This window comes from Ranitomeya imitator, chromosome 2 (assembly GCF_032444005.1).
Source record: "Ranitomeya imitator isolate aRanImi1 chromosome 2, aRanImi1.pri, whole genome shotgun sequence".
NCBI classification, from domain to species: domain Eukaryota; kingdom Metazoa; phylum Chordata; class Amphibia; order Anura; family Dendrobatidae; genus Ranitomeya; species Ranitomeya imitator.
In genome coordinates this window covers 60324739-60607785 of record NC_091283.1, presented here as the reverse complement: position 1 = coordinate 60607785, position 283047 = coordinate 60324739, and the positions used below count along the sequence as shown (strand labels likewise).

At 46.2% G+C, this 283047-nt stretch overlaps 4 protein-coding genes across 6 annotated transcripts; 3 read left to right on the top strand and 1 right to left on the bottom strand.

Moving 5' to 3' along the window:
* Positions 1-72795: 72795 nt before the first annotated feature.
* On the top strand, positions 72796-89197 carry NKPD1 (NTPase KAP family P-loop domain containing 1). Its single transcript, XM_069746827.1, has 4 exons — positions 72796-72944; positions 80487-80555; positions 85910-86041; positions 86176-89197. The coding sequence occupies exons 2-4, from the start codon at positions 80543-80545 to the stop codon at positions 88260-88262; spliced, it is 2232 nt and encodes a 743-aa protein (XP_069602928.1). The 5' UTR covers positions 72796-72944; positions 80487-80542; the 3' UTR covers positions 88263-89197.
* A 51229-nt stretch (positions 89198-140426) lies between these two features.
* Positions 140427-193384, top strand: PPP1R37 (protein phosphatase 1 regulatory subunit 37). Of its 3 annotated transcripts, none has more exons than XM_069746824.1 (15): positions 140430-140644; positions 142055-142134; positions 147312-147982; positions 161062-161159; positions 161625-161670; positions 166261-166361; positions 166514-166633; positions 166883-167033; positions 167327-167482; positions 168876-168988; positions 169082-169223; positions 178202-178368; positions 186403-186973; positions 188870-188965; positions 189064-193384. In XM_069746824.1, exons 3-14 carry the CDS (start codon positions 147367-147369, stop codon positions 188962-188964), a joined length of 2376 nt encoding a protein of 791 aa, XP_069602925.1. In that variant the 5' UTR covers positions 140430-140644; positions 142055-142134; positions 147312-147366; the 3' UTR covers position 188965; positions 189064-193384. The 3 variants fall into 3 exon arrangements, with proteins under 3 accessions (XP_069602926.1, XP_069602925.1, XP_069602927.1); XM_069746826.1 differs by having other exon boundaries at positions 140492-140644; positions 142052-142134; XM_069746825.1 differs by lacking the exon at positions 142055-142134 and having other exon boundaries at positions 140427-140644.
* Positions 193385-212218: 18834 nt separating this feature from the next.
* LOC138661876 (proton-coupled zinc antiporter SLC30A1-like) lies at positions 212219-220179 on the top strand. Its single transcript, XM_069746823.1, has 3 exons — positions 212219-212397; positions 214908-215291; positions 218495-220179. Exons 1-3 carry the CDS (start codon positions 212340-212342, stop codon positions 219064-219066), a joined length of 1014 nt encoding a protein of 337 aa, XP_069602924.1. The 5' UTR covers positions 212219-212339; the 3' UTR covers positions 219067-220179.
* LOC138661875 (transcription factor RelB homolog) lies at positions 220136-265816 on the bottom strand. Its single transcript, XM_069746822.1, has 10 exons — positions 265541-265816; positions 264448-264722; positions 262831-262991; positions 250491-250582; positions 249922-250053; positions 237672-237776; positions 237192-237407; positions 236307-236372; positions 236152-236226; positions 220136-220611 (listed from the first exon to the last, which is right to left on the bottom strand). Exons 1-10 carry the CDS (start codon positions 265596-265598, stop codon positions 220304-220306), a joined length of 1488 nt encoding a protein of 495 aa, XP_069602923.1. The 5' UTR covers positions 265599-265816; the 3' UTR covers positions 220136-220303.
* Positions 265817-283047: the final 17231 nt, after the last annotated feature.

Sequence of the window (283047 nt, the reverse complement as noted above, 5' to 3'; positions counted from 1 at the left end):
CAGGACATGTAACAGATTACAGTACAGTTACAGATTGTGTCTTACATTTGACATTCCTTCCGATGGAGTCGCCCACTTTTCCCATCTTTTCCATCTGGCCCAGACCGACATGAGGACTTCTCCAGCCAGGACTCGTCTGCAGAGTTTACAAAAAAGTGGAATTCTACTAATGCTGTATTTATTATAGAATAGTACATTGCATTAATTTCAAACTCTTACGTGAGATGTTCGCATCCATACTTACAAGTAAGAATTATTGAGCGTCTTAATGATATTTCTAATTGTGTCTGGTGCTGCTAAATAATTTTTTGATGTGGACCAGGGTAAAACTGATCATTTTTGTGCTTATGGTATTGAATTAACAATGCAAAATTCCACCTTTTTTAGAGGTACAGTAGATGCCTGCTGCACAGGTTGCACCAATTATATGTCCGCGCCTACATGGAGGTGATACCTGGGGGGGGGGCTCTTTTTATTCACAAAACATTTTGGCTATTTAAACTTAATACGACTCCTCCTATAGGTTTGAATTTGAGACGAGAAATGATGTACCATTATTAGTCTATGTGTACAGGTGAAAGAAGTGAAACTCCTTGCTCCCTGATCCTACTGCATACAGTAATAATATCTCCTGAGACCTCCCACATATAGTAATAACGCCCCTTGAGTCCTCACCACCTACTGTATACTAATAATGCCCCCTGATCCCCCCACGTACAGTAGTAACTCCCTCTGAGACCTCCCACATCTACTATATAATTGTCTAAGGGTCACTTCCGTCTTTCTGTCCTTCTGTCTGTCTGTCACGGATATTCATTGGTCGCGGCCTCTGTCTGTCAAGGAAATCCAAGTCGCTGATTGGTCGCGGAAAAAAAGCCATGACCAATCAGCGACGGGCACAGTCCGGAAGAAAATGGCCGCTCCTTACCCCCCGCAGTCACTGCCCGGCGCCCGCATACTCCCCTCCAGTCACCGCTCACATAGGGTTAATGCCGGCGGTAACGGACCGCGTTATGCTGCGGGTAACGCACTCCGTTACCGCCGCTATTAACCCTTTGTGTCCTCAACTTTTTACTATTGATGCTGCCTATGTGGCATCAATAGTAAAAAATCTAATGTTAAAAGTAATAAAAAAACAAAAAACCTGCTATACTCACCCTCCGTTGTCCGCCGAGCCGCTCGCGACAGCCGCCATCTTCCGTTTCCGGCGATGCATTGCGAAATTACCCAGAAGACTTAGCGGCCTCGCGAGACCGCTAAGCCATCTGGGTAATTTCACAATGCATCTTGGGAACGGAAGATGGCGGCAGACGCGTGCTCATCGCCTGCGCCAGATCCGAGGGTGAGTATGTTACAACTACAATGGGCCCTTGGATCCGAAGGTGAGTATGTTTATTTTTTATTTTTTAACCTGTGACATACAAGGCTGTGCAATATACTAAGTGGCTGGGCAATATACTACGTGGCTGTGCAATATACTACGTAACTGGGCAATATACTACGTGACTGGGCAATATACTACGTGACTGGGCAATATACTACGTGACTGGGCAATATACTACGTGGCTGGGCAATATACTACGTGGCTGGGCAATATACTATGTGGCTGGGCAATATACTACGTGACTGGGCAATATACTACGTGACTGGGCAATATTCTACGTGGCTGTGCAATATACTACGTGGCTGGGCAATATACTACGTGACTGGGCAATATACTACGTGACTGGGCAATATACTACGTGACTGGGCAATATACTACGTGACTGGGCAATATACTACGTGACTGGGCAATATACTACGTGGCTGGGCAATATACTACGTGGCTGGGCAATATACTACGTGACTGGGCAATATACTACGTGGCTGGGCAATATACTACGTGGCTGGGCAATATACTATGTGGCTGGGCAATATACTACGTGACTGGGCAATATACTACGTGACTGGGCAATATACTACGTGGCTGGGCAATATACTACGTGGCTGGGCAATATACTACGTGACTGGGCAATATACTACGTGGCTGGGCAATATACTACGTGGCTGGGCAATATACTATGTGGCTGGGCAATATACTACGTGACTGGGCAATATACTACGTGACTGGGCAATATTCTACGTGGCTGTGCAATATACTACGTGGCTGGGCAATATACTACGTGACTGGGCAATATACTATGTGACTGTGCAACATACTACGTCGCTGTGCAATATACTACGTCGCTGTGCAATATACTACGTCACTGGGCAATATACTACGTGACTGGGCAATATACTACATGGCTGGGCAATATACTACGTGGCTCTGTGCTGTATACTACATCACTGTGCAATATACTACGTCGCTGTGCAATATACTACGTGGCTCTGTGCTGTATACTACGTCACTGTGCAATATACCACGTGGCTGGGCAATATACTACGTCACTGGGCAATATACAAAGTCACTGGGCAATATACTACGTGACTGGACAATATACTACGTGACAGGGCAATATACTACGTGGCTTTGTGCTGTATACTACGTCGCTGTGCAATATACTACGTCACTGGGCAATATACTACATAGCTGGGCAATATACTACGCGGTTGGCCAATATACTACGTAGCTGGGCAATATACTACGTCACTGGGCAATATACTACGTGGCTGGGCAATATACTATGTGACTGGGCAATATACTATGTGGCTGGGCAATATACTACGTGGCTGGGCAATATACTACGTGGCTCTGTGCTGTATACTACGTCACTGTGCAATATACTACGTCGCTGTGCAATATACTACGTCACTGGGGAATATACTATGTCACTGGGCAATATACTACGTGACTGGGCAATATACTACGTGGCTGGGCAATATACTACGTGGCTCTGTGCTGTATACTACGTCACTGTGCAATATACTACGTCGCTGTGCAATATACTACGTGGCTCTGTGCTGTATACTACGTCACTGTGCAATATACTACGTCACTGTACAATATACCACGTGGCTGGGCAATATACTACGTCACTGGGCAATACACCACGTGGCTGGGCAATATACTACGGGGCTGGGCAATATACTACGTGACTGGGCAATATACAAAGTCACTGGGCAATATACCACGTGACTGGACAATATACTACGTGGCTGGGCAATATACTACGTGGCTTTGTGCTGTATACTACGTCGCTGTGCAATATACTACATCACTGGGCAATATACTACGTAGCTGGGCAATATACTACGTGGTTGGCCAATATACTACGTAGCTGGGCAATATACTACGTCACTGGGCAATATACTACGTGGCTGCGCAATATACTATGTAGCTGGGCAATATACTACGTGGCTGGGCAATATACTACGTCACTGGGCAATATACTACGTGGCTGGCCAATATACTACATCACTGGGCAATATACTACGTGGCTGCGCAATATACTACGTGGCTGTGCAATATACTACATGGCTGGGCAATATACTATGTGGCTGGGCAATATACTATGTGGCTGGGCAATATACTATGTGGACATGCATATTCTAGAATACCCAATGCGTTAGAATCGGGCCACCATCTAGTATAGCAATAATGCACCTTGAGTCTTCACCACCTACTGTATACTAATAATGCCCCCTGATCCCACCACATACAGTAGTAATGCCCTCCGAGACCTCCCACATATAGTAATAATGCCCATTGAGTCCTCACCACCTATTGTATACTAATCATTATTAGTATATCATTATTAGCTCCCTGGTCTCCCCACATACAGTAATAAGGCCCCCTGATCCCCCACGTATATTAATAACGCCCTTGGAGACCTCTCACTTATAGTAATGACGCCTCTTGAGGCCTCTCCACCTACTGTATACTAATAATGCCCCCTGATCCTACCACATATAGTATTAATGCCCTCTGAGACCTCCCACATTTAGTAATAACGCCCAATGAGTCCTCGCCACTTACTGTATACTAATAATGCCCCCTGATCCCCCCCACATATAGTAATAACGCCCTCTCGACCTCCCACATTCAGTAATAATGCCCCTTGAGTCCTCACCACCTAATCTATACTAATAATGCCCCCTCATCCCCTCACATACAATAATAACGCCCTCTGAGACCTCCCACATATAGTAATAACGCCCTCTGCTGCCTCCCACATTCAGTAATAATGCCCAATGAGTCCTCACCACCTAATCTATACTAATAATGCCCCCTGATCCCCCTATATACAATAATAATGCCCTCTGAGATCTCCCACATACCGTAATAATGCCCCCTGATCCCCCCCACATATAGTAATAACGCCCTCTGAGACCCCCCACATATAGTAATAACGCTCCTTGAGTCCTCACCACCTAATCTATACTAATAATGCCCCCTGATCCCCCCACATACAATAATAACGCCCTCCGAGACCTCCCACATATAGTAATAATGCCCCCTGGTCCCCCAACATATAGTATTAACGCCCTCTGAGACCCCCAACATATAGTAATAACGCCCCTTGAGTGCTCACCACCTAATCTATACTAATAATGCCCCCTGATCCCCCCACATACAATAATAACGCCCTTCGAGACCTCCCACATATAGTAATAATGCCCCCTGATCCCCCCACATATAGTAATAACGCCCTCTGAGACCTCCCACATACAGTAATAACGCCCAATGAGTCCTCACCACCTAATCTATACTAATAATGTCCCCTGATCCCCCCCACATACAATAATAACGCCCTCTGAGACCTCCCACATACCGAAATAATGCCCCCTGATCACCCCACATATTGTAATAACGCCCTCTGCGACCTCCCACATAAAGTAATAACGCCCCTTGTGTCCTCACCACCTAATCTATACTAATAATGCCCCCTGATCCCCCCACATACAATAATAACGCCCTCCGAGACCTCCCACATGTAGTAATATTGACCCCTGATCACCCCACATATAGTAATAACGCCCTCTGAGACCCCCAACATATAGTAATAACGCCCCTTGAGTCCTCACCACCTAATCTATACTAATAATGCCCCTGATCCCCCCACATACAATAATAAAGCCCTCTGAGACCTCCCACATATAGTAATAATGCCCCCTGATCCCCCCACATATAGTAATAACGCCCTCTGAGACCCCCAACATATAGTAATAATGCCCCTTGAGTCCTCACCACCTAATCTATACTAATAATGCCCTCTGATCCCCCCACATACAATAACAACGCCCTCCGAGACCTCCCACATACAGTAATAATGCCCCTGATCACCCCACATATAGTAATAACGCCCTCTGCGACCTCCCACATACAGTAATAACGCCCAATGAGTCCTCACCACCTAGTCTATACTAATAATGCCCCCTGATCCCCCCACATACAATAATAACGCCCTCCGAGACCTCCCACATATAGTAATAATGCCCCCTGATTACCCCACATATAGTAATAATGCCCCCTGATCCCCCCACATATAGTAATAATGCCCCCTGATCCCCCCACATATAGTAATAACGCCCTCTGAGACCCCCAACATATAGTAATAACACCCTCTGAGACCCCCAACATATAGTAATAACGCCCCTTGAGTCCTCACCACCTAATCTATACTAATAATGCCCCCTGATCCCCCCACATACAATAATAATGCCCTCTGAGACCTCCCACATATAGTAATAATGCCCCCGATCCCCCCACATATAGTAATAATGCCGTGTGAGACCACCAACATATAGTAATTACGCCCCTTGAGTCCTCACCACCTAATCTATACTAATAATGCCCCCTGATCCCCCCACATACAATAATAACGCCCTCCGAGACCTCCCACATGTAGTAATATTGACCCCTGATCACCCCACATATAGTAATAACGCCCTCTGAGACCCCCAACATATAGTAATAACGCCCCTTGAGTCCTCACCACCTAATCTATACTAATAATGCCCCTGATCCCCCCACATACAATAATAAAGCCCTCTGAGACCTCCCACATATAGTAATAATGCCCCCTGATCCCCCCACATATAGTAATAACGCCCTCTGAGACCCCCAACATATAGTAATAATGCCCCTTGAGTCCTCACCACCTAATCTATACTAATAATGCCCTCTGATCCCCCCACATACAATAACAACGCCCTCCGAGACCTCCCACATACAGTAATAATGCCCCTGATCACCCCACATATAGTAATAACGCCCTCTGCGACCTCCCACATACAGTAATAACGCCCAATGAGTCCTCACCACCTAGTCTATACTAATAATGCCCCCTGATCCCCCCACATACAATAATAACGCCCTCCGAGACCTACCACATATAGTAATAATGCCCCCTGATTACCCCACATATAGTAATAATGCCCCCTGATCCCCCCACATATAGTAATAATGCCCCCTGATCCCCCCACATATAGTAATAACGCCCTCTGAGACCCCCAACATATAGTAATAACACCCTCTGAGACCCCAACATATAGTAATAACGCCCCTTGAGTCCTCACCACCTAATCTATACTAATAATGCCCCCTGATCCCCCCACATACAATAATAATGCCCTCTGAGACCTCCCACATATAGTAATAATGCCCCCGATCCCCCCACATATAGTAATAATGCCGTGTGAGACCACCAACATATAGTAATTACGCCCCTTGAGTCCTCACCACCTAATCTATACTAAAAATACCCCCTGATCCCCCATATACAATAATAACGCCCTCCGAGACCTCCCACATATAGTAATAATGCCCCCTGATCACCCCAAATATAGTAATAACACCCTCTGAAACCTTTCATATATAGTAATAACGCCCTCTGAGACCCCCAACATATAGTAATAACGCCCCTTGAGTCCTCACCACCTAATCTATACTAATAATGCCCACTGATCCCCCCATATACAGTAGTAACGCCCTCTGAGACCTTTCATATATAGTAATAACGCCCTCTGAGACCCCCAACATATAGTAATAACGCCCCTTGAGTCCTCACCACCTAATCTATACTAATAATGCCCACTGATCCCCCCATATACAGTAGTAACGCCCTCTGAGACCTTTCATATATAGTAATAATGCCGCTTGAGTCCTCACCACCTACTGTATATTAATAATGCCCCCTCATAACCCCACATACAGTAATAACGCCTTCTGAGACCTCCCACATATAGTAGTAATATCAATAATAAAATGATTTTTTTTTTTTATTCTCATACAACTCCTTTAGGCAAGAAAAGGTGTTTCACATTGTAGAATCGAAAGTTAAGATAAAATTAGAAAATTCTATCAGCTTACCTATAAATATTATCAGTAGGTGTTATCAAACTGGCTGTTCTGCGAGTTTGTCACCTTAAGTCACACTCACAATAACCGAGCTTTATATGGGAAGAATGTTTTAAGAAATAATATTTATAAGCGTTTTCACACCTACACACACTTATCTGCTACAAAAACACCCAACTATCAGCTGAAATTTCTGGGGAAAATTCTTTCTAGTTACACACTTTCCCTGCAGCGGCCACTACAGGGGAAATATAGTATTACATGGCACCCATTCACTCAGACTGGTGGGTGGCACAATGGCTAATCTTTGGAAGATCTTATGCTTTGTAATATTCTAGATTCCAACATTACATGGGGAGCTTATTTCAGAATGTCTATATTTGGATGGATCCATGTTTTTTTTTTTTTAGCAAGACTTTACTCCTTTAATACCATAGAGAATAGACATATCCTTCTAAAATCCATCGTTATATAAGATGGTTAGGAAACGTTTATTAGATAATAATCCCACTACAAATGCTCAACTCCCGTTATTTTAAGAGATGCCGATGAGATTCACAGTCAAATATCACATGTAGAAGAACAGTTTATTAAATGCTAAGCATCTTACCAAACATACTGATGTGTATGAAAAGTTTGAGGAGTAATGCCTCCAGCAGGGTGGATAAAAATCAATGTTTTTTTTAAAAAAAAATAAAAAAAAATCGGATTTTTTTTATTTAAATCGGATTTTTTTCAATAAACTGCTTTTTGAGGAAAATATTTTACCATCCAAAGGTTCTTCCATCATGAGATAAAGCTGAGTTGTTTAACTCAGTAGAATAAAGGCTGTATATGTGTAACATTCACAATGCCATGCTCTTCCAGAGGTTTCTGTAGGATTAGTGGGCAGTTTCTCTCCTATATTATCACAGACGCTCGCTTTACTTACGCAGTTCTCAAAACTGAATTTGACTCCGCAGAGGTCCCAGCCTCTTCTTCACGGCAAAAATGTTACAGCATGAACAGAGTTGAGAAAAAGACCTTAATCCTATTGTTCTACAAACCTATGAATACAGAATCAACCCCTTCAGTGCCAAGTCCAAGAAGTTAGACAATATGTTTCTGATTGTTTGGAGTGGAATAGATCTGCACAACACAAGAAGAATGTGAATCTAAGTGTGAGGAGGAGGAAGGGCAAGCAGACAAGAAAATGAAAGTGAAACTTTGAGCACAATACTGCAGCATTGCCACAGACAGACAAGTCTGTTTGTGTGTACGATCTGAGGTTTATTACATTCTTTCCTTATAATGGCAGCAGGCCGTAAAAGAGACCCAGTTTGGGAATATTTTAATGAAGCTCCTTCGGCTATCGGTAAGGCAGGCAAGGTTGCAAAATGCAAACGATGCAACAAAGAGATGCAAGGCCTGGTGGCGCAAATGAGGCAACATCATGAGAAGTGCGGTGATGAAGATGACTCACATTCTTCTTGTGTTGTGCAGATCTATTCCACTCCAAACAATCAGAAACATATTGTCTAACTTCTTGGACTTGGCACTGAAGGGGTTGATTCTGTATTCATAGGTTTGTAGAACAATAGGATTAAGGTCTTTTTCTCAACTCTGTTCATGTTGTAACATTTTTGCCGTGAAGAAGAGGCTGGGACCTCTGCGGAGTCAAATTCAGTTAGGTAGAAACTTTGATTTAAATCACTGATTTAAATCAAGCCTTACTGACTAGTGATTTAAATCGTGATTTAAATCGTGATTTAAATAGATTTAAATCAAATCCACCCTGGCCTCCAGTAATACTCCAGCTAAGTACAAAAAAGATAGATTAAAACTGCAGTTTTTTTATAGCAGAACATTAAAATGCTTATGGTTCCTCCAGTGGTATAAAACCAACGCATTTCGGTTACGCTTTAATCATAACCATTATTTTTTTTTTTGCACCTCATTTTTCAGGGTACAACCAACCCCAGGATTTTTGCCTTGCAAACTAGCATGTCTGCCCTCATTGGGTGCACTTAGATAGTGCTGGGCAGCCGCTTAATCTAATAGTATGGGTGTCACTAATAGGCTGCAAGGCTACTTTCACACTAGCGTCGGTACGGGTCCGTCGCAGTGTGTCGGGCCAACGTACCGACGCATGCTGTGAAGTAATAGCACAACGGGGGCAACGGATGCAGTTTTTCAACGCATCCGCTGCCCCATTGTAAGGTCCAGGGAGGAGGGGGCGGAGTTCCGGCCATGCATGTGCGGTCAGAAATGGCGGACACGACGGACAAAAAAAGTTACATGTAGCTTTTTTTGTGCCGATGGTCCGCCAAAACACGACGCATCCGTCGCATGCGGCTTTGCTTTTAATTTTATTTCATCAACACAGAAACAAATGGATTAGTTTTGCAAAAAAATCAATTATTCAAATACAGGGTATTAAGTAATACAAGATTAGGAGAAATGACAATAAACACACTTTAACAGTTGCAGTACGAATCCTCTATCTGACCTGGCCATTTTCCAGCAGGAGCTGCGCTCTAATGTCCCTTATGCGATAACTCCCAAAGACGATACTCTCAACTACATAAGAATGGCTCTTCGGCAAGTTTCCAATTAATTTAAAAGCACTAACGAGGGTGACTGGTATTTCCCGTTAGGCCGCAAGTCCTCCTGACAAAGTCAGGTAATGCTCTATGGGCCCTCCTCACACTTTCTGGATCCCATTCCGTCTGGTGCACAGCCCTGGATCGGACCCTATACTGTAAGTCAGCGTTAGAACTAGCGGCCCAGATCACTTGCGCCTCCGGATCACCACGGCAGGCATCCACTTCTGCATGGCAGCCTGCACTTGATCTTCAGTGCTTGACTTGGGACAGTTGACTATCAGGCCAGGATGGAGAAGAGCTGGGCCTCCGGTCTTGAATGGAGTATTCTGGATCCCAGGCCTTGATTAGTGTCATCTGGATCTCACTCACTGGCTCACAACGTCCAGCCTGTCTCGTTCTCCAAGGGCATCCTGGTGACTCGTCCACTGCGTCCCTCCGCGCAGACGTTATACTGGTTTCACTTGTTGGCGCCAACTAACTTATCGCCTTGTCACTCTGGATTTTTTTTTCACACTGACATTTTATACTAAACCTTTCTCATCAAAGGGTTATTTCCAAAATATTAAGGAGGATAGGGGATAACATACTCATTGCTGGGTGGATGACTGCTGTCATCACCCATAAATCTGAAGATCGGACCTTAGGTACCAGGCTCTGCAGATGTGCTCATGTTTGACCTCAGCTCTATTCATTATCTATGGGATTATCCTATAAATAGAGGACAACTTAATATTTTGGGAATAACCTACACCACATATTCACTTATCCATGTTGTCTGTGGCTCATTTTGGGACAGTGCTGCTTTTTGTGCATTGTATGTACCTGTGTGGACTGGTTCTTATGCCTACCACAATATTGACATGTCACTCCCACGTTCTACAGGTGAGAAACATAGCTAAAGTATACAGTTCCTCCCATCAGTATTTACAAAAAGTAATAAAGTGGAGCACTGCTCTTCAGTGCAGTAAATGCAAGGAGCTAAAAATGGAGTAACTGAAAAAGCACCAATAAATATATAAAAATATTATTTTATTCGTAAACCATTAAAACATGGAAAGATAAATCATAGAAGGTCAATCAAGGAGAGATTCAAGTGGAGGAGGCAAGCAAAAAAACATATTGCAGCAACGCCATAAAGTGATAAATCTCAACTGAGATAAATGAGATCAACCCATGCACATGCCTCTACGGGGAAAATCATATATAGAACCACAGAGCATGACTAAATAAAGCAGAAAAACTGCAATACCAAATGTATCACATAAGTAATGTAGTATAAATAAAAAGTGCAGTGGATACCCATGAAGATGGAGGCTCCTGGCCCTTTCACACTGCCCTGACGCACGTTTCACAGGCGTCAGAGACAATCAAATGGATTTACATTTACTGGCTCTTCAGTGAATAAACTGCGCATTGGTGCACTCCCTGCTAGGTTTTAGTTCACACTTCCCTTATGTAAAATACGCTACTACTGCGTGTTATTACCTGTCCATGTCATGCATAGCTCATTTTTCTGTGTGGATGTACCCTCCATGTTTATCCTGTTTTTATACATGTTTTTACATGTATTATGATAATAAAGTATCTATTTAGCATTTACTATTGCATTTTGTGGGAATCTTTGTAAAAGTTTATTACTGTAATCTACATGGCACATGACGGCTTCATAAAATTAATGGAAGGCTTCAATTTGTGGATATTGGTTACGTCTACAAAATTGTTGAAAACCATGGTGGCAATGAGGCTATAGGTTCCCACACACTAGACCAACGTCAGCTGAATCCGCCAGTACCGGTGGGATCAGGGCCGGCTCCAGGTTTTTGAGGGCCCCGGGTGAAAGAGTCTCAGTGGGCCCCCCCTTTAACACATACCACGATTCATGATCGCATATAACACAACCATGTAGTATATAACACAGCCCACGTAGCATACAACACAGCCACGTAGTATATAGCACAGCCCACGTAGCATATACCAGCCCATATAGTATATAGCACAGCCACATATTATATAACACAGCCCACGTAGTATATAGAACAGCCATGTAGAATATAGCACAGCCCACGTAGCATATAACAACCCACAAAAAAAAAAAAACACTCCTCACCTCTCAACGTGCCCGCGCTGCTCTCTGCTCCGGTTTCGGCGGTTGCCGCTGCACTGCCTGACACACAGTGAGTGCGCGATGACGTCATTGCGCACCCGCAGCGGCAGTGTCGGAGGCAGAGTGGGGAATGATGGGAGAGGGAGCGTCAGGTGACGCTCTCTCCTCCATCATTTGCTTTGAACTTTACCAGCTGACGCTGGAATAGTTCAATGCGGGGGCGGGGGAGTTGGCGCTGGTGACAGGCAGGCCCCCCTGCCACACAGTGGCCCCATAGCGGCTGCGTGATGTGCCGCTAGCTGAGGGCCCCTGGGGGAGCGGGGGCCCTAGGCATCTGCCTGCCCCTAACGCCAGCCCTGAATGGGCCCCCTGTCTCGCCAGGGCCCCGGCACTTGCCCGGATACGCCGGGTGCTGACGCCGGCCCTGGCATGGACTGGCCAACGGTCTAAGGTGTATGGAGGCCTCACAACTGTGAAGATGTTGGGGAGAGATGGACTTGGCATGTCCAATTTTGGACTGCTTTTTCTTTTGTTCTGTGGAAGAAAAGCCACAACTACAGGAATCTGGCAGTGATTCTTTCAAAAAAGACACAGCCGTGCGGAGCTTTCTTGTGTATGGCAAGTCCGGAGAACATATTTGTCAGCAGAAGGATCAGCAAAACCATTGCTGGCCCGTGAGCTATCTATTGTTTATGGGGGACATTAAACACAGATGTTTGAGTCAGTCTGTAATTGAAGTCAGTAGGAATATGGCTTCCTACTGAGGAGTAGACAAAGGAAGATGGAAGATTATTGCACTTATATCCCAACAATCCCAGAGGTGAGGAGATACTGATGTGACAGAATAATTTTCGTGGACCTCTGTTCTTTAAATTAAAACAGGTCGCCCACTCACACCCGATTCTCATCCCATTGATGGAAAACACCAGACTTTAATTTCACCTTCAAATTATCTGCTAATCATAAAGGTTCACATACTTTTGCCACTTACATACATGTGATATTGGATATTTGGATGTCATAGTCTAATATTTTTGACTAATTTGTTTGATTTGATTCTCTTTATCTACTTTTGTGTTAAAATATGATGTAGTTTTAGGTCAGAATTATGCAGAAATATGGAAAATACTAAAGAGTTCACAAACTGTCAACACCACTGTATGGCATAACATGTGCCTTAAATCTAGTTTTCTTATTTAGTAAGTTTATTGCACAGTACCATAGACTTGCAGTTTTATCTTTTTATCTGTTCTTGTTGCATTGTCTATGGGCACAGACTGTGCACACTCAGACTGCTAGGAGTGTCGCCAATGTATGTATAGCCCAGGGACAATATAGGAATTTAATCGCATGGTTGGCATCATATAGACAACCTTCTCCTACTTCCTCTTGCTATATTACCAAATTTTAAAGGGAACCTGTCAGCAGGATTGTGCACAGTAACCTACAGGCAGTGTCAGGTCTGCGCCATTATACTGATTACAATGATACCTGGGTTGATTAAATCCGTCTTGTGGTTGTTGTTTAATCTGTATTTTCAGTTTTCAGTTAATGAGATTCGGATGCAGCCTGTGGGTGGGTATGTGGGCGGGGCAGTGGATGGGATGTGGGCGGGGCTTTTGTGGTGCTTTGCTTACATATACATCAGTATGGGCTTATGACAGATCACTGATCCCTCAGTCACCTGCCCCCTTTTTTACATACTGAATATAATATTGTGTGGAAAAAAAAAATTACCATTCATAAGTGATGCTCCAGCGGATACTATGCCTATATGTATTTATTATTTAGTCATATAGTATTGTGGGGAGAAAAAAAAAATATATATTTTCATCAAAATAGCACCATCAATTGTGCCTGCGCAGTAGCATCTATCGCGTTCCAGTTGATGCTACTGAGAAGGCACCGCTGCCACCATTTTGATGGAGCCAATTTTTTTTCTCTAGCAAAATGATGCCGACATACTAGCATCTATCGCCTTCTGATAGATGCTACTGCGCAGGCACCACCTCCGCCATCTTCCATCTTGATGGAGCCAGTTTTTTCTTCCTCTAGCAAAATGGTGCCAGAGGCGGCACCTGCGCAGTAGCATCCATCGGTACATGATAGATTCTACTGCGCCGGAGTGCCATCGACGCCATTTTGATGAAAATATTTTTTTTTATTCTCCCCACAATACTATATGACTAAATAATAAAATCATATAGGAATATTATCCATCTTATCATGGTACAGCGCAGGCGCCTGCCTCATGAATGTTAATTTTTTTTCTCCACACAATATTCTATGCAGTATGTAAAATAGGGGGCAAGTCAGTGAAGGATCAGTGACCTGTCAGAAGCCATACTGTTGAATACCTAAGCAGAGCACCACATGAAGCCCCGCCCACAGCACCGACCACAGGCCGCCCCGGAGCACGAGCATAATATTAATTCAAAACTGAAAATAAAGATTAAACAACAACCACAAGACGGATTTCATCAACCAAGGTATCATTTTAATCAGTATAACGGGGCCGACCTGACACTATCTGTAGTTTACTGAGCACAATCCTGCTGACAGGTTCCCTTTAAATCTGTGCTTTACTTTTTTATAAAAAGTAAAGATGGGGGCTGGAGTGAAGCGCAGCTGGGCAGAGGCCCCCCATGACTGCTTTGAGCCAGGCAGTCTTTTTAAATAATGCCACGGCTGGGGATAGGAGGATGGCAAGGGAGGGACGAGCTCGAAAGGGGGGAGCTAATAAGGAAAGTGCGGGAAAACCGCCATTCCCTACCTTAATCCAGGACGAGGAAGACGTGCCTGTTGGAGTCGGACGAGTCCATGATGTCCCGGCTGCGAGAGATGGCCAGGTCCAGGAGGGGAGGCTGGCTCGAGGCTCAGCTGGCCTCGATCATTGGAGCTACAGGTGGATCCGGACTGAGTTCACGGGGCAGGAGGACCAGGCCCCCAGAAAGACTCTCACCCGAAGTCACGGCGCGTGGCAGGCGCAGGCTCCGGAGCCCCTCCGGGGACCCTGCGGGCGGTGAGTCCAGTGGTGCTGCCCCCACCGGTCGCTCCCGCTCCGGCAGGAATCCAATTACCTGGCCTGCAGGTGCCGGGCGTCAGGCCCAGGACACCGCCGCTGCTGCTGGGAGCGCCGGACCGGAAGTGCGGCCTGAGCGATCCAGGCAGTGCGCAGCCACCGCTTCCGGACGGTCCCCTGCTCCCAGAGGGCGCGCGGCCGCCGCTTCACCTGCTTCCTCTGGATCCCCGGTGTCCAGAGGGCGAGCGGCCACCGCGCCACCTGCTCCCAATGGATCCCCGGCGCCCAGAGGGCGAGCGGCCACCGCTCCCCCTGCCTCCATCAGGTCCCCAGCGCTCAGGGGGCGTGCAGCAGCAGGCAGAAGAGGAGCACAGCCAGGAAGAGCAGCGGCAGCAGCTAGGAATGCGGACGCCCTACCTGCGGCAGGCACCCACAGCGCATCCCCTCCCAGGGTGCCTGCTGGGATTACTACAAGGAGTACACAGGCGGCGGACGGTCAGCGGCCGGGAGATTTTCAACGTCCCACATACACGGAACGGCGCAGTGGAAGGAGAGATGCAGGCAGCAGTGTCGAGCGGCCTGCCCGTGAGCGAGGAAGGGTACACGACCGGGCGGGCTCGCCCGGGTTTGAGCACGGGGATCGGTCGAGGTCACCTAGGAGGTCCCCCGAGCATAGAGCAGCGCGTACCCGGTACCCATCTGATGGTGAGGTGGCGGGGGATACTGACCACGGACAGAGGAGTGGGTCGGTACAGCAGCTCCACCACGCTCGGGTCCACCCTGGTAACGAGGAGGCCAGGGGCACGGGCCTGGGGCAGAGAGGGCTAGTGGCGCAGCAGTCCCAACACGCTCGGGTCCCCCCTGGTGACGAGGAGGCCAGGGGCGCGGGCCTAGGGCATCGACGCAGCGAGGAGGTGTCGGCGTGCAGCAGCGTTCGTCAAGATGGGTCGGAGCGACAGGGATCCGGAGGTCCGGCTCGCGGGGACACAGCACCCGCACAGCGTTGTTGTAGTCTATGTCTGGTTTGTCGCCCACAGGGGCCGGGTTGCAGGAAGCTAGAGGGGGTCGGTTGGTAGTGTGTGAGGAACGGCAGAGGGGTGGGCCGATTGTTGCGGAGGTGCCAGGTATGCAATATTTATTGCAGGGTATGTCGCAAATTTTGCGTAGATTAGAGGGAGGGTCAGCAACTGGGGTTGCTGCATCGCCGGTTGAGGCGTGGATGTCTGGGCGGGGCGTGGAACCCCCGTCGGGGAGTGGGTTGGCAAGCCCTGGTCGGGTGTTGGAGGTTGCATCGTCAGGTGTATCGGTTTAGATAGAGAAGGACAAAGGCGATACGGTTAAATTAGATGACAGAGCAAAAGGGGAAGTTTATGTGTGCTTTGAAGGGCCGTTGGGAGCGCATTTGAAGAAGGAGGTGAAGGAGAAGATTTGGCGAGATGAGTACGTGGAGATTTTTTCCCTGCTTCCGTTGGAGAAGTTTAACTTGGATAAAGGAAAAAAAAGACGATAGGAAGAAGGAGGAGGAAGAAAAGCGGAGGTGGCGGTTAATTCCGCAGACATTTGTGAATTGGTTGCAGGCATTTGCAATATTGGCGAGTGTAGTGGGGAAGAAGGCGCCCGAGAATTGCTCGGGTTTGTTTTGCTATTTAGACTCGATTGGGGAGGCGCATCGTACATATGGCGGTCAGACGTGGCTGCGGTATGATGAGCAGTTTAGGCAGAGAAAGGTGGTGAGGCCGGAAATTAGGTGGGACCAGAAGGATATAGGCCTTTGGCTGAAGGTTATGGCCCCAGCTAGACATGGGCAGTCCTTTCACGGGACTGGAGGTGGTGGCAGCCAGCAGGCGGGACACAGAAGCAGTAGTCAGGGTGCACAGGGAGCAAAGGAGAAGTCTGGAACATGCTGGCAGTTTAATGACGGTCAGTGTAAATACGGGAATACCTGTAAATTTAAGCATGTGTGTTCCCACTGTAATGGAAGTTCCCACGGGGCTTCAAAATGTTTCAAGAAGGGGAAGGGAAAGCCAGCATTGGGTACCGGTCAAGGGGGAAAGCCCGGTGAGGCTTCGCGAGATGGCCCCCTTTCTAAATAGGTACCTCGATCAAGTGAAGGCAGGTATTATTTTTAATGGTTTTGCGGATGGTTTTAGGATTCCTCCCCCGAGTCACGATGTTCCTTTTTCGATTAAGAATTTGCAGTCGGCAATGTTGCATGCCGAGGTTGTTGATGCTAAACACAAAAAAGAAGTGGAGTTGGGAAGGATGTCGGGGCTGTTTTTGCACCCGCCGACGGAAGGTATGGTGGTTTCCCCTTTGGGGGTGGTGCCTAAGAAAGAGCCGAATAAATTTCGGTTGATTCAGCATTTGTCGTATCCAAAGGGTCGGTCGGTAAATGATGGCATCGCCCAAGAGCTGTGCTCTGTTGACTATACATCATTTGATGCAGCGGTGCAGTGGGTGAGGAGGCACGGCCCGGGGGCTTTGTTGGCAAAGACGGATATTGAATCGGCCTTCCATTTGCTTCCGGTCTACCCGGACAGCGTTCCGTTGTTAGGTTGTTTTTGGAATGGCGGTTACTATTTGGATAGATGTTTACCAATGGGTTGCGCCATTTCTTGTTCCTTGTTTGAGACGTTTAGTACTTTCTTGAAGTGAGCGGTTAGGGACGTGGCGGGAGTTCAGTCTGTTATCCATTATTTGGATGATTTTTTGTTTATTGGTCCGCCTGATTTCGCGGTATGCCGTAATGCGTTAACGGCTATGTTTTGGGTTGCAGAGCGTTTCGGAGTTCCATTAGCAACGGATAAGACGGAAGGTCCCAGTACGGTGTTGACTTTTTTGGGAATTTTAATTGACTCCGAGAGAATGGAGTGTCGGTTGCCGGAGGATAAGCTGGCCCTGCTGCAACAAGAGGTGGATAGAGCTAGGAAGAGGCGGAAGCTGACTTTGAAGGAGTTGCAGTCTCTTTTGGGTAGATTGATTTTTGCATGCAGGATCATACCCATGGGCAGGATATTTTGTCGCAGGTTGTTGGTCGCGACGACAGGTGTGAATGAGCCACACCATTTTATTCATTTGAGCAAGGAACACAGACGACTTGCTAGTGTGGCAACGTTTCTTGAGCAATTACAACGGGCGGTCATTGATTCAACAGGAGGTATTAACCAACTTTGACTGCAAGATATACACGGACGCAGCCGGTTCGGCCGGTTACGGGGCCTGTTGCAGGGGTCGGTGGTGTGCCGGACGTTGGCCGGGCCAGTGGAAGGAGTTGGGCCTTACAAAAAACCTGGTTTTGGTAGAATTGTTTCCTATCGTGGTGGCGGTTTCCATTTGGGGGGAATATTTGCTAACAGGAGGGTTCGTTTTCATTGCGACAATATGAGCGTCGTGTCGGTGATTAATAGTTTATCGGCCTCGTCTCCCCCGGTGATTAAGTTGGTGAGGGAGTTGGTTTTCTGGTGCTTGGAGCTGAACGCTTGTATTTCGGTGGTGCATGTGCCGGGTGTATAGAACTCAATAGCCAATGCATTGTCTCGTTTCCAGTGGGACAGTTTTCGGGAATTGGCGCCGGACACGGAGATCTCGGGAGAGGAATGCCCTTTGCATCTTTGGAGCGTGATTATGGACGAGCGGGCCGGTTGATTCAGGAGTCTGTTACGAGCCAAACCTGGGCATCATACGAAGCCTCGTGGCAGGTATGGCAAAGTTGGGTGTCGGTGTGGGTCCAGTTGGTGTCTGACGAAGATAGGATGTTGGCGGTGTTATTCTTAATCGGCAAGGCGGCCGAGGAAGGTTGGTCGATTTCGAAGGTAAATAAATTCGTTGCTGGATTGGCTTTTGCTTTTAAGTTGCAGGGGTTGGTGGACGCGACAAAACATTTTTTGGTTAGACAAGCACTTAGGGGTTTTAGGAGAGGTAATCAGACGATTGACCATCGCCGCCCCATTTCGTTTAGCCTTTTGGAACGGTTGGGCGGAGTCTTGGAGATTATTTGTGGTTCTAGTTTTGAGTTGGCGTTGTTTCGACTCGCTTTTTCATTAGCATTTTTTGGGGCAATGCGCGTTGGGGAGCTGGTGTCAAGCTCCAAAGTTAGGGCAGGGGGTTTGTTGGTGGAGGATGTGGAAGTTTGGACGGGGGGTATCGTTTTTTGGATTCGGCATTCAAAGACTGACCAAATTGGGAGAGGAAAACGTGTGGTGCTGGGGAGGGTTAACGGGTCTTTGATGTGCCCTAGGGGTTGTCTGGAAGCATACTGGCAGTTGTGGTAAGGCAGAGCCGGCCCTTTGTTGTGTCACGCAGAGGGGTCATTTTTGTCACGCTTTCAGTTCATTGCGGTGTTGAAAAGGGGTTTGCGGGAGTTGGGCCTCTCTCCGGATTTGTTTGGGTCGCATTCATTTCGAATCGGGGCGGCATCGGAAGCTGATAGTTTGGGTTTGGGCGTGGAGGACATACGTAGAATTGGCAGGTGGACTTCGAATCGTTACTTAAGTTACGTCCGTCATTAATTTAGTGGTGTGTTACGATTTTGTATTTGACTCCATTGTTTTTTCTTCATGCATCTTGTTGCAGGTGGGTCCCCTTACTTAGCCTGGATCTTCGGACATTCGTTCGTTCATTGGGGGGCGCTGCGGGCCGAGGTCAGGCCGGACGGAAGGCAACTGGGTTTTAGTAGGCGGCAAGTTGTCATTCGTTGGTTGGGATATAGGGGGATGGTGTGGAGCAGGGCCCTTCCTGAATTTTCCAATGCGGTTCATTTGGATAGACAACCTGACATTTTGATTGTGCATTTGAGGGGGAACGACTTGGGAGTACGGCCTGTCAGGGAGTTGATAAGGGACATACGGTTTGATTTGTTGAGGTTGCAGGTATCATTTCCTGGTGTGTTGATCGTGTGGTCAGATATTGTGCCTAGGAAACGGTGGAGGGTGGCTAGATCTTTGAAGGGTATTAACAGGGCTAGGGTCAAGTTAAATAGGGCAATATCGGGTTTTGTTTCCAGAAACGGGGGTATTAGCGTTAGGCATTTTGAATTGGAGTCGGGGCTTGGTAACTAGTACTGGTTGGAGGACGGAGTTCACTTAAATGCGATTGGAATTGATTTGTGGACTTTGGCATTGAAAGAAGGGTTTGAAAGGGCGTTGGTGGCGTTGGGGCACTCATGAGCCTGAGGTGGTCAGGGCTGTTCGTGTGTGGTGGGGGGGGGGGTGGGGGTTCTTGGAGTTGACGCTGATTGGTTGGGGGAAGGAATTGGAGCATAATTACAGGCAATTTAAAATGTGGTGGGGTTAGATCTGGCATTTTGGTATGGGCTCTGGACGGGGTTTTACCCTGGGAGCTGTTGGTGGTTTTTCTCTTCCCGGAACGGGATGTACGGTGCCCTCGAGCTGGTGATTTACGGTTGAGGGTAATATGGTGGTCGATCTTTTGTGGGGTTTTGCCAGATCTTTTAGCTCCAAGAACCCTCCCCTCAAATTTATATTGTTGTATTAATGTTTATGTTATTTTTGTTAATAAAAGTTGGCCGCTGTGGCCAAAATATCCAAAAGAATATAATTGGTTATGTTTTTATTTAAGGAGAGGGTTGGGTCGGTGGGCAGGTTTTGGTGGTTTAGGTTTACATACGAAGGAAAAGACCGTACTCGGCATACGCGGTCATGTTAGTAATTGCCCTGACCTTGTCTTACCTGCTAATTGGAATCTTTCTGTATAGGAGAGAATGTTTGTAATAAACGTCAATCTTTCATGCCACAGATATATTTAACTGTATTCACGCGTTCAACAAAGGAAAAAAAAAAAACGGGAAGAAAAAATTAAAGTGAACCTGTAACCTGTAGAAATACTATTTACTTACAGATAAGGGATTCATCCTTATAGCGTTTCTCCGGGTGAAAGGTTCCCTTTAAGCAGAGAGCACTAGTAACATAAAAGCAGTGATAGCAGTCAGTTTGTGGAAGTGAAAGGAACGTAAGTTACCCTTGGGTCTTACTACTGCTTACAGCCATTTTTAATCTGTAACACTACAGTAAAAGCTATTCCAAGCAGCAGGATTAGTAAATGTAAATGCCGTGTGAAGTGACATTTACAATATTAGATTGTTGCCTAGCTCTGACTCTGATAAAAGCAAGTGAGGATCATCACTATCAGATCATCCCTGCACAAGTTTTCATCAGTTGATGGTGGTTTCGATAAGTTGCCCCATCTAAAGTTATCATCACACTGCACTATTAAAAATCTACAGTTTAGAGTTTTACATACAGGTGTGCTCAATAGTTTTTTTCAGAGAATATGAATGATAACACCAAAACTTTTTCTCTGCTCATGGTTAGTGGTTGGGTGAAGCCATTGTTGTCGCAGGTCTCGACCTATTCTCTGATGAGTCCACCTTAGAGATGACGTCACGGTGTCAGAGAGACAAGACACAGTACACTAGGTATCTATCTGAAGTATCTCTAGTTTATTGAGCATGCACAGACTTTTTATTCATACTTATGTCGGAAGCAGATTCACTATATATGGGCTAAGCGTCGGAGAGTTTACCATATGTCACCCTGTAGTTTCGCAATCATATTTTTGCACAGAACTTTATTCGTTATCTACCAAGGACATTTCATCCCCCATGCCCTGCTACAATCAGTTCTTGAACAATAACAGCTGCATGAAGAATAGTGAATAACAACTTGTTTTTCTCAACTTCAGTAACACTTACACAAAATGGAGGCAAGCAAGATAAAATGGATCCTGCTATAACAGGCTGTAGGTCATAACAGCCAGAGGGGCAGCAAGTCATAACAGCCAGAGGGTCTCTTCTAAGTAATAAAGACATTTGTCATGATGGGTTGAATAATTCTGAGACTGCAGTGGTCAGGCATTTTCTGTTAAATTTGGAGAAAACACTTGTTATTTAAGTTCTGTTCACCCATTTACATTGCTATTTGGTTTATTGCAAATGGCAGAGAGTTAGTACATTTTAGTAATAAACTAAAATTTTTAATCGGTGGTTGCATTATATATATATATATATATAATATATATATATATATATATATATATATATATATATAAAGGTAATCGTACTTTTAATCGTACTTTTAACACAATTTATCCGATTTAGTGTTTTTCATTGTACGTTATGCACCAGAAAGATTTTTAATGTGATGACTTTGCACAATTGTTTCTCCGACACCCTATGAATATACAATTGTGTTCATTCACTAGAATTGTTTTTCAATATATAGTATTTGGAGTTAAAGGGAACCTCTCACCCCCAAAATCGAAGATGAGCTAAGCCCACCAGCATCAGGGGCTTTAATGCTGTAGAAAAGCCCCCGATTTAACATGAAAGATAAGAAAAACAAGTTAGATTATACTCACCAAGGGGCGGTCCCGGTTCTGTTCGGGTCACAGTGCGGGTCCGGCGCCTCTCATCTTCATTCGATGACGTCCTTTTCCTGCAGCCTGCTGAAAATTTTTTTTAAAAATTCCTATTAGTGTCTTTCCACCCGTCTCCAGCTAAATAGTGGAAAAACACTACATAGGATAACCTAGAGGAGGGTTTTTGGGCCTTGCAGCGCCGTTTACAGCTGTCTGCACGGTCCCCGTGTGAGTTAAAGTCGCTCTGTAGCCCGATCTGCAGAAAAAAAAAAGTAAAGTTCACCAAACACCACTTAACACTTGTGTAGGCCACATTTTATAAATAATAAAGTCTAGTCCACACTTTACAACATTAGTGTTTCTTACACCTGTTAGGAGGAGCATTTCAGGAATAAGCACACTAAGGCCTTAGTACTTTTCTGCTTATCTTTATCTGTCAACCAAGATGAAGAGGGCAGGGAGTAAGGCACGTGGGCGTGGGCGCGGAGCAGGGAGAGGAGCAGGGAGAGGACGTGGTGATTCTGTGCCTGCTGCGGGCACCGGTGACTCGTCATCACTCAGTTTCAGCAGGGAACAGTCCTTCATGCGCAGCTTTGTCGGAGAGCGCCATGCACCGCTGCTGCGTGAAGATCAAATTGAAGCCGTTGTCGGATGGATGGCAGCTAACGCATCCGCATCGACTTCAATTAGTTCCACATCCTCTCAGGCACAGACCACTGGAGAGCAGCCATCTGTCTCTTCACCACCTGCCAAATTGGCCAGGCAGTCAGAGAGCCCAGGACAGGAGTCGTCTCTACTTCTGTTCTCTGAATCTCTTGGCTTGGAAACAGGGGGCCAGCCAAGCAGTATTGGAGAAATGGAAGAAGAGGCAGTGTGCAGTGATGCCCAACAGCTTTGTCTCTCTGACTCTGAAGAGGCGGGTGGGCCAGTGCCTGCGGTGACCACAGCGCAGTACGCATCTGATGATGAAACTCAGGTGCCGCTTTCTGGTGCGTACTGTGCTGCCGAGACTACCCAGGAGGAGCAGTTGGTGGCAGAGGGTAGTGGAGATGATGAGGTCCTTGACCCATCGTGGCGTGAGGAACAGGAAGGTGGTGGGAGCAGCTCAGAGGAAGAGATTCCCCTAACGGGCCAAAGAGGGAGAGGGAGGGGGAAGACTGCGGAGCCTGTAGCCTCCACTTTGGCACCTGTTAGGAGCCTGTCTCTTTCAAAAGCCAAAAAGGGCGCTCCCAAGACTTGCAGTGCCTGGTCCTTTTTTGACACAGTTGCAGATGACATTTGTTTTGTCAAATGCAAGCTGTGCCATCAGAAAGTCAAAAGAGGTAAAAGTGTCAGCAACCTCAATACCACAAATATGTGGAAACATGTGCGGACCAGGCACGCGGTGGAGTTACAAAAACACACTGAAGACCTAGGCCAACCAACAGCGGCAGCTACCACCTCTTCAGCTCGTGTTGCCTCTTCCTCCAGCTCACGCACAGCTGGTTTGGCTTCCTCCCTGGATCGCCATGGAAGAACCTCTGGCACTGTTGTCCAGAGACCTAGTGTAATTCCACCCACAGCACCACATTCCCAGTCATCCTCACACTCCCAGTCTACTCTACAGCCATCGGTAGTACAGGCATGGGAGAAAAGGCGGGCATTCTCGGCCAACTACCCCCGAACACAGGCTCTGAATGCAGGCATTGCCAAACTTCTGTCACTGGAAATGCTCTCATTCAGGCTGGTGGAGACTGACAGCTTCCGTGACTTGATGGCATTGGCAGTCCCACAGTACAAGGTGCCCAGCCGCTTTTACTTCAGCAGGCAAGCTGTCCCTGCCCTGCACAAGCATGTGGAGGGACAAATAAAACACGCGCTACTGAACGCCGTCAGTAGCAAGGTCCACCTCACCACCGATGCGTGGACCAGTCAACATGGACAGGGGCGATACATTTCCCTCACTGCCCATTGGGTTAATGTTGTTGAGCCCGGTACAGATCGTGCGAGTGGCGCAGGACGTGTCCTGCCCACTCCAAGGATTGCAGGAATCCAGTCTGTACGCATTGACTCCTCCTCATACACAAGTTCCTCAGAATCATCGCTGCAGGAGCCGTCACAGTCCACCTCCACATGGACCCGTGAACGTTTACCTATGACCGACATGAGCACAGCCGTGGCCAAACGTCAACAGGCCATCTTGAAACTAGTTTAATTGGGGAATCGAAGCCACACAGCGCAGGAGCTCTGGAATGCCATCAAGCAGGAGAGCGATGTGTGGTTTGTGCCAGCGAATCTCCAGCCAGGCATGGTAGTGTGTGACAATGGCCGAAATCTGGTGGCAGCTTTGGCCCTTGGCAACCTCACTCACATCCCATGTCTGGCACATGTGCTCAATTTGGTTGTGCAGAGTTTTCTGAGGGACTATCCGGATCTTGATGCACTGCTGCACAAGGTCCGCCTAGAGTGTGCTCGCTTGCGACGTTCCAGCTTGGCAAGATCCCGCATTGCTGCTCTGCAGCCCCGATTCCGCCTTCCTGAACACCGCATCATATGTGACCTACCTACCAGATGGAATTCCACGTTACATATGTTGGAGCGGTTGTGTGAGCAGCAGCAAGCAGTAATGGAGTACCAGCTGCATCAGGCGCTAAAAAGTCGCAGTCAGCGCCGATCAGACTTCACAACCACAGAGTGGGCCACTATGAAGGACGTCTGCCAGGTTTTGCGTCCTTTCGATTATTCCACGTGGATGGCAAGTGCAGATGATGCACTAGTCAGCATGACTGTCCCCCTTATCTGCCTGCTTCAGCAAACTTTGCAAGCGTTAAGGGATGATGTTGTGGAAGAGGTGGAGGATGAGGAGTCACCTTTTCCATCAGCTTCTGGAGAGTCAGCGCCACGTGGTTCCTCACAAAGGGGTACGCAGGGGCCACTTTGTGAGGAGGATGAGGAGGAGTCAATGGAGGAGGAAGAGCTCCGTCCAGAGGAGGGAGTGAGACAATTGTCCAGTGGTCAGTGTGTACAGCGAGGGTGGGGTGATGACGAGCGGGCAGAGATCATGTCTCAAGCAGGGGACAGCGTTTCTGGGCCAGTTGGCAGTCTGCAGCACATGGTGGATTTCATGCTGCAGTGCCTGAGAAACGACCGCCGCATCGACCACATTCTCAACATGCCTGATTATTGGGTGTTCACCCCCTCGATCCTCGCTACCGGGACAACGTCCAAAACCTCATCCTAGCGTTGACCCGGGAGCGTAAAATGCGGGAGTACCACGACACACTGGTGAATTCCATCATCTTCTCCAGTCCAACTGAGAGGAGTGCTGCTAGTGCTTTACAAAGCAGCTCAGTGCGTCGAGGCAGTGGGGGAGGCTCTGCACAAAGAGGGAGCAGAAGCAGTGCCTCTGCCCAAGGCAAACCCAGTATGGCACAACTGTGGCAAACTTTTGTGTGCCCGCCCCAAATGTCTACACCATCACCGGCGGCTCCAGTCAGCAGGAGGCAACGGTTCCGTCAGATGGTGACAGACTACATGGCTTGCCCTCTTACTGTACTCCCAGACGGCTCTTCCCCGTTCAAGTTTTGGGTCTCTAAACTGGATACATGGCCAGAGCTAAGCCAGTATGCATTGGAGGTGCTGGCTTGCCCTGCGGCTAGTGTCTTATCGGAACGTGTCTTTAGTGCCGCAGGTGGTGTACTAACAGACCGTCGCATGCGACTATCCTCCGATAATGTTGACCGGCTTACTTTCCTGAAAATGAACCAGGCCTGGATCTCGCAGGAATTTGCCACTCCTCTGCCTGATTAAGTAATTGGGTGTCATCCAGGTCTCCTGATGTGTTCATCTTTCTACCACCTGAACTGCTATTCCTGGGCTCCAACACCGCCAGTTGCGGCTCAGAAGTGCAGGCTGCACAGTCAAAACATACGACCCAGTGTTATTGGGTTTCAGTAACGTCAGCTGATCCCCAGCTGTGTAGCCGGCAATGTGTCCTGCGACCGCCACACTGGCACAACAACCTAAATGTAAGGGAATCTGTCCCCCCCCCCCCCCCCCGGCGTTTGTTACTGAAAGAGCCATCTTGTGCAGCAGTAATGTTGCACAAGGAAAAGGTAGCTCTTTTAGTTTAGCTCCTTGCACACGCAGAACTTAACACTTATAAAATGTGTTCACTGATACCGTTATACCGTCCCGGAGCTGGGACTTTCCTTCATAATGTGACGCAGCACAGCTGTCATTCCTACCCCCTTGGTGCCATGCGCTGCCTCCTCAGCGTTGTTTTAAGCTGTCACGGAGCCTGCGCTGTTCTGTTATCCCTTGGCCATGGCCAATTTGCGCTGCCTGTCTTCTGACATAATTTGGTGTCAGGCTGGCTGCGCCTGTGCGCCCGCGCTGCCCGAGAACCCGCCTTGCAGTGTCTTCTGATTGAATCACATTGCGAGCCTGGGATCCATGGGCAAGCGCAGTGCATATCTTCACCTCGGGCTCTCGCTCCTCTCCCTCCGCCTTCTTTAGACTGTGCGCCGTCAGCTGATCCCTAATAGCATGCCACGGCCGTGACGCCGCACAGTCTGAAGAAGAGGGAAGGATGGGAGTGAGAGGCGAGGATATGCACTGTGCATGCCCATGGATCCAAGGCCCACAGTGGGATTACATTAGACGACACTGCGAGGTGAGATCTGGAGCAGCGTGGACGCACAGGCACTAACAGCCTGACACCAAATTATGTCAGAAGACAGGCAGCGCAAATTGGGCATGGCCAAGGGATAACAGACCAGCGCAGGCTCCGTGACAGCTTAAAACAACGCTGAGGAGGCAGCGCACGGCACCAAGGGGATAGGAATGACAGCTGTGCTGCGTCCCATTACGAAGGAAATTCCCACCTCCGGGACGGTTTTACGGTATAAGGGGACACATTTTTAGTGTTTACTTCTGTGTTTGCAAGGAGCATAATTAAAAGAGCAACCTTTTCCTTTTGCATCCTTAGTGCTGCACAAGATGGCTCTTTCAGCTACAAACGTCTTGGGGGGGTTAAAGGTTCCATTTCAACTTGCTCCAATCTGGCTTCGGCCTACACTCTGTTCCTCTGCTCCTCCTGCTGTCCCTGGGCTCTAACACCGCCAGTTGGTGCCTGGAAGTGCTGTCTGCACAGTGAACAGTCGCTCCTCTGTTATTGGGGTTCAGTAACGTCAGCTGATCCCCAGCTGTGTGTGCGGCAATACCTCCAATCTGCTCCTCCTGCTGTCCCTGGGCTCTAACACCGCCAGTTGGTGCCTGGAAGTGCTGTCTGCACAGTCAACAGTCGCTCCTCTGTTATTGGGGTTCAGTAACGTCAGCTGATCCCCAGCTGTGTGTGCGGCAATACCTCCAATCTGCTCCTCCTGCTGTCCCTGGGCTCTAACACCACCAGTTGGTTCCTGGAAGTGCTGTCTGCACAGTCAACAGTCGCTCCTCTGTTATTGGGGTTCAGTAACGTCAGCTGATCCCCAGCTGTGTGTGCGGCAATACCTCCAATCTGCTCCTTCTGCTGTCCCTGGGCTCTAACACCGCCAGTTGGTGCCTGGAAGTGCTGTCTGCACAGTCAACAGTCGCTCCTCTGTTATTGGGGTTCAGTAACGTCAGCTGATCCCCAGCTGTGTATCCGGCAACGTGTCATGCGACCGCCACACTGGCACAACAAAAATGTAAGGGAACCTGCCCCCCCCCCTAGGCGTTTGTTACTGAAAGAGCCACCTTGTGCAGCACTAATACTGCACAAGGAAAAGGTCGCTCTTGAAATTATGCTCCTTGGAAACGCTGAACTACACACTCATGTAATGTGTCCCCTCACACCGTCCAACAGTCCCGGAGGTGGGACTTTCCTTTGTAATGTGACGCAGCACAGCCGTCATTCCTACCCCCTTGGCTCCGTGCGCTGCCTCCTTAGCATTGTTTGATTCCGTCAAGGAACCTGCGCTGTTATGTTATCCCTTGGCCATGCACAGTTTGCGCTGCCCGTCCTCTGACATCATTTGTTGTCATCCTGGCTGCGCCTGTGCGTCCACGCTGCCCGAAATCCCACCTCGCAGGGTCGTCTAATGTGATCCCACAGTGGGCCTGGTATCCATGGCCATGCGCAGTGCATATACTAGCCTCTCACTCCGCTTCTTCACGCTTCTTCAGACTAGGCGTCGTCAGCTGATCCCTAATAGCATGCCACGGCCGTGACGCCGCACAGTCTGAAGAAGCAGGAAGGAGGTGAGTGAGAGGCGATGATATGCACTGCGCATGCCCATGGATCCCTGGCCCGCAGTCGGATTACATTAGATGACACTGCGAGGTTGGATCTCGGGAAGCTTTGACGCACAGGCACTGCCAGCCTGACACCTAAATGATGTCAGAAGACGGGCACCGCTAACTGTGCATGGCCAAGGGCTAACATTACAGTGCGGGCTCCGTGACAGAACCAAACAATGTTGAGGAGGTGGCGCACGGCACCAAGGGGGTTGGAATGACGGCTGTGCTGTGTCACATTACAAAGGAAAGTCCCACTTCCGGGACGGTTTAACGGTGTGAGGGGACACATTATATGAGTGTGTACTTCAGCGTTTGCAAGGAGCATAATTTTAGGAGCCACCATTTTCCATGTGCAGTATTACTGCTGTACAAGATGGCTCTTTCAGCAACAAATTCCTGGGGGGGGTTAAAGGTTCCCTTTCAACTTGCTCCACTGCAGGCTTCGGCCTACACTCTGCTCCTCTTTGATTCCCTGGGTTTCAACACTGTCAGTTGCCACCTGGAAGTGTTGTCTACACAGAAAAAACACTAGCTGATGTGTCAGTGGGGTTCGGCACCGCCAGCTGTTCCCCTGCTGTGTAGTCGGCAACGTGTCCAGCACAAGCCACGCTGGCACAACAGAACAAAAGCTGCCACCAGTGCAGGCTTCGGCCTAAACTCTGCTCCTCTCCTCCTCCTGCTGACCCTGGGCTCTAACACCACCAGTTTTTGCCCGGACGTGCTAGCTGCACAGAGAAAAACACCAGTCAATGTGTCAGTGGGGTTCAGCACCGCCAGCTGTTCCCCTGCTGTGTAGCTGGCAACGTGTCCTGCAAACGCCATGCAGGCACCGGAACTGAAATTAAAGGGAACCTGCCCCCACCCCTCCAGGTGTTTCTATGTATAACAGCCAACTTGTACATCAGTACTGCTGCATTTGTACAAGGTGGCTGACTTTTTCTCCTTGCCCACGTTGAATTTAACACGTACAAAATGTGTCTCATTACAGACCATTACAATGTCCCTGAGGTGTGACTTTCCTTTTTAATGACACGCAGCACCCCCCTTGGTAGCGCTGCCCGTCTTCTGACATCATTGGTTGGCTGCCTGTGCCTGTGCGTCCGCCCTGCCCGACACAACCCCCCACGTTGTCTCATGTATTTTGACTGCGAGGGTGTGATTGATGGGCATGTGCAGTGCATATGTTCGCCAGACTTAACTCATCTCCTTCCGCCTTCTTCAGACTGTGCGGCCTCATGGCCGTGGCAGGCGATAAGGGATCAGCTGAGGCCGCCCAGTCTGAAGCAGGTGTAAGGACATGTGTGAGCGGCGAACATATGTCCTGCGCAAGGCCAAAAATCCCAGCTCTGCAGTGTGACTTTATTAAAAGACACTGTGGGTCTGGGATTCATGGTCATTGGTAACCGCACCGGCCAACATGAAATGAGGTGAGAAGACAGGCAGCGCTCACAGCGCATGGCCAAGGGATCACAATAGCGCAGACTCCTGTACAGCAAATAACAACGCTCAGGAGGCTGCGCCCTGCACTAAGGCGTTATTTATGTGCACCTGTGCTGCGTCTCCTTAAAAACACAAGTCACGCCTCCAATACAGTTCTACTGTACAATGGGCAAAATTGTGTACGTCTTTCATTCTGCGTGTGCAATGCGCAAAATTCAAAGAGCAACCTTTCACTTGTGGAGCATTAATGCTGCACAAGATGTGGCTCTTCTACTTTGTAACACCTGAGGGAGGGTTAAAGGTTACCTTTGAAATTGGTTCAATTAGGCATCGGCCTACACTCTGCTCCTCCTGCTGACCCTGGGCTCAAACACCGCCAGTTTCTTCCCGGACGTGCTAGCTGCACAGAGAAGAACACCAGCCAATGTGTTAGTGGGGTTCAGCACCGCCAGCTGTTCCCCTGCTGTGTAGCCGGCATCGTGTCCAGCACAAGCCACGCTGGCACAACAGACCAAAAGCTGCCACCAGTGCAGGCTTCGGCCTACACTCTGCTCCTCTCCTCCTCCTTCTGACCCTGGGCTCTAACACCGCCAGTTGGGGCCCGGACGTGCTAGCTGCACAGAGAAAAACAACAGCCAATGTGTTAGTGGGGTTCAGCACCGCCAGCTGTTCCCCTGCTGTGCAGCCGGCATCGTGTCCAGCACAAGCCACGCTGGCACAACAGACCAAAAGCTGCCACCAGTGCAGGCTTCGGCCTACACTCTGCTCCTCTCCTCCTCCTGCTGACCCTGGGCTCAAACACCGCCAGTTGGGGCCCGGACGTGCTAGCTGCACAGAGAAAAACACCAGCCAATGTGTTAGTGGGGTTCAGCACCGCCAGGTGTTCCCCTGCTGTGTAGCCGGCAACGTGACCTGCAAATGCCACGCAGGCACCTGAACTGAAATTAAAGGGACCCTGACCCCCACCCCCAGGTGTTTCTATGTATAACAGCCACCTTGTACAGCAGTACTGCTGCATTTGTACAAGGTGGGTGACTTTTTCTCCTTGCCAACGTGGAACTCAACACGTACAAAATGTGTCTCATTACGTCATTAGAGACCATTTCACTGCCCCTGAGGTGTGATTCTACTTTTAAATGACACGCAGCACCCCCCTTGGTAGCGCTGCCCGTCTTCTGACATCATTGGTTGGCTGCTTGTGCCTGTGCGTCCGCCCTGCCCGACACAACCCCCCTCGTTGTCTGTTCTATTTTGACTGCGAGGGTGTGATTGATGGGCATATGCAGTGCATATGTTCGCCTGTCTTCACTCATCTCCTTCCGCCTTCTTCAGACTGTGTGGCCTTATGGCCGCGGCATGCGAGAAGGGATCAGCTGAGGCCGCCCAGTCTGAAGCAGGTGTAAGGACATGTGTGACCGGCGAACATATGTCCTGCGCAAGGCCAAAAATCCCAGCTCTGCAGTGTGACTTTATTAAAAGACACTGCGGGTCTGGGATTCATGGCCATTGGTAACCGCACCGGCCAACATGAAATGAGGTCATAAGACAGGCAGCGCTCACAGCGCATGGCCAAGGGATAACAAGAGCGCAGACTCCTGTACAGCAAATAACAACGCTCAGGAGGCTGCGCCCAGCACCAAGGCGTTATTTTGGTGCACCTGTGCTGCGTCTCCTTTAAAAGAAAAGTCACGCCTCCAGTACAGTCTTACTGTATAATGGGCAAAATTTTATACGTCTTTCATTTTGCGTGTGCAATGAGCAAAATTCATAGAGCAACCTCTGACTTGTGCAGCATTAGTGCTGCACAAGGTGTGGCTCTTGTACTTTGCAACACCTGAGGGGGGATTAAAGGTTACCTTTGAAATTGGTTCTAATAGGCTTCGGCCTACACTCTGCTCCTCCTGCAGACCCTGGGCTCTAACTACGCCAGTTGGGGCCCAGAAGTGCTGGCTGCACAGAGAAAAACACCAGCCAATGTGTTAGTGGGGTTCAGCACCACCAGCTGTTCCCCTGCTGTGTAGCCGGCATCGTGTCCAGCACAAGCCACGCTGGCACAACAGACCAAAAGCTGCCACCAGTGCAGGCTTCGGCCTACACTCTGCTCCTCTCCTCCTCCAGCTGACCCTGGGCTCTAACACCGCCAGTTGGGGCCCGGACGTGCTAGCTGCACAGAGAAAAACACCAGCCAATGTGTTAGTGGGGTTCAGCACCGCCAGCTGTTCCCCTGCTGTGTAGCCGGCAACGTGTCCAGCACAAGCCACGCTGGCACAACAGACCAAAAGCTGCCACCAGTGCAGGCTTCGGCCTACACTCTGCTCCTCTCCTCCTCCTGCTGAGCCTGGGCTCTATCACCGCCAGTTTTTGCCCGGATGTGCTAGCTGCACAGAGAAAAACACCAGCCAATGTGTTAGTGGGGTTCAGCAACGCCAGCTGTTCCCCTGCTGTGTAGCCGGCATCGTGTCCTGCAAACGCCATGCAGGCACCTGAACTGAAATTAAAGGGAACCTGCCCCCACCCCCAGGTGTTTCTATGTATAACAGCCACCTTGTACAGCAGTAATGCTGCATTTGTACCAGGTGGCTGACTTTTTCTCCTTGCCCACGTGGAACTCAACACGTGCAAAATGTGTCTCATTACTCATTAGAGACCATTTCACTGCCCCTGAGGTGTGATTCTACTTTTAAATGACACGCAGCACCCCCCTTGGTAACGCTGGCCGTCTTCTGACATCATTGGTTGGCTGGCTGTGCCTGTGCGTCCGCCCTGCCCGACACAACGCCCCTCGTTGTCTGATATATTTGGACTGCGAGGCTGTGATTGATGGGCATGAGCAGTGCATATCTTCTCCTGTCTTCACTCCCCTCCTTCCGCCTTCTTCAGACTGTGCGGCCTCATGGCCTGCGGCATGCGATAAGGGATCAGCTGAGGCCGCCCAGTCTGAAGCAGGTGTAAGGACATGAGTGAGCAGCAAACATATTTACTGCGCAAGGCCATGAATCCCAGCCCTGTAGTGTGACTTTATGAAAAGACACTATGGGTCTGGGATTCATGGCCATCGCTAACCGCACCGGCCAACATGAAATGAGGTCATAAGACAGGCAGCGGTCACAGCGCATGGCCAAGGGATAACAAGAGCGCAGACTCCTGTACAGCAAATATCAACGCTCAGGAGGCTGCGCCCAGCACCAAGGCGTTATTTTGGTGCACCTGTGCTGCGTCTCCTTTAAAAGAAAAGTCACGACTCCAATACAGTCTTACTGTATAATGGGCAAAATTGTGTACGTCTTTCATTCTGCGTGTGCAATGATCAAAATTCATAGAGCAACCGCTGACTTGTGCTGCATTAGTGCTGCACAAGGTGTGGCTCTTGTACTTTGCAACACCTGAGGGGGGGTTAAAGGTTACCTTTGAAATTGGTTCTACTAGGCTTCGGCCTACACTCTGCTCCTCTCCTCCTCCTGCTGACCCTGGGCTCAAACACCGCCAGTTTCTGCCCAGACGTGCTAGCTGCACAGAGAAAAACACCAGCCAATGTGTTAGTGGGTTTCAGCACCGCCAGCTGTTCCCCTGCTGTGTAGCCGGCAACGTGACCTGCAAACGCCACGCAGGCACCTGAACTGAAATTATAGGGAACCTGCCCCCCACCCCCCCAGGTGTTTCTATGTATAACAGCCACCTTGTACAGCAGTACTGCTGCATTTGTACAAGGTGGCTGACTTTTTCTCCTTGCCCACCTTGAATTTAACACGTACAAAATGTGTCTCATTACAGACCATTTCACTGCCCCTGAGGTGTGACTTTCCTTTTTAAATGACACGCAGCACCCCCCTTGGTAGCGCTGCCCGTCTTCTGACATCATTGGTTGGCTGCTTGTGCCTGTGCGTCCGCCCTGCCCGACACAACGCCCCTCGTTGTCTGATCTATTTTGACAGCGAGGGTGTGATTGATGGGCATATGCAGTGCATATGTTCGCCTGTCTTCACTCATCTCCTTCCGCCTTCTTCAGACTGTGTGGCCTTATGGCCGCGGCATGCGAGAAGGGATCAGCTGAGGACGCCCAGTCTGAAGCAGGTGTAAGGACATTTGTGAGCGGCGAACATATTTACTGCACAAGGCCATGAATCCCAGCCCCACAGTGTGAATTATTGAAAACACACTGGGGGTCTGGGATTCATGGCCATCGATAACCGCACCGGCCTACATGAAACGAGGTCATAAGACAGGCAGCGCTCACAGCGCATGGCCAAGGGATAACAAGAGCACAGACTCCTGTACAGCAAATAACAACGCTCAGGAGGCTGCGCCCAGCACCAAGGCGTTATTTTTGGACACCTGTGCCGCGTCTCCTTAAAAAGACAAGTCACGCCTCCAATACAGTTCTACTGTACAATGGGCAAAATTGTGTACGTCTTTCATTCTGCGTGTGCAATGAGCAAAATTTAAAGAGCAACCTCTCACTTGTGGAGCATTACTGCTGCACAAGGTGTGGCTCTTCTACATTGTAACACCTGAGGGTGGGTTAAAGGTTACCTTTGAAATTGGTTCAATTAGGCTTCGGCCTACACTCTGCTCCTCTCCTCCTCCTGCTGACCCTGGGCTCAAACACCGCCAGTTTCTGCCCGGACGTGCTAGCTGCACAGAGAAAAACACCAGCCAATGTGTTAGTGGGGTTCAGCACCGCCAGCTGTTCCCCTGCTGTGTAGTCGGCAACGTGTCCAGCACAAGCCACGCTGGCACAACAGACCAAAGGCTGCCACCAGTGCAGGCTTCGGCCTACACTCTGCTCCTCTCCTCCTCCAGCTGACCCTGGGCTCAAACACCGCCAGTTTCTGCCCGGACATGCTAGCTGCACAGAGAAAAACACCAGCCAATGTGTTAGTGGGGTTCAGCACCGCCAGCTGTTCCCCTGCTGTGTAGTCGGCAACGTGTCCAGCACAAGCCACGCTGGCACAACAGACCAAAAGCTGCCACCAGTGCAGGCTTCGGCCTACACTCTGCTCCTCTCCTCCTCCTGCTGACCCTGGGCTCTAACACCGCCAGTTGGGGCCTGGACGTGCTAGCTGCACAGAGAAAAACACCAGCCAATGTGTTAGTGAGGTTCAGCACCGCCAGCTGTTCCCCTGCTGTGTAGCCGGCATCGTGTCCTGCAAACGCCATGCAGGCACCGGAACTGAAATTAAAGGGAACCTGCTCCCACCCCCCCAGGTGTTTCTATGTATAACAGCCACCGTGTACAGCAGTACTGCTGCATTTGTACAAGGTGGCTGACTTTTTCTCCTTGCCCACCTTGAATTTAACACGTACAAAATGTGTCTCATTACAGACCATTACAATGTCCCAGAGGTGTGACTTTCCTTTTTAATGACACGCAGCACCCCCCTTGGTAGCGCTGCCTGTCTTCTGACATCATTGGTTGGCTGCCTGTGCCTGTGCGTCTGCCCTGCCCGACACAACCCCCCTCGTTGTCTCATGTATTTTGACTGCGAGGGTGTGATTGATGGGCATGTGCAGTGCATATGTTCGCCTGTCTTAACTCATCTCCTTCCGCCTTCTTCAGACTGTGCGGCCTCATGGCCGTGGCAGGCGATAAGGGATCAGCTGAGGCCGCCCAGTCTGAAGCAGGTGTAAGGACATGTGTGAGCGGCGAACATATTTACTGCGCAAGGTCACAAATCCCAGCTCTGCAGTGTGACTTTATTAAAAGACACTGCGGGTCTGGGATTCATGGCCATTGGTAACCGCACCGGCTAACATGAAATGAGGTGAGAAGACAGGCAGCGCTCACAGCGCATGGCCAAGGGATCACAATAGCACAGACTCCTGTATAGCAAATAACAACGCTCACGAGGCTGCGCCCAGCACCAAGGCGTTATTTTTGGATACCTGTGCTGCGTCTCCTTAAAAACACAAGTCACGCCTCCAATACAGTTCTACTGTACAATGGGCAAAATTGTGTACGTCTTTCATTCCGCGGTGCAATGAGCAAAATTCAAAGAGCAACCTTTCACTTGTGGAGCATTACTGCTGCACAAGGTGTGGCTCTTCTACATTGTAACACTTGAGGGTGGGTTAAAGGTTACCTTTGAAATTGGTTCAATTAGGCTTCGGCCTACACTCTGCTCCTCCTGCAGACCCTGGGCTCTAACTACGCCAGTTGGGGCCCGGAAGTGCTGGCTGCACAGAGGAAAACACCCGCCATTGTGTCAGTGGGGTTCAGCACCGCCAGCTGTTCCCCTGCTGTGTAGCCGGCAACGTGTCCAGCACAAGCCACGCTGGCGCAACAGACCAAAAGCTGCCACCAGTGCAGGCTTTGGCATACACTCTGCTCCTCTCCTCCTCCTGCTGACCCTAGGCTCTAACACCGCCAGTTTCTGCCCGGACGTGCTAGCTGCACAGAGAAGAACACCAGCCAATGTGTTAGTGGGGTTCAGCACCGCCAGCTGTTCCCCTGCTGTGTAGCCGGCAACGTGTCCTGCAAACACCATGCAGGCACCTGATCTGAAATTAAAGGGAACCTGCCCCCCCCCAGGTGTTTCTATGTATAACAGCCACCTTGTACAGCAGTACTGCTGCATTTGTACAAGGTGGGTGACTTTTTCTCCTTGCCAACGTGGAACTCAACACGTACAAAATGTGTCTCATTAGAGACCATTACAATGTCCCTGAGGTGTGACTTTCCTTTTTAATGACACGCAGCACCCCCCTTGTTAGCGCTGCCTGTCTTCTGACATCATTGGTTGGCTGGCTGTGCCTGTGCGTCCGCCCTGCCCGACACAACGCCCCTCGTTGTCTGATCTATTTTGACTGCGAGGGTGCGATTGATGGGCATATGCAGTGCATATGTTCGCATGTCTTCACTCATCTCCTTCCGCCTTCTTCAGACTGTGTGGCCTTATGGCCGCGGCATGCGAGAAGGGATCAGCTGAGGACGCCCAGTCTGAAGCAGGTGTAAGGACATGTGTGAGCGGCGAACATATTTACTGCACAAGGCCATGAATCCCAGCCCCGCAGTGTGAATTATTGAAAACACACTGGGGGTCTGGGATTCATGGCCATCGATAACCGCACCGGCCAACATGAAACGAGGTCATAAGACAGGCAGCGCTCACAGCGCATGGCCAAGGGATAACAAGAGCACAGACTCCTGTACAGCAAATAACAACGCTCAGGAGACTGCGCCCAGCACCAAGGCGTTATTTTTGGACACCTGTGCCGCGTCTCCTTAAAAAGACAAGTCACGCCTCCAATACAGTCTTACTGTATAATGGGAAAAATTGTGTATGTCTTTCATTCTGCGTGTGCAATGATCAAAATTCATAGAGCAACCTCTGACTTGTGCTGCATTAGTGCTGCACAAGGTGTGGCTCTTGTACTTTGCAACACCTGAGGGTGGGTTAAAGGTTACCTTTGAAATTGGTTCAATTAGGCTTCGGCCTACACTCTGCTCCTCTCCTCCTCCTGCTGACCCTGGGCTCTTTCACCGCCAGTTTTTGCCCGGACGTGCTAGCTGCACAGAGAAAAACACCAGCCAATGTGTTAGTGGGGTTAAGCACCGCCAGCTGTTCCCCCGCTGTGTAGCCGGCATCGTGTCCTGCAAACGCAACGCAGACACAAAGCTGCCTCCAGTGCAGGCTTCGGCCTACACTATGCTTCCCCTGCTTACCCTTTGCTCCAACACCGCTAGTTGGGGCTCTAGGAAGACAATCTTGAATAGGCAACGCATCCGGGTTCCAGCACCGCCAGCTGGTTCCCGGCAGTGTTTTTGTCACGGGTACTCCCTCGTGCCCAGCCTGGTTCCAGCACCGTCAGCTGTTTCCGGGTAGTGTCAAGCTCACTGAGACGCCTATGCTTGCCCCGTCGTGTTGCGGTTGAGTTAGCCAACTCCAGGGTGCCTCCAGTTTAGGAGCTTCCTATGTGGGCTGCGTGAATTGGTAGTCAAGGCTGGTTCTGTAGTGCCAGTAGGCCAAGCTCCCCCTGTAGGACTGTTGGGGTTCGGTAACTGCGGCTGCCTCGCGGCCTAGCTGTTCTCTCCTCTCCTGTGGACCTTCGGGTCCACCACCTGGTTCCAGCACCGTCAGCTGGTTCCGGGCAGAGCCTTTGGCTTAGGTGCCTCCTCCTGGGTATCCGAGTTCCGCCAACGCCAGGCGGTCCTTGGTAGTGCTTTTAAGCGCGGGCACCTACAGCTTAGTAACCGGGTTCCAGCACCGTCAGCTGGTCCTCGGTGCCATTGGCTCTTGCACACTGGGGCAACGCTTCCGGGTTCCAGCACCGCCAGCTGGTTCCCGGCAGTGTTTTTGTCACGGGTACTCCCTCGTGCCCAGCCTGGTTCCAGCACCGTCAGCTGTTTCCGGGTAGTGTCAAGCTCACTGAGATGCCTATGCTTGCCCCGTCGTGTTGCGGTCGAGTTAGCCAACTCCAGGGTGCCTCCAGTTTAGGAGCTTCCTATGTGGGCTGCGTGAATTGGTAGTCAAGGCTGGTTCTGTAGTGCCAGTAGGCCAAGCTCCCCCTGTAGGACTGTTGGGGTTCGGTAACTGCGGCTGCCTCGCGGCCTAGCTGTTCTCTCCTCTCCTGTGGACCTTCGGGTCCACCACCTGGCTCCAGCACCGTCAGCTGGTTCCGGGCAGAGCCTTTGGCTTAGGTGCCTCCTCCTGGGTATCCGAGTTCCGCCAACGCCAGGCAGTCCTTGGTAGTGCTTTTAAGCGCGGGCACCTACAGCTTAGTAACCGGGTTCCAGCACCGTCAGCTGGTCCTCGGTGCCATTGGCTCTTGCACACTGGGGCAACGCTTCCGGGTTCCAGCACCGCCAGCTGGTTCCCGGCAGTGTTTTTGTCACGGGTACTCCCTCGTGCCCAGCCTGGTTCCAGCACCGTCAGCTGTTTCCGGGTAGTGTCAAGCTCACTGAGATGCCTATGCTTGCCCCGTCGTGTTGCGGTCGAGTTAGCCAACTCCAGGGTGCCTCCAGTTTAGGAGCTTCCTATGTGGGCTGCGTGAATTGGTAGTCAAGGCTGGTTCTGTAGTGCCAGTAGGCCAAGCTCCCCCTGTAGGACTGTTGGGGTTCGGTAACTGCGGCTGCCTCGCGGCCTAGCTGTTCTCTCCTCTACTGTGGACCTTCGGGTCCACCACCTGGTTCCAGCACCGTCAGCTGGTTCCGGGCAGAGCCTTTGGCTTAGGTGCCTCCTCCTGGGTATCCGAGTTCCGCCAATGCCAGGCGGTCCTTGGTAGTGCTTTTAAGCGCGGGCACCTACAGCTTAGTAACTGGGTTCCAGCACCGTCAGCTGGTCCTCGGTGCCATTGGCTCTTGCACACTGGGGCAACGCTTCCGGGTTCCAGCACCGCCAGCTGGTTCCCGGCAGTGTTTTTGTCACGGGTACTCCCTCGTGCCCAGCCTGGTTCCAGCACCGTCAGCTGTTTCCGGGTACTGTCAAACTCACTGAGACACCTATGCGTTGCCCCGTCGTGTTGCGGTCGAGTTAGCCAACTCCAGGGTGCCTCCAGTTTAGGAGCTTCCTATGTGGGCTGCGTGAATTGGCAGTCAAGGCTGGTTCTGTAGTGCCAGTAGGCCAAGCTCCCCCTGTAGGACTGTTGGGGTTCGGTAACTGCGGCTGCCTCGCGGCCTAGCTGTTCTCTCCTCTCCTGTGGACCTTCTGGTCCACATCCTGGTTCCAGCACCGTCAGCTGGTTCTCGGCAGTGTCTTTTGCTCTTGTACCTTCTGCTCCCCATCCTGGTTCCAGTACCGTCAGCTGGTTCCGGGCAGAGCCTTTGGCTTAGGTGCCTCCTTCTGGGTATCCAAGTTCCACCAACGTCAGGTGGTCCTTGGTAGTGCTTTCAGGCACGGGTACCTCCTGCTTAATAACCGGGTTCCAGTAACGTCAGCTGGTTCTCGGTAGTTCCATTGGCTCTTGGACCTTCGGCTACCCATCCGGGTTCCAGTACCGTTAGCTGGTTCTCGGCAGTGTCTTTTGCTCTTGTACCTTCTGCTCCCCATCCTGGTTCCAGTAACGTCAGCTGGTTCCGGGCAGAGCCTTTGGCTTAGGTGCCTCCTTCTGGGTATCCGAGTTCCGCCAACGTCAGGCGGTCCTTGGTAGTGCTTTTTAGCACAGGTACCTCCTGCTTAGTAACCGGGTTCCAGTAACGTCAGCTGGTCCTCGGTAGTTCCATAGGCTCTTGAACCTTCGGGTAGCCATCCGAGTTCCAGTTCCATCAGCTGGTTCTTGGCATTTTCTCAGCCTTCTTGTACCTTCTGCTACATTTCCAAGTTGAAGACCCTAAAGTCCAGGGCCGGCTCCAGGTTTTTGAGGGCCCCGGGCGAAAGAGTCGCAGTGGGCCCCCCCTTTAACACATACCCGATTCATGATCGCATATAAACACAGCCATGTAATATATATCACTGCCCACGTAGTATATAGCAGCCCATGTAGTATATAGCAGCCCACGTAGCATATAGCAGCCCATGTAGTATATAGCACAGCCCACGTAGTATATAGCAGCCCACGTAGTATATAGCAGCCCACGTAATATATAGCAGCGCAGCCCACGTAGTATATAGCAGCGCAGCCCATGTAGAATATAGCAGCGCAGCCCACGTAGTATATAGCAGTGCAGCCCACGTAGTATATAGCAGTGCAGCCCACGTAGTATATAGCAGCGCAGCCCACGTAGTATATAGCAGCGCAGCCCACGTAGTATATAGCAGCGCAGCCCACGTAGTATATAGCAGCGCAGCCCACGTAGAATATAGCAGCGCAGCCCACGTAGTATATAGCAGCGCAGCCCACGTAGTATATAGCAGCGCAGCCCACGTAGAATATAGCAGCGCAGCCCACGTAGAATATAGCAGCGCAGCCCACGTAGTATATAGCAGCGCAGCCCACGTAGTATATAGCAGCGCAGCCCACGTAGTATATAGCAGCGCAGCCACGTAGTATATAGCAGCGCAGCCCACGTAGTATATAGCAGCGCAGCCCACGTAGTATATAGCAGCGCAGCCCATGTAGTATATAGCAGCGCAGCCCACGTAGTATATAGCAGCGCAGCCCACGTAGTATATAGCAGCGCAGCCCACGTAGTATATAGCAGCGCCACTCACTCAGGCACTGGTAGGACTAGGAGCTCCTCCTGAATCTGCCTCATAACTTCAGCAGCACTGCAGCCAGCCAGGGGCAGAGATCAGAGCAGAGAACGTGCTCTCTCCGCCCACAAACAATGTCACACTGGCTGCCTTCTCTTAACCCCTATGTGTGCCTGCCTGGCTGCACTGACTGACTGAGAAGATGCTTGTGTCAGAGCTGGCACATAGGGGTTAAGAGAACACAGCCAGCAGTGACTTTGTGGGCGGAGAGAGCATGTTATCTCCTGCTCTGCTCTCCCAGCTGTATCTATGACAGCGTGAGTGGGCCCCCCTCTCTCCCCAGGGCCCCGGCATTTGCCCAGGTGCGCCGGGTGCTGACGCCGGCCCTGCTAAAGTCGACGACCCGGAAGACCACCCCTAAGATGACGACGACACCAGAGACGACAACCAGTGAGATGACGACGACCCTGGAGATGACGACCCTGAAGACCACCCCGATGACGACGACGACGACGGCGGAGACGACGACGGCGGAGACGACGACCCTGGAGACGACGACATGGAAGACCGAGAAGCAGAAGAACAAGAGGCTGCAGAACAAAGAGCAGAAGAACATTAAGCATAACACTTAATATCAGAGCAAAAGATATTATCTAAATTATATGCAGAAGAAGACTAAGCACTGTATGGGGGTGAGTCTGTTCCTCCTCGTGGTGCCCCTGGATAAAGCCTGATGCTGCAGGCCAAACTGAACGCGGACAAATGTAACTTTTGTGACAGGCAGAACGGAAGGTGTAATCTTCAAACTTTTATAGATAACAACTACGGGAATGCCTGTCACAAATGAGAATATGATGAAGAAGTAGAATAGGAAGAATAATAATAGTTGAATAAAATGAATATGTAGAATAGGAAGAATAATAATAGTTGAATAAAATGAATATGAAGAATGTAATAAAAAAAAAAATAGGTAGAAGATGAAGAAGAAGATGAATAAGGTGAAGAAGAAGTTCATGTCAAAGATGCTGATGATGATGAAGATGAAAGTGTGGGAAAAGTTAAAAAAAAAGAAGGGGAAGGGCGTGGAATAGTGAAACATCAATATCTGACAAAATAAAAAAATTTTTTACATAGTCAATATCTTTGTCACTCCGAACGTCTTTAAAAAAAAAAAAAAACATGCTATTCTATTTGATTGGGCTAAACCTCTATGACTTTAATGTCTCCGCCAACTCCCCAAATACATCCTGCATTATTCTTAGTTGTTTTCCTTCATGTAGAATGAACCTACAAGGAAAGAAAGGGTTTATTTTAATTCCGATATTTTGGTCCCATTGACTTGCATTGGGATCGGGTATCGGTATCGGCGATATCCGATATTTTTTGAATATCGGCCGATCCAATCCGATACCGATACTTTCCGATATCGGAAGGTATCGCTCAACACTATTCATCACTAATCATTATCTCTCCATTGCAGAGATACCCTTTGGTACATGTTTATAATACAGTGCAACTGCTCCCTCTAGTGGCTATTTTACAGAAGTACGTTAAACACAACTGTACAGATTGCAATTAATCATGATGTACGCCTCAATGAACTAGAATTAAAACAAAGTCAGAAAGGTCACCATGGTTATGTAGTGAAAATGCCATTCTTCTCCTGAATCCAGCGTTGCTTTTCTTTTGCTCCTGAGCCTCTCCATTCCTGAGATGTGGCTGATTCTTCCCTGTATATAAATCTGGTCTTTTGTAGTCAAGTTGGTGAGGTGTCTTTTGACAAGTCTACTTTGAGGGTCACACCTAGTTGGCTAAAAAGACTATATGTATAGGGAAGAAGGAGCCATATGTCAGGAACAGAGAGATATAGGAACAGAAGAAAAACAATTCTGGACTCAAGAGAACAGCGGTGAAAAAAATACATGGTTACAGCAGGTGAAAGTCTTCTCTAACCCCAAGGCTGCCGTCACACTCGCAGTATTTGGTCAGTATTTTACATCAGTATTTGTAAGCCAAAACCAGGAGTGGAACAATCAGAGGAAATGTATAATAGAAACACATCACCACTTCTGCATTTATCACCCACTCCTGGTTTTGGCTTACAAATACTGATGTAAAATACTGACCAAATACTGAACGTGTGACGGCAGCCTTAGTGACAGAGCCAATTTGGTACTTAATGACCGGGACAATTTTTCAATTCTGACCACTGTCACTTTATGAGGTTATAACTCTGGAACGCTTTAACAGATCCCGCTGATTCTGAGATTGTTTTTTGTCACATATTGTACTTCATGATAGTGGTAACATTTCTTCGATATTACTTGTGATTATTTATGAAAAAAACAGAAATATGGCGAAAATTTTTTACATTTTACAATTTTCAAACTTTGTATTTTTATGCCCTTAAATCAGAGAGATATGTCACGAAAAATAGTTAATAAATAACATTTCCCACATGTCTACTTTACATCAGCACGATTTTGGAAACAAAATTTTTTTTGTTAGGGAATTATAAAAGTTGACCAGCAATTTCTCATTTTTACAACACCATTTTTTTAGGGACCATATCACATTTGAAGTCATTTTGAGGGGTCTATATGATAGAAAATAACCAAGTGTGACACCATTCTAAAAACTGCACCCCTCAAGGTTCTCAAAACCACATTCAAAAAGTTTATTAACCCTTTACGTGTTTCACAGGAACTGAAACAATGTGGAAGGAAAAAATGAACATTTAACTTTTTTTTGCAAACATTTTACTTCAGAACCATTTTTTTTTTATTTTCACAAGGTAAAAACAGAAATGTAACCATAAATTTTGTTGTGCAATTTCTCCTGAACATGCTGATACCCCATATGTGGGGCTAAACCACTGTTTTGGCGCACCGCAGAGCTTGGAAGTGAAGGAGCGCCGTTTGACTTTTTCAATGCAGAATTGGCTGGAATTGAGATCGGACGCCATGTCACGTTTAGAGAGCCCCTGATGTGCCTAAACAGTGGAAACTCCCCACAAGTGACACCATTTTGGAAACTAGACCCCTTAAGGAACTTATCTAGATGTGTGGTGAGCACTTTGAACCCCCAAGTACTTCACAGAAGTTTATAACGTAGAGCCGTGAAAAAAAAAATCGCATTTGTTTACACAAAAATAATCTTTTCGCCCACAAATTCTTATTTTCACAAGGGTAACAGGAGAAATTAGACTACAAAAGTTGTTGTGCAATTTCTCCTGAGTACGTCGATACCCCATATGTGGGGGTAAACCACTGTTTGGGCACACCGCAGAGCTTGGAAGAGAAGGAGCACCGTTTTACTTTTTCAATGTAGAATTGGCTGGAATTGAGATCGGACGCCATGTCGCGTTTGGAGAGCCCCTGATGTGCCTAAACAGTAGAAACCCCACAAGTGACCCCATTTTGGAAACTAGACCCCCCCAAGGAACTTATCTAGATGTGTGGTGAGAACTTTTGGAGGCCCAAGTGCTTCACAGAAGTTTATAATGCAGCGTCGTGAAAATAAAAAATATTTTTTTTTTCACAAAAAAGATTTTTTAGCCCACAAGTTTTTATTTTCACAAGGGTAACAAGAAAAATTGGACCCCAAAAGTTGTTGTCCAATTTGTCCTGAGTATGCTGGTACCCCATATGTGGGGGTAAACCACTGTTTGGGCGCACGGCAGAGCTCGGAAGGGAAGGAGCGCCGTTTTGGAATGCAGACTTTGATAGAATGGTCTGCGAGCATTATGTTGCATTTGCAGAGCCCCTGATGTACCTAAACAGTAGAAACCCCCAACAATTGACCCCATTTTGGAAACTAGACCCCCCAAGGAACTTATCTAGATATGTGGTGAGAACTTTGAATGCCGAAGTGCTTCACAGAAGTTTATAATGCAGAGTCGTGAAAATAAAAAATATTTTTTTTTCCACAAAAAAGATTTTTTAGCCCCCAAGTTTTTATTTTCACAAGGGTAACAGGAGAAATTGGACCTTAAACGTTGTTGACCAATTTATCCCGAGTACGCTGATGCCCCATATGTGGGAGTAAACAACTGTTTGGGCGCACGGCAGAGCTCAGAAGGGAGGGAGCACCATTTGACTTTTTGAGCGCAAAATTGGCTGTCGTGTTTGGAGACCCCCTGATGTACCTAAACAGTGGAAACCCCCCAATTCTAACTCCAACCCTAACCCCAACACACCCCTAACCCTAATCCCAACCCGATCCATAATCCTAATCACAACCCTAATGATAATCACAACCCTAACCCCAAAACAACCCTATTCTCAACCCTAACCATAACCCTAATCAAAATCCTAAATCCAACACACCCCTAATCCTAATCTCAACCATAACCTCAAACCTAACCCTAATCCCAATACACCCCTAACCCTATTCTCAACCCTAACACTAACCCTAATCCCAAACCTAACCCTAATCCAAAACGTAACCCTAATGCCAACCCTAACCCTAATACCAACCCTAATCCAAACCCTAACCCTAATCCCAACTCTAACCCTAACTTTAGCCGCAACCCTAGCCCTAACTTTAGCCCCAACCCTAATCCAAACCCTAACCCTAATCCCAACTCTAACCCTAACTTTAGCCGCAACCCTAGCCCTAACTTTAGCCCCAACCCTAACCCTAGCGCTAACCCTAATTTTAGCCCCAACCCTAACTTTAGCCCTAACCCTATCCCTAAATTTAGCCCCAACCGTGACCCTAACCCTAAATTTAACCCTAACCCTAGCCCTAACTTTAGCCCCAACCCTAACCCTAGCCCTAAGGCTAGTTTCACACTTGCGTCGTGTGGCATCCGTCGCAATCCGTCGTTTTGGACAAAAAACGTATCCTGCAAATGTGCCCGCAGGATGCCTTTTTTGCCCATAGATTTGTATTGCCGACGGATGGCCACACGTCGCATCCGTCGTGCACTGGATCCATTGTGTTTTGGCGGACCGTCGTCACAAAAAAAGTTCAATGTAGCGTTTTTTTTGTACGTTGTGTCCGCCATTTCCGACCACGCATGCGTGGCCGTAACTCTGAACACTCCTCCCCAGGACATAGACTGGGCAGCAGATGCGTTGAAAAACTGCATCTGCTGCCCACGTTGTGCACAATTTTCACAACATGCGTCAGTACGTCGGGCCGACGCATTGCGACAGCCCCGTACCAACGCAAGTGTGAAAGAAGCCTAACCCTAGCCCTAACCCTGACCCTAGCCCTAACCCTAACCCTAGCCCCAACCCTAACCCTAAATTTAGCCCCAACTCTAACCCTAATTTTAGCCTCGACTCCTCTCTCCTGCCGGCCGGCAGATGGTGGGCGCACTCCGCATGCGCCCGCCATTTTCTTTCCCGATGAAGAAGCCTGCGAGCAGGAGGGGACGCAGGAGGATCCAGGGACACCGGTAAGTATAACAGGGTCCCCGAATCCCCCTATTTCTCTGTCCTTTGATGTGCGATCACATCAGAGGACAGAGAATGACAGATCGTTTTTTGGGGGGTTTTTGCGACCGCCGGTAAACAGTTAATTACCGGCGATCGCAAATCAGGGCTCGGTAAAAACTGACCCCGATCATGTTCTTTGGGGTCTCGGCTACCCCTGGCAGCCGAGACCCCAAAGATCCTCCGGGTGCCGGCCGGCGGGCGCCCGCCATTTTTTTGCCGGAAAAAGATGGCGGCGCCCATCGGGAGCCACGAGGAGCACCAGGGGAGACAGGTGAGTATCGGGGGGCTATCGGGGACCCCATTTCTCTGTCCTCTGATGTGCGATCACATTGGAGGACAGAGAAATGAAAAGGGAAATCGCGGTTTGTTTGTTTTTTGCGACCGCCAGTAAACGGTTAATTACCGGCGATCGCAACTCGGGGGTCGGTAAAAAAACCCCAAATCATGTTCTCTGGGGTCTCGGCTACCCCCGGCAACCGAGACCCCAGAGAAAATCCAACTCTGGGGGGCGCTATTCACTTTTTCCACAGCGCTGTTAATTAACGCCGCTGTGGTTTAAGTACCCTTAACTGCCGCCGTTAAAAGGCGTATCGGCGGTCGTTAAGTGGTTAATACAATTCTAGGAGGCACCATTGTTTGTATACTAAGTTACAGTTAGGTCCATATATATTTGGACAGAGACAACATTTTTCTAATTTTGGTTATAGACATTACCACAATGAATTTTAAACAAAACAACTCAGATGCAGTTGAAGTTCAGACTTTCAGCTTTCATTTGAGGGTATCCACATTAAAATTGGGTGAAGGGTTTAGGAGTTTCAGCTCCTTAACATGTGCCACCCTGTTTTTAAAGGGACCAAAATAAATTGGACAGATTAAATAATTTTAAATAAAATTTTAATTTCTAGTACTTGGTTGAAAACCCTTTGTTGGCAATGACTGCCTGAAGTCTTGAACTCATGGACATCACCAGACGCTGTGTTTCCTCCTTTTTGATGCTCTGCCAGGCCTTCACTGCGGTGGTTTTCAGTTGCTGTTTGTTTGTGGGCCTTTCTGTCTGAAGTTTAGTCTTCAACAAGTGAAATGCAGCTTAATTGGGTTGACATCAGGTGACTGACTTGGCCATTCAAGAATATTCCATTTCTTTGCTTTAATAAACTCCTGGGTTGCTTTGACTTTATGTTTTGGGTCATTGTCCATCTGTAGTATGAAACGGCGACCAATCAGTTTGGCTGCATTTGGCTGGATCTGAGCACACAGTATGGCTCTGAATACCTCAGAATTCATTCGGCTGCTTCTGTCCTGTGTCACATCATCAATAAACACTAGTGACCCAGTGCCACTGGCAGCCATGCATGCCCAAGCCATCACACTGCCTCCGCCGTGTTTTACAGATGATGTGGTATGCTTTGGATCATGAGCTGTACCTCGCCTTCGCCACACTTTTCTCTTTCCATCATTCTGGTAGAGGTTGATCTTGGTTTCATCTGTCCAAAGAATGTTCTTCCAGAACTGTGCTGGCTTTTTAGATGTTTAGATGTAGCAAAATCCAGTCTAGCCTTTTTATTCTTGATACTTATGAGTGGCTTGCACCGTGCAGTGAACCCTCTGTATTTACTTTCATGCAGTCTTCTCTCTATGGTAGATTTGGATATTGATCCGCCGACCTCCTGGAGAGTGTTGGTCACTTGGTTGGCTGTTGTGAAGGGGTTTCTCTTCACCATGGAGATTATTCTGCGATCATCCACCACTGTTGTCTTCCGTGGGTGCCCAGGTCTTTTTGCGTTGACGAGTTCACCAGTGCTTTCTTTCTTTCTCAGGATGTAACAAACTGTAGATTTTGCCACTCCTAATATTGTAGCAATTTTTCGGATGGGTTTTTTCTGTTTTCGCAGCTTAAGGATGGCTTGTTTCACCTGCATGGAGAGCTCCTTTGACCGCATGTTTACTTCACAGCAAAACCTTCCAAATGCAAGCACCACACCTCAAATCAACTCCAGGCCTTTTATCTGCTTAATTGAGAATGACATAATGAAGGCATTGCCCACACCTGTCCATGAAATAGCCTTGGAGTCAATTGTCCAATTACTTTTAGTCCCTTTAGAAACAGGGTGGCACATGTTAAGGAGCTGAAACTCCTAAACCCTTCATCCAATTTTAATGTGGATACCCTCAAATGAAAGCTGAAAGTCTGAACTTCAACTGCATCTGAATTGTTTTGTTTAAAATTAATTGTGGTAATATCTATAACCAAAATTGGAAAAATGTTGTCTCTGTCCAAATATATATGGACCTAACTGTATATCGTTTCTACTGAGCTCAATACCAGCTGTTCACATATTCATAAGAATAGTTGGCTAAAGAAACAATAAAATGAAGACAATAAGCATCGTAAGCTGATAGAAATTATTTTTTCTTGATCATGGAGATAATCATACACCCTTAAAATTACGTTATATTTATTCTGGCTGCCTGTAGATGCCACTAGAGGGGGCTGTAGAGATTACTGCTTAGACATTTATTATGGAGTTCAATTGAAGCTGAATCAATTGTTCTGTCATTAGCTCCCCCTAGTGGTGGTTGCAAGCAACCAGAATTTTGAAATGTAATTATGTCAGGATTATATCCTGACGACACTACCTGCCTGCGCTGCCCCTGGTGCTTGCAATATCACTACTCCAACTCAGGTCAGTCCATAACAAATTCTATGGTTATACAGGGAATATTACACTACTATGTAAAATAAAGATACGTTATGAAATTAATCAGCACAGTGATAAAGGCCTCCTTAAATAAAAGAAATAGCATTTTTGCATTCAGTTGCAGTTACCCATTTTCCCAAATGTGACAAGTGAATCCAATGTTATTCTGGTTGTCATTATGGATGTAGCCTCTCAGACATTGAAGCAAACTGTGAATTACAGCTGATGTGTAGACTTATAAATGCCTCTGTATAAATAATTGTTGTCTTGTACAACCACAGTTTATTACAGGAGCCTTTTTATTGTATAATTACATGTAATCTCCTGCATATTACTACATGTTTTGCAGGGTTTTTTTTTTCACTCAGGTTGGCACGTGTCTGAGTTTTTTGCATGATTGACTTCTGAGAGGTGCTGACTTTCTGATGTTTTCTCCACAAGTTCCTGATTGTCTCATCCTGTAATCTCCTGATTGAACACCCTACTTATACCAGGTACTGCACCTCCTTCATTGTGAGATTATTGAGCTCCCAGCCTTTAGTCTAGTGTCATGATCCCAATGGCAGGGGATCACTTAAGGACAAGCACAGATACAAACAAGCTCTAGGGCGATGGAACCTGAGCTGACCGCGACCCTGAACCTAACACACAAATAAAAGTAGCCGGGGAACGTGCCTACGATGATCCTAGACGTCTCGCTCCAGCCGAAGATCTAACTTCCCCTATTAGAAGAAACACAGACCTCTCTTGCCTCCAGAGAAATTCCCCACAGAAATAGCAGCCCCCCACATATAATGACGGTGAAATGAGAGGAAAGCACATACGCAGTATGAAAACAGTTTCAGCAAAATGAGGCCCGCTAAAGCTAGATAGCAGAGGATACAAAAGTGAACTGCGCGGTCAGCGAAAAACCCTTCAAAAAACCATCCTGAAATTACTTGAACTCATGTGCCAACTCATGGTACATGAGGAGCAATTTCAGCCCACTAGAGCAACCAGCAGCTAAGAATCACATATCTGCAGGCTGGACTAAAAACCAAATAAAGCAAAACACCAAAACAGGAAAATCCAAACTTAGCTTGACCAGAAGGTTCTAGGAGCAGGGAGCAGAGGTAACAAGACACACTGGATACATTGATAACCGGCGAGGAAATGCCAGCAAAGCCAGGTTAAATAGGAAACTCCCATATCCTGATGGAACAGGTGGAACCCAGAGACCCAGGAAAGACAAGTCACCCAGTACCATCAGTAACCACCAGAGGGAGCCCAAAAACAGAACTCACAACAGTACCCCCCCTTGAGGAGGGGTCACCGAACCCTCACGAGAACCACCAGGGAGACCAGGATGAGCCCTATGAAAAGCGCGAACCAAATCATCAGCATGAACATCCGAGGCAACCACCCAAGAATTATCCTCCTGACCATAACCCTTCCACTTGACCAAATACTGGAGTTTCCGTCTGGAAACACGAGAATCCAAGATCTTCTCCACAACATACTCCAATTCTCCCTCCACCAGCACTGGAGCAGGAGGCTCAAGCGAAGGAACAACAGGTACCTCATACTTCCGCAACAACGACCGATGGAACACATTATGAATAGCAAACGATGCCGGGAGATCCAAACGAAACGACACAGGGTTAAGAATTTCCAAGATCCTATAGGGACCGATGAACCGAGGCTTGAACTTAGGAGAAGAGACCTTCATAGGAACAAAACGAGAAGACAACCACACCAAGTCCCCAACAAGAAGTCGAGGACCCACGCGGCGACGGCGATTAGCAAACTGCTGAGCCTTCTCCTGGGACAACTTCAAATTGTCCACCACATGACTCCAAATCCGATGCAACCTATCCACCACCATGTCCACTCCAGGACAATCAGAAGGTTCCACCTGACCAGAGGAAAAACGAGGATGAAACCCCGAATTACAAAAGAAAGGAGAAACCAAGGTAGCAGAACTAGCCCGATTATTAAGGGCAAACTCGGCCAGCGGCAAAAAGGTAACCCAGTCATCCTGATCAGCAGAAACAAAACACCTTAAATAAGTTTCCAAGGTCTGATTAGTTCGTTCAGTCTGGCCATTCGTCTGAGGATGGAATGCAGACGAAAAGGACAAATCAATGCCCATCTTAGCACAGAACGTCCGCCAAAATCTAGACACAAACTGGGATCCCCTGTCAGAAACGATGTTCTCAGGAATCCCATGCAAACGAACCACATTCTGAAAAAACAGAGGGACCAACTCAGAGGAGGAAGGTAACTTAGGCAAGGGTACCAGATGAACCATTTTAGAAAAGCGGTCACACACAACCCAGATGACGGACATTTTTTGAGAGACAGGGAGATCCGAAATAAAGTCCATGGAAATGTGCGTCCAAGGCCTCTTCGGGATAGGCAAAGGTGACAATAATCCACTGGCCCGAGAACAGCAAGGCTTAGCCCGAGCACAAACCTCACAAGACTGCACAAAAGAACGCACATCCCTCGACAAGGAAGGCCACCAAAAAGACCTGGCCACCAAGTCTCTAGTACCAAATATTCCAGGATGACCTGCCAACGCAGAAGAATGGACCTCGGAGATGACTCTACTGGTCCAGTTATCCGGAACAATCAGGCTCTCAGGCGGACAACGATCAGGTTTACCCGCCTGAAACTCCTGCAAAGCACGTCGCAAGTCTGGGGAGACAGCAGACAAAATCACCCCATCCCTAAGGATACCAGAGGGCTCAGAATTTCCAAGGGAGTCAGGCACAAAACTCCTAGAAAGAGCATCCGCCTTCACATTCTTTGAACCTGGCAGGTATGAAACCACAAAATTGAAACGAGAGAAAAACAGTGACCAACGAGCCTGTCTAGGATTCAGACGCCTGGCAGACTCAAGGTAAATCAAATTTTTGTGATCAGTCAAGACCACCACACGATGTATAGCACCCTCTAGCCAATGACGCCACTCCTCAAATGCCCACTTCATGGCCAAAAGTTCCCGATTACCAACATCATAATTCCGCTCAGCCGGCGAAAACTTTCTAGAAAAAAACGCGCATGGCTTCATCACTGAGCCATCGGAGCTTCTCTGTGACAAAACCGCCCCCGCTCCAATCTTGGAAGCATCAACCTCAACCTGAAAAGGGAGCGAAACATCTGGCTGACGAAACACAGGAGCAGAAGAAAACCGGTGCTTAAGTTCCTGAAAGGCCTCCACAGCCGCAGGAGACCAATTAGCAACATCAGCACCCTTCTTAGTCAAATCCGTCAAAGGCTTAACAACACTAGAAAAATTAGTTATAAAACGACGATAGAAATTAGCAAAGCCCAAGAACTTCTGTAGACTCTTAAGAGATGTAGGCTGCGTCCAGTCACAAATAGCCTGAACCTTGACGGGATCCATCTCAATAGTAGAAGGGGAAAAAATATACCCCAAGAAAGAAATCTTCTGGACTCCAAAGAGACACTTTGAGCCTTTTACAAACAAGGAATTGGCCCGCAGGACCTGAAACACCTTCCTGACCTGCTGAACATGAGACTCCCAGTCATCAGAAAAAACCAAAATATCATCCAAATACACAATCATAAATTTATCCAGATATTCACGGAAAATATCGTGCATAAAGGACTGGAAGACTGAAGGAGCATTAGAAAGTCCAAAAGGCATTACCAAATACTCAAAATGGCCCTCAGGCGTATTAAATGCGGTTTTCCACTCATCACCTTGCTTTATTCGTATAAGATTATACGCACCCCGAAGATCAATCTTAGTGAACCATTTAGCCCCCTTAATGCGAGCAAACAAATCAGTCAACAATGGCAAAGGATACTGATATTTTACGGTAATCTTATTCAAAAGACGATAATCTATACAAGGCCTCAAGGAACCATCTTTTTTGGCCACGAAAAAAAAAAACCTGCTCCCAAAGGGGACGAAGATGGACGGATATGTCCCTTTTCCAAGGACTCCTTAACATAATCCCGCATAGCAGTATGCTCTGGCACTGACAGATTGAACAAACGACCTTTAGGAAATTTACTGCCTGGAATTAAATTTATAGCACAATCGCAATCCCTGTGAGGAGGAAGCGAACTGAGCTTAGGCTCCTCAAAAACATCCCGATAGTCAGACAAAAACACAGGAATCTCAGAAGGAGTAGATGAAGCGATAGAAATCGGAGGTGCATCATTATGAACCCCCTGACAACCCCAGCTTAACACAGACATTGATTTCCAGTCAAGGACTGGATTATGAGTTTGTAACCATGGCAGACCAAGCACTAGGACATCATGCAATTTATACAGTACCAGGAAGCGAATCACCTCCTGATGAACAGGAGTCATACGCATGGTCACTTGTGTCCAGTACTGAGGTTTATTCATAGCCAAAGGTGTAGAGTCAATTCCCTTCAAAGGAATAGGGACTTCCAGAGGCTCCAGACTAAACCCACAGCGATTGGCAAATGACCAATCCATAAGACTCAGGGCAGCGCCTGAATCCACATAGGCATCGACGGAAATGGATGATAATGAACAAATCAGAGTCACAGACAGAATGAACTTAGACTGTAAAGTACTAATGGCAACAGACTTATCAACCTTTTTTGTGCGTTTAGAGCATGCTGATATAACATGAGCTGAATCACCACAATAAAAGCACAACCTTTTTTTCCGCCTATAATTTTGCCGTTCACTTCTGGACTGAATTCTATCACATTGCATTATCTCAGGTGACGGTTCAGACGACACCGCCAAATGATGCACAGGTTTGCGCTCCCGTAAACGCCGATCAATCTGAATAGCCATAGTCATAGACTCATTCAGACCAGTAGGCGCAGGGAACCCCACCATAACATCTTTAATGGCCTCAGAAAGGCCATCTCTGAACTTTGCAGCCAGGGCGCACTCATTCCACTGAGTAAGCACCGACCACTTCCGAAATTTTTGACAATAAATTTCTGCTTCATCTTGCCCCTGAGAGAGGGCTAACAAAGCTTTTTCAGCCTGAATCTCTTGGTTAGGTTCCTCATAGAGCAAACCCAATGCCAGAAAAAACGCATCCGCATTAAGCAACGCAGGGTCCCCTGGTGCCAATGCAAATGCCCAATCCTGAGGGTCACCCCGCAGGAAAGATATAATAATCTTGACTTGCTGAGCAGGGTCTCCAGAGTAGCGAGATTTCAAAGAAAGAAACAACTTGCAATTGTTCCTAAAATTCAGAAAACGAGATCTATCTCCAGAAAAAAACTCTGGGACAGGAATTCTAGGTTCAGACATAGGAGCATGTACAATAAAATCCTGTATATTTTGAACCTTAGCGGCAAGATTATTCAGGCTGGAAGCCAAACTCTGGACGTCCATGATAAACAGCTGGGATCAGAGCCATTCAAAGATTAAGAGGAGGAGGAAGTAGCCAGGCTGCAATAAGGCTAGGCAGCAACTCTGAGGGAAAGAGAGAAAAAAAAAAAAAAAACTTCCTCAGACTACTTATCCTCCTACTTCAGCCAATACAATTAACACTTTGTGGGCCGGTTATACTGTCATGATCCCAATGGCAGGGGATCACTTAAGGACAAGCACAGATACAAACAAGCTCTAGGGTGATGGAACCTGAGCTGACCGCGACCCTGAACCTAACACACAAATAAAAGTAGCCGGGGAACGTGCCTACGATGATCCTAGACGTCTCGCTCCAGCCGAAGATCTAACTTCCCCTATTAGAAGAAACACAGACCTCTCTTGCCTCCAGAGAAATTCCCCACAGAAATAGCAGCCCCCCACATATAATGACGGTGAAATGAGAGGAAAGCACATACGCAGTATGAAAACAGTTTCAGCAAAATGAGGCCCGCTAAAGCTAGATAGCAGAGGATACAAAAGTGAACTGCGCGGTCAGCGAAAAACCCTTCAAAAAACCATCCTGAAATTACTTGAACTCATGTGCCAACTCATGGTACATGAGGAGCAATTTCAGCCCACTAGAGCAACCAGCAGCTAAGAATCACATATCTGCAGGCTGGACTAAAAACCAAATAAAGCAAAACACCAAAACAGGAAAATCCAAACTTAGCTTGACCAGAAGGTTCTAGGAGCAGGGAGCAGAGGTAACAAGACACACTGGATACATTGATAACCGGCGAGGAAATGCCAGCAAAGCCAGGTTAAATAGGAAACTCCCATATCCTGATGGAACAGGTGGAACCCAGAGACCCAGGAAAGACAAGTCGCCCAGTACCATCAGTAACCACCAGAGGGAGCCCAAAAACAGAACTCACAACAGTCTAGCTTCTTCCCACCTGCTGATTATCCTCAACTATTATCCTACTGCTGCTCCGTGTACTGACCTCTGGCTATATCCTGACTACATTACCTGCTTATCCTCCCAACTATACTGCTGCTCCGTGTACCGACCTCTGGCTATATCCTGACTACATTACCTGCTTATCCTCCCAACTATACTGCTGCTCTATGTACCGACTTCTGGCTATATCCTGACTAAATTACCTGCTTATCCTCCCAACTATACTGCTGCTCCGTGTACTGACCTCTGGCTATATCCTGACTACATTATCTGCTTATCCTCCCAACTATACTGCTGCTCCGTGTACCGACCTCTGGCTATATCTTGACTACATTACCTGCTTATCCTCCCAACTATACTGCTGCTCTGTGTACCGACTTCTGGCTGTATCCTGACTACGATTCCCACTTATTCTCCCAACTATACTGCTGCTCTGTGTACCGACTTCTGGCTATGTCCTGACTACATTATCTGCTTATCCTCCCAACTATACTGCTGCTCTGTGTACCAACTTCTGGCTATATCCTGACTACGATTCCCACTTATTCTCCCAACTATACTGCTGCTCTGTGTACCAACTTCCAAGTTGGTGCCACCGAGAATGCACAGTAGCAGCTATCGGATCACCTCTATATACACCAATAGCAGCTACTGCGCGAGCGCCATTTTCAAATGGATTTCTTTTTTAAACATCAGGATAACCTCAACCATAATAATTATATGCACATTACACATGCAATCACGCTGCAGCACAGGTGTCATGGCTGGTGCCTGCCTGCAGAAGTTTTTTTTTTTTGAAATTGTAGTATGTATATTAAATATTCTTTATGTAAACTAGGGGGTAGGTCACTGAGGGATCACTGACCTGTCAGCAGTCTTACTTATGAATAGCTAATCAGAACACCACATGAGGAACCCAACACAGGCTGCCCGGATCACGAGCATATCATTAACTTAAAACTGAAAATAAGTATCAAACAACAACCACAAGACGGATTTCATCAACCAAGATATCATTTTAATCAGTATAACGGCACCAACATGACACTGTCTGTAGGTTACTGTGCACAATCCTGCCGACATGTTCCCTTTAAGGAGGGGTTTTGGACGCAGAACCATCAAATATACATCCTCGAATCTGCGTGACTTGAAGTCCTCAGACTTGTCCATGATTCTAAACTTATAGGACACTCTGAAGTCATAAAAAGAACTACTGATTTGTTCTTTTTGGTAGCCAAATTGTAGGAAGGATGTGAGAAAATATTTAACATGTGCACAGAACAAGATGCCATGATCTTCTCTAACACTCCTTCAACCTCTTCCAGTTCCATCTAGGCCTTGGGATTCAATCTCAATGGATTTTATAGTGGACCTACCTCCCTCTATAGAAATGACTGCTATCCTTGTTGTGGTGGATCGGCTCGCAAAGATGGACAATTTTATTCCAACTAAAGGGATTCCTACTGCTGAACAAACCACATAATTAGCGGTCAAAGAGCTATTTAGGCTGCATGGAATTCCTGACAATTACTGATAGAGATGTTCAGTTTACATCAAAATTTTTGAAAAGCTTCTGTACAGCTTTAGGAGTTAAGGTACCTTCACACTGAACAACATTACAATGATAACGATAGCGATCCGTCATGTTGCAGCGTCCTGGATAGCGATCTCGTTGTGTTTGACACGCAGCAGCGATCTGGATCCTGCTGTGACATCGCTGGTCGGAGCTAGAAGTCCGGAACTTTATTTCGTCACTGGATCACCCGCTGACATCGCTGAATCGGCGTGTGTGACGCCGATCCAGCGATGTGTTCACTGGTTTACCCTGGTTACCATTGTAAATGTAAAAAAAAAACACATACTCACATTCCGGTGCCTGTCACGTCCCCGGCGTCCGCTTCCCTGCACTCCTCCTGCATCCTGTGTCAGCGCCGGCCGGCTGTAAAGCAGAGCACAGCGGTGACATCACTGCTCTGCTTTACGGCCGGCGCTTACACAGGATGCAGGAGGAGTGCAGGGAAGCGGACGCCGGGGACGTGACAGGCACCGGAATGTGAGTATGTGTTTTTTTTTTACATTTACAATGGTAACCAGGGTAAACATCGGGTTACTAATCGCGGCCCTGCGCTTAGTAACCTGATGTTTACCCTGGTTACCCGGGGACTTCGGCATCGTTGGTCGCTGGAGAGCTGTCTGTGTGACAGCTCTCCAGCGACCACACAAGGACTTTCCAACGATCACGGCCAGGTCGTATCGCTGGTCGTGATCGTTGGAAAGTTGCTGAGTGTGACGGTACCTTTACTGTCAATTTATCTACTGCCTTCCACCCACAATCCAATGGCCAGACTGAAGAACTAACCAAACTCTTGAACAATACCTGCGCTGCTTTATTTTGTACCTCCAGGATGACTGGGTGGACTATTTACCAACAACAGAATTTGCTTATAATAACTCCAAGCACAGTTCTACATCCCAAAGCCCATTTATTGCTAACTATGGCTTTGATCCGATATTTATTCCTAATTTTCCATTTACTTTGGCTCCCGCTGTTACTGACAGACTTACAAAGTGGCGGAAAGCTCAAGAAGAACTAATTGAGATGTTCACAAAGTCCAAGAAGATTACAAAGAAACAGCTGATAAAGATTGCAAAGCCTCTCCTACCCTTCAGGTTGGTAACAATGTTTGGCTTTCTACAAAAAAATCTGAAAATGAACATATCGTCTTCTAAATTGGATCAAACATTCATAGGACCTTTTCACATTTCTGTACAAATTAACCCGGTTGCTTTATGTTTAAAACTTCCTAATAGCCTGAAAATACATCTTATATTCCATGTATCCTTGCTCAAACCATTCAGTGAGAACCCGTTTCCAGGAAGAACTCAGCCACCTCCTCCACCAGAAAAAAGTCCATGGAGAAGAAGAGTACATTGTGGATACAAATTTGGAATCTTGAAGATTTAAAGTGTGATTGGAATATTTGGTGCAATGGAAGGGTTACGGACCAGAAGATAATGCTTTGGAGCCGGAGGGCAACGTCCATACATGCAGGCTTACGAGAGCCTTTCACCAGAGACATCAGCTCCTGAGATGTCCAGAGGCCATCCTGTAAGGAGGGGAGTACTGTCAGGATTTGAACTCAGCAGCTCTTGTGCACCAGACGGCAGCTCTTTCCTCTGAGCTCTTCAGCTCATTGGACAGTTCCTTGCTAAAGCAGATACTAGTCCCTGTGTTGTTCCTGATGTCTCCAACCTGAGTTTCTGATGTCTCCACCACAAATTCCTGATTGGCTCACCCTGTGATCTCCTGACTGAACACCCTACTTAAACCTGGCACTGCACTTCCATCATTGTGAGATTATTGAGCTCCCAGCCTTTAGTCTAGCTTCTTCCGACCTGTTGCTTATCCTCAAGATCCTACTTCTGCTCCTTTGTCTGTATCCTGACTATGTTACCTGCTTATCCTCTCAACTCTACTGCTGCTCCTTGTACCGACCTCAGGTTATCTCCTGACTACGATTTCTGCTTATCCTCCCAACTATACTGCTGCTCCGTGTACCGACCTCAGGCTATCTCCTGACTACGATTTCTGCTTATCCTTCCAACTATACTGCTGCTCCGTGTACTGACTTTTGGCTGTATCCTCACTCCGATTGCCGCTTATCCTCAAGATCCTACTGCTGCTCCGTGTACCAAACTCTGGCAATATCCTGACTACGATTCCAGCTTATCTTCTCAACTATACTGCTGCTCTGTGTGCTGACCTCTGGCTAAATCCTGACTACCATTCCTGCTAATCCTTAAAAATACACTGCTGCTCCGTGTACCAACCTCTGGCTATCTCCTGACGACACTACCTGCCTGCGCTGCCCCTGGTGGTTGCAGTATCACTACTACAACTCAGGTCAGTCCTTAACAAATTCTATGGTTACACAGTGAATTTTACACTATTATGTAACATAAAGATAAGTTATGAAATTAATCAGCACAGTGATAAAGACCTCCTTAAATAAAAAAAATAGCATTTTTGCATTCAGTTGCAGTTACCCATTTTCCCCAAATGTGACAAGTGAATCCAATGTTATATTGGTTGTCATTGTAGAAGTAGCCTCATAGACATTGAAACTGTACTCAGTGTATTACAGCTGATGTGTAGACTTATAAATGCCTCTGTATAAATAATTGTTGTCTTGTACAAAAACAGTTTATTACAGGAGCCATTTTATTGTATAATTACATGTAATCTTCTGCATATTACTACATGTTTTGCAGGGTTATTTTCACTCGGGTAGGCACATGTCTGAGTTTTTTGCATAATTTACTTCTGAGAGGTGCTGAGTGTCACAGCGGATCTACCATGGAAAAATGGTACTTAAGGCAGTTTATTATAAGAAATCTTAGGAGACCGTGAAGTCATAGGTCTGCTGTATTCATGAATCCTATGCTCCCCCAATAATAGCCAGCCACTGATGTATCTGCCTGTGGTCAAAGTGACCTTCATTCATTGATGAGCGCACGGCTTATGACTACAAGACACTTTTTCTTAGTGGCTACCATTTGGGATAATAACTCAGCAGATCTGTTTAACCCCTTAAAGGTCACTGTATGCAGACCTGTGAGCGCTGTCAGGATTCCCCGGTGTCGGCACTGGGAGCTGTTAATTGGCCACATTTCGACTAGATGTGCCCAGCTTACACTTACATTGAGCAAGGCACGTTTAGTAGTCATGTGACCACATGTATGGAAATCTTCCCGCTCCTGGAGCTGGCACTGGAGAATCCTGACAGCAATCACACTGCACCCTGTGAAGACTCACAAGTCTGCAGTTACATAGAGTGACTGCAGATATTAACCCCGAGCCTGGACAACCTCTTTAATGTCCATTTTAATTTTTACACTGTTTTTTTTTCCTCCTTTTCTTCCAATAGCCATGGATTTTTAATTATTTGTGTCAGAGTAGCCATATGAAGGTTTGGAGATGAGTTGCAGTTTTGAATGACACCATTCATTTTACTATATAATCTACTGAAAAAAAAAAAAAAAAAATTCCCGGCGAGATGGAATAGCTTAAAACAAAAGACAATTCTGCCTTTGTTTTTTGGGTCTTGTTTTTACAGTGATCATTCTACAGTAAAAATGATCCGGCGACATGATTGACATGATTCTCCAGGTCAGTACGATTACAGCAATGAGAAACTTGTATACCGTATATACTCGAGTATAAGCCGACCCGAGTATAAGCCGACCCCCCTAATTTTGCCACAAAAAACTGGGAAAACTTATTGACTCGAGTATAAGCCTAGGGTGGAAATGCAGCATTTACCGGTGAATTTCAAAAATAAAAATAGATCATTATTTCCCCATAGCTGTGCCATATAGTGCTCTACACCATTCATATTTCCCCATAGCTGTGCCCCATATAGTGCTCTGCACCGTTCATTGTGCCCCCTAGCTGTGCCATATACGGTGCTCTGCACCGTTCATTGTGCCCCCTAGCTGTGCCTTATACGGTGCTCTGCACCGTTCATTGTGCCCCCTAGCTGTGCCTTATACGGTGCTCTGCACCGTTCATTGTGCCCCCTAGCTGTGCCTTATACGGTGCTCTGCACCGTTCACTGTGCCCCCTAGCTGTGCCTTATACGGTGCTCTGCACCGTTCATTGTGCCCCCTAGCTGTGCCTTATACGGTGCTCTGCACCGTTCATTGTGCCCCCTAGCTGTGCCTTATACGGTGCTCTGCACCGTTCATTGTGCCCCCTAGCTGTGCCTTATACGGTGCTCTGCACCCTTCATTGTGCCCCCTAGCTGTGCCTTATACGGTGCTCTGCACCGTTCACTGTGCCCCATAGATGCTCCACATTAATCTGTGCTGCCGCTGCTACTGCTGCAATAAAAAAAAAAAAAAACATACTCACCTCCCTTGATTGCAGCTCCCAGCGTCTCGTTCCGGCGCCTCCATCTTCCCGGCGTCTCTGCTCTGACTGATCAGGCAGAGGGCGCCGCGCACACTATATGCGTCATCGCGCCCCCTGCCTGATCAGTCAGAGAGCGCAGACGCCGGGAAGATGGATCGGCGCCCGGCGGCTGGAACGAGGACAGGTGAATATAACATACTCACCTAGTCCTGGCGATCCTCGCGCTGTCCCCTCCTGTCTTCGGCGCTGCAGCTTCTTTCTCTATCAGCGGTCACCGGCACCGCTGATTAGAGAAATGAATAGGCGGCTCCACCCCTATGGGAGGTGGAGCCGCTTATTCATTTCTGTAATGAGCGGTCCCACGTGACCGCTGAAGAGAGGAAGAAGCTGCAGCGCCGAAGCCCGTGGGACGGCAGGGACAGCGCGAGGATCGCTGGGACTAGGTAAGTATACCCCAGCGCCCTCAGCCCCTCACCTGCCGACCCCACCGCTACCGTGACTCGAGTATAAGCCGAGGGGGGCACTTTCAGCCCTAAAATTTGGGCTGAAAATCTCGGCTTATACTCGAGTATATACGGTAGTTTTTATTCACGAGAAATGTTCAATAAGTCATCTCATGTGAATATACAGTATCTATAAATATACAAACACACATATATCTGCTGTGGGGAAAATAAGTGTATGATACACTGACGATTTTGCACGTTTTTCCACCTACAAAGAATGGAGAGGTCTGGAATTTTTATTGTAGGTACCCCTAACAGAATCTAAAAATAAAAAAAAAAACAGAAAATCACATTGTACGATTTTTAAATAATTAAATAGCATGAAATAAATATTTGATCACCTACCAACCAGCAAGAATGGTAAGAAGGCTACAACCATTGCCATACTTATTAGAAAATAGAAGAAACACAAGATGACTGTGAATCTTTATGAGTCTGGGGCTTCATGTAAGATCTCACCTCGTGCGGTAAGAATGATTCTGAGAAAGGTCAGGAATCAGCCCAGAATTACATGGGAGGACCTGGTCAATGACCTGAAGAGAGCTGGGACCGCAGTCTCAAATATTACTGTTATTAACACACCATGCAGTCATGGATTAAAATCCTGCAGTGCATTCGAGGTCCCCCTGCTCAGGCCAGCACATGTCCAGGCCCATTTGAAGTTTACCTTTGCCCATCTGGAGGATCCATAGGAGGAATGGGAGAAGGTTATGTCAAAAGGTCAGGACCAAAATATAACTTTTTGGTGTCAACTCCACTCGCTGTGTTTGGAGGAAGAAGAAGGATGAGTACAACCCCAAGAACACCATACCAACCATGAAGCATGGTGGGGGAAACATCATACTTTGGGGGTGCTTTTCTGCAAAGGGGACAGGACGACTGCACCGTATTCTGGCATAGGCATTGTGAGGCACCAGGCCATCCGCCCTGCCGGTGCATTGTCGCGGTGGTGGTGGTCGAAGCGCGGCTCTGCTCCGTTAGGGCGATAGGAGACCACTAAGAGGTTTGCCGTGACATGGCAGTGGGCTTCATACAGTCTGATCAGAATGTGAAACTAAGAATCTCATATTCAGTGATATATATTTTTGCCTAGCGGCATTAGATCATTGTATGATTTATGGAGGTGCTGTCCACTCTTTTTCACCATATTGCAGCCTCTTTACAGGCAAGTGCTAACTGTATAAAACAGCCGCCATCCCACATTATTTTGGGCAGGCTCAGGTCCTGAGCCCGATCCTTACAGTGGATGTCGGGAAGGGGTTAATGTCTTGGCTATTTCTCTTAATCAACTTATGTTAATGAAAAATTGAAAGGTTTTCCTACGGCAACGTCCAGTTTTCTAGGTTGTCTAGGATTAGGAAAACATGAATGGTCATGAATTGCTCTTCAATAGAAATGAGCTGTAATACCAGATACAACCCATTGAGAGCTGTGGCGCTGTTTCTGTCTGTCATCCTCACTAGTGATGAGCGAAAATACTCATTGCTCGGGTTTTCCCGAGCACGCTTGGGTGACCTCCGAGTATTTGTTAGTGCTTGGAGATTAAGTTTTCATCGCTTCAGCTGAATTAATTTACAGCTACTAGCCAGGCTGAGTACATGTGGGGGTTGCCTGGTTGCTAGGGAATCCCCACATGTACTCAGGCTGGCTGATAGCTGTAAATCATTCAGCTGCTAAGATGAAAACTTAATCTCTGAGCACTAACAAATACTCGGAGGACACCCGAGGTTTTCCCGAGCAACAAGTATACTCGCTCATCACTAATCCTCACCCTAAAAGTTGATGTAATTTTTTATATTGAGATAAGATCATTTATATCTGATATTTGTTCTTTAAGTTTAGATGTGATGTAGAAAAATCATAAAATGATGACAGTGGGGGTAAAGCCTGACACATCTAAAGAGATGTACTGGATCAGTATTTTGCGGAAGTTTTGATATTTTACGTGAGTGTGAATCATAGTGTGATTACATTATGGGATACACTTGTTTATAGTTTTAAGGTAATCCTGAAATTAGGTGTGCCCAAAAATAACACCCCAGCTGCAAGAACCTGTCTGCTCTCATTATGTAATATTCTGACATCTATTACTTGTATCTAAACATGTTTTGCCCAGTAAACTATACACAGACATTTACATACCGTGTGTTTTCTCGGGTCTGGGAAATAAACTTTGACGATAACAGTATGATGGAAGAGGAAGATGGAGAAAAGGAGGAACGTAACATATATCAATTACATAGGAGAAGAGTTTTAAGAGTTATGTCTCACCAAGGACATGGGGATGGGGGCAGTGTTCTGGAATCACTGCGTTGAGAAACACGTGATAGTGTCTCCGCGGTGTTGGATGTTTTGGTCTCCCCGAGGCCAATCATCTGTGCCTTTATAGCCTTTTTACTAGGCACTGCTCCTAATAGCCAGATTCCTACTCCACACTGATGAGGGGCAAAAACCCCGAAACAGCTGTCTGTGGATGGATACCATGCTTGGCATAGGTGGCTTTCCTTCATAGGATGCTGCCCTTCCCGTGGTTGTTCCTTCCCGGGGAAAGGCCTGGCTATTCACTGCTTGCGTTGAGAAACACGTGATGGTGTCTCCGCAGCTTCTTTACATGCATCTGCATATTTCCCATAAGGGATGGGGGCAGTGTTCTGGAATCACTGCGTTGAGAAACACGTGATGGTGTCTCCGCGGTGTTGGATGTTTTGGTCTCCCCGAGGCCAATCATCTGTGCCTTTATAGCCTTTTTACTAGGCACTGCTCCTAATAGCCAGATTCCTACTCCACACTGATGAGGGGCAAAAACCCCGAAACAGCTGTCTGTGGATGGATACCATGCTTGGCATAGGTGGCTTTCCTTCATAGGATGCTGCCCTTCCCGTGGTTGTTCCTTCCCGGGGAAAGGCCTGGCTATTCACTGCTTGCGTCGAGAAACACGTGATGGTGTCTCCGCAGCTTCTTTACATGCATCTGCATATTTCCCATAAGGGATGGGGGCAGTGTTCTGGAATCACTGCGTTGAGAAACACGTGATGGTGTCTCCGCGGTGTTGGATGTTTTGGTCTCCCCGAGGCCAATCATCTGTGCCTTTATAGCCTTTTTACTAGGCACTGCTCCTAATAGCCAGATTCCTACTCCACACTGATGAGGGGCAAAAACCCCGAAACAGCTGTCTGTGGATGGATACCATGCTTGGCATAGGTGGCTTTCCTTCATAGGATGCTGCCCTTCCCGTGGTTGTTCCTTCCCGGGGAAAGGCCTGGCTATTCACTGCTTGCGTCGAGAAACACGTGATGGTGTCTCCGCAGCTTCTTTACATGCATCTGCATATTTCCCATAAGGGATGGGGGCAGTGTTCTGGAATCACTGCGTTGAGAAACACGTGATGGTGTCTCCGCGGTGTTGGATGTTTTGGTCTCCCCGAGGCCAATCATCTGTGCCTTTATAGCCTTTTTACTAGGCACTGCTCCTAATAGCCAGATTCCTACTCCACACTGATGAGGGGCAAAAACCCCGAAACAGCTGTCTGTGGATGGATACCATGCTTGGCATAGGTGGCTTTCCTTCATAGGATGCTGCCCTTCCCGTGGTTGTTCCTTCCCGGGGAAAGGCCTGGCTATTCACTGCTTGCGTCGAGAAACACGTGATGGTGTCTCCGCAGCTTCTTTACATGCATCTGCATATTTCCCATAAGGGATGGGGGCAGTGTTCTGGAATCACTGCGTTGAGAAACACGTGATGGTGTCTCTGCGGTGTTGGATGTTTTGGTCTCCCCGAGGCCAATCATCTGTGCCTTTATCACCAAGGACAACATCGGAAAGGATTTCGTATGTTCTCCTCGTGCTTGTGTGGGTTTCCTCCGGGTTCTCCGTTTTTCTCCCACATTCCAAAGACATCCTGATATTGAATCTAGATTGTGAGCCCCAATGGGGACAGTGATGATGATGTCTGTAAAGCGCTGTGGAATTTATGGCGCTATATAAGTGAGTAAAATAAAAAATAAATATGTTATAGCTGGGGTTCTGACACATGCACATGCTTCATACTACAGCACAGGGGAATGAGAGCCCCCAATTTTCTGGATTGGTGGGGGTATTAACCCCTTCCCGACATGCGCCGTAATAGTACGGCGCATGTCAGGTCCCCTGCTTTGATGTGGGCTCCGGCGCTGAGCCCACATCAAAGTTGCGACATGTCAGCTGTTTTGTACAGCTGACATGTGCACGCAATAGCGGCGGGTGAAATCGCGATTCACCCGCCGCTATTAACCTGTTAAATGCCGCTGTCAAACGATGACAGCGGCATTTAACCGGCGCTTCCTGCCGCGCGGCCGGAAAAGAGCGCATTGCCGACCCCGTCACATGATCGGGGGTCAGCGATGCATCAGGATGGTAACTATAGAGGTCCTTGAGACCTCTATGGTTACTGATGCCGGCCTGCTGTGAGCGCCACCCTGTGGTCGGCGCTCATAGCAAGCCTGCATTTCAGCTACATAGCAGCGATCTGATGATCGCTGCTATGTAGCTGAGCCGATTGAGTTGTGCCAGCTTCTAGCCTCCCATGGAGGCTATTGAAGCATGGCGAAAGTTAAAAAAAAGTTTTTAAAAATATGAAAAAAATAAAAAAAATAAAAGTTTAAATCACCCCCTTTCGCTCCATCCAAAATAAAAAAATTAAACCTTCACATATTTGGTATCGCTGCGTTCAGAATCGCCCGATCTATCAATAAAAAAAAAGCATTAACCTGATCGCTAACCGGCGTAGCGAGAAACAAATTCGAAACGCCAGAATGACTTTTTTTGGTCGCCGTCACATTGCATTAAAATGCAATAACGGGCAATCAAAAGAACGTATCTGCACAAAAGTGGTATCATTAAAAACGACAGCTTGGCACACAAAAAATAAGCCCTCACCCGACCCCAGATCATGAAAAATGGAGACGCTATGGGTATCGGAAAACGGCGCATTTTTTTTTTTAGCAAAGTTTTGAATTTTTTTCACCACTTAGATAAAAATAACCTAGACATGTTAGGTGTCTATGAACTCGTAATGACCTGGAGAATCATAATGGCAGGTCAGTTTTAGCATTTAGTGAACCTAGCAAAAAAGCCAATTAAAAAACATAGTGGGATTGCACTTTTTTGGCAATTTCACCGCACTTGGAACTTTTTTCCCGTTTTCTAGTACAAGACATGGTAAAACCAATGGTGTCGTTCAAAAGTGCAACTCATCCTGCAAAAAGTAAGCCCTCACATGGCCATATTGATGGAAAAATAAAAAAGTTATGGCTCTGGGAAGGAGGGGAGCGAAAAACGAAAACACAAAAATGAAAAAGGGCCGCGGTGGCAAGGTGTTAATAATAATAATAATAATCTTTTATTTTTTATATAGCGCTAACATACTCCGCAGCGCTTTACAGTTTTGCACACATTATCATCGCTGTCCGCGATGGGGCTCACAATCTAAATTCCCTATCAGTATGTCTTTGGAATGTGGGAGGAAACCGGAGAGCCCGGAGGAAACCCACACAAACACAGGGAGAACATACAAACTCCTTGCAGATGTTGTCCAAGGTGGGATTAGAACCGAGACCCTTAGTCAGGGCCGGTTCCAGGTTTCTGTGAGTCCTTGGGCAGCAGAGTCCCGGTAAGTACCCTTTTAGATTTCAGTCTTAGACGTCAAAACAAAAAAGATAAACAATAGGGAAAATTCAAAGACAGTGTAACATAATATTCCTTAAAAATATAATTTTAATCAGATAATCTTAAAAATACCACTTCCCAGTGACAACAACAAAAAATAAACAACAGAATCTATTTGTGCACCTGGCCTAATAGAGTAACCCTACGCTTACCTGCTATCCCTTCCTAACAGTGGAGGTTGGCACCCTGATAGATTATTTGGCGCCCCCACTCCGCGACGGCTGTCACCTGCTCACCCTATTGAGTGACTATCAAGCTATAGGAGGGAAAACAATAAGCAATTAAAAGAGATGAAGGAAGACGTAAAGAAAAAAGACTGGTGCACAAAACAAATATATCAACCTCCTGCAATGGAATCCCGTGTAGGGCTGAAAAAAAATTAAATAACTGAGCAAAGGAAAAAAGGTCTATATGCTCAGAGCGTTTTTATATATAGCAGTCCTCCTGCACACCAGAAAAAATACAGCTGTGTGCATAGATAAACGAGATGATGATAGCAAGGGAGATATATGTAAATAAATGACCTGGTTTCATTTCAGATAAACCTTGTGCATGGCAGCACCCCCCAGATAACAATAAGCAATAGTCGTTATCAGTGTATCAAAATATTGCACAATATTAACCATCTCAGTGTAGCCACTGGCATCTTATACGCCCATATAAATTCATAGTGCCATACAAAAGAAATAGTATACGTAGGCAATAACAGGTGACCACTGATGACTAATGGTAGGTGCTTGCACTCATGCAGAATCAAGTGGACACAAACACATAGTTCCACAGACAGCAAACAAAGGGGGTGTTAACCCCAAAAAGGACACTTAGCTGTCAGTAAACGCCCCGACGCATTTCCCCGTCATACGGTTCTTCAGGGGGCAAAAGTGATAAACCGGAGGTCAAAGATACAGGTGCCCTGATGCCTGGGCAGACCTGATTAGATCCCGAGGAAGGCGCTTATATAATGAAATATACTACCTACTGACCAATAGAGCCAAGAGGCAGGAAGCCACCCCCCCTCAGTTACCGGAAGTGCCGGGTGCAGTAAACAAAAACATAGTCCAAAGATACGGACTAACAAATAAATACATGTCCATAATAATATGGGGTTCCCACCCCCCAGAAACAGTAAAGGATCATTGATCAGAAATCAGATGGAGCACATACCACAACGGAGACAGATCCGCAAAACCATCGGCCGCCGCATGGTGTATACTGGGCGCCGCCATATTGGATAGTAAATACCCAACTGCGCGTGCGCCTGAGACTGCAGCCAAAATCGAGGGACAGCACGCGCGCACTACACACTAGATCAAGAACCAGTGCGCACGCGCAACCCACCATAGGGCAAAGCAGCAGTGCGCTTGCACTAAGAGTAGAATAGATAGCCGCGCGCATGCCACCCCCTTTTTCCTCTCCCCCCCCCCTCCCCTTTTCAGGGGACAAGGGCAGCGAGACCAAAGGAGGGCCACGGGTTAGATAGTAAAAGGAAAAAACGGCCATTCAAGCAGAGCGCTCATATAGTAAACATATATAAAGCACGCCCTAAAGTGGCAGGCAGACCCCCCCGGATACAAATAAGAGTATAAAGAAAACCTTTTTACTGATGAATGACATTTTTAGAAAAGTATACTCCCTAGAGAAAAACCACTATGATAGGTCAATATAGATACAGAGTAATAAAGAATGGTAAAAATATTCTTATATCAAACACAGTTCAGTTTTAGGGGGGTATATCCGTGCGGTATCCAATATAGGGAAATACTCAATAAACTCAATAGATACAGGTCACAATCGACATCTACAAAAAAGTGTAGAATTTGGCATGACGGCTCCAAAATAGGACACCCCATTTATCGATGTACACTGAGACAGGGGCAAAACACAGCTATAAAATGTATACCACATGAATAGATATGCTATGTTACAAAAAGCATGTATATGTCAATGATTCATTCACTCCTCGTGGTGATACGGACTGCATGCGGAAAATCCATTCAGCTTCTCGTTGTAGGAGGGCCTTGTCAAAGTCACCTCCTCTTATCTTTGGTTTCAGCAATTCAATCATACAGAAAGTGATCCCATCCAGGGCACCCCCGTGCACCTGATTGATGTGCCGGGCAACCGGGGTGTCCCTGTTGTGCCTAATGTCCCCAAGGTGCTCACCAAATCTCGTTCTAAGCTCCCTTGTGGTTTTGCCTATATAATCAAGGGGACAAGGGCAGGTAATCTTATACACCACTCCTGATGACTTACAGTTGCCAAAATCTCTAATGTCGAAGCATCTGCCATTCGCCGCACTCCTGAATTGTTTAGTCTGTTTAACATATTGGCACTTGGAACAGTTGCCACACCTGAAGAAACCAAGGGGTCTTCTCTCAAGCCACGTACCTGCTCCCTGTGGTCTCTGATATAAGCTATGTACCAACCGGTCCCCAATTGATCTCCCCCTTCTATAGGTGATACTGAGTGTGGGGGAGATAAAATCTTTTAGGCCCGGATCCGCCCGGAGCACCCCCCAGTGTCTTCTCATGATATGATATATCTTATCAGATTGATTATCAAAAGTCCCTATAAGTCTGACCAGGTCTGAAGCATCCCTGGATTTTTCTCGAGTTCTAAGTAGCGCAGACCTGTCACTCTCGAGTGCCTCCCTGTAGGACTTAGTAAGAATCTCTGGGTGGTAACCTCTCTCCCTAAAACGACGACGTAGCTCACTGGCCTGATATTTAAACGTGTCTACCTCAGAGCAGTTCCTACGAATACGCAGAAACTGCCCTTTTGGTATCCCCCGTTTAAGGGGGGTAGGATGGTGGCTCTGCCACCGGAGCAGGCTATTCGTTGCAGTTGGTTTGCGGTAGGTATTTGTGCTAATACCCCAATCACTGTTTTTTGAGATTGTGAGGTCCAGGAATGCAATAGTGTGTTCCTGATATTCGGACGTGAATCTCATTCCGATATTGTTAACATTGATTTCCCTCACAATCACAATTTCCCTCCTCCGCCCCTGGGCCAGACCACAGTATCAGAATATCGTCAATGTATCTGGCCCAGAGGCCGATATGGGGCTGCCACCATCGCTCATCCTCCGGAAAAATATAGGTTTCCTCCCACCAGCCCAGGAACAAATTTGCATACGTGGGGGCACAAGGGCTCCCCATCGCTGTGCCCCTGAGCTGGTGGAAGTACTTACCATTAAAGATAAAAAAAATTCCGGGTAAGAGTAAAAAAGAGAAGTTGTTTGACAAGATTATTATGCTCGACGCATTCAACCGCTCGCGTCTTCAAGAAGTGGTCAACCGCCTTCATGCCAAAATTATGGGGGATGCTGCTGTAGAGCGCCTCCACATCAATGGAGGCAAGTATAACATGGGGCTCCACAGCAAAATCCTCCAACATACCCAAAAGGTGCGATGTATCCCTAACATACGAGGGAAGTGATAGTACAAAAGGCCTCAAGATATGATCTATATATATCTATATATATACCAACATTTTGAGAGATTGAATCAATTCCTGCCACAATCGGGCAGCCTTTTAACGGGACAAAGCCCTTATGCACCTTCGGGAGGGCATAGAACGTTGGCACAGTGGGGGTAGTTGGAGCAAGAAAGGTGTACTCATTCTTAGATATAAGTCTATTGTCTACAGCCCTAGCCAGTATATCCATGAGCTCGTCAGAGTAGGCCCTGGTGGGGTCTCCTGGTAAGATTTCATAAGTTTGGTAATCGTTGAGGAGTAGGTTACACATCTCCAGGTACTTAGGATGATCTAGGATAACAAGATTACCACCTTTATCAGATGATTTAAAAATTAAGTTGGTATTCTTTTCTAACTTCTTTAGAGCTAGAGACTCATTAGTTGACAGATTCTGATCACTGCCGAGATGGTTATTGGAAATTTTGCATAGATCTGCTTCAACTAGTTTGACCAGTCAGGGCCGGTTCCAGGTTTCTGTGAGTCCTTGGGCAGCAGAGTCCCGGTAAGTACCCTTTTAGATTTCAGTCTTACCTTTTTGCCTTCTAAGAGCTCTAACTATTTTGCTTTTCGGTTGAGTTCTATACGATAAGTGCTTTTTTTCGTGTGAGGAGAGCGGAGAGGATACAAGCTGTAGTTTTTTATTTTTACCATTTTCGCATCCATACTAATTTCTGATCTCATTCTGTTCCTTTTTTTTAGGCTAAGTGACAAGAAAACAGTGATTCTGCCATTTTATTTATTAGTAGGATAATACGATAAATATTATGGGATTTTATTAGTTTAAAAAGTTACGTAATATGTAATTTTTTTTTAGATTTTATTTACTTACTGGGAACAATGTGAGGGGATTTGATCATATAGAAATATATATTTTAAAAAAAATTCATAGTTTAGTGGTTTTTTTGTACAATTTTTGTTAGTCCCCCTAGGAAACATTCAGATTCCAGCTACATGTATTACACAGCCAGAAACCGAACTCTATGGAGTGGCCTCTTCATATATGATCCGGCATTCATGTACAGTAGATGTTGTAAATTGAAATCTGCGTGAACTAGACACTTGCCCAGTCTTTTCGGGTGCTGACACCAGCCCTGCCCTCCCCATGGATAGATGGTAAACGATCTCTTGCATTTGGTCTGGTAAGATATAACGGCAGAATTATTCCTGTTCCGCACTTATTACATCACATCATTGTCCAGATTTTTATAGGAAGCAGAACAAATATACAGTATGTTGTCATGGAGCAATATATTATTAGAACACATAAGAAAGAAAAATAAAATCTGGACCGCGAAAGCGCAGATCCCACAAAGTCGCAAAGTATTTGTAGGTATCAATCTTTAATATGTATTATTAATATTACAATCGATATTTTGGGAAAATCCATTACGGCACATGGCCGGTCATTTATCCATACCCTATAGAGTTTATATATTAGTCCTACAGACAGTTCTTTCACTGTTATAGATTCATGATTATTCCTTGGCGTAATTATAATTATGGAGTAGAGAAACCGGACAGGCTGCTTGAATGTTAACAGCCAGGGAGTGGGCGAATTTTAGGGATGTCGTCATGGGTCACAGGGTGGAGTTATTTAAAAGGTTAGTAATGTTATACAGTAGATATCTATAAGACCTGGGACACACAGGAGCCGGCATCACTTGTTCTTGGTCTATCACATAGAGAGGAGAATCCTCCGAGCTGATCATGGATCCTGCTGACACCATTCAGGCGTCTTTGGCTCAGTTGTTGTACTTGTAGGACAAAATACAGGTGAGTAGCTTGATGATTCTTCTTTTTTTTCCTTGGGTATCTATTTAGTAATCTGAAAAATAACATTTTACAAAGTTGGATCACTTAGAACATAGCTTCTAAAAACATTCCATAGGAGCATGGTAGCCAACATTTGTTTGTGGTAGTCAGGACCAGTATCGGCAGCATGTAAACCAAGGCAGATGTTAGGGCTTCTTAGGTTTAATGAGTCCATGGCGATCTGGGCAAGTATACCCTATACTTGTTAAGCCAAGGACCACTGCAGCCAGTCTCTGATTCAAGCTGCTCGTGGGTTTGTCCCAAGCTGGAAAGCTATCCCCTATCCTAAGGAAAGGTCATAAGTGAATGATTGCTGAGTGTCCTACTGCTGGGACCCCCACTGATTTTATCTGAATGGAGCAGAAGTTGGGAAAATACTTAAAGGGAATCTGTCACCATTTTTATGCCTTAAAAACCATGCCCATCGCCATTAAAAATACCATAAATGGTTTCTACAACCCCTTTATACCCTCAGAGATGCCCCTGAAAATCTCTGCTTCATTTAAGTCCAATGCAAGTTGTGTGGTCTGGTCCGATGGGCAAATCCAGATTGCACTCAGTACCGCCCCGATCCCTTCAAACGCCGCCTTTTCTCTCTGGATGGATGTGGCCTATGTCGTCCACACAGTGCATGAAGTCTCGTGCCTGTGAATTGGAATCCGAGACCCGCAAAGGAAGGATCACTCGGCCCTATGGAGCAGCCAAGGAGCTGGTAATATACAGGTAACGCCGGCGCCTGGGCATTACATGACTTCACACTGATTCTTCTGCTGAGGACCAAGACTTCGAGCACCATGCGGATGACATAGGAGACGTCATCCACTTCCACTCAGATAGAATAGGCGCCGTTTGATGGGACGGGGTCGGCGCTGAATGCGATCTAGATTTGCCCATCGAAACAGACCACACAATTTGTGGATAAATGAATAAAGCACTTTTTCAGATGTATGCAGAGGCACCTCTTATGGTATAAAGTGGTTTTGGGTGTAAGAACCCCCATTTACGTTATGCTTAAAGGTGATGGGCACGGTTTATAAAGCAAAAAATTGATGACAACTTCCCTTTAATCACCCCTTTCTCTTTCATTGCTTCCTCCAGCAATCTCATAATCAATGACTAGAGCAGTGGTGCACATGGTCAACCTCCACTCCTACTAGATGGGGTTATACAAAGTCCAGCAGTTGCTCCAGCAGCAATCAGTAAGTTATCACTTTTCCTATGGATAAGTGATAATTTGACAATTTTATACTACCATGATATCATTAAAAGGGTTGTCTGGTTAAAACAAGTTATCACCTGTCAGCAAGATAAGCGACAACTTGCTGATCAGTGGGCGTCCAATTGTTGGGACCTCCACCAATTCGCACATGGGGTAATTTTTAACCATGACAGGTCATTTTTATCCCCGTTACAAAATTGAAGCGGCAAGTCAGGCTCCTGACAACCGCTCCATTCATTTTTTGTGGCACTGAGTGCAGCGCTTTGGGGAATGAATGGAGTATGGATTACAGCGATAACAGTTCCCCATCCTGACAATTGGTGCGGGTCTCAGTGGACAGACCTCCACTGATCACCAAGTTATCACCTATCCATAACTTGTTTTAATCCCTTCAACAATTTTGAGACATGTGACATATATTAAAGAACAGAGACAAGTACTCAAAGTTCACACTCTTTACTGGTTTCCACACACCTTAGCTAACAATCATCCATGTGGCCATCTCACCCGACCCCCCTATACACAAGCACATTTGGCTCAACCAGACATAAATCAATAGGGAGAGCGGAGTAGCCTGCTGCCAGTCAACACCTCCATTGGGAAACTAGAGAACTAAGCATCAGAACTCAACACGTCAGATCCACATTACACGCTTGGCCCTACCTGCCAAAATCGAGGGATTTGGCTATCTTTCATTTTATTTGTACAGAACCCTTTAGATCCTTTGGATCCAGATGTTTGGTCCAGAGGAAGTTAAATTGAATCTGCCTGGGTGAACGTGGCCACTCACTCCACAAGGGTAATTACATGGAGTGAACTACATACTTTCCATTTATTAATTAGAAATATCAATACGATTAGTCACACAATGACTGGATAGTGTTTTTCGTTAATTGTTTTATTAGGTTAATTGTCTTGTTTTGCTCTTCATCAGACGAACCACTCCTAGGCAGAATTCACACATCCGAGTTTTGCAATGGGCAACTGACTGATTCAGCTTGAATGGCCTCACATCATGGGCCGACTCGTTGGAATATATGTTTGGTCTGTGAATTGGACCAAATTTATACATGTCTATGCTTTATTTCTAGTAGATCATGGCCCATAGGCCCATGTACTATCCTTTAAATATACGAGGGACACAGTTGTGCAAATGAGTCCTTACTGTGGGAAAGGGTCATGATTCCAAAAACTCATTATCTTCAAACCCAAAGCTTTTCTCTTGTCAGTGTATAAGAGACCCTTTATCACTTTCATCTATCTAGTTCATGGAAGTAATCTTGCATTCTTCTGATGAACACTTAAGGATATTCGATTAATCTACAGGGACGTAATTTAAAGAGACATCCAGATGTCAACTACTGATCAAGCGGTTCTGATCCTGGTGCCAAGTTTTGGTAAAATTATGGCATCATTGGATTTATTTTTATCGCAGTGCCGGCAGCAGTCCTCAGCTGGGGTGCCACATGTAGGGAACTTGGGATCCATATGTGCCCTCTGAGCCATTAGTTCAACCACTTTACCTTCATGCTTGAGCAACTCCTATCCTTTCTTTTGTGACCCACTTTCAAGATGTAACACTATACTATATTTATATATTTTATTTTTTTATTATTTCTTCACCCTAAATTGTATCTGCATGTTCATAGATATTATAATTTCCCTGGACATGTCCTAAGGGGCATTTTTTTTTTAATTTGTAAGAGACTTGAATAATTATAATGAGTCCAGGTATAAACCATTTTGTCAAACGGTGCGAAACCGGCTAAATAAGATTAAAATAGATAAATCTCCGGGTCCGGATGGCATACACCCACGAGTACTAAGAGAACTAAGTAATGTAATAGATAAACCATTATTTCTTATTTTTAGTGACTCTATAGCGACAGGGTCTGTTCCGCAGGACTGGCGCATAGCAAATGTGGTGCCAATATTCAAAAAGGGCTCTAAAAGTGAACCTGGAAATTATAGGCCAGTAAGTCTAACCTCTATTGTTGGTAAAATATTTGAAGGGTTTCTGAGGGATGTTATTCTGGATTATCTCAATGAGAATAACTGTTTAACTCCATATCAGCATGGGTTTATGAGAAATCGCTCCTGTCAAACCAATCTAATCAGTTTTTATGAAGAGGTAAGCTATAGACTGGACCACGGTGAGTCATTGGACGTGGTATATCTCGATTTTTCCAAAGCGTTTGATACCGTGCCGCACAAGAGGTTGGTACACAAAATGAGAATGCTTGGTCTGGGGGAAAATGTGTGTAAATGGGTTAGTAACTGGCTTAGTGATAGAAAGCAGAGGGTGGTTATAAATGGTATAGTCTCTAACTGGGTCGCTGTGACCAGTGGGGTACCGCAGGGGTCAGTATTGGGACCTGTTCTCTTCAACATATTCATTAATGATCTGGTAGAAGGTTTACACAGTAAAATATCGATATTTGCAGATGATACAAAACTATGTAAAGCAGTTAATACAAGAGAAGATAGTATTCTGCTACAGATGGATCTGGATAAGTTGGAAACTTGGGCTGAAAGGTGGCAGATGAGGTTTAACAATGATAAATGTAAGGTTATACACATGGGAAGAGGGAATCAATATCACCATTACACACTGAACGGGAAACCACTGGGTAAATCTGACAGGGAGAAGGACTTGGGGATCCTAGTTAATGATAAACTTACCTGGAGCAGCCAGTGCCAGGCAGCAGCTGCCAAGGCAAACAGGATCATGGGGTGCATTAAAAGAGGTCTGGATACACATGATGAGAGCATTATACTGCCTCTGTACAAATCCCTAGTTAGACCGCACATGGAGTACTGTGTCCAGTTTTGGGCACCGGTGCTCAGGAAGGATATAATGGAACTAGAGAGAGTACAAAGGAGGGCAACAAAATTAATAAAGGGGATGGGAGAACTACAATACCCAGATAGATTAGCGAAATTAGGATTATTTAGTCTAGAAAAAAGACGACTGAGGGGCGATCTAATAACCATGTATAAGTATATAAGGGGACAATACAAATATCTCGCTGAGGATCTGTTTATACCAAGGAAGGTGACGGGCACAAGGGGGCATTCTTTGCGTCTGGAGGAGAGAAGGTTTTTCCACCAACATAGAAGAGGATTCTTTACTGTTAGGGCAGTGAGAATCTGGAATTGCTTGCCTGAGGAGGTGGTGATGGCGAACTCAGTCGAGGGGTTCAAGAGAGGCCTGGATGTCTTCCTGGAGCAGAACAATATTGTATCATACAATTATTAGGTTCTGTAGAAGGACGTAGATCTGGGGATTTATTATGATGGAATATAGGCTGAACTGGATGGACAAATGTCTTTTTTCGGCCTTACTAACTATGTTACTATGTATGAGTGATAGAAATGTTATGATTAAAGGGAACCTGTCACCCCCAACATCGAAGGTGACCTAAGCCCACCAGCATCAGGGGCTCGTCTACAGCATTCTGGAATGCTGGAGATAAGCCCCCGATGTATCCTAAAAGATAAGAAAAAGAGGTTATATTATACTCTCACCCAGGGGCGGTCCCGGTCCTGGTCCGGTCCGATGGGTGTCGCGATCTGATCCGGCGCCTCCTATCTTCAGGCAGAAGATGACGTCCTCTTCTTGTCTTCACGCTGCTGCTCCGTTGCAGGCGTACTTTGCCCTGATGAGGGCAGAGCAAAGCACTGCAGTGCGCAGGCGTTGGGTCTCTCTGACCTTTCCCGGCGCCTGCGCACTGCAGTACTTTGCTCTGCCCTCAACAGGGCGGACAAAGTGCGCCTGCGCCAGAGCCGCATCGTGAAGACAAGAAGAGGACGTCATCGTAAGAAGATGGGACTGCGACGCCCATCGTACCGGGACCGCCCCTGGGTGAGTATAATCTAACCTCTTTTTCTCATCTTTTAGGATACATCGGTGGCTTATCTACAGCATTACAGAATGCTGTAGATAAGCCCCTGATGCTTGTGGGCTTAGCTCACCTTCGAGTTTGGGGGTGACAGGTTCCCTTTAATAAATTATCGGTGGTCCATGCTTCCAGTAACCTATCTGACATGTTGGATTGAGAACCTAAAGAAAAACCCAAACAAACACATAAAACACAAACAGTGTAGTATAATAAAGTACAGCATGAATACACATGAGTAAGCAAATACCTGGCATAGAAGTGTATCATCCATCTGGCAACTGTCTGCTGCGTAATTGCAAATACTTTTATTATATCTGACTCATGATCAGACCTGCTACAATGAGTATAGATCAGGAGGAAGTTACAACTGTGAAGTGTAAGGAAATATGTAATAAAATAAGTGTATAATTAATCAGGTGGTGTTCAATTTTATATGCAAATAAACCTGGTAAACACCTGGGAGGGAAAGAAAGGGAAACAAAGAGAGAATATGTGAGCTGAGCCCTGCATCAGTGACCACTATGGTTATTTTGGTCTTGTTAAAAGGGTACGATTGCAAAATGTTTGCAAGATCAAGCAACTTTGCAACTTCCACCCCTATTAAAAATGTTCTGTGTTTTCAAAACACAAAGGAATTGTTAATTCCTCTGCGACTGCTACATTGGAAGAGCACACATCAGACCTGTACCATGCGAGTGGTCAATCTGCAGGAATGCACAAACCCCCGGCAGGCAGGGAGCCAATGTACAGGGGAGCGGAGGAAAGAAGATGATAAAAGTCCTTTAAAATTATGACAATGGATGTGATAAAGAAGTGATTATCATAATTTATGCCATATCATTATAATATAGAATGCCAAACATTGAATTACATTTTAGAATTAAGTAGTGATTAACATAACCATGATGTGGTTCAAAGGCCCAAAATCCAAGGCACCAAATGTTCCCCTCCGATTAATCCTTTTATTAGTTACAGAGCAAATGACAAGCAGCGTTTTGGCCACATAGGGCCTTTATCAAACCATAAGTGAACAAAAGTGCAGAGTGGAGCCATTGGTGAATATCCATGATGTGGAATTATGCTGAAGGCTTCATATACAGCGATACTGTGGATCCACACTATTAAATCAATATATGTGCTGCTGTATGGAGATTCATGGGTGTCCATATTACAAGGTCACTTACAGTCATGGAGCATGCTATGATTAAGGGCTGGCATAAGCATCCGGCAAAGTGACAGATTCCCATTGACGACACCTGGCGTTCATGTACCATGAATGTGTGCACTGTATATATGACGTGGGCTCAGCACAGGTAACACAGCATAGGTGATGGCTGTGTTATACAGTCCGCACCTGAGTCTGACCGTTGAAATTGAAGCTAGCGCAGATTGTCGTTTAACCCCTTAGATGCTGCTGTGATGGAGGCATTTAAGAGGTTGGAAAAGGCGTCGTTTACACAGTGCCGATGGCATTGCCATGGTGGCCAGGGGCATACTAAAGGCTTCAGTGTCTGCTTTAAAGCAATGGAGTTCATAGGAGATTTTACAAAACAATGCAGTGTTACAGTTATGCATTATATTGTACAAGTGATCATTTTACATAGGGGGAATAATAATAATGGGAAGAAAGCAATAATGAGGAATGTAAAAAAAAAAAAAAAAATGAGGAAACTATATATATGATATAGGATGAAAATATTTTGGGTCTCAGAACATATTGACACAAAGAAAACATGATTATGGTTTAAAGGAACTGTGTCGTCAGAAAGTAATCTACTGTTTAAATCAAGGTATGGCAATTTTTTGTTTTCATATCACAATCTGCATTAAAAAAAAGTAAAATGAGTAAACTCCTGTTCTTTCAAGACAGGTTTTCAGTAAACTCATTATCACCAGAGTCAGGATTACAATGACAGGTAACACCTCTATACACAGCTGAAAGCACAACACAGGATCCACCAATCACAATAGACGATGTCACAGCTCACCTTCTCAGCCCTCCTTTCACATCAAAATTTGCTTCAGTACAAAAGATAGGATTGGAGTCTATTCATTTCTGTTAACCTACATGTCGATTTCCTGAAACTAAAGGGCGAGTCTAAAAAATAAAAACAGTAGCCAGTATGAAAATTGCAAGATTTCAAATTTTTATTTTTAATACAGATTGTATTATGAAAAAATTGCTAAAAGCTTTAAAATATATATATATTTAACATAAAAGTGAGTTAAACAACAGGTCATAAACTGATGACACATTCCCTTTAAAGACAAACTAAAATATATATATATATCTGGTGTGAATGAGGCTGAGAAAATAAAATTTACAAACTGTGCGTTTATGCAGTTTTTTTCAATACTAATACCATGTTCCTCACTTTATAGTTATGAATTCTACTGTGACTAAAGAATAATGCCGCTATTCAAAATTCTGGGTCAAAATGGCAACAAAAGGTAATGAGCATAAGCTTCCGATGTGTAAATTTCTATCATGGTACTAAAGAGAATTAATATTTCATTTATTTCCTTAAGTGATAAATCTTTTGTCAAAATTTGAATAATTAATTCATTGCTTAATCTGAATTAAATGTTTTCCCAGTCCTATGTAAATAAATGGGCAAATTCATCCTTTCAACTAATTTTTCTATTTCACAAATGCATCTGAAAAACAAATAAGGAAGCAGGTAGTCTTGATTACATTATTGACTATATTTTTCCCAAAATCGCTATGCAGTCCTAGGGATTTCTATAAAAATCTATAAGTGTACTTCAGTTGCAAACAAATAATAATAAATACCAAAGTAATAGAAACCCAATAGCATGATTAATTAAATATACCAAAAAAAACACCAACTATAAGAAAAGGCTAAAATTATCCCATTAAAATCTTATGTGAAAGTATGTGTTTACTGAAAACACATTTTATCCAAGAATTGACATTGAAAAATCAATCCTGGAGGAGAAAGAAGCAGATTTCTCTGATAAGATATACAGCAGCATGTAAAACTTTGGGCACCCCTGGTCAAAATTACAGTTATTGTGAACATTTAAGCAAGTTGAGGATGAAATGATCTCTAAAGGCCTAAAGTTAAAGATGACACATTTGATTTGCATTTTATGCAAACAAATATAGACATATTTTCAAAATGTAAAATTTTTAAAAATTACAAAAAGGAAAATGGGCAGATGCAAAAGTTTGGACATCCTGCATCAACCCCTTTTGAAAGTATCACAGCTTTTAAAAGCTTTTTTGTAGCTAGACAAGAGTCTTTCAATTCTTGTTTGAGGGATTTTCATCAATTCTGCCTTGGGACAATTCTTCCAGTTCTGTGAGATTCCTAGGTCATCTTGCATGCCCACTTGATGGCCAAGTTCTCAGGAGGAGAGTTTCCTACTCAGGTATAGGACTGGATGTTCATCCCCATCTACTAGCTTGAACAACACACCTCCCAACTTGACCTCGGAGTCGTCCGTTTGGACCACGAACTCCTTTGTGAAGTCACGTGCAACCAAGAACGGCTGTTTGCATAGGACAAGCTTCAACTCCTGGAACGCCATCTCCGCTTCAGAGGACCACTTGGCTATTGACGTCTTTGTGCCCTTAAGAATGTTAGAGGGGTGGCTATAATGGCAAAATTTGGCATAAATCGCTGATAGTATCCTACAATCCTCAGAAAGGCCCGAACTTGCTTCTTGGAGCCTGGTTGTGGCCAATTTTGGATTGCCTCTACCTTATTTACTTGTGACTTTATTTAGCCCATTTTGCCTCTTCCTTACCCATGGCACACTTCTTTTGGTTCATGATAAACCCTGCCTTCCTCAGTGCATCCAGTACCACCTGAACCTTCTGCAGGTGACATACCCAATCCGGGCTGAAGATTACAATATTGCCCAGATAAGAAGCGCCATACTGTGTGAGAGGCTAGGATCCGATCCATGGCCCTCTGGAAAGTAGCTAGGACTCCCTGCAGACCGAACGGCATCCTGGTGTATTGAAAGCATCCGTCAGGCATAGAGAAGGCCGTCTTCTACTTTGCATTTGAGGACAGAATTTGCCAGTAGCCTTTTGTTAGGTCCAGGGTGATGATATATCTGGCTGACCCTAACCTCTCAATGAGCTCATTAACCAGGGGCATTGGATATGAGTCGAACTTGGACACCTCATTTAGCTTCCTGTAGTTGTTACAGAAACGCCACTCTATGTCCGGCTTCGGCACAAGGACAATGGGGCTGGACCAGCCACTCTTTAACTCCTTGATGACTCAACATTTTCCTCACCTCCTTGGAGAGCACCTCACAATCAGATATGGCTTTTGGTTCACCCTTACATGCGGTTCCATCAGGATTTCATGCTCCAAGATCTGCGTACAACCTGGCAATTCTGAAAACAGGTCCCATTTCTGCTGAAGCAACTCTCGGCACTGTTGCTTCTGGGCCGGTGACAATGTCTCTACCAATATGACATCCTTGACCCTGGCTTCAGGGTTAGCCCGCACATAGCTTCCACCAGTTCCCTGTCCTGCCATAGCTTGAGCAGGTTAATGTGGTATACCTGGTACGGCTTTCTTCTCCCAGGTTTGTGGACCTTGCTGTTGACGTTACTCAACCTCATATGGCCCTTTCCACTTGGCCAGGAGCTTACTTTCCATGTGGGGAACAGCACAAGCATCTGGTCTCCAAGGCTGAACTGTCTCAGTCTCGTTGCCCGATTGTAGACCCTTGCCTGGGTCTCTTGTGCTTGCAAAGGCTCTCCTTCACAATCAGCATCACCTTTGTTATCCGGTCTTGCATCTGGGCCACATGCTCGATGATGCTTCAGTCGGATGTAACCTCTGCTTCCCAGTTCTCCTTTGCAATATTCAGAAGTCCCTTAGGGTGCTGTCTGTGTAGCAACTTGAATGGTGAGAACCCCATAAAGGCCTGTGTGACTTCCCTCATAGACAACAACAGGTATGGCTGTAGTAAATCCCAGTCTCAGCCATCCTTCTCCACGACCTACTTAAGCATGGATTTCAAGGACTTGTTGAACGTGTCCACCAGGAAGTCTGTCTTTGGATGGTACACCAACGTCTGGAGTTGTGTAATCTGGAGTGCCTTACACAACTCCCTCATCACTTTGGGCATAAATGGAGTTCCTTGGTCTGTCAGCACCTTTTTTGGCAGGCGGCCCGTCAAGGAGAAAATATAGACTAACTCTCGGGCTATGCTCCTGGCGGAGGAGTTTCTCAGTGGTACTGCCTCGAGGTTCCATATTGCATAGTCCATCACCACTAGGATGTATTGTTGCCCCTTGGTGGAATTAACTAGTGGCCCTTCAAGGTCCATGGTAAACTGGTCAAAGGGGACCTCTATAATGGGCAATGGCACTAGGGGACTTCGGAAGTGGCATACGGGAGCAGTTAGCTGAGGAGTAGGGCAGGACTGGCAGTAGTTAGCAATCTCTCTGTGACATTCAGGCCAGTAGAACCTCTGCAGGACCGTTCTTCAATTTTGTCTACTCCCAGATGCCACCCTAAGACATGAGAATGGGCCAGGTCTAGAATCCTACGCCTATAGGGACCCGGTATTAACAACTGTGCTACCACTTCCTCTCTTAGATTAGTGACCCGATATAGCAGCTCCTGATTTAAAGCAAAATATGGAAACCTGGTGTCAGTCCCTGGCTCTTGAGCAATCCCATCTATCACAGTTACATTGCCAAATGTCCATTTTAGAGTAGGATCCCGCATTTGAGCCGTCCCAAAATTTCCCCCAGAAACCCCCAGTTCAGGAATCTTGACCTCATTGGTCGCCATCTCGTCCTCGCCACCAGCAAAGGCAAACAGGGTAAACTCATCCGCCTCCGACTGGGAAGGGGATTCATCATGGTGGGACCGGCTATTTTATGAGTCACAGTCACCTGGTACTTCACCCGGGACTTGTAATTTATCCACATTTGTCACACATGCTCCCTGGCAAATTGCCCACACTTATAGCATCAACTGTGGTAGATTGGCTCACTTTGCTGGAACATTATATCTTTAAGACTCTCACTGTTTTTTTAGGAGTTCTGCATAAGCCAGTACAGGGTTATCAAAATAAGACAAGGCTTTCCTGGCATAAGGAAAAAAAAACAAAGCAAAAATTACAGCACAGTCCATGTGGTTGCGGGGATCTGCCCGCTCAGTAAAAAAACAACATTTTTAGCTTCCTTGTCAGGACACCTTGCACTGGAGTTTCACTCTCCAGGACAACCGAACACTGAATGCCTCTGGAGGCCGACTATTTAAGCCCCAGACCACACCCTGGGGTGGAGATATGGTGGACAACCTCCCACTCGCTCTATGGTTGTCCACATAAACTCAGCCCTTAAAATGGCCGATTAACCCATCTCAACACATAGTGTGCTGGGTGAAACTGCTGGGTTTGAAATCACTGAAGTTAATAGCCTCAGTGAAACATATCTCCCAGCCAGCACTTTGCCAGTGACTGTGTCACACCGTGCATAATAGTTGGCATACCCACTAGAGAAATTGATATGGTGCTGGTTTCAAAATTGCACCAGAGGTCAATTCATGCAGGATTAAAAAAAAACAAGCAAAAAAAAACCACAGTGGGCAGAGATTTCTATAAATCACATCCACTTTGCAGAACTGTAAGCCGATGGGTTCTTAGGCAGTGAAACTACACAGCTAAAAAAACTTAACCTTAGTTGCCTGAAAACAGTTTACAGTGATGAGGCATCAGATTTGTTTTTTGACATTAAAGGGAACCTGTCTTGTAAATTTTAACCTGCAGATATGGGTTTAATCTGAAGGTTAATAGTGTTCTGAACTTGACTGGTGCTGTCACTGAGAGCCCCACCGCCGAGAGGATTGGGTTTCAGTTATAGGGGTGGTGCCGCTGCAGGTCCAGTCATCGCTGAGTGTATGGAGAGCAGCGGCTGTAACCGCATTCCACACTGACTGACAGCTGGCCCTTATGCTGATCCTGCTGTCAGTCAGTGCTGGAGGGTGGGTACAGCTGCTGCTTACTCTGTACTGAGCAGTGACTGAAGCCGTGCCGGCCCACCCATATAACTGGAAGCCTCAGGCTACAAAGACAAGTTCATTTCCTTCCAGCAGCTGGGCTCTAAGTGCGGGTGCAACCCCAATGGTTTTTTTGCATGACAGGTTCCCTTTACCTATGTGTTTCCATAGTAACAGACTACAAACAGTCTGTGTAGTCAGATTCTGCAGTCAAGGAAATAAAAAAATAGGAGAAAGATGTATTCATGGAGACACAGAGGTGATGCAGAAAGAAAGAAAAAATATTAAAAAATGTTAGATGTGCAAAACTGTTTGCAAAGGTCAATACCCTTTAATCATCGCATAGTAGAAAAGCTGTGCAATTTTCTAAACCCTAATTATGAATCCCCTCCTTTGTCTGCAAGTCCTCTGCTTTCTTTCAGTAAATAGAAATGTTATTGATTGCATCTAAAAGAAGACATTTCTCATAAAAGGACAGTGTGAACATTGCATTAGGCTATGCCCATGTTGGCATAGGGGCATGGGCCACAACACTGCCATATCCATCACCACCATGACCCACTGACTTGTATGAAAATTGGTTTCTAGCATGGCATTTATCCCTGATCATGTGGCAAGGGCCAATAAAGGGTCTGACATTGATTTGTAGGGTATCTAAAAGTCCTTGTAAAGTGCGTTCAACATTTACATTGCTCCAAGTGCAGCTTTCCTAATTAACTACAATTATGGAATTTACCATATACTGTATGATTGAGGATCATCTTAAGTTATCTAAAATGTGTGTTTGCATTGTTCTTAAAGGAAAAGAGACAGAAGATGACATCTATTGTGCTTGCCTGTCAAAAGCATTATGCCAGGTGGCTACACCAGTTACTGTTGGCTTATACGCCCCATTCGGAGGCCGGGTGTACATGCTTTTGGATCGCATCACAAGTAAGCAGATCTTATAAATCTATTATTCCATATGAAGTCGAAGCGTCTATACAATCTTATATAATCTTATATAATCTATATAATCTTTTGTTCTTTCATTTGATTTATATTTTAGTCTCATTTATCTTTTGCAGAATGCATGCGGGAGGAAGCATCGCGTATAACACAAAAAGAAGAAAAAAACTTGGAGAAAGCCACAGTGAAAGCCACCGGATGGGGTTTCCTACATCTACTTTGGCGTCTATTTTTCTACTGCCCTTTAGTAACTGAACGTCACTTAGAACGCAAAAGTATTAAGTTTATATTTGTACACTTCAGCGCTTGGCAGTATGCAGGCAGTGACCGACTGTGGGCTGGCCTGGTCACCACACTCTGCGAGGAAATACGTCGGAACTTCGGAGTTTTTCCACACAGTATATTTAACGCCTTGGGTTGCAAACCTAAAAGAAATCTAGAATCTGATGGCAGAGAGTGGACCATCAGAAGGACTTTTTGCATTATACTGGCGGTCTGCATTGTCTTGCTTCTCATTGGGTTGCCCCTCTTGGTTATACCAATCAAATCTAAAAGCCATGGAGGTGAAGAGAGAGTCTCAACAGTTTTTGGGAGTTTAATGACTGTAGTGGCAGGATCAGGAATTGTCATGACACTGTTTAAGCTAGGAAAGAGCGTCATTATTAGCCAAAAGCATAAAATCGAGCGACTGGTCAATAGCGAGAAATTTAGTTCTCAAATGGGTTTTATGAATGAGGTGAAAAAAGAGGTGGAACTGATAAGCCAAATGGTTCAATTCATGGAAATTTTCCAAAGGCAGAAGATTCGGGTGGTCTTACAGATCACCAGTCTGGAGCTCTGTGCACCTGACAAAGTGGTTGGAGTATTGGATGCTATGAACACTCTATTATCTGACCAGAGATCTCCATTTATTTCCATACTGGTAGTTGACCCCAACATCATTGTCACTTGTTTAGAGAACGCAGGCTCACTTAAAGGTATGGCAGACAATGGGTACATGTTCCTCAACCGCACTGTCACGTTGCCTTTCTCTGTTCCGGCTCTTGGTAAGAAGACAAAGCTGCAACTTCTGAAGAAAGCTGTACAAAGGACAGAAGATCTTATTGATTGGCCTTGCAGGAATGACGCCAATCGGGGCACTAAGACTGGAATTACAGAACCCATGAAGCTGCTTAGAGACGACCTCTTAGAAGATGAAGAGCCAGAGGTGAACCTACCACCTTATCAACCAGCTTACTGCATCCAGGAAGCATTTTATGCCCTATACAATGAGCGTGAAGTTCTCCATGAATATATTCCTGATAGCATATGTCAAATGAAACGAATTGTCAATGCTATCCCTGTCATGGTCCACCTAATGATGCTGAGTAAAATACCATGGGGTAACATGTCTTCCAAATCTGTAGCTGCTTGGGTCGTTCTCTGCAATCAATGGCCATGTAGACTGAGCTGGATTCTTCAATGTCTAGAGGATGAAGAGCAACAAGGATGTAAGGAAGGGTTCAATGATTATCTCCTGTGGGACATGTTTAAGGAAAACAGCAAAGAACTGTTTTCCTTGAAAGCTGGGCTGAAGAATCTTTTGGACTTGGATGGAGATCCGGAGATTTTCCAAAAGTTTCTCTCTCACGACTTTCCTTTTACGGTTGACGAATCCAGAAGGCTGATGACGTGTACGATTAATCTGGATTATTCGATAAAACACAAGATGGGACTTACCCGTGGAATCAACAACCTTCAAAATGATTGGAAAACAACAATTGTAGAGAGTAAAATTGAGAAAATAGAAATGGTGGATAAAAACAACAAAATAGACGTCAGTGACGTGGTTGGAATGCAGGTTATTCAATGTAACAAAGACAATGAGCTTAGAAATGAGTGGGAGACACAGGTCTATCGGTGCAGAGCTGACGTTCATCGGGAGAAAGGTCTACCTGAAATGATGCAGGCAAAAGAGATTAGAAGCAGAGGATCAGAACTCAGGTGTGATGAGGAGCAGTCCAAAAGGCACAGTTCTTTAAAACAGAAATTATTAAAAGAAGTATGTGGGAATAATGAGGATGTGAGTGAAATGGATAGTGTAAGTAGAAATTTAGTAGAAGACGAAATCCCATGGATAGATGAAGAAGATTGCAGGGTACAAGTAAAAGAACAGTATAAGAGATTAGAAGAGGAAAGAAGTTTAGAACGAGAAACCGTACTATAATGTGAAAATTTTAGGCTTTCTATCTGTAAGTATGTTCCTCCTCACTGTCTTTTGAGAAAAGGAAGCGATAGCTGCCAGGTTGTGCACCGAGAAACTGTTGGGACATTTTGAGTACAACTTCTTTGTGGTTCCAAATCTGCAGCTTTCTTAGATTAGGTGGAAACATTCTCATAGACATTACAAGGGGTATCTGGTTTACAAAACTCATTTTTTTAATACCTTAGTAGGTTGTGTTAAGCCAATATAGGGGAATTCCTTTTATTTATATCCTTCATAAATTAGCCAGAATGTAGCAGCTACAATGAGCCTTTCTCTCTTTCGGGAGGACACATCTCATTTGGATAGGCCCTCATATTTGATTAGTGTGGGTCTGACAATTGAGATCATCATGATAAATGGGCTATTGTGCTCCTGCGAGAGCCATATCCTCTTCATTGTTTCCAGAAGCATAGCCTGTTCTAGGTTTTTCAGATGCCAAACGACAAAGAATCCCTGTGCAAGAACAGTATAGATGGACTCCTTGATTTCTAACTGCTAATTTAACGACGAGGCGGTGCCTACCATGTATGACCTCATTCATGGCACTTCAGAAAATTCCTCACAGCTGTGTCAATCCACCCGTAATTGTGAGACCTGGATATGAAGGAGCATAGCCTCTTACATGTCATCTGGTAGACAGTAGAAACCACTGTCCTTGCACAGGCGGCACATGTTGTGCTCTCTTTTGATAGGGATATTGACCACCATTTTTCATGTTGACTCCAAAAATAAAGATTGTCATAATTAGCACGTGAAAATATTAGATGAGAAATAAAAATTCCTGTTTTACAGTTAATTTGTGTATAATACACATAAATAAAATAACTATGATTATATAAAATATTGATAAAAACTTTTGGATGCATTAATGAGTCAGTAAAAATAGAGATAATTACACCAAATTGTACTATTGGTGATTCATAGAAAAAGAATGTAATGTAATTTGTGGTCCAAACTAGCTTCAGAGTTTCTCTGACATTTGTGGCAGAGACTGGGGACTAGGAAGCTGGTGTCTATATACATTTCTATGTCAAATAGGGGCACAATGGTTCCAAATTTTGCATTTATTCCCTTGTACGGAGTGCATTTTGGTGAAGAGCATTTTATACTTTTTTGTACTTATATTTTTTTCCATGAAGGAGACATTAAGCAAATTATATCAGTAAAATCATATGATTCATATCATATTGGCAGAGGCTTAGCAGGTTATTTCAGCGATGAATCACAGGAGGGAGACCATCAAAGGAGAACCACAAAATGCAAGACATTGAAATCCCCTTATCACATGTTAACAATGCTGAAAACTTTTTGAATGCTTAATTCCCACATGGAGATTTCATTAAAGAGTAAATGATATGTCAGAAGTTTTGATAATTGAAGGTCCGGATGCTGAGACTTCCACCAATCACTGAAGTGAAGGAGAAGAAGTGTTCAGTCCTTGTTCTGCCATATACTAAAGATGGCTCATATAGTTTTATAGACTGTGATTTACTAAATTAAAGGACACTTCCATAATACAACACATGGTAGAAGATACCACAATTTTTCAATCGAATTCCCATCCATATCCAAGCTCTCCTACACTCAACCAGATGTTCAAGTAGGCACTGCCCCATTGAGAGACACAGAGTATAGTGGTTAAGTCTTGATTCAATGCTTTGCATGCCAGTCATGATGGACTGTGAACTGGAGAAAGACGTGACAAATTCATTAAAAGGCGTACACCTCTTCATGAATTTGGCATAATTTTCAGCTGCTGTTCTCCACCGCAAGAAACATAATGTCACACACAGGCAGTGACTTACACATATAGTTCTACACATGCAGCCACACTTACATACCTTAACCACGCGGGCACATCTTTACACATCTACTTCTACACATGCAGCCACACTTACATACCTTAACCATGCGGGCACATCTTTACACATCTACTTCTACACATGCATCCACACTTACATACCTTAACCATGCAGGCACACCTTTACACATCTACTTCTACACATGCAGCCACAGTTACATACCTTAACCACGCAGGCACACCTTTACACACCTACTTCTACACATGCAGCCACACTTACATACCTTAACCACGCGGGCACATCTTTACACATCTACTTCTACACATGCATCCACACTTACATACCTTAACCACGCAGGCACACCTTTACACATATACATCTACACATGCAGCCACACTTACATACCTTAACCACGCGGGCACATCTTTACACATATACTTCTACACATGCAGCCACACTTACACACCTTAACCACGCAGGCACACCTTTACACATCTACTTCTACACATGCATCCACACTTACATACCTTAACCACGCAGGCACACCTTTACACATATACATCTACACATGCAGCCACACTTACATACCTTAACCACGCGGGCACATCTTTACACATATACTTCTACACATGCAGCCACACTTACATACCTTAACCACGCAGGCACACCTTTACACATCTACTTCTACACATGCAGCCACACTTACATACCTTAACCACGCGGGCACATCTTTACACATCTACTTCTACACATGCAGCCACACTTACATACCTTAACCACGCAGGCACACCTTTACACACCTACTTCTACACATGCAGCCACACTTACATACCTTAACCACGCAGGCACACCTTTACACACCTACTTCTACACATGCAGCCACACTTACTTACCTTAACCACGCAGGCACACCTTTACACATATACATCTACACATGCAGCCACACTTACATACCTTAACCACGCAGGCACATCTTTACACATCTACTTCTACACATGCAGCCACACTTACATACCTTAACCATGCGGGCACATCTTTACACATCTACTTCTACACATGCAGCCACACTTACACACCTTAATCACGCAGGCACACCTTTACACATATACATCTACACATGCAGCCACACTTACATACCTTAACCACGCAGGCACACCTTTACACATCTACTTCTACACATGCAGCCACACTTACATACCTTAACCACGCAGGCACACCTTTACACATCTACTTCTACACATGCAGCCACACTTACTTACCTTAACCACGCAGGCACACCTTTACACATATACTTCTACACATGCAGCCACACTTACATACCTTAACCACGCAGGCACACCTTTACACACCTACTTCTACACATGCAGCCACACTTACATACCTTAATCACGCAGGCACACCTTTACACATCTACTTCTACACATGCAGCCACACTTACATACCTTAACCACGCAGGCACACCTTTACACATCTACTTCTACACATGCAGCCACACTTACATACCTTAATCACGCAGGCACACCTTTACACATATACTTCTACACATGCAGCCACACTTACATACCTTAACCACGCAGGCACACCTTTACACATATACTTCTACACATGCAGCCACACTTACATACCTTAACCACGCAGGCACACCTTTACACACCTACTTCTACACATGCAGCCACACTTACACACCTTAACCATGCAGGCACACCTTTACACATATACTTCTACACGTGCAGCCACACTTAGATAGCTTAATCACGCAGGCACACCTTTACACACCTACTTCTACACATGCAGCCACACTTACACACCTTAACCACGCAGGCACACCTTTACACATATACTTCTACACGTGCAGCCACACTTAGATAGCTTAATCACGCAGGCACACCTTTACACATCTACTTCTACACATGCAACCACACTTACATACCTATACCACGCGGTCACATCTTTACACATATACACATGTAATTACACTATTATACACATAATTCTACACCTGCAGGAAAAATCTTTACTTGCATACTCTTACTCATACTTTTACACAGACACTTCCTTTTTTTATACTCAAACTTCTATAGGCACATTTTTACACTCTCTACACAAGCAGGCATGGGCAGACATACTGCCGGTTCAACCGGCTGCACCGAGGCCCGGAGGCTACGGTGGGCCCCTGCAGGCCGGCTAATAATGAGGGCAATCTGGCCAGTTTATCCAGCCCCGAGGCTCCGGGGGGCCACGGGCCAGATTGCCCTCATGTGCACCAGGCAGGGAGCAATCCCTGCAGCTCCGCTGCCTGCATGAGACAATGTCAGCGGAGCGGAGGTGCAGGGAATGGATCCATCCTGCTTCCTGCCCGCGCTTCCTGTCTCACACAACAGCGGCTGAATGACATCATCATTGAGCACCGCGGCTGTACAAGACAGGAAGCTGCCAGTGATGGTGTGGCTACAGGATACCATGCGCAGAGGTGAGGTGTGTGTATAGATGTGTGTACATGCAGAGAGGTGAATGGTGCTGTGTGTGTCTATGTGTGTATGCAGAGAGGTGAATGGTGCTGTGTGTGTCTGTGTGTGTGTATGCAGAGAGGTGAATGGTGCTGTGTGGTGTATGTGTATGCAGAGAGGAGAATGGTGCTGTGTGTGTCTGTGTGTGTGTATGTAGAGAGGTGAATGGTGCTGTGTGTGTCTGTGTGTGTGTGTATGCAGAGAGGTGAATGGTGCTGTGTGGTGTATGTGTATGCAGAGAGGTGAATGGTGCTGTGTGTGTCTGTGTGTGTATGCAGAGAGGTGAATGGTGCTGTGTGTGTCTGTGTGTGTGTGTGTATGCAGAGAGGTGAATGGTGCTGTGTGTGTCTGTGTGTGTGTATGTAGAGAGGTGAATGGTGCTGTGTGTGTCTGTGTGTGTGTGTATGCAGAGAGGTGAATGGTGCTGTGTGGTGTATGTGCATGCAGGGAGGTGAATGGTGCTGTGTGTGTGTGTGTGTGTGTATGTAGAGAGGTGAATGGTGCTGTGTGTGTCTGTGTGTGTGTATGCAGAGAGGTGAATGGTGCTGTGTGTGTGTGTGTGTATGTAGAGAGGTGAATGGTGCTGTGTGGTGTATGTGTATGTAGAGAGGTGAATGGTGCTGTGTGTGTCTGTGTGTGTGTATGTAGAGAGGTGAATGGTGCTGTGTGTGTCTGTGTGTGTGTATGTAGAGAGGTGAAGGGTGCTGTGTGTGTGTGTGTATGCAGAGAGGTGAATGGTGCTGTGTGTGTGTGTATGTAGAGAGGTGAATGGTGCTGTGTGTGTCTGTGTGTGTGTATGCAGAGAGGTGAATGGTGCTGTGTGGTGTATGTGTATGCAGAGAGGTGAATGGTGCTGTGTGTGTCTGTGTGTGTGTATGTAGAGAGGTGAATGGTGCTGTGTGTGTCTGTGTGTGTGTATGCAGAGAGGTGAATGGTGCTGTGTGTGTGTGTGTGTGTGTGTGTATGCAGAGAGGTGAATGGTGCTGTGTGGTGTATGTGTATGCAGAGAAGAGAATGGTGCTGTGTGTGTCTGTGTGTGTGTGTATGCAGAGAGGTGAATGGTGCTGTGTGTGTGTGTGTATGCAGAGAGGTGAATGGTGCTGTGTGGTGTATGTGTATGCAGAGAGGTGAATGGTGCTGTGTGGTATATGTGTATGCAGAGAAGAGAATGGTGCTGTGTGTGTCTGTTTGTGAGTGTGTATGTAGAGAGGTGAAGGGTGCTGTGTGTGTCTGTGTGTCTGTGTGTATGCAGAGAGGTGAATGGTGCTGTGTGGTGTATGTGTATGCAGAGAGGAGAATGGTGCTGTGTGTGTGTATGTAGAGAGGTGAATGGTGCTGTGTGGTGTATGTATATGCAGAGAGGTGAATGGTGCTGTGTGTGTATCTGTGTGTGTGTATGCAGAGAGGTGAATGGTGCTGTGTGGTGTATGTGTATGCAGAGAAGAGAATGGTGCTGTGTGTGTCTGTTTGTGAGTGTGTATGTAGAGAGGTGAAGGGTGCTGTGTGTGTCTGTGTGTGTATGCAGAGAGGTGAATGGTGCTGTGTGGTGCATGTGTATGCAGAGAGGTGAATGGTGCTGTGTGGTGCATGTGTATGCAAAGAGGTGAATGGTGCTGTGTGTGTCTGTGTGTGTGTATGTAGAGAGGTGAATGGTGCTGTGTGTGTCTGTGTGTGTATGCAGAGAGGTGAATGGTGCTGTGTGTGTGTGTGTGTATGCAGAGAGGTGAATGGTGTTGTGTGTGTATGTGTATGCAGAGAGGTGAATGGTGCTGTGTGTGTCAGTCTGTCTGTGTGTGTGGTGTATGTGTATGCAGAGAGGTGAATGGTGCTGTGTGTGTCTGTGTGACTGTGTGTTTGTGTATGCAGAGAGGTGAATGGTGCTGTGTGTGTGTATGTAGAGAGGTGAAGGGTGCTGTGTGTGTGTGTGTGTGTGTGTGTGTGCAGAGAGGTGAATGGTGCTGTGTGTGTCTGTGTGTGTATGCAGAGAGGTGAATGGTGCTGTGTGTGTCTCTGTGTGTGTGTATGTAGAGAGGTGAATGGTGCTGTGTGTGTCTGTGTGTGTGTGTGTGTAGGTGGAGGAGAGGGCAATGATCGGGTGATGGGACAGAAGGCAATGATTGGGTTGACGGAGAGGGCAATGATGGGTGTGATGGGGCAGAAGGCAATGATTAGGTTGATGGAGAGGGCAATGATAGGGGTGGTGGGGGAGAAAGCAATGATAGCGGTGGTGGAAAGGGCAATGATGGGAGTGGTGGGGAGAAGGAAATTATGGAGGCTGTGTAATGGGCAATGATGGGGTGGTGGGGGAGGAGGAGATGATGAAGGTAGTGGAATGGGTAATGATGGGGAGAAGGCAATGATGATGACAGTGGAAAGGACAATGATGGGGTGGTGGGGAGGAGGCAATGATGAAGGTCAAGGAATGGGTAATGATGGGGGTGGTTGGGAGGAGGACGTGATGGAGGTCGTGGAATGGGTAATGATGAGGGTGATGGGGTGATGACAATGATGGTGGCAGTGGAAAGGACAATGATGGGGTGGTGGGGAGGAGGCAATGATGGAGGTGGTGGAACAGTGCCCTCTTTTATTCCATAGTCCCCTCTCTTGTTAGATATAAAATGAGTACTGATGGAGGAGGTGACCAGACGACCAGTCCATCAGCTCCTCCTTTAGAAAAGAAGCTTTCCCATGCTCCATCAGCCATCACTGCATTATACATCAAGACAAGACAGGACGGTGTGTAATAAAAAACAGGGCTCTATAAAATCCAATATGTAAGGGACGGCAATATACATAATAAAGGAGACTATGTAATATATACATGTATGTGTGTGTGGCTATCTATCTATCTATCTATCTATCTATCTATCTATCTATCTATCTATCTATCTATCTATCTATATATCTATCTATAGCTTTGTCACCTTAAAAGGGGGGGGGCAGACAAATTTCCTGCACAGGGGCCCCAAGCTGTCTGTGTCCGCCCCTGCAAATAGGCATACCTTTGCATACATATACCCACACATCACACATGCAGGCACACTTTACACACTGGCATGCATTTACATGCATGCTTCTACACATGTATTTACACTTACAGTATACACACAGTTTTGCATTTCTACGCATGCTACTACACATGTAAACATTTTTTTACACACATACTCCTACACACTCAGGCATACTTTTACATGCATATTTCCATGCATGCCCTCACGGTTTTGCACACATACTCCTTCATTTCCTACACATGCAAGAAAACTTTTACTCACATACTTCAAGACGTGTACATTATTACAAGCATGCTTCTACACGCACTGAGACACCTTTATATGCATACCCCTTCACTTGATGCTCTTACACAGATGCACCCACACACAGGCACACTTTTACACACATACTCTGTTATGACCTGGTGGTCAGGACAATAATGGACCTGGTGGTTAATAGCACACAGAATGACCTGATAGTTACTGATAATAAGGACGAGCTCTGGGACGTGGAAACTCTGCTGACCGCAATCCCTAAACCTATCAACCACACTAGAAATAGCCGTGGATTGCGCCTAACGCTCCCTATGCAACTCGGCACAGCCTAAGAAACTAGCTAGCCCTGAAGATAGGAAAATAAAGCCTACCTTGCCTCAGAGAAACTCCCCAAAGGAAAAGGCAGCCCCCCACATATAATGACTGTGAGCAAAGATGAAAATACAAACACAGAGATGAAATAGATTAAGCAAAGTGAGGCCCGACTCACTAAACAGACCGAGGATAGGAAAGGTTGCTTTGCGGTCAGCACAAAAACCTACAAAAAGACCACGCAGAGGGCGCAAAAAGACCCTCCGCACCGACTCACGGTGTGGAGGCGCTCCCTCTGCGTCCCAGAGCTTCCAGCAAGCAAGACAACAAATTAAATAGCAAGCTGGACAGAAAAATAGCAAACCAAAGAAATACAAGCTGTAACTTAGCTTCTGATGGGAAGACAGGTCACAAGAACGATCCAGGAGAAAACTAGACCAATACTGGAACATTGACAGGTGGCCTGGAGCAAAGATCTAAGTGGAGTTAAATAGAGCAGCAGCTAACGAATTAACCTCGTCACCTGTGAAAGGAAACTCAGAAACACCCACCAGAGGAAGTCCATGGACGGAACCAGCCGAAGTACCATTCATGACCACAGGAGGGAGCCCGACAACAGAATTCACAACAATACTCCCACACACACACAAGCATGCATTTATGCACATACTTCTACCCATCATGTCACGTCATCATATTCATATTTCTATAGGCATGAGTTTACACTCATACTACTACACACAGGCACTTTTTGACACACATTTTTCTGCAGAAGCAGACAAGCATTATTCGTTGTACAGTTGCAATTAAAATAATTAAACCCCCATTACAAATTAGAGTTATTAGCAAAATGTAAAAACTGTCTGCTCTTTGTAAAGAAAACAAAAAAGTAGCTCAAAAAAACTAATATGACAAGTGGTTTCTTCAAATTCAACTCAACATGCCACTTTTAACAACTACCAAATTCTAAAAATTATTCAACCCCATTATGTCAAGCATATTTAGTATTTAGTACATTTATTTTGGCTGTTGTGGCCTGCTGCCAGCATGAAACACTGCCAAAGAGCAACTTCTCGGACCATTCCTCAGGAATCTTATCACATTTCTTATGGGCAATTGATGTTTGTTGTAGCTTATTGTGCTGCTATCCTTAGAGGACAGGGATACAGGGTCATTGAACAATTGATGCTTCCTAATATGTTGATTACCCATTGTATCAGTCCATGCAGCTTGTTGATCTGCAAAGATTGAATGATAATGTCATACCGGCCTCCACTGTTGCTGCGGCTGCTTCCTCGGTCGGGTCCTCCCGCTTCGTCTCCGCCCACAGCTCCGGGCATTGCGCTGGTTCCCTGGTTCATCTTCCTGCTGTTCGGGGGTTCCGACGTGGTGCTCGTGCTTCTTCCTCCCTCCGTCCTGTGTCCGCTCTACACATGCGCCTTAGGTCACGGGCGCGCTCCTTCATTTTCTTAACCCTTCCTGCGTCCTCCCTGGTCCTGGGTCCTCCAATCAGGTAACTGCTCGGGCTATATCAGGCGTCTCCTCTATATTGGAGTGGTATAGAAAATACTTCAGCACAGCCTAGAGGAGGAGGTGCATAATCATGGGTTCCCAAACCCCGGTATATATAGTGCAAGTGACTAGCACACTCCAAGATATCGTGATGCAAACGGGGGTTTATTTACATACAGTAAATCAAACGTTTCGGTCAATATAGGACCTTCATCAGTGTACTATAAGGGAATATATACAAAAGAATAAACGTAAATAAAATTATAACAAAAAGTAATAGATAACAAAAAAGCAAAATATAAAAGAAACAAAAGTATATACATCACAGAATTGGACGGTCATATATATGGATCATCATAGACAACTCCAATAAAACATACAAAATATCATACATCTCTGTTTGTAGGGTATATATATAGAAATGAATAGCCACGTATAAATGAGGCAGCTAAGGTATTTTAAAGGGAAAATCCGGGAGGGAAGGGTTTCCAAAGGAGTGACATGGGTTAGATAGATAAATCTGGAAAACGCTTTTGAGGAAAACCAAATAACTGGATGGACAACGTACCTAGAGATAGCTGTAAGTCATAATAGAGCCCCCAATAAAGAGATAATTGCATCTGTGAGAGAGGCAATGGGTACATGCTTAAATAGAAGAAAAGATGGTATAACTATAAAAGACCCCAAAAAAAAGGCTAGGTACATACCTAAGACAACAGGCCCTGGAAAGTTTGTGGGCCACAAAGCACAGTGGAGTCTGCCTAAAAAAAGGCATATAGGACAGTATAAGGATACTGGCATAGACAAGCGCTAACCAGAGAAAAGCCACGTGCTAGGATGGAAATGGAGGACTTACCCACTGGTGTATGAAACTGGAATACACGCGGTGTCCACCGCAAGTGTAATAGAAAGAGACATGCCCGGTGTGTCTATTTATAGTGAAAGCAGGCAGCGCTAATGCCCGCGCTGAAGAGCGGCTCGGAGTGACCGGAAGGGGCGGAGCGGTAGTGACGCGAGCGTCACATGACCGCAAAGGCAGAGAGAGATGCGTTCCACTCATAGAGGCAGGCCACAAGGAAAAAAATGGTTGTGCGTTCCACTTGAACAGCCGCAGAGAGGGAGCAAGGAGCGGCAAGGGTGCCGGCAATGTATGACCTAAAGGGGAAAAGGTGCTAGTTCCACATGCTGGAGGAACATGATGGTACATTACTAGAGGTGACCACAAAGGTGCAGTAAAAGTGTGTGTGTCTCATGGAAGTTACGTCAGAAGAGATGATACAGTAACATACGCCAAATCGAACAAATATAGTGGTGTATTCCAAATAGTGAGCCGCTTCTACAGAATGGAGTAAGGTGGCCGTAGAGTGTCCACACAGATAGAGATGGAGGAGAATTCAGAAAGGTCGGTTCTGTAAAGAGAGAGACATAATTAATATGGGGAAACAGCACCGTACAGCTATGAGGCAAAAAATAAAATAAAATTATAATGGTAAAGTGGACAATTCTAGATAATGGGACTAAAATATAGTAGATGAACTAAGAAGGCATGTGGTGCAAAGATATACACAATGTGGGACTAATTGGCAGGGCCACATTGTAAAAAGTAAAAAATTTTTTTAATGGATAATATATATAGCCCTTATATCAGAGTATACAATCTAGAACTAGCATATGGTATAATGTATAGTGGAACACTACCTAAGAGCAGCTACGACGTGGAACATACATATTGAAAGTATATGGACGTAAACCTTAGATATTTGATCATCACACATAGGAGTCCACTGGTGCTTGTATAATGTCAAAAAAGCTGAAACATAAATAGTCATCCAGAGCAATCACAATGTGGTAAAGATTACAACAGATAAAGGTAACCGTGAACAAGAGGCAAAAACATATGAAACGTGACCCTGTATCAAATAAAGGATGACAGCTCATAGTCTCTGTTTAGGCCTTTCGGGCTTAACGTATCGAGCTCATGGATCCAGTATGCCTCTCTACGCTTGAGCATAGTAACCCGATCCCCCCCACGTCGAGGTGGTGTGACCTGTTCGATAATCTGGAACTTAAGTTGAGATAAATTGTGTCCTTTTTCCACAAAGTGTGATGGTAAGGGAAGTAACAGATTTTTGCATCGTATGGTAGATTTATGTTTAGAGATTCTAGCTTTGACAGGTTGGGTGGTTTCACCTATATACAGCAATCCGCACGGGCATTTAATTAAATATACTGCGAAATTTGTGTTACAAGTAAAGAAATTATTGACGGGATAGCTCTTGCCAGTATGCGGATGATGAATTATATTGCCCCTGAGTATGTTATTACACTGATTACAATTCAGACATGGGAAAGTCCCTGTTTTCGGTTGGCTCAAAAAACGTTGTGTAGTGTGTAATTGAGATGAGCCGATGTCTGCTCTTATCAGACTGTCTTTTATGTTGCGCGGCCTCTTAAAACAGGGTAAGAAAGGTTGTTGGAATTCATTAACGTTAGGATATGCCATCTGTAAGATGTGCCAATGCTGGCGAATGGTCTTGTGGAGTATAAAGGCAGCCGGATGATATTGGTGTATGAAAGGAATCCGTGAGGAGGCAGGAGGTCTTTTATGAATGTCATGGTCCGTGGTGGCTTTGTCTAAAATGCGTAATGGGTAGCCCCTTTCACGGAATTTCGATTTCATCTCTGAAATTCTCTGATCTTTGATCACAGGATCGGAGACAATTTTAGTTACTCTATTCAGCTGAGACTTTGGGATAGATTTCTTCATGTTGGGAGGATGGAAGCTATCATAGTGTAACAAACTGTTACGATCCGTAGGTTTTGAATACAGATCAGTGGATAAGTTACCATCGATGTCCTTCTTGACCAATGTGTCCAAGAAGCTGATTTGATGGGGGTCATGTGACATAGTGAAATCTAGTCCGGGCCACGCATTTTTAAGGAATTGGAAGAAAATCTGTAATGAGTCGAGGTCGCCTTTCCAGATACAAAATATATCATCGATGTATCTTTTCCATGTTAATACATGTTGACGGAACAGACTATTAGTGTAAATCAGGGTGTCCTCGTAATGGGCCATGTAGGCATTGGCATATGGGGGTGCCACATTAGAGCCCATGGCCGAGCCCTTGGTTTGGAGGTAGTATGAATCCTCGAACAAGAAGAAATTGTTGTTAAGGACAACAGACAACAGTGTACAGCAGAGATCTATGAGACCAGAGTTGGTATTGTTGTTGGAAAGAAGCCACCGAGTAGAGTGGATGCCATCTGTGTGTGGTATAGATGTATATAGGTCCTTCACATCGAAGGACACCAATATAGCATCAGGAGGAACCGGAGTGATATCCTCAATAATTTGTAGAAAGGCTCCTGTGTCGAGTAAGAAGGACCGGGTATTCCTGATCATGGGTGTGAGGATTTTTTCTAAATAGATTGAAATGGGGGCTAGAACAGAATCCGTGGAGGCTACGATAGGTCGCCCTGGTGGGTTGTGTAAGTCTTTATGGATCTTGGGGAGAATGTAAAAAACAGGCGTGATCGGGTGTTTTTTAATTAGAAAGGCGTGTGTTTTATCGTCCAGTATGCCGCGTGTCTGGAACTCGTCTAATGTGGTTTTAACAGTGTCTTGAATAGCAGTTGTCGGGTTATGGGATAATTTTCTGTAGGTAGTAGAATCCCCCAACTGGCGGTATACTTCGTTCCTATAATGGAGTTTATCCATTATCACTATGGCTCCACCCTTATCAGCCGGCTTGATAATTATGTCCTTTTCTTGTTGTAAAGATTTTAGGGCCTGTCTCTCTGTTGCGGACAGGTTCGAGGGATAGTAAATTGATCCCCTGTCTACATCTTTCCGCAAGTTTTTGAATGACTTGTCCACAAAGTGGATGAAAGTCTCCAAGGGGTGTGAGCCCTTGGGTGGTTGGTATGTGCTCTTGTCTCTGAGGCCAAGGCTAGCTGCGGTGATACCTGCTGAGGGAAACTGTGTAATGGAAGGTGCAACCGGATTAATCTGGGAGAAATGTAATTTTAATCTAAGGGACCTATAGAACCTCTGCAGATCCATATCCATCTGGAAGGTATTATGCTTGTGACTCGGGCAATATGAGAGACCTTTTTGTAAGACACTGTGTTCGGCGATTCCTAGAGATTTGGAAGAGATGTTGACCACTAACGGTTGTGTACCTGGGATCTGGTTATCCGTGTGAAGTCCATATTTCTTGGACCTGTTGAGTCCCCGTCTGGTCCTCTTCTTTTCTCTCGTCGTCTCTGACGGCCTAAAAAACGACCCTGATGTTGGTATCTTCCGGATTTCTCCGGGTCCGAGTCGGAGGTTGTATAGTCCACGGATGAACGATAACCATCCTGTCTGAAAGGCTTTTTGGTGGTTGATTTGTCCTGCCATTGGTAGACCCTGTTGAGTTCGTAGTCCTCGAGATCTCGCTGAAATTTAGATCTTTTTTTCAGTTCGATGTCACGACGGTGTTGGTTTATGTTGGTTTCTATTTTCTTTTTGAGTGCGTTGAACTCTTCTACAGGTACGGCCGAGCAGAGTTGACTTTCAATGTTCTTAATCTGCTCTTGCGTGGAAGAAATTTCCTTGTGCAGATGTTCTAGTGTGAGAACCATGAGATCAAAAGAGCACTTGTTAAGGATTTGTTCAAATTTGATACAAAAATCAGGGGAGTTGCTGAATAAAGTAGGGCGAAGTGAGACCCTCAAGCCCCGTGGTATTCTCTGTGCTTTGAGGTATTCGGTTAGAGTGGCCCCGTGGAGTTCAAGGTTAGTGCACCGTCTGAGTTCGCGTTCCCAATCTCTACCCCGTGTTTCACTAGGGGGGATTTTAAGAAAATCACTTGGGATTTTAGACAGAGCGATGATATTAGATGTCTCCTCAGAGTTGTACGAAAAAGTGAGGGCTGACATGACAATCGGGCGTGCTAAGTATATGGGAAAATACAGTGGTATAGAAAATACTTCAGCACAGCCTAGAGGAGGAGGTGCATAATCATGGGTTCCCAAACCCCGGTATATATAGTGCAAGTGACTAGCACACTCCAAGATATCGTGATGCAAACGGGGGTTTATTTACATACAGTAAATCAAACGTTTCGGTCAATATAGGACCTTCATCAGTGTACTATAAGGGAATATATACAAAAGAATAAACGTAAATAAAATTATAACAAAAAGTAATAGATAACAAAAAAGCAAAATATAAAAGAAACAAAAGTATATACATCACAGAATTGGACGGTCATATATATGGATCATCATAGACAACTCCAATAAAACATACAAAATATCATACATCTCTGTTTGTAGGGTATATATATAGAAATGAATAGCCACGTATAAATGAGGCAGCTAAGGTATTTTAAAGGGAAAATCCGGGAGGGAAGGGTTTCCAAAGGAGTGACATGGGTTAGATAGATAAATCTGGAAAACGCTTTTGAGGAAAACCAAATAACTGGATGGACAACGTACCTAGAGATAGCTGTAAGTCATAATAGAGCCCCCAATAAAGAGATAATTGCATCTGTGAGAGAGGCAATGGGTACATGCTTAAATAGAAGAAAAGATGGTATAACTATAAAAGACCCCAAAAAAAAGGCTAGGTACATACCTAAGACAACAGGCCCTGGAAAGTTTGTGGGCCACAAAGCACAGTGGAGTCTGCCTAAAAAAAGGCATATAGGACAGTATAAGGATACTGGCATAGACAAGCGCTAACCAGAGAAAAGCCACGTGCTAGGATGGAAATGGAGGACTTACCCACTGGTGTATGAAACTGGAATACACGCGGTGTCCACCGCAAGTGTAATAGAAAGAGACATGCCCGGTGTGTCTATTTATAGTGAAAGCAGGCAGCGCTAATGCCCGCGCTGAAGAGCGGCTCGGAGTGACCGGAAGGGGCGGAGCGGTAGTGACGCGAGCGTCACATGACCGCAAAGGCAGAGAGAGATGCGTTCCACTCATAGAGGCAGGCCACAAGGAAAAAAATGGTTGTGCGTTCCACTTGAACAGCCGCAGAGAGGGAGCAAGGAGCGGCAAGGGTGCCGGCAATGTATGACCTAAAGGGGAAAAGGTGCTAGTTCCACATGCTGGAGGAACATGATGGTACATTACTAGAGGTGACCACAAAGGTGCAGTAAAAGTGTGTGTGTCTCATGGAAGTTACGTCAGAAGAGATGATACAGTAACATACGCCAAATCGAACAAATATAGTGGTGTATTCCAAATAGTGAGCCGCTTCTACAGAATGGAGTAAGGTGGCCGTAGAGTGTCCACACAGATAGAGATGGAGGAGAATTCAGAAAGGTCGGTTCTGTAAAGAGAGAGACATAATTAATATGGGGAAACAGCACCGTACAGCTATGAGGCAAAAAATAAAATAAAATTATAATGGTAAAGTGGACAATTCTAGATAATGGGACTAAAATATAGTAGATGAACTAAGAAGGCATGTGGTGCAAAGATATACACAATGTGGGACTAATTGGCAGGGCCACATTGTAAAAAGTAAAAAATTTTTTTAATGGATAATATATATAGCCCTTATATCAGAGTATACAATCTAGAACTAGCATATGGTATAATGTATAGTGGAACACTACCTAAGAGCAGCTACGACGTGGAACATACATATTGAAAGTATATGGACGTAAACCTTAGATATTTGATCATCACACATAGGAGTCCACTGGTGCTTGTATAATGTCAAAAAAGCTGAAACATAAATAGTCATCCAGAGCAATCACAATGTGGTAAAGATTACAACAGATTAAGGTAACCGTGAACAAGAGGCAAAAACATATGAAACGTGACCCTGTATCAAATAAAGGATGACAGCTCATAGTCTCTGTTTAGGCCTTTCGGGCTTAACGTATCGAGCTCATGGATCCAGTATGCCTCTCTACGCTTGAGCATAGTAACCCGATCCCCCCCACGTCGAGGTGGTGTGACCTGTTCGATAATCTGGAACTTAAGTTGAGATAAATTGTGTCCTTTTTCCACAAAGTGTGATGGTAAGGGAAGTAACAGATTTTTGCATCGTATGGTAGATTTATGTTTAGAGATTCTAGCTTTGACAGGTTGGGTGGTTTCACCTATATACAGCAATCCGCACGGGCATTTAATTAAATATACTGCGAAATTTGTGTTACAAGTAAAGAAATTATTGACGGGATAGCTCTTGCCAGTATGCGGATGATGAATTATATTGCCCCTGAGTATGTTATTACACTGATTACAATTCAGACATGGGAAAGTCCCTGTTTTCGGGTGGCTCAAAAAACGTTGTGTAGTGTGTAATTGAGATGAGCCGATGTCTGCTCTTATCAGACTGTCTTTTATGTTGCGCGGCCTCTTAAAACAGGGTAAGAAAGGTTGTTGGAATTCATTAACGTTAGGATATGCCATCTGTAAGATGTGCCAATGCTGGCGAATGGTCTTGTGGAGTATAAAGGCAGCCGGATGATATTGGTGTATGAAAGGAATCCGTGAGGAGGCAGGAGGTCTTTTATGAATGTCATGGTCCGTGGTGGCTTTGTCTAAAATGCGTAATGGGTAGCCCCTTTCACGGAATTTCGATTTCATCTCTGAAATTCTCTGATCTTTGATCACAGGATCGGAGACAATTTTAGTTACTCTATTCAGCTGAGACTTTGGGATAGATTTCTTCATGTTGGGAGGATGGAAGCTATCATAGTGTAACAAACTGTTACGATCCGTAGGTTTTGAATACAGATCAGTGGATAAGTTACCATCGATGTCCTTCTTGACCAATGTGTCCAAGAAGCTGATTTGATGGGGGTCATGTGACATAGTGAAATCTAGTCCGGGCCACGCATTTTTAAGGAATTGGAAGAAAATCTGTAATGAGTCGAGGTCGCCTTTCCAGATACAAAATATATCATCGATGTATCTTTTCCATGTTAATACATGTTGACGGAACAGACTATTAGTGTAAATCAGGGTGTCCTCGTAATGGGCCATGTAGGCATTGGCATATGGGGGTGCCACATTAGAGCCCATGGCCGAGCCCTTGGTTTGGAGGTAGTATGAATCCTCGAACAAGAAGAAATTGTTGTTAAGGACAACAGACAACAGTGTACAGCAGAGATCTATGAGACCAGAGTTGGTATTGTTGTTGGAAAGAAGCCACCGAGTAGAGTGGATGCCATCTGTGTGTGGTATAGATGTATATAGGTCCTTCACATCGAAGGACACCAATATAGCATCAGGAGGAACCGGAGTGATATCCTCAATAATTTGTAGAAAGGCTCCTGTGTCGAGTAAGAAGGACCGGGTATTCCTGATCATGGGTGTGAGGATTTTTTCTAAATAGATTGAAATGGGGGCTAGAACAGAATCCGTGGAGGCTACGATAGGTCGCCCTGGTGGGTTGTGTAAGTCTTTATGGATCTTGGGGAGAATGTAAAAAACAGGCGTGATCGGGTGTTTTTTAATTAGAAAGGCGTGTGTTTTATCGTCCAGTATGCCGCGTGTCTGGAACTCGTCTAATGTGGTTTTAACAGTGTCTTGAATAGCAGTTGTCGGGTTATGGGATAATTTTCTGTAGGTAGTAGAATCCCCCAACTGGCGGTATACTTCGTTCCTATAATGGAGTTTATCCATTATCACTATGGCTCCACCCTTATCAGCCGGCTTGATAATTATGTCCTTTTCTTGTTGTAAAGATTTTAGGGCCTGTCTCTCTGTTGCGGACAGGTTCGAGGGATAGTAAATTGATCCCCTGTCTACATCTTTCCGCAAGTTTTTGAATGACTTGTCCACAAAGTGGATGAAAGTCTCCAAGGGGTGTGAGCCCTTGGGTGGTTGGTATGTGCTCTTGTCTCTGAGGCCAAGGCTAGCTGCGGTGATACCTGCTGAGGGAAACTGTGTAATGGAAGGTGCAACCGGATTAATCTGGGAGAAATGTAATTTTAATCTAAGGGACCTATAGAACCTCTGCAGATCCATATCCATCTGGAAGGTATTATGCTTGTGACTCGGGCAATATGAGAGACCTTTTTGTAAGACACTGTGTTCGGCGATTCCTAGAGATTTGGAAGAGATGTTGACCACTAACGGTTGTGTACCTGGGATCTGGTTATCCGTGTGAAGTCCATATTTCTTGGACCTGTTGAGTCCCCGTCTGGTCCTCTTCTTTTCTCTCGTCGTCTCTGACGGCCTAAAAAACGACCCTGATGTTGGTATCTTCCGGATTTCTCCGGGTCCGAGTCGGAGGTTGTATAGTCCACGGATGAACGATAACCATCCTGTCTGAAAGGCTTTTTGGTGGTTGATTTGTCCTGCCATTGGTAGACCCTGTTGAGTTCGTAGTCCTCGAGATCTCGCTGAAATTTAGATCTTTTTTTCAGTTCGATGTCACGACGGTGTTGGTTTATGTTGGTTTCTATTTTCTTTTTGAGTGCGTTGAACTCTTCTACAGGTACGGCCGAGCAGAGTTGACTTTCAATGTTCTTAATCTGCTCTTGCGTGGAAGAAATTTCCTTGTGCAGATGTTCTAGTGTGAGAACCATGAGATCAAAAGAGCACTTGTTAAGGATTTGTTCAAATTTGATACAAAAATCAGGGGAGTTGCTGAATAAAGTAGGGCGAAGTGAGACCCTCAAGCCCCGTGGTATTCTCTGTGCTTTGAGGTATTCGGTTAGAGTGGCCCCGTGGAGTTCAAGGTTAGTGCACCGTCTGAGTTCGCGTTCCCAATCTCTACCCCGTGTTTCACTAGGGGGGATTTTAAGAAAATCACTTGGGATTTTAGACAGAGCGATGATATTAGATGTCTCCTCAGAGTTGTACGAAAAAGTGAGGGCTGACATGACAATCGGGCGTGCTAAGTATATGGGAAAATACAGTGGTATAGAAAATACTTCAGCACAGCCTAGAGGAGGAGGTGCATAATCATGGGTTCCCAAACCCCGGTATATATAGTGCAAGTGACTAGCACACTCCAAGATATCGTGATGCAAACGGGGGTTTATTTACATACAGTAAATCAAACGTTTCGGTCAATATAGGACCTTCATCAGTGTACTATAAGGGAATATATACAAAAGAATAAACGTAAATAAAATTATAACAAAAAGTAATAGATAACAAAAAAGCAAAATATAAAAGAAACAAAAGTATATACATCACAGAATTGGACGGTCATATATATGGATCATCATAGACAACTCCAATAAAACATACAAAATATCATACATCTCTGTTTGTAGGGTATATATATAGAAATGAATAGCCACGTATAAATGAGGCAGCTAAGGTATTTTAAAGGGAAAATCCGGGAGGGAACGGTATCATCCGCATACTGGCAAGAGCTATCCCGTCAATAATTTCTTTACTTGTAACACAAATTTCGCAGTATATTTAATTAAATGCCCGTGCGGATTGCTGTATATAGGTGAAACCACCCAACCTGTCAAAGCTAGAATCTCTAAACATAAATCTACCATACGATGCAAAAATCTGTTACTTCCCTTACCATCACACTTTGTGGAAAAAGGACACAATTTATCTCAACTTAAGTTCCAGATTATCGAACAGGTCACACCACCTCGACGTGGGGGGGATCGGGTTACTATGCTCAAGCGTAGAGAGGCATACTGGATCCATGAGCTCGATACGTTAAGCCCGAAAGGCCTAAACAGAGACTATGAGCTGTCATCCTTTATTTGATACAGGGTCACGTTTCATATGTTTTTGCCTCTTGTTCACGGTTACCTTTATCTGTTGTAATCTTTACCACATTGTGATTGCTCTGGATGACTATTTATGTTTCAGCTTTTTTGACATTATACAAGCACCAGTGGACTCCTATGTGTGATGATCAAATATCTAAGGTTTACGTCCATATACTTTCAATATGTATGTTCCACGTCGTAGCTGCTCTTAGGTAGTGTTCCACTATACATTATACCATATGCTAGTTCTAGATTGTATACTCTGATATAAGGGCTATATATATTATCCATTAAAAAAATTTTTTACTTTTTACAATGTGGCCCTGCCAATTAGTCCCACATTGTGTATATCTTTGCACCACATGCCTTCTTAGTTCATCTACTATATTTTAGTCCCATTATCTAGAATTGTCCACTTTACCATTATAATTTTATTTTATTTTTTGCCTCATAGCTGTACGGTGCTGTTTCCCCATATTAATTATGTCTCTCTCTTTACAGAACCGACCTTTCTGAATTCTCCTCCATCTCTATCTGTGTGGACACTCTACGGCCACCTTACTCCATTCTGTAGAAGCGGCTCACTATTTGGAATACACCACTATATTTGTTCGATTTGGCGTATGTTACTGTATCATCTCTTCTGACGTAACTTCCATGAGACACACACACTTTTACTGCACCTTTGTGGTCACCTCTAGTAATGTACCATCATGTTCCTCCAGCATGTGGAACTAGCACCTTTTCCCCTTTAGGTCATACATTGCCGGCACCCTTGCCGCTCCTTGCTCCCTCTCTGCGGCTGTTCAAGTGGAACGCACAACCATTTTTTTCCTTGTGGCCTGCCTCTATGAGTGGAACGCATCTCTCTCTGCCTTTGCGGTCATGTGACGCTCGCGTCACTACCGCTCCGCCCCTTCCGGTCACTCCGAGCCGCTCTTCAGCGCGGGCATTAGCGCTGCCTGCTTTCACTATAAATAGACACACCGGGCATGTCTCTTTCTATTACACTTGCGGTGGACACCGCGTGTATTCCAGTTTCATACACCAGTGGGTAAGTCCTCCATTTCCATCCTAGCACGTGGCTTTTCTCTGGTTAGCGCTTGTCTATGCCAGTATCCTTATACTGTCCTATATGCCTTTTTTTAGGCAGACTCCACTGTGCTTTGTGGCCCACAAACTTTCTAGGGCCTGTTGTCTTAGGTATGTACCTAGCCTTTTTTTGGGGGTCTTTTATAGTTATACCATCTTTTCTTCTATTTAAGCATGTACCCATTGCCTCTCTCACAGATGCAATTATCTCTTTATTGGGGGCTCTATTATGACTTACAGCTATCTCTAGGTACGTTGTCCATCCAGTTATTTGGTTTTCCTCAAAAGCGTTTTCCAGATTTATCTATCTAACCCATGTCACTCCTTTGGAAACCCTTCCCTCCCGGATTTTCCCTTTAAAATACCTTAGCTGCCTCATTTATACGTGGCTATTCATTTCTATATATATACCCTACAAACAGAGATGTATGATATTTTGTATGTTTTATTGGAGTTGTCTATGATGATCCATATATATGACCGTCCAATTCTGTGATGTATATACTTTTGTTTCTTTTATATTTTGCTTTTTTGTTATCTATTACTTTTTGTTATAATTTTATTTACGTTTATTCTTTTGTATATATTCCCTTATAGTACACTGATGAAGGTCCTATATTGACCGAAACGTTTGATTTACTGTATGTAAATAAACCCCCGTTTGCATCACGATATCTTGGAGTGTGCTAGTCACTTGCACTATATATCCTCTATATTGGAGGCGCCTGATTATTGTGTGCTACTCGTGCTCAGTTTAGGCCTTGTCTGGTTCTGACTCCTCCTCTGCTCCTGACTATTTTGCTCTCGCAGGCTACTTTCCTGTGTTATCCCCGTCTCACTCCGTTTCCTAGCCCTGTCTCCTGCAGTCCATTTCTGTGTTTCCGTTTCCCTTTTCCAAACAGTCCTGCTTGTTTTTCCCTCTTCACTCCCGTCTTCCGTCTCCAGTCCCTCCTGAGCCATTCCTCTTGGTGCCAGCTACTGCGGTATTTGACCCCCTCGGGCCTGCTCCTAACGATCCCTGTATAGGGGTTGGCTCTCCCGGGTTCCCTCGCTTGTGGGTGCGTCAGTACCACGACCCAGAGGGTCCACTCTCTTTTTACGTCCATTCCAGATGTCACAGATAAACTATGTAGATTGTTTGAATACTCGAACAATGAGAGTTGACCCTATCCCACCTTCCCCCTGACCTGTGGATGATGGCCTGAAGGACAGATGTGGGCATAAAAAGGACCTTTATTCTTCTGCAGGGAGTCTCTACAGAACAGTAGCCAAAGCACCATGGCTCCAAACAGAGGAATACAGATTTAAAACACTCTACAAGATACCAGCTTCAGAGATCATGGCCCCAGCTGGAGAAGTACAGATCTGATCCATTGACCATTATTGAACCCATGGAGACATTCGGAGAAGCCAGGTTGGGACAATCAGGTCACCTTGCTCCATTGAGATGTTTGGAGAAGCCATGTTAGGACAACCAGGTGACTTGTCCCATGGAAACATTTGGAGAAGCCAGCTTGGGACAATCAGGTCACCTAGCCACTTACTACAAAGGACTGTCAGCTTCCTAAGCTTGCTGATACCTCTTCTCTATGGGTGCCCATCAAAAGTGGTTTGCCACTGGTTGGGATAGTTGGCCCTGGAAGCCCTAAATTTGCCGCAGCTTTATTACCGGCGAGCCAGCGGAAGAGTGAGACAATGTAATTTGCACCATCTTGTGCATTTGCTGGGACTGTACTATGTGTTACTGATAACAAGTGACTAGCACACTCCAAGAGATTGTGATGCAAAATAAAGGGGTTTATTACATACAAAGTCACAAACGTTTCGGTCAACTCTTGACCTTCATCAGTGTGCTAGAAAGAAAATTATATACAGAACAAAAATATATATATATTAACAAAACTGGGAGTGTAACAAAATAGGACATAGTGATAACAAAACAACAGAAGTATATACATCACGAGAAACAAAAAGTCATAAGACGTAGAGAGATATACAAACATGGAGTACAAACAGCAAAAACCGCATCTATGTTAGAGTAAAGCTGCAGATCGTTATATGTGCAAGGAACCGCAAGAATAGAACATAAGTACCAGTGTGGGACTAGAAAATTATCTAATATATAATTGCCTAGAATACTACTTCCTGCAATTTGTGCCAACTTCCGTGGCTTTGTCCGGAGCTAATGTCCGGAGCTAATGTGCTAATGTCCGGAGATAAGTGACATCAACAGTGTCCAGTGTCTGATTGGTTGCCGCCTGCTGCGAGCGACCAATCAGAAACGTGCCGTACTGTGACACACTCCGCCCGCCATTTTGGTGTGATTTTTGAATTTTTACCTCACAGCAAGTTTCTACTGCGTGGAGGCGGGCCCAGTGACGTTGCTCTTCAAGCTCCTGCCGAATTTCGTCAAAAAAATGATAATACCATTTACCAAAACTATATATAATAATAATAATAATAATAATTTTATTTATATAGCGCCAACATATTCCGCAGCGCTTTACAAATTATAGAGGGGACTTGTACAGACAATAAACATTACATCATAACAGAAATACAGTTCAAAACAGATACCAGGAGGAGTGAGGGCCCTGCTCGCAAGCTTACAAACTATGGGGAAAAGGGGAGACACGAGAGGTGGATGGTAACAATTGCTTTAGTTATTCGGACCAGCTATAGTGTAAGGCTCGGGTGTTCATGTAAAGCTGCATGAACCAGTTACCTGCCTAAGTATGTAGCAGTACAGACACAGAGGGCTAATACTGCATAAAGTGTATGAGAACATGATGCGAGGAACCTTTTTTTTTTTTTTTTTTTTTATTATAAATAGGCCACACAGGGATCGTTAGGTTAATGCATTGAGGCGGTAGGCCAGTCTGAACAAATGAGTTTTTAGGGCACGCTTAAAACTGTGGGGATTGGGGATTAATCGTATTAACCTAGGTAGTGCATTCCAAAGAATCGGCGCAGCACGTGTAAAGTCTTGGAGACGGGAGTGGGAGGTTCTGATTATTGAGGATGCTAACCTGAGGTCATATATATATATATATATATATATATATATATATATTTAGTTGTGAAGTGGTTCAGTGACATTTTCACACCAATTTTGAACTTTTGTTTGGTGTTTTCTCCATATACTGCCTATTATTCACTGACTGTTATACTGAGAGACTGCCGTTTATTAACCTCTTCTTTGCCACATTGGGTATATTGCTCTATTATTTGCCACATAAGGACATTGTCCATTATTGCCCAGCAATTTCTCTGCAATATAAACTGCCTATTTATTAATATCTGCATTCCTGCAAAGAACTATTGCCTATTATTAACTGGCTATTTTCCTACTACCTGACACTGCCTCTTATTAACCTGTTGTTTGCCACCACCACGCTTAAAGCTGTTTAGCTTAGCCAACATGAGCTCTAATAGTAAGGATACTAATGACACAGAGCCCAAAGCTGCTGATGGCGCACGTAAGATTAGGTCTGATAGAAAGTATACTAATAATGCAGAGCAAAAAGACGCCGATGCCGCACGTAAGCGCAAACAGCGTGCTAACAAGAGTACAGAGGATAGATGCAAGCGCATGGACACTGTTAAGTATACTAATGACACAGAGTCCAAAGCTTATGATGGCGCACATAAGATCAGGTCTGATATAAAGTATGGTAATGATGCAGAGCGAAAAGCCGCCGATGCCGGACGTAAGCGCAAACAGCGTGTTAACAAGAGTACAGAGGATAGATGCAAGTGCCTGGATACTGTTAAGTATACTAATGACACAGAGCCCAAAGCTGCTGATGGCGCACGTAAGATCAGGTCTGATATAAAGTATGGTAATGATGCAGAGCGAAAAGCCGTCGATGCTGCACGTAAGTATGCGCCAGTATGGGTACTAAGAGCCTTTCCACATAATAATGAAATATTTTAAAATGTCATAGAACATACCAATATACATAGTTATTGATACATATTATCCTTTCCCCTTTAGGTCATACATTGCCGGCACCCTTGCCGCTCCTTGCTCCCTCTCTGCGGCTGTTCAAGTGGAACGCACAACCATTTTTTTCCTTGTGGCCTGCCTCTATGAGTGGAACGCATCTCTCTCTGCCTTTGCGGTCATGTGACGCTCGCGTCACTACCGCTCCGCCCCTTCCGGTCACTCCGAGCCGCTCTTCAGCGCGGGCATTAGCGCTGCCTGCTTTCACTATAAATAGACACACCGGGCATGTCTCTTTCTATTACACTTGCGGTGGACACCGCGTGTATTCCAGTTTCATACACCAGTGGGTAAGTCCTCCATTTCCATCCTAGCACGTGGCTTTTCTCTGGTTAGCGCTTGTCTATGCCAGTATCCTTATACTGTCCTATATGCCTTTTTTTAGGCAGACTCCACTGTGCTTTGTGGCCCACAAACTTTCCAGGGCCTGTTGTCTTAGGTATGTACCTAGCCTTTTTTTGGGGGTCTTTTATAGTTATACCATCTTTTCTTCTATTTAAGCATGTACCCATTGCCTCTCTCACAGATGCAATTATCTCTTTATTGGGGGCTCTATTATGACTTACAGCTATCTCTAGGTACGTTGTCCATCCAGTTATTTGGTTTTCCTCAAAAGCGTTTTCCAGATTTATCTATCTAACCCATGTCACTCCTTTGGAAACCCTTCCCTCCCGGATTTTCCCTTTAAAATACCTTAGCTGCCTCATTTATACGTGGCTATTCATTTCTATATATATACCCTACAAACAGAGATGTATGATATTTTGTATGTTTTATTGGAGTTGTCTATGATGATCCATATATATGACCGTCCAATTCTGTGATGTATATACTTTTGTTTCTTTTATATTTTGCTTTTTTGTTATCTATTACTTTTTGTTATAATTTTATTTACGTTTATTCTTTTGTATATATTCCCTTATAGTACACTGATGAAGGTCCTATATTGACCGAAACGTTTGATTTACTGTATGTAAATAAACCCCCGTTTGCATCACGATATCTTGGAGTGTGCTAGTCACTTGCACTATATATCCTCTATATTGGAGGCGCCTGATTATTGTGTGCTACTCGTGCTCAGTTTAGGCCTTGTCTGGTTCTGACTCCTCCTCTGCTCCTGACTATTTTGCTCTCGCAGGCTACTTTCCTGTGTTATCCCCGTCTCACTCCGTTTCCTAGCCCTGTCTCCTGCAGTCCATTTCTGTGTTTCCGTTTCCCTTTTCCAAACAGTCCTGCTTGTTTTTCCCTCTTCACTCCCGTCTTCCGTCTCCAGTCCCTCCTGAGCCATTCCTCTTGGTGCCAGCTACTGCGGTATTTGACCCCCTCGGGCCTGCTCCTAACGATCCCTGTATAGGGGTTGGCTCTCCCGGGTTCCCTCGCTTGTGGGTGCGTCAGTACCACGACCCAGAGGGTCCACTCTCTTTTTACGTCCATTCCAGATGTCACAGATAAACTATGTAGATTGTTTGAATACTCGAACAATGAGAGTTGACCCTATCCCACCTTCCCCCTGACCTGTGGATGATGGCCTGAAGGACAGATGTGGGCATAAAAAGGACCTTTATTCTTCTGCAGGGAGTCTCTACAGAACAGTAGCCAAAGCACCATGGCTCCAAACAGAGGAATACAGATTTAAAACACTCTACAAGATACCAGCTTCAGAGATCATGGCCCCAGCTGGAGAAGTACAGATCTGATCCATTGACCATTATTGAACCCATGGAGACATTCGGAGAAGCCAGGTTGGGACAATCAGGTCACCTTGCTCCATTGAGATGTTTGGAGAAGCCATGTTAGGACAACCAGGTGACTTGTCCCATGGAAACATTTGGAGAAGCCAGCTTGGGACAATCAGGTCACCTAGCCACTTACTACAAAGGACTGTCAGCTTCCTAAGCTTGCTGATACCTCTTCTCTATGGGTGCCCATCAAAAGTGGTTTGCCACTGGTTGGGATAGTTGGCCCTGGAAGCCCTAAATTTGCCGCAGCTTTATTACCGGCGAGCCAGCGGAAGAGTGAGACAATGTAATTTGCACCATCTTGTGCATTTGCTGGGACTGTACTATGTGTTACTGATAACAAGTGACTAGCACACTCCAAGAGATTGTGATGCAAAATAAAGGGGTTTATTACATACAAAGTCACAAACGTTTCGGTCAACTCTTGACCTTCATCAGTGTGCTAGAAAGAAAATTATATACAGAACAAAAATATATATATATTAACAAAACTGGGAGTGTAACAAAATAGGACATAGTGATAACAAAACAACAGAAGTATATACATCACGAGAAACAAAAAGTCATAAGACGTAGAGAGATATACAAACATGGAGTACAAACAGCAAAAACCGCATCTATGTTAGAGTAAAGCTGCAGATCGTTATATGTGCAAGGAACCGCAAGAATAGAACATAAGTACCAGTGTGGGACTAGAAAATTATCTAATATATAATTGCCTAGAATACTACTTCCTGCAATTTGTGCCAACTTCCGTGGCTTTGTCCGGAGCTAATGTCCGGAGCTAATGTGCTAATGTCCGGAGATAAGTGACATCAACAGTGTCCAGTGTCTGATTGGTTGCCGCCTGCTGCGAGCGACCAATCAGAAACGTGCCGTACTGTGACACACTCCGCCCGCCATTTTGGTGTGATTTTTGAATTTTTACCTCACAGCAAGTTTCTACTGCGTGGACGCGGGCCCAGTGACGTTGCTCTTCAAGCTCCTGCCGAATTTCGTCAAAAAAATGATAATACCATTTACCAAAACTATATATAATAATAATAATAATAATAATTTTATTTATATAGCGCCAACATATTCCGCAGTGCTTTACAAATTATAGAGGGGACTTGTACAGACAATAAACATTACATCATAACAGAAATACAGTTCAAAACAGATACCAGGAGGAGTGAGGGCCCTGCTCGCAAGCTTACAAACTATGGGGAAAAGGGGAGACACGAGAGGTGGATGGTAACAATTGCTTTAGTTATTCGGACCAGCTATAGTGTAAGGCTCGGGTGTTCATGTAAAGCTGCATGAACCAGTTACCTGCCTAAGTATGTAGCAGTACAGACACAGAGGGCTAATACTGCATAAAGTGTATGAGAACATGATGCGAGGAACCTTTTTTTTTTTTTTTTTTTTTATTATAAATAGGCCACACAGGGATCGTTAGGTTAATGCATTGAGGCGGTAGGCCAGTCTGAACAAATGAGTTTTTAGGGCACGCTTAAAACTGTGGGGATTGGGGATTAATCGTATTAACCTAGGTAGTGCATTCCAAAGAATCGGCGCAGCACGTGTAAAGTCTTGGAGACGGGAGTGGGAGGTTCTGATTATTGAGGATGCTAACCTGAGGTCATATATATATATATATATATATATATATATATATATATATATATATTAGTTGTGAAGTGGTTCAGTGACATTTTCACACCAATTTTGAACTTTTGTTTGGTGTTTTCTCCATATACTGCCTATTATTCACTGACTGTTATACTGAGAGACTGCCGTTTATTAACCTCTTCTTTGCCACATTGGGTATATTGCTCTATTATTTGCCACATAAGGACATTGTCCATTATTGCCCAGCAATTTCTCTGCAATATAAACTGCCTATTTATTAATATCTGCATTCCTGCAAAGAACTATTGCCTATTATTAACTGGCTATTTTCCTACTACCTGACACTGCCTCTTATTAACCTGTTGTTTGCCACCACCACGCTTAAAGCTGTTTAGCTTAGCCAACATGAGCTCTAATAGTAAGGATACTAATGACACAGAGCCCAAAGCTGCTGATGGCGCACGTAAGATTAGGTCTGATAGAAAGTATACTAATAATGCAGAGCAAAAAGACGCCGATGCCGCACGTAAGCGCAAACAGCGTGCTAACAAGAGTACAGAGGATAGATGCAAGCGCATGGACACTGTTAAGTATACTAATGACACAGAGTCCAAAGCTTATGATGGCGCACATAAGATCAGGTCTGATATAAAGTATGGTAATGATGCAGAGCGAAAAGCCGCCGATGCCGGACGTAAGCGCAAACAGCGTGTTAACAAGAGTACAGAGGATAGATGCAAGTGCCTGGATACTGTTAAGTATACTAATGACACAGAGCCCAAAGCTGCTGATGGCGCACGTAAGATCAGGTCTGATATAAAGTATGGTAATGATGCAGAGCGAAAAGCCGTCGATGCTGCACGTAAGTATGCGCCAGTATGGGTACTAAGAGCCTTTCCACATAATAATGAAATATTTTAAAATGTCATAGAACATACCAATATACATAGTTATTGATACATATTATTTATTATTTACATTATTGTTCTTAAGCAAAGAACCGTTGTTGTGGCATTTGCCACAACACGCAAAGTTGTCGTCTGATGTCTTTCATCCCTCCCCTCATAAGCATGTTCATGGATCCTGTGTAACTGTACCTTAAATAACAAGAATTGTCAAGAGCTGGTGAGTGCAGCCATTTTTTGTTCTTTTGTTACTATTATGTATTAATTGTATTATTCTTACATTTGAATAAATAAAGTATATATGGATTCTAGACTCCCGATTCTTTAGAATCGGGCTGCCATCTAGTATATATATATATATATATATATATATATATATAGTGGCAAGGCAAGGAGAAGACTAAAATAGTATGGCAGTGGAGCGAGGGTGGGGGGAAGGGGTGGTTACAGTAAATGATAGGAGACCTACCTAAGTACACCTGTATGTATGGATGAGCCCCAAATTGGAATACAATAAATTGCATCTATAGAGAATGGAAATATAATAATGACCTATATAGCTGTTGTGTCGTTACAGTGTGCTATGTGAGACTAAACGTAGTACTAGCGTGAGGGTACATACCAATCAGATAGTTCTGGTGAGCTTGAACCAGACAAGGTAGCAGGGAAAAATCTATAGAGGAGAATATACTGAATAAAACAGGGGGTATATATCGTTGGAAAAATTATAGTTTAATATAGTATAGTGCCAACTGACTACGACATGGGTACATACCCGGTAAGATTGATAGGCCAATGGAAGGAACCTTATGGCTGCAAATTAGAATGCCGATCTATAGGGGTAAAAAATATGTATAAACACACATAAGCCGAAAGGTTGCTGGGAAGGCCTAGCACATGGGCAATATATGGGACTAGTGTAGGTAAAACCTGATCAAAAGAACTTACCAGCGCACAGAAAATATGAGTCTCCGCGGTGTCCACCGCAAGGAGGAGTGTGTGGTAATGTGCCTAGTTGGGCTATAAATAGAGAATGGAAAGGCGCGCAGTAGCAGCCGGAATGTGGTCCGGAGAAGGGGCGGGGCGGTGATGACGCCGGTGTCAGCTGGCCACAGGGGGCGGTAACATGTGCGTTCCACAGAGGAAAAAGAAGATGGAGGTGCGTTCCAGAGAAGAAAGCGGTGATGACGCCGGTGCCAGCTGGCCACAAGGGGCGGTAACATGTGCGTTCCATAGAGGAGGATGAAGATGGAGGTGCGTTCCAACAGAGAAACCGGTGAATCGCTGTGCGGGTGGCAGTGGAGTGTCACAGGCAGCAGAAGCATGGGATCAAAATGGACGGTTCTGTAAAAACAAAACTAAAATTAGTATATGATGGTACTAGGGCCACACATGTACTATGTGTTACTGTCTGTTGGTGGTTCAATAAATTTTTGCCACACTGTTTTAACCTCACCCAATGTTGTGCGAGTAGTATTCTGCCCACGGGAAAAGCAGCGCAAGCGTTCAGTTGGATGAGCCCTGACCCATACGGTCATTCTAAAGACAGCAAGGCCAGGGGACGAGAGCACCCACTGACCATCATGTCTCCACAGTTACCTTGCACAAACAAGTAAAGGGATACAAAAAATAGCGATTGCATTGAATGTTCCTATACTAACAGATGGAAAAAGAGTTTGCAAGTTCAAAGTTAAAAGGAACACTAGTCACACCAGTGACCTGAATGTAGTGGAGCCAGCAAAACAAATAGCTGCAGGCAGTTTGCAAATTTTCCTAATAAACCTAATTTGCAATGAGGGTTGAACAATTTTGATTTCCTCTCTACATTTACACTGTTACTAAGGCATCACTAGAGATCATCTTAGGAACCACAACCCATTTATTATGTTGATCATTTATCCCTAATGTTGGACACCCACAGATTAAAGGTTGAGCTCACTGACGGATTCTTAGGTGACCTGACTCTATAGCCAGCAATGTGCAGAGAAACAAAGAGCCCTTGATCCAGATGGTAATAAATGTTTAATTAATGTCAATTATAAAACATGTTTTTAGTACAAAACACTTTAGTTAAGTTAAAAAAATGCCCCTCGAAGGTATCCATATCCTTTAAAGCAGGGGTCCCCAACTCCAGTCCTCAAGGCCCACCAACATGTCATGTTTTCAGGATTTCCTTAGTCTTGCCCAGCTAATAATTGCATCACCTGTGCAATGCAAAGGAAATCCTGAAAACATGACCTGTTGGTGGGCCTTGAGGACTGGAGTTGGGGACCCCTGCTTTAAAGGGATTGAGAAGTTATCACCATCTGGCTATCTCAGGAAGTCCCACATAGAATAAAGGTGTACATGCTTGACCTCCACTACAGTAATATTCAAAATTGCTTTTTCCTCTGCTCTCACAATGTAAATCTAAATCATTGCTGCTGTTCAGAAGATTATCTGGGTAATAACATAGACACAATCTGTCATTTAGGAGTGGACAGGGAGAGATTCAGAGCACGATTACACAGTATGGGGGTAATGGGATTAGTACACATGGCAGAATTCTGGTGCTGATACCATGACGGTCACTTTACAGACAAGATATGACAGCGTATTGCCCAAAGGTGTTAAGGTACCGTCACACTGACCAACTTAACAACGATATCGCTAGCGATCCGTGACGTTGCAGCGTCCTGGATAGCGATATCGTTGTGTTTGACACGCAGCAGCGATCTGGATCCTGCCTTGACATCGCTGGTCGGAGCAGAAAGTCCAGAACTTTATTTCGTCACTGGACTTCCCGCAGACATCGCTGAATCGGCGTGTGAGATGCCGATTCAGCGATGTCTTCACTGGTAACCAGGGTAAACATCGGGTTACTAAGCGCAGGGCTGCTCTTAGTAACCCGATTGTTACCCTGGTTACCAGTGTAAATGTAAAAAAAAAAAAACACTACATACTCACATTCCGGTGTCTGTGGCATCCCCCGGCGTTCTGCAGTCCTGCACTGTGAGCGCCGACCGTAAAGCAGAGCACAGCGGTGACGTCACCGCTCTGCTTTATGGCCGGCGCTTACAGTACAGGGAAGCAGAACGCCGGGGGACAGACAGCGGAAGGTAAGTATGTAGAGTTTTTTTTTTTTTTTACATTTACCACTGGTAACCAGGGTAAACATCGGGTTACTAAGCACGGCCCTGCGCTTAGTAACCCGATGTTTACCCTGGTTACCCGGGGACCGGCATCGTTGGTCGCTGGAGAGCTGTCTGTGTGACATCTCTCCAGCGACCACACAACGACTAAACAGCGACGCTGCAGCGATCGGCATCTTTGTCTTGATTGCTGCAGCGTCGCTAAATGTGACGGTACCTTTAGGCTATATGAGAATATATTTACTGTGTTATATGATTCTAAAGTGTCAAGGCAGTAAAATAAAGAAGTAATTACAGATTATCGCTTTTAAAAAATACTTTTTATGTAATTTATATATTCATATTTTATTTTTTGTAATAAAATATATATGTGACGCCCAGGAGACCGGGATACCCAGCACCGGACCAATGGAGTCTGTCTCTTGAGGGGGATGTCACGGGTGGCTTGACCCGGTGCTGTGGCCTCAGGCAATGCACAGTGTAAGGGGTATCATGAGGGGACAGGCACTTACTTGATCAGCAGCAGGTTCTCCCAGCGGTGACGATCTCGATCCTGGATAGATGGCTATTGTCCAAATGAAAGACTGAGGCACTGAAACGTTTAACCAGTTTACTTTAACATAAAAGGATTTACAACCAGTCCTGTCACCGGAGTCTGTATGGGAACTCTGAGTTACTTTGACCCTGCCGGGGTCTTCGCCTCTTATTGTGCGCAATTTCTGTGTGGCCCTGCTGCTGTATGTGAACTGGCTGCCGGCCCAATCTGTCCCCTCCGGGTCCTGGTTCGACGGGCAACCCGAGTCCTTTTATCGGTTTACCCCCTCTGGGAGTACCGCTGAACTCTGTGTCTGTTGCTGCATCCGACCCTAGTGAAGCTGATATCACCTCACGTTTTTCCGGTTGCTGTATTATATATAATGAATACAGCCACGGATCCGGTATCCGTCTTTGCGCCTGTTCTGGGTAGTGATTAATGCTATCCGGTTCTCACAATGTCCTTTTTCTCTATCCCTCTTCTCCTCAGGCCGGTGATTTAGGCCTGGTAACAGTCACAGGGCTGTTAGAGATTCAACTGTATGACCTCTCACTATCAGCTCCTTGGCCCAACTGCCCAACTGCCAGTTCTTCTCTCAGACCAGAATGGATCAAGGGGAGTCTCTGGAGCTCCCCCTTCTGGCCGGAGGTGGTAGTGCAGTCTTGCTATTTTAGTATTTGTACTTACTGTCAGTAACTATTTTTGTGGCAAATACCCCTAGGGGTGCCACATTCCCCCTTAGTTAAGAACAGTACTCCGGGACTGTGGGACAATAACATTTTGAAATAACAATTAATATGTACAGAGTCTTAAAAATGAAAAGTTACAAAAACCACTCAAGGAAACAAAAATAGAGTTCTGTAAAAAGTCACTTCAAATAGCGTCCATTAATACAGTTCTATCCTTGAAGGTATTAGGAACGGCACTGTACTTAGTGTCCAGGAATTTAGTTCCATTTTTCCAACGGAGTTATCAATATAAAGTCTAAAGAAAGTTCAAAAAGAGCAAAAAGCAAAGTTCAAAAAGCAGTCTTTCCGGAGCTTTGATTTAGTGCCTCCGGGCTGATAAAAAGTTCAAGAATATGCAATAAGTTCATACAGACAAGTCTCTGTAGGCACTGGGCTTAAACGTTGCAGACTGATAGCAATGACTATACTACATTTTCTGTTTAACTATATACGGCATAACATATATACAATTCACATTATGAGCTTTATAGTTGGTAATCTGCATACCTGGCCGGTAATTGACCCTGGGTACTACGCTGTGATCTACGTAATAGCGGTGTCTCTTCATGTGGTGTACTACTGTCTACTGCGGATGTAGTATCTGCCCGCTCTGCTAAAGATAATTCCACGACTATGGAGTTGGCAAGTCCACCGTGAATGGGATTACTCTGACCAGGAATCTGTTCTTCCTGGCCTGGAACCTCCTGTAGTACGGGGTCAGCCTCTTCCTGTCTTGGGACTTCTGGTATTGGGTTCGGTGTTGGGTAAAAGGCCACCATGGGAACCACTACTGCACCATGGTATGTTAGTAGGGTTTTGGGAAAGTCTCCTATACAGGTGTGATACACTTCCTCTTCTTTTTCCTTTACTGGTTGAACCTGTATGGGTTGAATAACTTCTGGTTCTGGCTGGACAACGTCTGGCTCTTTCAATGCTTCCGGACATAATTTAAGATTGTCTCTTGACACTAGTACAGATGTTAAGCCTCCGTTTTTGCTAATGAGACACATTTTAGGATTATCCACTCTTGTTGGTAAAACTGTGTAGGGTACGGCTTCCCACTGATTGTCCAGTTTATTGGTTCGACGATTTCTCTTGAGCACTTGGTCACCCGGTCTTAATGGGGTCGCTAGAGCATTCTGGTTGAAAGTTCGCTCTTGTCTTTCTCTAGTTTGCTGAAGGCTTCTTTCCACACTCTCTTGCACTTGGCGATACTGCTTTTGCTGTATGATATCCCAATTGGAGTCTTGAACTTCTGCGTCTGGTTTCAGAATCCCCATTTCTAGATCGATTGGTAATTGGCCGGGTCTTGCACGCATAAGGTAAGCTGGGGTGCAGTTGGTGGAGCTCACCGGGACATGATTATACAGATCCACCAAGTCAGGCAATTTCTCTGGCCATTGATTCCTTTCTGTCTCAGGTAAAGTCTTTAGTAGGTCTATTACAATATGGTTCATCTTCTCGCATAAGCCGTTTGTTTGTGGATGATAGGCCGTCGTCCGGATCTTTTTGCAACCATACATATTACAGAATTCTCTGAAGATCTCTGATTCAAAGGCTGTACCTTGGTCGGTGAGAACCTGTTCCGGATATCCATGGGGTCTACAAAAGTACGTTTGGAACGCTTCGGCTGCTGTTTTTGCTGTCAGATCTTTTACGGGTACTACTACCAAGAAACGTGAATAATGGTCCACGATGGTCAAGGCATAGACATAGCCGGACCGGCTTGGTGTCAACTTCACGTGGTCCATGGCTACAAGTTCAAGTGGTTGTTTGGTGATTATGGGCTGCAGTGGTGCTCTTTGGTTCTTTTGATCGTTTCTTCTGAGGTTACACGGGCCACAATTTCTGCACCACTGTTCGATTGATTTTCTCATCCCGACCCAATAAAATCTTTCTCTTAGAAGTACTTCTAACTTTTTCCAACCGAAGTGACCAGCACCATTATGGTAAGCTTCGAGGACCATCTTCACATCTTGTTTAGGCACAATAATCTGCCAAACCAATTCATGTGTTTTCGGATTGGTGTATCTTCTACAGAGCTTCCCTTGATACAGGAACATTTTGCCTCTCTCTTTCCAGAGTTGATGCGTCTCTTCTGGGGCATCCTCATAGGGATATGCACTTTGCTCAGTCAACAGTTCCTTCACCAACTTCACAGCCGGATTGCTGTCTTGGGTGTCAGCCCATCTATGGTGTGCTAATGGATTAAAATTCACCTCTTGTTGTTTCTGATAGGTACTTGACTGATGATGTTTTGCCTTGGGACGATGGAAGGCTGGTAGTTCAATTTCTTCAAGCTCCCCCGTTTCCTCTTCTACATCTCTCAAGTGTTGCATCCGGGATAGGGCATCGGCATTTCCATTCTTGCGACCTGCTCGATACTTGATTATGAAGTTGTAATTAGATAACCGGGCTATCCATCGCTGTTCTAACGCACCTAATTTGGCTGTGTCCAGGTGGGTCAACGGATTGTTGTCAGTATAGACAATAAATTCTGCAGCGGCCAGATAGTGTTTGAAACGCTCCGTCACAGCCCAAACTACTGCCAGTAGTTCCAATTTGAAGGAGCTGTAATTTTCTGAATTTCTTTCAGTAGGCCGGAGCTTTCTACTTGCAAAGGCGATGACTTTCTCCCGACCTTCTTGCTTTTGTGACAGCACCGCTCCTAGTCCCACATTACTGGCATCGGTGTAGAGGATGAAAGGTTTATGGTAATCTGGGTATGCCAGAACCTCTTCTCCGGTTAGTGCCTTCTTTAGTTGTTCAAAGGAGTCTTCCCTTTCGTCGTTCCACTGAAAAGGAGGGTTTCGGTTTGAAGGTTTCTTCGTCTGCCCTACCAAGGTGTCTTGCAAGGGTGCTGCCAACTTGGTAAATCCTTTTATAAATCTGCGATAGTAACCCACCAATCCCAGGAATTGTCTCACTTCTTTTGCGCTGGTAGGTCTTGGCCAATCCCTTATGGCGCTTATTTTCTCGGGATCTGGTGCTACTCCCTCCGAACTCACGATGTGTCCCAGGTACTGTACCTTTGGCTTGAGAAGGTGACATTTGGATGGCTTGACTTTCATGCCATACCTGGATAAGGCTTTGAACACTTCTGCCAGGTCTATTAAGTGTTGTTCGTAAGTCTTTGAGTAGACGATCACATCATCTAGGTACAGGAGGACGGTCTCGAAGTTCTTGTGTCCGAGGCAGCATTCCATCAGCCGCTGGAAGGTACCGGATGCGTTGCAGAGTCCGAACGGCATGCGATTAAATTCACATAGACCCATTGGTGTGGTGAATGCCGTCTTTTCCTTATCTCTCTCAGCCACAGGGACTTGCCAATACCCGCTTGTTAAGTCTAAGGTGGAAAAATAATTAGCAGATTTCAAAGCAGTTAAGGACTCTTCTATCCTAGGCAAGGGGTAGGCGTCTTTATGGGTGATGTCATTAATCTTCCGGTAGTCTACGCACATTCTCATGGTTCCGTCCTTTTTTTTGACAATCACTAGAGGGGCCGCCCAGGGGCTACAGCTGTCTCTTATTACCCCGGCCTGTTTCATTTCCCTCAGCATATCTTTTGCACATTGATAGTGAGCGGGCGGTATGGGTCTATATCTTTCTATTATTGGGGGATGGTCACCTGTGGGGATTGTGTGTTCTACCCCTTCTATCCGTCCGAAGTCCAATGGGTGTTTACTGAAGACTTGTTCATATTCCGTCACTAGCCTATACACCCCTTGTTTTTGATGGGTAGGTGTTGAATTTATGCCCACGTGTAGCTGTTGGCACCAATCCTCCATTTCTCCATCTGAGCCATTGCCTTCCACCTGACAGGTTGGTTCTAAGGGCTCAATGGTTGTGATGGCATTGTTGTCAACAGTATATAGCTTTGCCATTGTAGCATACCTTGGCAAAGTGACCTCTTCCTCTCCACAGTTCAAAAGTCGTACCGGCACTCGTCCCCGGTGTACCTCGACTATCCCTCGTGCTGTGAGTATAGTGGGCCTGCTGTCGGTGTACACTGGTTCTATTAAGGCTTGATAATCTCGTCCCTTAGTACCAATGGCTGCTCTACACCATACCAGCATTTCTGTTTTTGGTGGGATTACAATAGACGTTGGATCACTTACCCTCACACTGCCGATTTCTCCACCTGCAACTTCTACCTGTTGCCTTAACATCAATACTTTTATTTCCCTCCGGAGAACTCTCTGCTGGCAGGATTGGGCAGTTTCAGCAATTTGCTGTAAGACAGAAATGACTTCGGAAAAGCAGTTCTCTAACACATTCATTCCTATCAATACAGTTGGTTCACAGTTCCGCCGGTCAACATCAACAACAATTATACCCTGTTTCTTCAGTTCTACTTTACCAATCTTTATGGTCATCTCCCTGAATCCTAGTTTCGGTACCAACTTACCATTACTGGCCCATATATCTAGTTCAACATCAGAGGGCCCTTTATCAATATCTGCATCAGCCCAGTACCTCTTATAAAGGATATACGGTATAGATGAAATCTGGGAACCTGTGTCCAGCAAAGCGTTGAGGGGAATTCCGTCCAGCACGATAGGGATAATGGGTCGTCCTCCGATGTACCTGTCGTGCCAGGGTGTTGGGCCTTGAAAGTTCATTCCTGCGAAGCGGCCCGCATTCCCAGGGGATTCCCGTTTAAATCACAATCTCGTGCAAAGTGGCCCGGCTGCTGGCAACGGCGGCAAATAGGCTGTCCATCCGGTTGGTAGCGGTCGCGGGGTCGTCCTCTCCATGTCGGGTATCTCCGGGGTCTCATCCATGGAACATCCTCTCTACAGTTTGCCAACTCCATCTTGTGTCCTCTCATCTCCTGCATGGTTTTAGCCATTGAAGCAACAACATCAGCTAAAGAGTCAAGCTTTTGTTGAAGAGCCTCATTAGTACTGGGCCCCAGGGGCTTAGCAATGGCCCCAGACATAGCTGATGTCACTGGCACTCCCTGTTGTTGAGGTGCCTCTGCCATGGGTTGCGCAGGATCCTGATCCCGAGGTGCCTCTGCCAGCTGGAGACGTATAGCGCTCTCCTTTAATTGGGCAAATGTCAATTCAGGGTTCTTAAAAACAAGCATGCTCACATGCCCCCGGTGAGAAGGGGTGTAGAGTCCCTCAATAAATTGATCTCTTAGCAGTTTATCCGCTCCGGTGTTAAAAATGGGTTCAGCCAGTGTAAGTGATTTAAGGGCTTCCTGCAGGTTTAAGGCAAAGTCTCTCACGCCCTCATTAGCTTTTTGTTTGCAACTAAAGAATCGTATTTTAGCTTTGCTGCTGGCCGTGGTTTCAAATGTAGCTTTTAATCCAGCAAATATGCCTTCAACAGTGCCTTTTAGATCAGCTGCCCATGCTGTGACTTCTCGCTTAGCATGGCCACTTAACTGCATCATCAGGAGACTAACACGCTGAACTTCACCCACAGGGAACATGTCAAAATGGGCCAGCATCTTTTCTCTGAAATCGTCAAGGGTATTAGGCTCACCTTCATACATTGGAAGCCATGGGCCACCCGGGGTATATGGCATCAGCACCGGCATGATGGGCGCCACTCCTTGCACCGCTGTGCTACCGGACTCTCTATCGACACTCTGTCTTTCAGCTGCATTAGCGTTGCCGAGTGCTGCGGCGTCTCCGTGCTGCGACATACTGTGCCCCCTTAGTTAATCCGGACCCTTCCGGTCCTCCGCTTCCGTCGGGATAGTGTAGATTCGTTCCGCTGTGCAGCAGGATCGATTTTCCCCTTGCTCTGATGTCAGAGCGCTCAGCTTGGTGCCGCCCACAATGACACGCCCCCTGCTGCTCCCACCCACCGCGCTCTGTAATGGCGGATTCTGAAGTTTTTCAGTTAGACTGGGGCTCAGGTGATGGCGTAGCTCAATTAACAGTCTCGTGCCTAACGGTTATGAAGTGATTACCTCAGGGGATGGCGGCCATCTTTACTCCATTATAACCAATGGGGAAAAGTCACTTTCAATAGTTTTCAATGGGGAATGGATTTTTCTTTAATAAAGTCAATTTTCAAGATTTTTCATCCCAGTTTTCACAGTTTTGGGCTCCAATCACGGCACACAATACCCGGTATACGGGCTGGCTAGATCCTGTTCGTGACGCCAATTGTGACGCCCAGGAGACCGGGATACCCAGCACTGGACCAATGGAGTCTGTCTCTTGAGGGGGATGTCACGGGTGGCTTGACCCGATGCTGTGGCCTCAGGCAATGCACAGTGTAAGGGGTATCATGAGGGGACAGGCACTTACTTGATCAGCAGCAGGTTCTCCCAGCGGTGACGATCTCGATCCTGGATAGATGGCTATTGTCCAAATGAAAGACTGAGGCACTGAAACGTTTAACCAGTTTACTTTAACATAAAAGGATTTACAACCAGTCCTGTCACCGGAGTCTGTATGGGAACTCTGAGTTACTTTGACCCTGCCGGGGTCTTCGCCTCTTATTGTGCGCAATTTCTGTGTGGCCCTGCTGCTGTATGTGAACTGGCTGCCGGCCCAATCTGTCCCCTCCGGGTCCTGGTTCGACGGGCAACCCGAGTCCTTTTATCGGTTTACCCCCTCTGGGAGTACCGCTGAACTCTGTGTCTGTTGCTGCATCCGACCCTAGTGAAGCTGATATCACCTCACGTTTTTCCGGTTGCTGTATTATATATAATGAATACAGCCACGGATCCGGTATCCGTCTTTGCGCCTGTTCTGGGTAGTGATTAATGCTACCCGGTTCTCACAATGTCCTTTTTCTCTATCCCTCTTCTCCTCAGGCCGGTGATTTAGGCCTGGTAACAGTCACAGGGCTGTTAGAGATTCAACTGTATGACCTCTTACTATCAGCTCCTTGGCCCAACTGCCCAACTGCCAGTTCTTCTCTCAGACCAGAATGGATCAAGGGGAGTCTCTGGAGCTTCCCCTTCTGGCCGGAGGTGGTAGTGCAGTCTTGCTATTTTAGTATTTGTACTTACTGTCAGTAACTATTTTTGTGGCAAATACCCCTAGGGGTGCCACATTTACAACTACATAAAATGGTGTTTCCTTTTCCCTTAAGCATTGTTTTAATTTATATTTAAGAAATCAATAATACACACGACTTGTGTTTTTTTTATTTGTGTGTTTTGTTTTCTTTCTAAAACAAAATTAAAATGTGAATGTATGTTGATACTTTTCACAATAAGAAATGATCTGATTGAAAAAAAAATTCAATAATACCAGTATCAGAGAAATCTGCTTCTTTCTCCTCCAGGACTGATCATTGAGGCCGGCGTCACACACAACGTCTAAAAAATCGGTCCGTTTTATACGGACGAGAATCGCACAAATGTTTCCTAAACACTGATCCGTCTGTAATCCGATTGTAATGCGAGGATGCGATTTCCTCGCATGTGAGCGTCCATTCGAAATCCGTTTGACATCCGTCTGGCGATATTTTGTCGGCGGCTAGCAAAATGGACAAATAACGGTTTTTAGGCCTGTAATAAATTAAAAACAGCAGCCAGACACCTATTTATTGTGAGGCTACCAACTTTACCCAACATTTGTTGCTTGTTTTGTGTTAGTTGTGCTTTGTGACAAACATGACAGATAGACTGGCATTGAACCACCACTGAGCGTGTGCTTTTCAATTGTGTTTTCTTCCGACATTTTTGAGAGGCATACCCTGTGATTGTGGATCCACGAAGGAGGAGCAAGAATGTTGGTCCATCCACTTTTGAGGCAAAGGCTAACTAAAAGGACATTTCCCCCATCTAGAATCATGTCTGCGTAGCCATCCTGACAATTATTTGCCATATTCTTGGATGGGCCTTGTTTTTTTTTTTTTTTTTTTGGTGATATTGGGCACCCTGAGGTCACGTTTCCGGACACCAGAATGCACAAACCTATTTCTTGAGAGGAGCGGCTTATCATTACGTTATTGTATGTCTAAACAATGATATGTTGCTGTTCCTAGAATCAGCATAGTTACTTCCCTGCCCTAGGACCCTCCCTCCCCATCGTCCCCTTGATGACTTAAAGTACGTGATGAGTTAACAACTTATTTAGTGTCACCTCAGGGTGCTACTCCCTGTCAAGAGGATGCATTATCTATGTAGTGTTGTTAGATTTTCCTAGCATAAACTCTCTTCATTTCCTGCTTTTGGGTATGTTCTTTTGCTATTGTTTTCCTGTTATATTTAGCTAACAAATTACGTAACATGTCCTAACATTAAGGGTATGTTCACACGTTCAGGATTTCCATCCTTTTTTTTTCAGGACAGTTTTTTTAAAAAACTGCAGCTCTTGGCAGAAAACGCAGGTCCTTTTTTTGTCCTTTTTTGATGCGTTTTTGATGCGTTTTTTGATGCGTTTTTTGATGCGTTTTTTTATCCTTTTTTTACTGTGTGTTTCCTAGGAAGCTTTTTAGGGCTAAAATGGCTGAAAATACCCTAACCCTACCCCTAACCCTAACCCTACCCCTAACCCTAACCCTACCCCTAACCCTAACCCTACCCCTACCCCTACCCCTAACCCTAACCCTACCCCTACCCCTAACCCTACCCCTACCCCTAACCCTACCCCTAACCCTACCCCTACCCCTAACCCTACCCCTAACCCTACCCCTAACCCTAACCCTAACCCTACCCCTAACCCTACCCCTAACCCTAACCCTACCCCTACCCCTAACCCTACCCCTAACCCTACCCCTAACCCTAACCCTATTCTAACCTTAGTGAAAAAAAAAAAAAAAATTCTTAATTTTTTTATTGTCCCTACCAATGGGGGTGACAAAGTGGGGGGGTGTCATTTACTATTTTTTTTATTTTGATCACTGAGATGAGGTTATATCTCAGTGATCAAAATGCACTTTGGAGCGAATCTGCCGGCCGGCAGATTCGGCGGGCGCACTGCGCATGCGCCCGCCATTTTGCAAGATGGCGGCGCCCAGGGAGAAGACGGCCGGACGGACACCGGGACGCCGGGTAAGTATAATGGGGGGAGATTAGGGCACGGGGGGGGCATCGGAGCACTGGGGGGGGGCATCGGAGCACGGGGGGGGGCATCGGAGCACGGGGGGGCGGGATCGGAGCACGGGGGGGCAGCCACACTCCGCCCACGCACTTCCGCCCGCTCCCCCGCACTTCCTGCTGCAGCGGTTCTGCACATCAAATCGCAGTAAAACCCGCAGATATATTTTTGATCTGCGGGTTTTACTGCGATTTTGACCTCACAATGGAGGTCTATGGGTGCAGAACCGCTGCGGTTCAGGAAGAAGAATTGACATGCTCCTTCTTTTTTCCGGGAGCTATTCAGCGCGGCTTTTTTTTTACAATTTCCGGACCATGTGCACAGTGTGTCCTGTTTTCCATAGGGTACAGTGTACTGTACCCTGCATGGAAAACAGCTGCGGAACCGCAGCGGCAAAACCGCCGCGGTTCCGCGGTAAAAAACGCACTGTGTGAACATGGCCTAACAAGGAGTCATTGTGCTTAAACGTGGAACTTTTTATTTTTTGTTTTGTATGAAAATTAGAAAACCATATTTCAAACATATGGTGTAATGTTATCCTCACATATCAATGTCCAAATATAAAACCAAACATAAAATTTTTTTATAAAAAAATAGAAGGCACTCACTGTGTCACAAAATCAAAACTACAAATGATGGTAGGTCGGGGGTGGAGAAGGCGGTGGTCCAGATTGGGTTGCTTGCCTAGGTTGCTGGTCAACCTCAGTGTCAGCATGTGTGGTGGCAGACAGACCTGGATTCTGTTGGAACCTTCCAGGATCCAGTTGTGGGTTTTGGTATTGTAAATTTTGTAAATGTTGAGGGTTGTCCTGAGTGTAGGGCTGACCAAACTGACTATATCCCCCAATATGGCCATGTCGCCCATACCCATGTTGTGGCCAGCCAACAACATTGGGTATGTTCAAGTGGCCATATTGGGCATGTGCACTATGGCCCATATATTGGCCTTGATGAGGCACATTTGTGAGTGGTGCTAGCTGTGGCGGAGGTGTAGGCATCCGTGCTTGAGTAGGAGGAGGAGCTTGTGGAGGATGAGAGGCTGATTCACCTTGCACTTGATGGCTTACATGTGACTCTATTGGATTATCATTTGTAAGCTGCCACCTTTCTAAAAAAGAAAAAACAGGCCTGGGATTATTGGGTGGGGTACTGGCATCTAGGACTATTTGTATAGCCCCTCTTGTACGCAACCGGAACTCACGGGGAATAGCCCTGAGATACTGTGCCAGACTGCGTCCATATGCGTCCTCCCCATCATCACGAGTCACTGATGACAAGTAATCCAAAACACCTCTGTCCACCTGAGTCCTTGTGACAGACCCTGCTCCTTCTCTTCTTCGCCGGGCTCGCCGTGGGATGCCAGAAGCCTGGGGAGAGGCAGCCAGAGGCATGGTGGGGCTGCTACTGATGGCCTGTTCATCGGGATGTGCAGCCTGGCTTTCTGATTCCGGTGGTGGTAGTGGTGGTGGTGGTGCTGATTGGGTGCTTCTGGAAAGTGATGAGGAAGGACCAGCCTGTTCATCATCATCACCCACTGGATCAATTTGCACCTCTGATTCGGTACCCGTCTCCCTCTCTGTCAGGTTTGACTCAGTGCTATATTTAGAAATTAAATCATATAAATTAAATAAATTCAAACACCAAAATAAAACAAAAACATAATAATAAAATTCACTTACGGTCTCAGATCCATCACCGGAGCTAGGAAATTCAGCCTGTCAAAGTAGAGGTATTTCCTCTTGGTGGTTCCATCCGCACCACTCCGGCTCCGCAGCTGTCTCTCCCTCCTATATGAATCCCTACAGCTACGCCAACGCCTTGTCACATCATTCACTGAAATGTAACACAAAACACAAGTTTTGAAAACACAAATATGGTATGTTCAGACCATAAAAAAACTGACTTTGCAAACAAAAAAAATCAATTAATTAATTGATTAAACCACCCAAAAAAAAAAGGGTGGAAAAGGACCTTCATCAGAACATACTTGAAAAGGAAAGTAACTACAATGATGATGTTTTTATTCACCTATATACTGGCTAAGATAGGGGCAAAACATCAACAAGAAATGTTACAATTTTTGAGTGAAAAATGTGGTAATTAATGCATAGCAAAGTAATGGGGACAACATACATTGCGGCCCAAAATTTAGGGGGGAAACATTCACACATAACAATGTGCCGTAATACTTTGAAAAAGCTGGTTATCTGACAAGGAGGACACTTTTGCTAAATTCCCCCCCCCTCAAACTACAAAAATGCACATTTTACTGTGTTGACAAAACCACAAAAAAAATACATTAGTGTACTTACTAATTCTCTCCTGGTCCTCCCGAGATCTGTCTGCATAATCTGGGAACATTTGGCAACATATTCTTCTCCACGCTGCCTCCTTGCATGCCCGGTCGGCATAGTGGGCATCTCTCTGGTCCCATAGTTCTGGTCTCTCTTGGACCAGAACTATGAGCATCTCGACGTTAATTAGCGTCGACATGCTTGTAGGAATCCGTGGAGGCGTTGTTCCTGGTTTTTTTAACTCTCCCAGTGTAATTAGCATGCCAAAGCTTCCTGGCAATGCCTGATGCAATTTCCTGTCACCTGGCGAAGTCTGGCGATTTAATCGCAAGTCACACTTGTGGTCCGTTTGTAATCCGATTTTTCCTCGCATCCATAGACTTGCATTGGCGAGTCCGATCCGATAATCGGTGACAATCGCAGCATGCTGCGATTGTCTCGGACCGAGGAAAACGGGCGTCAAAAAGTCGGCTGCTGGGAGCGGCCCCATATGTTAACATTGGTCCGAGTGCAATGCGATGTTTTATCGCATTGCACTCGGCCGTTTTAAACGCCAGTGTGACGCCGGCCTAACCCTCAATCCAGGGGTAAAATCTGTATTCAGTGAAGACATATTCCCATTGCTAAAAAAGGAGATGGTAGTTGCAGATTATAAATTTTTAAGGTGTTGGGAAGAGGGGTGAACTAGAGGCAAACACAAACATTCTGCTGCAAGTTCTCCTGAAATAACAGTTGCACTTTAAATTTTTTTTTGTTTTTGTTTTTTTTTTTACCATAGATTTAAACTGAAATTGCCATTTCAGGAGAAACTTGCAGCAGAATTTCTGTTTCCTCTCCTCCATAGAATTTTCTAAGCTCCAACTGTCATCTCAGTAATGTGAAAGTATGTCTTTATTGAATATAGTTGGCGCTATATAAATAAAAATTATTATTATTAATATAGATTTTATCCAAGAATTGACATTGAAAAATCAATCCTGGAGAAAGAAGCAGATTTCTCTGATAATATATATTCCAAAGCTGCTGATTTCCATGTGTTAATAATATAACAAAAAAAACAAGAATTAAAATTGTAAAAAAAAACTATTCCTATTACTTTCATAAAAATGTATATACATGCACGACATAATGAAAAAATGTTAAATCTGTCTCTAAAATGCTGAAGGATTAAAACTGTGAAAAAATGGCAACACAAGGCAATAAAAGTCTGCATTATGTAAGGCTAGGGTCACATTGCGTTAGGGAAGTCCGTTTAACGCAATGTCCCAAAAGGGATCACGTTAGCCGATCCCGCTAGCGCAGATCCCCGATCTGCGCTAGCGAGGAACAGACCGTGAACGCTGCAAGCAGCGTTCACGGTCCGTCACTCAAATGACGGCACATCGCTAGAGATGCGTTCGCCATTACAGGCAATGGCGGCGTTAATGGACTACGTTACACCGCGTTATGCCGCGGTGTAACGTAGTCCGTTAAACGCGGTCACATAACGCAATGTGACCCTAGCCTTAACCCCTTTCTGACATCGGACATACTAGGTGGTGTGGGCCTGCATGGCCACGTACGGGATAGTAAGTCATCTCCGGTCAGACGTGCTCACGGGGGAGTGCGGCCGATCGGTGCCGGGTGTCAGCTGACTATCCGGCACTGTGTGCCAGGAGCGGTCACGGACCTCTCCTGGCACATTAACCCCCCGGCACACTGCGATCAAACATGATCACAATGTTCCAGTGGCATAGGGAAGCATCGTGCAGGGAGGGGGCTCCCTGAATACTTCCCTGAGACCCTTGGAGCAATGCGATGTGATCGCGTTGCTCCGAGGGTCTCTTACCTCCTCCTCCCTGCAGGCCCGGATCCAAAATGGCCACAGGGGGCCTTCCGAGTCCTGCAGTGAGGTGGCTTCCAAGCGCCTGCTCAGAGCAGGCATCGGGAAGCCTCCCTGCTGTGCCTGTCAGAGCGCTGAAAAAATACAAATGTTATAGTCCTCAAAATAAAGCAATGCAAAAATAATTCTTTTATATATAAAATATTTTTTAGCGTATAAAAGCGCCAAAACATGAAAAAAATATAAATGCGGTATCGCTGTAATCGTACTGACCCGAAGAATAAAACTGCTTTATCAATTTTACGAAACGTGGACCGGTATAAGCCCCCCCCCCCAAAAAAAAAAAGAAATTCATGAATAGCTGGTTTTTGTTCATTCTACCTCACAAAAATCGGAATAAAAAGCGATCAAAAAATGTCACGTGCCCGAAAATGGTACCAATAAAAACGTCAACTCGTCCCGCAAAAAAACAAGACCTCAGATGACTCTGTGAACCAAAATATGAAAAAATTATAGCTCTCAACATGTGGAGACGCAAAAACAATTTTTTGCAATAAAAAGCTCTTTTAGTGTGTGACGGCTGCCAATCATAAAAATCCACCAAAAAAATGCTTTAAAAAGAAATCAAACACCCCTTCATCACCCCCATAGTTAGGGAAAAATAATAAAATTGTAAAAAATGTATTTATTTCCATTTTCACATTAGGGTTAGGGTTAGGGCTAAAGTTAGGGTTAGGGTTGGGGCTAAAGTTAGAGTTAGGGTTGGGGTTAAAGTTAGGGTTAGGGTTGGTGCTAAAGTTAGGGTTTGGGCTAAAGTTAGGGTTAGGGTTGGGGCTAAAGTTAGGGTTAGGGATGGGGCTAAAGTTAGGGTTAGGGTTGGGGCTAAAGTTAGGGTTTGGATTACATTTAGGGTTGGGATTAGGGTTAGGGGTGTGGTTAGTGTTATGGTTGGGATTAGGGTTAGGGGTGTTTTTGGGTTAGGTTTTCAGTTAGAATTGGGGGGTTTCCACTGTTCAGGCACATCAGGGGCTCTCCAAACGCGACATGGCGTCCGACCTCAATTCCAGCCAATTCTGCGTTGAAAAAGTAAAACTGTGCTCCTTCTCTTCCGAGCTCTCTCATTCACCCAAACAGGGGTTTACCCCAACATATGGGGTATCAGTGTACTCAGGACAAATTGGACAGCAACTTTTGGGGTCCAATTTGTCCTGTTACCCATGGGGAAATAAAGATTTGGGGGTTAAAATATCATTTTCGTGGAAAAAAATATATTTTTTTATTTTCACAGCTCTGCATTATAAACTGTAGTGAAACACTTAGAGGTTCAAAGTTTCAATGGTTAGGCACATCAGGGGCTCTCCAAACGTGATATGGCATCCCATCTCAATTCCAGACAATTTTGCATTGAAAAGTCAAATGGCGCTCCTTCCCTTCCAAGCTCTGCCATGCACCCAAACAGTAGTTTACCCCCACATATGGTGTATCAGTGTACTCAAAACAAATTGCACAACAACTTTTGGGGTCCAGTTTCTTCTGTTACCCTTGGGAAAATAAAAAATTGGGGCGAAAAAATCATCTTTGTGAAAAATATCATTTTTTATTTTTACGGCTCTACTTTATAAACATTATAAACTCCTATGAAGCACTTAGTGGGTCAAAGTGCTCACCACACATCTAGATAAGTTTCTTAGGGGGTCTACTTTCCAAAATGGTGTCACTTGTGGGGGGTTTCAATGTTTAGGCACATCAGGGGCTCTCCGAATGCGACATGGCATCCGATTCCAGTCAATTTTGCACTGAAAAGTCAAATGGCGCTCCTTCCCTTCCGAGCTCTGCCATGCGCCCAAACAGTGGTTTACCCCCACATGTGGGGTATTATTGTACTCAGGACAATTTGGACAACAAATTTTGGGGTCCAATTTCTCCTGTTACCCTTGGTAAAATAAAACAAATTGGAGCTGAAATAAATTTTTTGTGAAAAAAAGTTAAATGTTCATTTTTTTTTAAACATTCCAAAAATTCCTGTGAAACACCTGAAGAGTTAATAAACTTTTTGAATGTGGTTTTGAGCACCTTGAGATGTGCAGTTTTTATAATGGTGTCACAATTGGTTATTTTCTATCATATAGACCCCTCAAAATGACTTCAAATGTGATGTGGTCCCTAAAAAAAATGGTGTTATAAAAATGAGAAATTGCTGGTCATTTTTTAACTCTTATAACTCCCTAACATAAAAAAATTTTGGTTCGAAAATTGTGCTGATGTAAAGTAGACATGTGGGAAATGTTACTTATTAAGTATTTTGTGTGACACATATCCGTAATTTAAGGGCATAAAAATTAAAAGTTGGAAAATTGCGAAATTTTCTAAATGTTCGCCAAATTTCCATTTTTTTCACAAATAAATGCAGGTAATATCAAACAAATTTTACCACTATCATGAAGTACAATATGTCATGAGAAAACAATGTCAGAATCATCAGGATCCGTTGAAGTGTTCCAGAGTTATAACCTTATAAAGGGACAGTGGTCAGAATTGTAAAAATTGGCCCGGTCATTAACGTGGGGGTAAAGGGGTTAAAGTAGTGAACCGTAGCAAAAACTACATTAATTTGGTATCGTTGCAATTGTGCTGACTGAAACCATAATGCTACATATAATTTATGCAGCACAGGGAAGGCTGTAAAAAATAAGACAATGGTGGAATTCCATTTTTTTTACCTTCCATAACACAACTATGTTTTCTTAAAGGGGCTATGTATTGCAGACCAATTCGTAGGTAATTTCTCTTAATATGGTAAGATCTATGGGCCGGACATAGATCTCCGTGAGAATCTCCCTCCAGAGCTTATTGTAAATTAAAGGGGGTGATACTGGTGTAAGACATGTAGATGGGGAGTGTAAAGTGACCGCAGGCGGTAACCGTGACCGAGCTGCTGGTTCACATCGCCCCGGTACTTGAAAGAAAAATCGGGTCCCAGTCCCAATGTGCATCACACTCACATGTAGGCTACAGGCCTCCGCTGCCTCCAGGCCTCCATCTTGCGGAGCCGCAGCACATAATTCAGGGAACACGCAGTTCATTTTAACAGTTTACTGGACAGTTCAGCTTCATCAGGTTGTACGTAATGCTTCTTGCTTCCTTAACTCAGTCCTTTTCCAGCATTACTCTCCGTTCCTCCTGGACTAACCCTACGTTTGCTACTCCTGTCACCCCCAGGGATTTCATGCCCAGTCACGCAGTACAGCCGGGATCCATTACCTTCCCTTCCTGCGGTTCCCTGTCCATCATCCCTTGTACACCAGAGGATAAGGCACCTGTTCCGAGCCCTGAGCTCCGGACGTTACAGGAAAGTCCACAAGCGAATCTATTAAGACCCCCCACTGCCATGAACAATAGATCCTCGCTGCCGCCAGCAGCCCACTGCACCTCTATGTGACCTCAGTTACTGCACTTCCATATCTATCAGGAAGTAGTCTAATTTATACTGGCATTATCTCCTTCCCATTGTGGGCTAGTCCCAAACATTAGCTGTATCTTATCCTATGTCTCCAGCTAACTACGGTTAGTACTTATACCAGTATGTACTAAGCCTGTTGTCCTTATCTCATGTCCTAAGTCATAATCTATTTCTTACCCTATGCTGCACATTATCATATCACAGTCTATACATGTTACACTTATGTATTATCTCTCCATTACTCATCCCCCTTACATTATCACATCACAATATATCACACAAGATATACAAAAGACGTAGAACACTATTTGCATGACGCGATTGGTGACTTCAGGGGTAGGAATGCGTTAGTACAGTCCACCACTCTTACAGGAGAGCAGACTGTCAGCCATTACATGTCTCACACTGGTGACGCCTCCTTCCATTTACAATAATCTCTGGAGGTGGATTATTGTGGAGATCTATGTCCGGCCCAGAGATCTTAACAGCTCAATTACATATTAAGAAAAATGTGGATTTCCCAGGAATAAGACATCGGATCGCAGATATCAAGGTATCGTTTTATTCAGCTTCCTATGACCTACATGCACATATAGACGGCTAAGGAGGAACGATCCTACTGACAGATACCCTTCAACAATTTCAATTTTGTATGTAGTTGTCCGATATTAGAAAAATCAGCCGATCAGCATTTCCGGATGCCGGCCAGATCTGCGCAGTTGTGCCACTGCACAGCAAAGTTCTGCCGACTGCGTAGTGGCTGTGGTCGGCTACTGCATGCCTGCCCCTATACGACTGAATAATGGCGGATCCTCAGTACCCGGCTGCGGCCATCATGCAGTTGACGGAGCCGTGTTGTTCTGCTCCACAACTGATCACATCTAGCGCGGACCGGAAACTGATGATCGGCTGATTTTTTTTTTTCCAATATCGGTAAACCCCTTTAATTTATCTGATATTGATGAGATATTCTGAAGATAGCTCTTCAGCATAATCATAGCGGACAACCCCTTTAATGCAGTTGAGAAAAAGTCAAATAGGGTAAAAACAAGACCTTAAAAAATAATAAATGGCGGAATTGCATTTTACTGTTTCGCCGCACTGAACGGTGTCATTCAAAACTACGACGCGTCCGAGGAGAAAAATAACAAACAAAAGCGCAAAAACAACACAAGGTGCGTACTAATGGGTTAATGTCAGTATTTGGCGCAGTGCTTTTTGTAGAAAATTGAAGAAAAAAAAACTCATTTTAATCTGATAGAGCTTGTAACACCATGTGTAGTCTGTTACCATGGTGACATACAGCTCTGCATAGATGCTGCATACACACACAGGTTGTTTTTTTTTGTCCAAAATAACTTTATGTGTCACATACACTCTCTGGTAATCTGGACACAAATGTTCTATTCCTTTATTATGTGCATTTCTATGACCACAGCTGACAGCCGCTCGGCAATTCTGCAATGCACGCTGGGATTTGTAGTTTTAAAAAAAAAAAATCAATTCTCCCAAACTCTATTGCAGTGCAGACGCTCTTTCCCCAGTTGTCACTCTTTATGGTCCGTCCTTCCTTTATTCTCCGGTCCTCCTTGGCCTCTATGGTGGTTGCTGACGCGGCAGACGCTGATTGGCTCAGCTGTTTTCTGGCGTCGCAGCCTGGCAGAGACCTGAGACAGAGACATGTGACCCGGAAACTGAGTTTAGACAGCAAGAGACAGTCCTGGGACGACAGAGACAAACAAGGAGCAGCAGAGGAGAAGACAGAGGCTGCCCTGTGTGCGGGCGCTGAGGGGCTTCCTGCACAGACTGGCGGCAGCTGGTGTAACACTGGGGAGCCATGTAACACGGCTGCTGTCCACATGCTGCTGGGGACTGACAGCCACTGAGAGGTAATGAGCCTGTCTGTATGGTGTGACACTGCCAGGGGCCACGTATCCAGGGGCCACGTATCCAGGGGCCACATTATCTTGTCTGTTATTTCTCAGGAGGGTGGGGAGAAGCGGCGCTTTAGACCCCCGGCACCGCTTATCTCTGCAGGACATACTCCTAGATTGTAAGACTAGGGTCCCCCATATTCACATGCACTCCCCCAATATTCAGTCACGTGCACGCCGCCGTATTTCAGCTCCGTTTTGCATGTCGTGGTGATCGATCGCTCGTGGGGGGCCGCTACTCGACCTCAGGATTTATATGGGGTCTATTCCGGGTCTAAGGTCTTGTTTAGCGAGCTTTCTCTGGACTCACGGCGGCTCCCAGGGGCCCTTAGTCTTGTTATTTTGTGCCCATTTGTATCCAAAGAGATGGCCGTGGTCTCAAATTACCGTCAGCTGTGACTGTCACTATGGACCCTTCCCCCGGGGGTCACACAAGTGATCTTGGAGGGACCAGAGTGAAATCCATAACTTCTTACAAGTTTCCTAATAATGCTCAGACCTTTATAACTCCCCCCCCCCCCCCCCCAGAGTATAGAGTTCTTCCCCCATAAATGGCAAGGAGTGTTATCTGCTTGTATGATGGAAGAATCAATATGACCGCCATTACTGCTGAAGAACAAAGTTGTCATTTTCCCTAGAGTGCATGCGTGTTCCTATAGTCTGAGCATGCATGTGTATGGAGGTTTCGCCAATAGTTTTTATTGGAGCATGATTTTTTTTACATGGTAAATTTGCCTGGCCACTGTTCACAAGTTTATTATTAAGGAGATTGCAATATGAGCAAGTAATGGGTTAGGATTGGGCCCCATGCCACTAACCCTAAAAATGAAGAGGCCGTCTCACTGTTTTGCTGCATCAGACCAGGGTGCTGCATCCGATCTTATCCAGTTGAACAGGGTTGTGCAGCAGTTCCTCTGCGCCGCAGGTGCGCAGGAAAAGACTGATTCATCAGGCTATCCCCTTCATTCCCAGGATTTATCGGGGTCCCAGCAGCTATGAAGTGATCACATATCTAACCTTATGCTGTCATCCAATGAGGGTTTTGTAAAGATGGGCTGGAGCAGTAAAGATGTACATGGGTGTCCCCCAGCTTTTCCTTAAACTGATGTAACTAGGAAAAGCCTGAATACAACTTATAGGACGAGTCCCAGTCGTGTTAGTTCTGTTTGGTAATTTAGGGGAAATGCTCAGTAAGGAGAAGCGAGACTGTGACGTTCAATAATCTGTCATGCGATTACGGTACTTCTTTGTTGAGGCAAATTGTGCACATTATTTTTTTTTTTTTTGTAAAGAGACTGTGATATTCAGTTCATCTGTAACCTAATAATCCAGAAAATCTGAAAATCCAACCCTTGCTTCCAGCAGAGATCTGCAGACTAGTGTGGAATTTCACAAGAGCAGACGACTGAGCAAAGAGAAGTGATTAGGAAATCCTTATGATAAGGGTATGTTCACACACACCTGCAACTGAAAAATCCATTCCTTCTGTGTGCTTGGGACTGCGTCTGTAGCATGTGTACGGCTGGGACTGCGTCTGTAGCATGTGTACGGCTGGGACTGCGTCTGTAGCATGTGTACGGCTGGGACTGCGTCTGTAGCATGTGTACGGCTGGGACTGCGTCTGTAGCATGTGTACGGCTGGGACTGCGTCTGTAGCATGTGTACGGCTGGGACTGCGTCTGTAGCATGTGTACGGCTGGGACTGCGTCTGTAGCATGTGTACGGCTGGGACTGCGTCTGTAGCATGTGTACGGCTGGGACTGCGTCTGTAGCATGTGTACGGCTGGGACTGCGTCTGTAGCATGTGTACGGCTGGGACTGCGTCTGTAGCATGTGTACGGCTGGGACTGCGTCTGTAGCATGTGTACGGCTGGGACTGCGTCTGTAGCATGTGTACGGCTGGGACTGCGTCTGTAGCATGTGTACGGCTGGGACTGCGTCTGTAGCATGTGTACGGCTGGGACTGCGTCTGTAGCATGTGTACGGCTGGGACTGCGTCTGTAGCATGTGTACGGCTGGGACTGCGTCTGTAGCATGTGTACGGCTGGGACTGCGTCTGTAGCATGTGTACGGCTGGGACTGCGTCTGTAGCATGTGTACGGCTGGGACTGCGTCTGTAGCATGTGTACGGCTGGGACTGCGTCTGTAGCATGTGTACGGCTGGGACTGCGTCTGTAGCATGTGTACGGCTGGGACTGCGTCTGTAGCATGTGTACGGCTGGGACTGCGTCTGTAGCATGTGTACGGCTGGGACTGCGTCTGTAGCATGTGTACGGCTGGGACTGCGTCTGTAGCATGTGTACGGCTGGGACTGCGTCTGTAGCATGTGTACGGCTGGGACTGCGTCTGTAGCATGTGTACGGCTGGGACTGCGTCTGTAGCATGTGTACGGCTGGGACTGCGTCTGTAGCATGTGTACGGCTGGGACTGCGTCTGTAGCATGTGTACGGCTGGGACTGCGTCTGTAGCATGTGTACGGCTGGGACTGCGTCTGTAGCATGTGTACGGCTGGGACTGCGTCTGTAGCATGTGTACGGCTGGGACTGCGTCTGTAGCATGTGTACGGCTGGGACTGCGTCTGTAGCATGTGTACGGCTGGGACTGCGTCTGTAGCATGTGTACGGCTGGGACTGCGTCTGTAGCATGTGTACGGCTGGGACTGCGTCTGTAGCATGTGTACGGCTGGGACTGCGTCTGTAGCATGTGTACGGCTGGGACTGCGTCTGTAGCATGTGTACGGCTGGGACTGCGTCTGTAGCATGTGTACGGCTGGGACTGCGTCTGTAGCATGTGTACGGCTGGGACTGCGTCTGTAGCATGTGTACGGCTGGGACTGCGTCTGTAGCATGTGTACGGCTGGGACTGCGTCTGTAGCATGTGTACGGCTGGGACTGCGTCTGTAGCATGTGTACGGCTGGGACTGCGTCTGTAGCATGTGTACGGCTGGGACTGCGTCTGTAGCATGTGTACGGCTGGGACTGCGTCTGTAGCATGTGTACGGCTGGGACTGCGTCTGTAGCATGTGTACGGCTGGGACTGCGTCTGTAGCATGTGTACGGCTGGGACTGCGTCTGTAGCATGTGTACGGCTGGGACTGCGTCTGTAGCATGTGTACGGCTGGGACTGCGTCTGTAGCATGTGTACGGCTGGGACTGCGTCTGTAGCATGTGTACGGCTGGGACTGCGTCTGTAGCATGTGTACGGCTGGGACTGCGTCTGTAGCATGTGTACGGCTGGGACTGCGTCTGTAGCATGTGTACGGCTGGGACTGCGTCTGTAGCATGTGTACGGCTGGGACTGCGTCTGTAGCATGTGTACGGCTGGGACTGCGTCTGTAGCATGTGTACGGCTGGGACTGCGTCTGTAGCATGTGTACGGCTGGGACTGCGTCTGTAGCATGTGTACGGCTGGGACTGCGTCTGTAGCATGTGTACGGCTGGGACTGCGTCTGTAGCATGTGTACGGCTGGGACTGCGTCTGTAGCATGTGTACGGCTGGGACTGCGTCTGTAGCATGTGTACGGCTGGGACTGCGTCTGTAGCATGTGTACGGCTGGGACTGCGTCTGTAGCATGTGTACGGCTGGGACTGCGTCTGTAGCATGTGTACGGCTGGGACTGCGTCTGTAGCATGTGTACGGCTGGGACTGCGTCTGTAGCATGTGTACGGCTGGGACTGCGTCTGTAGCATGTGTACGGCTGGGACTGCGTCTGTAGCATGTGTACGGCTGGGACTGCGTCTGTAGCATGTGTACGGCTGGGACTGCGTCTGTAGCATGTGTACGGCTGGGACTGCGTCTGTAGCATGTGTACGGCTGGGACTGCGTCTGTAGCATGTGTACGGCTGGGACTGCGTCTGTAGCATGTGTACGGCTGGGACTGCGTCTGTAGCATGTGTACGGCTGGGACTGCGTCTGTAGCATGTGTACGGCTGGGACTGCGTCTGTAGCATGTGTACGGCTGGGACTGCGTCTGTAGCATGTGTACGGCTGGGACTGCGTCTGTAGCATGTGTACGGCTGGGACTGCGTCTGTAGCATGTGTACGGCTGGGACTGCGTCTGTAGCATGTGTACGGCTGGGACTGCGTCTGTAGCATGTGTACGGCTGGGACTGCGTCTGTAGCATGTGTACGGCTGGGACTGCGTCTGTAGCATGTGTACGGCTGGGACTGCGTCTGTAGCATGTGTACGGCTGGGACTGCGTCTGTAGCATGTGTACGGCTGGGACTGCGTCTGTAGCATGTGTACGGCTGGGACTGCGTCTGTAGCATGTGTACGGCTGGGACTGCGTCTGTAGCATGTGTACGGCTGGGACTGCGTCTGTAGCATGTGTACGGCTGGGACTGCGTCTGTAGCATGTGTACGGCTGGGACTGCGTCTGTAGCATGTGTACGGCTGGGACTGCGTCTGTAGCATGTGTACGGCTGGGACTGCGTCTGTAGCATGTGTACGGCTGGGACTGCGTCTGTAGCATGTGTACGGCTGGGACTGCGTCTGTAGCATGTGTACGGCTGGGACTGCGTCTGTAGCATGTGTACGGCTGGGACTGCGTCTGTAGCATGTGTACGGCTGGGACTGCGTCTGTAGCATGTGTACGGCTGGGACTGCGTCTGTAGCATGTGTACGGCTGGGACTGCGTCTGTAGCATGTGTACGGCTGGGACTGCGTCTGTAGCATGTGTACGGCTGGGACTGCGTCTGTAGCATGTGTACGGCTGGGACTGCGTCTGTAGCATGTGTACGGCTGGGACTGCGTCTGTAGCATGTGTACGGCTGGGACTGCGTCTGTAGCATGTGTACGGCTGGGACTGCGTCTGTAGCATGTGTACGGCTGGGACTGCGTCTGTAGCATGTGTACGGCTGGGACTGCGTCTGTAGCATGTGTACGGCTGGGACTGCGTCTGTAGCATGTGTACGGCTGGGACTGCGTCTGTAGCATGTGTACGGCTGGGACTGCGTCTGTAGCATGTGTACGGCTGGGACTGCGTCTGTAGCATGTGTACGGCTGGGACTGCGTCTGTAGCATGTGTACGGCTGGGACTGCGTCTGTAGCATGTGTACGGCTGGGACTGCGTCTGTAGCATGTGTACGGCTGGGACTGCGTCTGTAGCATGTGTACGGCTGGGACTGCGTCTGTAGCATGTGTACGGCTGGGACTGCGTCTGTAGCATGTGTACGGCTGGGACTGCGTCTGTAGCATGTGTACGGCTGGGACTGCGTCTGTAGCATGTGTACGGCTGGGACTGCGTCTGTAGCATGTGTACGGCTGGGACTGCGTCTGTAGCATGTGTACGGCTGGGACTGCGTCTGTAGCATGTGTACGGCTGGGACTGGGTCTGTAGCATGTGTACGGCTGGGACTGGGTCTGTAGCATGTGTACGGCTGGGACTGGGTCTGTAGCATGTGTACGGCTGGGACTGGGTCTGTAGCATGTGTACGGCTGGGACTGGGTCTGTAGCATGTGTACGGCTGGGACTGGGTCTGTAGCATGTGTACGGCTGGGACTGGGTCTGTAGCATGTGTACGGCTGGGACTGGGTCTGTAGCATGTGTACGGCTGGGACTGGGTCTGTAGCATGTGTACGGCTGGGACTGGGTCTGTAGCATGTGTACGACTGGGTCTGTAGCATGTGTACGGCTGGGGCTGGGTCTGTAGCATGTGTACGGCTGGGACTGGGTCTGTAGCATGTGTACGGCTGGGACTGCGTCTGTAGCATGTGTACGGCTGGGACTGCGTCTGTAGCATGTGTACGGCTGGGACTGCGTCTGTAGCATGTGTACGGCTTTCTGCAGGCCTCGGTCAGATGGGACAGTCGCAGAAATCTCTGTAGCAGATCTGCCGCTTGTGAATGTACTTTTATAGCACCAAAGTCTGTGTTAAATCAATTACTCCCAATATTGCAAGTTGTCACCTTTTCACAGGTTAGGCGAGACCTTGCTGGCTCTGGGACTCCTACAGGACCCCAGAAAGGGCTCAAAATGTCCGTGAGTGGAGCGCAAGCACGCTTGTGTGGTCATTGCTCCATTTTGGCTGTGCATTTCAGAGCCCCTTTCCTGGGATCAGTGGGGTCAAACCTTTACCCATCAGCTAGTTATCACCTTGTGGATAGTTGATATTGTGCATTGTTGAATATAAAGGGTCACATACAAATGAAGTAGATTTCAGGGGGATCAGCTGGTCATGTCATATATGGCCAGCTAGACCTTTTATTTTCGCCTTCTGTACCAATGGGTCTTATAATATTTTCAGTGACCAATAATTCAGAATACGGTACTTGATGATAATCTGGGAATCTACCAGGGTTTATTGATGCTAGATTAAATAGCAAAAGTCTGCTTTCCTAACATGTCTTGTTTGATAAGTACCTACATTTCCCATAATACAGTAATTATGTATAATCGTTTCTTATCTTGTACTGTTCCTCTTTTATTCCTCCTGGAAACTTATGAATGAGCGAACTGTCATCAGTTATGGGGTGGTCAGCCCTCCACAATATAATATTCACAGAAGTCAAATAAAAGGAACGTCAGAAATTTTATACTATGGGAAATACTTAGGGAGATGATATTTAAGGTTTTGGTACGTTGCATGATGAACTGATACTAATATGTTTGGTGTGTTACAGGCTTCTGGTGCGTGATCTAACGATGGCTTCCATGGCTGGATAAGTACCTGCTACTATGGAGATGCCTGCAGTCTTGGAAAGTGCAAATCTTCCCTCTGAGGGGTCACTTAAACAGGAGGAACATATTGAGGCAGAGGACAATGGGGACGCTTTGTGCACACAGGAAGGCTCGAGTGATGAGCAGTGCAGCAATGAAAACACTAAACAAGAAGATGGCACAGATGTGGTGGGCGAGGTGCCCGTTCAGGACAGTATAGACAATTTACCATCTGTACATACTGCTCCTCAAGAGAACATGAGGGTGGAAGTGACTGTGGAAAATTCTCCAGGATCTGCAGGTTCGCTGGGTAGTGCCCAGGAACAGGCCAAGGACTCGTCTTCCATTGCCTCATTACCAGTTATCCAGGATTTGGAGGCTTTGCCTCATAGGACCGAATCGGCTTCTTCTTCCTCCAGTGCGGTCATTACAGATGAAGCAAAGGTTGATTGTGATGAGGGGACTCCATCCACTGGAGCAGCAGATCTAGAAAATCATAGTAAGGGGGCCAAAGAGGAAGGGGCCCCAGAGGAGGACAATGGCCGCAATAAACAGGGGCCAAAGAGGGTCACATTTCCTTGCGATGATGACATTGTTTCTGGTGCCCTAGAACCCAAAGACCCGTGGAGACATGGTGAGGACTGTGATGCTTTACTTACTACTGTAATGTCACTGAGCAAAGACAAATGGCAGTCCAGTGCTTCTAGTACCTGGGCTGGGGGACAAAGATTGGACTTGGGGGAAAAGCCAACTATTCTGATAGTTGCTTCTCCAGTCCAGACATTAGGTGGATTAGTGGATTTTACCAGTTTCTAGATTGGTAAGCCGCTGGCCGACCCCCACGTTTTGGTGTACCCTGTGTAAGAACCTAATAAGTTACTGGTTTCCTATGACATCTCTGAACTTAATAGGAGATGCCAAAGTGTATTTCTTCTCCGGCATTGCAGATTTTACCCCGCATGTTCAGTATCGCAGCCATTAGTGGGTTAAGAGATCCTTAACTCCCAGATTACTAATGGACTAATTTGCTAGGTCTAGAATAACCCACATGGCCGAAAAATACTTTAATGGGGTTGGTCTATAATCGCAGCTTATCAGGTATACACCAGGCACATGGTCAGTGTGTTTGATCACTAGGGGTCCCATGCCACTTGTTTGGACATAACGGTGGTCACGTATGTAGGCTCTGGGAGTGGTGGAGATAGACAAGTGCTGTGCTCAGTCCCATGGACTTTAAATACAGTGGCAGCATTGGACGTTGTTAGTTTCCATTGATGTGTTCGTTGCTTTGATGGAAAACCTGCACACTGTGTAATTTTCACCTGATTTCCCCCCAAAATATGATGGTGACTGCGGAGACTCTGGTGCAGGTGTAACTGTACCATTACCACGGTGTGCAGTCTGGTTGTGTTAGGATTATTTCCAGGATTTTTAGCTGCTGGATCTCTGATTGTCATTGTTAGAAATATTTGGCTCCTTTCTTCCAGTAACCGTGATTCTCCTAAATATGGATTGTGCCTTGTATTTGCAGGTCAGCTCCATTCACTTCAATGGGGATGAGTTGCAATACCAGACCAAACTCTCGTGCTCAGGGGTGATGCAGTTGCTGGAAGAAATCGTTATTGTTTTTTTTTTTTTATTATTCTCCTGGACAGCCCCTATCAATGACTCAAAACCAATACTATGCACCTGAATAGGGGATTTTCTGCTGCACATGCATGTATTTCTGGAGGTCCTATTGGGGCAGTCTCAGGATTTTCTACAAGTCTTCTGTATTTAAATGCACCTTATTTTAGGTTTGATTTGGATGCGAATATGGCGCGGTTAGGACATGTCAGCAGCTTGAACTGGTACTATTCTACTGCAAATTTGCTGTGTTTGTGCACAGTGGTAATGTATCATCACTGTTTGCTGCAGGAATGACTTGTGCTGGGGGCATAAAATCATTAGTCCAAGTATATTTCCCATTTAAAGGAATTGTCTCCTCTTTTAAAATGGGTAAAAATCGTGACGTGCTTATATAAAAAAAAAAAGTTGCAATTTAGCTCCTCTTAAAAATCTCTTCTCAAGATCAGAGTGATCTTTAATTCTTTTGTGTACTGCTCATTGCCTAGGTTAGCAACCACTGCGTTGGTATCAGAGGTGGCTGATTTCCTAGGCAAGGATTGTGCTTGCAAGTGCTGCTGCAAAGCTGGCTGGATCCGACCAGCAATAATGGTCTTGATGCTGCAGGGACAAGACCATGCCACTGCTCGGAACTGTCAATCATCAGGAGCGCCCCGCTCCCCCGGCAAGCAGGAAAGTGGTGAGGCAGAGGAGCAGTGTGCTTCTGAATGAAGAGGCTGAGACAACCCCTTTATCTTATTCCCTTGTTTTACATATATCCCAAGTAAATTATTATTTTTTAACTGGAAAAACAATTACGGTACTTTCTTTTCTGATGTGAAAATCCAGTTTGATGTCTGAGTACATTAGAACCTGTGTGATACATAGGTGCAGTGGCTAGAATGGTGCTTGTCAGGGTTATTATACACATGCAGCTATTGAAATTCCACATGCCATGTACCAGCTACAAGTGTCGGCATGTAAGCACAGCCCCGCAGAGCCGGATCGCTCTGGCCCTATAGTATTACATTGATCTGAAACCAGATCTGACCTCTTTCTGGGTTGATTAATTATAAATCAAACCCAGCACTTATTAGTTATTTATTAACCAGTCGTACCATTCCTGCTCTTGTTTTAAAGTCTTCTCATTACGGAATGACGCTCTGGGAATTTCTACTATGATTTCTGGTGCAGGGGATTGGAGGTCTAGATGCTAATTTTCATGCCATTAGTCAGACGTTAGCAAAAAAAAAAAGTGTGTGTTCAAGGGCAGGAAAATGAAATGTTGGAGACGGCAGAATCTTCCCGTCAGTAAGTGATAGGCAGGAATATACGGTCGGTGCACTGTATACATCGTTATATACCATTATTTGCACCCGTCACTTCAGGGCATTGTCTTGGTGACAATTGCAGGAACTTTGTGACCTTGTTGCAGCGGCAACGCATGGTAGTCTATGGAGGAGACATAACCCACAGTACATTGTAGATAAATTGTGCTCGCTTCTTAATAAATTTGACGCCTCACAGCCTATACACTTGCCATGTGGCATATAAAAGTTTGGGCGCCCATGGTCAAAATTACAGTTATTGTAAACAGTTAAGCAAGTTAATGAAATTGTCTCTAAAAGGGCTAACGTTAAAGATTATACATTTCCTTTGTATTGCAGGCCAACATATATATTGTCATATTTTTTTTTTTTTTACATTTTAAAAATGACAAAAGGGGAAAATGGGTTAATTCAAAAGATTGGATATCGTGCATGTTTAGTACTTAGTAGCACCCTCTTTTTGCATGTATCGCAGCTTGTAAAATCTTTTTGTAGCCAATCAATAGTCTTTCAATTCTTGTTTGAGGGATTTTCCTCCATTCTTCCTTGGAAAATTTTTCCTGTTCTGTGAGATCCCTGGGTCGTCTTTCATCCTCTGCTATTTTGAGGTCTAGCCACAGATTTTCAATGATGTTCATATCAGCGGACTGTGAGGGCCATTGTAAAACCTTCAGCCTGCGGATTGTGACGTGTGTTTAGGATCATTATCCATTTATAGAAGCCATCCTTATTTCAACTTCAGCTTTTTTTTACACATGCTGTTATGTTTTGCATCAAGAATGTGTTGAAATTTAATTGATTCTGTTCCTCCCTCTACCAGTGAAATGTTCCCTGTGCCATTACACAACTCCAATGCATGCTTGATCCACCCCATGCTTAAAGGGAACCCGTCATGTCATTTGTAGCATCTAAAGTGTCCCCAGTGCGTTCTTAGTGTTGCAATGTGCATCACTAACACGTTATTTTTTTCCATTAAAATCTCCACTGTAATCCTTAGCAAAAATCACTTTATATAGTTTAATCTTACCTGCTTGTTTAGTCATAGGGGTGTGCTTCATAGCATTAAGTCAGGGTTGTCACCGCCCAGTCACTTTCAATTATGTTCCTGGGTTTGCGCCAATGTCACTTGAAATCCTGCACTTGCGCAGTGTGTATTGGGGAGCAGCAACTTTTACTAAGCTGGGAAATTTGCATCACCTGGCCTTTACTAAATATGATGGTGAATAAGCCATAACCCTGACAGGCTAATTCAGGTCTGAAACCTTAGGCTGCCATCACACTAGCAGTATTTGGTCAGTATTTTACATCAGTATTTGTAGCCAAAACCAGGAGTGGGTGATAAATACAGAAGTGGTGCATATGTTTCTATTATACTTTTCCTCTAATTCTTCCACTCCTGGTTTTGGCTACAAATACTGATGTAAAATACTGACCAAATACTGCGAGTGTGACGGCAGCCTTAAAGTTATCGGAGCACACAAATCTCCAATGGTGCCCAAACGTTTGCATTGGCCCATTTTCCTTTTTGTAATTTTTAAAATGCAGAAAAATTACAATATCATTTTTTTTTTTTTTTTTTTGGCCTAAAATTCAAAGGAAATGTCATCTTTAACTTGCTTACCTGTGCACAATAACAGTAATTTTGACCAGGGGTACATGCCACTGGTACTGAAATTTGCAAGTGTTCAGCCTGCGGGGGTCTCGATCCCTGTCTGCCCGCTTTCCACCACTTTTGGAACATGGCAAGAGAAGCTGGGAAACGGCAAGAACTCGCATTTTTGTGCAAACGTAGCATGAGATCTTCCCATTGTCTCACCCCAGATCTGCCTGGTTTTATAGCTTTTATATCTTTACATGGCCTGAGTTTGTAGATGATCGATAGAACACTTCTTAAGTAAAAGGTACATTTTTTGGAGCATTTCTAAAAAAAAAAAACTTGATGAGATGCGTCATACGCCATCATGGCTCCACGACTGAGTGTGTGTAGGCTGCGAGTATTTCTGAGTCATATGATTCCCTTCTATCCAAAAAAAACTGTCAGTATGAAGGCGAGAGAAGTGTCCTGGTGGTAAATAACCAGAACCGGCGAAGGAAAAGATGGGATTGCGAGGAATTACTAATCATGACAAGTCCATGTTATAGGGATGACCGGTCTAACTACAGGCGCTTGCTGCACCGTGGCAGCGCCAAACATTTATCTTCCCCTTCCCACCTGCTCTTCATCTCTCGCTTTCCATGCTCCATCTCTTCTTTGCAGCTCTGGCTTCATAGAGCCAAAAAAAAGGGTGAAGATAGCGGACAAACAAGCAGGTAGGTGGGAAAAGGCATTTAACTGATTGTCCCCGCCATGGAGCGCCTGTACTTGGTTTGAACAGTCATTCTGTGCTGACGCCGGTCCCTTTTTGTTAAGGATCCATTTTTATGTCTCGTTTCTTGGCATAAAATAGACACTACCTGCTGTCTTCAAGCCATGTCTAGATCTCCTACAGCCGTGTCGAGATAGATTAAATGTATTGAGCTTTACTGTTGAAACGGAGGATCTGTCGTCCCAGGAATATTTTATGAGACGGGCATCACTTTGATTACTGGAGCTCTGACCTCCGAGACCACCACCGATCCTGGGGTCCGGCAAGCATAAGAAAAATCCTCCGAATTTCAAATGGAAAACCCAAACTATTTTTTCATCCACATTTGTCGCCAGTGTTGTCCGTTTTTTTTTTTTTTTTGTTATATATTATTATTATTGAGCTGATGTGGCAGTGGAGACAATAGAAATGCTCTCCCCAGTGTTGGCTAACAGCCATGTCACCTGATCCAGGAGATGTAATGCAGCGTTTGTAGTCCAACGACCCGAGTAAAGGAAAAAAAAAATGTTGGCACTGCCCCCCCATTTAGGACAAAGGGAAACCGAAAACGCAATAAAGGCAAATATGGATTAGACTTCTAACACAGGAAATCTAGTGCAGGTTGTTGGTTCATGTTTAATTTATTTCCTTTTAACAAAAGGATACAAAAGAAATTGTATTTACCCAGGAACAATGATAACCTGTAATATCACCGCAACAAAAGTTACAGTGTATAAACAATGTGCTGCAATTAAGGATGTGCAGCATCCAAACGGTTAAAAAGAGTGGGGGGGGGGGGGAAACTCCAGTCTTTACAGAAGCTCAGATGCAGGGAAAACAAAGGTTTAAAGGGAATCTGTCAGCAGGGTTTTCTGTGTAATCTGAGAGCAGCATTACGTGGGGACTGAGACTCTGATTGCAGTGATGTGTCACTTGCAAGTCTGTGTGCCATTGCTTTGATAAAATCAGTGTTTTATCAGCAGGTGTTTATCAATACAGGACTAGTTGTCTTGTGCCCCCAGCACTGATCAGCAACGTACTGTCAGTCGGTGATGTGGACGGGTTATGCACTGCTCAGCATTCTGAGCTCTGCTAGATCTGCAGCTTAGAAATCTGTGATTGTATCACAACTGCTGCACTAAGTGACACATTGTTGGAATCAGGGTCTCTGTCACTACATCATGCTGCTGTTAGGTTACATAGGAAAGTTTGTGAAGGATGGCACTGGAGAGATCATGCAGAATCCCACCGCTGCCATCACATGTGATGAACCCGCACCTTGCCACCCACGTGACATCACTATTACGTCAGAAGGATCACGTAGTGCAGTCTCACTGCTATCACCAATGACTCCACTATCACGGTGACATTCCGCACCCCCTGGGTACACGTAAGGTGAGCTTGGTACAGTTTTACACAGACACCCTCTGTCCACACTCTCCCAGGGAGACAATGGGAGTGAGAGGATGTAGCCCACGCAGTCACTGACGTGGCACCACACTTGCCCACATCCCTGAAATCTCGATAATGTAACTGGTATGTGTGGCCAGTACGTACAGTACAATAATTCCATATTCTCCTTATGAAATCATAGCTGTCAGAACAAAGAAGTTAGACCACATGGTGCCCACATGGCAAGCGAGGCTTTTGCTTCAAACTTAACTGGCTCAAGGTGCGAGATCTCTCACTCACAGCCTTTTGAGGCTTGACCCCTCTCCCCTGCCATCAGAGGTGTAACTATGGGTTCAGCTCAAGGGGAGGTGGGGATCATAATCGTTAGCCCGGATTACAACTACAGTGGCACACATAACTTCTATACATAGTATGATGGCCACACTGCTACTCAAGAGTTTGACCCCAACACAAGCCCTCACCCCGTGTAGAACCCACACTGTACAATGGCCTCACAGTGGTCCCCACACTAGTCCTCAAACTGTATTGTGGACCCCACATTAGCTCCCACAATGTATAATGGGTCCCACAGTAGTCCCTATAATGTAAGATGCCACACACACGCTGTTTCTGGGTCCCTCATTGTTTGATGCCCCAACAAGTTTTAATTAAAAAAATAAATAAACATATACTCACCTAGTCCAGGATCCTGCTGAGTCCACTGGCGAGGCTGGGGCGGACACACAGGACGTCAGAGTCCCTGCGCTGCGCCATGATGTCACCGTGTCGGGACTCGGACGTGCTGTGTGTGTCAACACCTCGGTCATTCTCTACACCACAGGCTTAAAGTGGCCTGCGGTCTATAGAATGAGAGCGGCCGAGCAGTGAGACCATGTTTCCCTGCCCTACCGTGGGGCTTAACTGTACAGTTACCGGCGGCTTAGCTCCGGGTGGGCCGCTCTGAGCAATCTGATGTGTCAGAAATGACGTGTAGTCGTACATTGTCTATTTGCACGCTTGTGCTGTTTTTTTACACCAAAGTTACGGCGACTTGGCTTCGGTAGCCTTTTTGGTCTTTCTAAAGGTGTGTTTCCACGTTCAGGAAATGCTGCGTAGAGCCGCAGCGTCAAAAGCGCAGTGTCCAGATGTTACAGCATAGTGGAGGGGATTTAATGAAATCCTGTCTCCACTATGCATTAAAAGACGCATGCGGCATACCCGCGAAAACGGACATGCGGCGTGTCTTTTAAGAACGCAGCATGTCCTTACTTTGCAGAAACAACGCAGGTGACCTGCCAGTGACCTCAGGTGCAGATTTGGTCAGGAGTTTACCTGCATAAAATCCTGACCAAATCCTGATGCAATCCTGAACGTGGACACATACCTTAATGACCCCTGAAGTGTGTGCGATTGAAGAAACTGCTGTCAGATGCTTTTTGTAAAGTTTTTAATTCAAGGGGAATCCAGTAATCCCATTATAGGATACTGTAAATAGCTTCTTCCTGGCCTTAAATGACTGGGATGGTCTGTTCAATAGATTAAGCATCATGCCTGTGGGGTTTTGTTATTTTATTATTTTTAATGCAGTATGTCTACTGGTTTCACCAGCTTTTAGATAAAATATGCATAAAAAGTCGTGGAACTTTTGTAAATAAACCCTAGGTTTTCAGAACTTGAAAACTGCCTGCTATTGTTTCCATCAGTGTTGCAGTTTGCCGCCACAAAATTAAAAATAGGTCCTGTAAGTGAGTATGTAGCAGGTAGCCCCCCGGATTATTCCCGTTAAGGGCTAATCCATATGCGGACGCTCTGCCGTTCACACTGCAAACCTGTGAGATAAATCTGTATCATCCTGACGTTTGTGCGCAATTACATGGCATATTTCTCTACAGGAAAAATCATCCCAGACTGCTGCAGTCTTATTATATTCCAGAGCTGCATTCATAGTTCTGCTAATTGTTACATTAAACAATCAACAAGTTCAACAGACACGAAAATTCTGTATTCTGGAATTATTTTCCACTGAGGTACAATTCTCTATTCTGGTACTGCTGACTATTGCCTCGTGTTGCAATAAGGGACATGGACACTGGTGGCAGGATCATTATGTTTGGCTGACATTTTATTTTTTTATGCTGTTTTACATCCACTTTTCTCATTACTAGCTTTGAAGGAACAGGATTGTAGGTATACGTTCTTGCCCCTAGGAGGTTTGACTCCAGGTAAACCTGTTGAATCCTCCTGGTGGGCTATACCCTCCCCTAGGACAGGAGCCAGCTTAGTTATAGCCTAGTGTCCTAATGGAGAGACTCCGGTCCCCAATCCTTTTTATTTTTCCATACGTCTGCTGGCAACATCTGCCACATGTGCTCCCGACAAGCAAGAGGCTTAATCAATTGAGGCTGCAGCTTTACTAAGCCATAACCCGTGTGGCCTTCACCCTCTTCTGACTCTCCCTCAGGCTTGCATCAGAGAGTGGGTTTTCTGCTGACAATCAGCAATTTTCATGCTGTTTATTGTGGGAAGGCATCCCCCCACTCCCGCGGCCTTCCGTCTTCCAACTCTGTCCTCTCTTCTCCTGATGCCTCCTCTGCCTGTGTTTCATCCTCCTGGTCATGCTGAACCTCAGAGACCACCAGTCTGCAACTCCAGCCATTTTTCTGTCGCTAGTGTCATTTGGGACTGTGATTTGGCATCTCTTGGACCTTTCCCGCGTAAAAGTAGGCATAGAATGGTTCCCATCTTCATTTGTTTTCCAGGAAGACATTCACCACTCCATTTTTTGTTGCACTGTTCACTTTGACAAACATTTACCATGTGGTCAGCCTACCTCTCTGGGTACAGTGACTTAACCTCCCTGATTGCTCAGGAATCCCTTGGATCACTCTCGTGAACCAAGTCCTCCTTCCCTTCCAAATAGATCAGGCCTTTGACACAGGCTCTGGGTAACCTGGCCACCCTCCCCCAATCTATGGTCTATTTCTTCAAGCGATTGCCATCCCAATGGTATCTTACCCAGTCAAATAAATGTTCTTCTCTTGGCGTAGAGCTTGAGGAGCCTCCCCACAGACAATCTCACAAGAGACCTATGATCTCTTAGCACAGATCTACTTCGACCTTTCCAGAACACTCTCTGGACAGAGCCACAGAGGGTGACACTGCTTTTTCTCCTGCTCACTCAATATCCCTGAGTCCAAGTAGGGTGCTAAGGTGACCTCAGCTCTGAAGGGTCTTATCTGGGCAGTGAGAATCACCATCCAAGTCAAGGACTCCATCCCATGAAGCAGTTTTCTACCGTCGGCAACAAATCCCCTTTCCCAACCATGAGTGTTTTGACGATTATTTTGCCAACGAATAGAAATGCACTCACGAGCACATGCTTTCCTCTAGAACGTTTACACTGCAGAGAGATGTTACCCAGTAATCCACACCTCCTTCCATGTATCCCCAGGTAGCTCATCTCTAGAGCTACTACATTGCCACATCCTGATGCAGCGTCTCTTAGTGGCCCACTATATAAGATCGATTCCCTTCCAAAAGTGTTCTTTTCGGTAGCAAATTCTACTTTTGTCCTGCTTTCATGGCATATTGGGTCAACAAGACCTGTTCTTTCTGAGCTAAGCATCTTCTTCACCAACTTGCGGCCCATAGTTCTTCTAAGTCTGGCTTTTCGGCCCCTCCACTTGGCTGAGATGCTGTCCTTCAGACCCAGTGTTTGAAACCTTTATCATGATGCCTTTCACAGGGGACACTTTTCAGAAAATGCCTAGTCGAACTCATCAAAATTGTCACAGGGGGCAAGATTGCATTGCTTTTCTTGAACTGTAGACTCTTATCAGCCATCTAGGAAATTCCAGAATTTTTGCTCCTGTTGTGACTCCTTTTCTCTCGGAGGTGACAAGATATCCTCACAAGTATCCAGCTTTAGACAGCCCTTGTTCTAGCCAAGGTCTTCTGGCACACCTGCCTCAAGGCTACAATTCCCTCCACATCCAAAATATCTACCACATGATGTTTTTTTTTCCTCCCGCCTGACACATCTCAGCTAGGGGGATGTTTCTCTTTTTCAGAGAAATTTTGATGGCTCACCTGAATGATGCATGGTTCAAAGAGGGGGTATCCTTTGGATTACAAATTTGAATTTACCTCCCTGCCCCCAAATGAGTTTTTCATCTGTCACTTTGAAATGTTTGACCTCGCATGTCATTGTGCCTGTTTCAGATGCATAACTCCCAGGAATGCTACAAAAACCTGTTTAGGACTTAAAAAGGACAGGTTGGTCAGACCCAATGTGGCTTGGAGACTAAACAGATTTGTGCAGGTCTGACAACTTTGCATGGCATTCCTGTAGTCTGGTGTTGGGAAGATTCCTTTCTTCAGTAGACTTGTTTATCTTCAGATTTTCATCATGTCACACTAGCAATTCCTTCACTTCGCTGTTGGTTGTCTTAATTTCTAGTTTGTCACACTGCCTTTTGACTAGTGACATCTCCAAGGTTCTTCACCAAAGTTCTCATTTTTCTGTGCCAAAGGGGTAGCAATCGCTCCTTATCTTGAGGAGGATATGTATTTATTTTTTTTGTGAGGTCCTTGTCCAAGGAAATTAATCTGTCCAGTCCCCAGATCATCTTGGATTCATTGGAACTCTCCTTTTGGAACCGACAGAAGTGATGTCTAACTCCAACCAAGCACCTCGAATTTCTGGGCGTGACAGTCACCTAGATGTGTTCCATCTGCCTTCCACAGACAAGATCTCCTTTCTTTGAGCGGGAGTGACTTTTTCAGTATGAAGACATCGTGCTCTATCATTTTTTGCATGAGGGTTCGTGGCAGGGTGGTCTCAGTTTTCGAGGTAGTAGGATTTTTGTTTCACACCCATCCACTACCACATTCTATTTTGTCTTTTGAGAAAACGTTTGACTTGAAGACAGATGCAGCAATCTAAGGAACCCACTGAGTCTGCAAAGACCTACCATAAAGATTGACAATTCCGCTCTGCTTTCCAACAGATTCTTCTTTCTCTCCAAAGGCAGGTGCTGATGATCAATGCCAGTCTGTTGGGCTGGGGTGCGGGGTTCATCCATCTCACCACTCTGAGTCTTTGGAGGAATCATGCCTTCAAATCTACCTTCTAGAACTGATCTCTATTTTTCTGTCTCTCTTCCACTGATTATTCAATCTCAGGGACCGCTCACTTTGAGTGTAGATGGGCAACTATCTGGGTGTATGCGGAGCCCTTTGGCCATTTGCATTTTGCTGGGGTATCCTGATTTAAACATATTTGCATGCCTTGTCAGTCACAAGGTCCCACACTACTGCCAGGTTCCAACAGTGGGGGATGGGGGGGCTTCCCAGTGGATGCTCCTCTCACTCCTTGGAAAGAGGTCTTCTGGCTGTCTTCACCTTCTCACCCACAATCTCAAGTGTCAATAATGGCCCGGCAATCCTGATGGCTTTGGACTTGTTCAGTTGGTTGCAGATGATCCATGGCCTCTTCTTCCTCCTCGTCACCATCTTCTTTTACAATATCCTCTATCCACCACACCTTGCCCATCTGTGTGTAAAGGCATGGCTGTTGAAGTCAAGGTTCTGAAATCCAAGAATCTTTGATTCTGTTAATCAGACCGTGGCGAAGTCGCGTAAGCTTCAATCTGCCAAGTCTTTTTACTTCACTTGGATGTTTCGCTTTTGCTGATGTGAAAAGATGGATTTCAATTCCATGTTTTTCTTGATTCCTAGCAGGCATTTCTGGTGGCGATAACTTTACATTTTCAGGATGTCTGACCGTGCTACTCATTCCTGCACGGCACAGTTTCATCATTTTCCATTGTCTTTCTGCCCTTGACATCTTGTTCCAAAGATGGTCTCCACTTTCCGCGTCAGGGATATTGTCCTTCCCTCCCATTGATCACTGAGCACATTATCTTTACTGTCTGAATTTGGTTAGGGCCTACCCTTCTGTTTTATTGAAGCCTTCTGATAGATATATATATATATATATATATATATATATATATATATATATATATATATATATATATATATATATATATATATATATATATATTATTCATTCTCTATCCCTGATGGGCCACACTAGGGCTTTTCTGCCTCCAAGAAGACAATTTCCAAATGGTTCAAGTTGACTGTTCTGGAAGCCTACAAGGCCAATAACAAATTTCAGTCCATCTTGGAACGTTAGGCATCAAGCCTCAATTTTTCACGTCAGCTTGGCTGTCCTCTTGGCTTCTGTCCATACCTTTTTGAAACATTTTACAAGATTCACTCAGTGGAATTTACTCATGTCAACTTGGTCGTAAGGTGCTGCTGGCCGATGTCTTCTTGGCAGTCCATATGCTCAGCTATTTGTTTTTACCAACAGTTTTGATTGCTTTTGATCATCCCAAAGGTCCTGGGTGCCTCATGCCATTAATGAGAAAAATGGATTTTTGCACTTACTGTAAACTTGTGTTCTCTTTGAATAAATTTAGAGGTACCGCTCCCTCCCTACTTCTGGTTATTCTGTCATGCGGTCAGTTCTGGTTGCCTTTTGGGCAGTTTTTTTTTTTTTTTTTTTTTTTCTATCTTGGGTTCAGGTCATGATGAATCCTGGTTAATTATTACAGAATTTTTCCTATTTTAGGTCATTCTTCTACTGCTTTTTCCACCAAATTGTGCTGCCTAATTTTCTAGGTTGCGTTTTCTTACACAGTGCTGGAGAAAATCCGCTTCTATTACCGTACCAAATCTCATCCGTATGCAGCATTATTTTTTTTTTTTTAATCTTTTTTTTATGGGTAGAAGTTGAACTGTGAAGCCAGTTTGACTTTCTGCTCTTTTCCACTGCGTCTTTCACCTTCTGCAAGGCATAGAATGACGTCCATATGTGTTTGCAGCAAAATACGCCGCAGATTTCTTCCTCTAGACTTCACCTCTTGTGGCTAAAGCCGTCAAGTGCAAAATTTAACATGTAATGACAGGGGCAGTCTGCCCGAAGTCCGACACCACGGAAATGCTAATGTTTCTTCTGCCTTTCTCTGTAGCCCAGAATGTCACTGTGGAAGATGTCGTCATGTCCTATACACAAGCCTGCCAGAAACTGAACTGTAAACAGATTCCTAAACTTATCCGTCAGCTTCAGGTAAAGTATGCTGCTGACGTGTAATATGCAAAAAATTTACAAAAGTGTCCATAAATTACTGTCACCAACTGAGACAATACAACTTGACCAGAGCAGGCTAAATACATAAGATGAACGTTTGACAAAATATTGGGCGGGACGACAAGGGGTAGGACATGTTGCATATAAGTCTGCCCAATCCCAACAGATATTTAATAGCAACTTATTCTGCTTTCTCATTGTAATTAACATGCACGATCGCTTGAGTGGACAGTGTATGTTGATGGTAGAATCAAGAGATGAGTGTCTGCCAAACAAATAGGCAATTATGGTGTTTTTTTGGGGGGGATTATTTTTTTCATGTATGTGGCCGGTTAAAGAAAAATATTTAGACTGAAGAGTAGTCTGAGTCTATTAAATCTGATGTTTTGCTTAATTTTAGACCGTTTAACGTAATCTAATGTTAGGTTGCTCTTTTTTTTTCAGGATCTGACTGATCTTTCAGGGAGAGTTGAGAGCCTAGATCTCAAGGGTAAGACCTTTTTTTATTTTTGCAGATAGAAGGCATCCTGTGGTCACCAGGGGGTCATCGGTGACTGCAGTCTGAACTGGTGGTTATTCTCCCATCCATCGGTCACTGCTTTTTGTATGTTCGTTAGAATCAGGGGCCATGTGGAAGCATGACTGCAGGATCAGACTACACGAGGTTTGTTTGTAGTCTGTTACCATGGAAACATGAAGACACAAAAGAGCACAGTGAGGTCAAAAATACTCTGTTGTAAAAAAAAAAAATCACAGTAATAAGCAAGTGCTAGTCAAAAGATGGAAAAAACAGGGTATTTAGTTGATACGTTTTTTCCAAAAAAATGTATACTAAGCTGCTCCACCAATCGTCAAGGTATACCCATATAGAGCAGTCCTAACTAATGTATATAATCCCTATCTGATGTATTTAAAAACCTGATCATCTGTATAGTACCTGTATAAGCAGGGTTCGGAGAGGGAATTTTCATGTGGACATGCTGGATGGAGCAGCTTTGATGCAAATGACCCATAAGCAGAGGCGTAGCTAGAGCTTTTGCCGCCCGGGGCTGCTCCCGAGTTTGGCGCCCCCCCCCCCCCCCCCTCAATACACACAAAGTTTACCAAAAATAGTTTTCCTGTTTTGTAGAACTTAAACTGGGCCTAATGGTGTCACCCCCACATGCCAAACCTGTGACAATTAATTAATATCAGAGAGAACAAATGACCGCCATACACAACAGAATCCACTATACCAAGACCAATAATATCACATACAGGAAGAAACACCACCACACCATGACCAGACCACATAGTGACCGAATAATACTATATACAAGGGACAAATACCGCCTCACCATGACCAGATCACATATTACCACCACTTGGTGACCAAATAGCACATACAAGGCACAAATACCACAACACCATTTCCAGACCACATATTACCACAAGATAGTGACTGAATACTACAATACTGATCAGTAATAAAGAAAAAAACCACAATACTATCACTATAAGTGCCAGTATTCACAGGAGATCTGTACTTAGTATGCAGTGTCTGTGTAGAGGTAATACAAAGATCACTGGTGGTATTATACACAGGAGCTCTGTATATAATGTATAGGTAATACAGTGATCACTGGTGACATTGTACACAGGACCGCTGTATATAGTATATAGTGTATAGTGTCAGTGTATAGGTAACACTGACTCACCAGTGATGTCTCTAGATGAAGTCCTTCATTCATCTTTCATCCAGCACAGACCGCCATCATTTCTCCCAGCCAGGACTCGTTTCTGCAGGAAATAACACAGTTATCTCGAGCTCCGCTTGCAGAACACATTACTTAATTTTTAACAACTTCTACATTACACCACATGAAGAAAAAAAGGTGATATAGTGTCACTCTGCACAGTAACAGGACCGCTCCCCCATTTAAAACCGTATACTCAAAAAATAAAATAAATACATCACTGCAGTAGTAACATCCCTTAATTAGCCCCTATGGTAATACTATTCCCCACCCTGGCCCCGTTTATCTCATTCCTGGCTCCAGCCATATGTTCTCGCATCCTGCCCTCATGAGTATCCATTCTACACCATATGATCTCCCCATCCTGCCCCATCAGTCTCCATCGTATTCATCCTGCCCCATGATCTAATCCTGCCCCATGTCTTTCATTCTGCCCCGTGTCTCCAATCATGCCCCGTGTCTACATTCTGCCCATGCCTCCAGTCCTGCCCCCAGTGTGTCCAGCAATCTGCCCCAGTGTGTCCAGCAATCTGCCCCAGTGTGTCCAGCATATTACCCCCAGCGTGTCCAGCATATTACCCCCAGGTTGTCCAGCAATCTGCCCCAGTGTGTCCAGCATATTACCCCCAGTGTGTCCAGCATATTACCCCCAGGTTGTCCAGCAATCTTCCCCGGTGTGTCCAGCATATTACCCCCAGTGTGTCCAGCAATCTGCCCCAGTATGTCCAGCAATCTGCCCCAGTGTGTCCAGCATTGCCCCCAGTGTGTCCAGAAATCTGCCCCAGGGTCTCCAGCACTGCCCCAGTGTGTCCAGCATTGCCCCCAGTGTGTCCAGCGATCTGCGCCAGTGTCCAGCATTGCCCCAGTGTGTCCAGCAATCTGCCCCATGGTCTACAGCATTGCCCCAGTGTGTCCAGCATTGCCCCAAGTGTGTCCAGCAATCTGCCCCAGTGTGTCCAGCAATCTGCCCCAGTGTGTCCAGCAATCTGCCCCAGTGTGTCCAGCAATCTGCCCCAGTGTGTCCAGCAATCTGCCCCAGTGTGTCCAGCAATCTGCCCCAGTGTGTCCAGCAATCTGCCCCAGTGTGTCCAGCAATCTGCCCCAGTGTGTCCAGCAATCTGCCCCAGTGTGTCCAGCAATCTGCCCCAGTGTGTCCAGCAATCTGCCCCAGTGTGTCCAGCAATCTGCCCCAGTGTGTCCAGCAATCTGCCCCAGTGTGTCCAGCAATCTGCCCCAGTGTGTCCAGCAATCTGCCCCAGTGTGTCCAGCAATCTGCCCCAGTGTGTCCAGCAATCTGCCCCAGTGTGTCCAGCAATCTGCCCCAGTGTGTCCAGCAATCTGCCCCAGTGTGTCCAGCAATCTGCCCCAGTGTGTCCAGCAATCTGCCCAGCATTGCCCCCAGTGTGTCCAGCATTGCCCCAGCGTGTCCAGCAATCTGCCCCAGTGTCCAGCATTGCCCCAGTGTCCAGAAATCTGCCCCAGGGTCTCCAGCATTGCCCCAGTCTGTCCAGAAATCTGCCCCAGGGTTTCCAGCATTGCCCCCAGACAGAGTCAGACAAGGAAAAAAAAAAAAAAGTAAAATCCTCACCTCTCCCGTTCCCAGCGCAGGTCCGGTGCACTCAACGTCTCTCCGTCACTGCGTGCTCAGGACAGAGGCTGAGCGCGCAGTGATGACGTCATCGCACCCTCTGCCCTGAGACGTCGCAGAGTCAGAGGGCGCTGAAGACGCTGCAGCTGCCGCGCAGCCGCAGGAACCAGGAGAGGTGAGTATTAGCGCTGGCAGGGGGGGGGGGGGGGCGCCCGAAGATTTAAAGGCCACACATCTTTTTTTTTTTCCCTCCTCCTGCAGCGCCGGCCGCGGCCCGGTGACCCGCCCCCCGCAGTGTGCCGCACGGGGCAGAACGCCCCCCCCCCCCCCCCCCCCCGCACCCCCCTTCCTACACCACCAAGAAACTTGAAGACACAAAAGAGCACAGTGAGGTCAAAAATACTCTGTTGTAAAAAAACAATTTAAATTCCACATTATATCACGGAACCCCCAAAAGGTGATTGCTGGAAGGGTTTGGAAGGACACCTCACAACTGCCAGTAATGACCCCCGCACTAGAATAGCCATATTTTCCCCAGCCCTATATACACTAACCCCTATACATATGTCATATGTCGTGTCTCCCCCTTTGATGCCAGCTGCGGCGCTGAGCCCGCATCTTTTGCAGCATATGACAGCTGATTTGATTCGCTGTCGTGCCCCTAACAGCTGCAGGTACATTTTTGATCCACCCGTAGCTGTTGACCTGTTGAATACCGCTGTTGATCTCTGACAGCGGCATTTTAACATGCTCACGACAGAAACACGTCAATAACCCAGGCCAATCTGTGCCCTTCGACACAAGATCGCGGGGCGCCGATGGGTTGGCATGACACCTGGGGATATGCAGGAGATCCCCGTGTTTGTCATTGCCGATCTTCTATAAGCGCCGCACTGTGGCCAGCGGTCATAGCAGATGAGCATTTCTGCTATGTGGAGCACAAGTAATCAGATGATCGCAGCGTCAAGTCTCCCAAGGAGACTATAGAAGCAAGTAAAAAGTGTGAAAAAATACAATTTTTAAAAATATTAAAAATAAACTACCGGTAGTCCAAATCTCCCCCCTTTTGCCCCATTAAATATAAAATAAAATTAATATTTGGTATTGCTGTGTTCAGAATCACTCGAGCTATCAAAAATATAAAAATAATCCAATTGGTAAACGGTGTAACGAGAATAAAAAATCAAACCGCCAGAATTAAGATTTTTTTTTTTTTTTGGTCACCACAACATTAGAATAAAATACAATAACAGGCAAAAAAAAAACATTAAATCTACCCCAAAATAAAAATGTCAGCTCGGTGCACAAAAAATAAGCCTGAAAAATGGGTCTTGGAAAATGGCTTTGGATTTGAATTTAAATAGTAAAAAAAAAACTAAATAAATAAATTACGATTTATTTTACATTTCGTAATTTAATTTTATTTTTTTTAACTTTTTTTTTTCTCATTTTTTTTTTATTAAAGAAAACAAAAATCCACTTTTCCCACTGAGCCGTCAAGTCTCTTGTTCTATAGAGGTCACTTGTCAGTAAAACTTGTATTAAAAGGCTGGAAGCCACACAATAGGTTAAGGTCACAGCTTACCTCCTCCCCCTCCCTGCACAGATCATAGCTTCTCATTCTCCCATTATCGGTTTATTGGTTTCTAATTGGCATCTGTAAAGCCTGTCTTTCAATGCTCCTAACAGAAATGGCTGCTCCCCCACACAAAGTATAGACCCTTTGTGATAAAATATATGTATTTTTTTTCCATAGGGGAGAAATTGGACCATAAAGCGTGCGAGGCCCTGGAGGAAATCTTTAAGCGGGTGCAATTTAAAATGGTGGATTTGGAGCAGACCAACCTGGACGAGGATGTAAGTTGGGGTGAATGGAAAGTAAGGTCCTTGTGGGCCGCAGGGGTCTGTAAATAGCTGGGGTCCTCTTCCATATTAATGGCACTTGTTCCTTGCTGCACTCGGGTGCGGGAAGCCTTCGGTTTTGTCATCCCTTCTCCCTCTTTGTACAGGGAGCCTCCGCTCTGTTTGACATGATTGAGTATTATGAGTCGGCGACGCATCTCAATATCTCCTTCAACAAGCACATTGGCACTCGGGGTTGGCAGGCCGCCACTCACATGATGCGGAAGGTACGGTTCAACCGTCGTGTGACGGATCCTTCTTTGTTTCTGGACTTTTTTCTTATTTGATAGCAAACCTTTATTAATAGTAGACTGATTGTATCCTGATCATAGTAAATATACCGCTTACCCTGGATATAGTCCGGTATCTACAGGCGTAGCGCCCCCTGCTGGCCACAGTACAAAATATGCGTGCTCATAATACACGTTTTTATAAAGAATTTTTTATTTATTTTAATTATATATTATCTCGTACAGACAAACTGCCTTCAGTATTTGGATGCTCGAAATACCCCATTGCTCGACCACTCTGCACCATTTGTAGCTCGGGCGCTGCGCATCAGCAGCAGCTTAACTGTCCTTCACCTTGAAAACACCAGTCTTTCTGGAAGACCCCTGATGTTATTGGGTAAGTCATTGCACCCCTTTAGACCTCCACCTGCATTTGGAGAGTGGTTTTCTTAGGTGTTCAGCAGCCAATTTATACCACATCCATAGTTAAAGGGTAAACCCCCAAATATCCAAGTTATCCCCTATGTGTGGGATAGCAGCAGACTTCTCACTACTGTCCAATGTGAAAGGCACCAAAATACGTCGCATGCACACTCGGAGCAGGCATATCTTGTGCTTTTGCGTTCTAAACATATAATTAACAAATTCACCCTGATTTTTTTTTTATGTTTTTTTTTTTTTTACCATCAGCCACAGCTTTAAAAATGAACATAGTATTACGGGAGCTTTACCTCGCTGACAACCGTCTGAACAGCTTACAAGACTCGGCGCAACTGGGAAACGTATTAAAGTTCAACAGCTGCATACAGATCCTGGACCTGCGGAACAACCACATAATGGACTCGGGTGAGTAACTGTGTCATAAAACTGACCTTCACTGCTGTACAACTGGTCTTACAGGAAAGATATATATATATTTTTTGTACACATCTTGATATATATCTTGGTACCGTGTTAGCCAGTGGATAGAAAAATATTTAGAACTAGATGGAGGCCCGATTCTAACGCATCGGGTATTCTAGAATATGCATGTCCACGTAGTATATTGCCCAGCCACGTATGTCACAGGATAAAAAATAAACATATACTCACCTTCCGAGGGAGCCCTTGTAGTCATGTCCCCCTGTGTGCGGTGCACTCGGCAGCTTCCGGTCCCAGTGTTGCTAGCGCAGGACCCGTGATGACGTCGCGGTCACATGACCGTGACGTCATGGCAGGTCCTTGTCGCATACCATCCTTGCCACCGGAACCTACCGCTTACATGGAGCGGTTACCGGAGCGTCGCGAGGAGCGGGAAAGGTGGCGGAAGGTGAGCATATAATGATTTTTTTTTTTTATTATTATTTTTAACATTAGATCCTTTTTACTATTGACGCTGCATAGGCAACATCAATAGTAAAAACTTGGTCACACAGGGTTAATAGCGGCGGTAACTGAGTGAGTTACCCGCGGCATAACGCGGTGCGTTACTGCTGGCATTAACCCTGCGTGAACGGTGACTGCGGGGAGTACGGAGCCGGCGCCGGGCACTGACTGCAGGGGAGTAGGGAGAGACTAATCGGACTGTGGCCATCGCTGATTGGTCGCGGCAGCCATAACAGGCAGCTGGCGAGACCAATCAGCGACTTGGATTCCATGACAGACAGAGACCGCGACAAATGAATATCCAGGACAGACAGGAAGACGGAAGTGACCCTTAGACAATTATATAGTAGATTGAGAGTCCTCAGTGGTTGATACCTTTTAATGGCTAACTGAAAAGATGGTAACAAATTGCAAGCTTTCGAGACTACTCAGGTCTCTTCATCAGGCATAGACTAATAGAACTGGTCTTAGATGTTCAAAACTAAAGGGAAGGCTCTTCTCAGGTTTTCCTTGCGTAGAAAAGTCCCATAAAGGGATATTCCTACAACTGAAAATTATATCCTACCCAGAACATGCTGATTATTGGAAGTCCAACCTCTGGGACATGCTGTAAGCTTGAGAATGGGGAGCAAAGGTGATTGATTTTTGGGATTAACAGTTAGCTTAAGGATGTTGATTAGTGCTCTGAGACTAAAGAATATATATATAAATTTATTCATGGAGTATATAATTGTTAAATATGTATACATTTTTTTATTTTTTTTTATTCGTTATTTATTATGTACAGTTCTCCGTTCCTGAAATTTGTTTTCATTCATTTCTTACATGTCCGAAACATTGGTGTCAGTTGACTATTGACTTTCCCAATTTCCAGGCCTGGCTTATATCTGCGAGGGGCTGAAGGAACAGCACCAGGGACTGGTAACCTTCGTTTTGTGGAACAATCAGTTGACTCACGCCGGCATGGTCTACATGAGCATGTGCCTGGTAAGACTCCAGTTGGCTTTTGTAGTTTTAATGGGTCTAGTTCTTTAGTTTTCTTGTATCCATTCAATAATTTTTTTTTTTTTTTTGTTGCAGCCTCACACTCAGACATTAGAAACTTTGAACCTTGGTCATAATGCAATTGGCAACGAAGGTGTCCGACATCTTAAAAATGGTCTGATTGGAAACCGCAGTGTCCTCCGACTTGGCCTGGCGTGTGCTAAACTCACTTGTGAAGGTAATGTGGAGGTGGTAAACCATAATGAAGATTAAGCTATAAATACAATAGTGTATACACTAGCGGCGCTTGTGAGATGAAAGAAGGTAGCTGCGGGTACTGCTCCTCACCACACCGAGGAGAAAGGGAGAGGCTATAGAACACAAAACTGTATATGACAGTATATGTACCTGCGCTTAACCTTATAAGGGAACTATAGTACACAACCACGATAGGTAATTACCTTATGGGCGGATAAACAGTAGTAAGTCCGTCTAGGGAACATATACCAGAACTGAGAATAGCCGGTGTGCAGGGACTTGCTAGTAGAAAAACAATTATGAATACGTCTAGGATACGTGTAGCAGGACTGGAATGGTCGGTGTGCAGGGACTAGAATAGGGGAACAGTAGCAATATCACAATTATTGTGATATTGCTACTGTTCCCCTATTCTAGTCCCTGCACACCGACCATTCCAGTCCTGCTACACGTATCCTAGACGTATTCATAATTGTTTTTCTACTAGCAAGTCCCTGCACACCGGCTATTCTCAGTTCTGGTATATGTTCCCTAGACGGACTTACTACTGTTTATCCGCCCATAAGGTAATTACCTATCGTGGTTGTGTACTATAGTTCCCTTATAAGGTTAAGCGCAGGTACATATACTGTCATATACAGTTTTGTGTTCCATAATGAAGATTAGTTATAAATGCCACAAACTCCTATGGATCCTCCACCTCGTCTCTGTCCTGCTGACGGTCTGCGTCCTTGTTTTCTGCCCTGACCGCCGCATCCAAAGTGGTAACCATAAGGGTAATCCATAGGGATTTTTGTGTACTCACCGTAAAATCCTTTTCTCCGAGCCATTCATTGGGGGACACAGACCATGGTGTATGCTGCTGCTGCCACGAGGAGGCTGACACTAAGTGATACAAAAAAGTGATCTCCTCCCCTGCAGTATACACTCTCCTGCTGGCTCTCAGCTAACCAGTTCTTGCTTAGTGTCCGTAGGAGGCACACGGACTGGTCTGCCATTCAGACCCAAAAACTCTTTCTACCATTACAATGGACGAATGGGGCGATGGATCCTTTCAAGGTTCCGATCTCCCCGAACCAACAACAGGTGAGCACGGGAGTGTTTCCTCTCCGTATCCTCTCCTGCGACGTGGGATGCCACTGCCTGAGCTGATCCTCTTCTGCAGCCAGGCCTATTGCCGAACAATTCAGCCCTGCCGACCAGGTTTTACCCTCGGCTGTTCAGAGGCACCTTCCAGCGTGGAGTCCGAGCAGCCCCCACTGCACCACCACTATTAAAAGCGGATGGTACAAGGAGGCAGACTGTTCCTCTCCATCTCCCTGCTAAAGAGACGATGGATTGAGGGTTTTTCTTTATCCCTGCAGCGTCCAAACAGCAGCAACAGCAGTGGATCTTTTCTACTTTCTGACCTGCTGAACAAAGCTGCATACTGGGGTAAGTGCCGGGGCTCGAGCGGTTGGAGGGCTCTGCGCAATCGGCGCCTTTTTTCCTCGTTCGGAGCCGGCTGGCTTCAAAAATTTAACCCTCTGCTTCGGGTTTGTGTAGACCGCAACCCGGAACTCCGCCCATGCTAGGCCGTGCTTCAGGCTCCGCCCCCCCTCTGATTCAGGACGAAAACTCTATTCTCGGTGGCCATCTTCTTCCTCCTGCCATTTCCGGACACGAGCTCATCCGTAAGTGGCTGCTGCACGCACCAGCGGTGTTCAGCGCTGAAGACAAAGCTATTCGAGACGGGGGACTCAGAATCTGGGTAAGAAGACAGCAACCCCTCCCTCCGCACCCCTCCCCTGCACGCACCCCGGAAGCATACAGGGACTAGCTTTCCCTGTTTTTTAATGCATCTCTGGTCTTAAAGGCGCATGACCAGCAAGTGACTGGCAATCCCTGTCTATATGGCACTCGTCCAGCATTCCCTGGTCTTAAGGGTACATGACCGCATTCCCTGGTCTTAAAGGCGCATGTCCAGTAGTCGCTGGGCTTATAGGTACATGTCCAGCATTCCCTGACCTTTAAAGACACATGACCAGCATTAATTTCCCTGGTCTTAAAGGTTCCCTAGTTTAAAAGGGCACATGACCAGCATTCTCTGCTCTTAAAGTCATGACCAGCCGTAAGTCGGTCACCTTTAACAGAGTACTTGGTTCAAATGAGCTCAGGAGCCCTCCGCCGCTGATCCCAGCTCTTCCCAGAGTACCTAGTTCCCCCCAAGGGGCTTTGCCTCTGGTGTAATCCATGGCTTCTCTGACAAGAGATTGAACCCTCTGGTTTGAAGTGCTCGCAAGACCAATATACATGGATCCTCCCCTACATGGGAGCTTTAGACTAGCAGGGGCCACATGTATTCTAGAAACGGAACAAGACTCCACATATGAATCAGATGTCGCCTTGGATCTGGACTCGCCAGAGCCTCAGAACAGGATCGATTCGCCCATTTAGGCCACAATCTTTGTAAATTGACAAGGTCTTCCTCTAGATCACACAGGGTCCCTCAAAAATGGAAACCCTTAGTGCATTTGCAATTTTCCTGGACAGCGAGTGTCCGGATAAACGACTCGCTGGCGAGCACCATGGTAGCGCAGTGGTAAACAGACACTTCAAGCGACATGAGATGCCATGCCTGGTGTAACTGTTTAAGGGCGACAGGTCCTTCAAAGGACACTGATCTCCTCACGCCATCATCAAATGAGCACATGGAGTGTCCCCTCCACGTATACTCTGCTACCAACGGGCCTGATGTCAACTTGGTCCTCCAGGGGACTTAATCCCCGTAGATGTACAGATTCCTTTCTTTTTGACATCCGAGCAGTTCCCCTCTGCATCGCCACTATTTAATGGATGATGCGAGGAGGGGGACGATTTCTCTCCACCTCCCTGTTAAGAGGATGGTTGATTGAGAGTTCATCCTTTTATCTCTGCACGTTCAATGATGGCAGCAACTCAAGAGATTGTTTGTTTTTTTTTGTTTTTTTTCCCTCACCTGGCGAATGCAACCGCCCACTTCGCTACCTGGCACCTACCAGTATCCCTGCCCGATGGATCATCTTTTAAAAATACTATGGACTGTCAGACAATGACTCGTTCCGTCTTGCGGCATCGAGTTCAGCGCTTTTACCCTCTTTAGCCCACACGGGTTACCAGACCAATGGTCTACTGGTCGGACACCTTAGCTACTTTCATTTACAGAAAGATTGGTGTAGTGTCCGCAACACATAGGAGTGTCCTATGTAAAATATGCTCTACACCTCACCATAGGGTGCTTGGTCTATGAAGTTTTTTGTTACTGATGGTTCCAGTGTTGGTCTATATTTGTTTGTTTCAGATCAATTATCTCTCTTCCGGAGACAGTACAGCGGGCCATTCAAATCTCTTGAGCGGGAGGCTTTCTGGTGCATGCCTCTTTGAATGCGGCTAGTTGCGAGGCGCTGTCTGCAGCGAATCCCATTTCATTCAGCTTTATGGATCAGAGGACGGAAGCATACAAAACCTCTGTCATCACTCCCTTACAGAGTGGTCGCTTTATCGGTGAGTAGTTGGGAGTGTTCCCCACGTAGGAACAAAGGATAGCAGGGTCCTATAGATCCAACCAACAGTGGAAGGGTTGTCCAGGAGAGTCTAGATCTGAGGGATCTTGATCCAAAAAGAGGACCGAAAGGCAAGACCGATCCTGGAACTCTAACTTCTAACAAGCTTCGAAAAGGTCATCCTCCTTTGGATGGAGTTCCCCCACTCGGCCATCACTTCCAGAGGAAAAGCTGGAGTTTTTTTTTCTGGCATCCATCGACATTCGAGATGCTTACCTTCACAAGTCACGACCTTGCCCTTCGGCTTTGCTACTGCTCCCAAAGTGTTCGCCATTATCATGGCGGCTGTCATGCCCCTCTGGCACTCTGGGTGCGTGGCCGTCCTCTCCTATCTGGTTGACTTCCAGCCGTCCTTCCAGGATTACGTTGAGCCCGTCTATATACATATATACCTTACAATACCCTTCCTCACCTGGGCTGGGGGATAGACTCAGACAGGTCTTCCTCGTTTCCAGCCCAGCAGATATCCTTTTTAAGGACGGTCCTGGACACCTCCAGAGGGTTGGATTTCTCCCTTGAAACAAGGCCGTGGTCCTTCAACAGGGAGCCCCCGCACTTGGTCACTCATCCCCTCATTTTGGGCCGGAATGGCCATCCGGCAATTCTGGCAAATGCCAGAACGGCCTGTCTAGTTGTGGCCTATCTCTTCTGCTACGTCGTTAAAAGAAGCAGGTCCTCAAGACAGGGCTGAATTTCAGCCCCGGTCCCTACCTCCCCTCATTCCATCCGATTTGCTATGAGTATCCTTGGGTAGAATAATAGCAATGGAGGCAGTTCCCTTCGCTCCGATTGTTTGTTTGTTTTTCTACAGGTCAAACAGGTTTCCAAAGGGTAATCTCTGAGCGTCTTTCTCATCCGTGGGAGATCCTTTCTTCCAGTTCAATGGTTGCTAGTGACTACGGAGCGTCCCAGCTCAAGGCCTCTGTTTATCTCAGGAATCCAGTCTCCCGATCAGTTTTTTTTCTGGGGATCCCAACGGTACCTCTGTTCCTACAGCAGGCCCAATGCCCTCTGGCAGGTCTCCCCATCCAAATTCAGTTGGATATTATCACGGCTGTGCAATACGTCTATCATCTAGCAGGTACCCGCGGGTCAGACACCTTGACCTACGTACCTCTCCCTCTCTGATGGGCTGAGATCTATCATCCAGTGATCTCGGTAGTACTCATTCCAGGAGTACAGCTCTGGGTGGCAGTTTCTCCTCAGCCACCAGGGTCTCGCCTCAAGTGAGTGGGAAATTCATCCGGAAGTCTTCCAACATATCTGTCTTCACTGGAGCACTCCAGATGTAGATCGGATGGCGTCCAGCCTCAGGGCCGGCTCCAGGTTTTTGAGGGCCCCGGGCGAAAGAGTCTCAGTGGGCCCCCCTCTTAAACACATACCATGCTTCATGATGCTCAGATACAGCAGAGAAATATACCATAGCCCACGTAGCATATAGCACAGGCAGCCCACGTAGCATATAGCACAGGCAGCCCACGTAGTATATAGCACAGGCAGCCCACGTAGTATATAGCACAGGCAGCCCACGTAGTATATAGCACAGGCAGCCCACGTAGTATATAGCACAGGCCGCCCACGTAGTATATAGCACAGGCCGCCCACGTAGTATATAGCACAGGCCGCCCACGTAGTATATAGCACAGGCCGCCCACGTAGTATATAGCACAGGCCGCCCACGTAGTATATAGCACAGGCCGCCCACGTAGTATATAGCACAGGCCGCCCACGTAGTATATAGCACAGGCCGCCCACGTAGTATATAGCACAGGCCGCCCACGTAGTATATAGCACAGGCAGCCCACGTAGTATATAGCACAGGCAGCCCACGTAGTATATAGCACAGGCAGCCCAGCTCACCCACCACCACGCCATCGCCGTCGCCCCCGACCGTTGTGGACACAGGATCTGAGCACATGCACTGATGTGAATGCTGCTCGTCTTCTGCTGCTCGCTGTGCTGGAACTGGACGGTGCAACCGGGTCCCAGATCATGTCGCGACGTGATCTGTGTGTCAGCGACAGCGCTGCTCTTCTTAGTGATGAGCTCCTCACTCTCACCCGGAAGGGATGACCACCGGCCCGGAAGTGACTCTTCTATCCCCATGGACGGTGATTGGTGAGTATTCCTGCTGCAGTGAGTCCCAGTCAGTGAGTCCCGCCTCCTGTTGCTCCAGCTCCGCCTCCAAGTCCTGGCTGCAATCAGACACAGCACACTAGCACAGGGAGGGAGGGTTGGACTCGAGAATGTAGTCCAGCTTCAGGGGCCCCCCAGGAGCGCATGATGTGCTGCGCATCAGTGTCGGCAATGCCGGCATAATAAGTGTCTTACCGTTATGGGCCCCCCAGTCTCGCCAGGGCCCCGGGTGCTGACGGCGGCCCTGTCCAGCCTGAACGCCAATGTACTCGGGTTCATGATTCGGCTTCGAGACCCAATAGCCATTGTAGTGCATGCTCTGGTTCTTCTGTGATACCAGCTCCATCACGCCTTTTCCACTAGTTCCGAGGGTCTTTAGGAAACAGGAAGGCCCCAGTGATCCTGGACATCCGCGTTGTCCAGGTCAATTCAGATGAGTCTTCGGAGCTGGCCGCTCTGTTCCTTCAGACCTTTTTTCCTTATTGCCATCAAGGCAAGGTTGTCCTCAGCCCGTCCCCGTCCCTTGTTTCCAAGGGGGTATCGTACTTCCACTGTTACGAGGGCATCGTCCTTCCTTCTTCTCTTTCGGCTCCAGTCCACAACACTGGGTGCCCCATTCCCTTGACAATGCGAGTGCCCTGAGTAAGTACGTGTCGAGGACGGCGTCCTTCGAGAGGATGAACACCTCATTTGGGCTTCCTGGCGTTTTTTCAGGAAGGGCTTAGCCGTGTCTTCGGCCATGTTAGTCTGGTGGATTCTTTACACATCCAGAAGTCCTTCTGTGTTAGACGTTAGTCTATTTTCACTCCACTCGAGGTTCCTTGGGTTCTAGACACCAGGCGTCAGCAAAGCGCGTCTGTCAACTTTGCGGGTTCATCCAGTCTGCATGCACCCTTGAAGCACCTTTATTCCCAGACCTCCGCAGACGTGAGTCTGGGCAGGTGGACTCTGCAGGCCACAGTGGCGCACTTGTAAGTAGTGTTACACAGGGTCTGATCTGATGTTGTTCCCGCCGAAGGACTGCTTTGGGACATCCCACGGTCTGTGTCCCCCAATGAGGCGAAGAGAAATGGGGATTTTTGTGTACTCACCGTAAAATCCTTTTCTCCGAGCCAATCATTGGGGACACAGCTCCCACCCTGTTATTAGTATTAGTTTGTGCTTGTTTTTTATAATTGACATGCTATTTTCTCATATACAGTTAGGTCCATATATATTTGGACAGAGACAACATTTTTTGAATTTTGGTTATAGACATTACCACAATGAATTTTAAACAAAACAATTCAGATGCAGTTGAAGTTCAGACTTTCAGCTTTCATTTGAGGGTATCCACATTAAAATTGGATGAAGGGTTTAGGAGTTTCAGCTCCTTAACATGTGGCCCCCTGTCTTTAAAGGGACCAAAAGTAATTGGACAATTGACTCCAAGGCTATTTCATGGACAGGTGTGGGCAATCCCTTCGTTATGTCATTCTCAATTAAGCAGATAAAAGACCTGGAGTTGATTTGAGGTGTGGTGCTTGCATTTGGAAGGTTTTGCTGTGAAGTAAACATGTGGTCAAAGGCGCTCTCCATGCAGGTGAAACAAGCCATCCTTAAGCTGCGAAAACAGAAAAAACCCATCCAAGAAATTGCTACAATATTAGGAGTGGCTAAATCTACAGTATGGTACATCCTGAGAAAGAAATTAAGTACTGGTGAACTCATCAATGCAAAAAGACCTGGGCGCCCACGGAAGACAACAGTGGTGGATGATCGCAGAATAATCTCCATGGTGAAGAGAAACCCCTTCACAACAGCCAACCAAGTGAACAACACTCTCCAGGAGGTCGGCGTATCAATATCCAAATCTACCATAAAGAGAAGACTACATGAAAGTAAATACAGAGGGTTCACTGCACGGTGCAAGCCACTCATAAGCATCAAGAATAAAAATGCTAGACTGGACTTTGCTAAAAAAATCTAAAAAAGCCAGCAAAGCACTGGAAGAACATTCTTTTGACAGATGAAACCAAGATCAACCTCTACCAGAATGATGGAAAGAGAAAAGTATGGCGAAGGCATGGTACAGCTCATGATCCAAAGCATACCACATCATCTGTAAAACACGGCGGAGGCAGTGTGATGACTTGGGCATGCATGGCTGCCAGTGGCACTGGGTCACTAGTGTTTATTGAAGATGTGACATAGGACAGAAGCAGCCGAATGAATTCTGAGGTATTCAGAGACCTACTGTGTGCTCAGATCCAGCCAAATGCAGCCAAACTGATTGGTCGTCGCTTCATACTGCAGTTTGACAATGACCCAAAACATAAAGCCAAAGCAACCCAGGAGTTTATTGAAGCAAAGAAGTGGAATATTCTTGAATGGCCAAGTCAGTCACCTGATCTCAACCCAATTGAGCATGCATTTCACTTGTTAAAGACTAAACTTCAGACAGAAAGGCCCACAAACAAACAGCAACTGAAAACCACTGCAGTGAAGGCCTGGCAGAGCATCAAAAAGGAGGAAACACAGCATCTGGTGATGTCCATGAGTTCAAGACTTCAGGCAGTCATTGCCAACAAAGGGTTTTCAACCTAGCACTAAAAATGAACATTTTATTTAAAATTATTGAATCTGTCCAATTACTTTTGGTCCCTTTAAAAACAGGGTGGCACATGTTAAGGAGCTGAAACTCCTAAACCCTTCATCCAATTTTAATGTGGATATCCTCAAATGAAAGCTGAAAGTCTGAACTTCAACTGCACCTGAATTGTTTTGTTTAAAATTCATTGTGGTAATGTCTATAACCAAAATTAGAAAAATGTTGTCTCTGTCCAAATATATATGGACCTAACTGTATAATTTCACATGATGCATATATATATTATTTTGCCATGCTAGTACACAAAAATCCCTATTTTTTTTACCATGTCTTTGTATGGGCCAGAGCATAGTTTTTCTGAAACTGAGCTCCAAATTCACATCATGGGCATACGCTTAAATGAGTTTATGATTTATGACACATCCAAGTGATATGCAATAAATGTGTTTTATAGATGGGGATCCCACCTCTGGGACCCTCATCTGTTTCCCAGGACAGGGGTCAGCTCTCTCCATTCCCTGCTATGGGAGCTGAGAATATAACCAAGCATTTTTTTTTAACAGTTTCAGTTCATGAACATCATAGTATCCTTGAAAATAATTTTGCAGATAATGAAATGGTAACATTACTGGACCTTACTGTGTTTCCCAGGCGCGGTGGCAGTAGCCGAGTTTGTAGCCGAATCCCCTCGTTTATTGCGTCTTGATCTGAGGGAGAATGAGATCAAGACTGGAGGTTTAATGGCTCTATCGTTGGCTCTTCGTGTCAACCAATCTCTTCTCAGGATGGATTTGGACAGGGAACCCAAGAAAGAGGCTGTAAGAGTTGCTCCTCTGAATTACATTTTTTTGAGAAGTTAGAGGATAAAAAGCAAATGTTGCATTGAAGTTATGTCTGTAAATTTGTCATTTTACCTAATGTTCATTATAGAAATAGCACTTAAAGACCTATATCAGGAAAAGTTATGATCTCCTGACTCATTTATGTGAAGACCCAATGCAAGGTTGACCAAATATGTGCAAGTCCAATGCTTTCCAAGTGTGCACATGCTTGGCCTCTGTGTGGACGCTGCACACAGGAGAGAGATGTTGTACGCACCCTCATCTACCGCTCCTGTCTGCTTCGGCCGCCTGCTGCTGTGTGATCCTGTGTACAGCAAGTGGCCATTACAGAGATGAGAACGTGCAACACACCAACATTGTGCACTCTCTGGTCTCCCTCTCCTCATTGGCTGCCTGCTGCTGTGATCTTTTGTGCAGCGAGCAACCGCCCCAGAAATGAATTTGCACCCAGTGACATTGTGCACACTTGTCTACCTGTCGTCATCATCATCATCATCATCATCATCATCATTGATCACCTGCTGCTGTGTGTCTTGCATGCAGCGAACGGCAGCTACACAGAAGAAGGCCTTTCAACACACCGACACTGTGTGTGTGTGCGCTCTCTGCCCTTACTGTATCAGCGTGTGCAGGGTTGGGGATTTAGATCAGGTCTCGCTCCAAAGCTAGCTCTATCAAACACCATATGGGGAGAGGATAGTAATTAATAGGAGCGGGACAGTGCACTGAGAACCTGACTCACCAAAGCCCTTTCATTGCATATGTAATAATAAAAAAAAAATTTCTATACAAAAAATTTACTAAAATCTACAGTACTAGTATGATGTTTGAAGGCCCAAGTTCTGTCTAAATAGTTAAATTTCTCCTTTGCCACATTGGGGGACACAGGACCATGGGTGTATGCTGCTGTCGCTAGGAGGCTGACACTAAGTTGAGACAAAAAAGTTCGCTCCTCCCCTGCAGTGTACACCCTCATGCTGGCTTCCAGAGACCCAGTTCAAGCTTAGTGTCTGTAGGAGGCACACTGGGTCTGCTATTCAGACCAGAAATTCTCTTATTTTTTTTATTTTATTTTTTTTACTATTTAACTTTTTTACCCGGATGAAGGGGCGACAGAACCTTTCAAGGTTCCGATCTCCCCGAACCAACAACAGGCGAGCACGGAGAGTGTCGCCTCTCCGTATCCTCTCCTGCGACGTGGGATGCCACCGCCTGAGCTGATTCTAGGGGCGACGGGCCCCTTCAAGGGCACCGATCTCCCCACATCCTGAACGGATGAGCACATGGAGTGTCACCTCCAGTATCCTCTTCTGCAGCCAGGCCCTATTGCCAGACAATTTTGCCCTGCCCACCAGGTCTTACCCTCGGAGGCACCCTACATCGTGGCATCCGTGCAGCCCCCATTGCAGCACGACTGAAAAAAGCGGATGATGGAAGGACGCGTACGGTTCCTCTCCACCCCCCCTTTTAAGGGGATGGTGGATGGAGGCTCCCCCAACCCTGCACCGTCCTGACTACCCCGGGCACAGCTCTGACCTGCGGCATCAGCCATCCCTTTCATATCTGGGTAAGTGCCACCCGGGAGGGGTCGTTTTCCGGCGGTTATAGGAGGACTCCATAGCGGCAGGGACCCCACAGGGCTCCGCGGCATCTTCCCCGGTGGTCCATGGGTGCGTGCCGGACGAAGCCATAAATTTAGGCATCGGCCTAGTGTGGGCCGCATCCCAAGAGGCCCCCCCCACCGCTCGCATCACTTGCGGCTCCGCCCCCAGACCTGGCGCTTCTCGCTCATTGTGAGTCTACCTCCCAGCCCTCGGCAGCCATCTTTCCCCACTGCACAGCAGCTCTGCCGCATTCTGCACGTGTCTCTCTGGGCCTGGATGTCGGTCTTCCCCTACTCGGCACCATCATCATCAGATTGCGGGACACAGGACCTGGGTAAGGAGACTGCACTAGGTGCTTCTCTGCAGCTTTACCCCACATCGCTACCACTAGCAGTGTTTTTTTACTTATATTGGGGTACATCATGTCGCAGTTTAGGGCTAAAAAGGCTACAAAGGTACATACCACCTTTTTCACTGCGTGTACCACCTGCCAGGCTCCTCTCCCTCGGCCTCAAAGCTCCCCTCTTTGCTCAGCCTGTGATGCCCAATGTGCCCAGGCGCCCTTCGCCACTACCGACCCCAGTGTATCTAGCCCCTCCCCCCCGAGTGGGCCGCGTCACAATCCATGGCTTCGTTGGCCAAAGTGATTGAATCTCTTCATGACCCCTCTGGGGAGCGGGGCACTCGTCTACCTGGATTAAGAGACCCCTCCCTTACAAGGGGAATCATCGGCCAGCAGGGGCCGCTCTCACCTGAAGGAGGTACGGACATACAAAAAACGGATCCGCACTACCTCTCCTGAGCATTCATCACGCCATTCAGCCTCTGGTAGCTCCACTTCTCGCTCACCCTCTCCAGGGGTTCGCAGTGATCATGACTCGGTATCAGTCTGAGGCGTCCTTGGACCCAGATTCTCCGGAATTTCAATCGACTGTGGATTCCATCATTGAAGCTGTCAATCACGCGCTAAAGGTTGATGATGACCCTAATTCGTCTCCGGATCATACAGTATCTTTTAAAAGAACCGGGTGTTCGCCTCTCATCCGGACTTTTTAGATATAGTCCGGCGACACAGGGAGCGACCGGATAAGCGCTTTACGGGAAAAAAGGCCCTGGAAATGAAGTATCCCTTTTCTGCAGATCTTGTCAAGATTGGACGGAACCTCCACTAGTAGATCCTCCGGTATCGCGTTTGGCTACCAAAACGCTTTTGTCTGCACCTGATGGTGCTTCAATTAAAAATCCCACAGAACGCCAAAAAGATTTCATGGCTCGCTCAGTGTATGAGGCCTCAGGTTCCTCTATCCCCTTCCTTCGCTGTGGCATGGGTCGCAAAAGCAATGGTTTTCCGGGAAGATGCCCTTGCAAAATCTATTCAGGACCAGGTTCTTCCGTCTGAGGCAGCAGATCTCGCCAAACAAATCGCTATGTCTGGAGACTATGTGATATATGCGTCTTTAGATGCAGCAAACTGTGCTGCAATTGCTGCCTCAAAACGCTGTCACCATTAGGAGAGCACTATGGCTTAGAGAGTGGCGCGCAGATTCCCCTTAGGCTGGGTTCACACTGCGTTGTGTGAACCCGTTTAACGGACTACGTTACACCGCGGCATAACGCGGTGTAACGTAGTCCGTTAACGCCGCCATTACAAGCAATGGCGAGCGCATCGCTAGCGCACGCCCACAATTGGCGTGCGCTAGCGATGTGCCGTCATTGAGTGACGAACCCGAGACGCCGCCTGCAGCGTTTCCGGGTCCGTCACTGCTAGCGTGCCGCTAGCGCAGATGGAGCTAGCAGAAGCTCCATCTGCGCTAGTGCTGTGCAAGCGCCGGCACTTGCGTTAGTGCAGTCACTTTAACGGATTTGTTGAACGGACTGCACTAACGTAGTGTGAACCTAGCCTAAAAAGTCTTTGATTTCTCTGCCTTTTCAGAGCGGACGTCTGTTTGGAGAAAAATTAGACCAGCTTATTTCCAATGCTACAGGAGGGAAAAGCAAATTCCTCCCGCAGCACAGACCTAAAACTTCTTTTCAGCGTCAGCAACATTTTCGCTTTCGGCCCTTTCGCAGTAGCCCATTCTGGTCCACCTCCACAGGCTCGTCTAGATCAGAACGATCTCCACGTATAGAGAGAGACCCTCGGCCCTCATACAGGCCGAATCAGTCCTGGCGAGGTAAGCCTAGGCAACCCAGAACCAGGGGATCCAGGCCCTCCAGATTTCCTTCACAATGACTCGGGAGTTTTCCGGTCGACACCACCAAAGTAGGCGGACGCCTGCTTCTCTTTCAACATGTCTGGCTTTCCGTCATCCACGACGAATGGGTCAGAGACCTGGTGTCTTCTGGTTACAAAACAGAATTCTCCGCCACCCCTCCAGCACGGTTTTTTCCCTCTCGTCTCCCAAGTTCAGGAGCTTAGTCTCGCGCACTTCACCGCACCATCGAATCTCTCCGCCGAAACGGGGTCATTGTTCCGGTTCCAGAACACGAGAGATTCAGAGGTTTTTACTCAAACCTCTTCGTCGTTCCAAAAAAGGATAGGACGGTGCGCCCTATTTTGGATCTAAAGCGCTCCTAAACAAGTATGTAAAGGTCTGACACTTCAGGATGGAATCCCTCCAGTCAGTCATCTCAATGGAGAGATGAGAGTTTCCAGCATCAATAGGCATCAAAGATGCTTATTTCCATATCCCAGTCTTCCCACCACATCAAAGGTTCCTGTGTTTTGCCATCCAAGAGGACCATTTTCAATTCACGGCCTTACCCTTTGGCCTTGCCACCGCGCCCTGGGTATTCACAAAGGTCATGGCGGCTGTCATGGCCATTTTTCACTCCTGAGGAGTGGTCGTGTTGCCATACTTAGACGACCTCCTGATCAAAGGTCCGTCCTATCATGCCTGCGAAGCAAGCGTCCGCATTACCTTGGATACCCTTTCACGCCTGGGCTGGCTAATCAACTTGTACAAGTCCACCACCGTTCCAGCCCGATGGATCTCCTTCCTAGGCATGATCCTGGACACGTCCAAGGGGCTGGTCCTGCTTCCTCGGTCCAAGGCCCAAGCTCTTCAGCAGGGAACCCGGACACTTTGTTGTCCCTTTCCTCATTCCGTTCGGTTTGCCATGAGGAGCCTGGGGAAAATGGTGGCCGCAATGGAAGGCAGTTCCCTTCGCCCAACTGCATCTCTGCCCCTTACAACAGGCTCTGCTGAACTGTTGGGACAGGAGTCTCTTATCCCTCGATCGGCCATGTCCTCTGTCCCCGCGGATCAGGCAAGCGCTCAAATGGTGGACTTTGGAATCATCTCTCAGCCAGGGGAGGTCTTTTCTCCCAATTCACTGGCTGGTGGTAACTACTGACGCCAGTCTCCTCAGTTGGTGGAGCGGTATTTCGCCACCACACTGCCCAGAGGCGTTGGACGATTTGGGAGTCAAGACTTCCGATAAACATCTTGGAGATTCGAGCGATCAGATTTGCCCTGAGACTTTTCCACTTCCTCCTCGCGGGTCACCCAATTCGAATTCAATCAGACAATGTCACAGCTGTGGCGTACATAAACCATCAGGGGGGTACCCACAGCAGGGCGGCGATGCGGGAGGTCTCCCGCATTTTCCGTTGGGTTGAGAACAACCGCTCCACCATTTCTGCAGTGCACATTCCAGGCGTCGAGAACTGGGCGGCGGACTTTCTCAGCCATCAGGGTCTCGCCTCGGGGGAGTGAGAACTCCATCCGGAGGTCTTCCAGCAGTTTCGCCTTCGCTGCGAGACTCCGGACGTAGATTTGATGGCGTCCAGACTGAACGCAAAAGTTCCCAATTTCATAGCACGTTCTCGGGATCCCCAGGCCATCGGGGTGGAAGCACTGATATTCCCATGGCATTAGTTCCACTTCCCGTATGTGTTTCCTCCGCTTCCGTTACTACCGAAGGTAATCCGAAAAATCAAGATGGAGGGGTCCCTTTCATCCTAGTCGTCACAGATTGGCCACGCCGCACGTGGTACGCGGAGCTCGTTCAACTCGTATCCGACGTTCCCTGGCGGCTACCAGATCGCCCAGATCTGCTTTGCCAAGGGCAGATCTACCATCAGAGCTCAGGGGCCCTACATTTAACGGCTTGGCTGTTGAAACCTGTATCCTAACTCAAGCTGGTTTCTCCCATCAAGTCATTGCCACCATGATAAGCGCTCGCAAGACGTCTTCCGCTCGCATCTATCACCGCACCTGGAAAGCCTTCTTCTCATTATGCAGGCTCCGTGGACATCCTCCTCTCGTTTTTTCAATTCCCTCCATTCTGGAATTTCTCCAGTCCGGCTTGGATTCCGGTCTGGCGCTCAGTTCCCTCAAGGGTCAGATCTCGGCATTATCCGTGGTGTTCCAACGTAAGATTGCTGCTAATTTGCAAGTCAGGACTTTTGTTCAGGGGGTCTCCCACGTAGTACCCCCCTATAGAATGCCGTTGGAGACTTGGGATCTTAATTTGGTCCTGAGTGTTCTTCAGGAGTCCCCTTTTGAACTTCTGCAAGATGTCTCGATGATTGTTCTCTCCTGGAAGGTCGCCTTCCTTGTGTCAGTAACCTCTATCAGGCGAGTCTCAGAGTTGGCCGCCCTATCCTGCCGGGCGTCCTTCCTTTCCTTCCACCGACAAAGTGGTCCTATTTCCATCTCCGTCTTTTCTCCCCACGGTGGTTTCATCCTTCCACCTTTTAATGAAGATATCATTCTTCCCTCCTTCTGCCCACAGTCAAGACATAGGGTTGAAAAGTCCCTTCACACCTTGGACGTGGTAAGGGATCTCAGGAGGTACATTTCTAGGACTGCTCCCTTCCGCAAATCGGACACCCTCTTTGTGCTCCCTGAGGGTCACAAAGGGTTTAGCCGCTTCTAAAGCCAGGATAGCCAGATGGATCCAATCAGCTATTCAAGAATCTTATCGGGTCAGGGGCAGACCTATCCCGGTGGGGATTAGGGCACACTCAACTTGGTCAGTGGGTGCTTCCTGGGCCATTCGGCACCAGGCGTTGGCAGAGCAGGTTTGCAAGGCCGCAACATGGTCCAGCCTGCATACGTTCACGAAGCACTACAATGTCCACACTCAATCTTCTGCGGTTGCAGCCCTTGGCAGACACATTCTGCAAGTGGCCGTTGCGCATTTATAGTCAGTTGGTACAACGAGTTATTTGGTTGTATTGTTCCCCACCCAGGGACTGCTTTGGGACGTCCCATGGTTCTGTGTCCCCCAATGTGGCGAAGGAGAAATAGGGATTTTGTGTGCTCACCGTAAAATCCTTTTCTCCGAGCCACTCATTGGGGGACACAGCACCCACCCTGTTAGCCTTATGGCTTGTTCTTTTTGGCTCTTTACCTGCTCTGACATGTTGTACTCTAATATTATGTTTTATGGTATTGATGATCTGCTGCTTTTACACTGAACTGGGTCTCTGGAAGCCAGCATGAGGGTGTATACTGCAGGAGAGGAGCAAACTTTTTTTTATCTCAACTTAGTGTCAGCCTCCTAGCGACAGCAGCATAACACCCATGGTCCTGTGTCCCCCAATGATTGGCTGGAGAAAAGGATTTTACGGTGAGTACACAAAAATCCCTATTTCAGTTTTCGGGTGACAGATGCCATTTAAAATACTTTATTCCATAATAGTCATGCACAGTGGTAATGGTAAGAAAAAAAAAATCACCCGTACCGTCATGTGTTTCTGTTCAACTTCATAGATACTGCCGCTGCTCTTGGCCGTATCCAGTAAGGAATGATCCACGTCAGTCCTGTAATCCTCCCTAAATGAGAGCGGGTGAGCCCTGGCAAGGCAATCCCAGGGAGAATCATCGGGTGCCTTTCTCACGTCCTAATGGAAATTGACACTTCTGTTAGGATGTATTAAAAGAAGCACTTTGCCCCCCCGACGCGCTGCAGTAAGATGCGCCAAATTCATTAAGAAATTCATGGCTCTTAGTGGATTTAGCGCACTTTCAGCTGCCGCACATCACCACAAGGCGTGTATGCAAGTCACGAACTGGAGTATGTTTCTGTCGTAATTTACAAGCCTGACGTGGTGTGACTTAGGATTCATTTTTTGGGCACATATGGTCTTGCTCCTTCCCGGTTATGTTCCACTCCCTTTTTCAAAGCTGAGCAGGGCCGCCAAAAGTCGCAAAATTTTTGCATAACAGTGTTCAGTGATTTCTGGAAGTATTTACAGAGTGATGGATTTAACTAAGGCGTGTACAATTTTAAAGTGTTGTTCTGGGGGTCACTCATTTCTGCATTGGGAGGTGAGCGCCTTCGATTAAGTTATTAATGTCGCTCCCAATGCATAAGTGAATGGACCCTGCTTTATTAGTATATGTTATACATCCGTACCATTGCCTTTTACTGACAATGTCGCTCATTTTATCAGGTCAAGAGCTTTATCGAAACACAGAAGGCTTTGCTGACAGAAATTCAGAACGGTTGCAGGAGAAACTTTGTCTTGGCCAAAGAGAAAGAAGAACGCCTCCAACATTCAGTATCGATGGCCGAGATTGTCAGCGCTGCTGAAGAGGAGGATACGAGCACTGCCCCGGAGGAGATCAGCCATGCTACTGAGGACTCGGACACTGCCAATGAGAATGGTAAACCTCATTTGGATGACCAAAAGGCAGAAGAGGTTGCCTCTGCCCCAGAAACTCCGGGTCAGGATTCTGACTCTGATACAGAGGATGAGGAAGAGGTTAAAGAGGAAAAGGAGAAGCCTGCTGAGCAGCCCGTACCGAGCCCCCCGGCTCCAGTGGCCGTGTCTAGCCCGGGGAGAGGCCATAAAGTCTTTTTGGTCACAAGGGTGGAAAATCCAAGTACAGCGGATGGAGGAAAGCGAGTTCAGGAGAATAAAGGATCTTTAGTGACGGGAGAAGCTACGTCAGGAAGACCTGCCCTTGCCAATGGACTTGAGGCTGAATTTAGAAGGGCACCAATATGCTGTGATAACAATGGTGGGTGTCATGTGCGGTCTTACATTCTAGGCCATTTCAGAGTAGCGGTTACTATATGAATATTTAGCAAAGCGAACAGCGAGCCGTCATGTGAAAATACAATTGAGGAAACCTTCCAGAAGGAACATATACACTGTTAAATTGCAGAGACTTCAGGGGGGAGCATGACACATTAAAGAGCACAAAAGTGAATCGCTGTGTGATGCACCGCCCCTGAGGACCCTCCCAATAGGCATAGGAGTGTATCGGCATTGTGTCCGAGCGTGTCGCTTTAAAAACTGACAGAAAACTTAACTCATTTCTATTAAAGAGAACCTGTCGGCAGGATTTTGCTACGTAAAATACACACGTGGCCATATTGACGCTGTAATACTGACTAAAATGATACTGGTGGCGAAGAAATCCGTTTTGTGTGGTCAGGGTTCGATGTTTTCTTATATCTTCTGCATCGGAGCGGGACTGTGGGTAGGGTCTACTTCTCTGACACGGCTCCTCCGCTATGGGCGGCGCTTGCACACATTGATCTCCTGCCAGTCTGCAGGAACATGGCGCATGGGCAAATTTATTTACCAGCGGTCTTCAGTGCAATGATGGCGGCGAACAGACATATTGAAATCTCGGCTTGTCATTGAGCGTGCACCCCCACCAGTGCCATTTTTCAAAGTTTAAACCAGAAGGATGATAAAGACACCAGGAGCAGCGGAGGGGCCGTGGCAGAGCTGGAGACCCTACCCACAGGCCCACCCCGATCCACAAAGCTATGATTATAAGTAAACCTCAAACCCTCATTACACAAAATCCACATCACTGATTTCTTCCCCACAGTTATAACTTTAATCAGTATCACAGCACCAATATGGCCGTGTGTGTGTATTTTACATAGCAAAATGCTGCTGACTGGTTCTCTTTAATGTTTTGTGTCAGTAAGGTCTCAACAATATTCATTTTGTGTTGTATGGATCCCTATACCTTGTTTAGAATTCTGCAGGACCCTTGAGAACCTTCTTGTGCCTCAGATTTTAACCCCTTACTGATCAGTCACTTGGCTCCTTAAAGGGTATTTCCCCCCTGTCCCCCCGCTGCAGTTGCAGTCTGTGCTTTACTCACTCCACACCCTCCCCCGGTCCTGCGCTGAGTCTTTGCTGCCGATCCCGGTGCCTCTTACTGTTGGAAGGGCCGACGTCACATCAACAGCTTCAGCCTGTAACTGCTCAGTGTTCGGCCTGAGTTGACGACCATGACGGATCACTGAGCTCCATTATTTGATGGCAGCGCTGTCGACATGAAGTCAGCTCTGCACTCCATGACAGACACCAGAGACTAGGCACTGCTCCCGAGGAGGACGAGAAAAGAGCAGTTGGTTTTTTTGCTGCACAAGGGGGTTTTCCCAATTTTTTTTTTTTATTTTTTTTTTTAAGTGATCTGGTTGTATGAGACCTTATTTTAAGAGCTAGGGAGAATTCTTACTTTGAAAAACACTAGCGGTCATACAACTTCTCCGCTCTGCTATCTCGGGCCGGCACCACGCCATCACCTTCGCTGGTAGAAGCATTGGTAATGCCCACCACTGTGTAGCCTGCAAAGGAAGAAGCAATAAATCTTTTGGGGGTCTGTGGGTGTTTGCCAGACTTTGAGGCACTTGGGTCAACTCCTTGATTGCCAGAGCTTTAATTCTGATCCTGAGTTTATGATATTGCTCAATTAAAGCCCTTGATAGAGCATCATACATGTGTGGTGCTTGGTTGTTATACGAGGAAAAAAGACAATTTGGTGGTATGCTGCCATCACGAAAGGTATTGTCCCCAACAAGCGTACGGAAACTGAATAGTAGCTGATGCCATCGTCTGCATTTTGCATTAAGTGTTTCCTTCTTCACCTTTTTTTTTTTTTTTACAGATTCTCATGGGACGTATTGTGACACAGAGCTGGAGGATTTATTACGTGAAGCCTCCACGGAGCCGGACCCATCGCTGAACGTTATAACCCTATAAGGTACCCATGTCTGGCACAACTCGCTGTCCGTTCTGGTAAAGTCTCCACATTGTGCTGAGTAAATGTTTTCTTTGTTTTTTTGTTCTTTTTCCTTGTAGGATCAATTCTTCCGGCTTTTTGGCTTTCCTTTTCTTCATACCCTGAATCCTTTTTACACCCCCTACCCCATCCTATTCATCTCGCCTTAAGAAATGGGGCCCTATAGGATCACATATATACATATAAATGGGTTCCCTTTTGAGAACATTCAACTGATCCTAAATTTTTGCTTCCCCGCCCCATATGATGGCAATAAGGGCAGACCCCACCGTTCCTGCAGGTGATGGAATTTGCACAGAGTAAACATAAAGCTTCAAGCTGACGTTCCCCAGATCGGCTCATTTCAGAGACGAGGTTACTTTTTACGGGTTCCTGGAGAAAAGGACATGAATGGTCTTTCCGAAAAAACAAACACTGGACTGTTACTGGTTCTGGGGAAATCTGCAGATGGGGGCTGCTATGGACTAATAAACTGACCCTCACGATTCAGCGGAACATCCAGTCATCTACATTATATTCGGGTTGTCAGCCTTATATACATCCCACTGCTTGAGTTACACGTACGGATACAGAATTCACTACATTACTCGCGGCACAATAACATTTGCCTCTGGGGAATCAAACAGGTGGACTGTATTTAAAAAAAAAAAAAGTCATTCTTTATGACCGGGACATTATAGGGTGATATAGGGGTTTATACATATAGGGGTGGAACCTTCCGAACTCTAATGAATATCCGGTCTGCCTGCTTCGAGCCATGTGCTGTTACTAGGGCTGAATCAGCGACTCATGGAACCAAGTCCCTATTTATTCCATTTGTTTGAGTTTTTTTTTTAGTATTTTACCTTACACTGTTCTGGTCGGTTTAGCTTCTGTCTCCCAAAGCATGTTCTTTCCGGCATCCTCTCTTTCAGTGGACCATAACCACCATCCTCCTCCAAATGTAGAATGTTTGTATTCCTTGTTCGCCACCATCCCTGGTACAGTCTTGATCACCTTTTTTTTTTCATTTAGACCTAGCTAGTTGCATAGGGCTGCAAAAACTTCAGAAACCTGTGATGGTGATTGGTAAGCCTGTGTGTTTTTTTTTGTTGTTTTTTTTTTTTGCTAAGATTCTTTACATGTTCAGATGGACTCATTCCCTGAAAACAAAAAAACAAAAAAAAACTTCACCCTCATGGTTATCGGAAAGGGGTGCGCAAAAGTGGAAAAAAAACAAACGATGAAATAACGGCCCCACACTTGCCCACGGTATCGCAGCTCCATTCACTTCTGTAGAACTTGGCTGCGATACCAGACGCATCCTATGACCCCACGGGACACTGTCTTTTGAGCAAAGTAACCATCTTTTTCTAATTTTTAATATTGCCAGTAAATTGGAGGTCCCTAAATCGTGGTGGACACACAATTAGCGTTTTAGGCAAAAATCCTTGTAAATCGGAGAGCAAACGCCTCGATGAAGGATGTGCAGCTGTTGACACGGACGTACTCCTAATATTTTCTGGGGTTTAAAGCGCCACTCCAGCTTTTTTTTTTTTAAGATCACCACTGGAGTGGTATCATTAATGTAAGTTCCCTGCCCCCAGTCTCGTACTTAGCAGCCGCCGTCTTCATCTGTTCTTGGCACCGCTCTGCTTGTTACCTCTCGGAGTGTTTGCTGGGCGACCTGGAAGTCACCGCTCCATGCAAGTCTATGACGGCCAGAAGCTTTTATAGACGTCCGCGATCATCGGTCCGATCTCTGATCTCCATACACGAACTGGCCTTGTCTCCTGACCCGAGCGTGACGGCTGCATACATTTCTGAGACTGTCGCTCTCTGTTTATGAGATGCGCGGTCAGTCTGTGTGCGGTGATCCGAGATCGGACCGATGATGGCGGACGTCTAGTAGAGCCCTTACGCTGAGAGCTTGGGTCCCTTACCTGTGACTCAGGAGTTGTGGTCACAAGATGATGGAGCGGGAACAGAAGATGGCGGGTGGTAAGTAGAATACCAGCGGCAGGAAACTTACCGTATATGTGATGAAATAAAATACAAAAAAAATGGAGTGGTGCTTTTTTCTTTTAATTTTGACATGGTTTGGCATTCTTTTTTTTTGTGTGTTAACACCAAGTAGTATTGCCAGTGACAAAAAAAATGGTCAGATTTTGGAGATTAGCTATTATGTTCTCCAACCAGTGACTGTCCCAAACTGGTGCAAAACTACAACTCCCAGCATGCCAATGCTGGAGCATTTACAAATAGAGGGTAATATATTTGGATATTCTGAAGTGTTCCCACCGCTGGAATATGTTGAGCATCTCGATGTCTCATCTCGTGGTCCCCGGCGGCCTAAAGTGTCACATATTCTGTGGACTTGTTTGCCGTTTGGAGCAGCCATCAGTTCATTGCTCTTTATGAAGTATTCGGCTTCTGCGCTGCGATTCCACATATCGAGGCTGAATTCTTCTCCTCGCGCGCTGGTTTTATTCTACAAGCGTTGCACTCGGTTACACCAGCCTCGTTTATGTTCCGGAGCTAGCGGATGGCTGTCCACCCCAATGTCTCCTTACTTATTCTTCTGCCGGCCAGGTAAGGTGAAGAATGCAGTTCTCCTCCATGCGGGTTATCCCGTCTTACCCCATCATGTCTGCAGACGTCGGATATACCCCGCCATGGTTTGTCTGAGAAGCTGCCCCCCCGCAGTGTATCGTCGTGATGTCACATACGTCCCTAGATTTGCGTTGGCATAATACATGTTTGTGTTGAAACCTTGCAGATTTTTTTTTTTGTTGTGGTCTGTCATTAGACGAGAACGTTATTATTATGCAGATTGAGATTTATTGTAGACGATGGGTACAGATCCATGACCTGCACAGGATAAAGAGCAAATGCCAGACACTCGTATCAGAAGGCTGTGAGATCCCAAATATGGCAGCTATTACTGCCTCCACTGGTGTCGTCACTTTTCCTAGAGGGTTTGTCTCTAACCTACGTTCATGACCGATCGTCCGACTAGACGATAAATATATGATCCAGCATCTAAGCCCTCCCCCACCAAGGATGGAAGGCCCACTATTCATCCTGTGTAATGAGCATGTGCGACCACCACTCTTATAGACAGTGAATGGACACACATGCTCAGTACTGTTCCAGTTACACAGGGAACGTTGGGACCCTCCATTCTCAGGTGGGATTCCTAGCAAGGACTCTGACGGATGCCAAGGATGGGACTCCGCGCAGCCCTGTCTGAATGGAGTGGTGGCCTAGTGTACACGTCTATGCTCTATGGGGCCGCTGTTGATGGCAGACTACAGTGCTCGGGTGTTTTCGGCATTTCAATAGAGCTGGAGTGGCGTTGTGCAAACCATCACTCCATCCAGAGAGGGCCGATTGGCATCAGTCGGGGGCCCGGTATTTGACCTCTCACCGGTCGGCAAGTTATTCCCTATCCTACGAATAGGAGAACGTCTAAAGATCGGAATATCTCTTTTTATGGCTGGACACACACAGCCATCTCTTCACACTGGAGAAGTGATCCCAGTACTGAAAAGTCAGGAAACCTTTCAATTTTTGGGATAGGTTTCCGACTGGAAGTTTATCGCTCGTGGGATGAGAGTCCTATTTTTGCAAAGACGGGAGAACGGATGCAGCCACATTAGGACCCTGGGAAACGACAATGTAATGGGGGCTATTACTGCACGATCCACATTACTTGTTGGGTTCTTTTTAAGGTAAAATATTCTTTTAAACAGCTGCTCCCTGCCACTGACAATGTTCGGTTTCCATCCGTTTTTCTGGATGTAGATATTTTAAGTTTATTTTGTTAAATAAAGTCCCCTCCTGCCAGAAGTGAACCCTCAAGGGATAGGCGTTGCCTGCGTCTGGTGGAAGCCGCCATTTCCTCGCACTGTTCCTAAGCCTCCGACCCCGTCTTCTCTGCCATTACCCTGTACTAGATCCTGTACAGGCGCCATCCACCCGAGCAAGGACTGACAATGGCGGCTTCCATCCAGTGTAATGGTCCGGTACATGGAAGACGCCGGCATGTTTACACTAGTAATTTTATTCCTAATTTATTGTAAAGAATCGATAATATTTATGCAAAGCCTGTGTGTACGACTCTATTAAAGAAATCACACGTTCGTCTGTTTTTAGCCATCTCCTTTTATTACTAGCCGACATTGGAACCGCTAAATAAAATGATCCTCAAAGGTGCGATCTGAGTAATGCAAACCAAAAACCATGTGCAATACAGCCCATCCCCCGTTATCTGAACACTACATGTTGCTTTGCACACCTCTTCTTACCTATATGGTCACCCCTTATATGCACCCTACAATTACGTGCTGTGTTTTAAAAGGGTTTTCTTCCTATTGTCAAATAAACTGATTTCTTATACGTCTCATTGCTTCTCTATTGTACCCGGAGCTGGATTGGTGTAATTCTTATGGTGGACCGTCATCCCAGGACTTCAGCTTTTACCATTACACGGCTGCTGCTACATTGTGTCTGCTATCAGCCACCACTAGAGGGCGCTCACTGCATTATCCTGTATACAGAACTCATAGGATCCACCTATATATGGAAGCCGTGATCCGAAAATGGATACCTGAATGATTCTTTGAAGAAGTTGAGTGGAGGCGCAGAAACTTTTATATCTAGGTGGCCGTGTATTCTACCCAAACTATATGGGACACAAATGCATCGGATATATGCTTGTCCCTGCAGAAGGTGGTCTGCTTGTCTGAGTAGTCGCCCACCACTGTCCTCAAGTCATGTGTCCAACATCGACCAATGGGAATGATGTTCAATAGATAAACTACCGCTGACTGGTGGGATACATTTTCGTTGCAATGTTCATTTTGTCTATGGCGGTTTTTTTTTTTTTTTTGGCCTACTGGTTTAATTGGGCCGATTCGTCAGTTTTTGCCAGAATTCTGGTGTAAAACTGAAACTTCACTTTTGCCCCCTTTTTTCTTTTGTTTTTGTTATAGAGTACATTTCTTGCAGTGACACGTTTTGTGCCAATTTCATTAATAAGTGCACCCTTCATCAAAACCGGAGTACAAAATGCCGGTCTTGGCGAATTGGGGCCACTTGCGTGCAAATTGTTAACTGATCTAAGCAGCCTGGTAATATACTGGAGGGAGGAAACCCGTGGGAAATAGTCCCTGCTGGCTTGTGACCAGCACACAGCAGCATCGGAGGGTCACCGTGGAGCGTGTAAACCCAGCATCTGCTCCATGGAGCGGGCACTAGCGCCTATTATTTCAGGTGATTAGGTCTTGGCTGCGATCAATCTTTAATCAATGAGACCTAATGGAGCTGCGGTACGGAGAGCTCTTGGCTAATACTTATCTCGTATGTTCATTAAGGGTAGCTGCTTGGTTGCAGTTTACCTCGACTTCATTAGGATACAGCTATTGATTGAAGCTTGGATGCCTTGTTTATGGGGAGGCTTAAAGGGCCAGTCGCACCTCATTAATCACCCGGTCCTATCTGACGCTGCATATATCCATTGTCGCAAACTTTGGCGGAAGATGGAGCTCATTTTTCTTAGGGCATGAGCGTGACACATCCTGATACTGTCCATTTTTTTTATTATCAGGTCAAAGGGGTAGCATCTCGCAGAGCGTGACATGCTAGTCTAAGGAGACTTATAGGCCATGCAATGCTCTTCTGGGAAATTAAATATGCAAATCACCTCTTCAGAGAGGAAAAGGACCTGAATTCTAGTGCCACCTATTGGAATTAGCAATCCTAAAATCGATATTGATTATTCACCCTTTTTAATGAGTCTTGCCACATGACTTGGGGTCAATGCCAAACCAGTATATTTAAAGACGCCTGTTTCAGGGTTTTGCCCCTCCTTAGTGCAAAGTGAGAGATCTGATTTGACTGTATTAGAGATCTCTGATGGGCCTAAGCTGAAACGTCTGTCCTTTTGGATAGTGACATGAAAGTGTAAGGAGACTTATAGGCCATGCAATGCTCCTCTGGGAAATGAAACATGCAGATAGCCTCTTCAGAGAAAGAGGACTTGAACTCTAGTGCGATCTAGAGCTCACACCCTAGAGTTACCATACAGACAAATCAATTCTCGTACTTTGCACTGAGGAGGGCCAACACCCCGAAATATCATTTTCTTCGCTTACTGACCCATAGAGTTTTAGTGATCCATACTTTTAAGTTTTAGAAAAACATACAATTCTCAGAGCAGATCTCTGTTTTGCAGATTAGTTGGACATTAAAGTCTATGGGGAATCGTGGATGACATGCTGAAGACAAACTTTATACGTCAGTTCCATCAGTTCTAACTGATACATTGATAAAAAAAAAGTTCAGACAGCCTACCTGCTTCAGTGAAAAAAAAACATGCAACTAAGATGACAGCTGCGGGGGAAAAAAATAGTTCCATTTCTCTTGGATGGCAACACATAATGTGTGAATGTGGCCTTAAAGAAGACCTGTTGCATTTATTTTATTCCCACTGGTCCACTTAGTATTCTGCCTTTTGTAAATCTACAATTCAAGAGTTATGGACCTTTTTATTTAGTGCTAATTTTATGTTCTTTATCAAAAGGGTGTAGCTCACAGGATAATTAATGCAGAGCAGCCTAAAGACACGCCCCTGAGGAACCTGTGAGCCACGCCCCCCTGGTAAAGACCATAATATTTATCAATAAATAAAAAGGGCGGTATTTCTGGAACCACATGGCGGATTTAAATAAAACAGTACTTGGAAGACTTGGGCCCGATGGGAATAAAATCAAAGCAAAAACTGGCTATGCATGACCTGCCGATAGGTTCTCTTTACGGAGAAGTCCAAATGTTGTCTTCTCCTTCTTGGCTGATGGCTCCTTTGCCTAAAGTCACACAGCATGGAGGCTGTCGGTCAAGGAGGAGGCCGAGCTGTGCAAGGGAATAGAGCTGGAGTGACACAGGCTTTAGATCTACCATAGCTCTTCAGCCTTTTGCATATCCATTCAAGCACTGATTTCTCAGTAATGGAGGAACAGACCGGCCGTGTAAAGGTATGGCTGGACTTGTCAAGCATACATTATTTGTACATATAAAATGTTTGTGGGGTGAAATCCTGCTGATAAATTCCCTTTAAACTTTTGATCTGGAGTCTTTTGTACATTGTGCTGGTACACCAGTGTAGGCTTTGTCCTCTTCTCACACACACCGCTTCTTATTCATCCGTACTCGTGATACGAGGTCATGAACGGCGTCATACTGGATGTGTTTTCAGTGCTACAATGGTCGAAACCTAAAGTATGTAGATGTCTGATGTGCCTGAGGCCTAACAAATAGTTATTAGCATGTTCTTATATGACAGCAAAATGGGCAAACTGATGGTAAAAACAATTTACTTGTTATAAAAAAAAAAATCCTCTCCGTTCTCAAGATTTTTTTAATGTTATTGTGTACAGCACAGTGCCTGATGGAACATTTCGTCACGTCACGGACGTTTTGGTGGCATTTGGAGTATTTGCCAACTCTTTTGGAAACTCTTTATAGAGCGCCGACCTATGGTGAAGAATTGGACAATTAATGAAAGCAGAAACCGACGAAAAAAGTGACCGTGATGTAAGAATTTGATAATTGCCTCAATTAGTAATGACATTGATTCCTTTTTCCTACTGCCATTTAGTCGCATTCTTCCACCAGCGAAGAGTCCCCTAAGCCTTCTTCTAATTATTACTTGTTGGTCCTGTGTGTGTCCACATTATTGGGTTCCTTTGACAGGGACCACATATAAGGGATCCACTTCTGATCACTGTTATGTGCACGGACCTATTTTGCAGAGTTTACAGAGCAAAAGCTGAGCAAAGCCTCCAAGTTGAGGAATTTTGAGTTTTTGAAGATTTAGAGGCATTCTGCTCCAAAACCTTCTTATAAAAAACCTCTGTGTGGACACAGCCTTCGAGTTTGAATTACAATCTCTTCAAATCCTCCTCCAAAAGTCAGAAAAGTCAGTTTCTGTTCAGTGGCTGTGTGCACATGGAGTCTTTCTGCTCAATTTCCTCTCCAAAAATTCAGCACAAACTCAGTTTTTGAGGAGTTTTGCATTTTTCAGCCAGAATTTGGAGAGTTTCTGTTGGGGCTTCTGCTCCAAAAACGCCTGGAAAAACCTTTTGTATACATAGCCACTTCTCCGAAACCTTAGCAAAAAGATTCAGTGTGCACATAGACTTATGGATTTTTATGTCAAAAAAGGAAAGGCGTTCAGGGTGTGTCGCACGGGGAGACTCCATCCTGGCTTCTGGGCAAGTGGAGAGACAATAATTCAGCATCCTCAGGAGCTCTATTGGGCTCCTAGTCAGGATTATTGCTACTATGGATGGGGATTTTATACCAGACCATGAATTAGTAGTGTTGCAGTTGGTCATTTACAGCCACTTCCCATTGCCGTGCATTTCCATCCTTACTGGCACCCTGCCACTCGAGAAAATATCCCAGAAGTATCATAAATTTGAGCCGTTTCTTTTTTATTTAAGTTGGTTAATAATTTCTTTATACATATGGCAAAAAAGAAAAAGTAGGCGCGCACTTACCCTGTTGCGGTGAATATCACTTTATTAGGACATATAAACAAACGGATAGCAGGGAGGGATAGGGTCAGCCACGGACCCGTTGAAGTGCCGTAGAGCACGAAACGATCGTTGTCCGTGGCTGACCCTATCCCTCCCTGCTATCCGTTTGTTTATATGTCCTAATAAAGTGATATTCACCGCAACAGGGTAAGTGCGCGCCTACTTTTTCTTTTGCCATTTGGATTCTGCACACATTTTTCCTGGCAGCAGCACCCCGCTGATTCAGGTGTAAAGGATTCATACAGCCAGTATCACTTTCTGTGGTGCTAGACCGATATTATAATACGGTCATTGAGTTGGACCTTTGAGCAGTGCGGATGTATGTCTTCTCTACTATTGGATTTCTTTATACATCTTTATCCTTTTTGGAGTTGTTCTGTCTTCATACACGTTGATACGGTGTGTGATCCGACATACGGCATAAACCACTTCTGTCTCCCAAATAAGCAGACTGTTCTCTGTAGTCTAACTTGTTTATTGGTAAACATGAGCGCGGTAAAACTATAAGAATACAAATGATTTGTATAAGTATTGGGCAAATAATAACATGACTGCAACTAACAGGGAAAGCATACAGGATGATGCAACTTCTATAATAACTACATACAGCAGGTAACCAAAAATCACATTTCCTGTGTACTAGCTGCTATACAGTTAATCACACTCTGTACAACATTACATAGCAAGAACAGGGATAATGGTCTTACCGGATAATCTTTTACCGGAATGGCAAGTAAGTGAGGTAGTTCAACACAGCAGATTAACACGTGTGTCCAGGGAAATACACAGAGAGAAAATGGAGTTTCCCTTTCCCATGATACCTTGGTGAATCCCAGAATGCAACACTCTAATAGTTACTGAAAAACACAGGTAATAAATTTAACCACCCCTAGGTGGTGCTATAACACAGCAAAACCAAAACTATAGTATTAAACCTTTTTAAAACTAGATACGAAACCTGACCTTCGCTAGAATGGGCAGAACACTCCCCGCTTGGTATCAACCGATGCCACCCACAGGTTCTTTTGGCGAAAACAGTAAGACAAGTTCCGCAACTGGTCTGAGGAATAGTTTACTCTCCCTGGACTTGCCTACTTTGACCTCGACCTTACGCACCTTCCCATCTTTGCTTGGGAGTATCTTAGTGATGAGGCCTAGTGGCCACTCATTACGGTGAGACTGGCTGTCTTTCATGAGAACGACATCACCGGTTTTGATGTTTGGTTTGTCGGTCTGCCACTTCTTCCTGGGTTGTAAGGTATGGAGGTACTGCTTCCTCCATCTGTCCCAGAAAGTATTGGAGAGACTTTGGACTTGTCTCCATTGTCGTCTGTAGAGGTCCTTGTTGCTAAATTCTCCAGGTGGAGCGCTGAGAACGCTGGCTTTCTGAGTAAGTAACATGGCAGGAGTGAGAATGGTCGGATCATCAGAGTCACTAGAAAGTGAAGTCAATGGTCTAGCATTAATAATGGCCGAAACTTCTGCCAGGAATGTGGTCAAACTTTCATGTGTGAGTCTTGCGCTACCTGCTTGCAAGAAGATGGAGTCGAGGATTCTGCGTGCCATTCCTATCATCCTCTCCCAAGCACCTCCCATGTGAGAAGAGTGTGGAAGATTGAAAGTCCAGGTGCATCCCTGCTCATTCAAGTACCTTTCCACACTGGTGGTGTCTAGGTTGGAAGGAATTTGAAGTTCTTTCACTGCTCCTACAAAGTTGGTACCTCTATCGGAGCGTATGTGCTTCACGGGCCCTCTGATGGCGATGAAACGTCGGAGTGCATTTATAAACCCTGAAGTGTCCATGGACTCAATTACTTCGATGTGGACTGCTCTGATGGACATACAGGTGAACATAACCGCCCAGCGTTTGGCGTTGGCTTGGACTCTTCTAGTGTGCCGTGCAACCACAGACCATGGCCCGAATACGTCCAGTCCGACGTTGGTAAAAGGAGGTTCTGTACTAAGTCTGGTGGGAGATTGGCCATCTTTGGCTTTTGAGTCCCGCCACGGAGTTTGCGAATCACGCAGTTGTAAATGAGTTTACTCACGCATCGCTTTGCTCCAACTATCCATAATCCAGCCGTTCGTAGCTTTCCTTCGGTAAACAGTCGGCCCTGATGTTTCACCAAGACGTGGTGGTGTTGCACAAGCAGGGTCGTGACATGATGATGTCCAGGAATTATTATAGGGTGTTTCTCCCCAAATTCCACTTCAGCTTCTTGAAGACGACCTCCAATTCTTAACAGCCCATCTTGGTCGATGATTGGATCAAGCTTCTTCAAGACACTGTCTCTAGAGACAGGTTGGTTTTTATTGAGGTTATCTATTTCTTTGGCGTAACATTCACGTTGTATGGTACGAATTATAACGTTCTTGGCATTTTCAATGTTTGGAACGGTAAAGGCAAGCTTGCAGTGGTGCCAACCTTTGCAAGGTTTCTGGATGGCGGGTGACGTTGACTTGTAGGATCGAGCCACATGAATTAAACAAACGAGGGCACGAACAAGCGAGTTCCAAGTTGAGAACCTATTGAAACGGTGGGATTTGAGGTGATTGTCTTTAGTCACCGTACGTAGGACGGATACCTGAGGGCGGATTTCCTCATCTGCCACCGGATCTACCAGTTCAAAGATGTTTGACTCGTCCATGTATGGCATCGAACGGTATAAGAATGTAGGGCCAGTAAACCAGGTTGTGTCCTTAAGGTGACTTGCTTCAATGGATCTGGTTGCGTGGTCCGCAGGATTGTGGTTTGTGGACACATAATGCCACTGTTTAGGGTCGGTGGATCTCCTGATCCTTAGCACCCGATTGCTGACATAGACATAGAAACGACGAGTTTCATTGCAAATGTACCCCAACACTACCTTGCTGTCGGTGTAGAACTCGATTTCTTTGACCTCCAGGTCCATTTCTGTCGAGATAAGCTCAGCTAACTCTACTGCTAACACAGCTGCACAGAGTTCCAGTCTGGGTACTGTGTGTTCACGGAGCGGGGCCAATTTTGTCCGGCTCATAACAAGCCTCACGTGGCATTGTTCATTGATGTCAGTAGTTTTCAAATACGCCACTGCTGCAATTGCTTTGGTTGAGGCATCGCAGAAGATACAAAGCCTTTGCATCTTGATTTCTGTTGATGGCACAGAAGCATATGGTCGTGCAACGTAGAGACTTGACAGGGCTTCTAATGAGTTCTTCCATCTTGCCCACAAGTCTCTTTTCTCACTGGGAAGCGGATCATCCCAATGGGACGTCTCTTGGGTGAAGTCTCTCAACATCATTTTACCTTGGATAGTTACAGGAGTTACAAATCCCAGAGGATCGTACAAGCTGTTCACAACGGACAGGACGCCTCTACTCGTGAATGGTTTCTCTTCTTCGCTGATCTGGAAGGTAAATGCATCCCTTTTCAAATCCCAAAGTAAACCCAGGCTCCGCTGCATAGGGAAGGAGTCCGTGCTTAAATCCAAGTCTTTTAAATCGGTTGAGTAATCTTGAGAGGGAAATGCTGACATTAGTTTTTGGCTGTTGGAAGCAATTTTGTGCAACCTCAAATTGGATGAAGCGAGCATTTCTTGCGCCCTTTTCAGGAGACTGACTGCCGACTCATCTGTGGGTGTGGATTTCAGGCAGTCATCTACGTAGAAATCCTTTTCCACAAAAGATCTTACATCCGATCCGTACTTTGCTTCACCCTCTCTGGCTGAATGTCTAAGCCCATAGATAGCGACAGCAGGGGAAGGGCTGTTCCCGAAGATGTGTACCTTCTTACGATATTCCACGATGTCCTTGTAGGGGTCATTATCGCGGTACCAGAAAAACCTCAAGTAGTTTCTGTGTTCTTCTTTAACAAGGAAGCAGTGAAACATCTGTTGTATGTCGGCCATAAATGCTACTGCATCTTTGCGGAAACGAAGAAGTACTCCCAGAAGTCTGTTGTTGAGGTCTGGACAAGATAGAAAGACGTCGTTTAAAGAAACACCTTCGTATCTGGCACTTGAGTCAAATACCACTCTTATCTGACCAGGTTTCTTCGGATGATACACGCCGAAAATAGGTAAGTACCAACATTCCTCGGAATCTTGAAGTACAGGTGCAATTTCCGCGTGGCCACTCTGGAATATTCTCTCCATGAAGGTAAAGAAGTGTTCTTTTGTCTCTGGTGACTTCTGCAGTTTGCGTGTAAGGGAGACAAATCGACTGTACACAAGTTCTCTGTTGTTGGGTAAGCGTTGCCTCTGTGGTTTGAATGGTAAAGGTGCGACCCAACTCTTTGATTCATCTCTTACTATCTCCCGCTCCATGATGTCCAAGAACAGTCTGTCCTCTATGGACGTTGCTACCTGGTTGTCTTCTCTTGTCCTGTGGAAAACTGTGCACCCTATATGATCTTCCTCACCATCGCATGCATGGTCTTCACAGGAAGGATCAGCTAACGGACAAGGTGGAAGGGCGTTGTGTGGCAATTCTTTAATCAGGAAACTGCTCTCGCATGGCTGGAAGAGAGACGGGCGTCCATTCTCGAGGGTATTGGTGAGCATGCTGTTGACTGATGTCTGCCTGTGTGCTCCACCCAAACAGACGTCTCCCACAATGACCCATCCTAGGTCAAGTCTCTGAGCATATAGGGCGTTTTGTGGGCCGTTGATCTGTCCTCTAGCCTTGTGGACCTGTAAAATGTCTCTTCCGAGGAGTAAGACGATAGGAGCTCCTTGGTCAAGCTCCGGTATCAGGTGAGCTATACATTTCAAGTGGGTATGATGAGCTGCTACCTCTGGTGTAGGTATCTCCGACCTGTTGTCGGGAATTTGATTGCACTCCAGTATCGACGGCAAGGATAAGCAGGTTTGACCGTCTATAGACTCTACTTTGAATCCGGTCGCCTTTCTCCCCGCCGTCTCGACAGTACCTGCACATGTCTTCAAGGAGTACGGAGAGCCAGGACCAGCAATGTTGAAGGTGTTGAAGAAAAAGGACTTAGCTAGAGACCTGTTGCTCTGATCGTCCAATATTGCATATACCTTGATTGCCTTATCCCGTTGGCTCACTGGGAATACTCTGACAAGACAGATCTTCGAGCAGGATCTCCCTGCTACAAATTCCTTGCAGATCTCTGTACACTGAGAAGTGACCACTGGGGTATCAATGTCAGTGTCCGTCTGTTTTTCGGCAGACTCTTCTACTCGTCCAGGGTGTAAAGCTGTGTTGTGCTCCACACTACTGCATTCTGCGCATTTCACACTGGTTTCACAGTTCTTAGCGAAGTGTGAGGTAGTCGCGCAGCATCTGAAGCATATCTTGTTTTCCCTTAGGAAGCTCTTACGGTCTTCTAGAGGCTTCTCCCTGAAGGCTCTACATTTTAGTAGAGGATGAGGTTTCTTGTGTAGGGGGCAGTGTTTGCTGAGATCCTGAGGTTTGTCCTCCTCTGGAGAGGACTTACTTGCCATGTAAGGAAAACCTGTGGAGGTAACATTAGTTTTGTGTACTGCCACTGGTGTTTTACTGGGTTTTACACCGGAGGCAGTGGTACATGACATAGTGAAATCGAAACTGGGGTCATTTCTAACTTTAGCCTGCTGAGCAACAAAGTCTACAAACACCCTGAAAGGAGGAAATGGCACCTTATGAGCCTGTTTGTAACGGGACCCGTGACTGACCCACTTTTCTTGTAAATTGTAAGGGAGCTTTTGGACAATCGGGTTGACACCTCTGGCAGTGTCCAGGAATGCCAACCCTGGTAGGTCACCTTCTGCCTGAGCAGCATGTACCTCCATTAACAAGTTGCTCAGTTCCCTGAGCTTTTGATAACCCTTATTTGCTATCTTGGGGAAATCATCAATTCTTTTATACAAAGCATTTTCTATAGCTTCTATTGACCCATAACATTCTTCGAGTCTCTCCCACACCATGCGAAGTCCTGTGTGTGGGTACTTTATGTTAATGTTCCTGATTCTTTTGGCGTGTTCAGCTGACTCGTTCCCAAGCCACTTAACCAGTAGATCTAACTCTTCACTACTGGAAAGATGCAAGTCTCTGATGGCATTCTGGAAGGAGGCTCGCCATGCTCTGTAGCTTTCAGCTTGATCAGTGAACTTTACAAGTCCCTTGGTGACCAGCTCCCGGCGGGTAAAGAACCTTGCAAAGTTCATAGTGGCTGAGTCAGTGCCAACATGAGCTGGTGTGCTGTTGTCATGCAGTGTGTGTGGTGCATCCTCATACCTGGTAGGAGCTTCTGGCTTAGGAAAGTCTGTATAAAACCGTTCTGAAGCGAAGGGTGTCCCTGTCAGTCTGGGAGGAGGCCGTACCTTCTGTTCTGTAAGACGATAGTGGTGGTCGACGTCGTTTCGCAGTATACCTTCCTGCTTCCAGTATGGTGTTTGGGGGAAGGATCTCTGGTAATCTGTATAGGCTGGTTGGTGTAACGGATCAGAGTTGTCTTCAATTCCGGGATGTTGGTGGACATATTGAGACGCGTTGAGCAGGGTCCTGACGATCAAGGTCTGGTCCATGTACGTCGCTGTCACGCTCAGATTCGAGAAACTCCACGGCTTCTAAGAACTCAGCTTTGGCTATTGCGGCTGCTGCTTCTTTTTCGGCGGAAAGCCTTTCTAAGGTCGCTCGCAAGCGTGCTGTATCTGCGTCTCTATCGGCTTGCAGGCGGACTCTTTCTGCTTCTTGCTCTGCTTGTCTTAACTTTAACTGCATCTCTTGTGCAGCGAAGGAGGATCTTACCTTCGCCGCCTCAGCTTCTGCTCGGGCGAGGGTGACAGACCTTTTCGAGGAAGACTTGCTAGAGCGGCTTGTTTGAGACCTCGTCCTGACTGAGGATGCTCGACTTGCAGACATCGTGTGTCCGTTTGCAGGCTGTAGGACGTCTCAGAGCGGGTAGGAATGACTTCAGCGTAAACTGAGACGTGTAGCGCTTGGCGGGCAATATGGCGGCCGCTGCGGTATCTGCAGGCTGTGCGGTGAGGTACAAGCGGCTGTGTAAGTGGTCTTGTTATTGTTGGCGTCTAGCCTGGTTTTGCTAGCCTCCGCTGGTATTTAGCTTCTGTTTTACTGCTTGCTGGTATCTAACCTGCGTTTTACTGGCCTCCGCTGGTATTTAGCTTCTGTTTTACTGCTTGCTGGTATCTAGCCTGCGTTTTACTGGCCTCTGCTGGTATCTAGAATCCGTTTTACTGGCCAAGCTGGCGTCAAGAATCCGTTTTACTGTTCTGTCTTCATACACGTTGATACGGTGTGTGATCCGACATACGGCATAAACCACTTCTGTCTCCCAAATAAGCGAAACCTGACCTTCGCTAGAATGGGCAGAACAGGAGTTTTTAGTTTTTTTCTTCTCTGGTTCTTTGTTCCAAAATCCCTGCATTGACCTACCTTCATTTACCACTAGAGGGAGCTTCAGACTCAATAATAACACAGAATGCAGTGAGCTCCCCCTAGTGGTGACTACTGGGAGTCAGAACATTATCTTTTAAGGTGAAGGTCTTACAGTGGATTTGGTACTTCATAGATATATTAACCAGCACAGAATAATATGGACCTATACAGTCTATAATGATTAAATGTGGAGATTCCCTTTAAGGAGAGAGCAATATGTTCTACAGCCAACTCTAGCGTTTTACTCATCATGTACATAAAGTTTCAGAACTTTGACCGTTTTTTTTATCGACTCTACCACTCTGTGCTGTAATGTTACAGCAATGTCTGCATTATGCTGCTATAGTAAATCATTAAATCTAGCAGGACTATAAATGCTTCTAATACCACGAGCACAAAGCTCCAAGGTGACATGAAAGACCCCGATAATCTCACAGTGGGGGGCACATTAATCCTCACAATGCACAACTTCATTTATAAAATGCAGCCACAGAATTATTACAGGAAGGGGCATTATACACTACTCATAATACGGTAGGGATATTTGGCTTTCAGATGAAATTTCGAGCTGAACCTAAAATGTCTGCTAACCTTTTCAGGTGAATGTCTGGAAGCTTCTGAGTGCACACGTCCAACTGTACAATGTTTCAGGACTTTTTGCACAACTTGTTCTTCTCTAACAAAGAGATTATTGGTAAAATTCACAAGAGGTGTTTGATCCATGAATTGGCCAATACATTTCAGGGTTCAGTTAGAATTGGTATTAATCAGTCCTCCTCCTCATCAGGCTCTTCACATTTTGACATCATGAGGCCAAGACGACACCTAACAATTGATCCGCAGTATGTCGCCATTGTGAGGCTTCAGGCAGGATGTTCTCAGACAGAGGTGGCCACTGAGCTCAGAGTGTCAGAGTCATCAGCAGGATGTCACAGAGATACAGAGACTGAAGGGTCACAGAAAGGCAGAGAAGTGGACGTCCTTTGGCCACATCCCACACTGATGACGGCTTCATGGTGAACAATGTCCTTCAGAACCGGATGATGAATTCCACACAACTCCAGGCACATGTAAGGGAGGCGGGAGGCCCTCAGGTGTAACGTCAGACCATGCAAAACCATTTACATCAGTGAAGTCTGTGCTAGATGACCTGTAAGGGCACCGGACCGCACCGCCAGGCCCAGGCGTCATCTACGCTGGATGAAGGACCAGGGGACCTCACTACTGTTTACTGAAGAAAACCGAATCACACTGAGCAGAAATGATGGCCGCCAACGATGTTGGAAACATCAGGGAGGCGAGCCTTTGGTGACGTTACAGTGTGGGCAGGTGGTCAGGTCCATAGAGAACTGCTCTACACACTGCTCTGTGACAAGTCCCTACTACTTGAAGAACATCATTAATCCAGTCATTGTAACCTACACGAACAACACCGGCCTAATATCATCTTCATAGTAACATAGTTATTAAGGTTGAAGGAAGACTTTAAGTCCATCTAGTTCAACCCATAGCCTAACCTAACATGCCCTAACATGTTGATCCAGAGGAAAGCAAAAAAAAACCCATGTGGCAAATAGTAAGCTCCACATTGGGGAAAAAAATTCCTTCCCGACTCCACATACGGCAATCAGACTAGTTCCCTGGATCAACGCCCTATCAAGGAATCTAGTGTATATACCCTGTAACATTATACTTTCCCAGAAATGTATCCAGTCCCCTCTTAAATTTAAGTAATGAATCACTCATTACACCATCATACGGCAGAGAGTTCCATAATCTCACTGCTCTTACAGTAAAGAATCCGCGTCTGTTATTATGCTTAAACTTTCTTTCCTCCAGACGTAGAGGATGCTCCCTTGTCCCCATCTCAGGTCTAAGAGTAAAACGATCATCAGAAAGGTCTTTGTACTGTCCCCTCATATATTTATATATTAAAATAAGATAACCTCTTAGCCTTTGTTTTTCCAAACTAAATAGCCCCAAGTGTAATAACCTATCTTGGTATTGCAGACCCCCCAGTCCTCTAATAACCATGGTCGCTCTTCTCTGCACCCGCTCTAGTTCAGCTATGTCTTTCTTATACACCGGAGACCAGAACTGTGCACAGTATTCTAAGTGTGGTCGAACTAGTGACTTGTATAGAGGTAAGATTATGTTCTCCTCATGAGCATCTATGCCTCTTTTAATGCATCCCATTATTTTATTTGCCTTTGTAGCAAGGCTCATCGAGGTCTCATCATTAGGGAACGGCTGCAGGAGACTTTGCGACCTGACATGGAGCAGCTGCACTTTCTACAGACCTGAATCCCATAGAAAACCTATGGGATCAGGTGAGTGGCTGTGTAGAGGCTCATAAGTCAGAACCTCAATGACCTGAGGGACACCTGTGGTACCCCAGAGGTTCAGGTACCACAGTGCTATTGCCTTCTGCTCGGGGAGGGTGATGCCATGCCTGGAAGTGAGGAGGATCCCTTTAACAGGTAGCACATACATGCAACATGTTCTGACTCCAGGTCAGAAGGGGGAGCTCTAGACCCAGTTTCAAGGGGAACTTCCCTATATATGTTCTGGCTTGAAGGAGGAGTTAGATTATTCTGTAGAGTGTGAAGGAGCAAAGGAGAAGTGGGGAGCTGCGACTGGGCTCCCTCCACGCTGAAGCGCAGGAACCGGACACCGGGAGTCCGAGGCTGTGTGGGACTGTATGCCCGACAGCAGAAACCGGAGGGCAGGAGATTAAAAGTCGCTTGTCAACAACTACACCCGAAGGCACAGCAGCATACAGAGCCCAGAGTCGCCGCAATTAGGGACACCTGTAAAAAGACTTGCGCTGCCTGCCATGCGGGTACTGTTCTAGGACAGAGGGAGAGAGGACCTTGTGAGAAGCCACAGGCAGCAAGGGACGCACATTACAGCGCAATACGGAAGGCTCCCAATCCCACCTAGCTAAGGGGATTCCTAATCGTTTCCAGGCTGCCCGGACCTCACCATCACCTGTGATTCATACCCTGGTCTGCGGCTGTATACCACCAGTAAAAGGTATAATACGCTTGTCTGCACAAGATTTTAAAGGGAATCTGTCAGTAGGATGAACCCTCCTAAGCTGTCTATATGGACATGTAGGTCATAGGAAGCTGAATAAAATGACAACTTGATATCTGCGATCTGAGGTCTTATTCCAGAGAAATCCACATTTAATATGTAAATGACCTGTTAAGATCTATGGGCCGGACATAGATCTTAAGTCTCCGCCTCCAGAGCTTATTTTAACTGAGAGGAGGTGTTACCAATGTGAGACATGTAATGACTGACCGTCTGCTCTCCTGATCTACATGTCTCACATTGGTAGATGTTATCCTATGTTGCAAATTTGGTGCATTTTTTATGCTTCTGATTTTCAGCAACATTTCTGCACCAATGTGGTAATTGTCTTTACTATTTTTAATGCGCATTTCCTGTGTTTTTATCGTGTTATTTCCACTGCATTTTTTGTCTCTTTTTGGGCAGTCATTTTAAACAATACTAGCATATTTAGGAAAAACCTCCTGTTTACCGCACAATAGAAACGGACATACATCAAAATTGTACCCCAGGTGAATTTTTTGCATTTTCAAAAAATCTCATCCCACTTTTCTGGAACTGTAACAGGCTGTGGTTTCTCTTCATGGAAAAACTCAGCGGGGAAAAATATTTAGCTTATATGCACCGGGGGAACTTAGACCAGGGACACATTGGGTCTGACCAGAGTTTGAAGCGAGTGTCAGATTACTGTGATCCGATTCTCTCATGAATCACAGCACAGGTGTCAAGAAGATGGAGAGATTAATTTTTCCATCTTCTCCATTGTCTGTAGCCCTGTAAATCAGACTGCACTTGGATGACATCCGAGTGCAGTCCAATGTTTTACTCGCACCCCTACACTTGAATAAATATGTGTGATCCACTTTGCCTAATCAACCTGAGAAAATTAGCAGATCTGCTGCCCCACAGTAAAACCTAGAGTCGAGTCGTGTGAGCGAGCCCGTATAGTTTTTCTCTCAGCAGGATTCACTCCTGATTTTTGCTTTTATTTTAATACTGACGTGTGAATAAAGCCTTGTTTTGTCAATTCAATGGCAGGAGAGAAGTGTCATGTCATCTCCTCTCAGTCCTGGTGAGTGTAGACTTATTAGGATAAGATTGGGCAGCTGTTCCAATAGTTTGGTGATATTGGGACAATTGTAGAATTCTTACAGTTTAATAAAAAATCCAACTTTTTTCAATGTGATCTGTGGTCATAAATCAGAGAAACTGCAGATAAAAGAGTTACACACTTGCGGTGAGACCATCGTAGTACACTGACTGACGGATTCTCAGTTAACCCATTCTGCAGCCAGCTTTAGACGGAGCACCACAGAGGCTGGAGAAGGCAAAGGGTGCCAAACTTTTAATGAAACCCAATAGGAAAAAATATTATAGACCTTAATACATATAAGTTAAAGAACTCTCCCAAAGGTGGATAGCCCCTTTAACAAAAGGAACCTATTCGTTCTGAGGGATATGGGGGGGAATCATAAATTCACCTGTTTTGTCAAGTCGTTTGTCCATTGATTATAGTAGTAAAATCAAATACCCTTTTTTTTAATAAATTCTCCTAAACAGATTTACAATTAAGGTGAATCATTTCACAAATGTATCCCCAATGTGCAGTGAGACACAATTCAGGCTAAAAGTTTATTCCTTTCAACCAGGAGTCTAAACTTTACTTGAGACTTAATATTGCTATTTATCATACATGTAATCAGATGTCATATGTGTTTTGTAAACCAGCTAAAGGAAGAGGACATACCTTTTTATAAAGGATTCACCGGCTAATAGGAGGACAGAGCTGGTTCTAAAGGGTTAAGCTGAGTATCTTACTATATCCTGCACAGAAACAACAGCAGCCAAACCACCCAGCAAATGCTGTAGCGTTTACCTGTATAGCTGCTCTTATTCTCCTCCTGCACCAACTCCATAATGTACAGGAATCAATGTAATTTTGCCACAGACACAGTGGATATAAAAAGTCTACATGCCCCAGTTCAAAATATCAGGTTTATGTCATGTAAAAAGAAATCATGCCAAAAGAAGAATAGTTTCAACATTTTTTCCGCTTTTAATGTCGCCCATAATCTGTACAAATCCATTGAGAAAAAGACAAATCATTGTTAGGGGAAAAATAAAAGTAACAAAACTAAAATAAAATAATGTGGTTGCATAAGTGTGAACACCCTTTTCTAATTGGGTATGTGGTTGTGTTCAGAATTAGCCAATCACATTTACCGTCATGTTGCATGGCAGCTGTGCACTGACTACTATCATTTATTGTGATTCTGATTAACACCATAGAATGATTTGCTGTTCTAGGAGGATTTTCATGACATTTTATTAGTTGCATTTAAAAAAAAAGCCATGGTTAGTAAACAGCTTACAACACAGCAAAGGAATATCGTCGGGCAAAACTGTCAGTAAGAAGATGGGTACAATTTTTTTTCCAAGGCATTAGATATACCATGAAACATTGCGAAGACGTCATCAAAAAGTGGCTTAAATTTGACACAGCAGTGAGATTGCCTAGAATGGAACATTGATCTGGGAGGCTCCCAAGAGGCCTACAGCAACATTAGAGGAGCTGCAAGAATTTCTGACAATTCCTCATAGTGTACTGCATGTGACAACAACCTCACGTATTCTTCATATGTCTGACCTGTGGGGTAGGGTGGCAAGACTGAAGACTTTTCTTACAAACATTAACATCCAAGCCTGGCTACGCTTTACCAAAACCTTCATTAAGTCTGCCAAAAGCATGTTGGAAAACGTTATAGTCCGATGAGATCAAGGCTGAACTTTTTGGACGTAATTCCAACCAATTGCAAAGGCAAAACTACACATCACCAAAAGAACACCATACCCACAGTGATGCATGTTGGGGACAGTTTTATGCTTTTAGGCTGCTTTTTAGCAGCTGGAACTGGGGCTTTAGTCAAGGTGGAAGACTTGAGAACAGTTCCAAAAATCAGTCAATTTTACATCAAAATCTTCAGTAAAGAGCTGAAGATATTAGAGATATTAGAGGAATTTCAGCAGGACAACGACCCCAATCAACCTCCAAATCAACAAAAGAATGGCTTCACCAGAAGATCAAATTTTTTTAATGGCCCAGCCAGAGCACAGGCCTGAATCAAAATGAAAATCTGTCGGTGACCTCAAGAGGGCGCTGTACACAGATGTCCTCACAACTTGACTTCTTACTGCAAGGAAAAGTGAGCAAAGATTGCCAGTCCTAGATATGCCGTGCTGATAGATTTCGACCCAAACAGACTGAATGCTACCAGAAATTCAAAGGGCACTTCAACAAAGTATTAGTATAAGGGTGTGTATTTATGTAACCACATTATTTTGTTCTTTTTTATTCCTTTTCCAACTGAAATGATTTGTTTATTTTTCAAATGCATTGTACAGCTTATGTAGAGGCATTAAAGGTGAAAAAAGTTCTGACATTATTCTTCTAGGTATGATTTTTTTTTTTTTTTTTACATAGCAAAATCCTGGAATATTAACAGCGGTGTATAGATTTTTTTTATCCACTGTAGAACAGCATTCAGCATAAAGCAAGCAGACTCTGCTGTTTACATGCTACATTCTGCCAGGCTCCCCCCTCCTCATAGTGGTATCTCCCAACTCACAAACAGGAAGTCTCACACAGCTGTCAAATAGTGAGACAGCAATGTCCTCTTAAAGGGCCAGCGCTTTTATCACCAAATTGGTAAGGAAATGCTTTAATTTTTCAAATTGTATATATTTGGGAAAAAACTTTATATTTGGTCTTCTTTAACTTTATCGGGTTTCCCCATGAGTTGATATGTCCCCTTTTAGCAGATCTTCACTTTACATTTGCTGTGTACAGTACAATGACTGCTAAGAAACACTGACCGACAGAAATCCCTGGACTTAGAACAGCCGAAGGTCGATAAGGCGCAACTCCTGGTAATTTATCATGCAGACACAGGGAATTAAACTTTATTGCTAGTATGAGGGGATAGGGTTCATTTTATCTTTGAGCACCGGGCCATTGGATATTTTTTTTTCTTCCTATTAGAGTATATAAATGGCCATTGTTAGGCCGGTGTCAGCTGAGCGAGAAGGGATTGCATGGACTGGGGGGGGGGGGGGAGAAAGGGGCTTAAAGAGGGGACATATGATTAATAAAACAACTAATGGAGAGGAGGGAACCAGGCACATGGTCGGCCACAGCTGGGAGGAAAGACCCAAGAGGTGAGGGGTGGAGGAACCCCGCTGACAGTGACCCAGAGACATCACACCAAGGGGGGAGTGTGACCAGCACATGATCCATGGAGGGGGGCACCGCGGACGCAAGAAAGAGGCCCACACTGGAAGAAGGCGAGAAAGGTAAGAGAATGCAAGTAATGGGACAGGTGATTCTCCGCAACCCTGGAGACAGCAATGCATGGAGGAAAGAGACAGACGTGACAGCAATGAGAAGAAGGCATCAGCTGCTGCTGTAAAGCCCCCTTGTCTCCCCTCACACTGCCCCTCCAGCATTGCCACAGACTCAGGAATGTGCTCTCATGTCCTTTCATTCTTTTTTTACAGAGATCCTAGCAACCAGCAATTCTCTGCCCATTGTAGTACTACCAGTTGCAGCATGTTTTGCAGTGATTAGTAAAGCACTGATTGAATTCTGTTTTTTTTCCAAAGTTGCAGTATTCTGAATTCTGTTGCTTCCAGGTACCTGTTCTTTCTCTCAAATATACTCCAGAGGAGCATTGCATGGCTTGTAAGCCTCCTCACACCTACTTGGAAAAACGTTACCCATTAGCCTTCCCTCAAATAGCCATGTACCAGTCATTAGCAGTACCAGGCGGGACAACGCAAGAAATCAGTCAGTGAAAATGTACATCAGACTAATGGAATCGCATGTTGTCCATTCATTTTTATTTTTTAATCAATTCGTTTGTGTACACAAATTCTTTCTGTAAATCTGGCCAGAATAGTACAGGCCTCCATCTTGTTTTTTGTGCAGGCCAACGGTCCAGGCAAAGAAATACCAGGACATGTGAATGGCCCCATAGAGCCCAGTTCAGAATTCGTAAAATTGCATGCAAATATTGCAAACGTTTTATGTAACTTAAGTTGTGCAAATATTTTACGTTTGATTTTTTTACGCCACTCTGTCAACTTTTAGAAAAGTGTGTGGCATAGGCATCAGCGGATACGTGGCTGTCAAGCCAACTTTAGTCCAGAATTTGGTTCAAGTGCCAGAACTCTACCCGAACTTGAACCCGAACTCCATAGAAATCATGAGTACCCGAACTTTGGTGCTATAAAATGGTCATGGAAAGGGCTAGGGGGCTGCCAAAGCTCTCTCTCCAAACTGTCTCTTCCTCTCTCTCTCCAAACTCACTCTCTCAATCTTAACTTTCTCTCCAAACCCTTTCTCTCTCCAAACTCTCTATCTGAACCCTCTCTCTCTGAACTCTCTATCCGAACCGTCTCTCTCCACGAAACCTCTCTCCAAACCCTCTCTTTGAACTCTCCAAACTCTCTCTCCAAATCCTCTCTCTGTACCCTCTCTCTGAACTCTCTCTACTTCTCTTTACAAACTCTCTCTCCGAACCCTCTCTTTGAACTCTCTCTCCAAACTCTCTCTCCAAACCCTCTCTCTGTACCCTCTCTCTGAACTCTCTCTACTTCTCTTCACAAACTCTCTCTCCAAACCCTCTCTTTGAACTCTCTCTCCAAACTCTCTCTCCAAACCCTCTCTCTGTACCCTCTCTCTGAACTCTCTCTACTTCTCTTTACAAACTCTCTCTCCGAACCCTCTCCATTTTTGAACTCTCTCCAAACCCTCTCACCACTCTCTCCAAACCCTCTCTCTCCCCCTCTGAACTCTCTCTCCAAACCCTCTGTCTCTCTTTCCGAACCCTTTGTCTCTCCAAATTCTCTCTCTGAACCCTCTCTCTTAGGTCACAAATTGGTGTAAATTACAACCGAAATGTGTACGAGCCTCTGGTGGTGCCCTGTTGTTGAGTGATGCACCAAATGTGTCTCGTAACGAGTTCAGTTTTGCTAGTGACTGTGTCGCTGTTATTTGCAATGTATAAAAGTATTGCACAAGGTTTGATAAATATGGTACATATTAAGATACTACACTTGTCTATAAAACTATTGCCCCAATTTTTACCCCACCCCCGGCTTATTTGGAGATTTTGACTTTTTTTTGTGACTTTAAAAATCAGTGATTCATAAATCTGACCGCTTCCACTTTTGAGAAATACAAATAGAGGCTGTCAAAGTCACCAATGTTTGTGCCAAATTCTGCTACTTTTCTTGCTGCAAAAAAAAAAAAAACTTTAATAAATTTCACCCTAATGTAACAGTGTGCCGTCACTGACATGTGAATTAAGCCGATGGCCGGGTTGAAATGAGTGAATGAAAAAGCATCCGTAATTTTTTTTTTCCATCCGAACAGAGAATTGGTCCGTGTGAAAAATATTCTAGTCTGAACAACACCAACAGACTAAAAAAAAAAAGTGTCGCCCAGGAGAGAGACTTCTGTCCAACATTGACTAAAAAATATCAAATACCCTTATCGGTGAATAATATGTGTATCATTAAGTTTAGCTGCTGAAGAACCTCTTTAACTAGGAACAGAGCAATAAATTTCCGTGGTTGGCACAGAAGGAATTTCCTTTCCAAGTGACCTGTGACTGATTGAGTAAGACCTGATCAGCCATGTCTATGTGATGCGCTGATCGCCGTGTGATTTTCTTAGCAAATATAGGATGAACCGTACGACTTTTTGGTCTAATGTTGTATTTGATGTCAGTCTTTTTTTATGACTATTTATTTTTTCTTTTTAACTCTTCCTCTTCATATTTCCACCGCTTTCGGCGCAGCTGCCGCCATGGTGTCGCACCTTCTGCTCTTTGCAGTCTCGCTCGCTGTCTTTATAGCGCAGATTGTACTTAGCAGGCTGTCAGATTCCCTGCTGACGCTGGCAGACTCCGCTCACACCCTCTCTCTCGTCATTGCTCTGTGTCCCGGTCTCATCCTCACCCACTTACCCTCCTTGCCCCCACATGCCAAGGTCCGGCTCCCCACTCTCTTCTCGCTACTCTCCCCGCTCTTTCTTTCCTCCCTTTGTCTGTCGCTCACCCTAGGGTCACTCGGACATCTTGTCAATCCGCACCACTCTCACCGTCCGGCGCTCATCTTTGTGGCTGGAGTCCTCGGTCTGCTGTTCAATGTCATTTACATGGCTGTTACTGGAGCTTTTCAAGGTAAGACTGGTGCTAGGGTAGGGTAATTGGGTGGGTACAGTACCTTGGTGCAATATAGCCCCCCATACACATCAGATAGCGCTCCACTTTTTCCCCCAACACACGCACTCTTGGCTCGGTTGTGCTCCCGAGTTTTCTCCCTTTAAATCACTTGTCGAGGAAGAGTCGGGTGGTCCCCATGCACATTGGACTGCCGGCCGATGCTGCCCCTATCATCCAGTGTGACCAACTTTAGCCTAATATGTATGGGGGCCTTTATTTGTAGTTGACAGAGCAACAATGAAGCTTTGAGATATTAGATGACCAAATATGTACATACAGTATAGACGTTATGTAAAAAGATCTCTTAGCCCTGATGACACCGGTGGACTTACTTTGAAAATCCAAATAGTTGTGTAATCCAAAACATAATAAAGTAAGCAAAGCTTAAGTCTACCAGCCATTCTGCCATGGATTATCAAAGTAAGTTCATCAGCCTCATCAGGTCCAATAATTATTTAAAAATATATACAGTACAGACCAAAAGTTTGGACACACCTTCTCATTTAAAGATTTTTCTGTATTTTCATGACTGTGAAAATTGTAAATTCACACTGAAGGCATCAAAACTATCAATTAAAACGTGGAATTATATACTTAACAAAAAAGTGTGAAAAAACTGAAAATATGTCTTATATTGTAGGTTCTTCAAAGTAGCCACCTTTTGCTTTGATGACTGCTTTGCACACTCTTGGCATTCTCTTGATGAGCTTCAAGAGGTAGTCACCGGGAATGGTCTTCCAACAATCTTGAAGGAGTTCACAGCGATGCTTAGCACTTGTTGGCCCTTTTGCCTTCACTCTGCGGTCCAGCTCACCCCAAACCATCAGGTCATCTGGCGTAGCCCCCATCACTCTCCTTCTTGGTCAAATAGCCCTTATACAGCCTGGAGGTGTGTTTGGGGTCATTGTCCTTTTGAAAAATAAATGATGGTCCAACTAAACGCAAACCGGATGGAATAGCATGCCGCTGCAAGATGCTGAGGTAGCCATGCTGGTTCAGTATGCCTTTAATTTTGTATAAATCCCCAACAGTGTCACCAGCAAAGCACCATCACACCTCCTCCTCCATGCTTCTCTGTGGGAACCAGGCATGTAGAGTCCATCCGTTCACCTTTTCTGCGTGTCGCACAAAGACACGGTGGTTGGAACCAAAGATCTCAAATTTGGACTCATCAGACCAAGGCACAGATTTCCACTTGTCTATTGTCCATTCCTTGTGTTCTTTAGCCCAAACCAGTATATTCTGCTTGTTGCCTGTCCTTAGCAGTGGTTTCCTAGCAGCTATTTTACCATGAAGGCCTGCTGCACAAAGTCTCCTCTTAACAGTTGTTGTAGAGATGTGTCTGCTGCTAGAACTCTGTGTGGCATTGACCTGGTCTCTAATCTGAGCTGCTGTTAACCTGCGATTTCTGAGGCTGGTGGCTCGGATAAACGTATCCTCAGAAGCAGAGGTGACTCTTGGTCTTCTTTTCCTGGGGCGGTCCTCATGTGAGCCAGGTTCTTTGTAGCACTTGATGGTTTTGCCACTGCATTTGGGGACACTTTCAAAGTTTTTCCAATTTTTTGGACTGGCTGACCTTCATTTCTTAAAGTAATGATGGCCACTCGTTTTTCTTTACTTAGCTGCTTTTTTCTTGCCATAATACAAATTCTAACAGTCTATTCAGTAGGACTATCAGCTGTGTATCCACCAGACTTCTGCTCAACACAACTGATGGTCCCAACACCATTTATAAGGCAAGAAATCACACTTATTAAACCTGACAGGGCACACCTGTGAAGTGAAAACCATTCCCGGTGACTACCTCTTGAAACTCATCAAGAGAATGCCAAGAGTGTGCAAAGCAGTCATCAAAGCAAAAGGTGGCTACTTTGAAGAACCTAGAATATAAGACATATTTTCAGTTTTTTCACACTTTTTTGTTAAGTATATAATTCCACATGTGTTAATTGATAGTTTTGATGCCTTCAGTGTGAATTTACAATTTTCATAGTCATGAAAATACGGAAAAATCTTTAAATGAGAAGGTGTGTCCAAACTTTTGGTCTGTACTGTATATATATATATTTATTTATTTAAATATATAAATAAATATATTCAGAAATACCAATTAGTGTATAAGCAGATCTGTCATTAGATTTCACAGAACAAAATGCATATCTATCTGTGTAATAAATTGTATATATACACAATTTGTTGAGTGAAATCTGGTGGATTTCCCATAGAAATGACCAAAACCTCAAAAACCTCTGTGTGAACATAGCCTTAGAGTGCCTGTCCAAAAATAGAAGGTCCCGATTCATGAAAAATGGTGTTTCTTATGCCAGTCTTCATAAAAGGCATGCAGTAATAAAATGCACCAAACTCATCATATTAGTGATGAGTGAACATGCTTGGATAAGGTGTTATCTGAGCATGCTCGGGTGCCAGCAGTGACTTCAGCGTGCTCGAGTAATATGTATGAGTCCCCGCGGCTGCATGTGTCGGTGCTGTTTGACAGCCGAAACACACGAGGAGATTTCCTAACAGACAATCCCTGCATGTGTTGCAGCTGTCGAACAGCACTGAGATACGCAGCAGCTGGGACTCAAACATATTTTTCGAGCACGCCGAAGACACTCAGCACCTGAGCATGCTCAGATAACACCTTATCCGAGCATGTTTGCTGTTCACTAGTGCATATCCCTTAATGAATTCAGCACTGCTCAGCAGTGGTGTGCGCCTCGCTAGAAATGTTACTCTAGTCAGGGACTGTAGTAGCATTTCTTGTGCAAGAACCACTGCTTGTTTTGATAAATTTGATGGAAGGGGTGTAGACACCCCCATGTCCCGCCCTGTGTACTCCACACCTCCATTCATTTTTGGTGGAGGTGCCCAAAACTGGAGTGAAAACTCCAAAAGTTGTCAAATTCTCACGCAACCTTTGCGTTGCAACTGTCCACACTGTTTTATGTCTGTTTTCTAAATCAGGGCATAAGGGAATGTGCACACGGTGTCTTTATCAGGCCTAAATGCCAGTCCACCACATAATAGCCCAGCAGCATTATAAAATAGATGGGGCCCTGTACATTGCGCCCAGGAGCATTACATGTAGTTGTCCGTGTTGTCGCTGGCTCACGTTCAGCCATGTGACTGCATTTCCTCTTTTCCCATCCTCCCAGGTCTGTGCTTAGCGGGACTGCAGCCATATCAGCCTCGGTGGTATCTGGTCCTGCGCATGCTCTGTTCCCTCGCTCCATCATCGCTCCTCCTAGCCAGCAGCTTGCTGCTTCACCTGCTCAGTCACCCGGCCGTGCACTACCTGGATCCCGCTCTCTCCTTGGTGTCTATAGCAATCATGATTGCTTCAGCCTACTCCGACATCGTTCAGAATGGCTGCCTTCTCCTCCAAGCTGTGCCTCCCTCTGCTAAATTACAAAGTCTAAAGCAAGATCTGGATTCAATCTGCGACAATAATGGACATCATGAGCTTCATATATGGCCCCTTGCCCCAGACCATAGCGTGGCATCTCTCCATGTTCATTGTTCTGGTATGGAGGAATACAAGACCATTTTAGCCCAGGCCAAAGTACTTTTTAAGCGTCATGGCATAAGAGAGCTGACCATACAACCAGAGTTTGGTAGCCCAGGAACGTGCGCTTTGTCTTGTGGACCAGCTTGTGCCCACCACTCCTGCTGCTGCTCTCCACATACGTTAAGTAATGACTTGGTCTTGGCCAACGTCTGCACCTGAAGACAATGGATGAGATTCACCACTCGGTAATGGACAGTTGTGGAAACTTATCAAATGTGAAAAACTTGAACCCATAACCAATAGAGTTGAGCATAAAAATTCGCAAGACACTGGGTCAGCTGCCACATCAGTAGTCTATGGACAAAATTAACCCCACAAACCTTCTACTATCTGCAGCATCCCCAGCACCTCTTCTGATAAGTAGGTCCTTGTGAAATTATGCAGAGTCGCAATGTAATTATGTTGCAAGGCTCTCTCTGGTCTGATGGCCACATCAATGGTCCATGACCATCAGACGCAGTACCCTGCGAACCTACTACATTCGGCATTCCCAAAGCCTCTTCAGATTAGTAGGTCCCTGTGAAATTATGCGGAGTTGTAATTTAATGATGTTGCAAAGCTCTGGTCTGATGGTTACATCGGTAGTCTACGGCCATCAGACCAAGACCCTGTGAACCTACTACATTCGGCATCCCCGATGCCTCTTCTGATTAGTAGGTCCCTCTGACATTATGAGGAGTTACAATATAATGTTGCAAGGGTTCGATCTGATGGCCACATCAGAAGTCCATGGCCATCAGACCAAGACCCTGTGAACCTACTACAATCGACATCGCCGGCACCTCTTATGATTAGTAGGTCCCTGTGACATTAGGCAGAATCGCAATGTAACAATGTTGCAAGGCTCCGGTCTGATGGCCACATCGGTAATCCATGGCCACCAGACGAGGACCCTGTGAACCCACTACCTTCGGTATCCCCAGCGCCTCTACTGACTAGTACTTTTCAGTTTATTACATTGTGGCATGACGCCACATGGTCTACTAATCAGAAAAGGGACAGTTTAAGCCACAGGAAGTTTGCGGTACTATAGTCCAGTGGCCAAGGACTACCGGCGTGGCCACCGCACCAGTGTCCTGTAAATTGTTTTGCTCAACTCTAATAACCAACCATAACAATGGCTGTAGAGCGACCTTCATTTTTCACGAAGGACGATAGATCTTCACCCCTCGTAGCTTTCCATTGACTACCCTCAGACCACAGGCATGTAACCCAAAATGTTTTTTTTAAAAATATGATTTTTAATATCTACATTAAAACTTAGTGCATTGACTGCTGCTTTTCTTAAAAATTCTCAATCACTACTTACAAGATTTTCGATATAAAACCTCGGATTGGATTTTATTGAGGTTTTAAAATAAAGTCCATTCATGAAAAATGACTGACTTCTGAGAGGTCAGCACCTATCCATTGGGTCCTCCGGGTAAGCAACATCGGCAAAATGATGTCCATGCTCGCCAGTGAGGGCAAGGCTGTCACCCACCAAGCTGGCTGTTGCAGTGTCGACCTGAGCATGCGCTAAATTTTCAAAATTCAGTGGATCTGTTAATTCATTGAATTCTCCCTGAATCCATGGCATCATGGCATTGAAGTTGGTAAGGGAATCTTCAAGAAATGGTTCATGAAGCGTAGGTTCACCGGTGGCCATCAGGTTCACAGCCATGTTTTCGAGGTTAGAGAAGGGCTCATGAATGGGAAAAAAATCTTAAAAATAGAATGAAAATGGATAAAATATAATTAAAATATTTAATACATTTTGCTATAAGCCATACAGTTATATTGGCCTTACTGTGTGAAGATCACTACATTAAAATGTTATTCACAACATTTACAGTTATCACCTATTTGTAAAATTTGCAGATCCGTGGGGGCTTTAAAGTTGGGGTCTCCAGAGATCTAGAAAACTGATCTGAAATAACTCCTTAAAGGGGGCCTTTCACTGGATTTTTTTTAATTTACACTCTGCACATCCTCCAGTAGCCGCTGCTCCACTAAATCTGGATCAGTTTTTATTTTTATTTTGTGCCCCTCCATTCCAAAGTTGTGCCCCTCGGAAATAAAGGTGCAAATTTTCCCTTTGGCCTACTAGGCGTGTACCACAGAACCTCTCTGGGTGCAGTTGTGTTTTGATTGGCCAGCATGAAAAGAGAAAAAGCACACGCCCCCAGAGAAGTTCTGTAGTAAACGCCCAGTTTGCTTGAAGGGAAATTTGATATATTTTCGGAACGGAGGGACACAGAAGAAAAAGAAAAACGGTTTCAGATTCCGTGAAGCAGCGGCAATTGGAGGAAGCACTAACAAAATCTAGGAAAGCGTACACTTTAAGCTCAGTTCACATTTATACTGGAGGTCCAATTCCATTGCAGCTTTTGTCGTATTTGCATAGAGAGGCAGGCAGTGCTATTTTTTTCAGGTGGAATGACAGATGCCATGAAGGAAGCTGAAGGACCCCCATTGTAAGTCAATAGGGTCCATTAGGTCATGTGATGGATGTACAGTCTCACTGAACTCAATTACAAAACTAACCTACTCAGCTCCCTCTAGTGGTGGCTGCAAGCACAAAGAATTTCAACATTTCACTACATTTTTCACTTTAAAAGGGTTGTCTTATGCTTTCATATGCAGGTGCGCACCGCTTCTCTTCCTACTGGGTTCCTTTTTGCTATGAAGTGATGCGCTCCTGAAGATTGACTTTTCAGACCAATGGCATGGCTGCGCGTCTGGTCTGAGCTCTGCACGCAGATGTAGCTTTGATTCTGCAGCATTGAGGCAGCACAGAAGCAATGCTATACCTATGCTCCGGCATTAGATCAGTGCTTACAAGCTCTGTAGAAAACAGACGTGGTCATGATCGACCACAGCTGAAAGGCTGCAGACGTAGCCGGTAACCTAGATGGTAACCTTGAGAATGGAGAGAATTTTTAGTAACACGTGAATAGCAAAGTTGCTTATATTTAAGAACACTTTGAATTTTTAACTACTAGTGATGTTGAGGGCGAACGTATTAAACCTAGAACCCGTTTCCTTGCGTTTTACTAAGAGTCTAGAACCCATTTGTGCCCCCATTAACTGAAATGGTCCTTCAATCCAAATGGCAGGTGTCACCCCCCAGGATAAGCCCCAATAACAAATGCCACATGACAAACTATAATGCACAACACCTGGCAGAAATAAGATCTATCAATCTGAATAATTACATCACAAACGTAGAACGACTTTCTAATAAAGATCTAAACGTTCCAAAAAAGGAGATTTTTGTGTACTCACCGTAAAATCTCTTTCTCTTAGCCTCTAATTGGGGGACACATGACCATGGGTGTTATGCTGCTGTCCACTAGGAGGCGACACTATGCATAATCTGAAAAAGATTAACTGTGGCTCCTCCTCTGCAGTATACACCCCTGGACGGCGTCAGCCTTCTCCAGTTTTGTGCAAAAGCAGTAGGAGGAATGTGACATGAATAACATAACCATGCCTATAAGAAGGCAACTATGTACGAGCTCAAGCAAACAATATGAGAACTCGACAGTAAGGCTACGTTCACACTAGCGTTGTGCGCCGCTGCGTCGGCGAAGCAACGCACAACGCACGCAAAAACGCGGCAAAACGCACGCAAAAACGCTGTGTTTTGCGACGCATGCGTCGTTTTTTGCCGAAAATCGGACGCAAGAAAAATGCAACTTGTTGCGTTTTCTTGGTCCGACGCTTGCGGCAAAAAAGACGCATGCGTCGCACAACGCAACAAACAAAAACGCATGCGTCCCCCATGTTAAATATAGGGGCGCATGACGCGTGCGTCGCCGCTGCGTCGCCCGACGCTAACCCGACGCACACTAGCATAACGCTAGTGTGAACGTAGCCTAACAACGGCCCGGAAGGGCAACAGGGAGGGAGCTGTGTCCCCCAATTAGAGGCTAAGAGAAAGAGATTTTACGGTGAGTACACAAGTCTAAGTCTTGTGTACGTGTAAGCCTAAGTCTTGTGTATGTGTAAGTCTAACCTCTATTGTTGGTAAAATATTTGAAGGGTTTCTGAGGGATGTTATTCTGAGGGATGGATTATCTCAATGAGAATAACTGTTTAACTCCATATCAGCATGGGTTTATGAGAAATCGCTCCTGTCAAACCAATCTAATCAGTTTTTATGAAGAGGTAAGCTATAGACTGGACCACGGTGAGTCATTGGACGTGGTATATCTCGATTTTTCCAAAGCGTTTGATACCGTGCCGCACAAGAGGTTGGTACACAAAATGAGAATGCTTGGTCTGGGGGAAAATGTGTGTAAATGGGTTAGTAACTGGCTTAGTGATAGAAAGCAGAGGGTGGTTATAAATGGTATAGTCTCTAACTGGGTCGCTGTGACCAGTGGGGTACCGCAGGGGTCAGTATTGGGACCTGTTCTCTTCAACATATTCATTAATGATCTGGTAGAAGGTTTACACAGTAAAATATCGATATTTGCAGATGATACAAAACTATGTAAAGCAGTTAATACAAGAGAAGATAGTATTCTGCTACAGATGGATCTGGATAAGTTGGAAACTTGGGCTGAAAGGTGGCAGATGAGGTTTAACAATGATAAATGTAAGGTTATACACATGGGAAGAGGGAATCAATATCACCATTACACACTGAACGGGAAACCACTGGGTAAATCTGACAGGGAGAAGGACTTGGGGATCCTAGTTAATGATAAACTTACCTGGAGCAGCCAGTGCCAGGCAGCAGCTGCCAAGGCAAACAGGATCATGGGGTGCATTAAAAGAGGTCTGGATACACATGATGAGAGCATTATACTGCCTCTGTACAAATCCCTAGTTAGACCGCACATGGAGTACTGTGTCCAGTTTTGGGCACCGGTGCTCAGGAAGGATATAATGGAACTAGAGAGAGTACAAAGGAGGGCAACAAAATTAATAAAGGGGATGGGAGAACTACAATACCCAGATAGATTAGCGAAATTAGGATTATTTAGTCTAGAAAAAAGACGACTGAGGGGCGATCTAATAACCATGTATAAGTATATAAGGGGACAATACAAATATCTCGCTGAGGATCTGTTTATACCAAGGAAGGTGACGGGCACAAGGGGGCATTCTTTGCGTCTGGAGGAGAGAAGGTTTTTCCACCAACATAGAAGAGGATTCTTTACTGTTAGGGCAGTGAGAATCTGGAATTGCTTGCCTGAGGAGGTGGTGATGGCGAACTCAGTCGAGGGGTTCAAGAGAGGCCTGGATGTCTTCCTGGAGCAGAACAATATTGTATCATACAATTATTAGGTTCTGTAGAAGGACGTAGATCTGGGGATTTATTATGATGGAATATAGGCTGAACTGGATGGACAAATGTCTTTTTTCGGCCTTACTAACTATGTTACTATGTTACTATGTTACAAAAATCTCCTTTACTCTGTCGCCTCATTGGGGGACACAGGACCATGGGACGTCCCAAAGCAGTCCCTGGGTGGGAAGCAATGGACGAATATTGTGCAGACAGGCTGCTACACTTGGGGCACCGCCACCTGCAGAACACATCTACCCAGGCTCGCATCCGCTGAGGACTGGGTATGAACCCTGTAGTGTTTAGTAAACGTGTGTAGGCTAGTCCAAGTGGCCGCCTTACACACTTGTTGTGCCGACGCCTGGTGCCGAATGGCCCAGGAGGCCCCTACCGCCCGTGTAGAGTGTGCCGTAATACCGGCTGGAAGAGGAGAATTCTTAAGGCGGTAGGCGTCTTGTATGGTGGATTTGATCCACCTGGCAAGGGTAGCTTTGGAAGCTGGCAGACCCTTGCGGACGCCTTCTGGAAGAAGGAAAAGAGAATCAGACCTCCGGAAGGACGCAGTCCTAGACACATATATACGCAACGCTCTGACAAGGTCAAGTGTATGCAGAGCCTTCTCCACTCTATGAACCGGGACCGGACAAAAGGATGGCAGTGAAATTTCCTCATTGAGGTGGAAGTGGGACACAACCTTCGGAAGGAAGGATGGGACCGTACGGAGAACTACCTTGTCCTGGTGAAAAACCAGGAAGGGCCATCTGCAGGAGAGTGCTGTCAGTTCAGACACCCTGCGTAGCGAGGTGATTGCCACCAGGAAAACCACCTTCTGGGATAGAAGGCGGAGCGGGACCTCCTTAAGGGGTTCGAAGGGTGGTTCCTGCAATGCTGTCAGGAGCCCCCTGAAGAAAAGTCCTTACTTGCGGCTTGGTAGCAATGCGCCTTTGAAAAAGCACTGAAAGGGCTGACACCTGGCTCTTAAGCGAGCCCAGGGACAGCCTGGCCTCCAGACCCGATTGGAGAAAACCAAGTACCTTGGGTAAGGAATAAGGGAGTGGAGTCTGGCCACGAGATTCGCACCAGGTAAAGAAAACTTTCCAGGTACGGTAATAGATCTTGGCAGAGGCTGGCTTCCGTGCTCTGATCATGGTTCCAATTACGTCCGACGAGAGCCCTGCCTGGGTTAGAACCCAGGTCTTAAGGGCCACGCCGTCAAATTGAGAGCCCCTGAGTTCTGGTGGTAGAACGGGCCTTGTGATAGAAGATCGGGGCGGTCGGGGAGACGCCAGGGGGCGTCTACTGTAAGTTGTACGATGTCGGCGTACCATGTACGTCTGGGCCAGTCCGGTGTGATTAGGATGGTTGGAACTCCCTCTTGCTTGATCTCCCTCACCACCCTGGATATCAGGGGGAGAGGTGGAAAATGTACAGAAGCTGGAACTGGGTCCAGTCCTGAACCAGCACGTCTGCTCCGAGCGACCGCGGATCGTGTGTTCTGGCCATGAAGTTGGAGACCTTGGCATTGAAGTGAGATGCCATTAGGTCCACATCCGGGGTCCCCCAGTGATGGCAAATCTGCCTAAAATTTTTGGGATGGAGAGACCACTCTCCCGAGTCTATTCCTTGTCGGCAGAGGAAGTCTGTTTCCCAGTTGTCCACACCTGGAATGTGGACTGCCGAGAGAACCGACCCCATGTCCTCTGCCCAGTGGAGGATATGTGACACCTCTCGCATCGCCTGGGCACTGCGGGTCCCCCCTTGGTGATTCACATATGCTACAGCCGTGGCATTGTCCGACTGTATTCTGATGTGAGAGGCTGCCAGTAAGTGATGAAAGGCCCTCAATGCCAGGAGGATGGCACGAATTTCCAGGATGTTGATGGGCATGGTCGCTTCCACTGGGGACCACTTGCCCTGTGGTGTAGGTGCACTGCACCCCAACCCGTCAGGCTCGCATCGGTGGTCAGAACCTTCCATTGACCTGTGAGAAAGGATTTCCCCTTTGTTAGCGAGGTTGGCTTGAGCCACCAGTGCAGGGACTTCTTAGTTGACGACGTTAGCCAAAACTCCCTGTCGAGAGAGAAAGGGTTTTTGTCCCAGGACTTGAGGATGGCTAATTGGAGAGGCCTGAGGCGAAACTGGGCAAATGGGACGGCTTCTATTGCTGCCCCCATCCTCCCGAGGACTCTCATGGCAAACCGGAGAGATCGAGGGGGTTTACGGCGGAGGGTGCGAACTCCTAGGCGAAGAGCCAGTGCCTTGTCCTTGGGAAGGAGCACTAGATCCCTGGAGGTGTTGAATAGCATTCCCAGGAAGGTCAGAGACTGACTCGGGGTTGGTGATGACTTTTCTAAGTTGACTAACCAGCCCATGCGACTCAGATTGTCGATTGTAATTGAGACGCTGAGCTCGCAGTCCTTGAAGGTGGGAGCCTTGATGAGTAGATCGTCCAAGTATGGAATGACTACTGTGCCTCTGGAGTGCAGGACGTTCATGGTGGCTGCCATGACTTTGGTAAACACTCTGGGGGCCGTGGCGAGTCCGAACGGGAGAGCCACGAACTGGTAGTGGTCCTGGTCGATTGCGAACCTGAGAAACCTCTGATGGGCAGGTGCAATCGGCATATGGAGGTATGCATCTTGTATGTCTATGGAAGCGAGATATTCTCCCTTGTCCATGGACGCAATGATGGACCGAAGAGACTCCATGCGGAAGTGACGGACCCGTACATATTTGTTGAGTTGTTTTAGGTCCAATATGGGCCGCACACTGCCTCCTTTCTTGGGGACTACGAAAAGATTGGAGTAGAACCCTCGGAAGCGCTCGGCCGTGGGGACCGGTACTATGACTCTTGCTTGAAGAAGCGAGGAGACCGCTTGTCGGAAGGCACGAGCCTTGGCCGGTGGTTTTGGGGGGACAAAGGAAGAATCGGCCCGGTGCGTTGGAGGTGAACTCTATCTTGTATCTGGAAGACACTAGTTCCCTGACCCACCTGTCTTCTGTAATAGGCAGCCAGACTTGATGAAAGAGCAAAAGTCGTCCGCCTACGGGTGTGGTATCTTCCGGAGTCCGTGAGTCATAATGAGGAGAAAGTCTGAGATTTTCCTCCTCTGGGTTTAGACTGGGCTGCTTTTGACTGCCAGGTCTTGTCCGACCTTTGCGTTGATTGTGAATTGTCACTGTGTGGGGAACGGTTACGATTTTGTGCTGGACGCGAGACGGACCAGCCCGAAGAATTCCGAAAGGATCGGAATCGAGTTTGGTTACGCTTCTTGTAAGTGCGTTGAGGTTTCAGTTGGGGAAGAGAGGTACTCTTACCCCCGGTGGCGTTGGATATCATTGTGTCCAACTGTTCACCAAAAAATAGAATTATTCTTACCGTTAATTCGGTTTCTAGTAACCCACCACGACAGCACACCTGGAGGATGTTACCCCTTTCCTAATAGGGACAGGAAATGACAAGAGGTTAAATAACCCCTCCCTCATCCTCCCCTCAGTGTTATTATAAAGGACCACAGGAGAATGAATGCTTCAAATTATATTTATTCTTTTCAGAACGTATTTTAAGCAAAGGGAGGGATTACTCCTGCTGTCGTGGTGGGTTACTAGAAACCGAATTAACAGTAAGAATAATTCTATTTTCTCTAGTAACCCCCCACGACAGCACACCTGGAGCAGTACCCAAGAGTAATTTTTAGGGAGGGACTACAGCACTAAGGACTTTTTCTCCGAAGGCTAAGTCTTCCTTTGACATCAGGTCAAGCCTGTAATGTTTGGAGAACGTATGGACCGAGGACCACGTAGCCGCTCTGCAAATTTGCTCGATGAAAGCACTGGTTTTCTCGGCCCAGGAGACAGCTGTTGCTCTAGTAGAATGGGCTGTGAGCTTTTCTGGTGGTGGAAGGCCTTGAATTTGATAAGCCTCCAGGATTGCTCTTTTGATCCAATTTGCAATTGTGGATCTGGAAGTCTTCTTCCCTTTATTCTGGCCGAGAAGATGAATAAACAGATTTTGATCCTTTCTAATCTTCTCTGATGCATGAAGATAATAGAGTACCATTCTTCGAACATCCAAAGTATGGAAATGTTCCTCTTCCTCATTCTTTGGTTCTTGATAGAATGATGGAAGAATTATCTCCTGCGATTTGTGGAAATCGGAGACGACCTTTGGGAGAAAGGATGGGTCTAATCGCAGGATAAGCCTGTCCTGAAGAATCTTCATGTAGGTCTCATTGATTGACAGGGCTTGTAGTTCACCCACTCTTCTGGCTGTTGTTATGGCTACCAGGAAGGTGGTTTTCCAAGCGAGTTTATCCATGGTTATGGAAGATAAGGGTTCAAATGGTGGCAGTGTAAGTCCTTTCAGGACTATATTCAGGTCCCAGGATGGAACTATATTTATGGGTCTTGGAGATATGCGGGATGCCGCCGTCATGAATCTTCTTACCCATCTATGGTCAGCTAAAGACTGGTCAAAATAAGAGCTCAAGGCTGCCACTTGTACCTTGAGGGTACTGGGTCTGAGACCCTTCTCCAGCCCATCTTGTAGAAAATCCAGGATCTTGGCTAGGTTTGGTTTATCTGGGTTAGGTTGTTCAGGAGCACACCATGTGATGAACGTCTTCCAGATCTTTTGGTAAATAGAATTAGTAACCGTTTTGCGGCTTTTTTGTAATGTTTTAATTACCCTCTTTGATAGTCCTCTAGTTCTCAGAATTGAGAATTCAGAAGCCAGGCATTTAGGTGTAGCCTCTCGGGATCTGGATGCAGTATTGGCCCCTGGTAGAGAAGGTCTTTGACCGGTGGAAGTGCTATTGGCCCATCTATCTTTAGACTGATGAGGGCCCCAAACCAACCTCTTTTGGGCCAAAGTGGAGCCACTAGGATCACCTTGAGTTTTTCTGCCCTTATTTTCTGCAGGACTTTTGGTAGGACTGGCAATGGCAGGAAAGTGTATGCTAGCGTGAATGTCCATGGCTGGACCAATGCGTCCACAGCTAACCCCGGATTCATCGGATCTAGCGAGAAGAACTGGTCTACCTTTGTGTTCTGACTGTTCGCGAACAAGTCCACTTCTGGCTGACCCCATCTTTTGACTAGTATCTGAAAGACTTCTGGGTTTAGGCTCCATTCTCCTGGATGGACCTCTGTTCTGCTCAAGAAGTCGGCTTGTACGTTTATCTCCCCTTTTATATGTAGGGCGGATATAGAGAGAACATGTTCTTCGGCCCACGAAAATATTCTTGCTGATATTCTTTTTAGATCTTCGTGTCTTGTAGTTCCCTGGTGGCGAAGGTGGGCAACTGTTGTCCTGTTGTCTGAGTATATTTTTATGTGGGAATTTTGTACAAGAGTTACCGCCGCTTTGAGGACTTTTTCCACTGCTTTTAGCTCTTTGAAATTCGAGGATTGTTGTGCTATTTCGGCTGACCAGAATCCCTGGAATATGTGCTGGTCTACCGTAGCTCCCCAACCTTTTCCACTGGCATCTACTGTTATGGTCACTGCTGGGACCTGCAACCAGGGAACTCCTCTTATTAAGTTCTCTTTTTGTAGCCACCATGTTAATGAGGACTTTACATGCGGTGGTATCCAGATCTTTTTGTCTAGAGAACCTGGGGATCCGTCCCAGCTTGACAGAATATGTGTCTGAAGTATCCTGGTGTGGGCTTGAGCCCATGCCACCATCTGGATGCAAGATGTCATGGTACCTAGAACCGACATGGCCCATCTTAGAGATACTCTCTTCTTGTCCCGCAATGTTCTTATCTTTGATGTAAGCAGGGACTGTTTTTTGTTCGGGCAAGAAAGATGTTTGGCTGTGGGAGTCTAATAAGACCCCTACAAAGGTCTTCGTTGTGGACGGAACCATATCCGATTTTTTGGGGTTTATCACCCAACCCAGGGATGACAGGATCTGGACTGTTGTTTGAAGATGTTCTTGTAGAATTGGAACTGTGGGAGCCACTACCAAGAGGTCGTTGAGGTATGGGATTATGCATATCTGCCGACTTCTGATGTACGCCATCACCTCGGACATGACCTTTGTAAAGATCCTTGGAGCTGATGATAGTCCGAATGGGAGGACATTGAACTGGAAGTGGTCTATAACTTCTCCTCTGGTGACTGCAAGCCTTAGAAATTTTCGATAGGTTGGATGGACTGGGACGTGATAATATGCGTCCTGTAAGTCGATGGTTGCCATGACGAAGTCTTGCCCTATTAAGGGTACTGTCGATCTGACGGACTCCATTCTGAATCTTCTGTAGGTTACATATTGATTCAGCGGTTTCAGATTGATTATCATCCGATGGGTTCCGTTTGGTTTCCTTATCAGAAATAGGCTGGAATAATGGCCCTTGTTTCTTTCGTCTTTTGGGACTGTGGAGATCACATTGTTGATTAAGAGATCTTCTATCCCAGTTATCAGGGTGGACTGTAGCTTCGGTGTTGATAACGTTGTAGTTTTCATTCTTTTTTGGGGATATGATGTAAACTCTATTTTCATCCCCTCTTTGACCAATCTTAAGGTCCACTGATCCACACCGATCTCTTGCCAGACTGGGAGGAAGTTCGAAATCCGACCTCCCACTATGACGGCGTCATTGCTTTCTCTGGTTTTGGGGTTGTGAAAGAAAAAGATTCCTGTCTTTCCCTCCTTTCGGATAGCTCCAGCGACCTGTCTTACCCTTTCCTCTGTATTGAGGAGTATGCTCCTGCTGAGCGCGGAAGGGTCTTTTCCTAGGGTTTCTAGGTTCTGGTAAGGTCTTTTTCTTGTCTGAAGCCTTCTCCAAAAGGTCATCCAAGGCTGGTCCAAACATATACTTTCCTTTAAAAGGAATAGAACACAGCTTCATCTTGGAAGTCATATCCCCAGACCAGGATCTTAGCCAGAGTGCACGCCTTACCGAGTTTGACAGTGCGGATGATCTCGCCGTCACTCTCACGGATTCTGCGGAAGCGTCTGCTAAAAAGCCTGTTGCTTTCTGGAAGATAGGCAAGGAGGCTAGAATATCTTCTCTCGGGGTACCTGAGGACAAGTGCTCCTCTAGCTGCCCCAGCCAGCGATGCATCGATCTAGCCACGCAGGTGGATACTGAATTGATGTTCAGTAAAGACGCTAACGTTTCCCACGACTTCCTTAGTAGTCCGTCCATCTTACGTTCCAGAGGGTCTCTCAGTTGGGAGGCATCCTCGAACGGTAGCGTGGTCTTTTTGGCTACTCTGGCAATCTGGACGTCCACTTTTGGAACTTCAGACCAGCATGACGCTGTCTCGGCATCCACAGGAAATCTGTCTTTAATTTCTGCTGGAGTAGTCAGCTTCTTTTCTGGGGATTCCCACTCGTCCAGAACTAAATCCCGGATGTTTTGGTGAATAGGAAACACCTGACGCTTCCTAGAACGAAGTCCTCCAAACATCTCTTCTTGCACTGACTGGGCCGTCTTCTCTTCCTCAACCTCCATAGTTTTCCTTACAGCCGTAAGGAGTTCTTCTATATCAGATGAAGAGAAGTAGTATCTCTCTTGCTGGACAGTTTCAGAGTCCAGGGATAATTCACCCTCCTCTGGGGGTTCGTCCGACGTCTCTCCTTGAGAGTCCTCCTGCTCTTCCTCCTGTGGATTAAGTTTCCTTTTCTTAGCCTCAGGAGGGGCACTAGGAGATGGTGTAGGCTGGGAAAGAGTGGCCAGAGATGTTTTAATCTCCTGCTGGATTAAGGTTTTAATCTCTTCTATCAGGGATGGCTGTTCCTCTCTGATTATTTTGTCTGTGCATTCTTTGCACAATGATTTCTTGTATGAAGAGGACAGCTTCTTCATACAAACTGCGCATTGCGGGTAGTTTTTGTTTTGCTTCCTGATGTGGGTTCCTTGTCCCCCTAAAAAGGAAGGGGAGAAGGAGTCATAAGACTACAACCCACATCAGGGAATGGACACCCTGGGCAAGATTACTTACTGGGGCCGGGATGGTGCTGGGATCTGCAAGAGCAGAGCGCGAGGCAGACGTCTCCATGATTTTCACCACACTGTGGTCTTACCTGAGACGTCTTCTTGTCCGGGGCTCTTAAATAGGCGACCAGACACAGCACCTGTCCTCCTGTGAGAGGACCTCCTCCTCCAATGTCCGGATGTGGGGGGAGAAAGACCGCCGATATCCACGCTAACTGACATGCGTTCCAGCGTGGAACGCAAAGGAGCTTCCTGAGTACCGAAGCCGGCCGGCGTCCACTTCCTGCCGCCGGCTTCAGACCGGAAGCCCTCATCGCGCGCACAGCGCTGGAGGAGGAGAGGGGCTGGAGAGCTCAGGGAGGCCTCCAGCCGAAGAATGCCGCCCAGACCTTGCCTTGTCGGTGCGGACTGGTGGCGGAAGTCCCGAGTCCGGAGAGACGGGAGCAGCGCTCGGGGAAGAGAGGTAAGTCTGCTCCCCAGCTGCCCGGCATAGAATCTCTTTCCCCCTGGTGACCGCTGCCGGCACAGCACACCTGGGATGACCTCTTCATCCCTAGTAGGGACAGGAAAAAACACTGAGGGGAGGATGAGGGAGGGGTTATTTAACCTCTTGTCATTTCCTGTCCCTATTAGGAAAGGGGTAACATCCTCCAGGTGTGCTGTCGTGGGGGGTTACTAGAGAAAGTCGCCCACTGAGGTAGGGGAGGTGCGTGAGGGACTTCTTTGAGGCTGCATCCGCTTTCCATTCCCGCAGCCAGAGGATACGCCGAATTGTGATGGCGTTTGATGCTATCCCCGCTACACCCCTTGCTGAATCCAGAGCTGCATGAAGCATGTAATCTGCTACGACTGCTATTTGAACCGCTTGGTCCGACAGCTCAGGAGCGGATGCTTGGAGGCCAGCTTGTAAATTTTTGGCCCAGGCAGAATGGCCTTGGCGGCCCAAACTGAAGAAATCGCAGGAGCCAGGGATGCCCCTGCAGCCTCGAAAATTGAACGAGCCATGCGTTCTACCTGCCGGTCTGCTGCATCCCTGAAGGTTGAGCTATCTGGCAGTGAAAGGAGGGTCTGTGCTGCTAGTCTAGAGACTGGGGGGTCCACTTCGGGTGGGTCTGTCCATTCCTTGGTATCTTTCTGTGGGAAGGGGTACCTCGCCTCTAGATATTTGCGATTAGCAAATTTTTTCTCAGGCTGTGAAAGCTGCTTTTTAAGGATCGCCTTAAACTCTGAGTGGTTAGAGAAAACCTTAGGCGGCTTCAGAGGTCCTTCAAAGGAAATCTTGTGTTCTGGGGCCTCTGGTGGCAGACCAGAAATGTCCAGCACCCGATGGATGGAAGAGATTATGTCCTCAACTAGCGCTGTATTGCTAGGAGGGATTGGGATCAGGGACCCCTCCGTTTCCTTGTCGGAGTGACAGATGCCTTCCGAATACAGTGTATCACTGAGGTGTCCCCTGCTGGGTGAGCTGGGGCGGAGGCCTTCTCTGGTCGGGGATTGCGGAGATCTGCATTGTCTGTCCCTGGAAGGGAACAGTCTAGATGACCTAGAACTACGGTGTCTCTCCCTAGAAGGAGATGACCGTGTGCTATGGGATGACGCAGATGAACGTGACCTGTGGGTCCGCTTGCGTCCTGACCTAGACGTCGATGTGCCAGGGTCGTCCTGTCCCTGAGTCAAGCTCTCCCTTTGCTGGGTAGCGGTCATGGCCGCGGCATGACTCTGCAGAGCCTGAAGCAATGTGGAGGTTAGGTTATCTATAGACTGCGTCATAGATTGCGACATCTGAGTAACCCATTCCGGCGTGGCATTAGACACTGAGGCATTAGCAGGGGCCTCTTGGGGCTCCGACACAGTAGTCTGAGTGCAGCCCTGGCAGTGCGGGTACGTGTTGCCGCTGGGGAGAGCGGTCCCGCAGGCTGTGCAGAATGCATAATAGCAGTCCTGCCTGGTTCTCTTGGACCTTGAGCCCGGCATAGTGCACAGAGTGGAAATGGCTGGCTATGCAGAGCACCTTACAGGGGTAGCTATGCAGAGGAACCTTATAAGGGAGCCTTATAGGGAATATGGATTCACAGCCGAGTAAAACGACCCAGCTGTGATCTTACCCCACCAGTTTGCTACTAGGTCCAGTGCCGAATAACCACAAGCCTGTGCCCCCCGGAGACTGAAAAAGAGGCAGGGAGAGAAGGGGGCGGAGAGCTGAGGAAAAAAGGCGGCAAAGCTGTGTAAAAACGCGCCCTTTCTGTCTCGATCCGCCCCCTCTGTGACACTGTAGAGTGTCATATTTGTCATCCGGGGGGCGGGCCGGGGGGCGCAGAGGAGGCGGCGGCTACAGCTAGGCTGAAGCCGGGGCCTAAATTAGATGCATGATGCCCAGAAAGGCTCCAGGCCGGCGCGGAAGTCCGGGAGGGGGTCGGATCTGAACCGGACCCCCCCCCCCCGATTGAATGGCAGGATAGCGGTGGGGCTATAAGCAGAAGGGGGGCCTGTCTCCCTGAGGCAGTATAGAGCTGGTGCTGCCGCAGAGACAGGGCGCAGGGAGCCCGTGTCTCTATTGTGCCATGCCTGCCTGCACTCCCCCCGGCCCCGACAGGAGCCCGCAGGTGGGCTGGGGTCCCTGGATGCAGGCGCAGTGTGCTGGCCCATTACTGGAAGCTGCAGAGTGCTGTCTGTACAGGCCCTACCTGAGGTGTCTCAACCTAATGCCCCCAGATGGGGATTAGGGAGGGTGCTGCTATGACCTTCAGGGGGCCTTTATCCTCGCCTCGACCTCAACCCAGTAACCAAAAGGAATTGGGGAAGGAGTGGGGGGGGGGGTCTAGACTTCGATCCAGCACCCGAGGGAATGGGGAAGGAGCGACATGGGGAATAGCCATCTCGACTTCAACCGGGCGCCCTGTAATAGGGGGCCGAGGAAGGAGCCATGCCGGGAGTCTCACAGGAGACCCTCTTTTCTTCATCTGTAATCCGTTGGAAAAAAACGGAGTGAAAAATCTTAGGTGTGCCTCCTATGCGACACTAAGCAAAAACTGGAGAAGGCTGATGCTGTCAAGGGGTGTATACTGCAGAGGAGGAGCCACGGTTAATCTTTTTCAGATTATGCATAGTGTCGCCTCCTAGTGGACAGCAGCATAACACCCATGGTCCTGTGTCCCCCAATGAGGCGACAGAGTAAGATTCCATTATCTGCCGAACACTTCTTTTCTTTAACCCCTAGGTGGCAGTGCGAGTGCATGTAATAAAAGTGCTCTAGGCCCATTTGCGCAGACTTTAGGGTAAGACCTAGAGGAAGTAGTCACGTCGTAGCCGTAAGCTGCAGCAATTATTTGATTTTTGCATGGGGAACGCATGTCCGACCTTACTGCTGTTTGCAATATTGCGTTAATAGGGGAAAGAGAGAGGAGTATCCCAATAAACTATTCTCATCCCTCCGCAGCAGATTGCAAGAATCATCATATTATCAAGAAACCTTTCCAACAAGGGACGACAGTGCAAATCAAAAACCCATCCCTGAAGCAATATCACACGCAAACTTTCCATGTAGATGGAATGGCTTAAAGGGGTATTTTGAAGTAATCCCTTATCTATAGAATAGGATATAACTTCCTGATCGCTGGGGGGGTCCTACTGCTCAGACATGGAAAGTTTGTGTGTGATATTGCTGCAGAGATGGGTTTTTGATTTGCACTGTCCTCCCTTGTTGGATGGGTTTCTTGACAGTAGGGTTTTTTATAAGAGCTGAGGGGTGGTTGCTGTGAAAGACGCCCATCTGTAGGGTACTAAATGCAATATTTATATTTCCAGAATACAGCGCACCCCAGGCAGTTTCCCAATGCAGTACATGGGCACTTTATGGCTCTGTGTAAGGTATGGCATTGTGTTTAGCAGTGATAATGGCCTTGGGGCATGTCACACTGATCTTTGACTTTGATGACATGTATGAGTATGGTCAGACCGAGAAGACTAATTTTACCAGCAATAATCGTTATTACGTGCCTAGACGGCAGGGCGTACCTGCCATGGGGTTGTAGTGTTCCGTGTAGTCAGGTCTGAATTGCCGATTGCTTTTACTCTCAATCCCATGTGGATCTGCAAATAGAAAATTCAGACAATTCTGTCACTTCCCCGGATTGTCGCCTTGTGGATAAATCCCCTATGGTTATACATACCTGGCCCTTTAATGTCATCAAAGGGTGACGAGAGCCGTTGTCGCTTTCTGCCTAATCCGTAGGCGTCTGGAGAAAAGATTAGTAACTATGAGGAGATGTGTGAACTATCTGTAAGACTTGGAGAGTTAAAGGATTTTTTCAGAAACCCACACAATAAACAGAACGTCCTTTACTCCCCCTCCCCGGGTCCAGGGCTGGGTCTCCGCTGATCACCGAGTGTTATTGTCTGCAGCGCTGATGTCAGGTAGTCAGCGCTGCAGTCAATCAGTGAGCTCAACAGCACTGACAGAGTAGACGGCACTGAGTTCAGCGATTGGCTGCCGTGCTGTCGACGTGACAAACTGTAGTGAATTTTAGTCTGGGATTAATAAAGTTAAGAAATGACAGATTAGAGCTCTTCTAACCTTCCCAGCATTTCCCAGAGTGCAATATGTATGTATTGGAAATACTGTAGGAAAAATTCCTGCAGAAAATCTGCAATCAGCAGGAAAATCCACACTGGTAAATCTACATAACAAGGATGGAGATTTTGGAGCGGATTCATCCATATTTTATTCTATTGCGGCAGAATTGCAGAAAATAGGCAACAAACGAGGAAGTCAAAATCCCCAATATACCCCCATGGTTGTGGATTTTCACTTTTTTGTGGAACTGATGGAAAAAAAATAGGCAACAAACCTGTCACCAATACACAACACAAATTGACAAGCTGCAGATTTATAATCCGTCAGTGTTGATGGCATGTCAATCTACAGGCGAATATTTTTTTTTTTTTTTGCTGCTGACACAGATTTTCCACTTGCAAATCCGGGAAGAAAAATCTACAGCATTTTGCGCTACGTGTGATCAAGAATATCCTGCTATGAAGGAATTGTAATTACTCACTGATTGGTCGCGGCATGTAGGTGAAGATCACTGCCTCACTGCGGATCCCGTCTCCGATCCTCTGCAGACATACTTGCACAGGAGTCGGGTCCTTGATGTGCAGATCATGATACGGAGGCGTCTTCAGGACGATGGCGATCTGCCTGTGGATATTGTCTTGCGAGAAATCGGCACAAGCTTGCCATTCCCCTTCCGAGAACATAACCTTTATATCCTCTGGAAGAAGGCACCAAATGTCAAGGTAACATACAAGCAGGATAGTCTGCGTAACATTTACTGATCTCATCGGGGTATTATATCTCCAGGCACAGAAATCTCAGGACAGTGTCAAAGGGGCCTGTGATCACAGATCTTATTCCATGGACATCTGACATAGTAGACACTAGAATGGCCCTGGAGGAAAATCAGCCATGACTGCATATGTCATGAAGACACTGACAAGCTATGGATCTCCTGGGATCACATGTGCCAATCTCTCACCTTTCTGCACTTTCTCACACAGGATATACAGCTCCTCTCCACCGTCACAACGGCCGTGATCTTTATTCATCCGGCAGATCTTCAGCTCCGTAGTGTTAGTGGATTCTGTGAAGATGGATGGAAGATATTAGGTCCGACACAAGACAATGCAGGGCAACTGTGATCCCTGAGGGTCCGAATGCAAGACCCCCTTCCACCAATCACAAGAACAAGGGATCCCGGAATCTCCATGTGATCACACCTGAGTGGTGCACAGTGGTGTAACTTGAATCCTGTGGGCCCCAATTCAAAATCTCCAACACGGCCTCCACTATCACAGGTTTTTAATAGTAATAGTGTCATGTGAGCCAAAAGGGTCCTTTGCACCCCCTAAGCTCCAGGGCTCGGAGGCGATTGCTACCCCTGCCCCCATCATAGCTACATCCAGGGCGGTACAGATGTGAATGTAGAATTTAGCCAGCATTTACATTAATATGGGACTTTTAGACCCTCACTCTTGGGATCTACTGGACCTGCACAACCAGACATTTATTACCTATTTTGCGGATAAGTGTTAACCACTTCCCACCAGAGTCATTTTTAATTTTTTTTTTTTTTTGCGTTTTCCATTTTTTTTCCCAATCCACCAAGAGCCACAAATTCTTTATCTTTGTGTCAACATAGACTTATGAAGGTTTTTTTGCAGGACAATCTGTAGTTTTAAATGGCATCATTAATTTTATAATATAATGACACACATCACACATATATTGTCATTATATATATATATATATATATATATATATATATATGTGTGTGTATATATATATATATGCACATACATACACACAGTATGTATATAATTATTTTTTTAGTATATTTTTTGTAATTCCTGTAAGGGCTTGAAACTTGTACTATATCTTGCAATTCAACAGTCTAGTGCAGTATATGGCAGGGGTGTCAAACTGCATTCCTCGAGGGCCTCAAACCATGTGTGTTTTCAAGAATTCCTTAGTATTGCACAAGGTGCTGGAATCATTCTCTGCAGGTGATTATATTATCACCTGTGCAATGCAAGGAAATCCTGAAAACATGACCTGTTTGCAGCCCTCGAGGAATGCAGTTTGACACCCCTTGTATATGGTAATAAAATGACTGATCTCTTATGAGGCCCAGGCTTCCTAGAGGCACCAAGATGGCGATGAAGGAGGGTCTTCAGTAGGTCTCTGGCTACCATGACAACTATAGGCTGTTGGGGGCACAGAACAATTGTGCTGCTGTTAACATGTAAAAGCTGCAGTGAAATCTCTCTCCAGTCACTTGTGGCTATATGTTTACTATACATGTAGCCGCAGGTGTCCACTCCATACTCCCGCACCTGACATTTATACATTGGGTAGGGGTTAATGTTGTTTGCGGGATGACCCCTTTTAAGGGTTATTCCCTTGATCATAGCTGGATATTGTCAGATAGAGCTTAGGAAAACAAGCACTTTTTCAATTTGCCATTTATTAAAATTTGCAGCCGTTCTTTGGATTTTAACACTTTACTGTTCTTTACAGCTTGTTGCCTAGGTGACCGACCACCACTACGGTCTAGTTTCCCGGGTTTCCTCCGGGTACTCGGTTTCCTCCTACATACCAAAGACATACTGATAGGGAATTTAGATTGTGAGCTGTTGTGAATTCTGTGGTCAAGCTCCCTCCTGTGGTCATGAGTGGTACTTCGGCTGGTTCTGTCTATGAGCTTCCTCTGGTGGATGTGAGTGGGGCTGCGGCTTCTGAGTTTCCTTCCTCAGGTGACGAGGTTAAGTCGTTAGGTGCTGCTCTATTTAACTCCACCTAGTTCTTTGTTCCTGGCCTCCAGTCAATGTTCCAGTATTGGTCTTGCTTTCTCCTGGATCGTTCTTGTGGCCTGTCTGCCCTGCATAAGCTAAGTTTTGCTTGTGTTACTTTTATTTGCTATATTTTCTGTCCAGCTTGCTATATTGTTTTTTCTTGCTTGCTGGAAGCTCTGAGACGCAGAGGGAGCACCTCCATACCGTTAGTCGGTGCGGAGGGTCTTTTTGCCCCCTCTGCGTGGTTGTTTGTAGGTTTTTGTGCTGACCGCAAAGCTATCTTTCTTATCCTCGGTCTATTCAGTAAGTCGGGCCTCACTTTGCTAAAATCTATTTCATCTCTGTGTTTGTATTTTCATCTTTACTCACAGTCATTATATGTGGGGGCTGCCTTTTCCTTTGGGGAATTTCTCTGAGGCAAGGTAGGCTTTATTTTCCTTTCTTCAGGGCTAGCTAGTTTCTTAGGCTGTGCCGAGTTGCATAGGGAGCGTTAGGCGCAATCCACGGCTATTTCTAGTGTGGTTGATAGGTTTAGGGATTGCGGTCAGCAGAGTTCCCACATCTCAGAGCTCGTCCTATGTTAGTAACTATCAGGTCACTTTGTGTGCTCTTAACCACTAGGTCCATTGTGGTTCTGAATCACCTGTTCATAACAGTGAGCCCCATCGGGGACAGCGATGATAATGTGTGTAAACTGTAAAGCGCTGCGGAATATGTTAGCACTATATAAAAATAAAGATTATTTATTTATTTGTAAGCACAGAACTGAAGCTGACCGTTCCAGCGATTCTGGACAACTGCAAAACAGTGTTTATGAGCTCAATAGAAAAGAGCTAGCAAGCAAAGTGCATGTTATACTGACTAGCAGTGGTGGTCGGTCTCCAACACAACGATCTGTAAACAAAAGAAAAAAAAAGTGTTAATATCTCAAGAATGGCAGAAAATTTTAATAAGCAGTAAATTGCAGAATTTCTTGTATTTACAGGCACTATCCCACAGTACCCATCTGTAAGGAGATTGCTTTTCCTGCTTACCTGGAACCACTTAGTCAGACAGCTGGGTTGTCGGGGGAAGACTTTCTGCCCTGGACAGAAGGGACCATGTGACGGCTGGGGCAGGGAGGAAGAGACGGGGGAGTGGTCAGAAAAGTGCGGGAGAGCAGAGCGCACCAGAGAGAGGGGACAGCGTGCCAGAGAGTAAGCAGGCTGCAGCTCCGCGCTCCCCATGACAGAGTGCTCCCTGTGAGGGCACTAAGGCTGGAATGAGAGTGGGGACTTGGAAGACTCCATAATCTGAGAAGACTCTTCCCCTGACAGTGCAGAGACAGTGACTCGAGTGCAGCTCTGGTGACCGCAGTGACAAGCAAAGATCCCTGAGTGTGATAAGTAACTGCCCAGCGTGTGTGTGACATTGTTACTACAGAGAAGCTGCCAGGCTTACATACAGAGACTCCTGCAGCAGTTACCGAGACTGTGCTACTTCCTGAATTCAGTTTCAGTTTGAGAAGAACAGGCTGCAGAGACTTAACCCCGGAGTTTCCAGGAGACAGAAAAGAGACTTCAGGATCTCAAGTGCTGCTGGTGACTGTACCCACATTGGAATAAGGACCCTCCAGTCAGCATTTCCCTGGACTGATAAGTTACAAGAACACTCGTTTTCCATTCCTATTCTGCTTAGCTGTTTCATAGCTTCAGTTAACTTGTTGTGTACTGTTATACTGCTTGCATTATCTTTGCTAACCCCCTGCTTCCTCCCTGTGAGGAGAATTTTACCCCTGTTAATAAATCCCCTTCAACAGTTGGTCTGTCTGTTCCGTGGTGATATACTCAACCCTGCACTCTATTACATTTGGCGTAGTCGGCAGGATGTCACACGGTAGCACAGAAGGGGCAGACCAAGCAGTTGGGGGAGGCCCAAGGTCTAGCATTTCCCTGGGAGCCATGTTAGTTAACTTGCCAAAATTCTCGGGGAGTGATGTCATGTTGTGTAGTTGGACGGAGCGCATCCGAGGGATGATGCGGATGCATCCTATGACACTGGCTCTGCAGGCGGAAATAGCAGTGATGGCCCTAGAGGGGGATGCACGGGACTCTGTTATGCTCAGACCCCCCCAGGTGAGAGATACCCTGGACAAAGTATTACGTATACTTGAGACGCATGGGGACCCCACTGACGTAGGGGAGCTGCACATGCGACTGTTCCGCCGGGTACAAAGAGAGGGGGAGACCGTGACGCAATATATGAATGCCCTGCAGGAGCTTCATACTGACATTATACGGAAGGACAGCGTAGGTGTGGGGTCAGTTGACGTTGTGCTGCGAGATCAACTCGTGACAGGCTTGCAAGATGTGTTGGTGAAACAGGCCCTGCGAGAGCGCATGCGCATAAAGCTAGATATGACTTTCTCTGAGGTCGGGAGTGGGGCACGCGCGAGCAAGAGCAAGGGGTGGTAGTGCCAGTGGGACAGGTATGGAGCGGGGAGGTAACAGCCCCTCAATGGGTAGAAGACTTGAAGAAGGAGGTTAAGCGAGTCCGTGAGGAAGTAGCTGAATATAAGAAGACCCCTGCTGCCGAGTGCTGCCCTGTGCGAGAAAGAGAGTACGCCCCCAAAGTGAGACTAGTGCCGCTCGGCGAAGAAGACTGCCTACATGCTACAATTGCGGAGCACCCAGTCAAAATGAAGAGGAGACGATGTGGACCCGGGATTCCCGGTCGAAGATAAGAAGAATCTGGGAAGAGATTGAGAGTCTGTGGAAAGCCCTGACTGCCGTTTTGGGGACCAGCGGCATACCCCGAGGTAACGTGCGGAAGCCACCATAAAGAGATAGAGAGGTGCGCAGCATGAAGAATGTTTCAGATGTGGCCCCCGAGTGTAACTCCGTATCCTGGGGTGAAGAGCAACCGCAGATGAGAGATGTCCCCCGCCGAGGTCGATGATCCAGATTGAAGCGCCCTCCAGACAGATGCAGAAGTGAGTGCTGGTCGTGCAGAAGGGTGGACACATGTCCAGAAATTGCCCTACCCGAGAAGAGCGGTGGCAGAGATCCGCTCACCCCTCTGAGGGTCCTGCTAACTGGAGGGAACGTTGCCCCTGGAGAGAATGGTACGGCAGGAAGAGAAGAGTTCCACCTAACACAGTACCACAATGTCAGACGCCAAGGAGAGGAGAAAGTGTCAAGCATCTCCGGTGGAATGACTGCGCTGTCCAAAGGCATGAAGGCGAGCCTGGTGGAACTCCAGCCTGGGTCTGAAGGTTTTGTCTGTGAGACTCAGCCCGGAGGGAAAAAAGGGACATCTACTCGAGAAGACCACCAAAGTGTTTTACTGCCTTGCCCAGCACGAGTTCCCGAAGAAGGAGAGAAAGTGCCAAGTGTACCTGCGGCGCACGTTTTCGAGGTCATCGTCGGTGAGAAGGAGGAACCACTGGTGTCGTCCCCTGAGGTGAAGAATGTGCTGGCTGTCAGCTCACTAGTTCCTGATCGGACAGGGGAAATGGAACAGCTGTGTGAGACAGGGCGTGTGGCTGAGAAGTCCTGGGAAGTGATGCCCGCAGAGCCCGGCGCAGATGACGAAGAGTCCGGCCTGCATAGTCTTAATTCATCTGACTCAAGTTTCGACGAGAATGCTCCTGTCAAAGAGAGGGGGAGCTATGGAGAGGAATTGCTTGTAGTAAGCCCCCAAACTGAGGAGCCCGAGCAAGAAGTCCCTAAAGTTTCCGATAACGACAAGGAAGAGGATGAATCATCTACGCAGACATCTGCTAGCGGCAAAGCTAAGAAGAAGGAGAAAAAGAAGAAGAGGCCAGCAGTTGTCGATGAAGCGGAGAAGGCATATCTCAACCTGACTGATGAGCAGCTCCTAAACCATTTAGTTTGGGAGTATGTACAAGAAGAAAGGCAGAAGGAGATGCGAGAATCGCAGGTATCTGACTCCCCTCAAAAGAACAAACAGAAGCACGAAGAGTCCTCGCCCGTGGAATGGCGAGATTCAAGAGAGGGGGAATGTAAGGAGGTTGCTTTTCCTGCTCCTTACCTTGAACCACTTAGTCAGACAGCTGGGCTGTCGGGGGGAAGACTTTCTGCCCTGGACAGAAGGGACCATGTTACGGCTGGGGCAGGGAGGAAGAGACGGGGGTGTGGTCAGAAAGTGCGGGAGAGCAGAGCGCGCCAGACAGAGGGAACAGCGTGCCAGAGAGAAAGCAGGCTGCAGCACCGCACTCCCCATGACAGAGTGCTCCCCGTGAGGGCACTAAGGCTGGGTTCACATTGCGTTAATGGGAAAGCGCTAACGGACAGCGTTGCACGGCGAAATTAACGCCGTGCAACGCGTCCGTTAGCGCGCCCATTCACAGCAATGGGAACGCGCAGCACTAGCGCGTGCCATGTTCGGCACGCGCTATGCGACGCGCCGGTGTTTCCTGGCGCGCCGCGGACGCTGCTTGCAGCGTCCGAGGCGCGCCCGCGGTCCATTCCCCGCTCTCGCAGATCGGGGATCTGCGAGAGCGGGGACGTTACCGCGACCCCGGGACGCGGCCCCATTAAAAACATTGCGTTAGCGCAACCCGCTAGCGCTAAACGGGTTGCACTAACGCAATATGAACCTAGCCTAAGGCTGGAGTGAGAGTGGGGACTTGGAAGACTCCATAATCTGAGAAGACTCTTCCCCTGACAGTGCAGAGACAGTGACTCGAGTGCAGCCCTGGTGACCGCAGTGACAAGCAAAGATCCCTGAGTGTGATAAGTAACTGCCCAGTGTGTGTGTGACATCGTTACTACAGAGAAGCTGCCAGGCTTACAGAGACTCCTGCAGCAGTGACGGAGGAGACTGTGCTACTTCCCGGTTTCAGTTTCACTCTGAGAAGAACAGGCTGCAGAGACTTAGGCTGCTTTCACACATCAGGTTTTTCGCCGGATGCCGGTTCCGGCGTCACGCCGCATCACCGGATCTGTTTTTTTTTTAGGAAACCGGTTGGCATCCGGATGAAACGGATCCGTTTTTCAGCCGGATCAGGTGTCCGGATCCGGCGATTAACCGGATCCGTCTCATCCGGTTGCCATCCAGTTCGTCCAGTTTTCTTTCTGATTTTTTTTTTTACGTATCCGGCTTTTAAAAACGCCCCCTGAAAGGCTGAAAAGGTGATTGGCCGGCTGAAAACTATATATACAGTGTTCCTAACATCTGTGACGGGTTGGAGAGGAGCAAGATACAGAGCAAGATGGACGGCATTATTGCAAAGATTCTGCAGAACAACGTGGATTTCATTGCAGAGGCGAATCGATTGAAAGCAATTGTTATTGAGAAGGAGCAAGAGAGACAGCGTGTCATGCGTCTGCGATGACGCCGTTTGTGGATCCACCCCATCACGGCACAGAGAATGACCCGGGGAGTCTTTTCCACTTTGTGTATGGAGCTACGAGGTGACCCTGACAAGTTTTTCAGCTATGTGTGGATGAAAGCGGAGAACTTTGATATATTGGTGGAGCGGGTTGAACATCTGATAAGAAGGAGTGATAACTATTGCCGATTCTTCATTACCCCGGCTGAGCGTCTGATGGTCACTCTTCAGTAAGCATTCTTTTTGAATCAACTCTTGTAGGGCACGTTTGTTGATATTTTGAATTTGCAGTAATTTCAGCCTTGCGTTTGTCCACAGATTCCTAGCAACTGGTGAATCCCTGTCTTCACTACATTTTCAGTTCAGACTGGGCATTTCAACCATATCAGAAATAGTGAGGCACACTTGCCGTGCACTGTGGGACTCTCTACATGAAGAATACATTCCACATCCCTCAATGCAGACATGGTTTTAAGTAGCTTACAGATTCCTGGAAGTGTGCCAGTTTCCCAATTGCTTGGGTGCGGTGGACGGGAAACACATCCGTATCGTGAAACTGGCTGGTTCTGGATCTCAGTATTTCAACTAGAAGAAGTACTTTTCCATAGTGCTGATGGCCATTGCTGATGCAGATTACAAATTTGTAGCGGTGGACATTGGGGCGTATGGCCGTTCTAATGATTCACAAGTTTTCAAACTGTCTGCTATGGGGCGGCATTTATATGGACAAACATTTCAATCCCCCCCCCCCCCAAGACCACTGCCTCAAACCTCTGAGTCACCAATGCCATTTGTATGTGTTGGGGATGAAGCTTTTCAGCTTTCCGAGCATCTTTTGAAACCCTACTCCAGCCGTGGTTTAACCAATACTAAAAGAATTTTCAACTACAGACTCACACGTGCAAGGAGAATGGTGGAGTGTGCGTTTGGGATCATAACCGCCGAATGGAGAGTTCTCTTGACATCCATTAACTTGAAGACAGACACTGTGGATGAGGTAGTGAAAGCGTGTGTTGTCCTACACAATTATATTATATCCAAGGAACAGCTTTCCATTGAGGACCACTCTTCCGAAACCACCTTGACGGATTATAGCAATCAGACGTACAGAAGTTCTTCCACAGTTTCCAGAATACGGGATCACTTTGCAGAATATTTTATTTCACCCCAAGGAAGAATACACTGGCAGGATGAGAGAGTTTAAACCCTTGTATGTACCTAGTAATAACTGTTACCTTTACCCATGTTGTGTACCAGTTTGGTTTTTACCTTTTACCCATGTTGTGTACCAGTTTGGTTTTTACCTTTTACCCATGTTGTGTACCTGTTTGGTTTTTACCTTTTACCCATGTTGTGTACCTGTTTGGGTTTACCTTTTAGCCATGTTGTGTACCTGTTTGGTTTTAACTTTTAACCAAGATGTGCATCTGTTTGGGTTGTACCCAAAGTACTTTAGCTGTTACCAATAAACCTTGTTTAACAAAAGTGTTATTTGTCCTTAATGAATAAATACAAGAGCGTTTTGAACCAAAAACTTTTATTAACATTTTTAAACAACCAAAAAAACATACAGGTAAGTAACTAAAGGTTTTCATACGTCGGGGTGGAGATACTGTCGGAGGGACTGTCGGATAGGGACACTTCAACAGTGGGAGTGTGGAGAGAGGAATGTGGTGGTGGTGGTGAATGTTCTATAGGTAGGGGTGAAGGAGTGGAGAAAGCTATTTAGCGGGTGGACAAGAAAGTGGGATTGGGGTTAGGAATTTGGTAGGATGGAGGGGTGTAGGTAATGTTTTGGGAGGCAGAAGGAGTGATGTGTGGAGAAGATGGTTGGGAAGAGGGTGATAGAGGCTGTTGGAAGTGAGCAGGGAGAGGAGGCGAGGATGAAGTAGATGGGAAGTTGTATGGGTCGGAATCATCATATGGGTGGGAAGGGGCACGGGCGGGAGGCTGGTAGTGTGGCTGGTGGGAAGGGTCACGTGCGGGAGGCTGGTAGTGTGGATGGTGGGAAGGGGCACGGGGCTGGTAGTGTGGCTGGTGGGAAGGGACACGGGAACGTTGAAAGTGTTGTGGCTGTTGGGACGGGGCACGATGTGGATGATGGTGAGGTAGGTGGGATGGGGCACGGTCAGTTTGGCGGTACGGGTCAGGAGGATGGTACTGGCTGTAATGATGGACAGTGGAGGAAGGGGGGCAGTTGGAGGATGGTTGGAAAGACTATCTGCTCTAGAAACAATGAGCGCTAGAGTAGACTGGCAGGATTCCATTACTTGCATCTGCTGAAAAGTAGATAGCGTCTCCATTTGCTCAAGCACCGACTGAAAAAAAGTGTTGTTCGGTGACTGTCTTGCCTCTGAACGCATTGTTACCAGAAGTGAATGCATCTCGAGCATACTTTTATTTATGAAATTGAAACCTGCAGGCATTTGCTCGGACAAAACTTTCAGACAGTTCTGAAACGATGCGTTCAGGTGCAAGAACTCAGGCGCATACCTATGTACCTGACGCCTCTGCCGAAACCGCCCCGATTCTACAGGTGTACTAGAGGTGGCTGCAGCAGAGAGGTGGGGTACAGGAAACGCTATGTCCTCACCAGCAGCTACATGCAATGGAAACGGCCAGGATGCTCCAGCGCTCGTGGATGGGAAAGAGGGATCAGTAGAGTGGGAAGGTGCAGAGTGGGAAGGTGCAGAGGTTTCCTCATTGTCAAAGTGTCCCCGGTGGCGGCCACCTGAGGGATCGCCCCAGAAGGGTTCAACTGTGCTGCAGGCTCCCGAGTGCTCCCGACGGTACTGTGGAAAAAAAGAGAAAAACAAACAATTAATATACTGTCATTGCATGGTCCTGGCTGAAAGAGCAAAAGAGGTTTAGACATGTACAACATTAGTGCATGTGGTGGGTAATATTTACCTTCGGGTGACCATCGTTGACCTGAGGAACGACAGGGCCCTTGCATATTTGTACGTGCTCCTGCGTCCTCCAGATCCACTCAGGGCCCGCATCTCTTTGTAAAGCGATCCCTGATCGACCGCCACCTTTTCACAATCCGCTCACTTGTTAAAAAAGGAGAAAGACAACTTGGTTAGAAACAGCATTTTAGAATGCATCACCAAAACTGAACTGAGGATACTTACGCTCTTGAATCTGGGCCTGAACATCAAGGTCCTCCCACCTCGGTATCAGTTCGCGGCAGATTTGCTCCCAGAGTCGACGGGTCACTGAGAGATCAGCATGGTGGCGGTCACCCATATTCCACAACGGCTCCCTGTCTCTGACAAGATCGATGAGGAGGTCAATATCAAGGCCGACCTCCTCACCGTCCGAATCTGGAGCACGCTGTGAAACCTGTTTGAAAAGGGGGAAAAAAAATTAACACCAAATTTGAAACATTGCTAACCTCCCCCCCAAAAATTAAAAAAAAAACCTACACGACGACGGCCGCCACGAGATTCACGCCGACGACCCTGGGAGCCACTGGAAGGACCTCTTGCTTGGGCACCAGATTCTGAACTCTAGAAGAAAAATAAAAAAAATTATGTGCTTGTTGGTAGCCATTCTATGTGTTGTGTGCCATGTGATATATATAAGTTTTGTATGTGTTGTGTGAGGTTTGAAAGTATCATTTTCTATGTGTTGTGTTGTAAGTATCTCGTGTTATGTTTTGTGTGTAGTGTAGGGTGTGGTTCCGCAATAGATGACAGATACATACCAATTGTGAGCCCTCTCCGTGTGTTTCTCCACCCCTTCCCTCTTCTTCGGGGAGCACCTCTTCTACTGGGGAATCAGCTTCATCAGCTTCCTACGATGAAAGATAAAAAAATACATTATAGATACACACACACACTGTCACACACACTCGACAACGATGGAGCAAGAGAACTTATGTTCATATTTACCTCTGTGCGTTGACGATGAGGAGGAGGAGGGCTCCCCAAAGACATGGCTGCAGGCTTCAGGCTCTGTGGCAGGCTCTGTGGCAGGATTCAGGCTCTGTGGCAGGCTCTCGGCTCTGTGGCAGGATTCAGGCTCTGTGGCAGGCTCTCGGCTCTGTGGCAGGATTCAGGCTCTGTGGCAGGCTCTCGGCTCTGTGGCAGGATTCAGGCTCTGTGGCAGGATTCAGGCTCTGTGGCAGGCTCTCGGCTTTCTGGCAGGTTTTCGGCTCTCTGGCAGGATTCAGGCTCTGTGGCAGGCTCTCGGCTCTGTGGCAGGCTCTCGGCTCTGTGGCAGGATTCAGGCTCTCTGGCAGGCTCTCTGGCAGGTTTCTGGCTCCTTCCGTCTTGGCAGGGTGTGTCAGGGTGTTGGCTCTTCTGCTTTTTGGCTGGAAATGGATGAAGGCCTCATGGCCCTGCTTTATATAAAGTCCAGGGGGCTGCCCATAGATTTTTGAGCATGCTCAGTGTAAAAAGCCGGATACGGCCGCCGTATTCGACTTTTTCCGGATCCGGCGCTTTCCGGCGTCCATAGACATGCATTGTTGCGAAAAGCCAGAAAGGCCGGATCCGGCGTTTCCAGCTTTTACGCCGGAGACAAAAAACGTTACAGTAGACGTTTTTTCCACACGCCAGAATCGACTCGACGCCGGATCCGGCTTCACATCGTAAGGAACGCTGGGCCATCCAGCGCCAATAATATTCAACGGGGGAAAAGCCGGATCCGGTTTTCAATTCCGTTTTTTGGCGGAAGTGCCGGAATTCGCCTGAAACAAAAAACCTGATGTGTGAAAGCAGCCTTAACCCCGGAGTTTCCAGGAGACAGAGAAGAGACTTCAGGATCTCAAGTGCTGCTGGTGACTGTACCCACATTGGAATAAGGACCCTCCAGTCAGGATTTCCCTGGACTGATAAGTTACAAGAACACTCGTTTTCCATTCCTATTCTGCTTAGCTGTTTCATACCTTCAGTTAACTTGTTGTGTACTGTTATACTGCTTGCATTATCTTTGCTAACCCCCTGCTTCCTCCCTGTGAGGAGAATTTTACCCCTGTTAATAAATCCCCTTCAACAGTTGGTCTGTCTGTTCCGTGGTGACATACTCAACCCTGCGCTCTATTACACATCTATGAGGATGGGAAATAACCCTTTAATTATCAGGATACTTACTTCTATCATACACCAACTCTGACAGCACTGGGCCAATACACATTCGCTGTCCAGATGGAGTAGTATACGAAGCCTGGAAGCATAGCCTGACAACATTCAGATCCACCTCCTCATGGTGCCGCCACATGCCAGCTATGGGGGAGAAACAGCAAGCAGAAGCCATGATACTTGTCACTCACTATAGAGTATATAAACGCTATAGGGGAGAAACAGCAAGCAGAAGCCATGATACTGGTCACTCACTATAGAGTATATAAACGATATACGGTAGGTAGATAGATATATATATATATATAAAAAAAATTCCTTTATAAGCTTATAAGCTATTTAAAGCTGCTCTGAATTTTAATTGTGTATTGTATTGAATTTTGTAATAAAATATATTTTTCCAAATATACGCTTTGGTCCTTTTGCTTTAAATATCTTATAAAGGAATCTTTTTGATGTACGTTCTCTACTATAGAGTTATTGAAAGTGTTATTTAAAGTCATAAGCTAAAGGAATTCTTTGTGTGCTAATGCTATATATATATACATTACAAATTCAGTCGTTCGGCAGTCAGTACTCACCATTGTATGGATCTATGCCCAAATTCAGTCTTTTCTTGACTGATGTCTCAATTTCCTTCTTGCGGGCGCACTGGATACCCAGATTACTAAAGCTGGAAGATTAAATAAAAAACAAACTGTCGTTGGGATTCAACCATATCGTGCAAATAATAAATATCAATGTATCGAGGGCTTTATAGGTAACACTATCCCAAGCACTCACATCCCCGATTACTTACAGTGGGGCAAAAAAGTATTTAGTCAGTCAGCAATAGTGCAAGTTCCACCACTTAAAAAGATGAGAGGCGTCTGTAATTTACATCATAGGTAGACCTCAACTATGGGAGACAAACTGAGAAAAAAAAATCCAGAAAATCACATTGTCTGTTTTTTTAACATTTTATTTGCATATTATGGTGGAAAATAAGTATTTGGTCAGAAACAAAATTTCATCTCAATACTTTGTAATATATCCTTTGTTGGCAATGACAGGTCAAACGTTTTCTGTAAGTCTTCACAAGGTTGCCACACACTGTTGTTGGTATGTTGGCCCATTCCTCTATGCAGATCTCTAGAGCAGTGATGTTTTTGGCTTTTCGCTTGGCAACACGGACTTTCAACTCCCTCCAAAGGTTTTCTATAGGGTTGAGATCTGGAGACTGGCTAGGCCACTCCAGGACCTTGAAATGCTTCTTACGAAGCCACTCCTTCGTTGCCCTGGCGGTGTGATTTGGATCATTGTCATGTTGAAAGACCCAGCCACGTTTCATCTTCAATGCCCTTGCTGATAGAATGAGGTTTGCACTCAAAATCTCACGATACATGGCCTCATTCATTCTTTCATGTACCCGGATCAGTCGTCCTGGCCCCTTTGCAGAGAAATAGCCCCAAAGCATGATGTTTCCACCACCATGCTTTACAATAGGTATGGTGTTTGATGGATGCAACTCAGTATTCTTTTTCCTCCAAACACGACAAGTTGTGTTTCTACCAAACAGTTCCAGTTTGGTTTCATCAGACCATAGGACATTCTCCCAAAACTCCTCTGGATCATCCAAATTCTCTCTAGCAAACTTCAGACGGGCCCGGACATGTACTGGCTTAAGCAGTGGGACACGTCTGGCACTGCAGGATCTGAGTCCATGGTGGCGTAGTGTGTTACATATGGTAGGCCTTGTTACATTGGTCCCAGCTCTCTGCAGTTCATTCACTAGGTCCCCCCGCGTGGTTCTGGGATTTTTGCTCACCGTTCTTGTGATCATTCTGACCCCACGGGGTGGGATTTTGCGTGGAGCCCCAGATCGAGGGAGATTATCAGTGGTCTTGTATGTCTTCCATTTTCTAATTATTGCTCCCACTGTTGATTTCTTCACTCCAAGCTGGTTGGCTATTGCAGATTCAGTCTTCCCAGCCTGGTGCAGGGCTACAATTTTGTTTCTGGTGTCCTTTGACAGCTCTTTGGTCTTCACCATAGTGGAGTTTGGAGTCAGACTGTTTGAGGGTGTGCACAGGTATCTTTTTATACTGATAACAAGTTTAAACAGGTGCCATTACTACAGGTAATGAGTGGAGGAAAGAGGAGACTCTTAAAGAAGAAGTTACAGGTCTGTGAGAGCCAGAAATCTTGATTGTTTGTTTCTGACCAAATACTTATTTTCCACCATAATATGCAAATAAAATGTTAAAAAAACAGACAATGTGATTTTCTGGATTTTTTTTTCTCAGTTTGTCTCCCATAGTTGAGGTCTACCTATGATGTAAATTACAGACGCCTCTCATCTTTTTAAGTGGTGGAACTTGCACTATTGCTGACTGACTAAATACTTTTTTGCCCCACTGTAGTATCTCCTGCTACAGAGGAAATGGAGAAGAAATTTGTCCTTGGGGGTTATTGGTGGCAGCATGGATATTTTTTTGTCAGTTAAAGGGATTGTCCATTCATGATTTAGAATGCTATAAAGTAGTAAGGAATTTAAGGTATTTTTTACCTCTTTACGGGTAGGTATTTTTCTGCAGTTGCAGATTTAAATTAATAAATAAATTAAAGGGGGAGTCTGGCCTTAATAAAAAAGGCCTTAATAAAAAAAAACTTTAATAACAAATTGAGGTACCGTATACTCACCCTGGTGATCCAGCTGAGGCCAGTCCGGTGTTCTGTGACCAAAAGGGAAGCCATGACATCACCGTTCTTCTGTAACAAGACTGATGAAGCCTATGATTGGCTGCAGCAGTCATGTGGCTAGCAGAGAATGTCGTCACATGAGTGCTGCAGCCAATCACAGGCTTGTGACAGAAGAACAGCAACATTATGACTGCTGGTCCAGAGCAGCCTGTGCTGGGTCCTCAAAGGGTAAAATCAGGTAAGTATGACTCAGTATGTAATTTTCAAGAAAATAATACCCAGATTTAAAGGTTTTATTAGGGCAGGAGAATCCCTTTAATTGAGATGAACCATAATCTCCCCCAATTCTCAGTTACCCGCACAGTATAAAATATGGTAATCACAAAAACCTCATTGACATGTTATTGTCAGCAACTAGGGCTATAGTTAGCCCATTCAAATACACAAAAAGTTTACCCACTCTAGAAAGTATATATGTCAGGAGAAACAAGAGCTTTTAGATACAATGAATAAAAGACCATATTTTATTGAAAGTTCACAAAAGAGACATTGTATACACAAATCATCAGAAAAGACGCATGTAAAGTGAGACATATGCAGAAAGGGAACAGGGGTACTAGGGAACCACTAATTGCATCTGCCCAATTGTGCCTAAAAATCAATCCATCTCTAAAGTGCTCGTGCAATAAGGTATAGCACCGGCTGGCTTGCCTCCCCCAAAGACTATATAAACGTAGAATAACTTGGGTCAAAAATAGAACACCATGCGGGACAGACAAGCACTTACCAAGGGCAGAGATTAGAGGACCCTGGGCCGGGTGTTAGAATGCCCCGACGCGCGTTTCGTGTCTTCAATAGACTGCTTTTTCAAGGGGAGTGAGAAAGCTTTAGCAGCAAGGACCTTTTATGGTCACAAGGTGGGTCAAATGGGATTTGAGGACCAATCCGAGTGGTTATACATGGTACATGCGCACCGCATATCTCAGGTCCTGGAGGTACACCAGAGCGTCACTTATTACTGCGCACGTGTGGGGAGAGGAGAAAGTCCCCGGGCACGCGAGCAAGGCAAAGAGACGCGCCGCCGTCCACCAGAGATCCAGAGCAGCGGCACGCATGCGCACAACCACTACATCACCAACGCAAGGTCTGAATGGTCATTTAACATCCACTAACGACACTTACAGATGGTATCTACAATAGTATAATATATAGTGACCACAATGGCGATACAAAACATATAACACCATGGGCATGGAGACGAGTATAGATTACATATATCAAGTAGTAATTTCAATGTCCACCAATTCCATAGGTCATCATCTGGTGAGGTTATAGCATGGTTAATAGATTGAGTGGATGGTACAGAAAGTAGATCCAAAGTCCGTCGTGGATGAAAAAAAAGGGGGACCACAAATTTTATCCCACTGCAAAGATTATAAAAGGTGAAAAAGTTAAAACTTAATGACAATATAAAAAATAATAAAATCAGAAAAACTAACACCCAAAGCAAGATGATATGGGAAAATGACAAGAACGCGGACGAATTAATGGTGTAATATTAATAATGGATCATAGAAAAGATGAAAAAGACAGTGACTCATTAAGACCCCTAGGGGTCAGTGTGTCTAATAATGTGATCCATTTAGCTTCTACCTGGGCCAGGATTTTTTTATAGTCACCCCCTCTTATTCCTAAATGGATCATATCTATCCCTTTTACTTTAAAGGAAGATGGTTCACTGTTGTGGTATTGTCTAAAATGATGCGCGATTGTCTTGAGGAGGGTGATGTCGGTCGCTGTCTTGGCCGCACAAATGTCCCGCACATGCTCACGCACGCGTACTCTTAAGTTCTCTTGACGTAAGTCCAATATAAATTTTTGAACACCCACATGTAGCGTAGTAAATCACATTTGTGCTGCTACACGATATCCGATGTCTGATATCGAATTGTTTTTTACTGTCAGAGGAGCAAAACGTGGTGCACTGCAGGACATTTGTGCAGGCAATACAGCGACCACAAGGTATGGAACCAGGTATTGGGCCTCTAGAGCGGAATGGATGCTTCAGGGTGGGTACATAGTGACTGCTCACCAAGAGGTCCTTTAGATTTTTAGACCTTCTTGCAGTCATAGGATAGTCACCAAGAATTGTTCCCAGGGAGAGCTCAGCATTCAAAATTGACCAGTGTTTTAAAAGGATCTGCCTCATAACCTCCCATTCATGGTTGAATGTACATATAAATCTAATAGGTCTATTCTCAGTGGTACGTGGTCGAGCTCTAGTGGTTTTGAGGAGATCGCCTCGTGGAGTTGCCCTTGTTCTGTCCCCACATGAGGCGAATGAAGGTGTCGCAGACTAATAAGAGTTGTGAGAGAAAGAGTCGTACCTTCGTATTTCCTCGATATGAGGCAGACAGGACCAATGCTGTTCAGCGTCCGAAGAGATGATGCACTCCAGGGATTGTGTAATCCAGACTTGTTTATTTTGTTGATCTGGACATACAGCGTATAACTGGTAATACAGTACTTTCTCCAGAAATGCAGGGTAGACAGGGTACAATAAGATGTAGCACCAAGTGTGTCTGCAAGTGTGAGCAGCATGAGAGAGTGGTCGAAAGACTGATGCCTTCCTAAGCCCAGTTCAAAGCACGTCCTCTCACAACAGAAAGTAAACTGGAAATGGCTGCCAGAGGAAGAGAAGATTTGACCCCTGAACCGGATGTAAGACATGCCCACAAGAAATACATGAAAAACAAGCTGCCATACAGAAAAAGGCCATTGGGTGGCAGCAGAGTAAAATATAACAACATACATGGAAACTGAGGAATATACATGGAACAGCACACTCCCCGTCTGAAATTCCGTAAGGGATTTCACTATATCAATGTCCTTAAAAAGTCCAACAACCTAGAAAGTGAAACCAAACATGCATGTAATGCAATAATAACTTTAAACAAGATAAACATTAAGCCAGTTTCTGAGATAATCCAAAGGAAAACCCATCTTCGGATCAGAGAAGCCGCACTAGGCCAAACTATCTCTGACCCACTGTAATCCAATGGGTAAAGTACTAGTGCAGTGTTCTGTTCATAGTTTATCCTACCGGAATGTCCTCGATAGTGAGTATTTTTTGGCAGACGTGCCAACCATGACAGTCTTTGTCTCCATGTGGCTTGTGATAAGATCTCGCAATGCGGACTAACCTTGCGATAGTCTTGACGAGTTTCATCCAATTGGAGAAACGTTTGAAGCACTGGCAACCGAGGGTGGAGGTTGGTTTAGCATTCGTGGCCAGAGCACTGACCTCGGAGCGGACTTCTGGATCATCGTCCGGATCCTGGATGCTGAAGAATTCCTGAACACATTCACTTCCCTTCTGTTCCAGCAGAAACTTTGGACCTGAAAGCCAAGAAGAGTTAGCAAAGGAATTTATAGACATAGGTCTAGTGGCATGGTCAGCTGGATTAAGTTCAGATGGGATATAGTGCCACTGTTCAGGTTTGGAAGACCTTCTTATTCTCTCAATGCGGTTACTGACGTACACGTAGAAGCGCCTTGTTTGGTTGTAGATGTAACCTAAGACAACTTTACTGTCACTGTAGTATTGTACGTCATCTATGTGAGTGTCCAGCTCATGCTGAATAAAGTCTGCGAGTTCTACTGCAAGCACAGCCCCACAATGTTCCAGCCTGGGAATAGTGTGGTCAGGCTTGGGAGCCAACTTAGCTTTGCCGAAAACGAACCCAACATGATCTTGATTGTCAGATCCCGTTACCTTCAGGTAGACAACAGCTGCAATGGCCTCCGTGGATGCATCCGAGAACACATGGAGTTCCGTCCTAGTGCTAGCAGCAAGTGAGATTCCAGCGTAGCATCTCGTTATATGGATTTTATCCAAGGCACACAAAGACTGCTTCCAGGTTTCCCATTTTGGTTCCTTATCAGGAGGTAGAGGGGTATCCCAGTCCTTGACAGTTTCGGACAGCTGTCTCAGAAGGGATTTACCTTGTATGGTAATTGGTGCTACGAATCCCAGTGGGTCATACAGGCTATTTACCACTGACAGGACACCACGTTTAGTGGTTTGTCTGCACAGTTGATTTGGAATCCAAAGGTGTCGGCTGACAGGTTCCACCTCAGGCCTAAGCTTCTCTGCACAGGCGGACGGTCTGGTCCCAGGTCTATGTCCTTGAATCCAGGTGCGTGGTTGCTTGACTCAAAGGCTCTCATGACAGCCGGGCTGTTTGAAGCAATTTTGTGCAGTCTAAGCTTAGCTCGGTACAGCATATGTTGGGTCCTTTTGAGTAGGTCGATTGCCGCTTCTTCTGTAGGTAGAGACTTTAGTCCATCATCTACGTAGAAGTCTTTCTCTACAAAGTCTCTGGCGTCTGTTCCATACTCGGACTCTCCTTCTTGTGCGGTTCTCCGCAGGCCATATGTTGCCACAGCGGGTGAAGGGCTGTTCCCGAATACGTGCACCCGCATGCGATACTCCACCATCTCTTTGCTGGGGTCATTGTCCTTGTACCACAGGAACCTGAGGAAATTCCTGTGGTCCTCTCGGACTATGAAACAGTGGAACATCTGTTCAATGTCGGTGGTGATGGCAATGGGCTCTTTCCTGAACCTCATCAACACTCCTACTAGGTTGTTTGTCAGATTAGGACCTGTGAGGAGGACATCATTGAGAGATACGCCTTGATGTTTGGCGCTTGAATCAAAGACAACTCTAATTTGTTTAGGTTTCTTCGGGTGATATACTCCAAATGAGGGTAGGTACCAGCACTCCTCGTTTTCCTTTAAGGGAGACGCTGGCTCCGCATGGTTGTTATGGAATATTTTGCCCATAAAGGTGACAATGTGTTCTTTCATCTCCGGTTTATTGCTTAGCGTGCGCTGGAGAGAGTTAAATCTGGACAAGGCTTGTTCACGATTGTTCGGGAGCCTTACCCTGGTAGCTCGGAAGGGTAAGGGGAAAACCCAGTGATTGGTTTCGTCCTTAAGGAACTCATTGTCCATTATCCTGACAAATTCCTTGTCTTCCATAGATGGGGCTACTTTGTTGTCATCCTTAGTGGTATGAAACACCAATTTTCCCAAGTCGTCTGCATAGGGAGAAGGGATAACATCAGGCAGCTCTACGGAATCTGGAAGCTTTTCCTTCACCTCATAGTGATGAGGACATGGTTTGCAGAAGGTAGTGCGCCCGTCTCGGCGTACGTACGTCTTAAAGGAGTGGACTCCTGTTTGGTCCAAGCATACATTTCCTATGACTACCCACCCCAAGTCAAGTCTCTGGGTGTAGGGGGCGTAGTCAGGACCAGTACACTGTTGGCGGACCTTATGTATCCTCAAATTGTCTCTGCCGAGCAGAAGTAGGATTTCAGCATTTGTGTCCAAAGGTGGGATAACGCTGGCTAGGTGCCTTAAGTGTGGTTGGTGGAAAGCAGCTTCCGGGGTAGGGATCTCATCCCTTTGGTCTGGTATTTGATCGTATTCGATTAGCGTAGGTAGGGGTATTTCTACGTCTTCATTGACAGGAGAAGCGATGAAACCTTGTGCTCTTCTGCCGCTAGTCTCTATGCACCCCGAGCAAGTATTCAGAGTGTAGGGCGTTGCTGGTCCCTTGATTCTAAAGGCTTCAAAGAACTTAGGTCCAGCTAGGGATCGATTGCTCTGATCGTCAATGATGGCATACATTTTTACAGCCTTCTCTGGTTGCCTGTCTGGATAGACTCTGATTAGGCATATCCTGGCACAGCATTTAGCACTTTGATTCTCCCCACATACCTCTGAGCATGAGCAGGACACAGCTGTGGTGGACTTGGCGTGATTCTGTGGCTCCCCGCCATGGTTTGTAGCGGGACTAGAGGTAACTGCAACTGCTGGTTCGCCGGTGACTGAGCCTGGGTGCAAGGCTGATGGGTGTCTGTCGCTATGACACTCTTCACACTTAATGGCAGATTTACAGTCCTTGGCCATGTGTTCTGATGAAGCGCAGCACTTGAAACATACCCCAAGTTCGCTGAGGATTTTCTTGCGCTCCTGCATGGTTTTGGACCTGAAGCCTCTACATTTGTTCAGTGAGTGTGGTCTTTTGTGAATGGGACACTCACGATTGAAAGACTTATCCCTCGACGGAATAGTGTACTGCTTGTCGGCAGGTACTGCAGGCGATGGCAGGTTAGTCTTTCTGACGCTTACACTGTTCCTTGAGTCCTTGCGTCTATGTGCGACGCTTTCATACCTTGATGAAGGTGTTGCTGGAGCTGCAGTGTTAGACTCCAGGAAGTCGAGGCTAGGGTCGTTCCTCATTTGGGCTTGTTCGTCAATGAACTTGCAGAACTGAATGAACGGAGGAAAGGTGACGTCATGTGACCTTTTATACCTGGAGACGCACACTGCCCACTTCTCTTGCAGACTATGTGGCAGCTTTGAGACGATTGGGTTCACCCCATGGGCAGTGTCCAGGTAGCACAGTCCTGACAGACGAGGGTCTCTTTTAGCAAGTTCCAGCTCCATAAGCAGATCACTTAAGTCCAGAAGCTTGTGGGCTTCCTTAAGGTTGATCCTTGGAACGTTCTGCAGTCTCTTGAATAGGGACTTTTCTATGGCTTCAGCGCTGCCGTAGGTTCTTTCAAGTCTCTGCCAGGCCGCAGCGAGACCTGTTTCAGCTTGCCCCACATAGACGGTCCTAAGACTCTTGATACGGTTTGTGGATTCAGGACCCAACTATTTTACCATGAGGTCGAGCTCCTGCTCCGCGGATAGGTTGAGATCAGCAATGGCGGCCTTGAAGGTTGCTTTCCAGGCTCTGTAGTTCTCTGCACAGTCGTCGAATTTTGAGAGGCTAGTGCTGATTAGCTCCCTGCTCACCATGAACTTGGCAAACTTGGACATGTCTGATCCTTCACTCCTTGTTACCATATTAGCTTGTGGTGCCCCTTGGGCGTATAAGCCGTGTGGCGTGGAAGGGTGAATTGTTCCCGGGTAGAATGATGTCGCTGCAGGGTTGAGCTGTGGTTTAACCTCTAGAGATTCCGATGACTGCTGCTTGAACTGTGGAGGCGGGCTGGAGTGTGCCTTGTGGTCGTCTTGCGATGATGATTGCTCTTGAGGGGGTACATCACGGCGTTGGTCTTGGGTCTCTGTAGGGGCTGTGGGCGATACTGGCACCTTAGGTTGGGCTGACTTGGACGTTTCCGCAATGTTGGGTTGAACGTCACTGGAGAAGGTGTGCGCTGCAGGTATCTGTTTCTGCACGTAGTCTCTGGTACGAACAGCTGGGTCGTCTTCTTCCTGTGGTGGCAGGCAAATTGGGTCGAGGTTTTGCTTCAATGCTTGCTCGAGTATTTTTACTTCGGCTAATGCAATTTCTTCCTCCATTTGTTTGAAGAATCTTTGCTCTAGCCTCTGCTTCTGTTTGAAGAATCTTTGCTCGAGCCTCTGCTTCTGCTCTCTTCGCTTCTGCTTCTGTTTGAAGAATCTTTGCTCGAGCCTCTGCTTCTGCTCTCTTCGCTTCTGCTTCTGTTTGAAGAATCTTTGCTCGAGCCTCTGCTTCTGCTTTCTTTTCGGTGTATGAACGTCTTAGTTTGGACCGCTCTGCATTTAAACGGGCCTCTAGGATTCTGTCGCTGAGGGCTGAAATTCTTGAGCAGGATGATTTGTATGACCGAGCAGAGTGTTTAGACGAGGCTGACCTGTGCGATCTAGTTTCTTGCAGATGGGTGATACGAAGCTCTGCTTTATCTTTGGCGTCTTTCACGGCGGCGTCCCTTTCTCTGTCTGTGGAATCTGCCTTGCTTAACTCTGATAGGGCTTCGTCGATTTTAGATTCTTTTAGGAAGGCAGCATACTTCGCGGACAGTCTCTTGTATCTGCCGTGGGCCACGTCTAGCTGTCTTATAGTGTCCTGTAAACCCGCTGCATCATTTTTGTGGCGTTGGACGCTTGACATAAGGGAGGTGACTCGTTCCCATAGGTCATTAAGGTTGTCATTGAACTCATCCCTTGTGGAATGGTAATTCTCGAGGACCTTTAATGTTGGCTTGATGGAACGTACTGGTCGTGCATCTGGGTCTGCTGCAGAAGCAGGCTCTGCGTCCTGATCTTCATAATGGACAGTATCAGGTTGTATTTGCTGTTTCAGCATTGGGGAACTGCGTAATGTCCTTTTCGGCCATTTTGATTTAAGGTGCGCTGTCCCTTTAAGAAACTGAACTTTTGAATTGGGGGCTGGAAATTGCGGTGCAGCTCAGTTGCGACCCCCTGATAAGATTCCCAAGGTGTTGTTGGAGAATTGTGGGGTTCTGCGGTCCGACGTTCTGCAGCAATGTGGTATAATACACAGAGAGTCTTTATGTACAATGCAGTCTGAGGTGATGCTGCAGGAGATTTCTTAGCAGAGCGGGGCTGCAGTATGTGAGCAGGCAGAGAGCGGGCACGTGAATAGTGATATAAGGGTGATTCTGGCCGGGCTTCAAGGCAGTCTTTCGACTGTTCTGTCCCCACATGAGGCGAATGAAGGTGTCGCAGACTAATAAGAGTTGTGAGAGAAAGAGTCGTACCTTCGTATTTCCTCGATATGAGGCAGACAGGACCAATGCTGCTCAGCGTCCGAAGAGATGATGCACTCCAGGGATTGTGTAATCCAGACTTGTTTATTTTGTTGATCTGGACATACAGCGTATAACTGGTAATACAGTACTTTCTCCAGAAATGCAGGGTAGACAGGGTACAGTAAGATGTAGCACCAAGTGTGTCTGCAACTGTGAGCAGCATGAGAGAGTGGTCGAAAGACTGATGCCTTCCTAAGCCCAGTTCAAAGCACGTCCTCTCACAACAGAAAGTAAACTGGAAATGGCTGCCAGAGGAAGAGAAGATTTGACCCCTGAACCGGATGTAAGACATGCCCACAAGAAATACATGAAAAACAAGCTGCCATACAGAAAAAGGCCATTGCGTGGCAGCAGAGTAAAATATAACAACATACATGGAAACTGAGGAATATACATGGAACAGCACAGCCCTCGCTGGAATACCCGCGCGCAGCAAACCTGGATTTTAAATCAGAGGCCTATGTTTCAAATTTGGCATCAGATGAACAGATCCGCCTCATCCGGAGGAACTGTCCGACTGGGACGGCCCTGATCGTGGAGGGATTATGAGCCGAGGACGCATGGATCAGTTTTATCACCTTTTATAATCTTTGCAGTGGGATAAAATTTGTGGTCCCCCTTTTTTTCATCCACGTCGGACTTTGGATCTATTTTCTGTACCATCCACTCAATCTATCAACCATGCTATAACCTCACCAGATGAAGACCTATGGAATTGGTGGACATTGGAATTACTACTTAATATATGTAATCTATACTCGTCTCCATGCCCATGGTGTTATATGTTTTGTATCGCCATTGTGGTCACTATATATTATACTATTGTAGATACCATCTGTATGTGTCGTTAGTGGATGTTAAATGACCATTCAGACCTTGTGTTGGTGATGTAGTGGTTGTGCGCATGCGTGCCGCTGCTCTGGATCTCTGGTGGACGGCGGCGCGTCTCTGTGCCTTGCTTGCGCGCCCGGGGACTTTCTCCTCTCCCCACGCGTGCGCAGTAATGTGTGACGCTCTGGTGTACCTCCAGGACCTGAGATATACAGTGCGCATACGCCATGTATAACCACTCGGATTGGTCCTCAAATCCCATGTGACCCACCTTGTGACCATAAAAGGTCCTTGCTGCTAAAGCTTTCTCACTCCCCTTGAAAAAGCAGTCTATTGAAGACACGAAACGCGCATCGGGGCTTTCTAACACCCGGCCCAGGGTCCTCTAATCTCTGCCCTTGGTAAGTGCTTGTCTGTCCCGCATGGTGTTCTATTTTTGACCCAAGTTATTCTATGTTAATATAGTCTTTGGGGGAGGCAAGCCAGCCGGTGCTATACCTTATTGCACAAGCACTTTAGAGAAGGATTGATTTTTAGGCACAATTGGGCAGGTGCAATTAGTGGTTCCCTGGTACCCCTGTTCTCTTTCTGCATATGTCTCACTTTATATGCATCTTTTCTGATGATTTGTGTATACAATGTCTCTTTTGCGAACTTTCAATAAAATATGGTCTTTTATTCATTGTACCTAAAAGCTCTTGTTTCTCCTTACATATACAGTATAAAGTATGGGTACGTTGCTCAGACGGTCATATGATTATTATGTGGCCCCCTCCTCATCTTCGCTCACCTATGATGGGTTTGTCCTTCGTCAGGATGCAGCATAAACTCACATATACCGTCACGGCAGTCCTTGCCCACCAGTCCGTGCGGGTGGATCTGATAAGGGGGATCTTTCCAAACAAGGCACACCTTGACTTCAACGCCATGAATTCCTTCGCAGTTTAAAAGCTAAGAGGTGACAATACCAGAAAGGTGACGGGAAGGTGAAGAAATCTCAGGTGCTTTCCACAGGAGGGTCAGCAGTAAATATAATTACAGCACGAGAAACAGCGTAACCGTGTACCCAAGAAATAGAAACCAAACCTGCACATGGCAACCACCTCAACAATACAACGTGCGGGACCATAAACCGGCACGCCAGGAGACGAAGGACTGTGCCAGCTGTAAACGATCGCCAACCACCGCTGGGGTAATTACACAGAGGAGGGATGTCGGGCACGGTGCCCTGGAGCCATGTCAGCGTACATGCATTTACATGGGGAAAACCGGGCTAAATTTGTTCTCAGAAGTCTCCACACTGTGACACTCCTGCCGTTTCTCTAGCCTCTCACCCTTATCCAGACATGACTATTGAGGTTGATTTTTCATGATGTCACATAATGACATCATCGCTGGCTCATGCACATGTGCTAAGGCAGCCATGATGTCGTGTCACACTGTACCTCTAATTTAAAGGGTTGTTATTTCTGGGTCAAATTGCTTATAAAACGAGTACATTTTCGATTCACGTGCTATTAAAAATCCTCTCCATTCTTAAAACCTGAGATTTTTTTTATTTTAATTTATTGTTTACGGCTCTCATGTGCAGCACTTACAAGGTCTTTTCTATGGAGCTTGTAAGCTCTGCACTGATACGATGCTGCTAATGTTCATCGTTAGCTCCTAATCCGGAAAGCTTCAGTTCTTCTCCGTTCCTCCGATGCTAAGCTGCCACATATAGCGGAGTTAGGGGGAAAAAACGTCAATTATGTAGAATCGAACTGACTCCCCCCAGGTAGCTGAGGAGAGGAGCAGTCCTGCTGAAAATAATGGGACAACCCCTTAGAATTAGAAACTTACTGGGATTCAGAAATAATTACCCTAGTCTGCTTCTCCATATATTTTCACTTGTTAAAAACAAGTTTGTGCTGCAGAGCTGCTCTTCCTTCAATAACTGGGGGCAGGAAGTTGCTGAATGACAGTTGATATTATAGTTGCTAGTGTAGTTAAAAAGTAACCTTTGTCTACGTTGCATGTTTAATAAAGCTAGTTTTATTCACCAAAAATGCTGCACAAACACACGGATGCGGTTTCTGCGGCATTTTTTTATTTGCACTTTCTCATTGCAAACACTGAAAGACTTGGACAGGCTGCAGATTTCAAAACCACAGCAATTTTCAATCCAGACAGGAAAAAAAACAAAACAAGCGCCTGCGTGAGATTTCCCAAAGTTCATAGCTTTCAAATTTGTATAAACAAAAGTACGCTGCAAAAACTGCAAAAGCGCAGCGTGTGAACATGGCTTAATATGTTAGTAAAATGCAATAAAAAAATTATATAATTATTAGTAATAATAATTTTTCACTAGAGCATTTTTAGTCAGCAATGGAAAATATGTCAAAAAATACAGCAACATTGTCCTTACAGCAATAGCAGGGACTGTCTTGGTGTTTTCGGTGCTGCTTTCTCCGAGGATACTGCCCGCCGACCTCCCCTCGCACTGGTACCGGAACCGCATTCCTCGCTGTTTCGGCTGTTCCACAATAATTAATTTTGGTTCAGGAGTTTTCGGGCATTTGACCAAATTTAGGGGGACAGGTTCCGCTGGGGGTGTCGAGGAGGCGACAGTGAGTGTGTTGAAGATGGATTCAAATGTCCACGTGGGTCTGGATTCACTATCGATGGAATCCATGACTTCTTCTATAAAAAAAAAATGGACAAAAAACAAATGCACGTGATGTCATAACACACGACGGTTCAGAAGTGAGATCACACTACTCCATGCGTTGCTTGGGGAATCCCATTTTCTCTGACTTCTCACAGTTCGAAAACATTTCTTGCCTCTGGGTATTTTTTTCCCTGGACCATTGGCCTGCACAACAAAACAAGACGGAGGCCTGTGCTATTCTGGCCAGAATCGAGGAAATAATATGTGTATACAAACGAATGGGTCAGCAAAAAAAAAATTAAAAAAAAATAAATGGACAACATGCGATGCCATCAGTCTGATGTACATTTTTACTGACTGATTGCTTGCGTTGTCCCGCCTGGTACTACTAATGACTGGTACATGGCTATTTGAGGGAAGGCTAATGGGTAACGTTTTTCCAATTTGGTGTGAGGAGGCTTACAAGCCATGCAACGCTCCTCTGGAGTATATTTGAGGGAAGGAACAGGTACCTGGAAGCAACAGAATCCAGAATACTGCAACTTTGGAAAAAAAACATCAGAATTCAATCAGTGCTTTACTAATCACTGTAAAACATTCTGCAACTAGTAGTACTACAATGGGCAGAGAATGGCTGGTTGCTAGGATCTCTGTAAAAAAGAATGAAAGGACATGCGAGCACATTCCTGAGTCTGTGGCAATGCTGGAGGGGCAGTGTGAGGGGAGACAAGGGGGCTTTACAGCAGCAGCTGATGCCTTCTCATTGCTGTCACGTCTGTCTCTTTCCTCCATGCATTGCTGTCTCCAGGGTTGCGGAGAATCACCTGTCCCATTACTTGCATTCTCTTACCTTTCTCGCCTTCTTCCAGTGTCGGCCTCTTTCTTGCGTCCGCGGTGCCCCCCTCCATGGATCATGTGCTGGTCACACTCCCCCCTTGGTGCGATGTCTCTGGGTCAGTGTCAGCGGGGTTCCTCCACCCCTCACCTCTTGGGTCTTTCCTCCCACCTGTGGCCGACCATGTGCCTGGTTCCCTTCTCTCCAATAGTTGTTTTATTAATCATATGTCCCCTCTTTAAGCCCCTTTCTCCCCCCCTCCCAGTCCATGCAATCCCTTCTCGCTCAGCTGACACCAGCCTGACAATGGCCATTTATATACACTAAAAGGAAGAAAAAAAATATCCAATGGCCTGGTGCCCAAAGATAAAATGAACCCTATCCCCTCATACTAGCAATAAAGTTTAATTCCCTGTGTCTGCATGATAAATTACCAGGAATTGCGCCTTATCGACCTTCGGCTGTTCTAAGTCCAGGGATTTCTGTCCGTCAGCGTTTCTTAGTGGTCATTGTACTGTACACAGCAAACGTAAAGTGAAGATCTGCTAAAAGGGGACATATTAACTCATGGGGAAACCCGATAAAGTTAAAGAAGACCAAATATAAAGTTTTTTCTCAAATATATACAATTTGAAAAATTAAAGCATTTCCTTACCAATTTGGTGATAAAAACTCTGGCCCTTTAAGAGAAGATTGCTGTCTCACTATTTGACAGCTGTGTGAGACTTCCTGTTTGTGAGTTGGTTTGTGAGTTGGGAGATACCACTATGAGGAGGGGGAGCCTGGCAGAATGTAGCATGTAAACATAGCAGAGTCTGTTTGTTTTATGCTGAATGTTGTTATACAGTGGATAAAAAAAGTATACACACCGCTGTTAATATGCTAGAACTTTGCCATGTAAAAAAAAAAATCATACCTAGAAGAATAATGTCAGAACTTTTCCCACCTTTAAAGTGAACCTGCCCCCCTCCCCCGGCGTTTGTAACTAAAAGAGCCACCTTGTGCAGCACTAATGCTGCATTCTGACAAGGTGGCTCTTTTAGTTATGATGCCTGCACACGCTGAAATAAACGTTTATAAAATGTGCCCTCTCATACCCTGAAATCGCCAGGGAGGCGGGACTTTCCTTCCTAATCAGACGCAGCACAGCTGTCACTTCGGGCCTGTGCGCGCCGGGCGCCGCCTCCTCTTGCTGCATTATAGTCCCCGGTGCCTGCGCATTAAGTTTTTTTTTTCCGGGCGTGCACAGTTGCGCTGCCCTTCGTATTTACAGTGCAGGCGCCGGGGACGATAATGCAGCAAGAGGAGGCGGCGCCCGGCGAGCACAGGCCCGGAGTGACGGCTGTGCTGTGTCTGATTAGGAAGGAAAGTCCCGCCTCCCTGGCGATTTCAGGGTATGAGGGGGCACATTTTATAAACGTTTATTTCAGCGTGTGCAGGGAGCATAACTAAAAGAGCCACCTTATCCGAATGCAGCATTTGTACTGCACAAGGTGGCTCTTTTAGTTACAAACGCCTGAGGGGGGTGACAGGTTCCCTTTAATGCTTCCCCATAATTTTTCAATTGAATTGTACAGCTTCACAAATCTTTTCAGGTGGAAAAAAAAATAATAAAGAACAAAATAATGTGGTTACATAAATAGGCAACACCTTTATACTAATACTTTGTTGAAGTGCCCTTTGAATTTCTGGCAGCATTCAATCTGTTTGGGTCAGAGTCTATCAGCACGGCATATCTAGGACTGGCAATCTTTTCCCACTTTTCCCTGCAGTAGGAAGTCAAGTTGTGAGGACTAGGGTTGAGTGAAACGGATCGGACAATTTTAAAAAATCGCCGCATTTTGGCAAAGTTGGATTTCGTGAAACCTGACCCGATCCCACTGTGGGATCGGCCTTGAGGTCAGCGATCTGCGTGCCAAAGTCGCGAATGAAGGAGAACGCAGAGTGTGGGCAGCGTGATGACATAGTTCTCGGTCCCCACCATCTTAGAGAAGGGCATGACAGTGATTGGCTTGCTTTCTGCAGTGTCACAGGGGCTATAAAGGGGCGTGCACGCCGACCGCCATCTTACTTCTGCCGATCTGAGCATAGGGAGAGGTTGCTGCAGCTTCATCAGAAGCAGGGATATAGTTAGGGAGGGAAGATTAACCCCCAAACCGCTTGTGCTGTAGCGATTCCCACTCTCCAACACCACCTTTTCTTTGCAGGGACAGTGGATTTTCTTTTGGTGCATCAGCTCTGTAGCTTCTTAGGCTGCATTCTAAGGCTCCCTGATAGCTGCATTGCTGTGTGTACGCCGCTGTGCAAACCAACTGCTTTTTTCAAAGCAAAAATCCTTGTTTCTTTGTCCACACTCTTTTGTGTGCAGCAGTCCTTTTTATTGCTGCCATACTTGTCCTTTGCTCATTGTAGGGAGATTGAAATTCTAGCACAGCCCTTGTATTTTTTGATATATCTGCGAGCCATGTTCTGCCTTGTACATTGTGTGGTGTAATACACAGGGCCTGTTGTTTCCTGCAGTCTCCCCCCCCTCCAAAAAAGGGAGCTTTAAATAGCCACTAAGTGGATCTACGTGAGTTCTGTTTGGCGTATATCTGCCAGCTATGTTCTGCCTTGTACATTGTGTTGTGTAATACACAGGGCCTGTTTATTCCTGCTGTCTCCCCCCCCAAAAAAAAGTAGCTTTAAGTTGCCACTAAGTGGATCTACGTGAATTCTGTTTGACGTATATCTGCCAGCCACGTTTTGCCTTGTACACTGTGTGGTGTAATACACAGGGCCTGTTTTTTCCTGCAGTCTCTCCCCCTCCGAAAAAAAAAGGGAGCTTGAAATTGCCACTAAGTGGATCTACGTGAGTTCTGTTTAGCGTATATCTGCCAGCCACGTTCTGCCTTGTACATTGTGTGGTGTAATACACAAGGCTTGTTTTTTCCTGCAGTCTCCCCCCCCAAAAAAAAGGGAGCTTTAAATTGCCACTAGGTGGATCTACGTGAATTGTGTTTGGCGTATATCTGCCAGCCACGTTCTGCCTTGTACATTGTGTGGTCGTAATACACAGGGCATTTTTGGTTGCAGTCTCGCCCCCAAAAAAGGGAGCTTGAAATTGCCACTAAGTGGATCAACGTGAGTTCTGTTTGGCGTATATCTGCCAGCCACGTTCTGCCTTGCACATTGTGTGGTGTAATACACAGGGCCTGTTTTTTCCTGCTGTCTCCCCCCCCCCCCCCAAAAAAAAAGGGAGATTTAAATTGCCACTAAGTGGATCTACGAGATTTCTGTTTGGCGTATATCTGCCAGCCACGTTCTGCTTTGTACATTGTGTTGTGTAATAAACAGGGCCTGTTTTTTCCTGCAGTCTTCCCGCCAAAAAACGGGAGATATAAATTCTCCAGAAGTTAATATACACCTTCTACCTTATTTAACAGTAGCATATAACGGTTGTTATTTTGGCAACATTTCCGCAAAAATGAGGAAGTCTGGTGGAAGAGGCCATGGGCGGTCGTTGCCAGGTGGTACTGATGGTGGTGGTGGTAGTGGAGCATCTGGTGGTACTGGGAAAAGCAAGATAGCACCAAAGGCTTGAGATGTTGAGGCAGCGTCATCGTCTGGCTACACAAGGCCTCGAAGGCTCCCTTACCTGGGAGTTGGAAAACAGCTTTTAAAGCTGGAGCAGCAGGAACAAGTTTTGGCTTTCCTTGCTGACTCAGCCTCTAGCTCTTTCACCTCCTCTTCAGAAGCTTCGAAATCTAAAACCAGCGAGTCGTCAGTGGCTGCTCCAGGTCTGGAAAAAGTTGCTTCCTTGTGTTCTTCACCCAAAACAAAAGTGAAGGATGCGGCAGGCAACACTACACTTTACTCCATGGAGCTCTTTACACATACCGTGCCTGGGTTAGAGAGGGAAATTGTTAAAAGCCCATTACAGGATGAATCGGACATGGAGTGCACAGATGCACAGCCACAGCTTGACTATTATGCTGTTCCATTGACTCAGATCACTACTTTGCCCTCGCAGCGTACTGAGCCCGAATCTGACCCTGATGAGACTATGGTGCCCAGTCCCGAACGCTATATCACCTTACACGGTGACACAGAGGACGGTGCACATGACATTGAAGAGGAGGTGATAGATGACCCAGTTGTTGACCCTGATTGGCAGCCATTGGGGGAAGAGGGTGCCGCTGCCTGTAGATCAGAAGCGGAGGAGGATGATCTGCAGCAGCCATCTACATCGCAAAAGCTGTCATCTGGTAGGCCCGCATCAGGCCCAAAACGTGTGTCAAAAACCCCAACAGGTGTAGGACAGCGTTGCAATCCGATGACAGTAGCACAGCGTGCAAAGCCTGAAAAGGTATTCCATAGTAGGACGAGTGCAGTGTGGCAATTTTTTAACCAAGATCCGAATGATCAGTCCAAAGTTATACAGGTCCTTCTCAAAAAATTAGCATATAGTGTTAAAGTTCATTATTTTCCATAATGTAATGATTACAATTAAACTTTCATATATTATAGATTCATTATCCACCAACTGAAATTTGTCAGGTCTTTTATTGTTTTAATACTGATGATTTTGGCATACAACTCCTGATAACCCAAAAAACCTGTCTCAATAAATTAGCATATTTCACCCATCCAATCAAATAAAAGTGTTTTTTAATAACAAACAAAAAAACCATCAAATAATAATGTTCAGTTATGCACTCAATACTTGGTCGGGAATCCTTTGGCAGAAATGACAGCTTCAATGCGGCGTGGCATGGAGGCAATCAGCCTGTGACACTGCTGAGATGTTATGGGGGCCCAGGATGCTTCAATAGCGGCCTTAAGCTCATCCAGAGTGTTGGGTCTTGCGTCTCTCAACTTTCTCTTCACAATATCCCACAGATTCTCTATGGGGTTCAGGTCAGGAGAGTTGGCAGGCCAATTGAGCACAGTAATACCATGGTCAGTAAACCATTTACCAGTGGTTTTGGCACTGTGAGCAGGTGCCAGGTCGTGCTGAAAAATGAAACCTTCATCTCCATAAAGCATTTCAGCCGATGGAAGCATGAAGTGCTCCAAAATCTCCTGATAGCTAGCTGCATTGACCCTGCCCTTGATGAAACACAGTGGACCAACACCAGCAGCTGACATGGCACCCCACACCATCACTGACTGTGGGTACTTGACACTGGACTTCAGGCATTTTGGCATTTCCTTCTCCCCAGTCTTCCTCCAGACTCTGGCACCTTGATTTCCGAATGACATGCAAAATTTGCTTTCATCAGAAAAAAGTACTTGGGACCACTTAGCAACAGTCCAGTGCTGCTTCTCTGTAGCCCAGGTCAGGCGCCTCTGCCGCTGTTTATGGTTCAAAAGTGGCTTTACCTGGGGAATGCGGCACCTGTAGCCCATTTCCTGCACACGCCTGTGCACGGTGGCTATGGATGTTTCCACACCAGACTCAGTCCACTGCTTCCTCAGGTTCCCCAAGGTCTGGAATCGGTCCTTCTCCACAATCTTCCTCAGGGTCCGGTCTCCTCTTCTCGTTGTACAGCGTTTTCTGCCACATTGTTCCCTTCCAACAGACTTACCATTGAGGTGCCTTGATACAGCACTCTGGGAACAGCCTATTTGTTGAGAAATTTATTTCTGGGTCTTACCCTCTTGCTTGAGGGTGTCAATGATGGCCTTCTTGACATCTGTCAGGTCGCTAGTCTTACCCATGATGGGGGTTTTGAGTAATGAACCAGGCAGGGAGTTTATAAAAGCCTCAGGTATCTTTTGCATGTGTTTAGAGTTAATTAGTTGATTCAGAAGATTAGGGTAATAGGTCGTTTAGAGAACCTTTTCTTGATATGCTAATTTATTGAGACAGGTTTTTTGGGTTATCAGGAGTTGTATGCCAAAATCATCAGTATTAAAACAATAAAAGACCTGACAAATTTCAGTTGGTGGATAATGAATCTATAATATATGAAAGTTTAATTGTAATCATTACATTATGGAAAATAATGAACTTTAACACTATATGCTAATTTTTTGAGAAGGACCTGTATGTAAGAAATGCTCCAAGACCTTTAGCAGAGGGAAGAATCTACAAAGTTTAAATACAACGTGCATGCGTAGACATCTAACCAGCAGGCACTTGGAAGCATGGGCTAACTACCAAACTTCCCGTACCGTTGATGCACCTGCTCATCTTGAAGTTAGTCAGCAACGCAACATTGCTTCCCTCACTGGAAGCCCACCGGTTATGACAGGACCAGTAACAAATGTGCAGGTATTGTCGCAAGGCCAAAGCAGTCAGGGTCAGGGAGTCACAAGGTTCTTGGTTGGAAACACTGTAGGTAGGCCCACATCAAGAATACCATCACCAAGCCTCTCTCAATCTGCCATGTCCACCACCACCCCCGCTAGTTCCACCATATGCAGCTCTCCAGTCCAGCTCAGCCTACAAGAGACTCTCGATAGGAAAAGAAAGTACTCTTCCTCTCATCCGCGTACACAGGGTTTGAACGGCTACATTGCTCGACTAATCTCGTTAGAGATTATGCCCTACCGTTTGGTTGAAAGCGAAGCTTTCAAAGTCATGATGGCCTACGCAGTACCACGCTATGACCTACCCAGTCGACACTTCTTTGCGAGAAAAGCCATCCCAGCACTACACCAACATTGTCCATGCCCTGAGGCAATCGGTCAGTAGAAAGGTGCACCTCACAACTGATGCATGGACCAGTAGGCATGGCCAGGGACGTTACGTGTCCATTATGGCACACTGGGTTAATGTGGTGGATGCAGGGTCCACAGGGGACAGCCATAGTGGCACAGTTCTGCCTAGCCCACGGTCTAGGAAACAGTTGGCTGTAGGCGTTTGCACCTCCTCCTCCTCCAAAAGCGAAAGCTCGTCCACAGAGCACAGTCGCACGAACACTCCATCCGCAGCTGCCAGTGTTGCACCCGTGGTGTCCCATTATGGAACAGCTAGTGGTAAGCGTCAGCAGGCTGTGCTGCAAATGAAGTGTTTGGGCGACAACAGACACACCGCGGAAGTACGGGCCGAGTACTTGCAGCAAGAAACTCAGTCATGGCTGGCAGTGTACATCTTGAGGCAGGCAAGGTAGTCAGTGATAACGGAAGGAATTTTATGGCTGCTATAGCCCTTTCCGAAATGAAACACATACCTTGCCTGGCTCACACCTTGAACCTGGTGGTGCAGTGCTTCCTCAAGAATTACCCTGATTTACCAGCCCTGCTCCTGAAGGTGCGCAGACTTTGCTCGCACATCCGCAGGTCGCCCGTTCACTCCAGCCGTATGCTTAACCATCAGCGATTGCTGAATCTTCCCCAGCACCACCTAACAATAGATGTTGCAACAAGGTAGAACTCTACACTGCACATGCTTCAGAGGCTGTGCGAACAGAGGCTTGCTGTCATGTATTTGTGGGAGGATACACATACACGGGCAGGCAGTTGGATGGCAGACATGGAGTTGTCTGGTGTGCAGTGGTCGAAGCTCCAAGACCTCTGTCAAGTCCTTCAGTGTTTTGAGGAATGCACCCGCCTGGTCAGTGTGGACGACGCCATCATAAGCATGAGCATCCCACTAATGTGTCTGCTGATGCAAAGTTTGACGCACATCAAGGAGAGGGCGTCTGCGGCCGAGGAGGGGGGAAGCCTTGATGACAGTCAGCCATTGTCTGGTCAGGGAAGTCTCCGGGACGAGGTGGCGGATGAAGAGGAGGAGGAGGATGATGGTGCTGAATATTTATGGGAGGAGGATGCTTCTCAGGGGGCAATAGAAACTGGTGGCATTGCAAGGTCAGGTACAGGGTTTTTGCGGGCCACAAGTGATGTAGATTTTCAAGAAAGTGCTCCTCAACCCAGCACAAGCAGTGAATTGACACCTGGAACTTTGGCCCACATGGCAGAGTATGCCTTGCGTATCCTAAAATGGGACCCCCGCATTATCAAAATGATGACCGATGACGATTACTGGTTGGCCTGCCTCCTGGATCCATGATACAAAGGCAAATTACTAAATATCATGCCACATGAGAACCTTGAGCAAATATTGGCTACCAAACAAGCAACTCTTGTAGACCGTTTGGTTCAGGCATTCCCAGCACACAGAGGCGGTGATGGTTCTCACACGAGCTGTAGGGGGCAACATGGCAGAGGTGTTAGAGGTGCACAAAGCCAAAGTTGCATTGGACAGAGGGGATTTCTCACCAGGTTGTGGAGTGATTTCGCAATGACCGCAGACACGACAGGTACTGCTGCATCGATTCAAAGTGACAGGAGACAGCATTTGTCCAGTATGGTTACCAACTATTTTTCCGCCATTATCGATGTTCTCCCTCACAAGTCATTCCCCTTTGATTACTGGGCATCTAAACTAGACACCTGGCCCGAATTGGCAGAATATGCATTACAAGAGTTTGCTTGCCCAGCTGCTAGTGTGCTATCAGAAAGAGTCTTCAGTGCTGCTGGTTCAATACTGACCGAAAAAAGGACACGTCTGGCTACCCGAAATGTTGATGATCTAACCTTCATTAAAATGAACCAATCATGGATTTTGAATTATTTTGCCCCACCTTCCCCTGCTGACACGTAGCTTGCCTGAAAAATGTCTTGCTTTTGGCCTCCTCTTACTTACTTCTCCAATTCCTCCATTTGCAGCTGCTGAATGTCTACCATAGGCCATTTTTATGCTTCCCTAAATGGTCTGACTCCCCCCACAGGGCCGTGGTCACCATCTGGCGCAAGCACCCGTGCGAGTGCTGTTTGCCTGGACAGGTGGGTGTGCCCACTCTTCGGCGACGGCACTGGCACAGGGTCCCTCATAGTACAATGAATTGTCTCTGACGGTGGTGGTGCACAACCAACGTCAGACACACCGTCGTAATATGAGGGGCCCTGTGCCAGTACCGCCGCCCACGAGAGAGTGTTCCCCCCCTAGCTCGAACTGTGCTCTACCACTTGCAAAACTTACCTCTCCCTGCCCCACCACTGTGTAGTCTGTGCTGTTAAATCCTGAAATGGCACTGCCAATACAAATTTGTTGCAATCATAGATGATAGTAAAAATATACAGGGGCCCTGGCCTCCATTTAGACCCCTTAATACTTTGCGCCAACTACCCCTGTCTGCAATTCTGCAGAGGAGCCCACCCCTGTTCCTCGCTATGCCACCAGTTTATTTATGACCAATTCCTTGGCTGACATTTAGCCCACTTTAGTATTTTGGCCTACAAACTGTGTCAGCCACTTATAACAGTTGTCCTCCGCTGAACAAAGCTATGCCACCTCTGTACTCCTGTTACCAATTGTGAACTGCATGTAGCCTACTTACTTATTTGTGCCTAGTAATTGTGTCAGCCTCTCATAACAGTTGTCCTCCCACCCTGAACCAAGGTAGGCCGCCTGGTTAGTACTGCTAGCAGTTTTGAACTGCATGAAGCCACCGTTTTTTATTTTAGGCCTCTGTCTGTCTGTCTGCTCCAAACATTACAACTATCCCCCCCTGAAACAAGCTAAGCCGCCTGCTTAGTCCTGCTAGCAGTTTTGAACTGCATTTAGCCACTTTTTTTATGTTAGGCCTCTGTCTGCCTGCTCCACACATTACAACTGCCCCCCCTGAAAAAAGCTAGGCCGCCTGGTTAGTCCTGCTAGCAGTTTTGACCTGCATTTAGCCACCTTTTTTAGGTTAGGCCTCTGTCTGTCTGTCTGTCTGCGCCACACATTACAACTGTCCCCCCCCCGGAACAAGCTAGGCCGCCTGCTTTGTCCTGCTAGCAGTTTTGACCTGCATTTAGCCACATTCTTTTTGGTTAGGCCTCTGTCTGTCTGTCTGAGCCACTTATTACAGTAGTCCTCCACTGAACCAAGCTATGCTGCCTGTGTACTCCTGTTACCAATTTGGAACTGCATTCAGCCAACTGTTTTATTTTAGGACTACTCAGTCTGTCTGAGCCACTTATTACAGTTGTCCTCCTCCTTCAATGAACCAAGCTATGCCGGCTGTGTACTCCTCTAACCAATCTAGAACAGCATTTAGCCTACTTATTTAGTTTGTCCTAGGCCTACTTGTTTGGTTGGGCATACTAACGGTGTCTGCCGCTGCTTGGTGTTGTCCTCCACAGAACAAATCTGAGCTTCAATCTTCAGGCTTTCGGCATATATCAGATATTAAACTGCATTTGGGCTACTGGTTTGGTTGGGCACACTAACGGTGTCTGCCGCTGCTTGGTGTTCTCCTCCACTTTACAAAGCTGAGCTTCAATCTTCAGGCTTTCGGCCTATATCAGATATTACACTGCATTTGGGCTACTAGTTTGGTTGTGCCTACTAACGGTGTCTGCCGCTGCTTGGTGTTCTCCTCCACTTTACAAAGCTGAGCTTCAATCTTCAGGCTTTCGGCCTATATCAGATATTAAACAGCATTTGGCCTACGGGTTTGGTTGGGCCTACTAACGGTGTCTGCGGCTGCTTGCTTTTCTCAACTGAACAAATCTGAGCTTCAATCTTCAGGCTTTCGGCCTATATCAGATATTACACTGCATTGGGGCTACTGGTTTGGTTGGGCGTACTAACGGTGTCTGCCGCTGCTTGGTGTTCTCCTCCACTTTACAAAGCTGAGCTTCAATCTTCAGGCTTTCGGCCTATATCAGATATTAAACAGCATTTGGCCTACTGGTTTGGTTGGGCCTACTAACGGTGTCTGCGGCTGCTTGCTTTTCTCAACTGAACAAATCTGAGCTTCAATCTTCATGCTTTCGGCCTATATCAGATAATAAACTGCATTTGGGCTACTTGTTTGGTTGGGCGTACTAACGGTGTCTGCGGCTGCTTGGTGTTCTCCACTTTACAAAGCTGAGCTTCAATCTTCAGGCTTTCGGCCTATATCAGATATTACACTGCATTTGGGCTACTTGTTTGGTTGTGCCTACTAACGGTGTCTGCCGCTGCTTGGTGTTCTCCTCCACTGAACAAAGCAGTGCCGCCTGTTTACTCCTGTTACCAATTTTGAACTTCATTTGGCCCACTTTATTACTTGGGCCTACTAACTGTGTCTGCCACTCATTACAGTTTTTCTCCACTGAACAAAGCAATGCCGCCTGTTTAGTCCTGTTACCAATTTTGAACTGCATTTAGCCTACTTTATTCTTTGGGACTATATCTGTGTTTCCTCCTCATCCTGCCCATTGGCCAGCCACTGCTACATGAGTCTGCTGGTACATTGACCCAGACCACTACATTCCCCTTACACAGCCAGAATCTGACCCTGCTGAAAGTCAGGTTCCCCTTCCCGCATACTATACCACCTTACACGGGGACAAAGAGGAAGGTGCAGATGAAAGTGCAGGTTCCTTCATCAGGTGGGGGGGCATACTCGTTGGCGATGTCACTGGCACAGGGCCCCTCATAGTACGCAAAAGTGTCTCTGCCGGTGGGAGGCGCCCCCGCCAGCAAACACACCGCCGTACTCTGAGGGGCCCTGTGCCAGTGCCAATGCAAACAAGTGGGCCCCCCTGCTTGCTCAGGATCACAGCACTTGCAAAGTTTTAATACTTACCTCTCCCTGCTCCTCCGCCGTGACGTAGTCCGCGTTTCCTGGGCCCACGAAAAACTTGAACCAGCCCTACCCACCACAACTTTAGCCAAATGACCCCCAATTTTCAATGCCTAACTATTATTATCAGGTAAATTAAGATTCACAAGCTTAAGTGACAAGAATTGATGTTTTTTACATTAACCCCTTTCTGACCTCGGACGGGATAGTACGTCCGAGGTCAGAAACCCCGCTTTGATGCGGGCTCCAGCGGTGAGCCCGCACCAAAGCCGGGACATGTCAGCTGTTTTGAACAGCTGACATGTGCCCGTAACAGGCGCGAGCAGAATCGCGATCTGCCCGCGCCTGTTAACTAGTTAAATGCCGCTGTCAAACGCAGACAGCGGCATTTAACCACCGCATCCGGCCGGGCGGCCGGAAATTACGTCATCGCCGACCCCCGTCACATGATCGGAGGTCGGCGATGCTTCTCGATTGTAACCATAGAGGTCCTTGAGACCTCTATGGTTACTGATCGCCGGTAGCTGTGAGCGCCACCCTGTGGTCGGCGCTCACAGCACACCTGCAATTCTGCTACATAGCAGCGAACAGCAGATCGCTGCTATGTAGCAGAGGCGATCGTGCTGTGCCTGCTTCTAGCCTCCCATGGAGGGTATTGAAGCATGGCAAAACTAAAAAAAAAAAGTTAAAAAAATGTGAAAAAAATAAAAAATATATAAAAGTTTAAATCACCCCCCTTTCGCCCCAATCAAAATAAATCAATAAAAAAAAATCAAATCGACACATATTTGGTATCGCCGCGCTCAGAATCGCCCGATTTATCAATTAAAAAAAAGTATTAACCTGATTGCTAAACAGCGTAGCGTGAAAAAAATTCGAAACGCCAGTATTACGTTTTTTTGGTCGCCGCGACATTGCATTAAAATGCAATAACGGGCGACCAAAAGAACGTATCTGCACCAAAATGCTATCATTAAAAACGTCATCTCGGCACGCAAAAAATAAGCCCTCAACCGACCCCTGATCATGAAAAATGGAGACGCTACGAGTATCGGAAAATGGCGCAATTTTTTTTTTTTTAGCAAAGTTTGGAATTTTTTTTCACCACTTAGGTAAAAAATAACCTAGTCAAGTTAGGTGTCTATGAACTCGTACTGACCTGGAGAATCATAATATCAGGTCAGTTTTAGCATTTAGTGAACCTAGCAAAAAAGCCAAACAAAAAACAAGTGTGGGATTGCACTTTTTTGCAATTTCACCGCACTTGGAATTTTTTCCCCATTTTCTAGTACACGACATGCTAAAACCAATGATGTAGTTCAAATGTACAGCTCGTCCCGCAAAAAAAAAGCCCCCACATGGCCAAATTGACGGAAAAATAAAAAAGTTATGGCTCTGGGAAGGAGGGGAGTGAAAAACGAACACGGAAAAATGAAAAATCCCAAGGTCATGAAGGGGTTAAAATGGGCACTGTAGGTGTTTTCCTGTCCTCCACTCACTGCCGACTTTGATTCCCCATTGACTTACATTGGGTTTCGTGTTTCGGTCGATCCCCGACTTTTCGCGATAATCGGCCGATTTCACCCGACCCGACTTTTGACAAAGTCGGGTTTCGCGAAACCAGACTCAATCCTAAAAAAGTCGCTCAACCCTAGTGAGGACATCTGTGTACAGCGCCCTCTTGAGGTCACCCACAGATTTTCATTTTGATTCAGGTCTGCTCTCTGGCTGGGCCATCTCTACTACACTGTGTTCCAAATTATTACGCAAATGATATTTTTCTCGGATTTTCCTAAATGGTCGGTGCAAATTACAGTCAGTCTAATAAAAGTCATCACCCATTAGATTATACATCGAATTTTATTGAAGAATCCTCCCAATGATAACAGTATAATCTCCAAAAATAAAAACTCAAAATGCACTGTTCCAAATTATTAGGCACAGTAGAATTTCTATACATTTGATATGTTTTTGGATCGCCCCCAGAGTAGGGCAATGGGGTACTCGGCACCACATTCTGCGGTTCGGAGGATGTCACGGTCGCTGACCCGGTCAGTGGCCCTCAGGGGTGTCCAGTAAAAGAGTTTATATATGGGCGAGGTGCAGTAAAGAACGAGGAGACAGGTTTGAGGCTTTTACCTTGTTTACTGAAGACTTCAGATGGTATCCTCAGCCCGGAGTGTCAGATGACAGGGCAGGCAGAGTCCGGTCGGTCTGAAGGCAATTCCAGAGTCCCCTTATCCAGGTGGAAATCAGTAGCCTTCCTTCTAGCGCCTGTGTGTTGTAGTACCTCCCTGCTGAGCTTCTCGGTAAGGTCCTCACAACTCTTGTAGATGTTCTGGATGTAATGTCTTCCTCTCTGTCCCCCAGATGGTGTGGATAGGACAAACCCATATGACTGATGGCCTGAGGCTTGTTTATAGGGACCCTAGAGACGCACCGACCCCCACAAGTTGCCACCGTGTCTTCTTAGGTATTTAGGTTAGACAGCCAACTTGGAATTGACTGCCCTGCCAGTCTCTGGAGCAAGGCTTAGAGACAGTTGCTCCCTCAGTGTGTCCCTGGCTACCGGCTCCTGCACTTCATAAAGGAGCAGCTTGTTCCTGGCTGATCTCCCTCTGGTATTTCTCTCCTGTGCCCTGCTTTCCTGCACACTCTCTGCAGTATGTTCACCTTTTAGTGTCTTTTCCCAGGAGTTACAGCACGTCATGCCAGCAGTGCTCCTCTCCTTCTGTCTCCTGACAGGAACTGAACTATTTTCCCTCCAGATCAGGATGTTAAATAGGTGAGTTCACCCTAAACAGGCTTAGAGCTCCCCCTTCTGGTCTGGAGTGTGAACATGTTGCATGTGTGTAATACCTTAATGTGGTTGTCTTTCATTGCCTTCAGACATGACGTAACTTCTCCCCTGAAAGGATAATGACATCACTGCGACGACCAGGACACTGGGGCGCCGCACTCCCCCCCCCCCCTGTTAAATCCAGTACTCCGGGACTGGGAAAAGAAGAACAACAATACATGTTAGCAAAAGACATACAATTTTGAAATGTTATAAACAACTTGTGCAAAAGTGGTGCTTCCCTTTATGGGAGGTGAGGACACTTGAACATTGCAAAAGTCTTGGTCATGCGCTGTTCATGACTCCCAGTTCAGTGAGTGCAAACTGGAAACAACAAGGATCCCGGGTAAACAAAGGGATCCCTTTTAAAAGTATAATGAAAGTTTTTGAGTAATTCACTGTCCATTACTCCATTGTCCATTTTAAACCTGTAACAAAGATATATATATATATATATATATATATATATATATATATATATATATATATATACATTTTCAAACAAACAGCAGCAACCATTAGTATTTCCAAGTTTTGTAGCGAATTGGGGTTTGATTTTTGGTGCTACGAGTAGACCTCCGCAGTACAGGGGTTGCTAGTGACCTCACAGGGTCTGCTGTGCTTGCTAACGCTGGTGTAGTGCACTGTCTTTGAGGCAAGGTAGCACTGGTATGCTGGAGCTCTCAGGACTGCTTCTACTAAAGGTGCCGTCACATGTAGCGACGCTGCAGCGATCTAGACAACGATGCCGATCGCTGCAGCGTCGCTGTGTGGTCGCTGGAGAGCTGTCACACAGACAGCTCTCCAGCGACCAACGATGCCGAGGTCCCCGGGTAACCAGGGTAAACATCGGGTTACTAAGCGCAGGGCCGCGCTTAGTAACCCGATGTTTACCCTGGTTACCAGTGTAAATGTAAAAAAAAAAACACTACATACTTACATTCCGGTGTCTGTCGCGTCCCCCGGCGTTCTGCTTCCCTGCACTGTGTAAGCGCCGGCCTTAAAGCAGAGCGGTGACGTCACCACTGTGCTCTGCTTTACGGCCGGCCGGCGCTGACACAGGATGCAGGAGGAGTGCAGGGAAGCAGAACGCCGGGGGACAGACATCGGAATGTAAGTATGTAGTGTTTTTTTTTTATATATTTACACTGGTAACCAGGGTAAATATCGGGTTACTAAGCCCGGCCCTGCGCTTAGTAACCTGATGTTTACCCTGGTTACCAGTGAAGACATCGCTGAATCGGCGTCACACGCCGATTCAGCGATGTCTGCGGGAGATCCAGCGACGAAATAAAGTTCTGGCCTTTCTGCTCCGACCAACGATGTCACAGCAGGATCCAGATCGCTGCTGCGTGTCAAACAACGATATCGCTATCCAGGACGCTGCAACGTCACGGATCGCTAGCGATATCGTTGTTAAGATGTTCAGTGTGACGGTACCTTAACTGTAGGCATGGCAGATTCACCGATAGCAGAGGGTGGACTTGCCGATTCAACTATTGGCATAGTGTCCTCTGTTGGAGTCTGCTGGTGTTGAGTTACGGCTGGGATCGCATCGGCTGTTGGAATCTGTTGGTGCAGAGTCTCTCTTGGCTCAAGATGATCTGGCATTACAGTTGGTTCCGGCGGTTTCGGCTGACAAAACGTCAAAACAGGTACCACGATGGCCTGATTTATTTGAGTCCAAGACTGGGGAAAATCTCCAAGAACAGTTTGTATCATCTTCTCCTCTTCTACGGGTGGAGATGTTCTTGGATCTGTTTCTCTATCTCTCAACTTGTCAGGGCATACTTTGAGGTGGTCTCTGGATACTGCTGTCAAAGTTTCTCCTCCATCTTTGCTAATGAGACAGACCTTTGTATTGTCAAAGTTGGATGGCAGGATGGTATATGGCTGTGCTTCCCATTGATCGTCAAGTTTGTGTAGTCTCCTTTTCCGTTTGAGCACCTGGTGGCAAGGGAATTGCAGGTGCATGCTGGTTGTAGTCCCTTTCTTGTTTTTGTCTGGCTTGGGCTAGACTTCTTTCCACGCATTCCTGTACATTGTGATACTTTTTCTGTCTTTCTGTATCCCAATCTGCATCTGGCGAGGTATCCTCTGGGGTTAGGACCCCCATGTCTAGATCAACAGGTAATTTGCTGGATCTTCCTCTCATCAGGTATGCTGGGGTACAGTTGGTGGAATTCACTGGGATGTGGTTGTACATGTCTACCAAGTCGGGCAACTTTGCTGGCCATAAGTTCCGTTCCTCCACAGGCAAGGTCTTCAGTAAGTCGATTACCACTTGGTTAATCTTTTCGCACATTCCGTTGGTTTGTGAGTGATACGGCATCGTTCTGATCTTTTTACACCCGTATAAATTGCAGAATTCCTGGAACACTTCCGCTTCAAAGGCTGGTCCTTGATCAGTCAGTACCTTTTCCTGGTACCCATGCGGTCTACAGAAGTACTGCTGGAAGGCTTTGGCTGCTGTCCTTGCTGTCAGATCTTTGACAGGCACAACTACCAGAAATCTAGAGTAGTGGTCCACGATGGTTAGGGCGTAGACATAGCCTGACCGGCTGGGTGTTAGCTTCACATGATCTAGCGCGACCAGTTTGAGCGGTCGTTTGGTGATGATGGGCTGTAGAGGAGCCCTTTGGCTGTCACGGTCTTTACTGCATAGGCTACATGGGCCACACTCTCGGCACCACTTTTCGATGGCTTTCTTCATGCCAACCCAGTAGAACCTTCCATGAAGTAGACTCTCCAACTTCCTCCATCCGAAGTGTCCTGCTCCATTGTGGTACGCTTCCAGAACCATTGGCGCATCTCGCTTTGGGACTACTATCTGCCATACCAACTCATGGGTGCGTGGGTCGATGCTTCTTCGGCACAGCTTGCCATCGTAGATAAACAGCTTGCCTCTCCCCTTCCACAGTTGTTGCGTCTCTTGTGGATCATCCGGGCCAGGGTGTGAACCTGCCTGCCTCAGGAGTTCTTTCACCCCACGGACCACGGGGTCACTGTCCTGGGTCTCTGCCCATCCATGGGGATTCAGCGTGGCATCCTGCCTGTTCCTGTGCCCGTTCCTCACATGATGGGAATACTGAGTGGCCTTGGGGCGATGGAAAGCTGGCAACTCTATTTCTTCT

Excerpts from the sequence above, each read along its gene's own strand:
- NKPD1 (XM_069746827.1), top strand. Across the intron at positions 86,042-86,175 it reads GCTTTTGGATCGCATCACAA|AATGCATGCGGGAGGAAGCA; the intron begins GTAAGCAGATCT and ends TATCTTTTGCAG.
- PPP1R37 (XM_069746825.1), top strand. The coding sequence starts at position 147,367 with ATGGAGATGCCTGCAGTCTTGGAAAGTGCAAATCTTCCCTCTGAGGGG. Across the intron at positions 166,362-166,513 it reads AGACCAACCTGGACGAGGAT|GGAGCCTCCGCTCTGTTTGA; the intron begins GTAAGTTGGGGT and ends CTCTTTGTACAG. Across the intron at positions 168,989-169,081 it reads TCTACATGAGCATGTGCCTG|CCTCACACTCAGACATTAGA; the intron begins GTAAGACTCCAG and ends TTTTTGTTGCAG.
- LOC138661876 (XM_069746823.1), top strand. The coding sequence starts at position 212,340 with ATGGAGGGGGGCACCGCGGACGCAAGAAAGAGGCCCACACTGGAAGAA. Across the intron at positions 212,398-214,907 it reads ACTGGAAGAAGGCGAGAAAG|CTGCCGCCATGGTGTCGCAC; the intron begins GTAAGAGAATGC and ends CTTTCGGCGCAG. Across the intron at positions 215,292-218,494 it reads TGTTACTGGAGCTTTTCAAG|GTCTGTGCTTAGCGGGACTG; the intron begins GTAAGACTGGTG and ends CCATCCTCCCAG.
- LOC138661875 (XM_069746822.1), bottom strand. The coding sequence starts at position 265,598 with ATGGAGGGGGGCACCGCGGACGCAAGAAAGAGGCCGACACTGGAAGAA. Across the intron at positions 250,054-250,490 it reads GGGCATAGATCCATACAATG|CTGGCATGTGGCGGCACCAT; the intron begins GTGAGTACTGAC and ends TCTCCCCCATAG. Across the intron at positions 236,227-236,306 it reads TGATGACATTAAAGGGCCAG|ATCCACATGGGATTGAGAGT; the intron begins GTATGTATAACC and ends TTCTATTTGCAG.